General features: G+C 39.7%; 9 protein-coding genes across 10 annotated transcripts; 4 read left to right on the top strand and 5 right to left on the bottom strand.

Annotated features, from left to right (window-relative positions):
- Window positions 1-57345: 57345 nt before the first annotated feature.
- On the top strand, window positions 57346-70141 carry cxcl12b (chemokine (C-X-C motif) ligand 12b (stromal cell-derived factor 1)). Its single transcript, XM_059328888.1, has 4 exons — window positions 57346-57486; window positions 61109-61226; window positions 66935-67018; window positions 69599-70141. The coding sequence occupies exons 1-4, from the start codon at window positions 57420-57422 to the stop codon at window positions 69636-69638; spliced, it is 309 nt and encodes a 102-aa protein (XP_059184871.1). The 5' UTR covers window positions 57346-57419; the 3' UTR covers window positions 69639-70141.
- A 39490-nt stretch (window positions 70142-109631) lies between these two features.
- Window positions 109632-113389, top strand: hmox2a (heme oxygenase 2a). Its single transcript, XM_059336160.1, has 7 exons — window positions 109632-109693; window positions 110591-110697; window positions 110823-110940; window positions 111257-111424; window positions 111742-112065; window positions 112209-112341; window positions 113027-113389. Exons 2-7 carry the CDS (start codon window positions 110606-110608, stop codon window positions 113152-113154), a joined length of 963 nt encoding a protein of 320 aa, XP_059192143.1. The 5' UTR covers window positions 109632-109693; window positions 110591-110605; the 3' UTR covers window positions 113155-113389.
- A 1002-nt stretch (window positions 113390-114391) lies between these two features.
- Window positions 114392-116356, bottom strand: tmem186 (transmembrane protein 186). The gene is made up of 2 exons (XM_059336171.1): window positions 116209-116356; window positions 114392-115384 (listed from the first exon to the last, which is right to left on the bottom strand). The coding sequence occupies exons 1-2, from the start codon at window positions 116209-116211 to the stop codon at window positions 114707-114709; spliced, it is 681 nt and encodes a 226-aa protein (XP_059192154.1). The 5' UTR covers window positions 116212-116356; the 3' UTR covers window positions 114392-114706.
- On the top strand, window positions 116311-123753 carry gde1 (glycerophosphodiester phosphodiesterase 1). Its single transcript, XM_059336150.1, has 6 exons — window positions 116311-117107; window positions 118489-118664; window positions 119728-119833; window positions 120344-120436; window positions 121772-121983; window positions 122111-123753. The coding sequence occupies exons 1-6, from the start codon at window positions 116838-116840 to the stop codon at window positions 122256-122258; spliced, it is 1005 nt and encodes a 334-aa protein (XP_059192133.1). The 5' UTR covers window positions 116311-116837; the 3' UTR covers window positions 122259-123753.
- Window positions 123754-126272: 2519 nt separating this feature from the next.
- Window positions 126273-134553, top strand: mcrip2 (MAPK regulated corepressor interacting protein 2). Its single transcript, XM_059336139.1, has 5 exons — window positions 126273-126912; window positions 127218-127287; window positions 128886-129019; window positions 131999-132106; window positions 134106-134553. Exons 1-5 carry the CDS (start codon window positions 126858-126860, stop codon window positions 134174-134176), a joined length of 438 nt encoding a protein of 145 aa, XP_059192122.1. The 5' UTR covers window positions 126273-126857; the 3' UTR covers window positions 134177-134553.
- Window positions 134554-134696: 143 nt separating this feature from the next.
- Window positions 134697-152362, bottom strand: slx4 (SLX4 structure-specific endonuclease subunit homolog (S. cerevisiae)). The gene is given in 15 exon segments (XM_059336127.1): window positions 134697-135311; window positions 136019-136315; window positions 136517-136616; window positions 137253-139579; window positions 140111-140280; window positions 140748-140894; window positions 142423-142604; window positions 143800-144007; window positions 144837-145004; window positions 145006-145133; window positions 148420-148658; window positions 149476-149697; window positions 149801-150008; window positions 150745-151267; window positions 152153-152362. Coding segments are annotated over 14 exon segments (5223 nt in total). The 5' UTR covers window positions 151205-151267; window positions 152153-152362; the 3' UTR covers window positions 134697-134944.
- A 6557-nt stretch (window positions 152363-158919) lies between these two features.
- crebbpa (CREB binding protein a) lies at window positions 158920-208298 on the bottom strand. Of its 2 annotated transcripts, XM_059336095.1 has the most exons (31): window positions 207388-208298; window positions 192325-193031; window positions 188557-188736; window positions 185870-186125; window positions 183719-183832; window positions 182148-182411; window positions 180727-180826; window positions 180466-180603; window positions 180222-180339; window positions 179939-180110; window positions 179284-179346; window positions 178766-178887; window positions 176641-176853; window positions 175988-176290; window positions 175505-175675; window positions 173351-173522; window positions 171734-171852; window positions 171350-171589; window positions 170499-170587; window positions 169477-169557; window positions 168347-168403; window positions 167521-167598; window positions 167366-167433; window positions 166799-166949; window positions 164544-164690; window positions 164329-164442; window positions 163996-164161; window positions 163134-163301; window positions 162814-162975; window positions 162336-162617; window positions 158920-162106 (listed from the first exon to the last, which is right to left on the bottom strand). In XM_059336095.1, exons 1-31 carry the CDS (start codon window positions 207473-207475, stop codon window positions 159791-159793), a joined length of 7419 nt encoding a protein of 2472 aa, XP_059192078.1. In that variant the 5' UTR covers window positions 207476-208298; the 3' UTR covers window positions 158920-159790. The 2 variants fall into 2 exon arrangements, with proteins under 2 accessions (XP_059192078.1, XP_059192087.1); XM_059336104.1 differs by lacking the exon at window positions 175988-176290.
- A 2992-nt stretch (window positions 208299-211290) lies between these two features.
- Window positions 211291-260557, bottom strand: adcy9 (adenylate cyclase 9). The gene is made up of 11 exons (XM_059336073.1): window positions 256579-260557; window positions 230373-230572; window positions 230048-230155; window positions 228814-229091; window positions 228099-228201; window positions 226636-226853; window positions 225533-225692; window positions 221317-221459; window positions 218321-218350; window positions 216120-216405; window positions 211291-215964 (listed from the first exon to the last, which is right to left on the bottom strand). The coding sequence occupies exons 1-11, from the start codon at window positions 258476-258478 to the stop codon at window positions 214909-214911; spliced, it is 4482 nt and encodes a 1493-aa protein (XP_059192056.1). The 5' UTR covers window positions 258479-260557; the 3' UTR covers window positions 211291-214908.
- A 9709-nt stretch (window positions 260558-270266) lies between these two features.
- LOC131969765 (mediator of DNA damage checkpoint protein 1-like) lies at window positions 270267-285460 on the bottom strand. Its single transcript, XM_059331001.1, has 8 exons — window positions 285343-285460; window positions 279542-280795; window positions 276166-276267; window positions 275331-275426; window positions 273348-273464; window positions 272968-273201; window positions 271771-272120; window positions 270267-270767 (listed from the first exon to the last, which is right to left on the bottom strand). Exons 1-8 carry the CDS (start codon window positions 285458-285460, stop codon window positions 270267-270269), a joined length of 2772 nt encoding a protein of 923 aa, XP_059186984.1.
- Window positions 285461-287457: the final 1997 nt, after the last annotated feature.

The following is a 287457-nucleotide window of genomic DNA, read 5'->3' as shown; positions in this document are numbered from 1 at the left end:
GAACAGCGAATCCCTGGAGTATCAGTTAGTCCAACCAAATGCTGAACAAGACATTTTTAATGAACAAAACGTTCAAATAAGTGAAAATACAGTTTGAAAGGGTCAAAGTTATGAGACCAAATCGGTAAACGTCCTTCTTTATATCTATATTATATGTAACTTTATTGACATGTTGCCATGGATCCGCATTGTTCTGCTTCCCTCCTGATCCCAGTCTGTTAGTGACCTGTCAATCAAAGGTAGCCACGCCTTCTTTATCTTCTATTTTCTTCTAAGTGGGGCCATTTTTTGAACTATTAACATTAAATTGTCTTGAAGAAGATTTTTTTGAGACCATAGTGTTGTCCAAAAAGAATTTCTGAGGTAATAAATCAAGTGAGAAGTTTTCTCATTTTGCATTAAAATTAATGGACAGAAATGTTTTTGCAGCCGCCATCAGCGCCCCCTGTTGGAATTTAGAAATAGAATGCAGCTTAAGGCACTTCCTGGTTTGCCTCCATTCTCAGACACGGAGGTTGCCGCCTGGTTAAGACAGGTCAAGTCCAAAGTCAAATCACATCAGAAAACATAATCATTCAACAGATGCAAAAATGTGATACAATAACAATACCAGTGTTTTATTCTAACGATTAATTGTTTTATTCCAACGATTACCTGTTTTATTCAGAAACATTACACTTACTTTACTGTAGTTACGTCGAATGTTACAATAAATTTTGTCTTTATGCTTGTAATATATTATGGTGAGGTTATAGGATTTTGTTTTTTCATAATAATAATTAAGTAATAATACTTAAGTATATACACAGTCACCCATACATTTTGAATAACTTTGTTTTCAGACACAATCCTCTGTGGTTTCATTTTCATTATATATATATATATATATATATATATATATATATGTGTGTGTGTGTATATATATATTAGATTGATTAATAAAGTTTTGAAAAGATATACACTTTATCCGTCAAGAATAGATCACATTGTCACAATCATTCCACTGAAAGAGGTAAAGAAAAAAATTATATATTTTATTCCAAGTTTATGAGTGCCATTGAAAATACAAAAAGTACTAGGAAAGGCAATACCTGGTGACCAGCAATAAATGATTCTTAGTATAAACTGGAAAGTTGGTTTTATATATATATATATATATATATAGAGAGAGAGAGAGAGAGAGAGAGAGAGAGAGAGAGAGAGAGAGAGAGAGAGAGCTATAAGCAACTTCTCATCTATCAGTTTTTGACAACCACAGATAATTATATCTATAATGTGTATTAACAGTATATATACATTTGCAGTATTTTGCCACAGCTGTGTTCATTATTAAAACAGTGATGGAGGACACAGTTCAAGCACTTGTACAGTATCCGACATGGGAACAGACGCTTTTTAACTTGATGGTTGAATTGTTATAATGCAGAATTCTGTTATATTTGGCCGATGATAACCAATTACCCTGTCGACTGCTATAAGTGAACATGTTGTGTCATCTCCTTTTGATTTATAGACATTTTTCTCAGTGGGAGAAAAAGGGAAGTGAAGTTTTCCTGTCACGTCCATACACAACCATTCACTCATATTATTATCATATCATTATTATTTATCATTTTCATGATTAAGAGCCTTTAACAAGGTGATTACAGCTGCAGTAGTGACAGTTTTATCAGGACCACACGTGTTTCGCTGCGCTGAAAGTCTCTAATCATCACTGAGGTCCTTAACATAAGTCCTTTTAAATCCCCACTTCGACATCAGTGTCATTGTTATCATTCTGCTCTCTAAGTGCTTCATGTGATCCCAATCAGTGATGATGAATTACTGCAGCCTGAGGACATATTTGCCTTCATGGAGAATTTAGCACCAATCTGAGTCTTCACTGTGATGATGGTCACTGAAACATGAACCAGTGTTTGCTCAGCGCTGGTATTATAATTGCTTCTATACTGTAGTATTAAAACATACAGTTTCTATTATTATTAACAGTCATAATAGTAATTATTATCATTATAAAATAAATGGCAGATTCATCATCTTGTATGCTTCACCAGCAATTATGGAACTCTAAATGTTCTTTGTATAAATTAAAGAACTGTTACCTTAATGGAAAAAATGTTCCATTTCAAGTCAAAGAGCAGGAGTGCAATTAGCATTGGTGAGATACGTATTCAGATCCCTTACTTAAGTAAAAGTACTAATACCACACTGTGAAATTACTCCACTACAAGTAAAAGTCCTGCATTCAAAACTTACTTCAGTAAAAGTATAAAGTATCACTACTGTACTTAAAGTATCAAAAGTAAAAGTACTCATCCTGCAGAATGGACTCCGATTTATATTCTAAATATGTTATTGGATTATTATTATTGATGCATTTATAGGGAGTGTTTTTATTTTCTCAAGGTAGAGCTCATTTTAACTACTTAATACATTGTTATGAGGTTTATTTTTTGTTTAACTTTAATTGTATCATATTTTTTATGTTAAATCTCAACCTGAAAAGTAAATAATGCTGTCAGCTGACTGTAGTGGAGTAAAAAGTTCAATATTTGGAAATACCTCAGAATTGTACTTGAGTACAGTACTTGAGTAAATGTACTTAGTTACATTCCACCACTGGTAAATCAGTGAGATATACTTACCCGTAGCATTTTCTCTTTTTCGGACCATTCTCTGTAAACCCTACAGATGATTGTGTGTGAAAATCCCAACAACCATGCCAAGTTCAAAGTCACTTAAATCAACTTTTTTCCCCATTTTGATGCTCGCTTTGATCTTCAGCAGCTTGCTTTCACCATATCTACATGTCTAAATGCATTGAGTTGCTGCCATGTTATTGGCTGATTAGATATTTGCATTAAGGAGCAGTTTAGCAGGTGTACATAATAAAGTGGCTGGTGAGTGCACATTTTAAGGTAATCGTGTGTTTTGGGTGGTAACTAGTTATTATAGCTGTGAAATCAATTCATGAAAGTAAAAAGTTGAATATTTACCTCTGAAATATTGTGAAGTATTTGATAAAATAAAATCTAAATACTCATGCACTTAAATGATATTGAAGCAGAGTACTTAAGCAAATACTTTCCTCCTCTGAACACTAGAGGAAAAACTGAATTCATATTATAAGCTACGACTTGATGATAATATATTCAAGTGTATGAGTTGCTACTGTAAACTATTATAAGCTGAGTGTTCCTGCCATCTGGCCAACAGCCACAATAACATGCTGCACATAATTGTCGGCTGTAAACAGCGTGTTCGCTGACACAGAGGAGAGGCTGCGGGCGGTCAAACACTTGAGCCAGTTTACTTTGCCAAGATGTTGAACAACAAGCTTAATGTGGCAGCAGAAATGCTTTATGACTGTAATGGTTGAAGTGGGAGAAATACTCAGGCCAAGTGGTCATATGTACTGTACGCTGAGCTATAACTAAATGGGTTTTGCACATGAAACTGATTTATCTGCGGTTGATGTAATCATAAATTTGCAGTTGCTGTGGTTTGCTTTGGCCATCTCCTTTCACACTTCCCTGAAACAACAAGTGCAGAGCTGCTGCAGACCCAAACGATGACGAACTCCACTTAGAGGGTTTGTTTTGAGAAGCGAAGGTCAAACATGAGGGTTCTAAAGGCTAAATTCCACCATGAGTTCATAGCTGGACGTCATATTTAAATAATAAAGATCTGACATGAATCCACGTCGAGGTATACGTTGTCAAAAGAGACAGGGAGCGTCTATAAAATGTGTCTGAGCTACATACAAATGGCTCTAGATAGAAGGAAAGGATGACGAAACATGATTCATTCTGGACAAGTGAGCAATCACACGGATCCTCACCTCTCCTGAATACAATGAGGCCTATACAAGCAGGTTCGGGGCGAACATAAAACAGAAATGACCCTCTGCCTCTCAGGGCCTCACTCCCACCACATCTTTCAGACACTCACACTGAGAAAACAAGGACTCTCTCAGAGCCCGCTCAGGGTACACCTCACAAGTGTTACCCCAAACATTTTTTCAGTGTCGTGCTGAACGCCGTGATCAGCTTGTCAACGTGGAGACCAGGGGCTGTGTTAGCTTAAAGACAGCCTCCCCCCTCGGCCTAAGCCGTGAACATGGGGAGAGTTTATTATTTTTGCTCAATTAGTGCTAAATCTGATACTCGCTTTTAGCTCCACGCCTAGAAACAAAAATGGATCAAATTCAGGCAAAGTGGCTCATTAATTACTTACTCATCACTTTAAATGAGGATGGCATTAGACGGACATCCATGGGGCGTGTTCCAGAAGAAACATGTTGTCTCCACGGTAACAATAACGTCAAAAATATTTGATTTCTGCAACTTTCTTGCCTCTACTGAACTACGGTGATCTGCTTTTTATGAATGCAACAACTCAGAGCCTTATTAAGTTGGACTGTGTTTATCATTGTGCTCTGCGTTTCATTACTGGTTTGGGAAATCGTAAACATCATTGTACTCTGTATGCCACGGCTGAAATGCCATCTTTGTATATTCGCAGGCTCTCTCATTAGTTAGTTTTTATCTATAAATCTATTCTTGGGCTGCTTCCCTCATACCTATGTGCATACATGTGTCGAAACAAAACTCAACATGGTCTACGCTCTCAAATTATTGTACAGATGCTGGAGCCAAGAGTGAGAACTGAGTTAGGTAAGAAAGCTTTTATCATGGAACAACTTTCAAAAGGACTTGAAACTGTCTGAATTGATCACAATCGGTGAATTTAAATCTATTCTAAAGGACAAAGAAATCGCTTCCCTTCGGTGTGACTGCTCCTTATAAGTCGGCTACTGAGGCTCCTTCACTGCTGTTGTGATTTCTGTATTTGTTTTTAATTGTTTATGATAACTGTGTTTAAATGTTAAAAACTTGTCTCTTTTTATGCAGCTTTCTTGGCCAGGTTTTTTTTTATAACTCAATGAGACTTTTACCTGGTTAAATAAAGTATATATATATATATATATATATATATATATATATATATATATATATAACATCTAAAGTGTTCTTGAAGTGGGGAACATCTTGAAGCCCACCAGAATTGCAACGTCCCAGTTCCCATAAGGCCGTTAACATCTTGTGTTCGTCACTGGAGGAGAGCAACACGATCATTAACTATCATGGTATTTGGTCATAAGGTATTGATTTCGCCGTTCTCTGCCGTCTTTGTGCTTTTAAACACAAAACCATGATGACAGAAAAATGGAAACCAGCTGAGCTCTCTGCATAGTTGGCACTTTAAAGCGTACATAAAGCTTTAGGTTCTGCTAATAAATGGAGCAGCAGTGATTGTTGTCGAGGTGTAACGGAGATCTGTGGGTCCTCAGAGAAAACAATTACTGCAGTCAAAGCCTTGATAAAAGCTGAAGTTACACAGATGAAACCACAGGGTATTTTTTAGCCCCTGAATAAATACTTGGGCTAATTAAAATGCAACTCATCCTGACTGGTGAGGGTTAATGAGCTGTTGGAGACATTTAAACCAGCAGCTGGTTCTGCTGCCAGTCCCGACTGGGAAAACCTGGTACAGTTAGCTCAGGAGTATTCAAATTCCCTTTTATTAGAACAAGTCTCTTTTTTGAATGAGGTGATGGATTCCAAATGATCCTTAACATGTTTTATACTCAATCTTTGTGTCTGCTGTACCCCAACAGCCCAATAAGATGAGTTCAAATACCCCTTATTACCATTTGTCATCAGTTTATTTCAATTAATATTAAAGTGGATAAGTCATACATAAGTCGATATATGTTAAAATATTTTTGTGTCATACAGTTGATTAGGTCAGAGTTTGCATTTGGACGACTACTTGCAGTAGAAGAGAACATTTTAATGCACTTTCGGACTCAGGATGTTTGAGGGGCAGGTGCCAAAATAATAAAAAGTGCACCTGTTGTATGTGGTGTGGCACCAGGTGAGCAAATGAACACCTCTTTAGTTTTAATATTTAAATCTAATTCATTACTTTTAGGTAACTATTTCAAGTTCCTTACCATACAGTCATCCTTACAAACTTATTGGTTATTACAATAAAACATTTACTAAAGATCACCATCAAATGTATAATATATTTTCTTTTCTTTTTTTTTACTGCCTAAAACAAATGTGTGGATATAGATACTTTAATGGAGCTACTCAACAGTCATGGCCAGAAATCCAAAATTATTTACAGGAATGTTACAGGAATAGTCAATAACTATTCCTGTAACATTAATGCCATTGTAATATCCATGACCTGCTACATGTCCATTCACAGCATGAAATACCTTTGCAATGAAATAAGTGAAGTAAAACCACTGCGCTTATGAGGCCAAAGACAACGTGTTTCAAAACAGGGAACGTAGGACAGACAGTGGACGAGCAGCCTCGAGCAGCCCCGCCCCCCAAACAAAGTGTGATCACTCACTCACTCAATCAGTCACATACACACCTGTGTGTAGGGCTGACCTCGATTGTCAGCCAGAAACCATCCAGTGAGCTTGCTAAAGACGACCGTTGGATCCAAAGTGTAAACCTAAGTCGGCCTTGCCATTATACAACCACCATAACAATTTGGGAATAAACTGACGTTAATCTGAGGTGATGGAGGAGTGCAGACAGTTTAGGTGCAGACAGGTTGTACATGCAGCCTGCGGGACAGGACCATGAGGGTGTGAGGGTGGATTAGTGTCCGTTTACCTAATGTCAACCTGTAGATCATTAGCATGGTAAAGCAGTCACACCAGAGCAGACAGACAATGGATGCACTGATAGGAGGAGGACCTCATGAGAGATTTGGGTCCTCTGAGGGGTCAACGTGGAGCTTTAGATGGAAGCTCTCTTTGCTCAGACCTTTCTCTTATTTTCTTGATTCAGGCTTGTAGACATATAAAGTTGCAGTGACATAATACTGAGAGGAAAGTGAGAAATTGGTTGCGACATTGAAATAAGCCACTGGGCTTCTCTTATTGCCATGGTTAAATGTCCTGCAGTGTTAACTACACTAGATAAACTAGCCCCAGTGTTTGTCCTGCCTACCTCATTCTACTGAAAACAGGCTACACACACACACACACACACACACACACACACACACACTAACACATAAAAAACACATACACATACATCCCAACTGAAACCCTCATGAATTCAAACACAAACACACCCTCAAGAGCCTGCGTGACTCCAGTAATGAAATAAAACATCCAGCGAATCGCAGCAGTCCAGAAGTATTAATTTGATTGAGTCGATAAACATTTTCACGTCCTGAATGAGGACCCAGCGGACCTCTCTTTGGTTGCTCTTGAGAGCCAGTTGGTTTCCATCTTGTTCTTTTTCAGGATGCGATGTACATTCAGCACACTGTGACTGAAGATTCAGGTTTTAAGGTTGCTTAGTTTTTCTTTTGTTTCTCCTTTCAAATAAGAGTCAGCCTGTGAGTGCAACATTACCCAGAGGCCTCCTCTTCAACCTCTGGATACAGTGTCATGATGTTTCTGCCCTTGTGATAAATGACTGTCTGGAGCAGGTTCCCTCTCTGCAGTATGTCCTCCTGATTACCGCCCAAATGCTCAGCAGCTGGCCATCAACTATTCTGCTTTATAGAAATCCCCTGTATATATATATATATATATATATATATATATATATATATAGTTAATTATTGCTAAACTCTGACCAAAATGTGCAAACTTTTCATCTCAGCAGCCTGTCCTAACTACACTCCAACAGAGCGGTTTGGCAGAAATATTTGTTTGTGCACGTATAATGTCTCAATAAACATCCAGACAAAAAGCAGTTCCACTGGACAAGATACCAGAAAACATTTTGTCTGATAATTTGGGTTGCTGTGAGAGGACACTGGCCTGAGAACATGTCAGTCTCTGTTTACAAATAAGGAAAGTTGAAAACAAGTTAAAGCACCATATTTGGAAGTTTGTAGTTAAGTTCAAAACTAAATTCTGTAAATGGACACTTTTGCAAACCTTCCAAACAGAACAAAGAAGAAAAATGATGACCCTTCACACCTTCGTCGTCAGTCTGTATTTGTGTTTTTATGATATCAGCAGTGACTTTCTGTACTTGTAATTCTGTTCCTGACCCTGAGGCACTTTTATTGACACAAATGCTGCTGATCATTTGTTTAAATATTTTAACATACAAACTCGAGCCATGTGTGACTCCTCTGAAAAATATGTTTATTTGTGTTTGCACTGGACCCCACATTTATTTTATTCATAACCATAAATCAAATTGTATGAAAACAAAATGTGATGTTTTTGAAGAACCACAGAACAATTGTTCACAGCTACTTTCAGAGGCACCGCTTGCCAACAGCTTAGGGCCTTAGAGGGCTGACAAACTTCAAACTAAAGCAGTGGCAATGCACAGTGCAGAGTTTGCAGTGACTGTAGGAGATCCCCTAAGGGGGCCCCACCTGACTACACTCACTCACAATGCAAGTGGCATGCATGTATCTATGTAAAACAAACTTAATGGCAAGAATGAAAAGCACTCAAAGAAAATGAAGAGGAGTTATTCTTCTGGGAGTGAAAAAAGCAAAAAGGAGAAAAAAAGCAAGACAGTGGTAAGTGGAGCAGATAATAACTATCAAATAACTGAATGTTGCTAGTCGAGGTTTAACTGTGGGGGACAGACAATTGAAAAAGCATAACTTCAACAACAGCGCAGGGCTGACACACAGAGACAGACAATCACGCTCTCATTCACATCTACAGGCAATTTAAAGTCACTAACAACCATCGCCTGAGACCACCTCCACCAGGTCACCACCTGCTCAGCCTGCTGCCCTCTGGGAGGAGCTACAGAAGCCTAAAGAGCAGAACTAGCAGGATGAAAAACAGCTTCTCTCCCTGGGCTGTCAGAACTCTCAACACCCACACAAGATAAATTAATTAAAATGTGCAATAAAACGGTGTGCAATACAATTAATATGTGCAAGACATACTATCTACCTCATCTATAATTTTGTAGCATTTTCACGAGTCATTTATTTATTTTTATACTTATTTATTACATCACATGTCCTTGTTCTTGTTTCTGTACTTGTTATAGTTCGGTGTTTTTAAATGTTTTACTCATGTTGTTTTGTGTGATAATTGTCTTAACTATGCACCTTATGCAGTGGCACTTTCAATTTTGTTGTATAGTTGCCTATATAATGACAATACTGTGTAGCCTATATTAATACCATATAGCCTATATTATTTGTGTATAAATAATTTGTGTATTGTGTATAACTAAAATATGTATATTATATTTCTGAATTGCAAGTTTTAAAATGTTTATATTCATATTTTAAATATATTTTAATGGTAATGAACGCTGGATCAAGGGACACCCTGTGAGTTTTTTCTTATGGACCCAACAGACTCTAGATTCGGCCCTGGCTACTTTAGTCTGCTGTTAAACACATCTTAGCTTTTTTTTTATGTGAGCTTGACATTATTTTAATCTCTCTTCTGTTAAAGGAATGCTCTACATGTTACCATGCCATGTTACCTTGAATTTTTTAAAGAAAACCTTTTACTCACATGCCTCCATATTTAACGTGCCATGTTCAGCAACAGCATATATAGAGCTATTAAAAAAACATAATTTTCTAAACCCTCATACAACTTGTGCAGTATAAACCAAGGATCATTCATCCAGTTGTATGCCTACTTCTTCCTAAACATTTTCACTAAATCTGTGCTATTAAAATTGTACACAAAAAGTTTCATTCTTGTGCAGGAGGCCAGTTTACTTTAATCCATCAATAGAGTTTTTGGATTCTTCGTTCACCATAGAGGAGTGCAAGAAAAAACAAAATTTTCTTTGAAATCTAAGGTGACATGGATAGATAATTAATTTATGGTCATTTTAAGAGTGAGGTATTCATTTAAACTCAACTCTAATTGATATCTTATCTTATTCTTACTGTATAATCACAGGCCTAATTTACTTAATTTTCACTTAAGGTTTGGCAAGTCGCCATCACAACAAGCAGCACACAGTTAGAAGTTTGATTTCACCTCTGCACCTGCTTTAAAGAAAACCCCTCCAGACTGTGACAAACCAAACAGAATCAGATCTGCAGTTGAGTGAGAGAGAGTCAAGCGCCAAAAACCATAAACACTCGACCACAAGCATCACAGAGGGGAGCGGCCCTCACCACAACACAGCACTCTGTGGCAGACAAGATCACATCCGAGCCATAAATCAGACTAAACCAGCCGCGGTGGAGCTCTCCGTCCACCCAGAGTAAATAGACAAACCTGAGCACTGTGAATGATTTGGTTTACAGTCACAGCTCCATGTAGAAGTGACAGATTGTAATCTGATGTTGCTGTATGGTTAATGTGAATCTATCATCTGTTTTTCTCTGTGACTCAAAGAGCGGAGACTAATGTACGAGTGCTGCGCTGCAGGAAGGACGTGTTTATGCTGGAGGTGATGATGACTCTGTGTAAGACTTCTCACAGCCCGAGGAAACAAATATAAGACACTACCTCACTTCCTCATAGTGATTCATGTGACTCTGGCTGACATTTTATTCTTTTACTTTGGTAGAACATTTCTACATTTGGATTCAAATGTTCTGGGACACATTCTTCAAAAATGAATTAAATGAAGGAGTTTTTAATTTGGGTCTGTGGAATGGCCATTCTTGAAAATGTGATGGGGGGGGGGGGGGGGGGGGGATGTAAGTCAGTGTAAATAGTATAATAATTAGTATCTAAAAGTCACAGAATAATAACTTACTTTTCTTGAACGAATGACTTATTATCGCACATAATGAGAAGCTTTCTTAAAATAATGACTCAAACGTTCAAATAATGATTTATCTCTAAAAGAATTACAAACTCTCTCAAAATAATCAAAAACTTTATCGAAATAATGACTTGGTAGCTTGAAGAAATTACTTATTATCACAAAGTAATGGCTTAGTGATGCACATAATGAGAAACGTTCCCCAAATATTAAAATAATGACTTAAATGTCTTAACCACTGATTGATCTCTAAACATTTTTTGACAATTTTTCTCAAAATCATCAACAACTTTCTAAAAATAATGACTTAGTATCTCAAATTATTAAGAAACTTTCCTTGCAAAAATGACTAAAAAACTCAAAATAATTACTTAAATATCTCAAATAAGTACTTAGCCTATATCTTACTTTGTCTAGTATTTTAGAATATTGTGAAACTTTCTCGGAAAAAAAGAGAACCTAATACCTCAAAATGGTGACTTTTCAAGTTTTCCATTATTTTGTGATGAGTAAGTCATTATTTCCAGAAGGTTTATGATTGTTAAGACTTGCAGGATCTTTTTTTTTTATTTCAAGGCTAGGTTAATCAGATTTTTTTTTATTTTTCTTGTGAAAATGAACTTCCATAGGAGTTTATGATCTCCTGATTATATCATATGGTGTGGTCAAGGTCAATAGGAATGACTTTTAATGTAAATGAGTTTCAGGGTGTTTTCAGTTCTTTAAATGTTTCAGCCAATTTAACCTGCAAGATAATCAGAGCTCTGAATTACTTAATAGCAGCCTTATGGTTAGTTAGCAGCCATTTCAAAGACTTTAATCTCATCTCTCCAATTTAAATCTACAAATCTCTGTACATGTGTTTTGTCCCGGACACTTTGAAAAGACTTGAGAAACGCTATCTGACATCCATCAGAGGCTATAAATCATCATAAATGGAATCGTTGCTTTCTAAAGAGAAACAGGTGCTTGCGGCTCAATCGCTTCCATATGACATACTGTATGTAACACACACACACACACACACACACACACACCCACACACACACACACACACACACGAGGGGTGTATGCATGAGTAGGTGCAGAGTGAACACACACACACGGCAGACGGGGATGCTGGGTGGCGTGCACTCAGATCTGGCTGCTGTTCAGACTGAAGTCAGCAGCGTTTGATTGTTGATGATGGATCGTCCGTCAGCAGACAGACGTGCTTCATCAAGCTGTCCACGTCTCTGTTTGAATCAAGTAGAGCTGCTTTTCATTCATTATCCATTCATCACCTCAAAGTCCGACAGGCATCTCTCCTGCTCAAATCTCTCATTTTGCTGATTATTTCATTAAATGAGAGCGATATATATATCCAAAAAAAACTGTTTGGGATAAAGTTACTTCTATATGAAATGTTTTCTAAGCCCTCAGAATGGTAGGTTTTGGCATGCTTCTCTGCTATGTTTCAATTACGTTCAGCTTAAAGTCCACGATGCAGCTTGTAGCTCGGGGGGAAAACTTGGCCCAGAGTTTTATTAAATCATGTTCTGGCAGGCTTCTTGATCAACAAAGAAATTAATGTATTCTTATCTGTTTTCCGCAGAGGATAATAATTTAAAGCGAGCTGATAGATGTGTTGTGTTATGAAACGCAGACGTATACATTCACATGGAGGAGTGTGTGTAAGGTATTTGGCTGATATTCACTTGTTTTGGGCTATATTGAAACTTAATCCGGGGCTTTAGGCTGGCGCTGAACGCATGTTGGCTAATCTTTTTTTAGGAAGACCCCCTTGGAGTTTCCACAAAGACTTCATATTGCTGCAATAGGATGTTTATTGTTCTCTCTATAAGGAGCTTAAATGTAGGCAACACAGGGCCGACCTGCAGCTCCGTCTTAGTGCAATAATAAAGTAACAGAGAGTAAATACATGGGATATAAACATAATTAAAACATGCACGTTTATTGAGCTAACAAGCCAAATATGCACCTTAAAGTGCTTTATAGTGATGTGTCGGTCGCGAACGAGCTGGCTCTTTTAAGTGAACGATGGGAGCCGTTCATCTTCTTCTTTTTTTTTTTTTTACTTTTCTCGTTAGGAAAAGTACCTGTGGGTGCTGCGGATGCTGACTACGGGTGTCACATGCATGCTGTGCGAACCAATCATGTGTGGATTGACAAGGATCATACCACCAAGCAGGGAGGGGCGGGGGTGGCAGCGCTGAGACGGTGACAGGAGGAGGAGGAGACGCGCAGAGAGGAGAGAGAGAAGTGAAGAAGAGAGAGGAGTGAAGAAGAGAGAGGAGCGTGGTGCAAAGATGAGTGAAATTCGAAAAAGAAGTGGCATTTGGATGCATTTTTGACACTTGTGACAACATGAAAGCACAGTGTAGGATTTGTAAAGTGAAGCTCTTCTATAGAGCAGGGGCCACTAATAACTTACACAGACATTTGAGAAATGTATATCCAACAGTTCAGTTGGAAGAAAAAAGGAAGGCTAGCATGCCTGCTTCTGCCACTACTCCACCTGTTGCTCCTGACATTAAAATGTCAATAGCTGTCTTTTTTAAATTTCTATGCTTAAGTTTTTATAGGCATTTCCTATCTGCTTTGTGTAGCTGAGTGGTTCTTCAAGCAAGTTAGAGAGTTACAAGGGATTTTACAACTGTAAATGCAATTGGCCACAGCAATTTATTGAAATTTAAGTGATATATGCGTTCAAATAAATCAATACATTTGGCTGATTTATAAAAGGTATAAGTGGTAAAATGAAGAGCCATTTGAGAGCCGAAAGAGCCGGCTCTTCTTGGTGAGCTGAGCCAAATGATCCGGCTCACTAAAAAGAGACCGAATTCCCATCACTAGTGCTTTATCTGGTATGTCTTCATTACAACAATAACTCGAGTACATCCTACACATTCCCATGAGCACCTCTTCTCTCCACAGCGATACAAACTCCACTCATTACATCATGACCCAGAGCAGCTTCGCTCCATTTGCTGCTCCCAAATGCACTTTTAATTTGAGTTCCAGCGGGGGGAAACGGGACATTTGAGTGGCTCAGATGTGCATAGCTGTGATCGGCAGCTTGCAGGAGGGCTTTCCATTAAGACGGCTAAACTTGACCTCTGATCTTAAAGGAGCTGCAAATATCCCAGTTGGCCCAGAGTGTCCGAGGGGGTAAAAGCTCAGTTAGTTAATAGTTGTGATGACCACACGGTGGGGGGCAGAGGTCAGAGGTCAGAGGAAATGAGGTGTTGAAGTGGATCTAGAGGACCATACATGGTGTTTCCTCTGTGTGATGATTTGTAGCTGACCGATCATCAACATAAGAGGCTGTCATAGTGATGGTGTTACAAATCAAAAAGTTTCCATTTTAACTTGTGACTTCAGTGTCAGTGATGGCAGATGTCTGGAAACAGGAAGATTTTTCTGTTCTTGTGTTTAAATTTCAAAGTCTGAAAGTCTGAGTCTTTTTCTGTCATCCACAAGAACTGATCTTCTACTTTTTAAATGTGAGAAACAATCGGCATACAGACCAAATGTTCACAGAAAAATGAATCAAAAATTTGAATGTTTCAAGTTCGATATGGTCATAAACAAAACAATGACTGACAGAATTTGTTGACAGTGTAAACATTAAGATCTCAGGCTCCCTGCAACAAAGCCCATTTAAATACAAAGAAAAATGATAATAAAGAAATGACAAAGAAAAGACATGATGTTCCTATACATTGCTACAAAACACAAACACTTATATAGAGTTCATCAGCAAAATGTGTTTTAAGCATCAGATGTAGCTCTTTATTAATAATTCCTCTCACATATTCAAGGTATAAATATACAGATAATAAGAAATGTGACATTTAAAGCTGTTGCTCTTGTGTTTTTTTTTTCTTTTTCTTTGAGTGGTGGTTTTATCTCTGTCATGCTTGTTCTTGTTGCTCTGTGTTGTTTAATTCTTAACTTATTGTGGAAATGCAGTGCAGAGTTCAAAACAAACTTCCTCCATGGAAAATAGATATTCATTGTGAAATATACATGGTTTTGGATTATTTTTGCATACAAACTATTAATAAACCAGTACAAGTATTATGCAAATCACTGCCACTTAACAACTGTGCCTGATGAAAGATCACAGACTACATGATTTTTTAAACAGACTAAGCCCACTGAACGCAATAAAACTCTTGTGATTGTGACAGTTTAAAAGGTAAACAGACAGACCAGTTGGTAATGCACCGATTTGTTGTTGTGCCAACCATCAATAAAACTTACAATAAACAATAAAATCGTTGTTTTGATACTACCTGTCGTCTTCTGACGCTATTCTCCTTGTCGCACCTTTTTTTTTCATTGGATGGCAACACGTGTTTGCAGTTGGGTCTGTAATCAGTTCACACTACCCCAACGTGTCCAGATTCAGCTCAAAAAATTGAAACATGTTTGATAGACTGCGACTGAGGTCGGGTTTGTTTTGCTCACACACAGATTTTTATTCCAACCAGCCATGCTGACTGTCCCCAACTATTGCAGACTGGTGCAGACTTTGCCCAACTGGGAATTGAGGGTAAAATCTGGCAAAACAAATCTCATAGTGTGTCTTCAGCTTTAGCTGTAAGTCTGTGATGTGTGTCTGGTGCCCGCTGCTGTCCGCTCACTTGTTCATGTGGATTTAACAGGACAATAAACAGCCTGGGGCTCTATATTTTCACTCTGTGATCTCATATTAACACCACATGAGAGGTGATAACCTCTCTCACACTGACTGCAACATATCAGGACTGACTTCACAGTTATAGGCAGCAGCCTGAAGGTCGCTTGGTAAAGAGCTGCTCCTCTGTGTCATTAACCTGTTACTATTCAGAAGTCCCGCGAGCAGGCCGGCGGAACGATTCACCGCATTTTTTCCCCCGGAGGCTGTAGATGGCTAAATTTTAGGAGTATATTAAATATAATTATATCATATGAAACGAGAAGATCTAAGGAATCTGTAGAGCAAGCATGGTATCCAAGCATGTTAGGATATCATGTCGGGAAGTTGTTGAAAAAACACTGCAAAGTAGGCCAAAGCTATTTTGGCGATTTTCAAAGCAGTCATGTGACCTCTGACATCATGCTATGTGAATGAAAACAGGCTCTCAAGTCTCCTCTTTACATACATGCCTACTTTATGCTGATAACATGCAATTTAAGGCAATTTATTGTTATTCCTTGTTAAGTGTACCTTTATAACCCTTTATTCACCATAATAGGTTTCAATAAATGAATAATTAATTCATTAAGTCATTTTAAATAGATATTTTTGACCAGAACAACTTGACACACAGTGCTGAGCTGCATCTCATATTGATATTCAGGTTCACAGCTTTCAGAAGAGGTACACCACTTCTATGTGGCATTTATTGTTGACCTGCTATTCACCGCCCACAACCACCAAAAAGGAGTAATAACAGGATAAGCAGCAGAATGAGTCTCTCCCAGCTCCACATTTGTGACATGACAGTTTCCATGCTGTGTGCTATACAATAAGCCAATAAAATAATGTCATACTCTGAAGTAAAAAGAGAAGCATTGAAGTTACTAAAGTGTAAGGGACCTCAAGTTCATAATTTACAACTGGTTCCATCATTTACTTAGCATAGACATATATTTCTTGCTACTCTTGTTTATTTTAAATGGGATGGACAATGTAATGTAGTTACTTTGATAAACATCCAAAATAAAAATAAAATATAATAATCAAATTGTGACATTTCCAAGAAATACATGTGTTTGCCAGCATGTAACTATGTAGATCGGAAGCATTGTGGTTCATTTGGGCTTTAAAAAGTATTTTGTGATGAAAAATTAAGTGAAAATTTGATGAATAATGCCATAATATAAATGACTTTTTCACAGAAACTGACTCCAAGTATTCATGGTCATTTTTTTTGTCTGTTTTTGTTATCAGAAATCTGTTATCCTTTTATCTTATCTGTCTCTCCCCAAACTGAAACATATGGATTCACACACAAACGCACACATGCACATGCTCATTAGCAGACATGGCTGACACAGACGTCACCCTCCCTGGTCAGCCTCCATCACTCAGCACATCATATGAACAACTTAAGCGTGACATAAAAGAGAGGTTGTGCAGACGGGGACCTCGTCTCTGGTGTTGTCTTTTGCAATTCTGGGATCATTTTTAATAATGTCTTCATTTCTTAAAACTCCTCAACCCTGAGGGCTAATATTTTTTAACTTTCAATAAAGATGTGGAACTAGTCCAATCCCCAAATCCTCCAGTTCTTTCCTTTCCATTTCTCCTGTAACGACCTGCACTTGGCCGTTTGTAGAGTGACTTTTGATTCCTATCAATGAAACAGGAATGTGATGGCTGAAAGTGTTTTTTCTGAATAGCAGCGGACAATGTGGCCAGAGCAGTGGTGGAAAGTAACTAAGTACATTTGCTCACTGTACTTAAGTACACTTTTGAGGTACTTGTACTTTACTTGAGTATTTCCACTTTATGTAACTTTTTACTTCTACTCTATTACAATTTAAGGTAAATATTGTACGTTTTACTCCACTACATTTAGCTGACAGCTTTAGTTACTTTTGACATGGAAATCATGATACATTTAAAGTGATTAGATCTTTTTTATTATTATTATTGTTATTATTATTATTATTATTATTATTATTAAACCTTATAACAGTATATTAAGTAGTTAAAATGAACCATATCTTGAGGGAATTAAAATGCTGCTTTCATAAATGCATCAATTCAAATAACTACTTTTACTATTGATACTTTAAGTCCTTTTTCATGCTGATACTTTTGTACTTTTACTTCAGTAAGTTTTGAATGCAGGATTTTTACTTGTAGTGGAGTAATTTCACAGTGTGATATTAGTACTTTTACTTAAGTAAGGGATCTGAATACTTCTTCCACCACTGGGCCAGAGTACTCGTTTCATTGTGTGTATCACGTTTCTGCAAGAAGAAACAGAGACTCACACCACCCTGCTGCAGCAGTAGCAGGGTTTTTGCACAGGGAAATAAATAATTTTCATAATGAAACTTTTTCCACTTCTGTGCATGTTATCCTTTATGATGCAGTTTATTAAGTTTTTATTTTTTAATGGATCTTTTAATGGGGTTCAGTGATTCAGTGTCAGTGTGTTTGGCATTGGCCTGGGTAAAAGATTGATGAATGAACGCTGTGTGGATTAGTCTGCTAAAACACTCTTGAGTTGGAAGTTTGAAAAACATTCGTCATGGCCCGTTGCCTACATGCGGTATCGCATGGATCATCTAGATAACAGATCCATTAAGACCACTTTGATATTACATTATTTCCTCCTTACATTTGTGGTAAAAAGAGGAGCTTACTGTGCGCCGTGTCCAAGTGCAACAGAAGAAAAACAACATCTGGGTGCTGAGAGGTGACGGGGGGTGATGGCCAGTGAATGTAAACACACTGGGAGTGAATATGATTTCTTTTCTCATGAGATTCTCAAATATTCTGAATTTACGCCAATAAAATAATTACTTTGATGAATGACTTTTGGCAGATTACATTAATTTGTGATTTACAACAAACAGGAAAAGATTGTAATTGTATGTCTAAAAACTTGGTTATTTACACAAACAAACAGCATGCTCTGGGAAATTTGGGCTATGGAAGCCCAGAGGGGTCATAACAAAATAATTCCAGGGATCTATTTTCTTAGGCTTTTTAATTATTTTCTCTCCCTTGTTTATGAATTAAGAACAGGTGATATAAAAGGTTTTGCCAGAATAATCTAAGTTCCTTTTTTTTCCTCCATCGTTGTTCTAAAATGCATTTGTTGTAATACTCATTTCGACCACAAGAGGCTGAAGTGTTCCACTACCCCCTGCGTGAAAAATTAAAACCCTCCTGGTATAATAAATCCTTTTATTCATATTTAAAACATGGGGTAGTGGTGCACTTCAGCCCCTTGTGGCCTAAATAAGTATTAAATGAACAAATACTCGACCCTGACAAAGTTTTCACCTGTTTCACAGAAGAAAAAAACAATAAGGAACTTTGGAAGAGTCGGAAGAAGACTTCTGTCCTTGTCCCAGTTTACATGCAACTGAGAAAATCGAATAACTGACGGCAACGTGTCCTCCTCCTCAACACTAGGTGGCGATATGTGTTGTTTCAGCGGGTTAATACGGCCCCCTTTCTGGTTGACCTATTACGTAATAAACAAGTGGAGAAAGGCGGGAAACTGGCATTTTCCAGAACAAGAACAACAAGAACAACTCGTCTTCTGTTCAAATATAAGCATTCCTCAGGACTTCCATGTTGGTGTTCTGGTGGTTCTTCTCCTGTGATTGTATTCTTCTTCTGCGACCAACTAATGTGACTGGCTTTCTTGGATGTTTTTATTCCGGGGTCATACACCAGTGTGGGGGTGGAGCATGCACACATGCGTTGTCTTGTCATACATGCCATCGAAAAATCCTATTTCAATCGCATTATCTGAGCGTTTTAATCAGAGTTGGAGAACTCCGACATTAGTTGGACTAATACGTTTACGTGCACTTCAGTTGTCCAGTTATAATCAGATTAAGGCAATAAAAAACATTTCCTCACCTGTTGTTCAGTCATAAACACAAAACAAATGAGATCAAACCTAAAAAATGAATCACCACTTGCCCCTCAGGGCTTCCGTACTGAACTGCATCTAATTGGCAGGACGTCTCGACCGCTCTCAGCTACAGCTGACAAGTCGACAATGTTGTGCAGTCATGTGTGGAGGTAAACACACAGAGCCTCTTCCTCTCTCTGTCTTCCTGACTCCATCCTGACACCCCCTCCTCACCTCCTCCTCTCCAGCTCATTGGGTCGACACCAGAGAAGCGTTGATCCCACTTGTTCTGGTTCACCAAGGCCTGGAATTCCCTGTTCGGATCAACAGGAAAAGTATCCTCTCTGTCCTCCGAGACAGCTAAAAGCCTGTCTGTTTTAAAGAGGGACGAGGGTCTCGTAAACCTGTCGGACCCGACGGTGTCCTTTTACCTACCTAGCTTCAGTCTCGGCTTGAAGCATTCCCGGACGATCTTAAATGGCGGTTTATGGGTAACGTGTCAGCCGCGGGATCATCAGAGGTTTACGGGTGACCAATAAAAACGCTGCTGTGGTTCGGAAGCTACCTAACTCATCTTCCTTCTCAAACCCAACCCCCAGTGCACTCTTCCTGTCTCAAAAGATTAGAGGAGACCCCAATAAACTCACCACCTTTCCCCCACAACTCCTCCATTTGCCTCCTGCAGTAATCTCCCATGTTATCTAAGGCCAGGTCATATTTTACAGTGTGACAACTCAGCTTTTCACGTCTGCTTTTTGTCTTTGCAAAGCTGTCACGCTGAATGATAGAAATTAATTTATATTCTTACAAAGTTCTGATTTCATTCCAGTAACTTTTTTTTTTTTTACATTCTGAAAAACATACTTGTATGTATATTTTGCCACCTTTGGACAGAGCCAGGCTAACTATTTCCACATTTTTAGTCACTATGCTAAGCTAAGCTAACAACCAGCTGTAGCTTCATATTTACTGTGCAGACATTAGAGTCAATATTCTCATTTAAAGTCAGAATATGAAAATGTATTGCTAGGGGTCTCTCAATCAAAACAATAACAAATAACAGAGTTTTGGGAATCATGGGAATCATCTTCTACATCACTGAAGGTAGCTTCTCCTGATTAGGATTCCTTCACTCCTTCCTCGTTCAGAAGGATTTACAAGGAGCCGAATTATCCACAAGGTTTCCTTCTCTCTAAAACCAACAGAACCGGTGATTAAACAATGGTAAAAACACTGAATAAATTAGTTTCATGTTTAAAATCATTATTTCCCCAATGCTGTTCAGCACATAGCTGCCAATAACATTTGCTCTGTTTGTTTGTCAGATCATTCAAGATCTAGACATCCAGTGACTACAATCCTTCATCTTGTTGAAATACAAAGTTAAAAAGGCCCAAGATCTAAAAAAAAAAAAAAAAGCGAGTTGTAAAAATGTGTCTTCCCATGTGCAAAGGGAATATGACGCGATTGACAGTCTACCAAATGAAACAGTATGTTACCTTGATCAAAAGAAGGGATCCCTCTGAGTTTAAAAACTTGTAGGAAACATTTGGGATTCTGTAAGGACACAACTCAATAAACAGACATTTTAATGCAAAAAAGTTTCATATTATACCTTTAACTCATGGTAAAAAAGTGAATAAGCCCATTTCCTAAAACATTCCTCTGTTGCTGTAAATACTTTAAGTATTTATTTCTTTGTGTTTATTTATATCTGTATATTTTTCCTTCAGAATTCTAACTGATATTTGAGATAATACCCAGCAGTCCAACTATAACACACAAATGAAAGAATAAAAAGAAAGATCAGACTTTCCCAGAGGTTATATTTAAAAGTTAAGGATCTGTTTTCTCAGATGGTTCACTTGGCTGTTGAGAGCGATTCAGAAGCTCCAAACATTTGCAGTGAGAACCTCACATGACATCTAAACTATGTCCAGTCTGTAGTACTTCTAGAAACAGCTGGGAAAATGCTCAGCCATGTCTTTAATTAATGACTCAATGTCAAGTGAACATCCATCACAAAGAGGGAAGATGGTGTGTGTTGTTGTACTCCTGTGGAGTTTGTTCTGTCAAAGACAAATTGAGAAGGTTGATAAAAGTCGTGTAAGTTTGGGATTTTCCTCTTTTCTTTGTCTTTCCATCTCTGTTGTCTTTTCTTAACACATAAACATTCACGAACATCATCTCTCCACACGGTGTCGTGTTGTTTCATGCATTTTCACTCTCTGTTTTAGGTCTTTCATGGTCAAACTTTATGGCCGCTGACCCTTCTCTGCTCATAATGTCCATCAAAGCAAACTCGCTCCACTGTTTTCTTACCTGCGCGCTCACAAATTGGAGGTGACAGTTTTGCAGGGGACAGCTAAATATGGACAGGGCCGTCCATAAAAGCAGCAGCGGGGGTCAGTGCCATGGGTTTACATCATGCTCCCTGGTTGTGGTTTACATGACAGATGGTGGAGTTTTGGCTAAATCAACATGGATCCCACACACATGAAGACAGGGAGGACGGACTGGCTCATACATTCTGTCTTGGTGTTTGTATCTGTGTTTGGAGCCGCTGTGTGCCTGCATTTGTGTATTTGCGTCATTTACTCAAATTCATGATATCGGTTTTATTCGAGGTGCAAGTTATTTTATTCTGAAATATTTTGGACTTCATGTAATCTAGTTTCAGTTTCACACATGTTTCACAGTAAAAACAGAATCTTCTTAAATCTGCCAGATGTAAACATGCCAGATAAGAAGAACTGTGGTGAGTATGTTGGCAGTTCATTGAAAAACAAAAACTTCTTCCCAGAATATCTCTTTTCTTTTCTTTGACTTTGACTTTCTTTTATATTTGAATCTTAATTCCTTTTATCATTAAATGGGTGGATATTTTCCAAAGCTTTTGATGCAGGGTAGTTGAGTCATTGTTCAATTATTTTAATGTCCTTAATTTTTTTTGTGAAGTTGCTACAATATTTAGTTGTTCGCCTAAATATTACAGAGAAATATATGTGAGCAGACAAAAAAAGCTTCAAATAAGGTTAACTATTTCTAAACGTTTTAATGGGATTTGAAAATTGAATGAAAATGAATGGATACACATTTTTTACAAACAAGTTCAATTTTGTCACAAAAAATATGTGGAATATCTTAAATGTTTTGGAAATTATGATTGAATGACTGATTTGAATGAGAAAAATACACACACACACACACACACACACTGAAGTTCATACAATGAAAAATGCGGAAGGAGATAGTGATCAAAGTTGGCAGAAAAATAATACAAATTACACTTTTGCCTCTAGCATTCCCAACAATTATTGTTTTCCGTTAGTATTTTAATGATTTCAACATTTCCAAGAAAAGACAAAGGGACTGTGTGCTGGTGCTTTTTGCAGGAAACACATTAAGTGAGGGTAAGTGTGTACAAGTATGTGGAAGTAGGCTTGTATTTCACTTATCATAGTTTTTTTAAACTTTCTTGTAACAAAGTTGTTTCCGGCCGCCTTTTCATGAGAGGCAAGGATATTTACTCTCTTCATTACCTGATTGGCCACTGTAGCATGACATCACACTGCATTTCTTGAGTTGAGTCTGTTTTAACTTGTTTTTTTTCCAGCAACCCAAAAAAACTACCCAACTCAAATGAATGAGATTACTGGCATTTTGTGAATGCAGCTTTTAGCTGTAAACATGTGTGGCAAACTTTTATATATTAAGTTACAATATTCTTTTACATTTTTGTCTAATAATAAAACTGTATGCCTCGTGACACATTTTATGTTGAAGCAATATGTGAAAACTCACATTTTTATATGTTTCCAACAACCAGCACAAACTGGACAGTTTTTTGAAAAGGTAAAAAAAATTACTTCAAATGAATGTATCCAAACTTCCAATTTGAATTAAGTTTGGATATCTGATCAATCTAAAAACTTCACACATAAGATTGTTTGTCAATCAAGTGGAAGATGTAAATATTACAGCAGTTTTTATGTAGGTCAGAGCTTGCAGTCTCAATAAGGATTAAAATGTTCAGATAACTCAGAATCTGTGAGTGGAAGTCTGATAGGATCTACGCTGGCTCTGTGTGAGGCCTGAAATGACTGAACGATCCCCAGCTGGTGCTGAAATAGGAAGTCACTTCACCTGTTTTCTTTGCATTAAAGAACAACTTCATTCTCTTCCCTCTGAACAGCAGACGACCTTGTTCCGAGCAGTGATTTAATGTTTTAATGAAGTTGTTTCACTCACGCATGTTCCCGTTTTCTCTGCACAGCTGTAAAAATAAGTCCTGGCCTCTGCTGGGGGACTATTTATTTCAAACTATATTCATTCTCCCCCAGAAACAGAGGTGAGATTCATCCTGGATGTGCAGAGATGTTACATTTCCTGCTGACAGGGGTGCATACGTTTATAGAACCTTGTGTCTTCTCTTTATTGTGCAACTCAACAACTGGAATCCTTTCACATGGACAAGGAGCGTATGTTAAATTTACTATGAAAGGATTATGAGCCAAATGTCTCCACAGGCCTCGATCCTCCTACTGATCTATTTCCAACTGTCTCTCAGATATACAGTATGTCAGAGATGTTCCTCCTCTCAGTCCCTGTGTGGGTGATTAAGGTTGAGATGAAGGGATTTTACATCCAGCTCGGTGCAGCAGACAAGCCTCCAGATGCTGTCTGTACAGGAACATCTGTACGTCATGTCTGTGTGTTTGAAAGCAGGAGAAACACACCGTCCCTCCGCTGAGGAAAGATGTGAGACACACACCTACTGTGAAACAAGAAGCTGTTTTACGTTGAATAAGTGAAGAGGAAAGATTTTCAGTTCACATGGCCCCGTGGTCAGAGCTGAACCCAAACCTTGAGAGGAGACTCAACAAGTCTATACGGTAAAAATGATCACTAATAGATATCACAATGAAACTTCTCCAGTTTATTACTTACATTAGGACAGTTGATTTTTACATTATACGTTTTCTCAAATTATATTATGTTTAAATTAACCAATGATGCATTATCTTATTAAGAAAGTGCACATTTCATTCACACATTAATTTCTGTCATGTTTTTATAAATAAAGCCCTCTGTAAAAAGAATATAGGCTCGATAGAATATGGAAAGAAATTAAACTGGAAGGTTAAGTGAATGTCAGTCCTACTGAAGTGGAGCTTTCTATCTCAGAGTCTGAGAAATGAAAACTCATATTGAGAACGTGGCATCCAGGGGAATAGAAAAATATTCATATTATAGTTTGTGAATGTATAGGTTTAAATGTGCAAAACGAGGCATTCTTTGTTGCAAAATTTTCTGAATTTAGGAGATATCTACACACCTATAATATCTATAAATAGACAAAGTGGAGTAAAATAAATGGAGGTTTTCTTTCAAACAAGTGTGAAAGAAGACATGTTATGGAAGCAAAATAACCCAAAATCTCAAAATTGTGCATGAAAAAAAAAATTTACTTGTTTGCCTTAAATGTAATTAAGAATAATTACCCATCACAAATTCTGGTTTATCTCAGGGTTCAGATATGACAAAATCACCCTTATAATAAAACTTTATTGGATTAGAAATATTGAAAAACTGGAACTGATTATTAAAGTACACATTACAAAAAAGACATATCAATGAAGTGGGTATTACAAGGGACAATAATATAACTTATTGGTGTTTATATTTGATTTAAAAAATCATCAGTAGTTATTATATATTTTATTTTTATATTTATTTCTTTTACACAGATCTAGACTAAAGCTTGTAAAATACCTGACTTGTTCTAAATGTAAATCTCAGAAGTGGAGAATTGGAAAAACATCTGTGTGGTGACCACAGCACCTCAGCTGTCAGAGCTACACACTTCAAAAGGGCATTCATCTTTAAAGCGACACGTCATTTTCGGCACATCCGTGCATCCATTTCAGGACATTTGATTTTCCTCTCAACACAATACATATTTCATAAATACTCTCTGCTCCGCTGCCTACACCATACCTACATATTTTACCCCGCATGTGAAACACAGCTGCCTCTGGTACCACAGCACCTCAGCTGTCAGAATATAATCCACTCATCCATTAACTAAATCCATGATAAACACATGCCAAGCCCATAGTAACACTTTCCCTAAATGCCTGTGTGTGTCCCACAGCCTGACCCTTTGCTCCCTCTAAGTGGACCATAACTCTCCTCTAAAAGTCATCTGGTCTGGTTTACAGCCTGTAGGAGGTCACAAGATGGAGAACTGTTAACTCGATCACTATCTGCACCAATCAGAGCTGCTCTGTAACACTTATCACTTACGTGGATTAGTGACGAGATAAAATTGGGGGACAGAGTGAGAGAGACAAAGAAAGTCAGAAAATATAGACAAGATGGGAAAAGGAGATTGAGACAGGAATAAAACACGAGTTTGTTAGAATTAAGTTCAAATGCAACAAAAAAAAAGGAGTCAGGCAATAAGGTCAGATAGCAATGAAACACAGACAGTCTGTGTTTTCAAATGTGTTTTCTGGCACAATTTCAACTTCAGGAACAAAACATTTTAAGACAAAGAGACAGGAAAGGAGATCCAGGCAGGTCCTCAAAGTGATCACAGCGATCACAGTTTGTCAGCGATGTAACAGCGATCTGAGACGGCACTCAGACGAACTCGTTGATAGGCCAAGACAAAGCTGTTGACCAATACCTCCATGGTGGAGAACCGCTGGAGGGATAAAATGGTTGGAAAGAGAGAGAGAGTAAAAAGATATTGAAAGATAGGAGTGAAACAGACAGCCCTGAGAAACTGAGGAGCTGTTCGAGGACTGAGGAGGACTGTTTGGAGCGTGAGGTGACGAGTTGAGGTGATGGTTTGTTTAAACTGTCTATAAATCTCTCTCACAAGAAAGGTTTGGATTACATTAATGAGTTTGATTCCAAAGCAGATGGAGAGAAGTTGAGACCAAGTCAGGACTCAAACCAGACAGTCTAGTCCTATAGATTAGAAATATTGCTTAACTAGGATACTTTTCTAGTTTGAGCTAGTCAAATCAGTCTTTTTAATGCAAAATTTCCTCTTTCAATATCACAATAAGGGACACAATACAGACTTGACAACATTTGATGCACCACTCTGCTGTGATTTCTACAAACCTAAACATGACAGGCCAATTATGGACAACTGTTTAGTCACCATAGGCAATTGCTGTTAGATGGCTAAAGAAGGAAACTTTTTCGTGAAAAATACATATATGTTTTTAATTTAAGACACATAGTTTTTGCTATATTTCCATCTCACTTCCCCACACTGCAAAAAAGGTAGTGTCTAAAAACAAGATAACAACACTCAATCTGAGGGAAACTATCTTGCTGCATGGACAGATAATTTCACCTGACAAGATTTCTTGAATTGAGATTGTTAAATCTAGAAATAAGCATGTTGAACACAAAAGAAATTAACTCTTAAAACAAGATAAATTATCCAACACTTTTAAATCTAAGTTGTTGTTGTTTTTTTTATCTTGGTAAGAACTAAATAATTTGCAGTGCAGTATTTCCAAACCCACTGAAATTGAGACTTCTGGAAAAAGCTGCTGGCCCCATTTAACTGGGACCTTTGAAAATGTTCTCTCTTTCTCACTTTTGCTTTCTGATTGGGTCTGATCGGTCACAATGTCCTCCCGGGATTTGACTACCAGAGGTTAATTCAACATGGATGACAAATTACAGGCGTGGCTGAACTTGTTGTCTAGATGCTAACGTCTGTTGTGCAGTTAAATTCTGCATTTTGTAATACTACTACTGCCTACATGTGCAAAGGGAGAGCTATTATTCAAACAATTTGCAGCAATTCCTGTGTGGCCATGTTGTGGTTTCAGGCGGGTTAGCCTGGACAAAGCTTATTTCTGAAATGGTGCTAAAAAAATCGTTTTTGTTTAAACAAAAACGTATTGTGGGCCTTAGAGTGGATTGATACCTACAGGGACTAAGCCATGCTTAGCTTTGCATAAAGACTGAACACCATGATTAATAGCTACTCTGGCTCTGTACAAATGTTAAGAAAATAAAATAAAATAAAAAAGCACAAGCTACTCCACTTCCCTCTCACAGCAGGGCTGAATGACCTGACTCTGCTTTCATTTGACTGGACGAAAATGGAAAGTTTTGTCTGTTTTTTTAAACTTTTGGAATGTGAGCTATTCCTGGTGGATAAAAGTAAGGTGCCTGGAGCACAAAAGCATCAGCTCTCAGGTTCTGAGACTCTTGTGCTTTCCACACTCAATAGCTAAATGAAAGACTAGAAGAAGAAACACTCGCAGTGAAATCCCTCTTCTTTGCAAAACCAGCAGGGTTTTGTACCTCTTAAAGGTTTTTACTGAGTTGCTCTTTGCCTCTTTGTTGCCCAGCTCTAAAGGTATGAGAGAGATGCTGTCCTAAAACGCTGTAGCAGATGTGTTACAGAGCTCATTTCCTTAACAGAATCCACACTTTGTGGATTTTTACTGGTGCGCAAAGCTCACCGTAATCTTTCATGTTTACCTTTTACAGGAAAGAGGTCACAAAATGACATCTGTGCAGCGAAGACACAGTTGTTCGAGTGTTACTCCAAAGCAGAGACGTGTTCTGCAGCTGGACAGACTGTGTGGACGAGTTGCTTTGATTCCAACCTGCATTTCTGAGGTGTAAAACAGAGAAGTTGGCGATTTAAACACAAGAGTGGCCTAAAGATATATCATTAAAGAGTGAATAGAGGTGGCCTCGCTGGCCTTTGGACCTGGTGTAGCTCAAGACGTTCTTAATGACATTCTTCAAAAGCCTGAACATCACCAAAAGGCTCATTCACAGTCCGCTGCTCAAAGGTTGACCATGGACTTAGACACATGAAAACTCTTCCTCTTTGCAATTTTTCCTCCTCAATGGCAGCTTCTCAGCCTTTGTGGGTCGGCCACTGGAACGAGATGGGTTTTGAATGATGGCTGTCCGTTTGTGTGAAGTAAAAATGTAGAGTGAAAAGGAGGGCAAAAGAGGACTCCTGTTTGCGATTTGCCTGGAGACTTCACAAAACTAACATCCTATAGAGTGGTTTCTATAGAGGCCAGTGTTTTTGTCTGTGGAAGTCATGGGGTTAATGCTATTCTGCAGGAACCTGGACTATAGTTGGTTGTTCTGTGTGGTGAAGTGGTCCTTGTTGACTCTGTGTGTTTGTGTGTCAGTGCGTGTGTGTGTGTGTGTGTGTGTGTGTGCATTTTCCTGTTGTATTCATGCTGGTGTGTGGACATCTAGACAATCAATCAACATGTTTTTGTGTTTGTCCAAGAATTAGGAAACATGATCCTGTATAATAGTCTCAGTGTGTTAAATTAAAGCAGAAACACTGATAACTTATGTGAATATTACGCTTTATCGGCCTGAAATGAGGGCTGGGAGAGTCTAACGAAACTAGAGGAAGCCATCATAGCTTATTAGTTGTGTTGCTACATCGACATTTGATTTCTGCTTAGGTAAATTGCTCAACAAAAGAACATGTTTGCTGACAGTTTTGAGGATTCAAACATTCAAACACATCATTTCAATGAACCTCATTAACTTATTATCCAGTAGCAACGGAGCTAATCAGACGGTTAGCAAATAACTCTCAGGAGCGGGAAAAAAAACAATCTGAGCTTGCGAGAATGCTGTGCTAACTTAGAGTTAGCTGGCTAGCATGTCAGCTGTATGCCAGCTACACCAGTTCACCAACTAGCACTGTGAGCAATCCCTACCTTAATCTTGGAGCCCATCAAATGTCCTTTTGACGACAATTTAGCTTCTTGGCAAAGGGCAATATTTCAGGGGCTCCAGTGTAGCTAGCATATCCAGATAATGGATATCTGGACCAAGACTTCCTCTATCGTGCTTTGTTCATAGTTTACAGTCTGAATTGCAGCTTCAAATGAAAGAATGCAGCTGAAGATAAGAGGCATTATCTACCACCAGATTGTATACAAGTATACAATTTAGCTTAGTTAGCTAAGAAGCTAAATCTCCATGAGATAATAGCCAATGGCTTCCAACATTGTATTTTGGCGTCTCTTTTGCTCTCCACACAAACTGTTTGCCTGAAGCCAATCAAAGTCTGCTCAAACATCATTCCTCAGTACATTTGTCGGACAACAAACAGAAACCGGAATCCTTCCTGTACCAAAACATAGTCCCATTACTTCAACCTCGCCTTGCTCAGAGGTCTGTTACAGCTACAGGATTTATTTGTTTAAAGAATGACATGAACCCACTGTGCCTCTACCATTTTAAGTCTAAAGTCTCACTGTCTGCGTTTAAAGATACGTCTCCAAAAATCATGTTTTGTGATGTGAAAATGTTCTGTCTTTTCCTTGAAAAATCCTATTTCTGCTGAGTCAGGAGAAGCTCTGTCATTCCCTTGGTTATAACTCAATAAATCAATCTTTTTCTCTAAATCTCTCTTTCTTTCCCCTCTTTCCACAACTTCATTGGCTTTTTGCTTTCTTTCTCAACCTCAACTTTTTGACAAACCCCAGCATAACAAAATACAGATCAACATATTTGATGTGCATTTTTTCAAACATTTCCATAACTTCTGCTTGAAGCACTGGTCCAGTTTTTCTTGGCAGGTGTGACTATTGAGTTATCAGGGAGGAACACTGGCAGCAAAGTGGTAATCGTGGATGTCGGAGAGCAACATAGGAGGCTCATGATGGGGGGATTTTAGCTCCAAGCAAACTGGCCTTTATTGAGGTGTAAAAAGGAGGGTATAGACGACTATAGGAGTACAGAGCCTGTATGCCAACAGACCCCTTAATCCTCGGACATGGAGGCATGACGAGACTCCCAACACTCTGAGTCTAAACTCAAACAGATTGACACAGTGATTGAGACGTTTTGATGTGGTTTTTGTTTGTGTGCACATTTTTCCCCCCAGGCTGGCGGGTATTAGCTGTTTTGGGTGTAAATGCTGTGTTTAAGTTGTGGAGTGCATGCCTGGGGGAGTTTTCTCTGACCGAAAGGCATTTGGGGAGTTCATTTCCAAAACACTGAATATCCTTTTTTTCTTTTTAAAAATATCTGCAGTCTCTCATTCAGTGTTAAAAAACGAGGGTCCCAACTGCTACCATATTTACACCAATTCATCACAATGCAAAAGTTGGTTATTGAATATAATTTAAAGTTTATTATCTTTCAGCTAGCATAGCGGGAATCCTCTTTTGTTGAGGTTTCAAATGATCCTTAAACTAACTTGGACCGGTTAAAGAAACAGCTGAGTGTTTTCAGTTAAAGCTAATCACAGACAAATGATTTTTGGCACAGCAAGAAGATTAAATTAATCATTTTGGACACATAATGACCCTCACTGATCCTGCATTTCCATCGTAATGCACAGGATCCGTCTCCAGTGCAGCTGGTGCGTAAATTTAATAATCCCAAAGCAGCGTTTGGATGCTAATCACTGAAGCCCTCTGCTGATTAAAGAAAACATTAGAGAAAGTAAAAAATCTACTGTTTATGCTGTAGGAATTGCAGCATTCGCCTTGAATCTAATCAGAATATACGGCTGAATTAAACAGACATCTGGCCACATGATTGTGTGAAGGCGTTTTGTGAAAAACAGGGGAACATAGACTGTTTTGACCTTTTAAGTGTTTAGGTTCCAATTTACTATAATTGTAGATTTTTCACCAGCTGGGTAGTAGCTTTAAATGCTCTTGTTTTAATGGTAAAAGATAAAAATCGTGCCAATGATCATGGATTAGGGACCCTTGTATAAGGAAAACTTTAAGCCAGATATCTGATAAGAGAAAAAATAGCAGGGTTTTTATATTTATGCCCTTGTGATGGTAAGATGAAAGAGAAAGTAAAGAGGAAGTGATGGAGGAGATATTGGTGCTAAGTGGATTGACCCTGGACATCATGATTAACGCCATAAAGAGGGTTCTGGTTAGAGGTTATTAAAGGATTATAAAGGGCTCTAAAGGGTTATAAAGGACAGGTCTGGAGATGATTAACCAACACTGATGCTCAAATCAACACCAGTCCACATTCCACACCAACAGTTTACACTGCAGAGAGATATGGAGTCCGTTGAGCTGATTTGGAAACAGCTTTCTATCACTGCCGTGTTTATAGTCAAATTTGAGAAATTTGTATTAACAGGGTTATTTATGCCAACTGAAAATAAAAATTAAATCCAAATGTGCAACTGTAGTTTACCCAGAGGAAATTTTGAATGAGTCAAGAGGAATGTATGCAACTTGTAGGTACAACACAACAGTGTTTTTGATTACACAGCAAAGTGCAATGGCCAGACAGTTGTTTATCTTTTTTTTTAATCACATTTTTGTTTCTGTCGCTGTTAAATTGTCCCAAGATTTTCATCATTCATTGGACAATCTTATTCTACACATGCATTAATGGAGAGTTGTGAGGAATTTCTCCACTACAAATAAAGGTACTGCATTCAGAAACATACTGAAGCAAAAGAAGAAAATTATCAGCATCAAATGTTCTTATTATGAAGAATGGCCCCACTCAGATTGTTATGTATATTTTAAATATGTAATTGGATAATTATAATATATTGATGCATTTATGTAAGCAGCATTTTAATATTGTCAAGCGAGGGCTAAATTTAACTACCACATATACTGTTATGTGGTATAGTTTACAAATGCATATTAATTTAATTGAATTAATTAAATATTTCAAATTAAATCTTAAAGCTGGCAGCTAAATGGACTTGAAGTCCCTGAATGTTTTTAAGTCACACTTGAAAACCCAACTCTTTTCTCTTGCCTTCGATTAAAGTTTTCCTCCGGCAAGTGCTAGGGAATAGTGTCCCCTAGTAATCCCTCAGTACCTTTAAAATTATCCCTTCTTCTTTTAATTTATTTTAACTCTTGCAAGAAATATCTTTTAGCCCTTTTTGTTTCTTTCACCTTTGTCAATCCTGTATTTTAATGCACTTTTATGTGAAGCACTTTGGTGCAGCTCAGCCGTCTGTAGATGCACTATAGAAATAAATTTGACTTGACTTGACTTGATCACTACAAGCATCCTCTTTCACATTGTCATTTGATGCATTAATTTAAAATATATATATAAATTATAGCTTAACAACCACCAACATTCATACGGTCGTAAAGTTGGAATAATTTCGTTTTCAGACACAATCCTCTGTTAATTGTGGTTTCATTTGCATTGTGGTATGTTTGGAAGACACTGATTTATGAAGTTTTGAGAAGAGATACAATTCATCTGTCAAGAATAAATCACAACGGAAAGTGGTAAAAATATTTTATTTCAACTCCATGGGTGACCGTGTATATATCGGGTGAAAACAAGGCATGACAGTCCCCCAAATGACTAACTCCGCCCCTGCCTACATGGTCTTCCACCAGACGGGCTCAGAGGAATGAGCTGGGTGGTAATGGGAACCAGAGCTTCCTCAGCTAATCACATGCAGCCACTGGCGAAGACAGCAGCACCATTGCTCTCTCACTGCATCACTCCATCACTCTCTCTTTCCTCTCCTCGTATGACCGAAGCCTGAGTTTAGCCCCAGCTGTCCCCCGCTGCATTCACTGTTCATCCTTCATTTGTGTCCCTTGTCCTTTTTTTCCACTGGTCAGTGCTGCTTTAAGCTCTTACTCTTCGTCCTTTTTTTTCTCTTTTGCTCTCTCTGACAGACACACACACGCAGAATTGTGTTTTAGCCATTCATCAGGAGCTAATCTCACTTGTCTGCTTTGAGGTGTTTGGGGGCCACGTGTACATAATGAGGAATAGCTCCTGGGCAGAGGGAAAAACAGATCACTCTGTGTGTGTGTGTGTGTGTGTGTGTGTGTGTGTGTGTGTGTGTGTGTGTGTGTGTGTATGTGTGTTTTCCTCTAGTGACCAGAGGTCTGACTTACATAAATATTTGGTCCCATAAAGGCCGTTAGCAGCAGCTTATGAATCATAAAGCTCGTTAAACAGGAGTGTAAATAAACAGTAAAGCGAGTCCTGGCGCCCCGCCGAGCTCCCTCTCCTTCCATAACTCAGTCTGGGTTCCGCCTGCTGTGGACGGACATGTTCAGATGTCCACCTGGGCAACAGGTCCCACTGTTTGGCTTCCTAACCTGCTCAGAAGGGAAGCTGTAAATTAGCTGAAGGTGGGCGAGTGGGTATAAACCTGTGCAGCAGCTCGTTGGAGGCGAAAGCTGCAGACTTGTTTGGAAAAATCCTTTTGACACGAGTTTTCTCAGAGGTGATTTCTTTTACGGGGTTAGTCGTTAGGAAGGAGTCAAAGTTTATGATGCATGGATGATTTGGTCATAATGCATACCAGGAGGACAGAGTGTGTGTGTGTGTGTCAAACGTTTACTAAATTACTACTGTTAATAATATATAGCAGCACAGTTTTGAATTACCGATGATTACTGAGAAGTTTTTTAAACAGTATTTTTCATTGAATTATTGAACATTAAAGGATGAAGACGCATGATACAAATATGTACCCTCTTTTTCCAACTTGCCATCAACATATTCTATACACAAGATAATATTCTAAATAATACCAATATCAATATATTTTATTTAACCAGGTAAAAAACTCAAACTGGGACTGGGAAAATAAATAAAAACTTGCAAAACATCCCTGATTTAACCCCAAATTTCATAAATAGAAGAACATTAAAACATTTTTTAAAACATTAAAAATTCAGACCTCACAAGCAAAGAGCTGGGTTGGCTGCCATCTTGGATGTATACTAAGAGCACTGTAAATCAATAATATATAAACAACATTAATTTAAAACAAATGAATAACACTATAAACTATAAAGATACACTATTAATAATAATGATGAGATGATACTGATGGGATAATGGAGTAATGGAACACTAAGACCTGGAAAAGTACCTGGAGATCTCAGTGCATGTTGTTCCATAAAGACCACTTTGAAGGGTCTTGGCCCCATCAGCTCTGATATAGTCCAGAATGTGAGAAAAAAAACAAAAAGTTTGTTCTTGAGCCAGAAGCCTTGTATATAACTTCTTAAGGGATAAGTTCCACAACACTCCAATATTCGATGCCAAACCGAAGCACCTTGAGCAGCTTCAGTGAAGAGCGACTAACGTTCAATGTTGCTGATTGTATTTTAAGGAAAGGAAATTATTCTTTTACTTTTTAGAGTAATAGTTTATTTTATCTTGACTGCTACAGAAGTGTATTTCATTCACTTGAAAAAAAAAACCTCCGTTGTTTCTGAGTAATTTGTTTTTTGTTTTGTTTGCCGGTGTAATTATTTCTGATTTAATAAGTAATGTTTTTTTTCCTGTTTTTCTGACTGTATTTCCTGAATTATCGAGATACTTCGAAATCCAACCCGCAAGTGACTCCCGTGGATCTATGGTGACTCCTGCCCCGCATATATGCCCCATCTTAAAACGTTCTACCATACCGGGTCAATAAAGGTAAGGTACCCAGTGTCTTAAACCTAGATCAAAATAAAACTTGATTAAACTAAACAAGCCGGTCATGTTTGCTTCCATTAAATCGAGCTCTCAATAAAGGAATAAATGCATCTATTTCTGCTCTCTAAACTGGAAAAAAAAATTACCCCGAAAAACAGGAGGGAAAAAATACCACGAAAAAAAGAAAAGAAATTGTCAGAAAAACAGGAAAAAAATGACTCAAAAAAACAAGTGAGTTTTTTTCAAGTGAATGCAAAACGCTTCTGTAATACGTGCACCCCCTGGAAGGTCTGTAGTGCATCTGAGGGCATGATGTCTGTGTGGAATTACATCATCACACCAAACATGTGCACAGACACAGAGCAGACAGTGATGAACTGGAGGAGAGATATGAGCTCAGGCTGATATATGGACCATGATATCACTACTGAGACCAACACTGGAACCCAAATTCAGTCTAAAAACAGTACCCACACTGTGATGCTGGTCAGCTTTCATCCTAATTTGGAATTGATTACTAGGGCTGCTGTGCCTGTTGGATGAAAAAGGTTTAGAAGCCCCTTTATGAAGCATTTTCAAAATAAATCAACTAATATGTGAACTCATTTGTGATTAAAAAGATTTACAAGTCAGAGATACAAGTCAGACAGATCGGATATATCTGACTTCATCCCTCCCCGTCCCTCCTGAGTCACACTTCACTCTCCCATGTCGCTCCCTTTTCTTCTTCCTGAATGATCTGATATTTTGTGTCTTAACAAAACAATCCTTTGTTTTCATCTCATCAGCTCTTCTTTCTCATTTTCCTTTTCCAAGCATTTCTCTCTCCGAACACACGAGAGGTCACAGAAATATTTTGTTACAGATGTTGCCTGGGCACTAATCTCTGTCCCTGACACACCTCAATGCTTTTTAAGTCTTGGTTTACTAGAAATGTACGGCACTTTTGCAGATCTACTTGTTTTGAGTCAGTCCTTCATAGAGCACCTGCAAAATAAAATATGAAGAGATAAAAGTTAATGTGCTTCCGTCAAACTCATGATACAGCTCATTTCACCAGTTTTCATGCTGTCAGTAACAAGATTTTACTTTACTGATCCCTGAAGACAAATTCTCTTTTTGCTTGCTCCTATTCAGAGCAGTCAGACCAGACGATCGTTTCTGCAGCAGCAACCCTTCAGAGGGTGCAGGGTCTTGCTCAGACTCTTCAGCGGGGCAGACGTCTGCTGATATTGGTTTAATCCCAGCCACTCTGTCTGAAGGATCACTGCTACTTTGTTCCCACCCTGTCTTCCAGAAAATATGTTTATATGCCACTAACGGGAACAGGAAAAACACGTGAAGCAAACAAAAATGTTGCTTGGATTGCTTTTAAACAATGCTAGTTCTTTTTTAGTTTTCTGTGTGAACCCAAACCACAATATTTTCCTGAACCTAACCAAGTATTATGTTAGGGTTGTCACATTATAGGAATTTCCCACTGGTGATTTAGGGTGGCTCAACACCGCGATACATGTTAATAGTGCATTTCTACATACAGTCAGGGGAAAAATGATTAGACCACCCTTGTTTTCTCCTTCTTGTTCATTTAATGTCTGGTACAACTAAAGGTTTGGATTTGTTTGGGCAAATATAATGATAACAACAAAAATAGCTCATAAGAGTTTAATTTAGGAGCTGATATCTAGACATTTTCCATGGTGCTCTTGATAATGGTTTTGGTTATTATCAAGAAAAACCATGGGAAATGGATAGATATCAGCTCTTAAATTGAACTCTTATGACCTATTTTTGTTGTTATTATATTTGTCCAAACAAATGTACCTTTAGTTGTACCAGGCATTACCATTAACAAGAAATTGAAGAAAACAATGGTCTAATAATTTTTCCGTGACTGTAGATGTAGATTGGCACAGAATATGTAAACTGTCGTAAATAGCAGGTGCCGATGTTTGCAAAAAAGTCCCAGACCGCAATGCTGGAAGGTCCGTCTGCAGGTTCCTATCTAATATAAAGCCACTGTCAGGTCAAAATTTGTCCAACACTTTGAAATACCTGTGAAACTAATAACATTCCCACCAGTCTATGCTGTACTTTGTGCTCAATCACAGCTGTGCCTAAGAATAGCCTCACAGAGCCGGAAATGGAAAATATTTATCTGTTCTTGATCAGTAAACAGCTCCGACTGCAGCCTGATGCAATGGAAAATGTATTTTATGATTTAAAATAGAGCAAAGTTAGATTCTTACCCTGCCTCTGTCAGCTGCTGTAAATATAATGACAAAGCAGCATTTGCACTCATGGCTTCTTAAACAACAAAAAGTAGTTTGACGCCCACAATGCAAACACAATTTCAGCTGGACCGTGTAATCCAGGCAGCTATTTTCTTTTTCCATTCAACAGGCATCTGTGTAAGTGGTGTCTTCAGTGCTACCGGCTCCTGTGTTAACCTCCGACATGCTCTCCTTTTGTTTGCTGCTGCACGGTTGATGTGGTGACCTCGCGAACCCTGCAATGATTGTCTCACACGGTTAAGTGCCTCCTGATTGTGGGCAGAGCTGAGCGGTGATAATGTCTACCAGATTCTCCTCCTGTCACACACATGCAGCAGCACGTAAGCACGCATTTCAGCACATTCACACAAATGTACATACCGACCGCTCTTTGCTCTCGATCCCAACGGTAAACAGTTTGGTGATTCAGTGACACTTCAGAATGCTTTCAGATGTCGGAGGAAGCTTCGTCTGCTCACAGTTGACGCACTGACAAGCGGATGTTGAAACATGTCAAGTGTTTTCTGGTGTGTGTTTTGGAGGCTGCATGGAACAAACTCATCCCTCATTTAGTCTGAATTTATATAAATGTTCGTGACCTGAACCTCCATTTTACCTTGGCATCCCTGATTTTCTGTGCTAATATCCTGCTTTCTAATAATTTAAGCCTTCTTTTCTTGTTTTTTTTGGACTTGTTGGAGGACGAGGCCTTGTATTATTGGAAAGTATGTATTGATAGAGCCCACAACATCAAACACACACTCACAGATAAACCCAATTGTGGAAGAAGTATTCAGATCCTTTAAGTAAAAGTACTAATACCACACTGTGACATTACTCCACTACAAGTAAAAGTGTTCGAAACTTACTTTAGTAAAAGTACAAAAGTATCAGCATCAAAATGTACTTAAAGTGCCAAAAGTAAAAGTACTTGTTATGCAGAGGGGACCCACTCAGATTGTTTTATATGTTCTAAATATATTATTAGATTATTGGTATTGATTAATTTATGTAAGCAGCATTTTACTGTTGTCCTGGTAGGGATAATTATTTAATATACTTTTATGTGGTTTAATTTATAAACATGCATATTATCTTTAAATTGATCATGTTTTTATGTTAAATCACAACCTGTAAAGTAACTAAAGCTGTCAGCTAAATGTAGTGGAGTAAAAACTACAATATTTGCCTCAAAATGTTGTGAAGTAGAAAGTCACAAATGTGGAAATACTCAAGTAAAATACAAGTACCACAAAAGTGTACGTAAGTTCAGAACTTGAGTAAATGTACTTCCACGACTTGATAAACCTCAGCGGCCAGTTTCACATCATTCCTTTATCCTTCTTCCTCCTCTCACCGCTGTAACCTCAGCCTCCTCTATGGTGACTCGAGCTGTCAACAGATGGCCGATCCCACACGGTGAGTGTTGATTTAGTCAAAGATGTGAAAACAAACCAGGTGCCCTCCTCCCCTCATTTCTTCCCCTCTCTCCTGCAGCTTCTGCGACCCTTCTTTCCTGTGGTGATGAATCTAAATTAGTGGTGTCGGGGGATATAAAAACCTTTGGGGGACTCTTAAAGGGAAACTAACAACACCTGCATCAGCCAGTATTCTGATTCTGTTTACTGGGACCAATGGCTGCAAATATATTTTTTCTTGAATAACCAAATCTAAAAAATATGTTGGTAATTTATTGCATATTGAGACTGTATCCCAAATCGGACACCATTCGTTACTGTATCCCAAATTAGACACATCTGCACTGCCACACTTTCCGGTGTTTTCACGGTCATTTCGAATAAGATCGCCACCACCAGTGTAGGTATAACTGATTTATACATATTTAACAATCTACGTGTGAAATTTCATTTAAATACATGGAGATTTACATGTCTAATTACAATACGAAAGTTAATCCGAGGAAGCAGTAAGAGCGCTTGGGCGACACTCAGGCGACGATCTTAAAAGTACCTTACTTTTACTGTACTGTATTTTATTGTGAAGGATAGAAGTACGGTTCGGGTGTGTTGATAATGATGGTTGATAACAGTGTTATTTATTTGGATTATTGTGTACGTGAATGTATTTTCGGGACTGCGACTGGGTTATTCAGATTATTTAAGATAGCATGTCTACTTATAGATGAGTTTAAAATTGTAATCAGACTGTTGAAAATGCAAATCAATTTTTGTGTTTTTTCGTTTGCAGACCCCGTACATCAATTCATCAACTTCAACTTTGACTTTATTATCCTGAAGGAAATTTGATCATGCAGCCGGCATCACATCACACCAAGGACCATGACAAACATGAAACAGTAACAATACAAAAAACTAATTTCCACACCACAAATGAGAGCAAGGTACATCTGCCACACTAAACATGTAGCTAAAAACAAGCTAAAAAAGTATAAACAGCAAATGACATAATAATAATAATAATAATAATAATAATAATAAATAGCCACGCTGGGTCCAGCTATCGTTGAAGGGGCGAGGTAATCAAGGACTCTCTGCTAAGTACACTGACAAATCATGCAAGTCTCTACGACAAACAGTTCATTAGTTGGGAAAAAGGGGCGTGACCAATCAAAAAGGGAAGGACTTTATGAAATATTATTATGTAGAACTGTTCAGTGATGGCCCATCATCGAGGCAGATTGGACAATGTATGGTCAGGGTATACAGTCTTGTGTTTTATGCCAAAAATTTTGCCGCCATGCCACACCGACAAAGTGTTCTGGGCATTTTGAAACGGCGGCCAGAGAAAAAGTGGGTGATCAGGGCAGTTAAGAATTTGTTGAGCCTTGCAGGTAACACACTTACAATAGATGTCCTGCAGCAGGAGTTGCTGCACCTCGATCACCTCACTTGCCACTTTGACCATCTATTTTTACTGGCCAATTGAAGACTGCCATACCAAGCCACAATGCAAAACATGAGGACAGTGTGCTAACCAGTACTGTGAATTATAGTGATAATACATTTCTATTTTATCCGTGACTCCAAACACGTTACAGAAAGTATCGTTTTGTCTGTTATTCTGAATTTCTTCTAGTCTTTTACACCTGTGCTACCTACAGTTTATTAATATGAGCATCTGATCAATAGCAGTAGGTCAATAGGTATATCACTAATTAAGCCAAATAGCATTTTATCCTTACTACATCATCATCACCATCATCATCATCATCATCATGATCATCATCATCATCTCACTAACTCCTTATACTAATGTTTTGTAGCTGAATTATGTGGGAACCAGGATTTCCCCTGAGTATTGCCACACCATGGAAACTTTGTACCAATAGGCAGATCCAAGGTCATTGCTGGCCACTATTTTAGGCACATTTTATCATCCGAGGCACAGCTCAGCACTCTGGGGCTTAACATTCACAAATCTAATGGAAACTCAGTTTGCAGATCTGTTTATAGAAGCTGCTGAGTGCAGGAACAAAGATGGAACAAGGGAATGCTCCTTGTGTCCTCATTGACATGACACACAATAACTGGAATAATTCAGAGGGTTTGAAAATGCCTATTGTTTGGACTGCTTACATTTTTTTGTTAATCTTCTCATATGTTGTCTGTCTGTAGGGAGACAGGGCATTATGTCTTAAAAAGGACAAAGTCATGCATGTTGCATATGTCTCACAAAGTAGGTAGAGCACATATTAAATCAGCATGCCAGCTACTAAATCTCAAATCTACTCACCAGTAGAAGGAATCTGATGCTGAACACAGTCCCTCATAAGAAAAACACATTTTAGTGGAGTAATAGGTGCAGATAATCCAATCGGTTTAACTAGTTTCTGTCAGTATGTCTTATCAGTTAGTTAGGGCTGCATACCTTTTTTTGATTTCATCCTTCTTGCGTAGTGACTTCTTTCCAATTGGCTCTAAGATGCCACTCTATTTGTTTTGTAACGACGAAGTACTGTACTTAAGTACAATTTTGAGGTACTTGTACTTTACTTGAGTATTTCCATTTTATGTAACTTTATACTTATACGCCACTACATCTTGAGGCAAATATTGTAGTTTTTACTCTTTAGTAAAAGTAACTTTAGTTACTTTTTAGGTCAAGATTTAACATCAAAAACCTTATAAATTTAAAGTGATTAGAAATTTTTCAAATTAAACCTCATAACATAAACATAAAGTATATGTATGTAGTTAAAATGAGCCCTATTGTTACAGAATTAAAACGTGCTTACATAGATACATCAATACAAATAATCCAACAATATATTTGAAATATATAAAACAATCTGAGTGGGCTCATTCTGCATAATGAGTGCTTTTACTTTTGAAATTTTTGTACATTTTGATGCTGATACTTTTGTACTTTTACTTCAGTAAGTTGTGAATGCAGGACTTTTACTTGTTGTGAAGTCATTTCACAGTGTGCTTTAGTATTTTTTACCTAAGTAAGGGATCTGAATACTTTTTCCACAACTGCATGTTACTTTCAGTAAAAGTTCCATTTAGTTGTCGGCCCAAATAAAGCAATCTCTGGTTTTACTTTTTGCCATTGTTGTTCCTCCTCTATAGAATACGATTAGACAATCTGCTTCCAGTTCACAGCCGAATGTGAGTGCTTAGCTTGTGTGCTTGTGTGGATGGAGATTGTTTTTTAAAATGGAAACATACTGTATTAGTGTAGATGTAGCTTTAGTTAAGACTTGTACCCTGAATCTGATAAGTAATGCAAATAATAGAGGCAGATGTCTAACACAGTATCCCCCTGTTGGGGATTCAGTGACACACACAACCAGATCTGGCTGAGGCTTGTGTGTGGTCTGCAGTACGAATGTCTCTGGGAATTCAGGCATAAACACTGTTGTATTGCATTTCATTGGTGAAGCTTTAATTGCCTGTTGCTGGAAATACTGATACCAAGAGAAACTTGGATGTACTGATACTGACTATTGAAAGCAGGCACATTCAAAATACACACACTATGAACAAACCTGCACACACTCACATTCACACACACACACACACACCTGCCCGTCTCTTTAGGCATCTTTAATCTTTTCTCCTATTCCTTGCACTGTTTTCTTTCTTTCTTCGTTTCCAATGAAGCAACCATCTGCTCTTCCATTCAGCGGGGTCTTCGGCCCCGGGCCTGGCACCGAAGGTCAGAGAGTGTGTGTGTCAGTGGACAATGATCCAGCCGGACAACCCCCCACACACACTTCAAACACTGAGACCTAACACCGCGACCAGTCCATCGGCATCTTTCAAGACGGGTGTTAGGTGCATGGAGAGGTGAGAGAGGAGGATGGAATTTATGTGTGTGTGTTTTGGAGCGTATGTGTAAGTGTGTGTGCCTCTCTGTTTGAGCCTTGTCTGCTCACGTACACAATCTATCCATCTTTTTTTTATACACAAGAGGAACAGGCCCTTAAAAGCAGCACAGATGAGCGTCTGATCAATACAAACAGTCCAGAAGTGTTAACGTCTGCTCGTCTCCCAAGAGTAATACTAGACTCTCCTCTCATTGATTTCTATAGGAAAGATCATTATGGGTGGCTGAGCTGTAAAACACTTAAGGATTTTCTTTTTCTTTTTGTGTGTTCCTTCATGGCTCAGTAGTGGACCAATCTAGCGTTGCAAGGGTTAAAGCTGTGAAGGACCAAACACTGCCAAAGCTTTTGCAATGCTTCATTTGCTGCACATCATTTCACTTTCCATCTGTGTGCACTGAAGGTGAGGAATATAAAGACTGTCCATATTACAACGTACTAAAAAGGTTGAAATGTAGCAAACAGTTATTTACACAACCAGCACACATGATCATGTATTCAGAGTTGTGTTTTTGTCCACCTGGTGAATGCAAGTCCAATATTCACTCATTTTTCTCGGTTTTTGCTCTCTACCAACTTCTGAGAGAAATAGCTGCTTCTTTAGCTGCCAAATGCTCAGCTATTTTAACAGAATAAGCACTAACTTGTCTGTTTGGTGTTAGGTGCTCAGCAGACTGTGCCCAGTCTGTTTCAAGAGCTATTGTGATTGCTAAAAACAGCTGCCTTGAAGAAAAATCAATTTAGGCCGGCCGCAAAACAATAAGCTGAAACCCATGCTGTAAAGAGTTGCAGATTCAGATAAAATTATCTGCAGGCACATCACATTTTTCATAGTATCCCAACTTCTTTGGAATCAAGGTTGTAAATGCAGAGATGACAAGATGTCAAGATTGTGTAAAGTTACAAATGCAATAAACCTGCAATGTTCTCAAAAATGTATATCGACCTTATCAAACTACAGCTAAGAGCTACACCTGAACTAACGATTCTGCGTTAGAGAAACCGCTGCTATGGATGGGTCCTCAGAGTGTCTTGTGTCCAAAACAGGTGAAATGCCACTCTCTGATGAGCGCACAGAGAACAACAGCCAGGCAGAGAGCAGTCACAGGCAGATGCATTGTGGAGTCGGTGTGGTCTTCTAGCTCAACAGCTAAGACACGTCCAATATGTTTTCATGCAGCCTCTTCTCCGATATCACCATAACGCAGCTGTCCGCACATTCATGTCCTCCCTACATGGAATTACTCGCCTACCGGAGCTCCAAGTGTTTTATGTTTCCATGGACGGCTTAACATTGGTCTTGTGCATCTTTATCAGACACAGAGGGCCGTGACAAACTTTCGTACTGTCCTACATTATCCTCTGACGGTTGTCAGTTTGTGTTAAAGCCCCATTAGATGTGTCTTCACTTGTAAAGTATCAAATATCTGTGAGATAACCGCTGTAATACCCATCATGTTTTACTTCCTTTGGGGATTGTGAGAATTGTTTTTATTCAGCACAGGGATCAAGAAGAAACCTATGACCAACCTGTGTCACTGGACTTTGATCTGTCACGTCACATTTAGTGTGAGGATTTATAACTCTCTTCCATCTGGGAACCATCTTACAGAGACTTCAATGGGCGGGTAAAGCTCTCCTCTTGTTATCCCTCCGTCTAGAGGGATGAAGGAGGAGGAGAGAGAAAGTCTTGTCATGTTTTCACAGACGGGTCATAAATTGGTGATACTGAGAGGAGGGGACTCATAATACCAGTTAATGAGTCTCCAGTAAAAAGCTGACTGGCCAGAAATGGTTTGAGTAGCAGCCAGCTTTTAGTCTTAAAATTAAACTCAACTCAATGCCCAAAATGGGCAATATTTATTGTAGATTCTGTGATTGAGATCAACTGTAGGATTAAAGGGGGAATGTTTACATGAAGTGTAGCACGATTAACAGTCAAGAGCCTTTTTATTTATCACAGAAAGCTTGTTTTGAAGTTCAAGACCTCTTAGTTATAATGGAAACAGTTTTGTCACATTATTCTTTCTTGTTTCTACAGTCTAAATATACATGGCCCCCATTCAAAACATTTGCTGATGAATGGTTGGTCTTTTCAATGATATTGTATTTCATTTTGTCTGTATTTTTACAGCAGTTAATCACAAAAAAGTGCATTGGGAAACAGCACATGAGAAGCACTGCGTATTTGAGATGAGCAAAAAGCAGAATTTAGTAAGAGAGCAGAGAAACACACCAGTTTTTATTCTTCACTTCTGAATTAGTATATTTTCAGTTCATACCAAGAGCTCAAAAAGGGTTGATTTTGTGTTTAAAAGGGTTAACCCTCATTAACCGACTAGGCTTGCCAGTTATTTCTTTGTGAATGTGAGATGAATCTGCTGTTAGATGAACAAGACACGTGCATGCAGATGGGAATCAGTTAGTTTGAGAACCAGTTGGGACATAACACCTGGACGACTGAGGACAACACTGTGTATGTGGACATAAAAAAGCTGGTTATAAATGACTGAGGCATCTGCCATACACAGAAACAGGTCAAAAAAAAATTGAAGGCACTGAAGAAGCAGTACACCAAAGTTCATGATGATGCATTAAAACCCCTTGACTAAAGCGAATACGCTAAACAGAGAATAATATTACAAAAAAGTTTTAACGTTTGGCTGAGGTGAAAAAGTGGGTGTATTAATAACAGCAAAATGTGACAAAACATAATAGAAACAGGGAGAAAATAAATCCTAAAAAGTGTGCATATTTTGTATATGTGTGTGGATAAACCATGCACTTTAATCTTTCTATCTCTAAAATATGATGGCAGGGCGACTGCTTAGTTCCCGTAGATCCTATCAGCTCTTGCTGCTGGGTTTGTAGATGACAGATTAAATGCCTGGTAACATTAGAAGAGGCAGAGAGCAGCGTTAAGGAGAAAAAACATTCAAAGAGATGAGGGGCGAGAGTGAAGGCAAGGAGAAAGAGCAAATTGGGGGAAAGCAGGGGAACTGAGAAGTGAAGCAGCTTGTCATGTAACAGGAACGAGACGAGACCATTCAGAGTGTCTCATGTAATAATCCGTCTCAGCGAGCAGCCTGGCATTTATCTGAGTGAGATGTTTCACTCAAGTGGACTCAAGACGGTTTGTCTCATATGATTCGAAACATTTCACTCCATATGCTATGAAAACTGATGCGCATATTTTTTCACAACTCCTTACATTTTTTAGATTGTGGACTTGCGCAATTAGACATGCCTCCGACCCTGGTGAGGGTGGGATGGTCGAAGAATGGCAGCCACTTGTGGGTTCTAAGAGACGAAATTTGACAGCTCTGTGGAGTTCCCAGTGTGAGCTGCCATGTTGGATTATTGTTTTGCTAATCAGGTCTCTGTAGAGGTCATGTGACTGAAAACTATGTGAAGTTTGAAGTTTTTTTTATTTTGCACAATAATAAGACAAAACTAAAAAGATAAAGAAATAACAACAAAAGTAACGTGCAAGGTAACAAGACACCCAAAAGTGCTTAAACAGAGGTTCTACCTATTTCACAAGTTAATAATTCACAAGTTAAATTTAAAAAAGTAACTATGAAATATAAAAAAATAGTAATTACCATAAAAATAAAGCAAAAGTATAATAATATAAAAAATTTAAATTTAAATAAAACAAAAGTGTAGAAATGTGTGTGTGTGTGTGTGTGTGTGTGTGTGTGTGTGCACATGTGCCTGTGTACGAGTGTGTGTACTACTTAGTGACCTGAGCAATCAGAGCAGCCACTAAACTGCTCTTGTATGTGTTCAGAGAGGAAAACCTTATGGAACTATTAAATTGATCATTCCAAAGTAGTGTACCTCTGTATTTTAAGGGAAATTGACCAAGGGTAGTACGACAGTGAGGTGAAATCTTATCAATTGTCTAGTATTGTACTGTACTGAAATATTCACTGAAAGCTTTAGGAATGGAATTTGGACTATACATATACTTAAAGATAAAAATGTATATTTGGTATATATTGATCTGAAAAATTGTCAGTTAAAATTAGGCATGTGTAGTATAGGAAACCATCTTCAGCTTAAACAACAAAGTCAGTGTTAATATTTGACCATGGCAACAGTCCTAACCTCGTTTAAGCCAAGTTCTGTTTGGCGAGTGGACTGGACTTAAACACAGATCCAGAAACAGGCTTTCTCTGTTTAACACAGGATTATGTTGGCTCTGAAAGCACAAACACTTTATAAGGAGAAAGTACTGCTTGCCTACCACCTGCCAGAGTGTGACTTCTGGCCAAACTGGGAGCAGTTAGTGAGCAGGACTCACACTGATACTGGCTGTCCAATCTGTCGGGGTCATGACCTCGGCTCCGTCCCAGTACATCCCAGCCCGAACCTCAGCTCTGGCTTCGTTCCACGGCGCTGCTCCGCTTGTTTGTGCATCGATCATGAGGTGCTGAGTAGGCCTCGCTGGAAATAACTTGGTGTGGTGTCTGTGTGTGGCGTTCAAATAAAAGTTATGTGTGTGCCAGAGCCAACAGATTTGTTCCTGATGTGCCAGACATACATCCCATTAAGCCTTCAGAGCCCATAAGTAATTTACATCACAAAGACAGCATCCTTTCTCATTTGGCTGCACAGGTTTTACCCAGTGAATTGCCTCAGAGCAGAACAAACTGCAGATTTAGCAAAGAGTGAATTCAACAAAATGCTGCTGTTTGCAGAGTTGTTACTATCAAAGCAGGAGCTGGGAGATGTGTGTGTGTGAGCCAAATCGACTTTAATTTGCCAAGGCTGAACAGCTCAGCCGAGGAATATGTTCTTTAAAACGCTGCCATGTAACCCGGTGTTTTCAATTTATCTTCTTTTCTCTCCGAGTCCTCTTGGCCTCCGTCAGGTTTGGCTTCAGACAATCTCGGGGAAATTAAAGTTGTCAATTCGAAACGGACTCCTCAATCATGCATCACCCTGGGACTGTTGAAGGAGAAGGGGCAAACAGCGGCTGCCATTAGGGCGTCTTTTACCAGGAATCTGAGAGGTGATGTCATTAAAACTGTCACGTCCAGATGAAGCCTGCATGTGCTGTCAGTGGCACAAAATGAGATCACCCAAAAGTTTTCTATGCAATATTATGCTGAATGCTCATGCCTCTGCACACTTGTAAACCATTTAATGAGAGCATTCTCTTGCAGATAACAGATAATACAGACGGACCTCGGGATCAGTGTTAGGGAAAGTTACTGTTAAGACTAACTAGTTACTTTCCTAAGTACTCTTTATTGAAAGTAAGTAATGATGTATTTACTTCTTTAAATACTTTTTTAATATGCCCTTTGATGTGTTGTCACTTATATTGTAAAGAAATACCCACACTACCAAATCTTAACAAAAGAAAACATTGAAAGCATAACATCTTCAATTTAATTAATTAATTAATTTATTTATCTATTGATCATACAAACCATGATCACAACATACAAAACATTTTTTCCTATCTGCCACAATGTAAAGGGCACGTGATTCAAAACAAGACTTGGTCAAAACCTGGAGGACTGGGCCGCTTGTGAGTGCTCCGGGACAGCACCTGCTTCTCGTTTAGAAGTGTAGGAACAAGTCTCCAAAAGTCTAGATTTGTCCCTAATCGCTTTTTTGAAAAAGAGTCACTACAGGGGTCTGAATAGTTGTTAAATATAGCGACAAAGTCACTAAGTTGCCAACACTTGCTTGCCGCGTCAGTCTGTTGTCACATTCGAACTCTTGTTATTCAGTTCTGTTAGCTATTTAGCTTAGCAGCTAGCAATTGCTTCTCTCTCCTGCTCTGTGTTTCAAATATTTAACTACTACATGATACATGTAATAAGTGTAGCGTATTAGTTCTGTTGGAGGCGAAATGCGGTTCCCCAAAGCCGGTGCTGGCTGACGTAATGCTGCGGCTGTTAAAAAGTAATCTGAGTTACAACGTAACGCGTTACCCCTAAAACTGCTAGCGATTGAGACTGACAAGCAAGTCACTCCTTAGGCGTCTGCATGAGACGCACCAGGTTTCAACTAACTAACCCATGCGTGGCAATGTTACATGCTCTAGAAGTCATGTGACATAATGGGTGATGCTATTTCCAGTAGTACTTTTTTATTTTTACTCTCGTTAAATTTAGGGAAAACTATCTGTCCCCACAAGTGATTAACTCTTTAACTCTTTAAAAAATCATTTCTGCCCATATTAAAGCCTGAAAATACACATCACTTGACCATTTACTGGGCATGTGCTGGGGTTAAAGCACATTTTCTAATGTGACTGTGGTTGAAATACAGAAAATACAACAGAAGAAGCAATGGCAAAGAGATTTCTTGGCTTGGATGAACAAGTGGAAGCTGTCACTGAAAATAGCAGAAAGTATAAGGGGAGGCGGCAGAAAAAACATAGTTTGGGAGTTTGTTGCAAGTAAATACAGAAACATATCTACCCATCACCAGAGGACGATGAGGCAATGAGAAAGGAAACCCACACTGGAAGGATGAAATTGTTGGTTTAATTGATATGAGAAGTAATATTTTGAATTATATACCATGTTTCATGCTTTTTTTTGCATTTCTGGAAACTGATGCTGTTTCACAATTTTCTGTTCCCATTCTGCCTCCAACTCTTTGTTGATTGTATTACTTTTTGTTGATATCTGGGGTCAATATGTTCTCATACAGCTGGCCAAAACTTTCTGCAACTTCATGCTGTTTACTGAACTGTTTCCTGAGCAAAAACCTCTGTCCTCAGTCATGGGCTCCCACAAATGATGACCTTTATTGTACCAAACATTTAATTTGATTAAGAAAATATGAAAAGGATGGATTCCAAAAATACCAAGGGCATTTTGGCATCTCTCTTTTAGAATTTGTTGGTAATTGATGACCTTTGAGGGTTTATTCCAAGTTCTCACCAGCAGCCTTAACATACAACAGACGCACACTCATTTACAGAAACACACTCATGTGGTTTGACCGCACGCCCGTGGTCACTGAGCGTTCATGGTACATCCCATCCAATTAGAGCTTGAGTTGTGATGACCATCCCTTCATATGGCCTCCTGCTCTCAGTGTACCCCTGAGAAGAGGAGCAGACAACTGCCTTGCATTAAAAACACACTTGAATGTGGCACCAAAGGGCACCAGCTCTCCAGTCCGCCTTCTCTATTCTCAGCATCCCATAATATATACAGTAAACACATGTCCTGCCACATACAGGAGCTGAAACCATGGCAACAGGGTCAGATACAAACCATGCTCTTGACAAATATCTGAAAGACTAGATTAATTCAATGTGCTTGTCAAGCAGGAAGTGAGGAGGAGGAGAACAGAGGAGGGGCGGCCATTTTTTTGCCTTTTGTTTTGAAAAGCATCTATTGAGTGGCATTTGGTGTCATGCCAGATACTCTCCTCCGCAGACAGGCACAAAGTAAACTGGATTAGTCACTGAGAGGCCTTTCTCCTGTAACTGACAGCCAAGGAGAGCTGAAAACTTCAAACACATTCAGGACGTTTCTACCTAAAGACCAGACGCTCATTCAAATGGAAATGCCTTTATCATCCATAGCTTTCTGACTGTATGTGCTGTACATGTGAATGGGATTAAAATGGTCAAGAGGCCGACTCAATGAGGAGCTCTTTCTAACTTTTGTTCAGCCGAGACCTTTTTGGTGTTGAATCATTGTTCCTTCTAGACCGCTGCCCTCTCAGTGCTAACATAATGCTCTGCTATTTGTATTTTACTCATTTAAAAGGTTGTACAATGTGTACTTACAACACTCGTCATGTCTGTGGGTTTTTTTTTTCATTTCAGTGTCAACTTCTGTCAATGCTATCAAAGCTAATATGCTTCATCACTACGGTCAAATTACTGTTATTTTGCTTGATAATGATATACAATGTTGCCCATAAAGTTGGAATAATTTTGTTTCCAGACAATACTCTGTTTATTGCTATTTAAATGCATCAGTAATCACTTTGGACTAGAGTGATTTATAAAGTTTTGAGAAGATATACACTTATACACACACAATAATTTAATGGAAAGTGGTAAAAAAATATATATTTATTCTAACTTTATGAGCAACAGTGTATTTTATCACTTACCATACTATACCGTATGCACTGAATACTTGAAAATTCATGAGTACATGCATTTTAATTCAGATGGCAGTAAAATGGGTGTATATTATTTCAGAAAGATTTTGACTTATGCGTTACTTTATTGCTAATGGTGTTTTCACACCAAACACGAAGCATCAATCAATGTAAAGACACAACATTTGCGTGCAAATGATGGGAATACGTAACATTTGCATCATTTGGTATTTGCACAATCACTCTGTTAATTTGTAAATACATACTTAATTACTAAGCAAAATTTATTGTATGTACTGAATGCATTTGAAATGTCACTCTTGTCTCATTAAGTAGTGACTTATGATGAAGTATTGTAAAGATTAGCCTGCAGTTTTTTATGCTGTGGCCCACATAGGAAGATATTGCTTACACTGTTAAAAAATGTTTGTAGAAATTAATATAATAATAGTAATGTAATAGTAATATTACCGTAAATCAAGGAATAGTACACAACTTAATCCGTAAAAATATATATATTTTAAATGTATGTGTCACAAAGACACAATTACCCTGAAAATAAAAATTACAGGGTTTTTTTCTGACATTTAAATTTAAATTTACAGTAGAAAACCCACCTCACTAGATTTTTTACGGTGAAGTTCTGGCAACCACAGCTGCCGGTATTTTACCGTAAATTAAACAGATTTTTTTATTACAATGTATCATGTTGTGGTCTGAAAGCTTTGTAATGAAAGCATCACTTATATAACAGGATACACTTCAAGATCCATAGTGAAATAGTCCGGATGCCATTCTGAATCTGTAAGTAAATGTTGATCTGAATCGAATGTGATTGCCTTAAGGGCTACACAAATGCTCTGTTGCCAACACTTTTTTTATTTTATTTTGCACATTGGTCTTAACTGAGCTGCAGCATTTTCCATTCTGGAGTGTGAAGAGACTATTTGAATCATTGATGATTAACAGGATTATCATCTCACTTAATTAATCCTCAACAGTGTGTGTGTGTGTGTGTGTGTGTGTGTGTGTGTGTGTGTGTGTGTGTGTGTTCCCCTTGAGAGGCCAGCTGGTGGGGCTCAGGGAAAAATGTGCTAACTGATAACAGAGACCCCCCAAAAAACACATCACACACACATCAGACACCCATTCCCCTCTCTACCCCCCCCCCCCCCCCCCCCCCCCCACACACACACACACACACACACACCTTAAACCCCCAAAACCTCCTGTTTATCCTGTTTACAGAACCCTGCTTCAAATCACCACCATAAACACACACACACAAGAGACTGTACACTAGACACTAGACTGTAAATCTTTTATATAGCATACCGTAGCTCAGCTAGCTCATAGTCTTAACTCAACACTTTCCCTTTTTATAGCAGCCGATACATTTGGTGCTCTTGAGAAATTTTCCACATGTTGATTAATGTGTGTTTACATGGCACATTTTGAGCCTCTCATACAGAGCCGGCTGTGATTGTGAACTACTGTTTATCTAAGCCCAGTGGAGGGAAACCTTTCATCTGCCCTGCCACCATAAAATAAAACTCAGCACCAGACTCAAACTGCTGGACAAACACAATAAACTCTGGACCACAAAGCAATCTCCACACAGAGATCCCTACAGGAAAGTCGGGATCTGCTGTCGCATGTGAGATTACCCAAAAGATTAGTCTGTGTTTATTTGGGTTCATTTTTACACAGAAGGGCATTAAGGACGTTCATGATGTGCTTGTGTGGGTTTAGTTAAAGTGTTATGACACACCTGCTGATGAAAGATGATTATTGAAGTGGACAGAGTGTGTGTATTTTACATTATTAGTTCAGATGGCAGTGAAGTAAGTGTATATTATTTCAGAAAGATTTTAACTTGTGTGTACTTTGTTTCTAATGGTGTGTTCACACCAAACACGAAGCATCAATCAATGCAATGAAAAGTCAATTGCACGTGAATGATGAGAAAATGTGATATTCTTGACATCTGGTCCTCTTGCAATTTGGATTGAGCAAGCACTGAGATTATCCTGCATAGAATATAACTCTAATTGATCCAAACTCCATCCAAAAAATAAGCATTTTAAAAGTTGTTTACTTGTCATCTTGCAGATACACCAGACAAAGCCTGAACTCTGACTTTTTACACATCTGCATCAAGATGTAGTTATATTGGCATACTTTAGATCCATTCACTGCAATTAAATCACAGCTAGATCAGTTTATTTTAGGTTCATACTGCTGTAGTAGCTGCAGTCATCCAGATGCCAAATGTTGAAGTGTTGTTTACATTGGCGCATCAAGTAGTGTTAAAACAACACAAGTTTGATTCACGCAAGGTGAAAATTGTCTTTGTGTGTGAACACATAAGACTATTTCTTTTGTGCAGATTTACAACAAACCCTGAGTGGAAGCATGGCAGGAAAGGCAGATTTTGTCAGAAGTAAAAAGAAACATTTGGATGTTTTTCTTCCCTCATTAAAACCCCCATTAGTTCCTATTTAACCACATCCTTATACATCCTGATGGGATCAAGGCTTTGTTTTACAAGAGACAATCATTTACAGTGAAAATAAAGGAGTTTATTGCATCTAATAACCTTTATTTCAGCAATTACTTCATTCAAATAGGATCCTGTTGCAGATGCAGACCATCCGGGCAGACCAAATACTCTCTGCTCTCCATCATGTCCCTCATCACGGCAGCCATTTGTGCAAGCTCGTCTATCAGGAGTGATCCAGAACAAAGAGCTGGCAGCCAGTAACTCTATACAGGGACATGAAACACTAACCTTTGACCCCACGTGTGATACAAGTGGCAGTGTTGTCCCACAGGTCATCGGTAAACGTGCCAAACACATTCCCGGCCTCCAGCGCAGCCGTTTTTCTGTGTCATGTTATCGGCGGAGCAGCTAAAACACTTGTGACATTTGTTTTTGTGTCTCCGTAAATACAACTCTCTGTGCTGTGATGATAGGATCGACACGGTTTAACTAGTTTGGGAGTTTGGGGTTTATCTGCATGAACTTGTAAATGTTAGTGTTTGCATGAAACATAATACAGATTTATTTTACACTGCCAAACACCTCACTATAGAAACCTTACGTCCTTGAAGGAATCCAAACACTGTATGCAGAGGGCGTGGAGCACAAAGCAAGGCTGAGCTTCAGTCTGAGGTACTGTGTGGAATCAAATCAAACCTTATAAGCTCACATCTGTTTCCCAGACGGCTTAAACAACCAGGACCGTGGTCCTGTTTTAAAGCCCATAATCCATTTCACAAATGATTTCATTAAAGAGTCAGTTCATCCAAAATATGACAATAAAACAACACTTTTTTAGACTTACCTGTAGCAGAATCTGGAGGAAGATCGCTTAGGTTTTATTTGTCCACGTTTTGAGATTTCAGTTTCAATCCAAACATAATGAAGGTGAATGGCATTTAGTTTGTAAAGTACATTTGAACATTTTTTTTAGCAAACAGTGGCCTGGTTACTCTGGATAACAGATGAGAAAGTGCTGATGATGGTCCTTTCTCCAAAATGTTAACTTTTTGAACAAATTTTTCACATTGTGTCACTTTCTGCACATGAAATAAATTTATGCTTTTTTGCATCTGAACAATCTGCAATCTTTCTATGAAATGTGAATGCTTGGTGTGGCTACACTCACCTGATACTGCAGTCCCTCGTGAAAAGCCGGGATTGAGAAGCACAAATTGTTACAACTGACCCATTGCTAAATCACAACCTCAGCGGGTACTTTTGCCGGGCCTGTCAAGCTTTCCCACCAGCAGGTCAATATGGCTTTTTCAACCATATCAGAAAGATATTCCAGAGGACATCATAGCAAATGTATGGCTCTGAAATATCAGAGAGAAGTAGACAGGAGGGATAACAGTATGCACTTGAGTATTTGTGAATAAAGAGGACTTAAAAAATAAGAAAGAACTCACTATTATAATAACACAACAATTTATACAAAGGACAAACATACAGGAACAACAATGCTCTTTCACAGCACAATACGCTAACGTTTTAAGCTAACATTTTAAGCTAACATTTAGCTAAGCCACTTTATAGCATCTTAAACTTTTAGCCATAAACTGTTTCAGCACTACACGCTAGTGAGCTAGCTATTAGGCAGGCTAAGCAGCCTGACTCATTATCCCTGTTGCCTACAAGCAGCTTTTAGACTGCTGTTGGACTTTCAGGTTCCATATACACATTGTGTTTATTGACATTTTTCTGTTGCAAAGCCTTGTTCACCGTCTAGACAAAACCCTTAAAGCATGACAGGCCTCCTGCACTGAGTCACGTTGCTAACGAAAGGTCAGTTCTTTTACTTCGGATAATCCACAGAAGTTATTTTTATCTGTTAACAGATAACTGGATTTTGTGCTGTTACTTTGGCCATAAAATAATAAAAATTAGTTGTTTGTGTTGAAAAAATACTTGAGTAAATCTGTCTAAGGTAATTTGACGTCCTTCTCTCCCCACTGTTAATGGCAGTTATATTGGATAAGTCTCTGGCTAACAGTAAACACCCTCTCAGGTTTACAGCTTCCAGCAGGACTCAGACCTGCAAGGACTCTCTCAGCACACCGCCATGCTACGGGCCTGTAAACTGCAGGGGAGAGGTTTCAGTGTATGAATTGACAGGCAGTCTTTAGCAGGGTATGGTTTTATTACTGGTGGTGGTAGGGGGCTGCAGATGAGGGTAAGGTAGGCGGATGAAATCACCTCCAACAGCTCTGACAGGAGAGGCGTCAAGTCCTGGCATGAAGTCCAGTTTCAGTTTACCGGCTGCTGGATTCAATGCAGCAGAACGGAGGGAAAGGAGACAGAAACATGCATAATTGCATGCATGTTTCCAAACACACACGTAGAGACATGTACACACATGTGTATACTTAACTAAATGCATGGCAACAAATACACACACATCTGTGTCCTGTTACATTATTGCTCACCGTTTTAGTCCTTTTTTTATAGATGCAGTTGGAAGTTCTCCATCAGTTCTTCACTTAGAATAAATGCTTTAAAGACATGTGACAACATCCATCTGAAGGTCTGTATTTACTTCACACCTGTTATAACATCCAGGCCGACAGATATAATCTGAAATCAGATATTCAGTCACGGAAAAACGTGAATCACTGTTTATGTAACACTGTAGCTTTCACAGTATATTTTTACATGTATACTGATCCATATGTAAGTGATAATGTACAGCAAGGAGATCATAGCAAAATAAACTCCTGAAAGAACCTTGAATCTCCCTAAAGGGGTTTATTTTGTAATAATGAGCTGCTCTCAAAATATCAACTTAAAAATGATTTTATTGATTTAATAATTGTATTATTGCTTACACTAAAATTCGTCTAGCTTCAGAACTACGTCCATAGCAACAGTCTGTTATTCAGACGAATGATTGCTCATTGATGCTCATTTATAAACAGAATACAACTCTGATTCCAACATTGAGATGCTGTCAAAAACTTATGTGATTTGCAATCCTTTCCAACCTGCATTCAATTAATTACTGTACAAAGACATCTAATGCTCAAACTGGGAAACTTTTGTTTGTTGTAAACATGCACTCATTCTGAATTTGATGCATTCTGTTTTTCATCATGTTTTGATCAACATCCCAACTAATTTGGAATTGTGGTTGTACAAGTGAGTCAGAGGTCTACTGGTTTTCTCTCCTGTATTTTCTGTGGAAGCAAAATGTTAAAAGGAGGTTTTATTGACAGTGCTTTCATAGCATCAGTCCTAACCTGGTACAGAATCCACTTAGCAACAGTGTCAATGAGGCCAGAAAACATCAACATTCTTGTCAGACACTTTCAGTTGCCAACATGTGGAGAAATCAAACCCGAACCCTCCTTTATTCTGTTTTGGAATTCCACATCTGCTTAGATACAGGTTTCCAAAATGTGTTTTTTATTCTACTAATGTAAAACTTAGATACAAAGCGGCAATCAGCTGGTTTTTGTCTTTTGTCCTGCTGAATTTGAAATATGTAAAACATCAGCTTATTTTTAATAATCTTGGCAAAAGGAATCGCATTAGTCATTCACAATTAGTTTATATAACGGATCCACAGTGATTCTCATTTTTATCTTATCACAGTGATTCTCTTCAGTTAACAAGTCTAAACAGTCCTTTAATAGTTTCATCACAGAGCAGACAGTGAAACTGACGTTAAGTCCAGAGGAGCCCAATAAAGACATGAACCAGGCGTCACGGATGGGAGCCGAGCCAGATGACAGGGAGTCAACAAGTGGGGGGAAAGAAAGAAAGAGAGACACAGTAAGAAAGTACAGAGAGAGAGAAAGCAGTCTGTGTCCCTGTAAACAATAACACAACAGTCAGCTGAATTATACAACAATATTAGCGCAGCAGCGGGGAGCCCTGGCTCTGAAAGTAGTCTGACTGAGGACTCGGGGTGTCTGGCAGGTGGCAGAAGGAGGCAAAGGAGGAAAGAAAAGGATGAGACAGACAAAAGATAAGCAGAGAATGTGAGAAAAAACGAGAAGTACAAGTGAAAAATGGAGAAATGGAGAAACCAGCAAAAAGAGAAAAAGAGAGAGATTTCCCCTCAGACTTTCTCCTTGATTCCCAGCCAACACATTAACAATCGAGGAAGTCTCCACTGACTCGCTGCTGCTGCTCCCTCCTTCCCCTCCCCTCCTCTCACCTCCTCTCATGCTGAGACCCCCCTCCCTCCTGAGAAAGTGGGACTCCCTCTCCTTCCCTCCTCCCTCCTCCTCCTCTCTCTCTGTTCTCCCTCTCCCATCTGAAGCTTTAACACAGTGCAGCGCAGAGCTGGCGGTCACAGTTGCGTCCTGGATTGTAGCAGAGAGAGAGAGCAGCCCTCCTGCAGCCTGAGAGCCCACCACCATGGATGTCAAACTGCTGGCGCTGATGGCTCTGCTGGCCGTGGCCACACATGTACCAGCCTCCAACGGTGAGTCCACCACAGGTTCGGGACACTCTTTGGCATGTTTAATGCTGCTTAGAGATCGTGTTTGAGGGCTTTTTACTTGCTTTTCAGTTGAAGAAGTGTTGCTATATGATGTTTTAGCCTTAAAGATGAGGGTGTGTGGATGTTGAGGCTTTATGTCATTCAGATTATTTTAATATTGGCTGTGTAGGAACTTTTTTAAAACCTGGATTCAGTGTGTAATAGAAACTCAGATCATAAATATAAATGATAAATCTCATCATCAAAGCTTAGGTTTTGATATTGTTGCAAGCTCAGATAAGAATTAATCCTTTTTTAACAAATCTCTGGTTGTGCTCGTGGTTGTTCAACTCTTAAACACTTTGATATTCTGCATTGGTTTTGTCTTGTTACATCTCATGGAAACATGGTTACTAAATAGTGGACCTTTGTGCCAAAGTCATTCATCTCCCATTTATTTGTATTGAATAAATGATTACTGAACAGATGAAATCATGATTAATGGATAAGTCAATCCACTGAAAATGCAACTATTTGGGGGATTTACCATTCTTTTAAAAGCCATTTCTTAAAGAAAAGTGTAGAAAATGAATGGGTTTTGGCTTTTTAAATAGGGTTTTTATTTTTTTACTTTTTGTAATGCTGTGACAGTAAATTTGTATTTTGGACCGCTGGTCACAGAAAACAAGCAATCTGAAGATATCAGCTTGGGCTGGGAAACTCTAAATTGTGACATTTTATCAGCCAAAGTGATATATTGAAGAAATAATCAGCAGATTCATTAATAAATTGAAAATAAATGTTGAATGCAGCTCTATTTAAATTGGTACAGAATTTCAACTGTATCTGACTGTGGTCTGTAATCCACATATTACTGCAGCTTTTTGTGACATTTTATGCTTTCAGGTTATACGACATGATTTCTTAAAATACATCCAGTAGCATATTCTCCAACAATTATTTTCTAATTTATTTTGGACTGAAAGCCTTCACGTACCACAGGAGGAGTGCAGTTTCCACAGTGACCCCACATTAATCCTCCACATGTTAACCTTGGTAGAAGACAAGCAGGGTGTTAAGTTGCCTGGCCAGCGCTATGCTAAGCTTGTTGTTTCGGCCCCGGTGAGACCCCTGATTGCATATTAAAGAGTTAGGTCGAAATGTGTGTATTTGTCCTTTCCCTTTGCTTTCTTTTAATTAGTTTCTAATTAGGGATAAACAATGCGGCGCTGATAGCAGAGCATGCTCGCTGCAGCCCCGGTGCTGCGTGCTGCATAATGATCCCTTAGTTTGCATGAGAAAAGCGGCTGAATGGCTGTGGATCATTAGGCTGATATTACTGAGGATTTAGCCATTTGTGGCAGGACATTTGGTGTTGCATTATAAATGTGAATATCAATAGGAATACGTTGAGTCACAGGACAAAGGTCTGTTAGCTACTTATGATGCACTTGATCTAATTATTCAATCTGAGCGGGACATGGTAGATACAAAGAGTGAGAATTTTTAGATTAGATTAATTACTTTATTAATCCCACAATGGAGAAATTCAACCTCTGCATTTAACCCATCATTTTTTACACACAAGTGAGCAGTCGGCAGCACATTTCTGCGCCCGAATTTGCAAAATCTGCTCTGTGACCTTTTCTAATAATTTCATGGCACATTCTTCAGACTCAAAAAAGCCTTTTTTCCCTTTAAAACCATTTGTTTGTAATCAATGGAGTTAAGCACTTTACAGCTTCAAGACCTTCAGGGGTCCCGATTTAAAGTTTTATTGCAGGGTGTTTCTCTTCATCTCTTCTCTGACATTTTTACAACCATCATCATTTCTTTGGGAAATCTTTAAACTGTATTTCAAATTAAGTACAAAACTACAATCAGCTCAAGTTATCCGTGTGTATCTGTGCTCCTCTGGGACCCCACAGACCTCCACGGAGGCCCGGGGGGGGGGGATTTGTAATCATTTTAAGAATGTACTTGAGGTGATTTCCTCAGAGGCTGTTATGCCGTCTGAGCCGCAGAGTGCTCTTTCATAAAAGGGACAAATATTGGAAATTGAATGTGGAGGACCCTTCTCCATCAGAGTGGCCGGGCTGAATGCTCCAGGAGTGAAAAGCTGAGATTCTGCATGTGTGTGTGTGTGTGATAGATCGAGTGAGAGTGTGTGACTGGTCAGATAAAGGGCTAATCTCTTTTTAATGAACATGTTGTTCAGAGCAATGGCAGGTAAACTCATACGTTCCCATGCTTTGTAAAGGCTTGTTACAGTAGATTAAACATGCTTTTAACTGCTCCACTGAGGGAAGTGATTCATTTGATCACAGCTGAAATGGAAGTAGAAGCTACTGTGTTTGAAATAGGATTCTAATTTAGGTTGATGTAAATATTTAAATCCGCATATTAACCAGAACGACTACTTCTGTGTGCATGAACATCAAGCCTCATGCAAGAACATCTTAACTTTCTCTAAAGTTATCATTAATGCTGGATTTTCAACCTTAATCACTTCAAAGTGCTGGAATAAACTCCTTTAGTGAAAAAAAAAACTGCTCATAACTGCTACAGCAGGTTTGGACCTCTGGTAAATTATACTGGAGAATGTGGCAGGTTCTCACACAGCCACTTAAGAACGAATCAATTTGTACGAGTGGCTGAAGCCAAATAAAGCCTTCAAATTGTTTAATAGCCAAAACATATAACAGTCACTTTGTCTACTTCTGAACAACTAAAATAACTGAGTTATTATGTGTGAACTACAATGGGCATAGGATATTTGCCTGAGTCTTAAATGAATAAATATGATCGAAACCTTTTGAAAATACCTTTTCTTTGACTAATAAAGAATATCATGCAACTTAAAGTGTTCTGCCACACTTAATACACAAAAACAGTATTGGAAGAAGTACTCAGATCATTAACCCAAGTACAAGTAGTTATACAAGTATTAGCATCAAAATATACTAATAAAACCAAGAGTAAGTAAGTTAGTACTAATGCAGAATGGCCTGTTTCAGAATAATAGACTGTATATTGTATTATTGTTTGTTTCTATGGATGAATGTATGTATAATGGTTTTCATGCTGCAGCTGGTAAATGTGTGGCTAATTTTTTATTACTTTTTATTCTGCTGTGTAGATTAATCTGCAATATAAATATATCATATCTTATTTGTTGAGGTTTTGTATTGAGAATCTAATCAAGTAATCAACTAGTTCCTCAATTTATCAAATAAATGCCTCTGAAATGTAACGCAGTAGAAGTATAAAATGACATAAAATGGAAATACAGGTTGAGTAAATTGTAGTTATGAACAGTATTAGGATAAAATTTAGTTGGTTACTTTACACCACTGTGAATAAATAACAAAAGTAATGCAGAATGTGTGCATGCTCTTGAAAGCTCGTTGTTAAGCTCTTCGCCCTTGTATTGATATGAAAGGAGGTTTGTATGAAAATTGATGCAACTTAAAGTGAATCAAAGTTAATTATTTAACTCAACTTTATTATCTACTGATGAGCTCTGTTCAAGAGTGTCCTCTGAATATATTCAACTTGTTTTAACTGAACAATTTCTTGTCTTCATTGATGCTAATTTGTCATTTTTCCTGTTGTGTGTTTGCAGCGAAGCCCATCAGTCTGGTGGAGCGGTGCTGGTGTCGGTCCACTCTCAACACGGTCCCTCAGCGCTCCATCAAAGAGCTCAAGTTCCTCCACACACCCAACTGCCCCTTCCAAGTCATGTAAGTGAACACATGGAAAAGTGCATTTTAATTTACCTAACATAGATTACAAACATACTTATTCTACCACAATCTGAGATCTTTTCCTAAACTTAACCAAGAAGTTTTGCTACAAACTGCAGCTGTTTCGCAACATCAACTCGTGTTAGATTATGGGAGGGAATTACCTTAGAGTCATAGAGGTTGGTTCAAACTGCAATGAGATTAGTGAGCCATCAGTGACACACCATTCTGCTGATTTTACTTATGCATTTTGCTTCATTTTGCCTGAGTGCAGTCCTGACTTTAAATACGGACATATGTATTTGCATAGTTTACTGATTCCTCAATCTACCTCAGCTGATTTTTAAGCCTTTTTAAGACACTGTCTCCTTAAAGGCCACTTATTGTACTGAAATTCATTTCATTTTTCTGATTTAAGGCACTAGAAAAAAGCCACCCTTGATTTATATGTCACATGGCCTCTTAATCTTATCACTCTTAATATTGTTTTTTTTTTTTTTTCCCTGAACTTTCTCCTTTATTGGTTATACAAAATAATTATCTAATAACGCACCACACAATGAAATACAGTGCAGATAGATTGAGAGTGGATGTGTGAGTGATTGGTGTTAATATCCTTCTATTCTTCCCCTAATGAGCGGTCTGAGTTTAAAACAACACGATCGTCTCAGAAAGAGGAAAGCGGTAACAGCCGGAGCTCGAGGGGGGACATTTATGTTTTGCAAAGGAAGCAATAATTAAGGGTCAAAGTGATTACCTTTGTATTTCTGCTGACCCCCGGTATCCCTTATCCACTTTTTCTTTTTATTTCCCGTCTCAAACTGCCCAGCAACACTGAGTATAATGTCACTAGTCTGGAACACATTAACTAAAAAGCCTCATTCATTTGTTTGCTATAGAAAACGGGACGGCAGAAGCCTCACAGCCAAAAGGCTAAAAAGCTGTGGGGCTTCTGCCAGAAAGAGAGGAGGGGGCTAATGACTGTTAGGTGAATGGCAAAAGGTCAGAGAGGACGCAGAGCGCTGCGGCCGCGACACAAACTCCCTCTAACCTCGCTCCAGAAAACTGCCAGAAGAGTCAAGAAGTCATTCAGACAAGCCCGCAGAGTTGCTCCGATATCTCTATTGAGACAGATGAAAGAAAGCCGGTAACACGACACCCTCTGCCCCCCCCTCTTGTGTCCCACCGTGCACCCTCATCCCACCCCCTCACCGCCCCAGCATGCTGTTGGTATTAACTTGCTGTGAAGTAATTACTACCTGCTGCTTGTGGAACTCAAATTCCAGCCAAGTCAATTAGGGTTCGAGCTCTCAGTTGGTCAGCCAGACAAGCAGACAGATAAACAGGATGAAGGGAGACACATCAAGAGCTCCTGAGCGGATGAGCGGGCCACCTCTAATAAAATAAAGAGGAGGGGAAGAAGGGGACATCCCCGGAGGAAAAGCAAACACAGATCCAGTTACTGAGCTGTTTGGCCTCCTGACTCGCATGTTAGTTTGAGGGATTTGGAGCTGATGCTTGGGTTGATGCTCCTGAGCTGCTCTTTTAAGTTAAGGGACCATTTGCTCATTCGCTCGCGTGTGTGCAATCCAAATGGAGTGAGGAATAGGGGAGGTGCCATATTTAAGGAGAGTGTCGGGCCTCAAATTGAATCAGAAAGCAGTGAAGAGGGAGCAGTGAGGAGGCGCGGGGGAATGTGTTTAATTTGCAGAGCCGTGTGATGGAGAGATGAGGGAGGAGAAAGAGGAACAGTGAGGCGAGACACCTCTTGAGTCGTTAACTCTCATACACGACCTTTTGCCACAGAGGTGTGAAATCCACATGTTTGGAGGGGGAGCGAGACCCCGCTGCTGGCTCTCTCCCTGTTCGCCCCAACAGATCTGACACTCTCCCAGCAGTCTATCTGATAACAGAACAAATCCTCTCCTAAATATTTGGCTCAGCTCTCCGTCAACAGGCCACACATCACTGGCACGAACACACGCTCTCTGCGGCCGCAGAGCTGGTCCTCATAAAGTGGGACTGAAATCCCTCCAGCTCCTGATTCAGTCTTATGCTGCAAATTACATCCTGATGAGTAAATACTGAGCAACATGTGAGCTGTAAAATTGAATTTTTGGAGAAGATTTTTTTTTTTTTCTCAGGCTGTCCTTTAGTCAACTAATGCTTTCACACTACACAACTTTAGCCCTGATTTTACACAATGATTCTCATGTGAAAACTGCGGATATCTCGAAGGCTATATATAAGAGATAAGAATAAGTAAGTAGAAGTGATAATTATAATAATTTTTTTGGATCGTGCTTTTTCATTTTTTGACCAGCCAACCCAAATCAGTGATATTTTTGAGTAAGTTTAAACCTTCATAAACGCTTTAAAAAACTTGAACCCGCTGGGTTGACCGGCTCATCACCATAAAATACTCATTGGCAATTTCTCCAGCTGAAAGACCTTATAGTGTGTGACCCCCTGTGGTCGGTCAGTCATGTAGTCATGTACAAGTTTGAAAGTTCTGTAATGTGAACTTAAATCAACTCAAATCAAAAATATTTCTACACAAAGAATCATCTACAAGCATATTTTTTTAATCTTGTATTTAACAGAGATATGCTCTAAAGTTTCTTAGAAAAAGGTCATTCAGCATGAAAAAAAAACTTTTTTCTCAAAATATATTTTTGTTCCTTACTCACTTGAAATAGGTTTTTAAAATGCGCTCATTTGAAAAAAAAAATCAAAAAAGTGTTTAATATATATTTTTTATTTTTTTATTCATAAATATCTAATAGTGATAGATAACTTATTTGAAATTAACTGATTTATTGGAATGTTATTTAATCAATCACAATTACATTTCAATTATCTTGATAACACAGCATTAACATTAACAGATGAACAACATAAAACATCTGAATTAAACACAAATGCAACTATACACAATCTGAATGACATTTCTAATACAATCATATAAATATCTAATCTTATAAACAAACCAAATAGCACCATAAAACACCCAGTAGTGATAGAGAACATAACCAGCCTTTATGTTTGTTTTACCATAAATCCTATTGATATCTTACAGAGAAGTGTCCTCCACTCTCACAAAACATTTGCTCAAACAAATGTGTGAATACTCAGAGCTTCAGCTGTGTCCCCTAATTAACATAATTTAAGGGCTAAGATCATTGATGTCTTCTAAGCCAGCCTGACCAAAATGCTTTCCCCTACAACTCTACATCAGACAGAGGAGTTAAGAAGCTTTGTGCATGGTACAAAGACAGCTTTACAAGCCACTCAGTACAGTGTGATGGCCGCTGTGAGCCTCCCCTCCAGCTGTCCCTGAGTGGAAACAGAGAGCTGTGATTTTTCACCGCCGGCCGGAGGGTGACAGCGTGTTATGTGCGGTAATCCTCCGGTTATTCGGCATGGATGTGTTGTAGGATGTGCTGAGGTTTTTAGAGCTTAGCTGAGGTGTTTCTGAGCTCAGCCTTCATAAACAGCATCAGATATTATCCTGACATATTGTGTTCATTTCAGAGTCAGGCTGTCAATAGAGCTGATGTTTTGTTTTATGCATTAACAAAGTAATCTGGGTTCTTTTTTTGATTAAACATAATGCAGGTTAGCTTATGTTAAATTAAGCAGCACCTGTGTGATTGTTTTTTCACTATTGACATTAAGGTGACAGCTTGTTAGAAGTAGTAATCCTACTTCTAACAAGCTGGGATGTACCGTAAGAAGTGGGCTTTCATAAAAAATGTAATATATTATTTTGATTTATTAGCCATAAAAAGCTTAAATTAAAGACATATCTTTAGAGCATTATCTCTTCAATGTAAACAATTTCACCTCCCAAACATATACGTATAGTGTTTTTATTGTACTTTGAGGAATTATAAATGTTACTTATGGCGCATTTAGGTTTAAAAGAGCATACCAGCGGTTTGTGTGTTTGGGTTTAATAACTGCAAATTGCTTACATAGTATATGTCTTCCCACCATCATTATCTAAATTATAGGCTACATGGCTTTTCAGCAAATTTTCCCACATTTTAAGAAGTCATTCTTTTCCATTAATTAGATCACTTTGCAAAGAGCAGAAGTTTGCTTAAGAAAGGTCCTCCATCACAGAACTTGTCACCTTTATTCTAAATCAAAAGTTACGTTTATAGTTCATTGGTCTTGCAGTTGTGAGCAGGAGCTGTTCTGAAAATTGACATTGTACAATGACTTCTACATGTCTTTTAATCATCTTCAAAATGTAACATGTTATCATATACAAGCCTGGCAACATGGCATAACTAAGTTTAAAAGGAGAAGGGAAAATTCACTGCTGTTACCAAGTTTGCTTAAATTCGGAACACAGATATATTATGATGATGCGTTCAAGGAGGCTCCAACATCAGACACTATTGACTTTAGACTGTATAGAAAGATGGATAGCCTGACAGCTCCCCATAAGTGAAGCCAAATCTCCATCGATTGGCTTCACTTTGGAGAAAGTGGAGTGGGACTTGCATCTTTAATTTGTTGTTTAATTTCTGAATTTGATTGTGTTTCATTATCGTTGATTTACGTCAGATTTCTACCAATTTGTGGAGTTTGGACTACTACAAACAGTATTTTAAAAATATTCTTTCATGGTATTATGTAACTTTAGAAAGATTAAAGTTGATAGATTATTTTTTGTGATGGGTTACTTCCACCAAGCAAGTTCCAAATTTCTATAATGAATCATGGGGTACTGACATGAAACTGCTGGCTCTCTAGAAGTCAGGAAATCAAGTTAGAGTGTCTCAAACTGTGGGGCACGCAGAGGGAGGGACAACTTGTGTTAAGCTTCATCTCATAACTTTATCAAATCTGAGCACACATTTTTGTGTGTGGCTTATCATCATTTGAACTCATATAAAAAGATGCTCTTGATGAATTTAGAACTAAAGCTTAAGAATAATGATGTTTTTAGGTTTTCTCCAGTGTCACATTGATCCATGTGACAGTTATCTGTACAGACATGAGGAACAGGAACTGCTAAAAAATACTTCGGTTTTATTTTAATTATGCAAATTTGCTAAAATGTAAATAACTATAGGCTAATAACAAATGGGGATCAATTCGTAGCCACCAGCCAAGGAGTACTTGCCATCATTACACTTCCTGTTTACTTCTCCATTTACATTTTGTCTGAGGGTGGCGTGCACACTTCATAACCCACATTTGGAAAATAGTCCACAATGAAATTAAAATGTTGTAAAACACATTTTACTTAAGCTTCTGATTGTTAGTTACTGAGCTAAACATGCAAAACCACCTGTGTGGTCCTGTGTGGAGGAAAATGGTTCCAAATTGAATGACCTGAATGAGTTTCTTTAAGGATCTGTGTTAATTAAAATGCCACTCAAGTTTCCCTGAGGTCACTGAGAGGTCTTGTTACAGTTCGGTTGACCACACAGCTAATAAAATAGATACAATCTCTGTAGTGTACACCATCACCGGATGTTCGGCGACAAAGGAAGCCCCGAGGTGAAAATATTCTGCAGTACACATCCATGAATCTGATTTATTACTTGTGAGTTTAAACTACTTTTCATGCTCTGTATCTCTGCTTCTGCTGCTTCATGTGAATAACACTGTAACTGCAGATGTTTGAGCAGAAATACTTAGAATATAGCATCTAATCCTTCAAATTCTACTTTTTTCTCTCACAGTGCAAAGCTGAAGAACAACAGAGAAGTTTGCATCAACCCGGAGACCAAGTGGCTGCAGCAGTACTTAAAGAACGCCATTAACAAGTAAGAAAAAAACCCTCCTCACTCTCTCTGCGCAGACACAAGCACTGACAGACAGAAATGAAATACGGCGCTCTCCTCTGCTGAGTTTAGAGCCAACAAAGAAGAAATAAACCACTGTTACAGATGACCATTTCTCAGTTTCCTGCCGACAGTTCCTCTTTAAAATCACTGACACAGTTGATGTAAGCTGCTGAGTTATTATCTGTGAAATAATTAGCATCACGAAAGAATAGTGATAAATCTGCCACGAGTACGTCTGTTTCCTTTTTTCTCATAAGTATGTATCTGAGGATTTTAACCTCTCAGCTCGCTCACAGTTAGCACACCAAATCATGTGTATTTTTTAACATGACTTCTTTTTATTCCTATGAAGTTTTTTCCATATAATTATCGTCACTAATTACACATCAGCGACAGAGTTGTCCCAGCCGGGGTGCAGCATTGTGGGTAAAAACTATTCATAGTAAAACTGCAGCAGCTCATTCAGTTTTTAATGAGCTTTGCAGTTAAATTGTGTGCATTCCTCGTTAAAAAAAAAAGCTCCCTAATGTCTGGTGGTGATTATCGCCAGGCTGCATGTCTGCTTCTTAAAACTATAAACACTTAAAAACACAACGTGAAAACAAATAATAAAATAATTTCTGAGGCTTTACGAGATATTGTTTACTGTGTTAGTAAAAGACCTGCAAGGAGACAGAAGTGCTTTCAAAATAAAGTCTTATCCTGAGAATTATCACATTTTATTGAAGCAGGCATGTGGTGGAGAGCAGAGTATCTGTTACACATTGTAACTGATGAGCAAAGAGTGTCCAGTGTGTCAGAGATACAAGTATTTCTTCTTCTTTAATGTAATGATCCCTGTTGTTCATGTTTTAAGGTCAGTGTGTTATGAGTGACAATGTACAAGTGTTTGGGTGGTTTGAGTGGTTTTTGGAGGTCAAATTTAGTGCATTGGTGGAAGAAGTATTCACATCATTTACTTAACTTAAAGTAGTAATACCACACTGTGAAATTACTCCACTATGAGTAAAAGTCTTGCATTTAAAACTTGCTGAAGTAAAAGTACCAAAGTATCAGCATCAAAATGTACTTAAAGTATCAAAAGTAAAAGTACTCATTATGCAGAATGGACTCACTGAGATTATTTGATATATTCCAAATATATTATTGGATTATTATTATTATTATTATTGATGCATTTATGTAAACAGCATTTTAATTTCCTCAAGGTATGGCTAGTTAAGTAGTTAATATACAGTAATGAGGTTAAATTAAAAAAATGTCTAATCACTTTAAATTGTTCATGTTTTTCATGTTAAATCTCAACCTGAAGAGTAGCTAAAGCTGTCAGCTAATGGAGTGGAGTTAAAAGTACAATATTTGCCTCAAAATGTAGCAAAGCAGAAGTATAAAATTAAATTACATAATTTGGAAATACTCAAGTAAAGTACAAGTACCTCAAAATTGTACTCAAGTACAGTACTTGAGTAAATGTACTGATTAAGTGTTGCAGACTGCAGACATGCAGACTGTATGACTGTGAGGAAAAAGTGGCTTCAGTACTGACCGATGGTCATTAGCAATTGGGAAAAAAAGACAGCAAGTGTGTTAAGTGCTAGCACCGATCATGATAGGAGCTGTGAATGAATGGTTTAAAACTCCACCTGTTCTCACCAAAGTCAGGTGTTCTTAGATAAAGAATCGACAGAGAACACAGACTGTATAAGCAATAAATTGTGTTTATGAGGATGTAGCGTATGGGTGTGTGTGTGGGTGTGTTTGTGTGTGTGTGTGAGGCTCTGTAGAAATGCCTTTTTTACTGCATGGCTGCTCTCTGTCAGCATCACCCTTTTTCATGTTCAGTTACAGTTTCATATAAGTTACACTTACACATATGTTATGATGTTCACCCATCAAAACTGTTTGCCAACACCTGAGGCCCCTCACATGTCCATGACCTCTCTGTTTCACACAGCTCTTTTAATCTCCTCTGTTAGAAAAGATGAGGTACAAAGGTTGAGTCCTTGCTGCAGAGATCGTGGGTTTGATACTGACCTGCAGCCCTTTGCTGCATGTCATCTCCTCTCTCTCCACCTGTTCCGTCCATTAAAGGCAAAAAAATGCCCCAAAATTATACTTTATAAAGGAAAGATCCACATAACCCAGCCTCCTTGAAATCATATTCAAGCTATATTTGGGCTGTCTTTTGGTTTTAACAATCAATTTAATCAATAATCTATTTTAATTTAATCACGATTAATTGCATGATTGCCCATAGTTAATCGCATATTAATTGCACATTTTTCACCCGTTTAAAATAACACTTAATGGGAGATTTTTTTCAAGTATTTAAATAAATTATAAACAAAGTAAACACAAATTCATAGAACTAGAGCTACGTTCAGTAACTACTATTTCCCACTGCTGGTCTGTCTCACCCAGAGGTAACTAAGATTGCTTGTGCAGTCTTCATACAAGTTGTGTGTCTGTTAGTGATTCCATCTGGTCCAGCAAAAGAATAGAAATAATGACCTTCTTGCTCTTTCCAGGCGTATAACTAACTTCTCTTTTTCTCTCCAGGGTGAAGAAGAACAGAAGACGCAATAACAAGAAGAACTAAACACAAGGGAAGACGTGTCTGTTGTCAGGCCCTGGCGTCCCCAGGTCGAACCTGTATACCTCCCTGTCACTGCTATGGATGTATGTAAACACGCTGTATGTACCCGTCCACCTCTCTGGACCGCTTGCAGAACCAGCACTTCACCGCCACACGGTGCCGCCCCCAGCACCGCCACCGATCCCTCTGGACACCCACGCAGCCACCTCAGACTCTCCTTGTTAGCACCAAGTGCAGCTATACCGAGACATGACGGGACACATGCTAATGTCAGATAAATTTGTGTGTGAGGGAGTATGTGTTTGAATGTTCAACATATGAACTAACTCAGACTGTGTGTCTGAATATAGTATTTTCTTACTTCACAAAGACAGACAGGAACAAGTGGGGCTTTTATGGGTGATGCCACTTTCATGTCATGTCAGAAAAATATTCACATTTATTCTCCTAGAAGGAATTGTTATTGGGATTTTGTTTGCTGGTTAGGGTTGTATGGTTAGGGTTGTAGGGTTAGGGTTATAGGGTTAGGGTTATAGGGTTAGGGTTGTAGGGTTAGGGTTATAGGGTTAGGGTTATAGGGTTAGGGTTATAGGGTTAGGGTTGTAGGGTTAGGGTTATAGGGTTAGGGTTGTAGGGTTAGGGTTGTAGGGTTAGGGTTGTAGGGTTAGGGTTGTAGGGTTAGGGTTGTAGGGTTATAGGGTTAGGGTTGTAGGGTTAGGGTTGTAGGGTTATAGGGTTAGGGTTGTAGGGTTAGGGTTGTAGGGTTAGGGTTATAGGGTTAGGGTTGTAGGGTTAGGGTTGTAGGGTTAGGGTTATAGGGTTAGGGTTATAGGGTTAGGGTTGTAGGGTTAGGGTTGTAGGGTTAGGGTTATAGGGTTAGGGTTGTAGGGTTAGGGTTGTAGGGTTGTAGGGTTAGGGTTATAGGGTTAGGGTTGTAGGGTTAGGGTTGTAGGGTTAGGGTTATAGGGTTAGGGTTATAGGGTTAGGGTTGTAGGGTTAGGGTTATAGGGTTAGGGTTGTAGGGTTAGGGTTGTAGGGTTAGGGTTGTAGGGTTAGGGTTGTAGGGTTGTAGGGTTAGGGTTATAGGGTTAGGGTTGTAGGGTTAGGGTTGTAGGGTTAGGGTTGTAGGGTTTCTATAATTGCAAACTGAATAAGTGTTTAACTTACAAACAGCAAAGGGAAGTTCACACAAGTCACAGTTTCAGTTGGTATTTTATCGTATTTTTACATTTTATTCGTCCTACTTAAATGAGAAAAAAATACTAGGGGAGGATGTCTTACAGACGGGTCAGACAGAGCAATTTTTAGCAGCCTGGGGTGACTTTTTGTAATTGTTTTTCATGAGAGTCAGCGTTTTGCTTGCCGATTTTGGCTTGCTGAGCAATAATATTTTTCAAAAGTGCCCTGAACGCCTTAAGTTGAAAAAAAACTGGCATTATTTGCGTTCAATCAGATGAATCTACATGACAGGTGATGCGTTGTTTGCCTTGCAACAATTGAAAAAAAAAAAAAAAAAAAGAAGCAGCAAGTTGCTCATTTTGTAGACAAGCAAAGCACTCTGTCTGATTGGGGCTTTAGATGTACACATTTCCTCTGATAAGAAGTGAAAGTGGCATTACACTATAACTGAGGGCTCATGCGGCAATAACAGAGGCTGGCCAATGAGGTTAACTCTTCACAAGCAGTGACCAATCAGGGCAGATGGTGCTACAACAGCATTTTATTATCTTCAAGCTTCAGGCTCCACCATCAGGAACAAAACAGATGGAAGCTCTCACACACTGCAAAGAAACAAGCACTGATCTTATGGTGCTATATATTCAGTATAAGAGGTCAGAGCCTTTGCCATAATTATATTTCACTGTTTATCTTATGCAAGATTTAATATGTCTTATATGAAACATGTTTTTTTTTACCAGTCACAAAATATTTAAAGTGCTGTTGTTGGAGTCTGATGTTGAAAATAAAATGGAAAGTTGATGTTGTGCTAAGGCCATAATGTACTGATGAATACAAGAAATACGTGAAACACTTATCAATGCAGCTTTTTTGTTGATTGACCACATCAAAAAACAGAGACCAAATATTTAAACAGTAAAACATGCAAACCTGTGGACCTCAAAAAAGCATGAATTTCCATTCCATTTATTGCTAAAAAAAAAAAAAATGAATCATTTTAATATTTTCACCTCATTGAAGTAAATGTATGTCATGGCAACAGCAGTATTTTCATACCAACACCTGTCCTTGGTAGGAATGAAAAGCTAATAAATTGTTGCATAAAACAGCTGAATGATAAACGTCACAAAGGGAGTATTCACGGTGGCAAAAGGAACGTTTTTTTTAATTGTTCTTTTTTTATATATATATATTTGAGCCACTTTATTATCAGATGTGTCTTTTAAATGTTTTATTTTTATATTGTGTATAATCTTACTAAATGCTTTTTTAATGCAATGTACAGTAGCTACTAAATGAAGGCTATTAGTCCATAAAATGCGAGAAACAGTATTAAGTTTCATTTTTAAAGGTTTCATGCAATATTTCACATATATGTAATGGTTTGTTACTACACAGTATGCAACACTAACATCCTATTTTTATCATATTTTTTTGTAGATAAAAAAAAAAAAACACCAAACAAATCAAATATGGTCCTGTTGGTGTATTGTTCTCTCCATACTGTTTCATTATCAACCAATCTGACATGTAACAACAGTGAACTGAATAAAATCTGTAAAGTTCAACAAACAGTTACTGAAAACAAAAGCTGCTGTCATTGTGTTACATGAGTCAGGAAACTATTCAGCCCACGTTGAACACTTGATTCAATTTTTCATAGTTTCGCTGAGGTTGATGTATGATGTGTCAAAAGAGCCACTGAGCCAAAACAGAACAAAACGTCTGAGATCCAAGCGAGCGACATGTGCTTTCAATCTGGACACTCCCAGCACCCCCAGGGCTTTCTTTTCACTTTCACTCAACTGTTGCCATGCGGCGCATTTTATTTTTCCCCCCTAAAGTTGTATTGTAAGTCCTGTTGGTCATTTCTATGGTTTTTGTTGTGTATCGTTTTACATGGTCTGGTTGCTGAGTGCCTGATCACAGGTGATACTCATATCAATTTGCAGCTAATGGTGCAATAATCCTGTAATTTACTTCCCATTAATGTAATAGAAGGTAATGGACATTAATGTTATATTATTATACTCATTTGTTTAAATACATTGCTAAATAAGATAAAATTGTTCAAGTTTCCACATGCACTGATATGCAATGATAAAAGTCTAGTTTTATCTAAACCACCACCCATTTCCAAATTACTTTATAGAGGTAAATCTAGAAAGAAAATTGTGTTTTTACTTCTTAAAACATCAACCTATGTAATGATATTTATCTTAATAAGAAAATATATTGAAATTATAGAAAATGTGAAAAAAACTTTTAACCACACTGTTAGCAGCATTTGTCATTACTGATTCATGTAATAACACATAATTAGTTGTATTAATCAAACTAAGAGCTTCTATGTTTATTGTTGTAAAAATTTAACCCGTACAGTGTTAGTGCCACTCTAATTAAACTGAGAATATTTACTGTGATTAAATTGTGTCAGAAAAACCCATAGTTCCCTTTATCATTGTGCAAAAAGAGCTTTTACAGAAAGTTTTTGTGTGTATTATTTGGACCAAATACACATTCAGGTTCACATTTATGGCCAATAGTATGTAAGAGGGTGCATGTGTTCTTCTTTGGGACCCCGAGACAATGTGAAATGTTTCTTTTGAGGCAGCTTCTGACACATATTCTTTATATACGTGAGATGTATTAGAGTATTAATCTCTGTATTGTCGCTGTTTGTAAACCAAGAGGCAGTATTTTAGCTATGATACTCAAGCCCTTTTTCAATAAAGTCATACGATATAAAATCAAACACATGACTGTATTTTATCTGTCAAAACTTTTTTGTATATTTCATTGCTTGCTGGATACACTGGTTATCTAGGTTATTGTTTTTTAATTGATTTTTATATAATCAATATCACAATCTTTCCCTTACCATTCAGACTTAGGATGCAAAGCTTAGTTTTCAGCGCTTTGTATAAAAATGTAGCCGGGATTTAGATATAAAATGTAGAAATTGATTAGACAATCATAACAACAAAAATAGGGACCTCGCAGGTCGTTGCCTGCTCGGGCCCTAATTACACATGATCATTTTTTAACAGCTGCGGTCATTTTCAGTACACTGGGCTTTGTCTCTTCTCACATACTAACATAAGGCAAACATACGTCAACAACCATTCTGTTAAGCTAACGTCACGTTATAGGTCCATTTTAGCTATATACACTGGTGTCTCATTAATTTGTCTCATGTCCTGAAACAAATCCAAAAGCCAATTGTTAAAATACGTTGTGGGTATGGCAGTATTAGCCATGCTAATAATATCTCACCATAAAGAAAATGGACCCATCAGGGGCTAATGTTTACGCTTACCTAGCTCCAACTGTGGCTGCAGCCACAGTTGGAGCTTGTCGAACAAAATGATAACATTAGTAACATTAAACTTGTTGTCCCAGAGCACATGAAAAACATGAAAAACGTTATAAAAATGGAATTTGGAATAACAATTCTGCTAGCCAACGTTAAACTCCATGAAAGCAGAGCTAACACCTAATAGGCCAATATATCCAAACTATGATAGCTAGCTTTCGCTAAATTAAAACAGCTACACCTTAGCAGGCTAGCTAGTAGTCCCAAGCTATCGTAATATAAGCCGATTAAGGCTATCATGACACTACTGAAGGAGATTTTTACCACAAGGCATGTTCCCCCACCCCAACTTTCCAAAAACGCATTGGATTTGAATTTATTAATTAGGTGACCTATTTTCAATTCAAAACGTCAAGTTTTGCAGAAAGGTGACCAGTTAGCATGCCACGTATATGTCATTTCCAGGAGACAGGGTTGATATTTGGAGGCTCGAATCAAACGGAGCTAAAAATAGGTCATAGAAGCACATCTGTTGAGTCAAGTGTGGATTCTCAGTGGGTTCAGCACTATGAGCAACCCATTTCACAATACAGATTGAGTTAATAGAAGTACCTTAAATTTCACTTGGTACAGTTTTGAAGTTGAAAATGCTGAGCAGAAGAAATATCTGTATTTCAGTAACTGTCACAAGGAGTTACGCAGTTATTTTGATGATAATAAAAAGTGTCTGCACCACACCTCCGACAGGTGGGTTAAGTTGTACTACAGACGATTCGACCTCTCTTTCCACAGAGAGAAATGTAAATCACAAACCAGACTTCCTGCTGCAGTTTCACCAAAATAATCCAGTTCAAACACAAAGGCACCACCTCTCCAAAACCTCACGAAAACAGTCAACCACCTTGAGGCTCCATGAATAATTCAACAGGACTATCACTTGACATTTTCCACCTCAGAACTGAAACCTATTCAGCAAGTCCTTTTCCAGTAAAAGAGGAAAAGAGGAAAGGCACATGTAATGGCCATTAACATCCCTTTCTGATATTCTAGCACCTGAAGTTTCAAAAAGTATTAATTTGTGCTGGTTCATTACTCGTCCACAGCACCAGGGAGCCCATGTAGCTTTATAAAGCTGTCAGCTCTCATAAAGTGGAGCCATGTAGAGCGGATTAATTTCATGGTACAGTTCTTACCTCTGACCTGAGTGTAGATATATACGAGGAACATGAGACATGGTTTTGGACGTGGACCAAGTGGTTTAGAGGGCAAGAGTTGCATGTTTGGGCCTTTTAGGCACATTCAGAAATGATTATGGGATTTCTGTGCTGTGCTTACTCAGCTGAGACCCGACCACAATGGAGGTGGCTGACATATGTACAGGATGTTTATCGATATGTATATTTTTACTGACACGTTGCTGTGATGCAGTTCAGCAGAGGGGATTTAGATGTTTTTACAACAAGAGAGAGGCCTGAGGTCAGTATGTGAAATATTCTTATTAAAACGAGATAACACATTACAAGCCAGTTGTGACTAATAAAATAAATCCAATGGGCTAATTAAAGTATGAAGCCAACATACGCTATCCAAAGGAGAATAATAAAAGTACAGATTGATGAAGAGACATATCAGCAGGTGAAGCGGCAGAGTAAATGTTGACACAAATGTTACAGGACCTCACACACAGTTCAAGGAGACAGCAAGGGATATATGATGAAGTAAATGTAAGTGTCCCGTATACGACACACCTTTTATGCTACGCAGTATAGTAGGTCATACTGCGTGTGCTCTCAGTCAGCAGATAAAGGTCAAAGGTGAACTCTTTGGCTGATTATTAACATGATGCATCATCCTTCATTCATCTTTAATTAAAATCAAATTGGTGGTGTTGAACTTGTGGACTGTAAAAGAGAGTTTGAGAGTTCATCATGTACGTTTGACATATCAACCAAGTGGCAACCTCCGAAGGGGGGATAAAAAAATGTACCAATGTAGAAGTGCTGAAAACTACAGTTTCTAAATCCCCATAGACCCCCATGGTAAAATATCCAACTTATTGGAATAAAAAACATGTCTGGTACATAAAGCGGTTTTGGTCTCTATAGCTAATATTCCCATTTATGACAGCTGTATGGGAGGGGATTTTTCTCGCTCATTTAAATTATATTAAGGCTTAATATATAAATGAACAAATACTTACTATGAAAAGATATAGTAGATTAATGGTGTCCTGGCTAGAAACTAAACTCACATTCTACTGTTTGCTTTTGATATTAATTATGCTCCTGAGCTATTCTACTGTGCACCTGTGCTGAGCATAATCTTCAAATAAACACCTGAAACAAAAGAGATTTTTTTCTGTGAATCTCCCCTCATCTTGAGTCATGTAGGAACCACATGAAAACAACACTGCTTCGCTCAGCACACAGCAGCCTTCAACTCAAATCACCGGAGACAGAGAACATAACCAGGTTGGACAACAAATTGCCCGGCTGATTTGGTCTTGGAGGTTGTGGGTAATCCGGTGTGATTTGAGGCCCTCAGCTGTACATCTTTGAACAACTTAATACCAGCCGGCTGAATGGAAGTTAATAGGAAACATGTTGGCTGAACAAAACCACAGGGGGCAGTGGTCTGTGTGTGTGTGTGTGTGTGTGTGTGTGGTAGGGGTAGGGACAGTGAAGGCTGTCAGTGCGACAGGCTCACAATCTGAGGGTAATTCCTTCAGTTTCCTGTAGACAGTTGCCAAATAAAAAGAAAACCGGGGCAACAGACGATAACATGACTTTTCCTGCTGTGGTCATGGGCCTGATGCTGAAAGGTGAACTGAATACACACTCACTCACACACACACAACTAAAGAAAGGCTAAACACCCTAAAACACATACAGAATTGTGTGGTCAACCCTCCGATATGGATGCTGAATATGCTTAAAATGCAGAAGCAAGCACACACTTACAATCAAGTACAAGTTGCACACAAAGTTGTGACTCAAAATGTGAAGCAACCATCAAGTCCACATGGATAAACTTCAACTTCAAAAAGGAAAAAAAGCCTGATATGATAATTTGGCTAGTAAAAATTCTACTAGAGGTCTTTATCAGCCTTCATGAGCCACTGGTATAAACTGTAACACTACCTACAGGCCTGTGGTAATATTTTTTGGTCTAATTGTACTTTTGCTAAGCCTCTCCCAAAACATAGTTTTCCAATCAAAGCTAAGCAACTTTAACCAGACATGATAGGTCTGTCAAGCTTTGGATATATTGAAATGTTGGGCATGAGACTGTAGTAAGGGCAGTACTCTGTGTCATTGATGGCATGAAATGCTTTCCCCAGCAGACTTCTGCAAGCGTAAAGGGACTGGGTGATCCGCTGCTAGCAACACGGACGGTGTCAAAAAACATTCATCTGAACACACAGTCCACACTGTGCTGACACACAAAAAAAGTGAAGTATCTGCAAAGTTTCTCTTTAAAGAGTGTGCACAGTGTGTTTCTTAGCATTTTCAAAACCAAAAAAGAAAAAAAAGTGGAAGGGATGTATTCAAGCTGTCATTAGCATGCCGGCTAACTAGCATTCTTAACATGGACAGTTTAAAGAAGTGGACGTAGCTTCCGGGTCTACAAAGTGACGCCAATGTGGAAAGCAATAAACCTGCATTACTTTTTATGACCAGCAGGGGACGAAGAAGAAAGTGTATAGAAATCTATGAGAATATCTAATAAATATTTCACACTTGATTTATTACTTATTAATTGGTTACTTTCAGATGTTCTTCAATACAGCATGATGTTCATTTTGGAGATTATGGTCAGGTTGGGCTACCTTGTGATTGACAAGTGACCTGTCAGTCAGGAAAGTATTGTATAACCATACACTGTGGTTCTCAGTCAGACCTATACTGTCGTCCAAATATGATCATCAATATATACTTCTTTTATACAGTCGGTGTAGTTCTAGTAGCAACATTTACTTCCAGAGCCAAGGAGCACATCATGAGCTTGTTTTGTGGGGTTACAGGCTATGTTAGAAAATCCCTGTTCAGGACATCCAGTGTGTGGGAGCCAGTCCTGGATGCTACTATATCAGTGTTCAGTCCTGCGTATTTATAGACATAGAGGTATACAGCTGTGGATGCTACACATAATGTCCAACTTTTATCAGTGTGTTCTCAGTAGTCGGTGGATTAACCTCACCCTGGAGTTGACCGCTCTGTGATTCCTTCAGCAACATGTGTTTGAGTCCCTCGTCTCTCTGACTGCGTGGTGACCCCTCCACATAAATGGAAGCCCTGGTAACCCCCCCGACCTGCCAACACCCCCACCCCAGAACACACATGCTATCAACAATCAGCATCAACAAACACAGGCTCAAAAAGACGGACGAGGTTTGCGCTGCCCACAGTGATCACTCTTTTCATATGAAAGAGGAGAGTCAAAGGCAGTGCCGTAGTCGAGGGAGAGAAACAGGGATAAAAGAGTTCACAATCCCAGCCGTCACAGAAACCACATATCCCACAAGACACTTCTTCTCTATCAAACCGACAGCTGTTAGCGTTAACAGCTCTGGGGGGGTTGGAATGTCATTAGATCCATCATGGCCGAGCGTTCAATGTGTCCCTAACCTAACATTGGAGAGAGGGGCCATGGGTAATGCTATTGGAACATGTTGATCAGTGTTTCCATACAGGCACATCCCTAATGTTTGAAGGAGAGACAGGCCGGAGCAGAGGGCTGAAAAGAAGGAGAGAAAAAGAGATGAATATCACCATTTATCAGCAATGAGCCCCAATTGTTCCACAGCAGAGAAAAGGATGTAATACATCTTTGTTTATTAGCATTTTCTGAAAAAAAGTCTGAGAGAGAAAAAAAACACATGTCATCATTCACGGCTCATTTTAGAAGATGTCACGTACAAAAGGCTCGCAATGATCCCCATTTAATGAGTCATTCCACTGTGATGCAGAACCAAGCGGCCTGTGTCTTTGTTGCCTGGTTATCAGACTCCTCTGCTGGCACTCAACAGACAAGCATCATTAACTAAGTGGAGATTTGACTTCCCAGCTATTTCCTTTTGTAAAGCAGGCATGCCCTGCAGGCAATTACTACTGAACCACTCTGAATCCACTGTAAAAGGTGGCACACTGTTCCACAATTTATTCACAATTTAATGGGCAACCACAAAGATTTTGATAGTTCCACATCAGGAAATAATCAGTTGATCCAGTTTATAGTTTAATAGAGTTGCCAGTGCATATAAAATAATAATTAGTATTTCAAGCATGAAAAACTTAAAAAGTAGCAATTATTATTTATAATATGAGTACTAAATAACAGCAGGCGGCTGGATTGTATAGAAGTCAATGAGACAATTGTCTTCAATTGCAATAGTGATTATTTTACTCTTCTTTTTTATAACAGGACTTACGGTTTTTTGTGTTGCTACTTTTACCTTTTTTTTAAATAAAAAAAAGTATTCTTGTGAAAATATAATCAATGGGCCAGCATACATGCATTTATTTATGCAATCTTATTTCTTTCATAGAAATGACAAAATATGACTATATATATATATATATATATATATATATATATATATATATATATATATTACATTTTCATTATTTGATGAATTAAACACTAGTATTGAAGAGTATATATATATATATATATATATATGTATATATATATATATATATATACTTTCAAAGGCTCTCAAATGCTCTTCCGTGGAGTTACACTGTAAAAAATGTCATGTCCTAACAGGTTGAATCTAATATTCAAACTTTAGTCACATACTCAGGCAGGCTTTAGTCCCTAAAAGAACATTACATTTTCATTATTTGATGAATTAAACACTAGTATTGAAGAGTATATATATATATATGTATATATATATATATATATATATATGTATATATACATATATATATATATATGTATACTCTTCAATAGAAGAACATTACATTTTCATTATTTGATGAATTAAACACTAGTATTGAAGAGGATATATATATATATGTATATATATATATATATATATATATATATATGTATATATACATATATATATATATATGTATACTCTTCAATACTAGTGTTTAATTCATCAAATAATGAAAATGTAATGTTCTTTTAGGGACTAAAGCCTGCCTGAGTATATGACTAAAGTTTGAATATTAGATTCAACCTGTTAGGACATGACATTTTTTACAGTGTAACTCCACGGAAGAGCATTTGAGAGCCTTTGAAAGCAGCATTTCTCTGAAGTCTGATGAACCAGGGAGAGCAGAGTTCAGGCAGATCTGTCAACATTTCTCTAAAGCACATCGTAATTCGCTCCTCAGGTCTGAAACAACATACATTATGGCCACTGCGTTCTCTCAAGTTCCTCATTGTTTACAACTATACAAGTGTTTTATTGCTTTTACTGTCTGCTGTGAGTTTTTTTCACACATCTGTAACACGTTCTGGTGGCGAAGGAGACAATGTGAATTTTCTCCATGTAGCTTTAGGAAGCCCTCCATCAGAGAGGTGATGTGGGAGAACAAACATTACAATGTCCATGCTATCAAGGAATTTAACCTCATGTTCTGCAGAGAGGACGAATAAGAGTCATTTTTTAAGAATTTTCCTTTCGTATTATGCTTTTTCACCATATTCAAAGAAGTTGAACTGCATCAGGAACATAAATCCTCTTACTTGTTTGGGGAAAATGAATAAAACATTAAATTAATTCTGCCAAATTCCCCTCCAAGTAATTATATTTTCCAAATGTTTTTTCAAAGATAAAGCTTTTTGTGGTTTTCTCTCAGGTTAAATCTGGTTTACAGCCAAGGAAAATGAATGATAATGTTACCAAATGTGTCAGTTGCTGTAAAGCCGGCAATTTGAGCAAGGTAACGACAAGCTCGGTCCCTCCTGCGCATGCACTTTCCAAGCCTTCGGCCCAAAGTAGAACACAAACAAGCTCCCAACATTTTCTTTTCAGTTGGGTTATTGGAGTAAGACATCAGATTATATTGGACTGGACTTTCCTGGCTGACCCTCTAGAGGTTAACTTTTTCTCATACCCAGCAAGGAGTCCAGATTGTGAACTTGTTTTAACTTGGGAAAAGGGCAAAGTGAAATCCTCACATGTGTTTCATAAAGTTGCAGTCTCATATGGCCTCATTTTGTAGGTGTGATGTTAAATACAATGTATGGACGCACAGGAGGGACACAAACACCAAAGGAAGTGACCGAATGTAAACACATGTTAGTAAAGATAAATTGTAGGCAACTGACATCCCAGTACAACAGCTATTTAATCATGCCAAATCAAAGCTCAGCACATGTAATTCAGCGTTGAGCAGAGCGTTATGGGCTTAGTTTATGTCAAGACTTTGTCATTTTTGTATGTTGTAGACAGTGTACACTAATTCTCATGGTTCAGACAGAAGGCAGGGTCACACAGTGTATTTGCCAAGAGTTCAGATGTATCTTGACCGCCTATTCCTTTGTGGACCGTAATTATGTAAATGTAAATGTACAACTATTGGATGGATTCCTCTGGTATTACTGCTCCTGCTCTGAGATAATCCAAGAAGGGTAGCAGTAGCATCAACTTTAGAGATAACTGTAAATTTGACAGTTTAAATCCCCAGACTGGATGAGAGATGTGGGTGGGAGACACACCGACACTTCCCCATTCCCACATCAACAACACTCTTAGCCCCCATCTATTACAGTAGAGCTGGTCTGAGGCCAGTATGTGTGTTGTAATGGGGAGCTACCAGGTGTGCTGAAAAAAGTTTCCTTGGATGAAGAAGTTTTAATGGCATTCTTGAAGGGGGTTGTGTTAGCCTAGCTAACGCCAGACTACATCACGAATGAGATGTAGTCTGGCAACCATGCTATTCGTTTCTCCGTAGAGGAGGCGTGGTTTACGATCCTCCAGAGCCGTTTATTGGGCACTATGAATGTCTATCAAAAGCGTCTGTAGGTTGCTCTTAGCCAATCATATCAGTTATACCATATGACCTTTATAGAGCGACAGAAATTGATGCTTACATAGCCAGACTAGCCCATCTCTACTTTGAGACTAAAATGCTCAATTCCGCTTCTGCAACGTTTTTCTGCAGCATGTTCTGACTCTGGCTGCTCAGTCTACCAGCAGTGTTGGTGTGTGTGTGTGTGTGTGTGTATGTGTGTGTGTCTGTGAGAGAGTGTTGCTTGCTGCTTTGCTTCTCCAGTTCTCGCTTTCTCCAAGATTATTTATTTTTACGCCTTATTTCCCTTCATGTCATTCAGCCACACACATCCACTGATTTTATGGGCAATAGACGAGCTGCTGCAGGTCTCTGGGCGGCTCTGCTGTCCCCCGGCTCGTAGCGCGATCACCGGCGTTATAGCAGTGAGCGGCTTTGGCTCTAAACTATCTATAGAACACTGTCTACAGCTAGATCCAAAGAGAGCTTCGCGTCTGCTGCAGCCATGTTGGATCTGTAAAAAAACTACAAAATTACAAGCTTCCGTCTGTCCAATAGTACGCGTCATCGTCTTGCCTTCCCTCCCCGTTCTGTGATTGGATCCCTAAAACCGGGCTAAGAAACAGCTATAGATTCCAGACTGTCTGCAGGTTCGAAATTAAATCGAGCGCGCAAGGCAGTATGGGTATAACCAGGCTAGGGTTAGAGAGAGGATGAACAGAATTTCACCTGCCAGCGAGGTATGCATCACAATGTGAGTTAATCAATAGGAACAATAAGACAACCTATAGCATGACACTTCAAAGTCAAACTTCAACTTCAATTAACTCCACAGAAACGATGGGCTCTGCAGCTACAGAGTACAGCCGTGAAGGGTTAAAACTTTATCTAAATATTCTCTGGCAAAAATGTTGTCTTTTGGCTTTGCAGCAACAATGCAGAGGCACCTCCTTACATGGCATTCAAATGCTAGACTAACTATAAATAAGAAGGGAGCTTTTCCCCCTCCATCAATCATGAGAAAATTTCTCACAACTGATGTCTTGACAGCTTTATATTTCAGACATTAAACTGACAACAAGTGAAATACATCGACCACTGGCCCCATTAGTCAAGCTTGATTCATAACGTGGAAATGGAAACATTTGTCGACCACAAGGACCCATTCAAAAATACACACAAATGTGCATAGACACTCATATACGATATATGTACACAAACACACACTCGCTTATACACGAAGGGCCACATTTTACTGTGTAATTTTTGTGTTTTATCAATTTGCAGTAGTAAACAAATAACTCAAAGTGCTCACTACTGGTGGGAAACTACAATATAACGCTGCAGTGAAAAAGAGCTGAGCCATGACTACCTCCTGCGGAGAGACAGGTCACATGATTTGACAACTAGAGAACGATGTCACGTAGGTCAGAGGTTGTAGAACTACCTTGGGTGGCATAGTTTAGCTTTCCCCTGTAAAATCCTCCCTCAGGGAGCCATGAGACTTATAATAGATGTGAACCGGGACAAACACATGCTTATCTCTCAGTGCCCTGCTGTGACTTCAAATCTACACACTATTCCCCTGCTAAACATCAGGGCACACTGGGAAAGAGCTGCTGAGAGATTTTCATAAGTTTATAGATTTAGAGCAGCCAGAAAAATGGCAGCCCAGTGGGGTTTTGTAGGCAAATGTCTTCATGAGAGACTTTCAGGATGTGAATTCTGATGTGAATCAAGTTTTAAAAAACTCCATTTGTATGTCAGAATGTTTCCATCAAAAACTCCTTCCTCCTCTTCTTTTGATTTATTAGTTGATGAGAAACAATATTGTCATCAGTTTTGGTACAGTTGAGTTGTTTGGAAATTCTGGTTGGTGACCCTGACTCATTGTCATAGCTTTCTGTTGCTGTTCATGCAACCATCAGATAGTCACACTAACTATGTCAGTCCTCTTTTGAAAATCAACTCAAAACCCACTTTTTCAAGAAAACCTCCAATATCTGACTCCCACTGCTTCTCAAAATCTGAACTGTCATAACCTCAAAATTTGTTTTCGGTATTCTGTACTTTGTATTTGTACTTTGTTCTTATATTTCATATAGTGTCTTAAAAGCGCTATAGAAATCCTATTAATTATTACAATTTAATAAGAATACTTCAAGCAATTGGAGGGCTTTGTCTTCAGCGTTATGTCAACACTGTGGAGATAGGCAGGGACACTACTCCTGCAAAATAGATAGTAGAAGGGGAGCAGAATGCCGCCTGAGAAGAGCGACCCTTCATGATTTTAACAAGGGTCTCAAAAACTAACTAAGGTTAATAGAAGTAACTGGCCCGCTAAGTTAAACTAAAGCAAAATGTCAAAAATGTTTTCAAAAACAACAATTAATACCTTAATTACTGTATCTGTTCACGCATACTATGTTAAGCAACTTTGAGTATTTTCAAAAGCACTATCTAAATCTGATCAATTATTATAAATAAATAATATTATTATTTCTTGAACAGGTATATTAAGCTTCCAACATAATTAGTTGAATCAATGTGATTTTTAAAATCTCTTTTATCCTGACCACATGTGGCTAATCCATGTCAAAAATAGTATATGTTTTGTGTCGGCCATTGAATTAGAATAACACATGATTAACCCTGTATGATTTCAAGAAAAAAAGTTAATGTGCACATTCAACAGGTCCTGATAACAAATTATCAGGTGAACAATAACAATGAATATCCTCCTGGGTTATTATTCATCAGCCCCAAATCTACTGCTTCTACATTATAAGGCTACAAATGGAAATCTGCATTAATGCAATGCATAGGTATTGTTTGCATTGTAATGTATGTGGGTGTGCATGTGGGTGTACGTGTGTGTGAATACAAACTGATTAAGATCAAATGTATTTTTAAAGTGATTTCAACAATACAGGTTTACAACAAAGTACTTTTTTAGAGAACACAGGACATAAACAGAACAACAATCAGACAATCTCTCTGATATTGAGGAGATTGCAGGCGGGGTGAGGTGGGTCTGACGGGGATTTCAGGAGGCCACAGGAGGCCACTAAACCAAAATAAAGGCTGCTGGTGCTTTCCCCAACCATTCAGTCCTCGTTCAGTATACACTAGATGGTCTCGTAAACAGCTGCTAGATCCATAATTCTGAGTACTGGCGGTCACTGGGGCCAGACAGAGGCAGCAACAGTCGTAGGCCACTGCCGCCACACATACAGCACTTTGATAAATAAAGGGAGGACCAGATTAGGTTGGGAACAGCGAATGAAGATGTAAATCTGAACGAGAAATGAGAATTAAGGGTCACAGCTGCCATAGTCACTACAACAGAGCATTCTTTGTTGGAGAAATACAGCTTTTTGAAGTCAAGAGATTCAACAGACTCATGTGGTGAGCAAAGACAGAGATCTGGGTGTGTGTCAGTCCAATAAGTAATTTGTTCCAAGATGGGACTCTTGTGCTCAGCTGATTATAATCATAAATCTTATTTTTTTCTTAGCTTTCAAGGAAATATTCAAGATATATTATATACTTGATGCACATATTTTTCAGATGATTGAACCAGTCTGTATTGCCATGTTTGTCATAAGTCATTTATCAGGCTGCCAGTGGTTCAGTATGATATCTGGGAAGCATCAGATGCAAGTCCAAAGCAGTTTTTATTGGCCAAACATAGAGCTGCTGTACTAAGAGGCTACCAGGGAATTCACGGGACAGTTATCCACACATTTTGATTATAATGGGATGTTCTTAAATATCAGCATAATTATCAATTAAATGTACTTTCTGAAAATAACATAGTTATTTTAGTGCTGTATTTAGTGATTTAACTGCTTCCTGCTGTGGTAGTTCCTGCAACAGTACAATGCATTTAGAAAGAATTTAGACCCCTCCTCCTTTTTCAAATTTTTTTTATGCAGCCTTATGCTAAAATCGTTTAAATCAATTATTCCCTGATCAATCAACACTAAATACACCATAATGACGAAGCGGAAACATTCATCCATCCATCCATTATCCTTAACAGCTTATCTGAACTCGGGTCGTGGGGGGCTGGAGACGATCCCAGCTCACATTGGGCGAGAGGCGGGGTACATCCTGGACAGGTTGCTATCACAGGGGCTGACACATAGAGATAGACATCCATTCACGCTCTAATTCACACCTATGGGCAATTAAACCAACACCAATTAAACTTCAGCTGCATGTGTTTGGACTGTGGGAGAAACCGGAAACAGAATTTAGTCATTTTTGTAAATTTATTACAGAGAAATGCTTTAGGCCCGCCCAGAGATCCTCTGAGCTAACTGCTAACAGTAAAATTTTAATGAGCAACAACAACAACAACAACATGCACAAAAAGATATGAACATGTTAAACATTGTAACTACTAAATATAATCAGCAGGAATTTGTGATGATGTTAGCATGCTAACATTAGCAGTTAGCACAGTACAGCCTCACAGAACTTTGAGCTGACTGAGGGCGCTTTCACACCTATCTCGTTTGGTCCGGACTTTCGGACTTTTCAGTTTAATCCGAACCTAAATTCCAGGTGTGAAAGGTGCCGCGGACCACGGTCCGGACCAAAGGACCAAAGTTTGGTCCGACCAAAAGAGGTGGTCTCGGTCCGGACCAAACAAACCAAGGTCCGAACCTTTTGCAGTGTGAAAACAACTTTTTTTATAGTTTGGACCTTCGTATCAATGGCAGGAAGTGTTTTTCTTCTTCTGCTCTCGAATTACGGTACTTGCGAATACCAAGCACTCTCACGTATTGCTCATTGGGCTGGTGCTGCTGGTAGCAAAAGACCAGCAAAAGTATTTGTTGCGGCGATCTGCCTGGAGGTGCAGCTGCGTGTGTGTGACAGTGGCCGTGCTGCTGCATGCGCGCTACGGCGTGTGCATTGCTCCACGGCGCGCCTCAGCAGATGAGCACAATCACTAATCAGCGGCAAGGTAACACAAGACCAAGGACAAACATTTAATTGTGTGCACAACGGAGCTGAGGACAGCAGCAGAAACCTTCACTGCCACAAGACTGAAATAACGCATGGGAAAAGGACTCAAACGGAGTAAAAGGTGGCTCGCTGGATTCATTTTGTGTAAGCAAGTTAAGGAAGTAACACTGACGTCAGATGCCGCCCGGCCTAACAACGCAGCGTAACCAAAACAAAATGAGCCGCGGAAATGACGTGTCCAGTAGAATTGTCTTGTAAAGTCCGTTCTTCTTTTTGCAGTGTGAAACCAAAACCAACCGGACCAAATGTATACAATGTAACAGAACACGGACCTTGGTCCGGACTTTCAGGTGTGAAAATGCCCTGAGACGCTCTTAGCTGACTGCTAACATTAGCATGCTAATGAGCAAATGTTAGTATCCACAAAATGTGGATGTTAACATGGTAAACATTATACCTACTAAATAAGTTAGAATAAAATATTTTTTTTACCTCTTTCTATGAACAGATTGTGACAATGTGATTTATTATTGACAGATGTGTGTATATGAGTGTATATCTTCTCCCAACTTTATTAATCAATCTCTTCTAAAACATATCACAATGAAAATAACAACAAAAAAACCCACAAATAACAGGATTGTAAAAAAGCAAAATTATTTCAACTTTATGGGCGGCCGTGTTTAATCATCAGCATGGGACTGTGACGATGTTAGCATGCTAAGGTTAGCAGTTAGCATGCTAAGGTTAGCAGTTAGCACAGTACAGCCTCGCAGAACACTGAGCTGATGTCATGCCTGTTTTGTCCAAAGTTTCTTCCCAGGCCAATTACACAGTGATTCATGTCTTCTGGTGTCCTAACCCGAAATGTTCATGCAGTCAGTGGGTGGAGATGGGGGGGTAGATGTGTCTGTGTGAACATGTATGCATGCATGTGTGGGGTTAAGCATATCACCACCAGCATGACAGGGCATTTAGCCATATTTGGTGTCTGCCCGGGCCTCGGTGTCTCTGTCGACAGCTCTGTCAACACAGCATTACCGTTCACGCCGCATTTTATCTGTTGACTGAGGAGGGAGCTGTCTCACCTCTGAAGAGAAAATCTGGTGTTAAAAAGCCATTAGTCTTGATTATCTCTTATCTTGGTTGGCTTGAATAGCTAAGGGTTTATCTTTGTAATTATTCGTTTTAAAATGAACAGAACCAAATGCTGCCATCTGGTCTGGCAACTGTTGCTGCAAAAGTTTAAAAAGCCTAAAATGTAGAGCAAACATGCAGGCTGTCTGTATTCAGGAGACATGGTGAATGAATCAATGAATGAAAGTGAGGAGGAAAAAATGAGACAAATGACACAAAAAGAGACAGACGATTAACTAGTTAGCAGTGCTGCTGTTCGGACACAAACAGAGACAATTGTCTCAAAATTCTAATGAGCTACCAGGGCGAGAAAAGGTATAAGCAAATGAGAGGCATCTGTGATCATATCTAATTGTATGGTTATTGAACCACAGAAAGGAAAATCTATAAGAAAGGACGAAGGGGAAAAACACAGGTGGGAATTATTAAGAAAAGGACCAGTTGTGGTTTGATGCTTTTATGCAAAAAAAAGCTGATAACTGTTTCTTCATTCAAGCCTTTTCTTTACATTGTGTTTCCATGTGTGGGGCTACTTTTACCAACACATTTAGATTTTATACAAAGGATAGATCAAAGACAAAGACTAACGCACAGGGAGCACAGGGAAAAAACACAAGACAAGTTCGTGTAATTGCTCAATTTTTACCCACAGGAGTCGTGCCATGTTGCTGCGCCAAAGTAAGTATGAACTCCAGGCCTTTTAAGGAAATAGTTTAGGAAGCCAATTTAAACCTATTAACATGTTAACAAGACAAGATACATTATTTTATTATTATTAAATACAACAGAATAAATGTTTAAACATATTTCTTTGATTTCTTGTTGTTATTACATGTTTATGCAGTATCAAATATGAGTAGGAAGAGAGCCAGATAATTGCTGAATAAACTTTGGCTGTGAGATTTCTCAGAGTGACTCCCACTGCTGAGTGCAGCTGGGCAGTTTCTGGACATTTGGTGCCCATAGCGAGACATCCACTGGCGCCCCTGAGGGTATTTATGTTTTTATTGTAATATTGTAAGGCAATTATAATCATTTCATATGTTGTTTTAAATATAACTTCAATTAACTTATTGCTGACTCCATCATCGTCATCTGACAGTCTATAAATAAGATAAGATAAAATAGTTCTTTATTAGTCCCACAACGGGGAAATATCAATATTACAGCAGCAAAAAATGAATAGCCAAATAAAAAAGAAGCATCAATAAAATAACAAGAAATAGAAACAAGCAATATTACGACGCCGTATTAGGGCCAAGTGTTTGTGGTACCGGACGGACCCAGTGAGGCATGGACCATATCCTACTTCAACTTTAACCCAATAGCAATAGCTCTTAGAGGCTGAAGCCTATACAAAATAGAACGTTATTTACATACTGTAACTCCAGATTCTATGAGTATAGGCACAGCCCTCAAAGACCTGGTCCTCACTGGCTCCAAAATGGCTGAAGAAAAAGCTATTTGGGGAGCCGATTGTCGGAACTAACCGCAATTTCTAAGCATATGTTTCATACTGTTCACCTCTTCACTAATGTGTCCGTGTAGCATCCCCTGCTTTCCGGGCGGCATCTGTGGTGTGTTCAGGTTCCTTGACAAAGCTGCTACTTTTTCCTCATAAATCTGCAACTTTTTTCTTGCAAATATGCCACTTTTAATCTTGTAAATCTGCAACTTTTTTCTTGTAGATTTGACACTTTAATCTCGTAAAAAAGTTTTTTCTCTGAATATTACCCCCCTCCCCCAGATCCGTATTTTTTTTTTTTTTTTCACACTTGGCCCTAATACGCCGTCGTACAATATTAACAAGAAATATAAAAAAATAATAACACTTTAAACAATAACAAATATATACAATATAGACAGACACAAAAGTTGAAAAATTGCACTATTACAAAGATAAAAATATTGATATTATATATAAATAAATCATTTTAACCACTTTAAAGTACTTTAAAACCAAGTGCAAAAGTGTGCGCCATTCATACAAATTATTGTGTCAAAACTACAAACATACACAAAAATGACAGTCTTTGCTTCTAGATCAGAAGAGATTTGAAACCATGTGAGTCATTGTTGGCTGTTTGATACATATTATGTGGTCCCTCCTCCCTAAATTTCAAAAGTTATCCAAAAGCATACTGAGGAGCAACAGAAGGATTTTGTGCCAATTCACTTTCAGTCCCATGAAATTCCAAACCTAAATGGATCTCATTTGGAAATCAAAATGTGTGCAATAACCTTCTGATTTACAGTGAACCTTACTCTATGCCAACACATGGGAATAACATGCAGCATCTGGGGCACTTAAATTGTGCACTTAAAATGAGTCTAAAATATCATGAGCGCCACCTTAACTTTCCCATCTATGATCTGAAAACAGTCAGGTTCATAAAAACAGCCTGGCTACACAGCAGCCTTTGTTCCTGCTTCTCCCAGGAGCGCTGCACCCTGCTGTTAATGCAGAACCACTCCACAGACTCACATCCATCCACAGACAGCAGATACATCATGTTCAGGTCCCTGTCCGCTCATGGTGGAAGCTGAAGGAGAGATCTCAAGACTAAAGAGGATCAAGCTGTTACAAATTAAATTAGAGCGCAATTTCCTTGGACTTTTAAAGGGAAGTGAGGAGGTTCTGTTGACAGTATGTAACACATGCACTGCAGAAATGTATATTTGTCTTCATGTGTAATGAGAGGCCATGTAAGTAATTCATCATTTTACATTCCTGTCAGTTGTATTTGTGATTGTTCCTGATTGAGCGGACTGATGTGAGGTCACCTGAGGCTCAGTGCTGGAGGGTGTGACGCCGCAGGAAAAGTCCTGTTCACTGTCAGCTTCAAGAGGGACAGCAAAGAGCTGCTGGCCTGCGCTGGTACCCAACTATACTTCACCAACTAATGAAATGTCTGTAGACTCTTCATACACCAATGTCCATCTGAACTATGTGCCACATCACAGGGAATCTATCCTAGCATGGTTTATTTAAAGCAGCTATAATCTGTATTTTTATCAGAATTATGTGAAAACAATGTGAACTGGGTTACTCGCAATGATGAACCTAGAGATAATTATCAAATTCCTCTGCAGCTTTCCAGGGCTTTCCAGAGCTGGAGAATGAGATTGTTTAGCTGTCAGGCCACGACTTCAAGGTTGTGGTTCCATCTCTTCTTCATCTGTTTCCGCCGGCCCAACACGTTCCGCACATACAACATGTCCCGGCTTGGTCCTTCCTCTTTTGAGTTCCCCCTTTTTCTACTGGCTTCGCCCTGTCTCAATCACTTCATTTCACAATTTCTAATGATCAATCCGGTTACCACACATACTGATACAAACTGACCATTATTGCATTCATTTCAACAGTTTTTCCATTAAATCACATCAACATTGTAACTCATCATTTTACATGCAACCATCATCAACTTTTCATTAGCATCTTTTTCACATTAATCATACTGGATCAACATCAATCATTACAGTGCCATTCGTGCATCACATCATCTATTAGGAAAGTGCCCAACTGTTGTTACCCTGCTGGAAAGTCCCTGATTTCCACAGTCTTTTTTTTTTTTAACGACTATTTTTTTGCATTTTTTGCTTTTATTGAAAGTGATAGATAGAAAGGGGGAGACAGAGGGGAGGACATGCGGCAAAGGGACCACAGGCCGGATTCGAACCCGGGTCCGCCGCAGGAAGGACTCAGCCACCGGGACGCCCCCGATTTCCACAGTCTTATGCCACCTAGGTGGTGTGTGGCGAGTAGAGATTTCAACTTACTTGACAACTCTCACATTGTTTTCAGCCTCAGCAGGTACACTATACACAACCACTTCAGCAGCACACTTAGTTGGTTGACATATTTAGTAGCTAACTGGTGAACAAAGTGGAGAAATTAGTAAATATGTTTCTCAGGAGGAGAAGACAGAGCTAAAAGACAGTGAATATTGGACCAGAAACATGACTCCAAATGATTAATAATATTTCTCTGTAACTGCTGGATGTGTAAATGAGCAACTTGTTTTTTTGTTAAAAACCTCCCTCTGCTTCAAAAATAATCTTATGAACATGTTTGTATGATTTCTTACTAAAACGTATGCAGCGCGGTGCATATCATATCAAACGAAATGTGACCATTTGCTGTTAAAAACGGACAAATTGTGTTAGGTTTAAGAAAGGATATTTTATATAATTTTAAAGCTGATTTGTGATTATTTGTGAAATGATTGTGTCTTAAACATGTTTACAGTGGTCTTGTTTTATGGTTTGCTTTGTTGTAGTTGGAGGCATGATCATTTAATATGACCATATGAATTAAAATATTGTCTGTCAGTGTGATACTAGATTTTTCACCTTTTCACCTTTTAGCGGCACTTTGCGTTCAGCCCTTTTCCACCCTGGGTGATACTACAGTGTGTGACGATAGTTGTTTATATTGCACCAATGAGGATTAACAGAATTTGTGTGTATTTGATGAGGAATTAGACTTAATGTCCACTGAAGACCAGAGGCCCTGCAAAAAGATGACATACTGGCGCTCATGTCTGCTCTGAGATCAACAGGAGATTGCTAATGTCATAGTAAAAACAAACCACCTAATCATCACTGGAATCTATCACTAACACTTTGCCTCTGTTTGGACAAAGTCATACCCCACGAACGGTGAAATAACAAGCTTTTACGTGAGGCTCATGGAGTGTTTCCTTTCCTCATCAGGACCAGATGGCATCAGCCATTAGTTAAGAACTTGATCTCAGCTGGAAAATGTTGGATTTCACAGTCAGAGCCGGCGCATTATGAGCCTTAGCTACCTGCAGTTGATAACAATGCAACACAGATGCTTTTTAACCCATGAATAATAGTCTCATATTAAAAATAGAAAAGACATTCATGCCCTACAGTGTTAATTAAAGTGTGAGTAACCCCCTTTAGGGAGGTTTTCCCTGAAGCTACCTGACGTTGCACTCTGAACAGTTTATTTAGATACACTTAATATACACATGAAAAGACCAGACCAGTGCCATTAGGTGATGTGTGTAAAAGAAGGTGTAAAAAGAAAATATGAAACCTGCTTAGGTAGAGGAAAAAAGACGAAAAAATGATGATCAGCATAACATATAAAGCCAGTGGGGACTTGTGAAGGTCTACGTAGCTCAAAGTCCCGGCCCCTGCTGCCAGCTGAGCAAATATCACCACAGGAGGAAAGCAGAGGGTCACAGGACAGAAAGTAAAGGACATCTGGAGGGAGATAAAGGACATTTATACTCAGTTTGCATGACATGTTGAAAGTGGATAAATGGTAAAATTCCTGCAGTGTACTGAACATGTGCAGCACATGGCTAAAGGTATGTGGACAGCTGAGCATTACAGCCATATACAGGTGCATCTCAATAAATTAGAATATCATGGAAGTCTTTTCCATTTCCAATAGTTCAAGTCAAATAGCCCCAACCAAGTATTGAGTGCATACAGAGGCCAACATTTCCGTATTAAACATAAGTAACGTACACTTTGTTTTTGTTTTTTGCTAGCCAAAACTAACATCCCAGTTAATGCTCTAGTTAATGCTAACATGAATTAGCAGCTTCTCTCAGTCAAGTTGAGGTGTAGAAAGGCGTGTCAGTGTCGTCAGATCCTTCTCAGTGCTCCACAGTCCAGATATGGTCTGCTCCCCATATCAGAAAACAAGATGGCGATGAGTGTAACGATGAACTCGATGCTTCCAACAGGCAGTCCACAAACCAATGGGTGACGTCATGGTGACTACGTCCATTATTTATATACAGTCTATGGTTCTAGACAGCATCCCAACTTTTGGGGGAATTGGGATTGGAAGTGGGATTTATGACAGTGTATGTGTTTGTTATAATGGCACTTGGGCATGAGAGACAACGCAATAATACACACTACATTCATTCAACATTTTTTTTGTACTGATCGGCCAAGGGAAGTGGAAAGGTCATTTTTTGCAACAATATTTTGGACGTTACACCAGTATAGCTAAGATTAACCCCAAATTTCTGTGGTGCAACCAAATTGACACAGCATTTAGTATCAAACACACTGGTTTCAATGTTTCGTTTATGATACTTTACACCCTAAATTAAGACTACAGGGCTCTGTGCAGGATAGTCAGGGCTTTCTGCACCAAACTGGGAAAACCATTTCTTTATTACCCTGGCCTGCTGCTCAGGGGAATTATCATATATAATCAGAGTGAGTTTTCCAAAAGCTGTTGTCATAAACTTTAAAGTGCACTATTTTTTAAAATGCTATTTTATGCTGTGGGATGTCGACATACTTTGGGCCATTCTGTGTATGTGAAAAGAAAGTGAACAAATCATTTAACAGCCCGATGTTATATCAATACTCTAAATGGAATATTTGTGCTTTGATTGAAAAGGCCATTAATAGCAAGACAGGTTTTGTTTACAGTCTGTGTGTAAATCTTTAAAAATCTTGCAACCTCACATTGGAACATGTGTGATCAATACGTTTCTCCGCAATTATCATAAGTGCCCGATCAATACAACAAACCCAGCTGTTCCAGTGGTGCTTTCTGCTCCATGGCCGACCATGAACCACAAGACTGTGGCTGTATCACACAGCTGATGATAAAGGAGAAATGTGGTCAATGTACCTTCCTCAGATAAAAGAAATGTGTAAATTATAACAATGCATATGTAATGTTTCTGCTGTCAAGTTGATATAGAGCAGAGAAGAGTTTTGCAAAAAAATGGGCCCTTATCACTCAATTTACACAGTTACTGTGATGATTTCTTTACTCACGATCCATCATACCACCACTCTGAATTTATTTTGAGAGGATAAAGAGAGCATCGAATGTACATGCCAGAACAAATACCATGGTAATTTGACATATAAATTGCCCCAATTTTTGCCCTGTGTGAGGTGAGAAAGCATATAAACATGCCATTCTGGAGCCGACTCAGGGTGCCAAGACACAGCAGCTCAGTGAAATCTGTATTTACTGAAAAGTCAGAGCTGGAATTTAACCAGATACAATTTATCCCACATATGTATGATGATGAAACCAGATGATTTTCCTGATCTACCTATGCAGACAGCAGCTGTGACCTCTACTTTCCTTACATCTTTTATTTTCAAAATTGGGCTTTGCGATGCTGATGTTTTAGGATCATTGAATGTTCTAATTTTTGTTGTGATGCATAATGCATTGATATATAACAAAAGAAGAGAGCTAAATAGAACAATGCACAACAGAAATTTAAACTAAGAATGCAGTATGAAACTGTAGAGTAGAACAGAGTGGAGATAAAGCAACTACAAGGAGAAACAGTCTATAAAAAACAACAGATTTTATATACAGTTTTTATATACAGTCATAGAAAAAATTATTAGACCATTGTTTTCTTCATTCATTTATTGTTCATTTTAATGCCTGGTACAATAAAGGTACACTTGTTTGGACAAATATAATGATAACAACAAAAATAGCTCATAACAGTTTAATTTAAGAGCTGATATCTAGCCATTTTCCATGGTTTTCTTGATAATGATTTTGGTTATAATCAAGAAAACCATGGAAAATTAGCTATTTGTGTTATTATTTTGTCCAAACAAATATACCTTAAGTTGTAGCAGGCATTAAAATGAACAAGAAATTAAAGAAAAAAGGTGGTCTAATATTTTTTTCCATGACTATATAAGCAAACAAGACCCTGAATGAGAAAATTGGCAATTTCTATATAGGTTTTGTTAAAGGGGAAACACTGCCACTTTTGTCCACAGGGGGCGCCAAAATCATCACAAAATCCTCCAATGTTCCTTTCATTCATTCTCCCTAACCACTTATCTTAACTTGAATGAATGAAAGGAACATTGTGGTGGTACCACTGGTGCTGGAGGCAATCCCAGCTGATATTGGGCGAGAGGCAGGTTACATTTTGGACAGGTAGCCAGACTATCACAGGGTTGACACATAGAGACATTCACACTTTCATTCACACCTCTGTGACATTTCGCCTTCAATCTGAACATGCCAGAGGTGTGATGGGGGGACCGAGTGATTCCTGCTCTTAACTTAAATTCGCAAGACAGTTCGAGCCAGAATCAATGTGAACCGGTGGAGCCGGCAAGACGGAAAATATTTGACATCATTATTTGTGTGACCACTGTAATGGAATCATATTAAGCAAAATGCAGAACAGCTTTGTTGATTCTGTGGAATTTCTACAGTGAGAAACGGCACGACATTCTTCCACCATTGTTGTTTTGAATGCACTTGCTTATTGTACACATACGGCCACTGCTCTGTTACACGCCACTACCGTCTCCTCCCACTTTGTTCTTCAATGCCGGATTACAATGTGAATTCACAGACTGGGGACGTGATATCAAATATAAAAACAATCAAAATTACTTTATTTATTCCCGAAGGGGAATTTCAGTTAGTCTGGCAACTCTGGAAGAATGAGACAGCATGAATGATACAACATTGTTGCAGCATCAGCATGAATGCCCTAAGGCAAAATGATCGCATAGTTCGTTTTTCACTCCACTTCCCCTTTTAGGTTCACCAATAAACATTAAGCTGCGTGTTTTTGGGCAACAGGAGGAACACACTGACACTGGAAGAACATGCAAACTGGCCCCGAGCCGGATTCGAACCAACAACCCTCTTGCTGTGAGGTGTCAATTTTAAATAAAGCAGAAATGATGTGACTGACCAAAGAAGAAGACCAAAGTAAATGTAACTGAATTAAGCATTTGAGTTCAGCAAAGAGTCAAGTACAGTAGAAACTTCTTCTAATCTTAGTGTGCCAGACAGGGAGTCTGTTTACCTGCACAGTGTTTACAAGTAAACCTGGAATCCCCCGGCTGAACAACAAAAGGTGGACGTGTCCATGTGCAAGTGAACTTCTTCTGTGTGTGTGTGTGTGTGTGTGTGTGTGTGCTCAGCGGCCTCCTGTTCGACTGCATCTCCGATTCGTTTAGGTGTGACCAGCTCTGTTTGGAGCCTGGCCTCCTGCTCTCTCCCAGCTCCCCTCCCTCTGCTGGGCAGGGAGGTCGAGGGAGAGAGAGAGAAAGGGAGCGAGCAAGTGAGGGAGCAGCCCTGACCTCCGGCGCTCGATGCGGAAACAATGGCGACGCGCCTTAGGGTGACAGCGGGAGACAGGAACAGGCACAAACACAGGAACTGTCCATTCTGCCACTGAGACGGACCTGCAGAGGCCTGAGAATCTGGAGGAGGAGCTGTCTCTCTCGCTCTCCCTTTTTCGATATGCCCTAATATGACAAAAAGTGATACACTTGATTGTATGCTGTTATTAGCCAGTGGTCCCAAAGGGAGAGGCTCTGAGCGCCACAGAGTCTTAGAGAATGAGACAGGGATATATTTAGGATACAATGATGGCCTCCATTTACCTTGCAAGATCTCAGTAGCTTTTCAAAATAAGATACACACCATTTAACACGACTCTATAGCCATGCTAGCAGATATCTGAGTCTGTACTTATGCCTCATTTCCCCAGCATGGTTCGGCTTGACTCCACTTACTTTTGGGAACCAGACCTGCCACCCGGTAGTTGGTGGTGTTAAAATGAGCAGCTTTCAGATAAATGCTGTTGGAGCTCAGGAGAAGTGTGCCCCAAAAAGCTCTTATCTCTTGACTACCAGTGCAAAGTCCCATGACAATCCATTCAAAAGTAGGGCTGGGCAATATGGACCAAAAGTCATATCCTGATATATTTAGGCTGAATATCGATATACGATATATATCCCAGTATTTTTACCTCAAAGTGGGAGCAAATGTTCAGTCAAAGTCAAATATGACATGTCACAAGTAGTTTTATTGAAACTGTGAACATAAATACTGTATAACAACAGGAGTACCTTTTTTTTTTTTTTTTAAATCAAAGCTCTATAACATGCACATTTAAAAGAAAAAATATCTTATATAAAAATAGCCTATGAAATAAAATAGGCCAATCTTTTTCTGAAATAAATAATATTTATATGAGAAAAGAATAACAAACTTTACAAAAGAAATAAATATGACAAACCCTAGTAAGGGTAGCATTTATATAAAAAGAAAGAAAAAATGGAACTATATCGATATATGCGATATGGTCTAATTAGATATCACATTTAAAAATATATCGATATATTTTTCATATCGATATATCGCCCAGCCCTATTCAGTAGTGAGATTTTTAAGTCACATCTGTAGCATGGCTTAAGAGTTAGGGTTAGTTAGAAATTTACTGATTTGTGACCTAAAAATATTTTTAAGTTTAGTAAAAAAGCAATTCCCAAAGCTCAACACCTGTCTAACTGTATTCTAAACACTTGATAATATAATAAAATGTAGGTGAATAGAAATACAATAAAATGATGTCAAGACTATTTATAAAGAGCTTTACTAAAAAAAAACAGGTTTATACGTCAGAAATCCTTACCAATAACACAAGACAGAAAACAGAATGTACAAGTGTGTAACCTATACTCATAGCATGCATGCTTGCCCTGTGTATATGTGGCTGTAGATGGAAACACCAGGCGGTACACTCTCAGTTCATAGCAGAAATAATGACTGACAGGCTCCAGTCGATAGTTAAAGCAGGGTGTAGTCTGTGCTGAACAAATGGGCCTTGAGTTTGGACCAAAATACCAAGATTGTATCTGATTCCTTGAAAATACATCAGGTCTTGGAAATCAACTCCTGAGTTTTCTTTAGACCTGGACAAAGGAAAACTTTCAACATTAAGAAGTGAACGAGCAAAATATAAAACCACAGATTTACTTGTGATTCTGACTCATAAGAGTGTGACACATTTTTTGTTTAAGATGTTGTGATAATATTGATTATTAGATTATTGTAGCAGCACCACTACAAGCTTTCAAAGGCATTCAACACATACTGCACGCAGTGGTGGAATGTAACTAAGTACATTTACTTAATTACTGTAATTAAGGACAATTTTGAGGTACTTGTACTTTACTTGAGTATTTCCATTTTATGTAACTTTTTATTTCTAATTTAGTACATTTAGAGGCAAATAACATACTTTTTACTCCACTACATTTAGCTGACAGCTTTAGTTACTTTACAGGTCGAGATTTAACATAAAAAAACATTTTTTAAATTAAACCACATAACAGTATTTTAAGTACTTATAATGACCCTTACCTCCAGAAAATTAAAACACTGCTTACATAAATGTGTCAATAATAGTAATCCAATAATATATTTGGAACATATATAACAATCTCAGTGGGTCCAGTCTGCATGAAAAGTACTTTTACTTTTGATACTCTAAGTCAATTTTGATGCTGATACTTTTGTACTTTTACTTCAGTAAGTTTTGAATGCAGGACTTTTACTTGTAGTGGAGTAATTTCACACTGTGGTATTAGTACTTTTACTTTAGTAAGGGATCTGAATACTTCTTCCACCACTGACTGCACATAAAGTGTCTGTTATTTGTTCTTAGAACTCAAGAAAAACTGGATGATTGTTTTGAATATGATGACTGAAAGTTGTATGTTATGTACGGTAATAACCTGATCACTTTGGCCACATGAACACGCAGCAACTTTAAATGAGCTATCGCCAATCTTTGTTTATCTTTCGTTTAATTAACCTCATGCACTGCTTTATGAAGAGGTATTAAAGACATACATTAATCATTGCTGTGAAGTCTCTTTGTTACCTTGATATTCCTCTTCCCCAGGGCTACAGTTAAAGATGTTGAAAAATGAATGTGTACTGAGCTCATTTGTCAACAGCTGTTCTCTTTGTTTAATTGGAACATTGGAACAGGATTTTTTTTTTAAGTGTTTGTGGTTTTGATGCTGTCTTAAAAAAATAATGAGGTATCAATTTGTACATGAAACATTTGATTTTTCCATTTGGTCCTTTCAGCAATTAGCTGGACGGTCTCATTAACAGTGTGGCTCTGGGAAAGCCGACATGCTTTTGAGGAATTCTTTTCTGGCAGAGATTTCTATTTCTCTCTGAGGATTTCAGATCACTAACAGTAAGCAGAGTGTAAAATAATGCCTGCGCTGAAACTTTACCCGGTCACAGTGAACTCTGCGAAACCAAATGAGGGCTTCACATTTATTGCAGAAAATTGCGTCACTAGAGAGAAAAATAAATGTTTTTGCTTGACAATAAGAGGCATGAAGAGCACACTGCATGCAGGTGGTTAGAATCCTCCAAACAATATCAATTTCAGAGGCCATCAGAATCAGTGACGTGCGTTCAGGGGAAAGAAAAAAACGTAAAATTAAAAAAATAATTAATATTTATCCAGTCATTTTCACTATAAAGTTTTTTTTTATCCAACTCCACCAGGATTAGATGATTTTTTTAATTCAAAATTGCTGAATTTTCACATTTACTGTTCAAATAGTGAGAAAAGAGGTGGGGCGAGGCAGCTGCCAGAAGAGCCTCACCATGGATTGATCAATGATTTGGCTAACTGTGATGGCTTGCTGCAGTGAGACTATTAAAAACTATTTGTCGCTATTAAAATGTTCAAACACTTTTGCTATATGAACTAAATTTCCATAGTTTAGCTGATGTATATAATGTACAGTGTTTTTTGTCAACAACTGTATGTGTGTAACTTGTTTCTTGTGCTGAGGTATAATAAAACAGCTGCAAAAAGGTACTATGTGAGGCACGCAGTTCTCCTGCCTCATGGTAGGGGGCACTGGTGATCCCAGTGATTCTTCTTGCGAATCCTTGGCTGCAGAATAACTGACAGCAAGCTGCAATCTACAGTTAGCAAGTCAAGTGCAGCCATCCGTTTATTTATTTTTTTTAAACTTAAAACAAACAAGTTATCAATGCTTTTGTTCAGAAGGAGCGGCACATGGATGTTTTTTTAATTAAATGTGCTTTTTAGTGTGCAACAGTTTGAATGTAAAGAAAGCTGACATGAGATTTTAAACATAACCCGTTAACTGCTGCCAATCAAATGGTGAATAAGCTACTCTGTAGGGTTCATATGTTGTCAATCTGATTGTGATGAAGTCAGTGCCTCGCCAGCCATGAACCTTACTGCACGTCACTGGTCAAAATGTTTCTAATGTTTCTAATAAGGTGCTGAAAACTAATACCAGCATGCCCAGTCTGACTTTAAGTCTATTTGTTAAACCAGCATTAAACCAAGCAGCAACATCCAGGCGAGTAAAGTCAAGTCAGTGCAGAAGTGCCATAAACTTGCATTCTTTCTCATGCCCAGCAGGGGGCGACTCTACTGGCTGCAGAAAGGAATCCGTATAGAGGTCTATGAGAAAATTATCCTACTTCCAACTTGATCTATTACCTCAGTAAATATTTTCCTAATGAGTTTATTGCCGCAATTAGTTTCAAGTCCGTTCTTTAATACAGCATGATGTTCAAATCATGAAAATGATGCTCCCATTTAGAGTAAAATAAATGATAAAGCTGGGGAGGATTTATGGCTTGGCTTCCTTGTCATTTCTGTGTTTTCATCTTAGAATTTGGACTCTTTCACAGTGTATTTTAGTTCATGAACATATATATAACCATAACACACTGGTCACCTAAAATGTCTTGTTCAGAGATGTTGGCAGAGTTTTAAGTATTTTTTGCCAAAATTAAAGTTAAAGTAAATTATTTATTCACCTTGCTAACCAAGATAGAGTGCCTGTATGAGCAAATACTTTTATATCTGGGCTATATTTCCAGCCTGCATACATAATGAACAGAGTGATTAGGCCACTGCATTAAAAAAAAAACAAAAAAAAACAACCCACAGGAATACTTTCAGTTCCTATGCTAAATCTGTATGCCATGGTATATACAGTACATTGTTTACATTCTCACTGTACTTCACTGCCTATTCTACATTTAGATTGACTGACAGCCTCAAGTCACTGTTTACACACTGTATACTGCATCTCATAAACTGTAGTTGACACAATGGAGCTGCTGATAATACTACGATTAAGCTATAAACCTGCCAACCGTTGATGTACGCAAAAACACTGACTTCCTGCCTCGGTCATTGTGCTGTATTCAAGGTAAGTACTTGAAGCCTCAAGGGGCAGCGCGACAATAACTGACCAGATTACATCACTCAGCATCCAGAGGGCATCTACCTCCCCACCTCACCCTACACTCACACCCTTCTGCCTCGTCCCACCCTCATCCAGCAATGTGGCATTGTTCAGTATTGATGAGATTGACCTTGAGGAAATCCCCCCCAGCTCTCAAGTGGAGACTGTCAGACTGGCGAGTGTTGCCAAGGTAAACACAGTTGATCAGCCAATCAGACACCTGTCTAATGAGGGTCCAGGCTATTCTCACCTATCTGCAATCAGGAATGTGAAACTGGATTGGGAATGGGACTGGGAACACTGGGGCATAATGTTGGGAGCAGAGCAGTCTTCCTCCCTCCATCCTGTATTAGCCGCTGAGGCTGAGTCGCGTTCCTCTTTTCAGCAGGAACCCCCCACTGGGTGAGGCATCGCTTTCAAAGAATTCAAATGTGCAGCGTGGCCCACAAGGCTTTTCTCTATAGGTCGGGTGTGAGAACCGGTCCTGCGTGCTGGCTTCAATGTGTTTTTCAGGGAGGGAAATAAAACGACAAAGATTGGGGGAAGTACAGCCAAGTGTGTAAAATGGGTGTGAATGTTGCACATATTAACCCATGAACTTTGATGGTTTCCCTGTGAGGGCTTTAATGCACTGTGTATCACACAGGTCCACTATCATATGGATTAAGAGCACATGTCCTTATAAGGACAAATGGAGCATATCCAATCCTGTGTAATTTGGGAATACTAAAACCAAATAGGGAAAACTGTCCTCTGCACATTTTCTCTAATCCTTAATCAATTTTTAAATGTCCCCTCAGTGCTATCTAAATACCCGCACACAGAAATAGAACATTTTTGTTGTGGATTCCCTGGTGAAAGAATGCTGTTAAAACAAAAAAAAGAAAAAGAAGTTTTGGGTTCGGTTCAAAGGAGGGAATATTTGGGCTCCGTGAATCAAACATAGGAGACATTTCACCCCAGAACACAATGGATGTTGTGGTGCGGATTATCCATTGTCTATTGTCAGATTCCCCCAGCCTCACCCTGTGTTACCCCTCAACACATCCCCTCCACTATTACTGGAAAACAACACAGGGTGAAACAGTGAATCCCTAACTCTTTTTGTTTTCAAAAACATCCCAGTAGTGAGATCTTTGTCTGGCCTTGGCCTGGGTTGCCAGGGTGGTGAGACTCGACGCTCCTTAAAGACAATTGATGAAACAGAAGACGGCATGAAGCGTGTCCAAGAACATGGCTTCCCAAACTCGTGGGGCTTACATAGCACGTCTCCCGGTACTGCTTTTTCCTGAGAAAGTCCTTTCTTTCTCACTTTTTACAAGCTCTGCAGACTGGCTGCCATATTATGGCTGCAACTGCAACCTCGCCAAAGAATTTGATGAGGTCCATTGTCAGCTGTTTTTCTTTGCAGAAAAATCAGAAATGAGAAGAAGCACAATTTAAGATATGTGATGGAATATGCTAGATCTGTTAACTTGTCCTTTTAGCTGTTCTAGATAGTAGAATATTTAAAGCAACTACAAGAATGTTCATGTGCTGATTTTGTTGGGGTTATGTAAGCTTCATACCCGCAATATGATCGTGGTGAAACAAAGCCCAGATTTAAGCCACCAAAATAAATTCATATATTGATGTAAAACCGCATCTCACAGTGTATTTTATGGATAAAACAGACATATGACGGACCTGTCCAGGTGGGAGAGGGACAATATTTTCTGTTTGCATTCACACCACTAACAGGAACACTAATCTCTCCCTGTTTTCTTTTTTTTTTCCATTATGAGCTGTTATTTTTTACTTGTGTGGCCTGTTATTTACACAAATAAGGTTTGTTTTTTGAATGGTTGTTGGTGGTGCTGCATTGACATTGCTAAACCATTGAATGTACATTTATGGAACAATCACTGAACACTTATGTCACCCACATTTCCTCTTGTGCTGGGAGAGTACATACTCTCCATACATACAGTACATACAGAAATAGGAGCTTAAAAAAGTCCCTCAAAACAGCATTCCAAGCTCTAGTTCTTTGTGCAAAAAAAATATGAAAAAGGTTCCCAAAACGTCTACAGACTTTTCTGTTCTGTATGCTATAAATCGTGACGTTAACCCTGGGACAGGTGACAATGCTGTCGTTTTTAGTGTTGTATGTATTTGGGCACTTTTATACAGTCATGGAAAAAATTATTAGACCATTGTTTTCTTCATTCATTTCTTGTTCATTTTAATTCCTGGTACAACTAAGGGTACATTTGCTTAGACAAATATAATGATAACAACAACAAAAAACAGCTCATAAGAGTTTAATTTAAGAGCTGATATCTAGCCATTTTCCATGGTTTTCTTGATAATAATTTTGGTTATTATCAAGAAAACCATGGAAAATGGCTAGATATCACTACCTTTAGTTGTACCAGGCATTAAAATGAACAATTAATTGAAGGAAACAAAGGTGGTCTAATAATTTCTTCCATGACTGTAGATTAATATCACAGTATTTCAGTAGAATATTTAAATCTACCTAGAAAATAAATGTTCTTGTGTTTCCCCCCTTTATTCCAGTTGTCAAAAAACACAATGTGTTGTATATAGTCCAATTTATGCAAATTTAATTTATGTAGAAGAAGTCAATGTGTGCATCTGTAAGTACAACTGTGAGACAGCTGCACTATAAAAAAAAAGAGCTGTGTATATTTTGTGTTAGCACAGATCAGTTGGATTTCCTGTCTTTTGTGGCTTTGAACCAAGCGTAACTGTTTTCACTTACAAATAGGATTTCCCATCACTAATATATAGAGTTTCTAATCATACCTAAGATTTGCTCCATCTCCATGTGTTTTAGATTTCCTTGGAGGCAGAGAGGATAAAAGATATAAAGGGGATCAGTGATTAGCTGGCAGTGAAAAAGGCTATATGATACATTGCAGAGCTTAGCAGAGCATCTTCTTCATAACTAGAACTTGAAAAAAATCCAGACAACTTCTGTTCAGTGATAAAAAGAAGCATGCCGTTTTATCATAATTGGAGGGTTTACTGCTAAATGGCTTGACAAAATGTTTGCAAATGTAATGTTCGGTATATATTTAAAAGCAACACTAAATTGTTGTTCCTTGCTTGTCTTTAGTTTAAACAGCACATGTTTTACGGTACATTGCTCTATGACTATGAGTCAACCTGCAGAGTTTTGTCAGTAGCATAACCCCATACTTCAGTGATGTCTAATTGAAACATACAGAATAAGTATGACTATTCGTTTCCTATGTCTCATTACCTTGTCTCAAAGGTTCTCTCCATCCTGCCCTTCCATCCACCTGCACATTCTAACGAGGTGATCATAGCACTCAAATACCAGACTGTGATCACATTGCATGCCTGCCCCATGTGTCTACTTTCCTCTCTTTGTTAGCCCACAGCCTCGCACACACATGGAGGCCCGGGCCGCTTCCTGCGGGCGAACGCAGGGAGGTGTGTTTCTAATTATAAACCTGATGCAGGGTTAAGTACACTCTCTGCAGGCCACCACCGCCACCAGGATTTATGGTACCAAGGTCCAGGCTTCCACCCTTGAAACCACCGGAGACGCAGAGCTGTTCTCTTTCTGGGGCTATAAATCAGAAAAGTATGGCCGGTAGCTGCCAGTCTATCACAAAACGATAGCTCTGTATCCTGCAGGAGGCGAGAAAACAAAGCTACTCCTTGCCCTCTGTTAGATAAATGTGGCACTTTAATGCCTTTATTCCTGTGGGCTTCTGAGATATTAAACTTTATCTTAAGTCATCCTTTTCACATAATGTTACTTTTGGCTACTCCTGTCCATGTGGTGCCAAAAGCAGTAGAATGAGAGAGCAAAATTAATAAATATTTCAGCAGGTGCAGATCCAGTTAATGGGAAAAATTAGAAATATGCTTTAAAAAATTGTTTTGTGCACATTGCACTAGCCCTATTAGAGTGTGATAATACACAATTTTTCCAAGCAAAGCTTTCCATGCCATATTTGTTACTTTTGCAGTGAATGTCATTTTCAGCATCCCTCCATCTAATCATTTAAAAACTCTGCTTATAGGTAGAGTACTACATTTGGGAAATGCACACAATAGTTGGACGAGAATGTCAATATTACTATCATGTCTGTGCCAGAGCCAGAGACCAGGTTTTGCTTAGCTTATCATTAGAGTGTAATGTTACATCCATATGTATCAATATATATATATATATATATATATATATATATAATAAATTAAATGACAATGTAATATTATAGATGCAAAGTAAAAATAGTGATACATATAACGCAATCACTAACTAGCTAGCTTGGTTAGCAAGGTTAGCAAGAACAGCCTACCCTTATAGTCTACTCCTCAAAGTTTGATTGTCACTAGCACTAGTAGCTCATATTGCACTATACCTTGATTGTTTGCTTTTACTCTTCCTGTAAGTCGCTTTGGATAAAAGCATCCGCTAAATGACTAAATGTAAATGTAAATGTTATAGTGTCTTTTAGTACAACCAAACAAGACATTTTTAAGCTACAATGTTACAAATAACTTTCATGAACTGACACCGCACTGTAAAAGTTAGAAGACAAAAACACAGAGCTCTATGAGCAACTTCACAAGGTAACCAGCCTAAAGCACACCCTGCTTTATTTTCTATTTTACTCTAAACATAATTTGTAAAATGAACATCATGCTGTGTTAAAAAACAACAAATTGAAACTAGGGATTTATATCATATCACACCAAGAAAATGTTTACTGAGTTAATAAATCAAGTGAGAAGTAGGGTCATTTTCTCATAGATTTCTCATAGTTTAAGGCACTTCTACACTGACTTCATTGATCAGACCCAGAGGTTGCCACTTGGTCTTGCATAGCCTGATGTGTCTTTATACCTTATTTACTCATTTGTTACTTGTTCCTCAGAGCCAGACCATTGTATTAGCAAATGAAAGGACAAAAATTGCACAAAAAAATTGCCCTTAAAAAAAAAACAGCAGGCAATATACTCAGCCAGCCGCCAAATGCCCATATATTCATTGATGTAGTGATGTATTTAAAATAAGTCTTTGATGACGGTCTGCATTTGTTATTGTCAAAATAATAACCCCTATTGTTATTGGTAATTCATATTAGTCAATAAGGAAATGAGGCATACAGTGTATTTTGACAATGACAGGTCAAGAATGACAAAGAACTGAATGAAAGCACAGTGAAGGTCAAACACCAGAAAAATGTCACAAACAAAAACAAGATCCCAAATATGGAAGGCCCACACGCCTTCTGCTATCCCCAAGCAGTCTTTAAAAAAAAAAAACCCTGCAACAACACATTGATATAAATTTCAAACCAAGCCAGGCCAACTCTGGATTATTTTAGCCAGAGCCTTTTGATTATTAAAAACAAGAGGAAATCCTTCACAGACAGGAAGGTTTCCCTTTTGTGTAATAAAGATGCTAAATATTGTGCCAAAAACAATTTGGAATGTGGTAAACAATGAAAGGGAACAAACTGCCCGCATGCTAGATGTGTGATAACCAGGATCTGGCATGGCCGGACAGTTGATCATAGCAGCGTCATGTAAACCCCAGGGAGCAATGGCCTCAGTTTAGCACTTATAGGGAGTCAAACAAACATGATGGTATCCAGGTTGCACTAAGATGAATTCGTCTTTGGGAAAACACAAGTGGTCAGAAATACTTGGGAGTATTACACATCAGGTCCAAAAAACGACATGCGCCTTCCTATATATTGTTAATGACTAATGAGTCACAGAAAAGCAAGCAAAATCTTCATAAACACAGGAAATTGTATTGAATATAAAAGCAAAATCACTCAGGCAGGAACAGAGTCGAGGTCAATGCAATATTGTTGATAATAGGAAGCTTGTCTCGGTTATTAACAATGACAAAAACAAACAGAGGTGGGTCTATAGTTGGACGTTTTGGAGCAGGACAGCAACAAGTAGAAGTGGGGCTTTCCTACGGTGTAGCAGGGCCCTTCAAGACATGAAAGAAGCCCTCTGGGCTGCCAGAATCCCTTTCAATACTCTGAGGTTTTGCAGGGGAAAAAACTCCAATCCAGGACCTTTGTTCCTTTGTTAATGTTCTCAAGTGTTCTTTTGGGAGCCCATAGGTGAACTGAGGGTGTTCTTTATCTAGGGTGTGACTGCAACCACACAATAACATCCAGTTCAGTCCCTATCTGCTGGACGTTTAAGGCTGATATACAGAACACAGTAATGTAAACAGCCATAGGAAAACTTGAAAATATGACATGTAAACCTTAAAGTTCCCATGCATTGTCAGTTGGTGCCAGAGAGGAATGTCTGTTTATGTCTTCGCATCCGTGCCATCATGCAGCAGAGGGACTGAAGAGCAGAGACTGCAGTGATATCACCTCAAGTAGCGAACGAGTATGGGGGTTAACAGTTAAAGAAGGGGGTAGCTGCTGCAGAGTTTGGTCAAGTTATATATTGTTACACCACACATTATTCATATATCACATATTATTCATATATCACATATTATTCATATATCAGGCAGAGGAGTCAATACAGCAGGTACTGGGTGGATAATAATCACCAGCTGCAGCTTTCAATATTGATGATCCAACTGGGTTACTGTCGCTGCACAGCTGCTAAATACATTTGAATGAGCATTACATGGAGTCTAGTGGCACCTAGTGGTCAAACCAGTACACTGCGGTACAGAGAGCAGGGACAAATTGAGCTTAAACGCAGGTTTGAACAATTAAGTCCGTTTCCCAAAACGTCAGGAGTTTTTTAATAGACACGGCTTTAGTCAGAGATGTTTTAGGTGAACCAAAAAGTGAAAGACAGACCGGGTTGGAATAAATATGGTAATATCAGTTAATTACCAGCAAAATGCCAGGATTTTTAACCAAGTAAGTATTGCTTTGCATTGTAAGGTAAATAAATAATTCACAGGAAAGTGTGTATTTTGCAGTTCATTAAGCATGCAGTACAACATGATCACTGACTTTAATAGTATAATCAATGAATAATAACAATCAAGTATTTCTGATTCTCATCCATTGGTAATATTTATTTAAGTCAACGTGTGTTTATTTTAAATCCTTAATTTCTGAAAACCCACGCCCTTTTAAATAATATCTAATATAGTTTGTTTGATACTCAAATGGTGTGAACTTCATTTCCCACAACACTATTTAAATTGTTTATCATCAACACATGCTCCACATAAGGCCGGCCTCTTTTATATGATAACGTGATTGGTGGGCAAGCTGTCGCCTTAACCAATCAGCGTGCCCTCTCTCTGCACGAAGAACTCTGATTGGCTTGTTGTCATAAGATACGCGCCCCCTGTACGTTATGTCCTACTGTCTTGCGAAGTGCTATAAAGTCAGCATTTTAACAAGGTAAACACGCTTTTCACCCTAATTTTCCGAATATAGGGTAATTAAACATAGTATGGCTTTGTGTTTGCACAGACAGAGAGTGATTTTTAAAATCTCTATGGTGTCAAAAAGCATGTATGTAACTGTAGCTACTTGCATAATACCGAAGACGTGCAGTGTCAGTTTTGTAACTGTCCACCTAAATGTCCTCTCTTTGCTTCGATTCGTTTTGACAAAAAAAAAAAAAAAACAGCAAAAACCATTATATATTAATGTTATTAAGATCTTAGAACAGTGTCACAGTAATGTGAAATGACCAAAATGTGTATTTGGTGTTTAATCGGCATTGTCTTTTACTGACTCCTGTTGTTTCACAATAAAGGTCCTGAAGGTAAAGGGGCTTATAAACCTTATAGGGAGTTTTATAAATCTGTATTTATATAGGGAATGGTTGATTTCTAAGAGGCAATTTATACAATATTGATAGGTGTTATGAAGCAGTTTTGATATATCTTCGGGAGTTATTGTTTACTTAAATAATAAAAGCCTGTGTCCTGTGATTGTTATTCTTGTGTTTTTATTGACACCCATGACTGTTGCATACCGGTAAATATGCAATAATCTCTGCAAAGTCATGGTGTTTCATAATAGTTTTCTCCTGTCAAATCATCATGCATGTATTACATTTGAAGATATTTGACATACAAGGAATTTTCCTAAATTTTTAGTGCATAACAATAAATATGGAAGAGAAAAAGAAAGATAGAATCAAGCCCAGAAGCATAGATAAAAACAAAAGATGACAACATCAAAATGAAGAAAATATTGTTTAAAAAAAAGTACAATATGTGTTTTTTTAAAATGAAGAGCTGAAAGTTTTTGTGTTGGATATCATTGTCTCTCCCCTGCTTTCTTAAGGTGAAAACCAGCAGAATGGAAACCAACAAGACATCAGAGCCCAAATCTAATGGTGTGACGAATGGTGGAGCAAGGATTGTTGTGGATGATGATGATGAAGTCCTTAGGTATTGTTCGGAAAGCTGCCATGTTCAGGGGGCTTGTTCTGGCACTGGAGCATTGTGGGAATTATTTGGAGCCAAAATGGCACAGATACTCATGTTTTTCCTCTCTCCCTCTCTGTTCCACCAAGCCCCACCGACCTGTCCGAGATGTTAGCCGAGGGGACCAAGGAGTCCCACGACAGAGCAGAGAACTGCCAGTTTGTTAAAGATTTCCTCAGAGGACGCATCAGTAGGGAGCTATTTAAGGTTGTCTTCCAAATTGTCATGTGATTTTGTTGCACATAAATAATAGCAATATTAACAAATGTCATATTAGCAGTAGGTTAATCAGATATTTATCACCGGTTTGCTCTTTCACCTTTTGCTTTCTGTCACAGTTCCCTATAAATATATATTTTTTGTCATGACGTTCAGTCAGAATGTATCTTGCCAAAGAAATTTGCAAAATGTCCCATAATTGATCACCTTTTTGATTCAAAAGCCAGAAATGTTTTATCAGACATTTAAGATACCATTATATCTTTATGTTTGTCTCACTTTTTCTGTCTCTCTTTTGTGCCAGAGGGGTACAGCAGCTCTGTATTTTGTCTACTCGGCTCTGGAGGAGGAGATTGAGAAGAATGAAGATCATCCTCACATTGCCCCAATTTATTTCCCCGAAGAGCTGCACCGGCGCGACGCCCTGGCCCGGGACCTTGAGTACTTCTACGGAGAGGATTGGGAGAGCCAGGTCAGCAGAAAGCACACAGAGGCTGCGTGTCAGTTACAAAGTTACAAGCAGGAGCCTCAGACATAGCTGGCCTTTTCAGGACCATTAATCACCTCAAGCTCAGACAGAAACTTCAGCCTCAGCCAGAGTTTTTCACCCAACTAGAATAATTATTTTGGAGTTTGTTTGTTTAAAAAAAAGTATTACTAACAGCTGCTTCCCTGTCCAAAAACGGAATTTGTTTGCAGTTCCATAACTGTTCTTTACTTTAATTATAAGTCAGAATAAAACCAAAATAAAGTTATCCTCTGACTTTCACGACATGTTCTCTCTCACAGATCAGCCTCACTGCAGGCACCAAGCCTTATGTGGACCGCATCCACGAGGTGGGACAGAAGGACCCGGTGCTGCTGGTGGCCCACTCCTACACCCGCTACATGGGTGACCTCTCAGGCGGACAGATCCTGAAAAAAGTGGCCCAGAGGGCACTGAAGCTCCCCTCAACAGGCGAGGGTCTCAACTTCTACCAATTTGAGGGTATCCATAGTCACAAGGGCTTCAAGCAGCTCTACAGAAGCAGGATGAACGAGCTGGAACTGGACGCTGAGACCAAAGAAAGGATTGTTGACGAGTCTAACCGCACCTTTGGCTTTAACATGATGGTGAGGGCAGCAGGGAGGAAAGGTTTGGAGACTCCTGACAGGAGATGCTCACAATCCATGTTTTGAGAAACAAAATACAAAAAGTTGACAGTTTGGAGGGAAAAGATAAAAGTGACAAAAATCTACTTTTATTCTGAACACAGGTATTTACAGAGCTTGAAGAGTTCGGGAAGACAATCAAAGAAGAAGTCCAAGATGCAGGATTTGGTCACGGTCATGCAGAGATCATGGAGGGAGGTGACATCAACAAGTGCCCCTACTATGCAACAAAAATGGGTAAGACATGATTATAAATTTCAGGTCTGACAAATTCCAAAAAAATATTTATACAGGAAAAACAAAGGGTGAAAAAAAACACATTTCTAAACAGTAAATCTGCAACTGTCAGTAAAAAATATAACTTTATAGGCTGTACCCGCTACATACCCGCTATATATATATATATTATATATATATATAATGAAATACGATTTTATAGTTTTCTGGGTGCTCTATTGATATACAGTATATGATTTAACAGGGCAATGTAAATGATAAACTTTAACTATTGCAAGTTCCACCAGTGAAACATACAGAAAACAATATAATATATGAGGGTGGTATATGGTTATAGCGTGTTGGTATTTTGTGTGTGACATGGGTGGATATTTTTGGACCGATGCCAATAACATGCCAGTGTATCAGTGGTTTATTTCTGAATTTATTTTTTTCTCAGAGAGAAGGAAGAATAACTTAAAATACTGAATGTAAGAGTGAAAACAGTTATTCAGACTCACCCTTTGCATTTTAGAGATGAAGCCCAGGTAATAGGCTGCTTGCATTATGCACCTGTAGTGGAGCATGTGCAGTAGTGAAGTGCACCATATTGTAGCAAAACCTAAAATCCATGAAATTCTGGTTCCATTCCATTTAGCTTTTTTTCTGCTCATTCCTAAATGCCTCCGTCTCCTCCTCTCTACAGCCATCAGTGGAAACCCCACCCACGCCTGTCAGTTAGCCATGATGCTTCTCAGACATCCGCCCTGTCAGGTGGCTCTGGCTGCCTGGGTTGCCCTCCTTGCTGGCTTCACTGCCTGGTACCTTGTGTGACCTCTGACACTCGTTCTGCCATCCACCTCTGAGAAACGAGCAGAGGACACTGCCTCAACAGAGACTTCATGACCCATGCTATGTGTGTTTCATTCACTGGTTATATGCATACAGGATTTTTTTTTTCAGGTAGAAATATTTAATATTTTAAAGTTGAATGTATTTCATGTGAATCATATGTTGATGTTGGTGTTTCTGATTATGAATAAACAGCAGCCAGTAAATAATGATAAAATCTCTTCATTTCTTTAAAAATGTTCTGTGGCTTCAGGAAACACTAAAATGTTCCCAAAAATGTGAGCATGCTGAAATGATAAACAGACTCCTCACCATTTTTTATTTTTTTTTTTATTTTTTTTTTTTACAGTAAAAGGTTTTTTGTCAAAGTTACAATATGGTTACAAGATAATTGCAAACAAATTGCTCCTGGTGCAAAAAAATAAAAAATGTAAAAACTACATCTGTTCATTATACATATGAAAATGGTTAGCAAAATGTGAAGTGTATAAAGTGTAGTTTGGGAGCTAAAATCACACTTCCTGTTCCCTGCTGCAACTACAGTTGTATTTATCACATCTGTTTCTCTCATAACTTCTCTCTCCCTTTCTCTCATACTACTACTTCATACATACTTCATTTTATTTTTTTAATACATTTTTATCCCACGATTTTGTAACCCATTTTTATTTTATCACCCAATTTGTCCTACGACATGATCCTGGGGGCGCTACCTCGTCCCTGTCGGCCTGGGGAGAGCCCTGAACTGCCACATGCTTCCTCCGATACATGCAGAGTTAGCAGGCCGCTTCTTGACACCTGACGGGGAGATTCCCCGGTGGGACGTAGCGCGTGGGAGGATCACGTTATTCCCACCGGCCCCCCACCCTCTCATGATATTTTTCATTGAGATCAAGGAAAGTTTGTTTGGAACAGATGAAGAATGTAATTTTTGCTATTCAACAGCAGCCTTATTCTGTATACAGGGTATTAGTGATGCAGTTACAGAAAAGGCATGTATAAAAGTATGCAAAATCATTTTAATTTTCTATGTGATTGTATTCTACATGTAATGCAGATCAGTCACTGTTCACATCTGAGTCACTAACTGTTTAAAAAATGTACTGCGCTTCATCACTTACCTTGAAATAGTTTTCAGTAAAGGAATTTCAGCAAACCCTTGTTGGTCATTGTTTAAAGATGCAACGTGACTATTTCCACTTGTAAAACATTAGGACAATTTCACTTGTACAAGAAGACTTTGCTTTTATTTTACCTTTTTTATCTGCTTTACACATCAACACATTGATTATCAGACAGAAGTAATTAGAGCAATCTTAACATATTACTGCTATCACTGGCCATTTGGCATGTTGTTACACTCTGATCCCTATTTTTCAAGCAAAATAATTAATTAGCTTGCTTTTAATGTTGGACAAATTCTAATCAAACATATCTCACAGATAGTCCACTGTATAATCATACTTTAACTTAGAACGTACACCTTCTCATTATAAAAAGTTATATGTGCAACATCATAATTTTAAACACACTATCATTTTAAAGATCCAAACACCTTCTCAAAACTCTGTCGGTCCACCACACGTCCAAAATGAGTGGAGAAATACAACGTCTGAGGACTGCTGTGTCTCTTTAGTTGCAGTATCCTCTCTTTTACGGAGTCCCCTGTGTCTCCAATGGTCATAACATCTGACACAGGCAGGTAGATATCCTGGCGCCTGCCCCAGAAGGTGAGGTGGGACACTTTGAGCGTGGTCTCAGACGGGTCCAGGTACATCATCCCCACTACCCTCCTGAAGAAGTGACTGGCAATGTACAGCATGGCACCAGCGAACAGTGCTACCCCCGTTGTGTAGCTGACAAGTAAGAAGGAGACGTCTCCCTGGAGGTAGAAGAAGTAGACTGGAGGCAAGATGACCATGGTGATTGCAGTTTGGAGCAGTTTGAGCCTGGACACGGCTCTGAGGAGCTTAATGTGTGGGAGGGTGTATATCATTGTGTACTTCTGTGTGGACAAGTCCGAGTACCTGACCAGGGCGGTGACTTTAGGTAAAAGGGTTCTGTGGAAGCTCTGCTGAATGGGTGTGTGATTGAGTGAACGAGGCTTCACACCATAAGGTATCTGACCTGTGAGTAGACATGCTCTTCTGGTACTCCTCTGCGTGTGGGAGGTTAACCTGTGCAGCAGCACTGACCTCAGCTGCAGAAAAATCTGTGGAAAAATAAATAAATCCGGCAATTAGCTAGAACCAAAATAACTTACAGATCCATCCATGACTCCTCAATCTGCAGAAAAGGGATCTACAAACTTCTGATAATCTATGAACTGTTGTCACTTTTCATTTCTGGTTTCAGCATCTCAAATATATACAAAAATTCTTGGTATTCTATGATAGTAAACAGAATATTTTTTGAAATATCGACTGTAGATCAGACAAAAAAACAAAGTGAAGACATGACCTCTTTATTCATTGCTGATATCCTTTGAAGACCAATGATTACGCAAGGAAATGATCAGCAGATTGATAGTGAAAATACTCCTTAGTTACAACCTAACACTTAGTTATGCAAAGTAATGCATTACAGCAACACAAATAACACCCACTAGCTAAAAGTTGAAAAGTCTCAACAAAATAAAAAACATGATACAGGCAAACCTTTAATTTTTAATAATTATTTTGTGTGATGATTTCATGTCATAGTTTTACATTTCACCTTCAGTCCCCAAGGAGAAATCCTCCTTGCAGCTAGATGAATCAAATATAAGCAATAAAGCATATGCACCTATTTTGTTTTAAATAACTTCATCATTCAAAGTAAGGCAGAAGTAGACATAACTATGTTAAACATGCAACAACTATTTTTTAAGTATAATTTGAACCACAAAGTACACAACTCCTGACTGAGCTGCCAAACATGCTGTTCAGGCAGAGTAACAGTTAGCTTCTATGGCTAATACTGCAACTGTCACATTGTTTGCTGACCCCTTGCAAAACAGTGAAGCAATATAAGCGTTTGAGAGAGAAGGCAGCTCACCATGTCCGACGACAGGCTAATTAAAGAGGGCAAACACGGAAACAAGAATCTTTCTTAGAAATAAGAGGAAACACATATTGTTAAATTGCTAACAGCTAATATGACGTACACTCTCACCCGGATGTACTCGTCAACGTCACGCGTTTTTTGTTTTTGTTTTTCGGCTTTGTTTTCTCGAGTGCCCCCTTCAGGGAAAGTTGTAAATTCTATTTGTAGCGCCAATGAATTGAGATTTTATTTTATTTTATTTTATTAAATCACTTGAACCCTAAACTTGTGAATTTTGCTTTAAAAGTATTTCGGCTTGCGGAAGCGACGCCGGCGGAGCTGTCATATCACATCCGCCGCGGAGTGTAACTGACGGTAACTGAAAACAGTTCAGTTAGGAAGGTTTCAGGTTTTCTCTCAGTTTCAATTTTTTTTTTTATCTCGGTGTGAGTAGCTAATGTTATCAGGATAGGTGGAGCATGACCTTATCTCAGACAGGGCGTTTGAAGAAAGTAAACAAAGCAGGACCGGTAGTTAGCGGTAGTTAACGTTCAGTTGACAGGCGGCTCATTAACGTTAGCCAGCACGTGCTACTTTTTGTTCTTTGACACTTCAAGTCAGAAAGACAAAGGAGGACAACAATGTTGCAGCTAGGAGACGAAGTCACACTGTACTCGGTCGTCTTCTTGGTGGTCCTGCTGGGGACACGGAGCCCGGTGTGGACAACCGCCCTCACCGCCTCGCTCTACCTCTTTCTGGCCATGTTCCGGTTCCCCCAGGTACCGACCAGCCGAGCCCGGCAGGTGCTGCACCCAGCCAAGGGCGCGGTGGGCTCCGGCAGGGTGTCGGTTGTCGCTCACCGGGGCGGTGGGCACGACGCACCGGAGAACACCATAGTCGCAATCCGGGAGGTGAGAGGAGGGTTTTTTTTGTTTGTTTTGTTTTTACATCGTCACCCTGTTAAAATAATCGCCTAACTCATTTTTTTCAAGTTTTGCAGGAAACACAAAAAACTTCACCAAAAGTGTAACATATGACATTTATTGATCATTTCACTCAAAAAGGATGGCTATTAGCATAGTAATAACACTGTGTGTAAATTATGTAACTAAAGAGAAATAAATGACTTCGGCAATTTTTGAACATGCCTTTGTGACCTAAGCAAGATATGGTAACACTTTATTTTGAAGGTGTCTACATAAGAGTCACACAAGCCTGTCAGAAACATGACATGACAAGTATCATGAGCATTAATGTTACTTCAAAGTGTCATTAATGTTCATGACACATCCCATGTCATGTTTATGCCACGCTCATGTCACTCTTGTGTAAACACCTTAGAGTAAAGTGTTACCATTATTAGTGTCAACAATAAAACACTGATAAACTAAACTGATAACTAAACAATCTCCCTCTAGCTCTTCCTTGCTGGGTTCTTATCTGATGCCTATGAATGTGGCAAATTGTCAAAGAAGTGATGATCGTAAAGGGGTAAAATCACATGATCTGATCAACTGAGGATGTAGGCGATTTTACCATATAATAGGTGGCCGGCGTCATGAGGAGATGATTTAGGCAAAAAAAATCAATTTTGACAAAAAATGACTTTATTATAGCGATTATTTTAACAGTGTGACAATGTGGTACCAGTGTTGCCACTCGGGGCTGTGGTGTCATATCTTCTTCTCAGGCTACCCTGAAAAATAATGCCATAGATCTGTAAGATGGCAGGGAGTCATAATAGTGGTTTAAATGGGGAATAAAACATCAGGGAATCAGGATATACACCTCCATCAGACATCATATCCCTTTTAAGCAGCACTACAGCTACTGCACCCTGCCATTCATTGAACTGCAGTATCCATAGCAGGCCAGTAGTGTGTAGTATGTGACTATTTGTTACGTAAGAAACTTATTACACCTCATAGCCTCTATGGTCTGACCAATACTGCATTTTAATGATTCAAATCATTTTAATTTAAAAACTGTCAATGTTCTCCAGTGGACAACTACATAATGGAGACACTGTATTAAAATACATCTTACATTTCTGAAGAATTTCTATATTGCAGTTTCCTGTTCCTTATAGGCCAACATACAAAATAATTATATATCTGAGAAAAATAATATCTGCTGATTTAAAGCCCAGTATATTTATATATAAAGTCGTTGAGGTTCAAGCATGGATTCAGACTGATTTTCAACTTTTCAAGTGAGGATTTTGATTTTGGATATAACCAGAAACAAACCCTCCTGAAATACTTGGCCTCTTATTTATCTGTCCTGTTGTAGGCCAGTAAGAATGGAGCAACAGGCGTGGAGCTTGACTTGGAGTTCTCAGCAGACGGCATCCCAATATTGATGCACGATGAGACTGTGGACAGGACCACCAACGGGTCAGGACCACTCAGCCAGATGAGCCTGTCCGAGCTTGGTAAACTGGATGCAGCTGCAAAACATCGTCTCAGGTACTAAACAAGGAGCTAGCTAGGGATGCATGTTATAATATCTTTTTCTGCATTTTTGCAGCTAATGCTTTAGATTTTGGATGATGCATGTTTTTGTAGGCTGCATGTACGGATGACATGTAAATCAAATAATATGTTGTATGTATATATGTATGTATTGTATGTATTTTAAACCCTAATTAGACCCTAAACTTGTCAAAGCTTTTGGAGGTGTAGCAGCAAGTAAGACATGTCATGTATGTTTTCTGGAGCTCTTAAGTGATGAATGATGTGGGCAACATTATATTTTAGTGCTTTGAGATTTGTTTGGTTGCAACTTGCTGGTTAGCCTGCCTGCAGCAGCAGGTCAGAGTACTGTATTTCCACTGACATGCTTGCTTCAAATGTACTTTCTGCAGCAGAATTGCGTGGTTCAGAATAGAGATAGACCGATATATCCGCCAGCCGATATATATCAGACGATATTTGCGTTTTTTACTTGTTTTGGCATCGGCCGATACGTGCGTGCGTTCACCAGTCAGTTAGCCCATTTCGCTGAACCAACAGCAGGCAAGGCTAGGTGCAATATCTGTTATTCGCTGGTGAGCTGCTGCTGATACCGGAAAAAAGAAAAACACATCAAATATGTGGACTCATCTAAGGCCCCGCCACCTCGAGGCCTATAACGACATACGCATTGTTTGCTATCCAACTGTTAATATGTTTTATGTTAATTTGTTTTGTTAACAAATGTTTCTTTTTTTGTTTAAATTGAGACTTGTGTAACATTTGTTATCATTGTGTCATTTCTATCATGTAAATGGAGGGAGAAAAGGCAATATCAGCTTTTAAGAATCGGCCCCAAAAAATCGGCAGCACATATCGGGGATCGGTTAAGACTGATGTCAAAATAATCGGCATCGGCATTAAAAAACCTGTATTGGTCGACCAATAATGTATATATCATAATCTGGGCATGGAAAAGTTAAGTGTATTGTTTGACACAAACATTACATTTGTTTGAAAAGTATGATATGCATATGAGCCTGCAGTTGCATAAAACCTCTGTGTCTTTCGTCACAAGGGACAAGTTTGCTGGAGAGAAGATCCCAACTCTGGAGGAAGCCGTGGAGGAATGCATCAAACTGCAGCTCACCATCTACTTTGACGTCAAAGGTCATCCAGATGAGGTGCAGCCAACAAAACAACCAAAACAAGAGTTAACGTGCAATCCGTCTGTCATGCTTGTTGATTTAATTGATTTGAACCTAGTCAGTATTACAAAATGAAGATAACATGATGTTCTGGTTATTATGGTCCAAAGCTAGCTTTTACTGAGCCCCAGGACACAAAAATCCTAATAAACTTAGCTGAAAGATGCAATTAAGTGATTAACTGGGTGCCCCTAAGTTTTAGTGTTTGTACCATTTCTTGCTGCACAATTAAATATTGCTTCAGTGTACTTTCCTCACTCAGCGCATTCTTAGATAAATTAGGAATGCAGAGCTGCAGTTGTCGTTGTTGTTTCAGGAAGTGAAATTCTTGACTTCGGGGGCCACAGCAGTGCACACATACACAGCTGCTAGTTACCCCCATGTGGTCGGACAGGAACACACACAATGATCTAAAGCTTTACACACACACACACTGTAAACAGTTGACAGACTTACAATAGCCATTTGCTTTTTCTCCCCACCCAGGCAGCCGCAGCCCTTAAAGAATTGTATAAGAAACATCCAGCCCTGTACAACAGCAGCATCGTCTGCTCCTTTGAGCCCAAAGTCATCTACAGGGTAAGAAGAACATGCACCCGAAGTGATGCTGTCACAAATAAATGTGCAAGTTTGTCTATTCCAGAGATATAACTTTACCTGACTTTGACTAAACGATGCCAGTTACATATTTTGTTCTGTGAAAATCCACAGTACTCCCAGTGCTCAGTGCTTGAACTCTGGCTCATCATCAACAATGACAGTTATACAAGCCTGGATAACCTGACCAGTGACCAGTACGGATTACTTAACAGACAACAAATGACATGCTTTTTTGAGTGAAAGTAACAACAGGTTCTTTTCAGCAAATGCAAAAACAAACAGCTATTTCATTTGTTGGCCTTTTTTAGCCAAACAGTTTGTGTGTGTATTGGCATTTGGGGAAAAAGAAACAAAGAGTATTTGGAACAGAACGGACTGGCCTTTTTCTTGCTTTTCTCTCCCCACTGTCTCATAGTTAACATACTGCTTCTGATTAAATAAACTAGAATATTTGCTCACATTCCTGTCATGTATTAGCCTGGCTAACACCAGACCAAATCTCATTTGAGATTTGGTCTGGACACCTGCCGTTCATTTCTCCGTAGAGGAGGTGTGGTTTACGATCCTCCAGAGCCGTTTATTGGGCGCTTAGAATGTCTATCAAAAGCGTCTGTAGGTAGCTCTTAGCCAATCGTATCAGTTATACTAGATGACGTAGTAGAGCAACAGAAATGGATATTTGTTGTGTGTGTGTCTGTGAGAGAGTGTTGCTTGCTGCTTAGCTTCTCCAGTTCTCGCTTTCTGCAAGATTATTTATTTTCACGCTTTATTCCCCCTCATGTCATTCAGCCACACACATCCACTGATTTTATGGGCAATAAACATGCTGCTGCGGGTCTCTCGGCGGCTCCGCTGTCCCCCGGCTCGTAGCCAGATCACCGGCGGTGACCGGCGGCTCGTATCGCCGCTAGCAGGCGCTACCGGTGATCTGGCTACGAGCCGGGGGACAGCGGAGCCGCTGAGAGACCTTTCGCTTTTCAACTTTCGCTCTAAACTATTTAAAACACCATCTACAGCTAAAGAGAGTTTCGCGTCTGCAGCAGCCATGTTGGATCCGGAAAACTACAAGCTTCCAAGTGCCGAGTAGTACGCATCATCGTCTTGCCGTCCCTCCCCGCTCTGTGATTGGATCCCTAAAACAGGGCTAAGAAACTGGCTTGGTTGCCAGACCGTCTGGAGGTTCAAAATTAAATTTGAGCGCGCAAGGCAGTCTGGGTATACCCAGGCTAGTCATGTATTGCATTGCTGTTGTATTTTTCATATTGCTGACATTCACCATTATTTAATCTCTGTCTGTGTTTCTCTCTGGCCCAGATGAGGCAGCGCGACCCAGAAGTAGTCACAGCATTAACTCACAGGCCGTGGAGCCTGAGTCGGTTCGGAGATGGTGCCCCACGTTTCTCAGCGCTATGGAAGCACCATTGGATGACACTGATGGACATGGTGTTGGACTGGGTGCACCACCACGTGCTGTGGAAGCTCTGTGGCATCTCCGCCTTCCTTATACAGAAGAACTTTGTCTCACCGTAAGTTTCAACAGCTGAGACCATACAGTCATACTCTTTCACAAACTGAAATTCCTTTTTTGTTCAGGAATGACTCATACTAGAATAAGAATAAATGAGTAACTGTGTGTCTGTGTGCTGTCTGCAGGGAGTATGCCCAGTACTGGGCCCAGAGGGGGGTGGAGGTAGTGGCCTGGACGGTCAACACGAAAGTGGAGAAAAATTACTACGAGGAGTTTCTGCAAGTCAACTACATCACAGACAGCCTTGTGGAAGACTGCGACCCCCATTACTGAGAAGCATATGAACCAAGCAGAGGACATGTTCACATAAATACTCATTTAAAAAGATGAAAATCCATATTAAAGGACCATTTCACTGTGTACCTGTCACCCATAATGTGGCATCAGGAAAGAGGACATAATGCCACTCTTTTTCCCATGTACACTGACCGTCATTGCGGTGAGTGTGTTTATTTGAGGCCATTAAACTGACCAGCCTGGGTGCCATACTCAATAACAATAGGTGTTAAATACATTTATAGATGTTTTGGCAGTAAGTGTCTGCAAGAGAGCTTAATCAAATGTACTGTATTCACCAACTCAGGACTGCAATGATTTTTTCCTCTGGTTACAATGTCTTTCTTTAAAGAACTATGGTATAGTATGATAAACTGTCTGTGATTTTTACTCTGTGAATACCATCAGTCTGAAGTAAACTACCTAGAAATTATTTTATCACTCATGATAAATGAAGACCTATTATAGCTAAACAGTTTATATATTTGACAAATGAACATATTGAACTGAAATAAGTAGATTGTAAGATTTTAAAAATGCAACAATTCTCTAGGTGGTGCTAATTTATTGTCATTCTGGTTCCTTAAATGTCATGAGAGAAAACTGTAAAGTCCAAGGCATTCCTGCTTTGTACATACACCATACATGATCATTAATATACATTTTAGAATTAACTATATTTTTCAGCAATTACTTTTTCTGAAAAACACCATTTGGTTTCATGGTAGCCGACTCAGACTTCTGGACCAAAGTGCATCTGCAGAGTGGAAACCAGTGACTTCAGTACAATTTTAGCTTTCTTCTGTCAAATCTGTCTCATGTAACCACAAGCTTATCCTCATGTTAAGCTACAAGATGAAATATATGGGAATGAGTATTAGGATGTGAATGTGTGGGGATTGCATGAGGCTTTAAACTTGCAGTAGATCTGCAGAAATTCGTACTGAGAGATGACAGCTGACAGCGAATATAACAAACTGACTTCAGATGCATCGGCAGCAACGCCTCACATGCAGTGTAAAGGTCTAGTACACAAGACATGACGGACAGTAAACATATTATACAGAAAAGAACAGACGTGTAATAGCAGGAGAAGTGCAGGTGTGATGAATAATGATGTCGATGTTGCATTTAGGTGAGCCAGCAGCGAACTGGAAAACCTAAATGGAATGCAGCCATTATTACTGTTAATTACATTAGCATAAATGAAAAGTAAAATGTAAAAGACTTATTTCACTGTTAGTCTTAAAAGTGGAAGAAATAAATCATGTTGATTTAATTTCATATGATCGAGTACTGTATGTTTTTGTACTGATGCAAAGTGAGCAGTTGGGAGGAAATATTTATATAATGCAGGACATCTAATTTTGAAGTGAAATTGTTGTTTGTTGTTTTTTTTCTTGCACCTCAGGACACTTGAGACCTGGGTACATAAAATGGGTCCCTAAAGATCCGTTGTTTTAGCTGACATTCTGCAGCCAAAACTAATAATAATAATAATAATAATAATGAAACTAATGGAATTCAATGTAATAATTTCTTCTCAGAAGTCCAGTGCTTCAACCATTAATGCTTTAAATGCTTCTAGAAAAGTACGGGAGCAATGTGGCAGCTGATGAATATACTGTAGTATCTTCTACAACACAAAGTGACCGTAGTTTGGCCCCTGCTGTAGGTGCTAAGCCTGTGTAGTGTGGACTATTGATGATTAGCCTTTTGGTCTGGAGTCTCGGGTGATTGACCCAGATAGTACAGATGAATGGGGGGTGAGTGGGAGATATCACCCCAGATAAGCCTGTCTGAGCTGCTTCTTGTCCAGGCTGATCTGCAGTTACTAAACACCGACTGTCAGCACACTACTGCTGTGATTTTCACCTGAACCACAAAGGTTATCTTATTATAACAGGTTGATCTTAGATATGTCAAATATGTCATATATCTAAGATCTCAGAGGGAAACTACAGAAGTATACAGCAATATACACCTTTATATGAATGCTACTGTGAAAGGCCTTAAACTGGAAATAACAGAAGAAAAAATAATAGGTTTACTATAAGCTTTTATGTGACACCATGCATGCTGTCAGTCCTGAGAAATAAGAGATACATGGTACATTTTTGTCAGGGTCTCTTAGTTAATATTAAATATGCAATTGGTTTGAAAATAAATCTGCAAACTGCAGATTATTTGATTTTTCTTTATTACTGTCAACACGCCAGTCTATCTGCGCGTTTGGTTTAATAGGTGAAAGGTGATCGCTTCAGCACGAGGGGCGTGCAGTGACGTCACGGTAGGGGTTGTCCTGCTAAGAGATAAACAGAAGCAACGAGAGCGGAAATGCGAGGACTCTGATTTCAAAGTAAAAGCCACAAAAAGTAGCATATTGTAAATATATAATGGTGAAATATTGTCGTTTTGACATAGTTTTTTAAATACGTACATTTGATGAAGGTATACTAGAGGCACACTACACGTTTACCAAAACACACACACACACACACACACACACACACAAAGAATATGATGTTTATTTTCAATCATAAGTTGCACCCTGTGGTATCTAGCAATAAAGATAGCATTAGTTTTACTAACCCAGGTTTTGGTGTATCTGTATCTGTGGCTGTGGGTTTTCTTTTTCAGGAACCGTGTCCTGTTTACTCTTGATAACCTTGTGTTTTATTTTATTGTCTGCTGAACAAATAAGACACCTGATTTCTGAAGGATCGCATATGCCAACCAAAACCTCCATAGTGACAGCTGAACCAATGCAAAATAGTCATACTGAATACCAAACAATAGCATTTCGCACTGACCACTCAATCCATTGATAACTTGAGTTGTCCCTTGTAGGCCATTTGATTAAGCACTGTGGGCTTCATTTGCACACATAAAACAAAGGGCACATAATACAACTCTAAATAAAACAGTAAAAAAAGGGAAAAACTCTAAAAATAAATTTAAAAGATAAAACCCCAAAAATCTCCTTATTAGTTTAAAGGAAAATCCCAGCTTTACCAGTGTGTGTGTGTGTACTGTATTTGCATTGACAGGATGTCAAATAATCCCTTGTATTGGTATTACATCATTGTTATGTAATTGCACAATGTGCCCTAATACTAAACAATAAGAGTCCACTCCACATGTATTTACTAAACTATTCATGTATTGAGTGATGCTTTAGGATTATACATGTGCATCTCAATACATTAGAATATGATGGAAAAGTCCATTTCCAGTAGCTCAATTCAAATAGCCCTAACCAAGTATTGAGTCATATAGATGGACATACTTTTCAGAGGGCAACATTTCCATATTAAATATACTTTTTAAAATTGGCCTTTTGCAATATATATATTTTTTGAGAGACTGAATTTTAGGTCTTTGTTAAATGTAAGATATAATCATTGTAATTAGCAGAAATTATATAAATAAGACATGAAATGTTTCATTATGTGTGTAATGATCTATATAATGTGTTATTTCCACTTTTTTAATTGGATTACTGACATAAATAAACTTTTCTATGATGTTCTAATATATTGAGATGTGCCTGTATAGCATTTGTATTTGGGTCAATGATGTGATCTAACACAGTGTCAGTTGGTGTAACCAGTAATTGTTTCCCATAAAAATCTGATTATATACAGGGAAATAAATGTGAACTAAAATGAGAAAAAAATACAATCCACGTTCACATTGCAACATTATGGTATATAACAAATTTTTACATAATTTGTCAAACTTTTTTTTTAAATGGTTGTATTTTGAATATGTTCTGCTCAATATTGATGAAATGTGTAAATGTAGAAATACTACCAAAAAAATGATTTGATGTTTTTTAAAATTAAGTAATTATATGTATAAGTCCACTTAAATATAATGTAGGTGGATGAAGTATTTAATATTTATCATTTCTTTGTGGTTACATTTGACATCTTGCCAACCCTTATTTGTCGCTGACCCATTTAAACTCATCTGGACAGGATTATGTCAACAAGATTTTATTTTGAAAATTCTGACCGGAAATCGTGCTCCTCACTGTGGCTGGCTTGACACTGGCCATGCATAGTAGCTTTTCGTGCTGATGAAAATATCAAAGTGTGCAGTGTCCTTGTATTCTGTCAGAGAGCGGTGTCGCAGTCAGTCCCGGAGCAGAGAGGCTAGAGTGTCCGGCCTGGAGTGTCACTGTGCTCGGATGTCAGGAACCACGAGGTCCCACCTCTGACTGACTGATCCCCGGCTTGTGGAGCCGCTTTCTCCTTGGATGACCTACACGCAACCTCTCGCAGGAGCAGCGGACGTCGGTGCGTTACGGCCGAACACCTGCTGGTTAGGAGGTGCAGCAGGGTGCGTATTAATATACAGCGGGCAACAAGTCAAAGGTACTCTCTGGCAGGCTTCAGGCCGACTCTGGAGCAGCTGACCCGGGGAAAATAATAAGGCACGCTGCGAATTTCTTTCCCCCATCGTGGCTGCGTCAGGAGGAGCGGACAGAGGACTGGAAGTTGCAGGGCTGACAGCCAATGTGCGCACCTGAAAATTAAGAAGACAGACAGTTCTTCAAACACAGACACCACAGAATATCTTGGCGTTCACATGATGTACACAATCACCAGAGGTCCCAGCAAACTTGTTACACAACGGAGGACAGGTTGGTGAATTAATCTCTTATCTAAAGCATGATGCAATGTCACATCAGCTGGTTTGTGTCCCATGAAGGGGAAGTTTTGGGGACAGTGCCATAGTTAAAACGGTTCAGTGTTTGTTTGTTTTTGTTTCTTTCACCTTTGTCAATTCAGTATTTTATTGCACTTTTTGCACGTTTATGTGAAGCACTTTGGTGCGTCTCAGCCGTAAATGGGCTATATAAATAAATTTGACTTTGACTTTGACATGCAACGGGTTTCAAGATGTGCAGAGCATGAAAATAATTTAACTCTCAGCTTTGTCTTAAAGGTCCCACACAACAAGTCGAGACCAAATTCAGCGACCTGAAGCTCAAGCCGACGTCTTGGCTCTCATCAAAGTAAGTAGCTGCTCTTGTCTAGCTTTTATTTATTTTTTTATTATTATTTTTTGCAAGATCATTTATGAGGGTTGTTTGAGCTACTAGGTCCAAAATACTCAGCACGTGCGCCGTGAGTAGTGCGATCATGTATCACATCGGTGTTCGATGTTCCGACGATTTCTGGTGCCTTGTCGAAAATGCTACCGTTTATAGTTGAGCTCAATATCGTCACCCTGTTAAAATAATCGCGTAAGTTAATTTTTTTTGTCAAAAATTTTTTTTTTTTCCTAAATCATCTCCTCATGACGCCGGCCACCTATGGTAAAATCACCTACATCCTCAGTTGATCAGATCATGTGATTTTACCCCTTTAAGATAATGGCCTATGTCAACTGTGTAACTTAAGCGGATTTATTATGCCTAACTCAAATAAAATGTGACTTAGGCAATTTTTTGAACATGCCTTTGTGACTTAAGCAACATATGGTAACACTTTATTTTGAAGGTGTCTACATAAGAGTCACACAAGCCTGATGTCAGAAACATGACATGACAAGTATCATGAGCATTAATGTTACTTCAAAGTGTCATTAATGTTCATGACTCATCCCACGTCATGTTTATGACAGGCTCATGTCACTCTTATGTAGACACCTTCAAAATAAAATGTTACCATATCTTGCTTAAGTCACAAAGTCATGTTCAAAAAATTGCCTAAGTCATTTATTTCTCTTAAGTTACATAATTTACACACAGTGTTATTACTATGCCAATAGCCATCCTTTGTTACATTCTTTTTAAGTGAAATGATCAATATGTTAGTCATATGCTACACTTTTGGTGAAGTTTTTTGTGTTTCCTGCAAAACTTGAAAAAAATAGTTAGCCGTTTATTTTAACAGGGTGACGATATATTATGTTCATTTATGTTTTTTCGGAGCATATTTTCATACTTACATCATTACTATTATTTCCACGCATGTGCAGAATTGCCATGTAGTACAGGTGCATCTCAATAAATTAGAATATGATGGAAAAGTCCATTTCCTGTTCAAGTCAAATATCCCCAACCAAGTATTGAGTGCATATAGATGGACACCTCAGGTTTTAGTGTCAGTGAGTCAATATTTAATATATAGCTTCATAGGGTAAAATCTATTCTAAAAGAAGCAAAAGCAATTAGCCTTTACTGTCAAACAGTAAGCCTCAATTGACCAGAATGCATTGCATCTACGGGATGTGTTGCATTTAGTGTAAAGCTTGCTTTTTCTCCACTGCTACAAACTCTTGAGATCTTACATTTAGATATTGCTTATGTGAGTGGCTGAATGATATTCTAGGATAAATAAAGTAACATCTGGTCATGTAAGCACAAATTAAACCAAGTGAAAACTCAGCAATGTCTTTCTGTATGCAAATCAGTTTCTCTGAACTGTCTGCTGATGACGACTAGAGATATTATTTGTTTTGTATAATTATCCAAGGTCAACAATGACTCTTCATCCCTTCCCCGAAAAAATTAAATCTATAACCTGATGATATAAGCATCACTACAGGGTGTCAGCACAAAGCATATTACCTGTCAGTATTTCAATTATCTCCGTCTGATTTCTGCAGCTCTCCGCCCCCAAAGATTGTGTTCAATCGTCTGAACGGGAAGCGCTACCACAGTGCAGCCACACAGAAGCCCGCCAGCCCAGCGGAGGGATTCACTCCCGCACATGAAGAAAACGTCAGATTTGTGTATGAAGGTGAGAGTCGCAGGATAATACGTGAGTGGATGTGGGTCCAAGTGCAAGGTCAGACCTCCAGGGCAAATCCTGAAGCCAGCAGAGATTGGAGATCTTTCCCACAGGCTTACAAGGTTGGCAGTTGAGAGGATAGAAACATTGTAGAGGGCAGATACTCTCTTGCTTTTTTCTCTCTTATTTCTTACTCCTTTATCATGTTTTCATGACTGAGCAGCTGCACTGTAGCGAGAGAATGCTGGTTGGAGGCTCTGGGTTTACATTTTGACACATTTGAATAACTGCAAAAGTCTTGGGGGCAAACTTTTTCAGTAAGTGCTGAAAACGTTTAATCAATTATTGAATCAGTTTAATATTATTCAGCAACACTTTTCATTACTGATTTCAGTGAGTTTTCAAGTAAAATGCCAAACATTTGCTTGTTCCAGCTGTTCAAACCTATGATTGTAAAAGTAAATACAAGAAATGTCACTTTGTGAGGGTTTTGGCGGCCCCTGTGGACAAAAGCGGTACTGTTTACATGAGCACCACCGCCTCCTTTTCTAGATAGCACATGATTTGTTTTGGAAGCAAGTGCCTTTTAATAATTTGTTTTCCCTTGGTGAATTCTTTTCATTTTCTTTCTGCTGATCATATCCCATTTTCAGCCATAACCACAATATCAAAGGTCCAATATAAAATTCTCTAAAGAAAAATCTCCACCTGCTACTTTGCCAGGGAAAATGTAAACAGAGGCTCATCTCGTCTGTGTTCCTTAAATCGTTTTTTTTCTTACTTCTACATAGATGAAGCCAATCTTCTTGCTGATAATCTTGCTTGCTTTTGTAGCTCGTATGGAGGCATCAGTTTAAATGGAGACAGTTTCATAACCAGTCAGAAACTCTGTAGATGCTTTAACTGAATATTTTTAAGTTTCTAACTGATGGTCAGACAAAATAAACAATACAGAGATGTCAGCTATCAGTCTATCAGTCTATCTTTTTGACATATGGATAAAATGCCATTAGATTATGTAAGGGATAATGCCCGACGAGGTGTCGGTTATCAGGAATTAAATGGACTTTGTGGAGTTCAGTCGAGACCATTGAGTGTTCACCCAGCCCATGGTACAACAAGAAAATAATCATCAAACAATCGTTATTGTTAATGAAAAGAAATGTTAGTTGCAGGTAGCCCCATTTTTAATCATCAGCCGCTATATTTCGTTTTATCAGCAATTTTATGTGTCTTTACCAGGAAGTGTGTTGTACTGTATAACAGGAACAGTCAGTCATGGTGTGAAATGGCCAGTAACACTTAAGAGACGCCCCCAAAATCCAGAACAGTTACTATGAGTTTTCACTGTTCTTAACCAAACATTATCTGCTGTATATATTATGTGATTGCCTAAACATTACTCTATTAGTCCTGGACTGGTTTCTGACTAATTCCTTGATAACTAACCAGACATCTGAAGTGTTACAGTAACTCAAACCACGGTACTGAGCTCACTTTGATACATGTTTTGTTTACAGTTACGAACATTGTCAGGACTCCCAGCAGTTACTGATGACACTGAATATACTGACACCTTGAACCGCAACCTCACAGAGGAAATTACAATATTTGTCCTTACAGAGAGCACATCAGGCCGAGAGTCATTCAAACCCAGCAATGATTAAAAATCACGGCTGGGCCCCACTTGCCCCGTCTTGAAGTTTACCCAGCATGCCTCACTGCTGGCCAATACTTCATGCCGTGTTGGAAATGAATGACTCGTAGAGCTGAATCGGCATGAACTAGTTATCTGTGTTGCTCTTGGACTGCTGCCAGTACAGACTGCTTTGTGGCGTCCTTTTGTGACCTTTTTTGTGAATTTTTTGCTGCTTGCACCCGAAGAAACAACTCCAGCACGGTCTGTCGAGTTGTTTTAAGATAGAAAATCCGATGGCTCACACTCCAGCTAAACGTGTTCACCGCCACAAAAGTCACATGTTTAGATAGCATGTGATACTCCCCTATGCACGCATACAACTTGTCTATTGGTATGTGTTTTGTGTATTTGACACACCTTTTTTAAAAGTTACACAGGCTGCACAAACTAAGTATATAATGAGTTGCTTTGTGTTCAAGGTGAGCTGAAGACCCTTCTACAGAGCCAAAACCTTGAGGCTTATCTGGAGATAAAGCTGGAAAACCTTCACTTGCAGCAAATAGGAATCCCACCTCAGACTAGTTTAGCTTTCTCACAACTATTTACATTTGTCTTACGCAGCCTCAAAGGTAGCTGCCGCTTTGATATATTGGAGGCTTTTTTAGGTGATATCTCAGTGATAGGGCTAAGTTCAGAAATGGAGGAGGAAAGAAAAGTTAATCAGTAATATTTTATACCCCCGTTTAACCTTTGTGCATCCCTTGTTACCTTCAACAACAAAAGTTACATTTCACCCATCTTCAGTCCTGATCATCACTATGAAATATTAATACATTTTCAGAATTTTACCATCAAAATTCCAGTTTGTTTTTACATAATGGAAAAAAAACAAAAAAATAGATTTGTTTTGCACAATAAATGCAAGGGGGAACTTTTATTTGTATTTTGTCAGTCTGGGAAGATGCATTTTTTCTATTTTTTTGTAGTGTCAGATTAAAAAAAAAGCCCCCATTTGTAAAACTGTTATAACCTTTTCAAAAAATTTTTTTACATAATGGCACTTTTTTATGAAAAGTACACAAAAATGTAATTAGTTTCTGTAAACATTTTTTTCAGTCTGGGATTTGTCAATGATTAGGAAAGACATTGATTGTGTTGCATCTCATCAAACACTGCAGTGCATCATGATACAACAGCTATATATATTATTAGAAAATGGCTCAATCTGGTGGAAAATAATAAAAAATACAACTTTGAAGGACTCTTGATTGAAAGCCGGGTGTAATATAATGCATGACTCTATGCTAAATGGCAGTAGGATTCAAAATCTGTGTGCTGTTGGTTTGCAGCATGGCAGGAGGTGGAGCAGAAGCTGGGGGACGGGGAAGGTGGAGAGAAAGCCGACAGCCAGGTTCCCATTCAGTACACTGAGAAGACTCCCAGTGCTGCGATGAAGAGTGAGTACCTACATCTCCACCTTAAACAGTCATCATTAGGATTCGCATACAATTATCATTCATTCACACGCTAAGAGTCTTCAAAGGAAACGACAACAAAGACCTCAATAGATCTTATCTCACACTCAGTTTTATGGCATCCTAACAGATAAGACTTCCTGTGTTTTGACCCACTCATCTTTGAACTAGTATCCCTGACATGTTTTTTTTTTTTATTACCCCTGGTTATTTTAACACCAGAGGAAAAGTGAATGGCTGGTCTCATCTTACATGTTATGTGTTTTGGCTCGGCTTCATCCGTAGCCAGAGGTTAATTGTTGTAGTAGTGTAATTTTTAACTCCTCTGTGGTCTATGAGAACCAGGCTGTTCCAGATAAACCAGCTGTGACTGCTGACTGCAGCGTGTCCCGTCTTGCCTCACACACACACACCTGTCTGCTCCGGTTCCTTCTGTGGCTCAGTGCCATCAAAGTTTGACTCTTTGAGGGCAATTTGAAGTTCACTTTGGACTTAATTATTTATTGTATTTTATTAGAGGCACTTGATTCATATGAACAGCAGTCAAAATTTGAGTTGCAAGTTAAGTCTTTTAAGTGTCAAGTCTGGAATTTACCTTGGATCATCTTTTTTAGCCGTCAATATGTTTGTATAGATTGGAGCTACATTTTGTACAGACATTCATGATCCCCAAAGGATGAAGTTCCTCTAGTGCCGCCATGACAATAGGAAGTTTCAGTTGGGGTTTGTCTCAGTGGATGGATTGCCATTAAAAGTGCAACATAGTCATGCTCTCCTTAGTAATTAATTGTAATTACTTTAATGATCTTGAAATTAACTTTTCATCTAGTTTCATCCAATCAAATCCTCTATTTGTCCAAGTTTATGACTAAATACCTGCAAAACTAAAGTTAATTCCAACATCCTCAGCTGTAAATACACCAATCTGTATCAGTGTATTGATTCAATATCATTGAATCAAAGGAAAATATGGATATATATATACTGTCATGGAAAAAAATATTAGATCATTGTTTTCTTCAGTTTCTTGTTCATTTATCATCTTGATAATAACCAAAACCATGGAAAATGGCTAGATATCAGCTCTTAAATTAAACTCTTATGAGCCATCTTTGTTGTTATCATTATATTTGTCCAAACAATGGATAATATCCTGCTTAAACCTGTGATTTATCCCCCTACTGATGTCAGGCACAGCTCTACTTTGAGCTTAATGCTAAGTACCACCTCATAGAGCTGAAGACTCTTTGTCGTGTTTAAATATTTATTAATGTCTAAGATGAGAAACAGCGCCAAATTAAAGCAACATTAAAAGTTGTAATAAGTAACCCAGAGTATGAATGCACTTTTATGCCTGGTTGCACAGATCATACCATGTTGTTTTCCAAAGTGGATTTGACTTTCCATAAAACAAATTGATGAACTAGAATGTAAATCAGAGACCTCCACCCTCCACTCAGGCCAATGATGCATTCAAATGCTCCTCGGCTGGTCCCATTCTTTGAGTTGGGAAGTCGTTCTTCCAACTTCAGTGTGTCCATGAGATTTATTTAGTAATGTGAAAACAACCTGGACGCTAGTTACACAAAGATGATTTGTTGGTAGCCGTTTCCAGTATTTGAGGCGACAAAGAGCGAAGGAAACGGATCAGGTTCTAGTTCTGATGTGAGGATGTATTCACGTACCATATCCCAGTTGGGAACTTTTTCAGATTATTCCAACATGATATAAATGCCTCAAATCTTGTATTAATGAAAGGGAAAAATGATTTGTGTTTTCTGTCCCGTGATTCAAAACGTCTCCAAAGTTTAATGGGTTCTTTCTCAACCAATACTCCACCAGGTTTCACTAGGTTTTCTGTAACCCGTTGACAAACAAACTAAGCCATAAATCTCCCTTGCGGAGGTAATAATAGATCAAATGAATCAATGATTGAATGTGGATTATGCTTAATTCTTTGTCCACTCTGTTGTCTCTGCAGACTTTGTGCCCATAGATCTGGAGGAGTGGTGGGCTCAGCGCTTCCTTGCCAACATCGCCAACCTGTCATGACTGGCTGAGGCTTTGAGGCGGAACAGGAAGCACCGCGTCGATGCTGCGTGGTGAGCGCATCACGAGGCCGGAGAGGAGGCGAGCGAGTCTCCAGGAGCTGCGGTGCGAAAGGGTCGTGCGTAATTTGGAATCTGATTCGATGCCCTGCGCTTCACGCTGCTGTAGATGCAACGACAGCGAGCTAACTGTGAACTGACAGCGCTGACTTGAAATTGTGCTGCTTTGAAGGACCCGTCTCGCTCTACGTGAACGACGTATCGGATAGAAGCTGTGAGAACCCTGCCTCCTTTCTCAAGTGTTCTCGGCTGATCTTTGGATATAAATCTATTGAAAAGCAAAAAAAGTAAAATGTTTTTCAAAAAATGTCCTGTGTGGAATTTGTAAATAATTAGACCATATTATATTGAAAGTGTTTTTTCCATGAAAGCTGACTTGATCGAAAGACATGTGGTATTATTCTGTAATAACAGCAATATTTTTTACACTCACATAAAATGAGAGGCAAATTAGTTCTCAGGTCATGGTAAACATTTACCTTTTTTTTTATTTCATAGTGGGGACATAATGCAACATTTTAAAACAAAATAATTAAATTACAAAACATGAATAATTTTTACATAATAACATAGAACATGGTAAAACCAGACCAGCCTGGTGCCAGCTGTCCAAAAACAACCATAAAATGAATCTTCTGTCTGTTAAACACGTGTCCAAACACTAAAAACCTGCCACTTCTCTCACAGTTTCCGCTCTTGTAGTCTTAAAGTTTTAAATCATGGCTGTAACCACTCTCTTCCTGCCTGCTGCACTTTCACCTGCTGCCTTTTTCCTCTTGCCGCGCCTGCGGGTGGGTGCGGGTTGGCCCGGTTTGGCCGTGGTGAAGGTGATGCACTGAGAGTCCAGGTAGTCCACCAGCTTGGCAGCACCCAGGCGGATCCCTGCTGCTTTGAGTTGCTCCTGGAGCTGCGACAAGACCAGAGGCTGGTACTGGAGAATCCTATTGTACAGTCCGGAGTCAGAGAGGATGAAGTCGCGCACCGCCTGGAGTCGATCCTGAAGCCGGTTCACTGCCTGGGAGGCGGAGATGTCTTCCTCGCTGTCTGAGTCGGAGGGGAGGTTCAGCTCTGGGCTGGAGCTGCGGAGAGAGACCCAAGTGGTTAGCATCTGTAGTTACTGAAGAACCACTACCAACTACAGAAAAAAACCAATGCTATCAGTCAAATTCATCTTTAACTTGAGTCTAAAAGAGACAACTGTGCAAAAAGAAGCAAACGTTATGTAAGAGGAGCTGGATATAACTTATACGATATAACTACACACAATTGGCCAGTATGTGTAGAAAAAAAGAAAAAAATTACTAAACCACTTTTTTTCTTCAATTTCTTGTTCATTTTAATACCTGGTACAACTAAAGATGCATATGGTTGGGCAAATATAACAACAAAAATAGCTCATATCTCGCCATTTTCCATGGTTTTCTTGATAATGATTTTGGTTATTATCAAGAAAACCATGGAAAATGTCTAAAAAACAGCTCTTAAATTAAACTCTTATCAGCTATTTTTATTACAAATGTACCTTTAGTTGTACCAGGCATTAAAATTAACAAGTAATTGAAGAAAAATGGTGGTCTAATAATTTTTTCCATGACTGTATATATTTTAAACCTTTATATACTTTAATGTATCACAGAACACCGGTAGCCTGAATACACACTGCATTTATATAACTGGCTTTCTAATGACTGAGCCCCTTGATAATATGCACAGCAACACAACAAATGTTTGATGCCTGAAGTTATGTAACAGCTGAGATGCTCCCGCTCTGGAACAGACACAGTACCTGTCAGACTCGTCGCTGGCAGCAGTAGAGGAGGTGTTGGAGCCCTGTGAGGCCGACAGCGGCTCCGCCTCCTCCTCTCTGTTGGCCTTCAGAGGGGAGACGGCAGCGGGCGCTCTGGGCTCTTTAAACTTCCCTCTCTGGGTGCAGGAGGCCGGCCTGTTGTGAGGAGCCTCTGAACTGGTGGATGGAGGGTTAGTCTCGTCCTCAGAGTCAGAGCTGAGCAGCTGGTGCGTGTACTGGTGGATCTCCTTCAGTTTGAGGATCATCTGGCGCTTGGGTAAAGGCCGAACACCGAACCTGCAGAGGAGAAAGTAAGAAAGGACAGACGGATGACCAGATGGATGGAGGGGGGGACAGAGCAGAGCCAGACAGGCTAAGTTGACAGTGACACCGTGGGAGGTAATCGGCTCCTCACTTAATAGCCTTGGTTAGAACAAAAAACAACATGCTTTACCCTTTCGTTAACCTCAGGGCTGTGATGAGAGTAAACCCACTGACCTGTTGAGTTTGTTCTTGAGCTCCGGTGTGTCCAAGTCAGAGTAGTGGGGCATGGGGGTGATGGGCACCAGAGTGCGCCGCTTTTTATTATGTGACGATACTGATGAGACAGAAACAGGAAGACATTGATTCAGACTGAGATTACATTTCTCACCAGAACTTAATAAATCAATAACTGAATGCACCAAATGCAAACGTTCCAAAGTTGAATACGGCTTTCGAGAAACACATTCCTTACAGCTACAGTTTCAATCTTTAGTAGGGCTGGGCGATATGGACCACAAGTCATATCCAGATATATTAAGGCTGAATATCGATATACGATATATATCCCGATATTTTTACCGCAAAGTGAGAGCAAATGTTCAGTCAAAGCCAAATATAACATGTCACAAGTAGTTTTATTGAAACCGTTTATTTAAGTGAACATAAATACTGTCTAACAACAGGAGTACCTTTTTTTTTTTCTTTTAATCAAAGCTCCATAAAGTGCACATTTAAATAAAAAAAATAGCCTATGAAATAATAATAATAAAAATATATATATAAATAATATATAAAGAAAGAAAAAAAAGAATACCGATATATGCGACATTGGTCTAATTCCATATCACATTTAAAAATATATCGATATATCGCCCAGGCCTACTCTTTAGTGCCAAGATATGAAACTTCACATTCTGCATTACAGTGAACTGCGTATAGATCATAAATACTGCAGTGACAGAGGGCTTACTTGGTGTTTTGAGCTGAGCAGAAGGGTCCACCCTCTGAGAGAGAGGAAGAACCTCCTCCTCTTCGTCCTCCTCCCAGCTGTCCCAGATTTTGGAGTCCAGCAGGCTGTTGCTAATCTGTGGAGGGGTCTTGGTGGTGGGGTCGGGTGGTGAAGGGGTGAAGGACCGGCCTGTATGAGCCTGTGCACCTGTGGGTGGTTGTGTCCTGTGGGCCTTGGATGGAGAGGAAGCGGTCACACCGACATGACTGTTTGATAAATAGACGCTGCGACCGGGCGGTGAATGTGGACGGTCTCTAGACGTGTCTCGCTGTCCCAGGCTGCGCTCGCCTTGCTGGCTGGATGCTCCGCTGTCCTCCAGCCGCAGACTGAAGCAGCCCGGGTTTGCCTCCGGCTCTTCACAGGCATCAAAACCCCACGAGTCGTTGAAAGCTATTGGGGGCTCATCCATGAAGCTCTGCTGGAAACTGGATTCAGCACCTTCTGTCTGTTCTTCTTCCTGAGCTCCTCCATCACCTGTGTCTTTATTTTCACACCTCATCTCTCCTTCACCCTCCTCGCTTCCTATTCCTGTCGTCTTGAGCTCAGGCCCTGTGTTATTGTGACTGCTCGACTCACTTCGACTTCGACTAGAAGACTTGTTGTTCCTCTGTGAACTCTGAGGACCTCTGTGAGAGGAAGAGGAGGGCTGATCTGACAGGGGGGAGAGATGAAAGCTGGCCAACTCTGTCTTCTCCGGGCTTTCAGATGGCGCCCTATCCCGTCCTTGACTTGTCAACATCTTATCCAGGTTGCTGTGGAGCGGGAAGGTTAGAAGAATGGGGGCCTTGTGGAGCTCTGTGTGCAGCAGGGGAGTGCTGCTGTGAGGCTGGGCCTGGATGTGGAGGGGTGTGTCCTGCTTTGAGGAAGTTGAGATCCATAGCTTAGGTAGGGACGGAGGAAAGTGAAACAGTCCTTCATCTTTACTCGCATCACGACTACTGGCTCTACTGGAGCTACAGGTCTCGTCCAGTTTTAACTTGGAAACACTGCCATCTGCTGGGCACATGAGGGAAGAAACTCTGGCTGAACTGTTGGAGGTCTGCAGTCTGTTGGAGGATGAGAGTGAGGAAGAGTCTCCTTTAGGGAACAGCGTCGTCCTGCAGATGCTGCTTTTAGTCTGAGTGGAGCTGGACGAGGTTCGTCTTCCAGACTGGACCGGCGTGCATGGGATCAGCCAGGACACTTCTGGAGAACAGTCGACTGGATTCTGGTCACACCAGGGACTGAGAGGACTCCGAACCGGCGCTGCAGATGCATCATCAGGACTAACCTCTAAACTACAGGACTGTTTACTCTCCACAGTGGATTCTTTAGGTTTCAGGGGTAGCGGAGGTTTGATCTGGGTGTAGCTCTGCAGGTTCTGGGCTGCATGAGGGGAACATGGCGAAAGACTGCGGGAACTAAGAACTACCTCCATGTCCTCGCTCGAGTCAGACAGAACTATGAGCTCAGGCTCCTTCTTTTCCTGAGGAGAATCTGGAGAAAGGGGGACACAAATACTACGAGGACCATGGCTTTCTCGCTTAAAAGCCGGACTATCAGCTCCCTCGTCTCCGGCGCCACCCCAGTCAGCCCGCTGATCAGGGGACTGACCTGGGACAGGCAGGTTGGATGTAGTGGGTGGAGGACTGAGAGAAAGGTCTTCAACTAAGCTAGCTGAAGACTGAAGCAAAGCTCTGCCGGACAATTCAGGTTTATGAGGGGACTGGTGTTGTTGTGATTGAGGGGGGTGTGGCCGAGCCAGGCCAGAAGTGGAGGGTAACGATGAAGGATCTTCCTCCTCGTAGACCCCCCACGATTCAGAGAAGAGGCGATTGTAGCTTTGTTCCAGGCTGGCGTCCGGCTGCAGGTTATTCACTGTCGAGCTTCTTTCTGGCTCTGTAAGTTTTGCAAACACTTCTTCTCCATCTTCTTCCTCGTCTACCTTCTCCTCCTCCTCCTCCGTGCCGTCTTTCTCCTCCCTCTTTCTCTGCGTGGCGGCAAACTCGTAGATCTCCTCCAGCTCTTCCTCGTTCACTTTCTCATCCCGGATCTCTCCGTCACCTGATGCCAACTCAGCGCCTTGATGATCTTCTTCCAATCCTCTTTCTTCGTCCCTTCCTCCATCGGAGTCTGTGCCCTGTTCGTCTTCTTCCCCTTCGTCCCACATGGAGCGCAGCAGCTCCGTGAGAGCCTGGTGCGTTTGGTTGTTGTCCTCCTGGTTCGTGTCCTCTTCCTCATTTCCCTGAGTTGCTGCTGCATCCTCTCGGTGGAGCTCACAAAGCTGCTGTAGCTCCTGCAAGTCAAACCTTAAACAGAGAAAGAGAAAAGAGGAGCTCTAACAATGCTGTATTCAATCTTCCTCACAGAGTAGACTTTTCACTACTTCCCTAGATCAAGAGCTATCTTGAGCGGTCTTTCTTTATGTGAGTATGGGGATTAATGTGAGATATAACAGATACAAAGCATGCAGAATCCTTGTAAAGCAGCCATTACATTATAGTGCTTTAAATACAATACAACACAACTGAAGGTAGTTTAGTTACCGTGACCAGAGGTGGACCACATTTCTAAATTGGTTTAAGATTAAGATTTCCTTTATTAGTCCCACAACAGGGAAAATTTCAAGTGTTACAGCAGCAAAGTGGATAGCAAAAAACAATAAATAGTAAATGGCAGTATAAACTAGAAATTTAAGCAAATAAACAATTAAAAATATAATTACCGGTAAGTATTAACAATTTACAATATAAACAAGTAGAAATATAAAAAGTTGTCTGTCTAAGTTTATTTAAGACAAACAGTGTATGAATGTCCCGGCTTGTGGACTGCATACGAACCTGGATGCGAGCTCCAGTACATGAGGCCGAAGTGATGGTGGGATGGAGCAGCAGGCGGTGTAGAGATACTGCAGCAACACAAGCACCGCCTGGCCCGACACATCATTCAACAACACCCTCTTGGCTGCAGGCACGCCTTCCTCCTGCACCCCAAAACCACTCTCATGTACCTGTGGGAGGAGTTGAGGAAGAAGAAGAAAATATGTTTAAATGTAGAACTTGTAAAAAGGCTTTGTGAAAGAGTCTTAGCAACTTGAAGAGCAACTTTAAGCCAGGCTGTGCTCAGCATAGGGCTGGGCGATATATCGATATAAAAAATATATCGATACATTTTTAAATGCGATATGGAATTAGACCATATCGCATATATCGATAGAGTTCAATTTCTTTCTTTATATATAAACACTGCCCTTACTAGGGTTTGTCATATTTAGTTCTTTTGTAATGTTCGTTATTCTCTCATATAAATATATTTATTTCTGAAAAAGATTGGCCTTTTTTTATTTCATAGGCTATTTTTATTTAAGATATTTTTTTATTTATATGTGCACTTTATATTCAGCCTAAATATATCAGGATATGGCTTTTGGTCCATATCGCCCAGCCCTAACTCAGCACCAACATTGATATATTTTACCATTTCTGCCAGCAGGGGGCATCGAGCGTACACCATGAAGGAATGAGCGAAGTAGACCTCTCCGCTGTCCACCTGGAGCTGCAGGTCACTGAGCTGAGGGTTGTTCACCATGCTGCTCAGGTCTGAAGCCAGTCTGGACAGCGCCACCTACAGAGGAAACACCAACCACAAACAAAGTCACTTTACTGCAGATTCAACACATAAAAGGCATAAAGTGCATGCTTCATCAGGACTGTAAAGCAGAGAAATGCATCGAAGAAAGACACTTCCATTTTTTTTTTTTACAGAAATACAACTGATAAGATTTAGTCAAAGATCAATTATGAAAAAGATCAGAATTCAGGATACAGGTTAAAATGTCAGAGTATCAGACAATTTAAATCGAAAAAGGGACAAAAATGTTAAGATGGATAGCTCTAGATAATGAATTTAAACCAGGGATGTATGACTCAACATTTAAAGAATGGATGAATAAAGGAGCTGCGCAAAAATAGAGCCATTCTGGGAAAGAGTGAATGCAGTATTGAATGAGGTAATAGGGTATAGGGCTGGGCGATATATATGGATGTAAAACATATATCTATCTTTTTAAATGTGATATGGAATTAGATCATTTTGCATGTAGTGATATAGTTCAATTTTTTTCTTTCTTTATATATAAATGCTGCCCTTACTAGGGTTTGTCATATGTAGTTCTTTTGTAATGTTTGTTATTCTTTTGTAATATAAATATAATTATTTCAGAAAAAGATTGGCCTATTTTATTTCATAGGCTTTTTTTTATTTAAGATATTTTTTTATTTAAGTATGAACTTTATGGAACTTTGATTTGAAAAAAAAAGGTACGATTTTTTTAAATTTAAATGTGCACTTTATGGAGCTTTGATTTAAAAAAAAATTTTTTTTAAAGGTACTCCTGTTGTTATACAGTATTTATGTTCACTTAAATAAACGGTTTCAATAAAACTATTTGTGACATGTCATATTTGGCTTTGACTCTCACTTTGCGATAAAAATATCGGAATATATATCTTATAACGATATTCAGCCTTAATATTTTGGGATATGACTTTTGGTCCATATCACCCAGCCCTATTAGGGTATATAGTTCTCAAAAATGTTTCGTTTTATACCTAGGGAATATAACTGATGTGGTGTAAAAGGAAGATAATAACTTAGCCAAATTGTTGGTCACAGTTAGCAGAAAAGCTTTCACAAGAAATCAGCTGGAGGTGGACTCACCCAGACACAGTCAGTGGTTAGATAAAGTACAGGAATTATTTATAATGGAAATTGCCTATTCTCTAAGATTGATGGAAGATGAGTTTAACAGAAAACAGGAAAAATGGATTAGGTTTCAACATGAAGACATCAGTGATGTATAATGTATAATTTTTTTTTAAAGATATTTTTTTGGGCATTTTGTAGCTTTATTGACAGGAGAGATATTGAGAGTGAAAGGGGGAGACATGCGAGAAAGGGCTCCAAGCCGGATTCGAACCCGGGCCGCCCGCTACTACTTACTGAAGTAAAATGTATAATGTATTCCTGGACGTAAACTTTAAATACCCCAGAGTTGTGATTTGTTTTGTTATATATGCAAAATTCAATAAAGAGCAAAGTGGAAAAAAAATAAATAAAATGTCAGAGTAAGTGTGACCGCGAGTCGTCTTACTGATGGGTGTCTGCCCGTCTCTTTATCTGCTCCTGGCCGATCAGTCGTCCTCCTTGCTCGACTCTGGGCGTCCTCTGAATGCGCGTGTGTCGTTTGTGGCATGAAGCCGCTCAGCTGCTCTTCCGACTCCTCCAGGACGAAGCCGCTCAGACGAAGGTTTGTGATCTGACTGCCTCCTCTGTCTGTGGGAACCAAGACAATCAGGACCCAAACCAAATACCAACCAAGTCACTTCCTAACAACTGGGTTTGCTCTCATGGGTTATGACAGTGTAGCAGTATAGTTGAATTCAAAAGTTGAAATCAACAAATACATTATTTTAGAAGGAATGTAGAATCAAGGTTTGTTTTTCCACCAAAAACTAACCAGAGATTTCTGACCCAGAACAGAACCAGAACTGTATAAGAAAATGCTTGTGGTAATAGAAAGTGCTTTAAATATTAAAAATAAACTAATACATTCACTATTTTTTAAAATATAAACAATAACAATACTGAACACTCGATTTACTATGTATAGAAAATACTTAACTTTAAGAAACAGATTTTTTTTTTAACTAACTAACTGAACTCCCAAGACGCTGCAGTATGAAGACACAAAGCCAACATTTAATGCCTTTTGAGGCTTTAACGGACTCGCCTGTGCAAGTGTGAGACTGTTAATGTGTTTGAAATAGTAAGATTTTATAAAAAAATGCATGAGCTTGGGAAGCAGTATGCATACGAATACAGAATAGAAAATATAGTTTTATTATACTGCACAAGTTGTTGACAGGTGTTTTTTTACGGTGGGCCTGAAGTGCAAACCACACCAGCAATTCATCAAAACGGAAAGGGTAGGTACATTTTGGACACTAATCCAAATACATTGAAACAAATACAAACACAAATGTATTTTCGGCGCGGCGCAATTTGATTATTTCACGTGGTGTGTCCATGTAAGGTTAATACTTCATCTCCTCTCTGCAGGTAAGAGTTTTATACTGCAAAGTGAGAAAGAATGACAGTAAAGTGTTTATCCTTCAGGTCAGCTTGGTCTGAGCAGTTTCAATGACTTTACCATAAATATCACAATACGGGCGCACTACATATACAGAGGCAGCTGGTTTGACGTTTGATGTAGTGAAGTGAATGACGGCAGCAACCAATCAGGAGGATCAGTGTCCATTATGTACATATAGTTATATATATAGTTTCGGCGTTGTTAAATGTAGCCCAGCATTTATTTCAGTTCTTTTGGGGATTTTACGTTCACCATAGAGGCATGTGAGAAAAACAAAGTTTTGTTCAAGAATTCAAAGTGACACAGTGGAGTAACTGCTATGTACAAACAATCATTTTTGGAATTAAGTTATCCTTTAAGATACAGTATGCGTACCTTTGTCAGAGCCCGAAGCAGAGTGACCACACTGAGTGAGGGTGGTGCCGTCTTCAGCCAGCTCCATCAGGTCCATCAGCAGCTGCTCTGTCCCCTGTGAGGAGGAGGACGGCTGGGTGGAGACCCTGGTCCCTGTGACAGGAGTCCCTTCACTCACATGTTGGACAGACTCCAGTTTGTTGATGAGGCTGGATGTAGCTGCATCCGTCTATAAGTGGAGGAGAACAGTTTAACTCGGCTGTGTGATTCGAGCCACTTGCAGGTGTTGATGATGAATAAAACAATCCCTAAATCTCCAATTCAGTTTGAAACACTTGAGTCAAGCTGCCCATTTTTATTTCTATGACAGGACAGAACTACCAGACAAGCTGAACAGAGCAGAAAAACAGTGGTGGAATGTAACTATGTACATTTACTCAATACTGTACTTAAGTACACTTTTCAGGTACTTGTACTTTACTTGAGTATTTCCATTTTATGAAACTTTATACTTCTACTTCACTACATTTGTGGCAAATATTATACTTTTTACTCCACTACATTTAGTTGACAGCTTAAGTTACTTCTCGGGTCAAGATTTAACACGAAAAACATGAATATTAATTTTTTTTTAAATTAAACCTTTTAACAGTATATTAAGAAGTTAAAATGAGCCCTATCTTTGCTAAATTAAAACAGTGCTGAGATAAATGCATCGATAATGATAATCCAATATTATATTTGGAATATATAAAACTAAATGAGTGGGGCTGTTCTACATAACGAGTACTTTTACTTTTGATACTTTAAGTACATTTTGATGCTGAAACTTTTGCACTTTTACTTCAGTGTGTTTTGAATGCAGGAGTTTTACTTGTTCGTTCTGTCTGTCTGTCTGTCTGTCTCTCTGTCTGTCTCTCTCTCTCTCTCCCTCCCTCCCTCCCTCCCTCTCTCCCTCTCTCTCCCTCTCTCTCTCTCTCTCTCTCTCTCTCTCTCTCTCTCTCTCTCTCTCTCTCTCTCTCTCTCACTCTCACTCTCACTCTCACTCTCTCTCTCACCGCTGCTGACTCCCAGGGCGTGATGAACTCTCGGAGCTCTGGAGTGTAGAAATCAGACGGACGGGTGGAGCTCCCGTCCAGCAGTGTGCTCTTCTGCCAGAGGGGGGCAGCACCGCTCCAGCCAGGCAGACTGCTGGGGCAGCGGGTCGGGGTGGGGGGAGAGGGGGGCCCGACTGCGCAGGAGGAGAGCAGAAACGCGTTCCTGCAGCCTCGTCAGAGCCGCCTCCGCATCCTGAACGAGGAGGAGCGGAGGAGGACGAGGGACGGCGCCCTTTTTCCTTTTTCCACGCCCCTTACCTGCAGCAAGAGGAGCAGAGGAGAGAGAGGGGGTCAGATGATTCACCTGAAGACAGGCATAGAGTATTTAAATTATAATTATTACATAATTTGTTGACTACATATATATGAATTTAGGTAAAAAGAGATAAAACCAGTGATCTAAAAACAATTATTTATACAGTTTGTGTTCTTGTACAGGTGTGTATACACCACTTCAGGCCTCGCCTAAGGTAACACATGCAGACACACAATACACAGACCGTGTTTAAAATATTTGTTCCAGAACCAATAAGAAAACATGAAAACTGCCTCCAGGGATAATTGTTACAGTAAAATGCTTCTAAAGAGATTTTGAGCACATTAGACTTTACAGTGAGTTGTGTACTCACATTATCCTAGGTTTCTATTTTATAATTGGAACAGTAACATACCTGAGTTTGTTATCATTATATTTGTCCAAACAAATGCACCTTTGGTTGTACCAGGCATTAAAATGAACAAGAAAATGAAGAAAACAAAGGTGCTCTAACAATTCCATGAATGTATATGTCTTTGGCTCTTAATAGTGGGGCGGATTAGCTGAACAATCGTTCACTTTGTGATAAAAGCATGAAATTTGGTAGATGTGTTGGTGAATATGTTTCAAACAAATCTGGATATTGGGCCACCTCAAAAGCGCCCCCTAGTGGCCGTGGCAGGCATTTGTTATACAAATAAATCAATGATGAATAAAAACTGCCCTTTTAATAATACCAACTGGTGATGAATTGTATATTGTTGGAAAGCCTGATTGGTCACCTTTACAACGAGGTACAGCTTGTAAGGATCGTGCATTCATGGAATGAGCAACGGGGCTAAACGTGTGGGTAGCATCCCCCAAACATGTGCATCCCCTGTGAGGCGGATTAGCTCAATAAATCACAAGAATTGTTTATTTTGTGATAGAAGCACACAATTTGGTGGATGTGTTGGTGGATATGTTTCAAACAAATCTGTATATTAGGCCATCGCAAATTCGCCCCCTAGTGGCCATAGCAGTCATTTTCTTAGTTAAAATTACAAAAAATATTTAAATTATTTCTTAAAATATTTAAAAAATGTAAACCAAATATACAAACGTAAATTAAAAAATGTAAATACACATATTAAATTAACAAAAATCCAGTTAGACACTGTTTCAGTTATTTTTCCTGCCCCACCACAATCGGGCTAGCCATCGAGCTAGCTAGCAAATGAGCTAGCTAGCATTTGCTTCCTGGGACAAGCAGTGCAGTGGACTGTCCATCAAGGTATGTCTAAATATTTTATTTCACCTGTTATAATTATGAATAAAATATGCTATGAACATCATAAAGGCAAAAGAGAAAAACAATCATCATGGGCCTTGGCGGAAAAGTAAATTAGCAAGATAGCAAAAATAGGTACTTAAGCTAGCTAGTTAGCTTGGAACATGTATCAGTGGCTGTTGGGTGTGAAAGCTTAATAAGACACTGTTAAATGATGTCCTGTGGAATGTGGACATCCCTCTCTGCACACACACACACACACACAGGCACACACACACTATATGTAATGTCTCCTTTGCCCATGTGGTTCTTTTTTTCTTTTTTTAAATGTATTTTATAACTCCATCACAGTTAGTCAGGCGGCTTAGGACCAGATTTGAGAAGAAAGGGGACACGCCGGACAAAAGCACCAAAATTTTTCCACATGCTCTCTATCACCAAAGGTTTCAACTTTTGGTAGGAGCCACTTCATCAAGATTGCAGATAGGAGATGGCAGCCATATAAGCCATAAGTCTATGAGAACCAATATATCTTCCAAGCCACTTAGAAGGTCAATCTTGGTGTCAAAATATACATTTTCTGGGTCAAAGAATCATTTAAAGCTATTGAGAATATCACTGGATGACTCACTGTAAATAATTTGTTGATCAATCTGACATGAGATGAAAGCGTACCCTTGATTTTTTTGAGCAGTGTACATGGCAGCTAATCCACACTCTCCCGTGAACATTGATTCCAAATAGTTTCAACTCAGGATTCCCTGCTGCAGCACTTGAAGCGAGTTGCCCAGTCTGAGTGAAAATGAACATATCTGTTTGATCAAATAATCATCTAGTGATATTCTCAATAGCTTTAAATGATTCCTGGACCCAGAAAATGTATATTTTGACACCAAGATTGACCTTCTAAGTGGCTTGGAAGATATAGCATTTCTCATAGACTTTATATGGCTGCCATCACCACAATCTTGATGAAGTGGCTCCTACTAAAAATTGAAACCTATAATGATAGAGAGTATGTGGAAAAAATGTGGTGCTCTTGGTCTTGGTCCCCTTTATTTGGCTAAGCGTCCTGACTAAGTCACACACCTCAGTACAAGGATTTTGCCAGAAAGAGTAACCTGCTATAAGTAACCCTAGTAGAATTTTTAAAATGTATGATTTTTTTCTCTGTCTAAATGTGTTTTGTTTTTATTGTTGCAAGTCATACAATATTGAAAATTATTTTTTCTTTTTAAGGAGCAACAGAAGAATACAAGCCAAAGAGGAGGCCGTAGCCTGTGAATGGGAATATCAAGACCTACTAAAATGTTATACAAAGTTAATGTTCTTTTCTATTAGACTGTAATAAAGCTTTTGTCACTTTAACATGTCTCTAAATTATATTTGTGGTGCTGAAAACATGAAACAGCAGCTGTAGGGTAGGCAAAGCATTCCTCGCCAGTAACCACCGGTGGCCATTTTTAAAAATGGCCGCTTTTAAATGGCCATTTTTAAAAATGGCCGCCACAGCCATCAGAATTTTTTTTGCGATGGCCTAATATCCAGATTCATTAAACATGTATTCAGCAATGAGTGTACCAAATTTGATGCTTTTATCACAAAATGAACGATTGTTCAGCTAATCCGCCCCACAGGGGATGCACATTTTTGGGGGGTGCTACCCACACGTTTAGCCCCGTTGCTCATTCCATGAATGCACGATCCTTACAAGCTGTACCTCGTTGTAAAGGTGACTAATCAGGCTTTCCAACAATATACAATTCATCATCAGTTGGTATTATTAAAAGGGCAGTTTTTATTCATCATTGATTTATTCGTATAACAAATGCCTGCCACGGCCACTAGGGGGCGCTTTTGAGGTGGCCCAATATCCAGATTTGTTCGAAACATATTCACCAACACATCTACCAAATTTCATGCTTTTATCACAAAGTGAACGATTGTTGTAAAATATTGAGCTAATCCGCCCCACTATAAAGAAAAACGATAAAGACGATATAGTGATGTCACTCTACCAGCGTCTGGCCTCCACTTCAACGCTGGAGTCATGGAGACGTGAGAGGCAGCAGTGTTTGTGTGTAACAGCCCCTCTGACTCTCTGTCGCTCTGCTGCTGCTGTTCCAGCAGGGATTTGGACAGAGCCAGGGCCACCATGGTGTCTTCATCCAGGGGTGCAGTCTTCTTCCTGGGCTTCTTCCTTGCAGGGAGACCCGGCTTGGATGGGCCTTTTCTTTTAGTGGCTCCAGTCTGATTACTGAAGAGAAAAAACAACAGCCAAACTTTTTTTTTTAAATCTCAAAAATGACTCAGGAAGCTCTTTTATGGTATTATCACACTTTGTTGTCACTGGATTGAAGTAGGGCTGGGCGATATATCGATGTATTTTTAAATGTGATATGGAATTGGACCATATTGCATATATTGATATAGTTCAAATTTGCGCTGTGATCCATGCTCCAGGAAAGCTGTTATATATAAATGCTGCCCTTACTAAGGTTTGTCATATTTAGTTCTTTTGTAACTTTAGTTATTCTTTTCTCATAGAAATATATTTATTTCATAGGCTATTTTTATTTAAGATATTTTTTATTTATATGTGCACTTTATGGAGCTTTGAATTTTTATTTTTTTTTAAAAGGTACTCCTGTTGTTACACAGTATTTATGTTCACTTAAATAAACAGTTTCAATAAAACTACTTGTGACATGTCATATTTGACTTTGACTGAACATTTGCTCTCACTTTGAGATAAAAATATGGGGATATATATTGTATATCGATATTCAGCCTAAATATATCGAGATATGGGGGCGTCCCGGTGGCTCACACCGGTAGAGCGCTAACCATGTATGCCGTGTGCTGTGGCGGAGCCGGGTTCGAATCCGGCCTGAGCTCCCTTTTCCGCATGTCTTCCCCTCTATCACCCCCTTTCTATCTCTCACTATCAATAAAGCAACAAAATGCCAAAAAAAATAATCTTTAAAAAAAAATAATAAAAAAAAAAATATATCGAGATATGACTATTGGTCAATATCGCCCAGCCCCAGACTGAAGTACTGAGGCAGACTCACGTTGTGTTAGCAGCAGTGGGGACATTCGGGGCCTCCTCAGTTTGTCTCTGCAGAGCCTGCAGCAGCTCAGCCGGAGCGACGCCCATGTCTGAGGAGCAGCGCTTCAGGTGGGCCGAGCGACTCTTCTGGGACTTGAACTTCTTGCCACAAATGGGACAGTCGGGGACACCAGGAGGCGGAGGAGGGGGTGGTGGGGCGCTCTCTTCACTTTCATCCAAACACCTGCAGAGAGGAATCATTCTCACTTTGTCCTACACTCTGCTCCTCATCTATGGTTTGCAGTCAAGAACATCAGACAAATGCCTATAACGTAAAAGGACCAAACCTGTTGAGATGCTGCGTCCGCCCCTTAGGTGTCATGTGTGACAGATCTCTGTGGCAGATCTGACAGAAGAAGAGTCCTCCGTCCTCCAGGTCCACCGTCTGTGCCTCTGCTGCCTCCCTGTCCAGCTCCTGCTGTAGCTGTAGGGCCAGAGCCTCGTCGCTGTCTGGGGACTCCACAAGGAGACCTGAGCTGAAAGACTCTGGAGTATCTGGGTACAGAGGGGATGTGGCACATACAGGTGCATCTCAATAAATTAGAATATGACGGAAAAGTCAATTTTCAGTAGTTCAAGTCAAATAGCCCCAACCAGGTATTGAGTCATATAGATGGACATCAACATTTCTATATTAATCATACTTTTTCAAATTAGTCTTTTGTAATATTCTAATTTTTTTAGACACTGAAGTTTAGGTCTTCATTAAATGTAAGCCATAATAAGAAAATTAAATAAATGAAGACATGAAATGTTTAGTTATGTGTGTAATCGATCTATATAAAGTGTTATTTCCACTTTTTGAATTGAATTACTGACATAAATAAACCTTTCTATGATATTCTAATTTATTGAGAGGCACCTGTATAAGAAAAAGATCTTCTTAACTTACTCAAGTACTGGATATTAGAAGTAAATTATATGTAACCAGTTAAATGTTGCAACCCACAAAGTTGTTTTTGCACATACTTGCAGATACTATATTTTTTAATTATGAGCATCTGCTAAGTGGGAGAAATGTACACTTTAATCTATTTCTGTTCAAGTAAAATAAAAATGAATGTGTAATTCTTTGTAATAAAAATAAAAATGTTTTAAAGATTTTTTTAAACAGACACACAAAATGTCAGCAATACAAGGTTTTCCACAGAGTAGAGCATGTTTCGGATAAAGTTATTGTATTGTATTCTCTCTGTTCACTTGGCAACAATGCTGCATCAAGTCATCTCACCTCGTCTGTGTGTCAGAGCTGGAGGAGGAACAACAGGGTCGTTCTTGTGGTTTGTTGGCTCGTTCTTGTCCTTGTGCACCATCCTCTGTGGACTGGCTCTCTTAAACTGCTGCATTCTCTGAAGAACTTTATCTTTCGCCGCCACACCTCTCTCAGCTTTCTGTCCTGCTGCTGATGAAGGCACACCTGACGACTCTGCATCTCCTGAGTCATGTCCAGTCCCTCCACAGACCACATGCTTCTCTGCTTCTGCACCAGTACAAACAGGCTGGGTTCCAGCGCACGTTGATCCAGAGTCACCATCTCTTTTGTTGTTTCTCCTCCTCTTGTCTCCTTCATTTGCCTGACAGGAGGGCTGCTGCTCTGCTTTCCTCGGCGGTCTGGACTCACCTGGTTTCTTGCGGACTCGTTTTAGCAACTTTGCACAGAGATCTACAAAATCCTGGCCTGAGTCATCCATGATGAATCACTTTGTCCCACATTAAAAGGCCATGCCAGCATGTCCCCAGGTGCAACAATCATCCTGCAAAGAGAGCTGGTATAAATTGAAGAAAAAACGGAACAAGGTTCCACTGTGACAGAGGAACGGCTTCATTTACTCATTTTGGGATCAGGATAATCCCCTTTTTTCAAAGGTATCACATTCCTACTAAACAGTTTTGAACAACATACTGAATGTTTGATCCAGATCAAAACTAAAACTAAACTACTTGATCTAATCCAATTTCATAATCCTTTTTTCTCTTTTGAAAAATGTATTTGAAAGATTTGGTCCAATCCGATATCTGAAATCCGATCAGATTATGGTCATAAGGAGGCTATAAAATGAGGGGCTGAGTTTATTTGAATGTGCTTTTATGTCTGCACTTGTCTATTTTATGCACATTAAATCTGTTACTGCTATTGAGTGTATGTATTTTTTATGTGGCAGCCTTCATGTTCAAGAGAAATTCCCCTAGGGACAAAGGTAATCTTGAATGTTAGTAAGATTAAAAGAGCCATCATTACTCTTTTACTGCAGAGTTCAATGAAAAACAGCTTCTAAAGTCAAATTCAAGCATTTTTTATTCATTTTCGAGCTGTGGTATAGGACATATTTATATACAGTACATAGTATTCATACAGTTCACTGACTATTTCAGTTCTTCGTCACGTAAATTAGATGTTGTTGTGTTAGTGTCATAGTTCAAGATGTGTCACCTGTTTGTTATTAGACTTTGCATCCCATATAACCTACATTTCAAGCACTTTATTCAAAATCCAAGCATTTATCTAACCTTGAAAATACTACACTGAAATTAAAGTGTTTTCAAGGATCTCCCAAACACTGTTTTTAAAGGTTAGTTTGTGGCGGAAACATCAGTTAGCTAACGTTAGCTAGCTGCTCATGCTAACATCTAATCCTCACCCAGGTTTGATGAATTTGTTCTTCAGCTTTAGCTCTCCGCCTCATCACTGTTCATGCACTCGTCTGCCGCCATGGCGAGTCGTTTATTTTTTGATATATGCGGCATTATTTATCAATCGTATGGGTAATCAAACAGGCAAAAGGCCAGCAGGATTTGTTTTCATTTCAAAAGCTCTCACTCCACCGCTTCAGCTGGAGCTTCCGGTCATGTGACATGAACGGACGAATGGGGGTCCTCCAGGTCACGTGACTGCAACGCAAGGACCGTGGCAATATTAAAAGCATTTATAACAACTGGAAGAAGCCATTAATAACTGGAAGAAGCCATTAATAAGTTAAAATCAAATAAAGCCCCAGGGAGCGATGGCTTCCCATCCGAATGGTACAAAATGTTTAAAAAGGAATTGGCTCCGATGTTATTAGCTGCATTCAATGAAACCTTAAAAAAAGGAAAGATTCCCCCCTCTTGGAAAGAAGCCATAATCACGGTGCTTCCCAAGGAGGGGAAAGACAAGGAATTCTGCGAAAATTATAGGCCAATATCAATATTAAATTGTGACTATAAGATATATACAACCATCCTAGCTAAGAGACTCGAAACTTATATGAAACACAAGATAATATAAGGAGGACGTTACATATAATTGAAGAAATACAAAAAAAGGGAGAAAGTGCACTACTGCTCAGTTTGGATGCAGAAAAAGCTTTCGATAGTGTCAGTTGGAAATTTTTATATCTTAGTTTAGAAAGATTCGGTTTTAATACAGACTCAGTAAACATTATCAAAACACTTTATCAAGACCCGAAGGCGAGAATTAAAATAAATGGCAGTCTCACTAACTGGTTCAAACTGGAAAGATCTACTAGACAGGGCTGTTGCTTATCACCAACTCTATTTGCAATCTTCATCGAACCTCTGGCCCAGGCAATAAGAGAAGATAAAGGTATAGCAGGGATAGAGGTGAAGGGCACAGAACATAAAATCGGGCTCTTTGCAGACGATGTTTTGATCAGCCTAAAACAACCAGATGTCTGTCTTCCAAGACTCATGGAAAGACTGGATACATTTTACTACTTGTCAGGCTATAAACTTAATGTGACAAAAACACAGGTACTACCCATAAACTATACCCCACCCCAAGTTATTCAACAAACATATAAATTTAACTGGAAAGCAAAAACAATAAAATACCTAGGAGGAATTATTAGTAGACACTTAACAAAACTGTACAAAATTAATTATGGGACTCTTAATCAAGAAATTCAAAAAGATATGGAAAAATGGTCAGCGCTGACATTGGATTTTAGTTCCAGGATAGAAATCATAAAGATGAATGTGCTGCCGAGAATTTTATACTTGTTCCAGTCGTTAGCAATAGAAATTCCCACAGCACAATTCAAAGAATGGAACAAAAAAATTTCTTGTTTCATTTGGGGAGGAAAACGGCCAAGGATAAAGTACGTAACTCTTCAGGTTCCCAAAGACAAAGGAGGGTTAGCCTTACCTAACCTTTTAGAATATTATTATGCCGCACAGATTCGACCTTTGGTGTATTGGTGTGATCCTGAATATGCTGCAAGGTGGAAAGATATTGAATTAAAAAATGAGGGATACCATATCCAAAGTATGATTGCAAACAGGGACATGTTTAAAAAATATAAGAATGTGCTTGATTCAATTATGAGATTCACTCTGGAAATCTGGTTTATAGTGATTAGAAAATACAATTTAGAGCGGGAAACCAAAATTCTGAGCTGGCTGGCTTGTGATTCTAAATTCAAACCAGGTGTAATGGATAGTACTTACGAACAATGGATAAACAAGGGAATTACAGCAATATGCACAATAATGGATCAGGGCAAAATTAAAGCTTTCAAAAACTGAAGAGGGAATATGGACTGGAGGATCACGATCAGTATAGGTATTACCAAGTTAGAGACTTCTTTGAGAAAGAAATAAAACCAGATCTTCCCCAGGAGCTGAATAAAGTAACTATAACATTGTGTAATGCATATAGAAACAATACTGGAAGAGTGATTTCAGCACTGTACCAAGGTCTAGAGAAGAACAGAGGAACCTCTACATTATATATAAGAGACAGATGGGTAAAAGAAAGTAAAATAGCATTAACTGAAGAGGACTGGATTAATATATGTGATGTACAGCGAACCACCACCAGCTCCAGGATGTGGAAAGAATTTTGTTGGAAAAATATGATCAGGTTCTTTATTACGCCCAAAACAAAGAGCAAATTTTTAACTACACAACAAACATGCTGGAGACGGTGTGGGGAGCAGAATGTGGGTCACAGTCATGTTTTTTGGGAATGTAAGGAAATGAGAAATTATTGGAATGATGTGTGGGTAAAATTGAAAACAATATTGGGATATGAACTACCAAAGACATGTGAGATATTATATCTGTGTAATCTGACGAGGGAAAATGTACAATATGAAGACGTATATCTGGTTAAAATTCTATTGGCTGCGGCGAAGAAGGCAATCACCCGGAAATGGTATAGGGAGGAACCTCCCACTCTGAGGAACTGGCTGGACACAGTTGAAGAGATTCTCAACATGGAAAGACTCACATATATATTGAGACTCCAGCATGCAAAATTCGACAAGAAATGTGAAAAGTGGACAGACTACAAATCACAATACAGAGACACCACCGAAAATTCTGATATCAGAGACATTTGAGTGTTATTTCTAAGAACATGTACCCCACTGACGCTGAGCTGTTTTCTATTGTTTTATACCAAAAATTAATAAAATTTGAGTTAAAAAAAAAAATGAACAAAAGCATTTATAACAAATCTAACAATACATCTTGCATGACATTAAATATTAATGCTTTATTTTATATTTTACATATTAGTTGTAAAGCGTTTATATATTATTTTTACATTTATTTATTAGATATTTATAAAAGCGCTATTATTATTATTATTAGTAGTAGTAGTAGTATCATTATAACTATTATAATTATCATTATTGTTTTATTATCATTATTATTATTATTAGTAGTAGTAGTATTTAAAATAAACTTGGGAAACATGACTTCTCCCAAATTGTTGTCCCCAAGAAATAGAAAGTATTGCATTACAAAATTGTGCATATTTATCCCATCATCATATTTGTCTCAAGATGAATGGTTTTCAATGACAAATGAGTTTTGTAAAAATGAAAGGAATTTAAGTAATATTTTGATTACATCCTAATTATCAGAGTATGAAAGGTGGTCATATAGTTAATATGCTACAGGAGTTTTATTTAAATAATTAAATTGTATTGCCTACCTTTTAGTTATTTTCATATTATTGTCTTTTTTGCTTTACAACTTTTTTTTTACACTATTACATCTACCCCAGATCCTGCTGGCATGTTAAATGTTTTTAGAGTCATGGCTGTCAGAGTATGCCCATTTTGTTATGTTCTGATGTTGTACGTGATGATTTCTACAATTTAAAAAAAACAAACAATTTCTTTATCTAACATATATATATATATAATTCCCGTGATCGTGATCATGACACTTCCATCCAAACATAACCAAAGGTACATTTTAGCATCTGAATGAGATGTTTGACTGAGGCATCTTTTATCCCAAATGTCTTTATCCTGTTATCCGTCTTAAATTAACTATTTAGGATGGGAGAGGTGTATTCTAAGGAATAAAATTCTGCCTTTACGTATTTGAATGGGTCATAACATCACAACTCATGCAGGAACCGCTGTCTACAAACTTTACTCAGATCCTTAAAATAGTCTTTTTATATTTCATAATTTTGGTATATTGGCAATGTCTTTGACTGCACTGAGATTACTATAGCAAGAAGTATCATGTTTTAATCCTCCCTTTTCATCCTTACTTAACTGTCACGTCTAAATGCATTTATGAGCCTGGAAGCCAGACAGGACTGAAGACTAATTCAGATATCTCATAAAACTGTACTTTTGTAGAAAGTCCATCCATTCATCTGTTCTAGAAATAGTCTGTTTCTATTCCAATTAAAAGACCCTTGCAAAGCTTATGACTTAAATTAGAGGTTGGGATGACATCATGACTTTAACTGCCTTATTTACATTACACTTTGGTAACTTGGAACTGCAGAATCATATTTATCCAATTTTTTTTATTTGTTCTAACTCGACTGGGCTTTCTAAATTTAGTTTCAGGCCTTTACTTGAGACACGAGCAGAGATGGCTGGGTGATTTTCATTTTAATGTTTTACAATGGATGACTTTCAAATAAAGGCGAGGTAACCAGTACGATGTGTTCCCTCTATCATTTTACTATTCCTGCTCATGAAATGATTGTTACTTTAGTGGCCTTTTCTGTGTCTGAGATGTGAACTATGTGCAATTTGCTGCGTCACTACTCCTACATTAAAAACTCCTGTGAGTGTGATCATGCACTCTGCTCTGAAACTATGACGACACTGCAAACTCACCCACTTTTTCAATCTGTGGAAAATTAGGTGCAGTATAAAACTAGGACAGCAAGCAGTACTGAACGGGCCCTCGCAGTACATGTGTGTAGGGCCATACTGCCGTCGGGGTGTGTGCGTTACAGGGGCCAGTCTCTACCACCCCTATGAATTTCATTGCCTTAAGTGTTATAGTGTGGCCACGGTACCAAATATGAAATTAGACTGCCACCACAGTGCCACCTAGGGGCCGATCAATAAAACCTTAAAGGGTTATCCTCAGGAGGGCACTGACAATAACTGTACCAAGTTTTGTAGAATAATGCACAAACTATCCCTTTAATCCTCATACAGTGTCTGAAGGAGGACTCTTAACTGATATGTAGGAGTTAGAAGAGGCAGGTAGCAATGGTGGAAAGTAACTATGTACATTTACTCATGTACTGGACTTAAAGTAAAATTTTGAGGTACTTTTATGTACATTTTATGTAACTTTATCCTTCTACTCCACTACATTTTGAGGCAAATATTGTACTTTTTACTCCTCTACATTTAGCTGACAGCTTTAGTTACTTTTCAGGTCAAGATTTGCGCGAGTCACTGCGCATGTGCACCGCGCAGCGACTCGCGCATCTTTTATGTTAAATCTCAACCTGAAAAGTAAAAGAAGTAAAAAGGACAGTGGTGGAAGAAGTATTCAGATCCTTTACTTCAGTAAAAATACTAATACCACACTGTGAAATGACTCAACTCCGCTCATTTTAACTACCTAATAAACTTTTAGGTGCTTTAATTTATAAAAATGGGTAATAATTTTAAATTTTTCATTTTAAATCTTGACCTGAAAAGTAACTAAAGCTGTCAGTTAAATGTAGAGGAGTAAAAAGTACAATATTTGCCTCAAAATGTAGTGGAGTAGAAGTATAAAGTTACATAAAATGTACATAAAAGTACCTCAAAATTACTTTAAGTCCAGTACTTGAGTAAATGTACATAGTTACTTTCCACCATTGCTACCTGCCTCTTCTAACTCATACATATCAGTTAAGAGTCCTCCTTCAGACACTGTATGAGGATTAAAGGGATAGTTAGCATATTTATACAAAACTTGGTACAATTATTGTCAATGCCCTCCTGAGGATAACCCTTTAAGGTTTTATTGATCGGCCCCTAGGTGGCAGTCTAATTTCATATTTGGTACCGTGGCCACACTATAACACTTAAGGCAATGAAATTCATAGGGGTGGTATAGACTGGCCCCTGTAACGCACACACCCCGACGGCAGCATGCCCCGACACGCGTGTACTGCGAGGGCCCATTCAATACTGCTTGCAGTCCTAGTTATGTCATGGTGTGGCCACGGTGCCAAATATGAAATTAGACTGCCACCGGAGCGCCACCTAGGGGCGGATCAATAAACCCTTAAAGGGTTATCTTCAGGAGGGCATTGACAATAATTGTACCAAGTTTTGTGTTAATCCGACCAACCGATGTAGAGATATAAAATACTTCAATTTAAAGATCTCCACCAAGTGGTCATCGGCCAAAATATTGCACAGAGCCTCAGGGGCAAATGGGGAAGTAGTTACCCGAGTTTCATGTCATTCAGACACACCAATGTGCAGGTCGTTGCCTGCTCGGGCCCTAATGATAGCAATCTAAAAAAGAAACTGTTTCATTAAAAATAAAAAGTTATTTTCGGGAAGAACTATGGAGACACTGTGCTTCAACCAGTCTTACAACTGAAGGACAACCCAGAGTTATGGTGCTTAAGACTTTCTGGACAGCACGGGACAAACGAACAGTATTGCTTGATATATTGCCATCTGCTTGAAAACATGAATTCAGCATCAACGAAACACTGCTGAGCTGAAACAAATGAACACAAAGTAGAACACAGGAGTGATGCCTCAATATTTAGTCAACAGAGTACTGGAGTTCTTCTGCTGCACACAGTTTATTTAACAATATGGTATATAAGTAAGAAATGAGTCTTTTAACCAGTTTATACAGTGATTTCAATCTCTCTTCCTTATATTTATAGTATTTTGCTTAATAACTTGATTTACAATAGGAGAAAAAGTAAATCCCCCTAATTCAAGTTTTCGTGAGAGAGGAATGAGGGTTGATAACATTTAGTTTTCCTCAGGGTGAATCTCAAATGTGCCCTTCATCCCTAGATAGCACACAGCTTAGTGTAAAATTTAGAGGATGGGGCGCCATCAGAGATGTGGCCTACAAAACAACCGGTGATCATTCCACCTCAGCTTAGGGGGCTGGTCTCTTTCTCACACTCTCTTTACACTTTACAACATTTGTATGACAAAAAAAGTATGACAAATTCTTTTTAATGTCAAAGCAACAATGTTCCACACCTGCAAGACAGATTTTTCCAAATTCCAGGCCACTGAGATGTAGGTTGCAGTCCTCGTTGTCTGTGTTTGTGAAACCAGTCGCAGCTGTAGTTATTTTAGTGACGGTGCGGGTTTGTGTCAGTGTCTTCATGTGTGCCTGTATACATGCCTGTGTATACACAACTGCTGCGGTCCATTTTCCTATTTCAATACAACTGAGTGCTCTTCATACACACAAAGAGGAGGGGAGCGGTCCCTGAACGCATTGTCTTGGAGTAATGGTACAACACTAGATTACAATTGCCAGGAATGACAGCTTGAGAAAATAAACGAAAACCTGGCCCAATTCCCACAAATTATTTTACAGTTTCAACACAAAAATGCTTTAAGTTTCTTTTCCAAAGGTACAAAATAAAAAGATATGAATAATATAATGCAATTGTACATTTTCTTTGAGAAAAAAAAATGAAAAAAAGAAACGAGAAAGGCATGAAAGCATACCAAAAACAAACCAAAAATAAATTGAGTATTGAACACATTTGGTCTCAACCAAAAAATATATTCTTTGTGATTTAAATTTCATTTAAGAAGCAACTTTTAGGAAACAATTACATACCCTAGAAGAGTTGACTTTTTTTTTTTCCTCGACCAAATTTTCTTTTTCTTTTTACAACAGTTGAAACTTTTTACATGTCAGTACAAAAAAACAAAACAAAAAAAAAACGTTCTCAACCTTAGAAAGAACAAACAAAGCCCTCTAACAGGACAAAGAGTCCGAGTAGGAGGAGGAGGGGTGGGAGGGGGGGTCCCTGGGAGAGAGACTGTGTTCTTTAGTTCCGAGCAGAAATGCTACAATCCCTCCACAAACTTCTCCAGAGTGTCCCCTGTAGCGTCTCCCACCATCCCCAAGTCACTGTTCAGCCCCCCTCTGTTGGGCGTGTTAAGCTGCGGTAGCATGGCGCTTTGTTCTGGCGTCCCCAAGTGTCCCTGCTCCATGGACCCCGACAGTGGGCCCCCGAGTCCCGGGTGGGGGGAACCCGAGTGGGGTGGATGTTGGTGCTGCGGCGAAGGCTGGGGCTGGTTCTGGACCTGCGGTGAGGGACTGGAATGTGGCCGCTGCTGCTGGGGCTGTTGCGAGGGCAGACAGGGGGACTGGACTGGCGCCGGGGAGCGGACCTGGTTGTTGAGGGCGTTGGCTAGTGTGGGCTGGCCGGGTAGGTGGGCTCCACCCTGGGGCTGGCCAGCCAGCAGGTGGGTCTGGGGGCTCATGGGGCTGGGCTGGGCGGGAGAACCCATCTGCTGCTTGAGGACGGCCTGCTGCTGCTGCGGAAGTTGTTGCTGCTGCTGCTGCTGCTGGAGCATTCGTTGGTGCAGTAAGTTCTTGGTGGCATCCAACCCCATGCCGGGCTGGGCCATCTGAGCCATGGGTGGCAGCTGGCCCATGGGTCCCCCGGCAGCTCCTGAACCTGCCTGCATGGCTATCTGCTGCTGCTGCTGTTGCTGCATGCGGAGCTGGGAGTACGTAGCTTGTGTGCCCTGCGCCTGAGCAGGAAACTGGCCTGGATGGCCCTGAGACATCACTCCCTGTTGTTGTTGTTGCTGCTGCTGCTGCTGCTGCTGCTGTTGTTGTTGTTGTTGTTGTTGCTGATGCTGCTGTCTTAAGAGCTGGCGGCGGTAGATCTCCTGGATCTGGGGGTTGGTGTTGTGTGCTGTGTTTATCAGCTGCCCTTGAGCCCCTAATGCAGCCATGCCCTGCGCAGGAGGCTGCTGAGGCTGCTGCGGGGGCATCCCCGGCCTCTGCACCGCCCCTCCTGGCATGGTCATGGTCTGCATTGTTGGCATGCCAGGCTGCTGCTGACCTGCTTGCTGCTGTTGCTGTGGTTGGTTGGCATGGTACTTTGCTGTTCGCTGTTTGATGAAAGCAGCCATGAGCTGAGGGTTTGATTTGAGGATGTTGAGGACCTGCTGCTGCTGCTGGGGCGAGCTGGGAGACTTGAGGGTGCGGAGGAGGTCCTGCAGGGCGTTGGGTGCAATGGCTCCAGGTCTCTGGGGTGTTTGTGGCCGGACACCAGGCTGCTGTGGTATCAGCATCCTCTGACCCTGCTGAGGTTGCTGGCCTGGGGGCATCATGGCTCGCTGCATGGTCATGGCCTGCTGTGGGGTCTGGCCTGGAACAAGACCTGGTTGTTGAGTCTGAGCTGCCTGCATCTGCCCTGCAGCTACAGGCCACTGACCTGGCTGCATGACCTGTGGTCCCCGGGGCCCTGGCACCATCTGCATGGGTGGCTGCATTGGTCCGGTCATGCGCTGCTGTGTCTGCTGGGGGTTCATGGGCAAGCCGTTCATGTTGACTCGGTAGTTCTGCTGGTTCTGCTGGGCCTGCGCCATCATCTCGATGTGCCTTGCCATCTTGACCGCAGCGAGTGGAGGCTGCTGCTGGAGCTGCTGAGGTGGCTGGGGCGGCTGAGGGAGAGGGGACGGCTGCTGGTGTAGAGGGGAGGCCTGGGGCCCGGGCTTGCCCTGGGACACTGGCGTCTGAGGCTGGCCATTGCGAGGTGCGTTGGGAAAAGAGGGGGACATGACGCCTGCTGAGTTGGGGGTCTGCGGCTGGTTGGAGAGCGGCTGCTGGGGTGTCTGAGGAGTGTTGGGCTGGGCGTGGGACGTGGGAGTGCTGGGGGCAGCGGAGGCCGGCGGGGACGGTAGGGGCATGGTTCTGCCTTGCATGGTGGCCATTCTTCTCCTCATCAGTTGGGCCTGCTGGAGCCGGTGCTGCAGCTGCTGCTGGCGAAGCTTGTGCTTGATGTTCAGGCAGAACGGGACAGGACACTTGTTCTCCTGACAGTGCTTTGCATGGTAACAGCATAAAGCGATAAGCTGCTTGCATACAGGGCAGCCGCCGTTTGTTTTGCGCTTGCAGCCCTTGGTGTGCTGCACCACTCGCTTCATCTTCTGGCAGGACGGCAGAGAGCAGTTGGCGTTGCGACACTGACAAGCGTGGACCAGCGACTGGATGCAGCGTTGGATACTTAAGCGCCGGCTCTCCTGTGGGCTCTTGGAGGCCTCTCCACTCTGGCCGTTGCTGTCGTCGTCCAGGCCAAGGCCCCATTTCACCATCTGGTGCTCGTGGCCCTTTGCGTTGTAACAATTGATACACAGATCAAAGTCCTACAGAAAAAGGCAGATGGGGACAAAGTCATTAACATGAGTCTAACCAAATAGTTTTGTCAAAAGTTTCACAAACATGCTCTTGATTATTAGTATGTAATGATTTATCCTCATGTGAAATTAAACACAGACTGACCACTTTTGTTCTTTATTTGTTAACATTCCAACAGTTTCAGACACGAGTAATGCGAGTGTAAAAACACACAGCATGCTAATGGTAATAACTCACCTCGCACACAGTGCAGTGCCAGCGTGTCTCCACATGGTGCTTGCACTCGTTGCAGGTGTAGACAAATCTGTCCTGTCCCTGGTTGTGCAGCTCGACCAGCATGCACATGGTGCTCCACTTACACCTCCTCAGGGAGCTGAACTCCCAGTGTTTGTCCCTGGCCAGAGTCAGGAAGGCATCGCGGCCATCCATCAGGTCACAAGAGAGCAAGGGGTCGGGGTCAGCGATGGGCGGCAGGGTGTTGGCCATGGGCCCGGAGTGGAGGTGGATCACAAAGAACACCTTCAGCAGACAAACACAAAAATGAGAGTTAGAGAAGCATGAGCAAAACTGAAACTGGTATTAAAACATGTGAATATATTTACGTTCTAAAAGACTACATCTAGGGTGGAAGTACCATTAAATCAAACAGTAAGGACATAAACTGGCTCTATATTAAAATCGAATATCTATTTGAAAAGGTATAAACCACTCTGACCTCTTTGTGCTTCTCCATGGTGGCGTAGAGCTTCTGGGACAGATCATTGGCTACATTCGGCATCCCAGGCTTCTTCTTATTGGCTCGGCTCACGCTGCTCTTGTTTTTATTGGTCTTCTTGTTGTTCTTCTTCTTAGCGTTTTTACTGTCACCTGGCGTACCCTGTGGGAGAAATACAATAACAGATATTCAAGAAAACACCTTATTAAGTTTGATCTATAGAAGCCTGGAAGTGCAAAACGGCTTCAAAAAAAGAATAAACATGACTTAAAGAGTTGTAAATTCATCCACATCATCAAATCCTGACACAACGTTCGCACCTCAGGAGTTTCAGAGGCGGCTGTGTTCTCCTCCTTCTTCCTCTCCTCCTCCTCCTGCTCCAGCTCCTTGATGCTCTCCTCCAGCACGTTTGGCCAGAAATCGCCTTCGAAGTACGGCAACTCGTTAGCGCTGGTCAGGCGGTCCTCTGTGGCCTGTTTGCAGATGTCCTGAGGGGAAGACACAGCAGCATGGATGATTCAAGCTGGTCAAGATGTATTCAGTAATCCCACATGTTGAGCATGTTTGTTTGTTAATAGCAACAAAGAAGCAATTGTGTTTAGACTTGAACAGAAATCTACTGGGAATGCAGCAAATCAAAAATCAAGACATTTGTCTTGCATGACAAATGAATTAAAAGTTTTACATGCATATGTACATTTGTCCTTCTTTGTTGTTATTATTATTATTATTATTACAGATTATCATGTACAGTCATTGAAATATTTATTAGACCATTGTTTTCTCAATTTCTTGTTCATTTTAATACCTGGTGCGACTAAAGGTACATGTGTTTGGACACAACTAAAAGGTACATATATAAGGTACAACTAGAGGTACATTTGTTGTGTCAGAGTTTAAGTTAAGAGCTGGTATCTAGCCATTTACCATGTTTTTTTGATAATAACCAAAATCATTATCAAGAAAACCATGTAAAATGTCTAGATATCAGCTCTTCAATTAAACTCTTATGAGCTATTTTTGTTGTTATCATTATATTTGTCCAAACAAATGTACATTTAGTTGTACCAGGCATTAAAATTAACAGGAAATTGAAGAAAACAAGGGTGGTCTAATAATTTTTTCTATGACTGTAAATGTAAGCATTGTGACAGCATTTACAAGAAACTGTTTGTTCCTAACCTTGTAGTCATGCAGAATCCTCTCTGCGAAGGCCTTGTCCAACATCTTCCTGTACCACTCCTGCAGCCTCTTCGGCTTGGGGATCTTCTGGTCGGGAGGATGGCAGTGGAAGATGTAGTCGTCTCCTTCACTGGGCGGACACGCCCAGATGTGGCCCTGGGCGTACCTGCAGGCAAACACAGACCACAAAAATAAGACGACCGAAGGGACCATTCCAGTTAGGACATCTGCTTCCTGAGAACTAAATCACACCACAAAGTTCACTCCACAGACTCTTGCCCGTGTTGTTTCTTTCAAGAGGTGAAGCGGAGAAGGAGTTTTAGAGCAATTTACCCGAGTTTCTTTACATATTCTAGATAGCCGATGAGGATCTCGTGGTACACTGCTGTTCGTAGAATCCGAGGTCTGAAGAAGTGAATACTGTCAAGGTATGATATGTAGACCCGTCTGCACAGGAAGAGAGGGGGAACATGATCAACTTCATTCATAAAAGCAAAGATCCAGTCCTTTATCGCCATGTAGTACATACAGTAACAGGCTATACAGACCTAGTGTTGGGGAATGGGCACTCAGAGCCGTACTCCTGCACGTGCATGCCAAAGAAGCACACGTCCACGCCATCAATCTCCTCAAAGGCGAAAAGTGCTTTGGTTCTGTAGGGAAAAGTCTCAGGCATTTCACCCGTGTCCACAAATCTGTCGGAATGAAGGAAAATCAAGTATTAAAATGTATCAGCAGCATAATGACCAGATCTCTAGCAAAGTGGAGAAAGGTTCTTATACAGGTGCATCTCAATAAATTTGATTATCATAGAAAAGTTTATTTATGTCAGTAATTCAATTGAAAAAGTTCAAATAAAACATATAGATCCATTAGACACAGAATGAAACATTCTATGTCTTAATTTATTTAATTTCTTCTAATTATAATGATTATGGCTTATATTTAATAAAGACCTAAAAATCAGTGTCTCAAAAACAGTTGAACAATTGAATAATACAAATGACCAATTTTAAAAAGTATGTTTAATATGGAAATGTTGGCCTCGGAAAAGTATGTCCATCTATATGACTCAATACTTGGTTAGGGCTATTTGACTTGAACTACTGAAAAGAGACTTTTCCATCATATTCTAATGTATTGAGATGCACCTGTATTTGGATTTGAATTAATATCTGCTGAAACTTGATAAAACTCTAAAGCTAAAACTCGTCATGATGTTGGGCAGGTCTGCTGTGAAACACAGCACCTTCATACGTTCTAGTGTCCAGCACAGCTCAAACGTTTTATAATAACGGTTTAAAAGGCTTCTCTTTTTTTTTTCTTTTTTTTGACTATAAAGGTTTCTGGGAAACAAGAGTCATGAGTTGCCCGTCAGTTGCCTTGTGTGTCGCCGCTTATAGTGACACTCGAGAGCATAATGGGACAATTCAAGTCAAGTGGCCTTGAGTCAATAAAAAGCAAACAGCCTTAAATCAGTCAACCTGATGATAACAGGTTCTTGGACGAACCTGCGAGGATGGGACGAGCGTTGCAGACTTTGATCTCGTGTGATGAAACGGTGAACAACGCTCTGAGGTACTGAGGGAGGGAGTGCACTCCATCTTGTCAAACATGCAGGTTCCGCAATCACTCAGAGTGTGTATAAACGCTTTATAGAGGGCGTTCAGCTTTGCATGGCAGGGACAATAAACTATAAGCTCAGGACAAATACAAGCTGTGCCAGTGAATCTGCAAATCAGAGAGGGTGAGACAGGCGGCTGCTACATTATGGGCTGCCTCATGTTGACTGTCGACGCTTTGGTTGTTCATTTATTTGACCATTTCTAGTTTATTAAATCCAGTAATTTCAAGTATAAAGTCATAAAAAAGGTGCTTTAATTCGAAAATACATACATTACATAGGGACGCCTTGGTGAAGAAATTTTTCCATTGGTTTATAAAGTGCTGACAACAACCATTACTGATTACATTGGGCATTTAAAAAGAAAAGGAAAGATTCTCATCAATGAAGAGAGCTTACTTTAACCCATTTAAGCCGGGAAAGCATTACCGCATTTCTACCATTAAAACCGGGGGCACTCTTGCGTTACTCCATCATTAAAGCCGGGAAAGGAGATACGTCGTTTTGTAGTATTTGTAGTTTTTTCCACTTATTTTCGGTCTCTTGGCCAATGAAATGCATCAGGATACATGTGGGAGTGTCGCAATGCAACATGGGACTTTTCCAGAACTGAAATCATGGCAGAAGACGACTATAGCGGAGGGAGCTCAGATATAACAGGTATAAGCTCTCAAATACTTTTTGAATTTCATTTCTATCTGCTACGGAGGCTGATAAATCGATTATTTAGTAGGCGTTGACACTTCTGTTGAATTTCCAGAAAAACTTCAGGTTTTAGGGGGTTATTTTAAAATCAACCATAGGTTTTACAGGCATTTTTTCCAGGCGTTTTAGGCCTAAATGGGTTCATCTTTAATAAGAATATTGCCACATGGCCAAACATCTTTTCTGGTCAACTATCTGTCTGAACCGAGCTGTGATACATTAAATCTAACTCCTGCTGTTCTTCAAAGCATACACTGTCAGTTTATAATTGTAGCGCCTGACTTAGAATTGATAACATCCTTTGAATTTTAAAAATTACAGGGTTCTTCTATTGAAGAACTAAATTGAACTTAATGGGGTTTTTATTTATATTTCAAGAAAAGTGTGTCTAAGTGTAGCACCGCTGACTTCTGCGACAGGCCGACATTACATGCACCTCCTGTTCTCCCGTCTTCCTGTCAGTGATGCTCTCACCTGGCTTTCATGCCTGGTTTTACTTCCACCGTTTTGTCGGAGCTCGCCACCACTCGCACAAACACCTCTCCGGCCTCTGGGTGGTTCTGTCTCTTCAAGTATTTATTCACACGGTCCTCTATGTACATTCCCAGTCGTGTGGACTGCAGCCCTACAATGTACAAAAAAAAAAAAAGAAATTGTTTTTGTATTTTAAAAAAAGGTAGGGGTTCCACATTGGGCAGCTGAACAACCTGCAAAAGCCTTTAATCTAAAACAACAAGAAAAGCCCTAGAATCTGTTAGTATTATATGTCATAAAGGTCATCAGCATTGTTCTCCAGGGTTACAAACACCAAAGAAAATACCAGTGAGACAACAAGGCCAACATTAAAAAAACAAAACAAGGTTGCCACTGCTGGAGAGAAACACATGCAGCCCATGTGCATGTGGAGGTGGTTTATATTAACTTGTGTCTTCAGTGCTTGTGAGTGAAAACTGCAATAACCTGTTGACATTTTGAGCAACGTTACGAGGGAAGCTGATTAAAGGGGCTGATATTTAAAATTTAAAAGGGAATTTAACTAACGTTTTGCAGAGAACTTGTTTTCCTTCCGTGTTTTTGCACTCTTCTTTAAACAATTATCACAGATGAATCTGGGAAGAGAAAAAGATAGAAGTTAGACGTGTTACAATTAACACACAAATATGCATATCTACTAAAAGTAGGAGTTGATATCTTACCCAGATGGCCAAATGACCTCGTAGTGTAAGACGCATATCTGGTGCATCTTCCGTCCGCAATCTTTACATTCAACAAACCTGAAGAAATACAAGCAAACTGTCAGATTTTTGTGTAGATCTCTGAACTTTTTTGCTTATTCAAATTGAAGAAATGTCTGAGTGTTACAAGTCTCCTTTCAAGATGCTACCTGGCTCACTGTTTGCTTCACTAAGAGTGTTGCCAAATGGTACAAATGCAGATATCTCTATGTAAAATGTCACTGCAGCACTGTCCATTTGTGTTGACGTAATTTAAGCATATAAAAATTCTTAAAAATGTCCGAGGCACGTTCCCGATGGGTATTATGTGTATGAATGTTGGTATCTTAGCAGCTGTCCATTCCAGTTAATGTACCTGCAGTTGTTAAACACTTTCAAGCCAGCCAATGGGAGTTCATCTTATTTACCACCAAGTCATAATGACAATGTAATCACTGCCTATCAAAGAACTAAGCTTTCCCAGACGGAATAACTCTCATTGGACGGACAGAGCTTTGACACAGAGTTACAGCCAGCAGGTGGCGCTGCTGAGCCGCCCTGAGGCCTCGCTGGAACCAAAGTGATTGATCCGAGAGAAAATGTGCAGACTCAAACACAAAGCCAGATGTGGGTGGCAGAAAATAACTTTTAAAGATACGATCGGGAACACGTAAGAGGGGAAAAAAGCAGCGAAATGATTATTCGACACATGTGAGACTAACTTCTGAAAAAGAAGCACAGAAAGAACAACTTCTCTGTCTGTGTCAGTGCGTCTCACTAAGAGGATCTGGGGTTTTCATCCACTTACGGTTCAGGGTCGAGAACATCGTTCTTCTTACGTTCAAACTGGTCTTTTGATATCATCCTAAAATTTCAGAGGAAGAAAAAGGGACAAAGAAAGACCAGAGCAAGTGAGAAAAACAAGACACACACACAAACAAATGTTCCATCTTCAGTACTTGGCTCTGTGCTATTTTTCATTGCTGCCAAAGTCTGTGTGGGGTCACAATAACAATTTGTTCAGTGCCACTTCCATAATCCAGAATATGACTCAGAATAAGACAGAAACAGACTAAGGCTGTTTAAGACATACATGTGATGATACATGCTAAAATTTAAATCCAAACAAATAAACTAAATAGAGAATATTAAAGCAGACAGTTTGTAATTTTTGGGTTGGGCCTTCTACAAATGTACATGCATGTCCCTTCAGATAGTAAAAACCTGATTCAATGGTGAAAAATCCTGCAGAAAAAGTTGCTACTCCAGTAATGGCAACAACTGCCTACACTTCAAAGCAGCCCCGAAAAAAGTCGGATATTTTTAAAAAGAGAATCTGACAATCAACATACTAAAATACATGTCAATGTCAATGAAGTGGTTCAGTAGTTTAGCCTTCTGCTAACCTGCCAAAGCTCAGTCATCTCAAAAGGCGTTACAGCTCACAAGTTTGCAAAGAAATCAGAATGATAATTCTCATTGAACTGTAGCTATAGGAATGACTGACTTGTTTGGTGGGAGGGGCTTAGGACAGAGGGGGGGGCTGCTAGGAGGGCTGCATTTTCAAATTCTGGCAGTTTTAAAAAAATATATATGTATTTTACAAAATACTGCCTACACCATATTTAAGTCACAACACCTACATTTAGGAATGCCATAATGCAAGCAGCATGTTAGCAAAAACAGGGAGATGCTTGTCACAGCTGAAACATTCTCACTTTTACTAGAAACTCTGCTGAAGTGTTTTAGGGCAAGACTTTGAATATCTACACACTGACCTGGTACTCTGACCTGGACAGGGTTAAGTGAGAAGGATTTTTCCTTTTGCGCTTCAAAAATAATAAGTTCCAGATAATGTGAGGAAAATACCCGCACAATATGTTTCTAAGCATGCACACTTCTTTAAATAGTGGGTTAATCAATGGCTGGTTCACTTACGTCTGTGGCTGTGCAGGGTCGTCTCCTAACGTCACGCTCTCCCCCTGGATCTCATTAAAGCACTTCTCACAGAAATGATACCTGCAAAAACACACATTTAACATTCAGCGCATTCACCGCTCAACAGTTAGTGCTCAGCCACTTGTGTGCCCAATACAATTGTGCACAAAATAACACTTGTCCTTTGTGTTGTATAACAGAGTGGGGAATCCCTGAGCTCCCATTGAGAGTGTAAATGGACTACGCTGCAGGAGCCTCATGTTGTCTGTCAGGCTGGCCCGTATCACTACTGCTTCTATGCTGCTCCGCTCTCAAAGTGCCCAGTTTAAGTGTGAAAAGGGGGCTGCAGTTACTCTGTTGATACAGCAGGGGGCACAAGGGAACATGATGCAAGCAGTAATTTGTTGGCTTTTAACTGAGAGGAAAAGGCACTGATGGGCAACGCTGTTTGCGGCTAAAGCATTTTATATTATCATCTGTCGTACAAGAGAGGGCGCAGCAAGACTAAAGTCACTCCCTCGATAGATGCTGAGCAAAACACAATCAACACAGTGCTCTGCAGCTCTGTGTCCGGCACTCTTTTGGGTGAAGAGTCGTCAGAGTGTTTCGCCTGTATGTACAACACTGGAACCTGGCTGTTAATAAATGTTGTTGTGAGTAAAACCATTTTGTAGTCTCGTACTGTGCCAGGACCTGGAGGCAGAGCCATTAAAGCCGAGGCTGTAATGATGACACCACTGCCTGGATCACAGTGGTCCCTCTGGAGCTACAGAGGAACAGATCCCAGGCTGCAGGGGGCGGCTAATACGGTTCAAATGGCTGCATTTTATTGCCCATCAAAACACTTAATGAACAACTGTGCATGCAAATGTGCGACACGTATGAGAGGAGATGTCTGATGAGTGCAATAATTTTGTACCCAATGCATAGTTGAGTTCACTCCGACCGTAACTGCAAAGATGCACACGGACAAACACAAACTACATGTATAGATGCACAGAGAGACGGACTGAAACGGGTACCTGTTCTGGTAACTGTAGTATGTTCCTCCAGTTGGTATGGTGCAGAGCTGTTTGCCATAGCAACAGAGGGTTTGAGGGGAGAACTCGTACTGCAGAAACAAGCAAGACCACAAAGGTTGTGAAAAATGATCAAACAAGATTCACACATTTAATGAAAGCTTTGCATCAGGAGTAGGAAAATTAATCCATCAGTCTAATTATGATTAAAGTCTGCTCTTTCGTTTAGCAGCTAAATTTTAAACAACCCCATCTTTAGTGGACAAAGAACTTACATATTCACAATCGCATGGTGAAAAGTAATATGCATAGGGCTGGGCGATATATCGATATATTTTTAAATGTGATATGGAATTAGACCATATCGCATACATCGATATCGTTGAATTTTTTATCTTTGAATATATATAAATGCTGCCCTTACTAGGGTTGGTCACATTTAGTTTTTTTAGTAATGTTGTTATATATGTATATATAAATATTTCGCCTATTTTATTTAATAGGCTATTTTTATTTAAGATATTTTTTTTATTTAAATGTGCACTTTGATTTAAAAAAAAAAAAAGAAAGAAAAGGTACTCATGCTGTTATACAGTATTTATGTTAACTGAAATAACAGTTTCAATAAAACTACTTGTGACATGTCATATTTGGCTTTGACTTTGACTAAACATTTGCTCTCACTTTGCGAGTCAAACAGTGTGTCTTTTACCAAACAAAACTCAAAAAGTCAAAAGAGAAAGCCAACACTGGCAGCCACATTACAAAAGCTATTTGTCTAACAGCCATTTACGGCTAACAGACAAAACCATACCGACTCTGTTTACTGCATTTGTACACCTCCTTCGTCTCACCTTCCTCCCGCAGCAGTACCCCAGGCCCTGCATGACAGGGTCGATCTCCGACTCAAAGACCTCGGCCAGCTTGGAGCAGTACTTGTAGACACGGGACGTCTTTCGGTTGTAGAGCCAGGCGTTGTTGAACATCAGCCAGACATCGTCAACATACTGCCAGGGCTCTTGGTACTGGCCCGTGTCAAGCTTGCGTTTTATTGTGGACAGATCTATTGGGTTCTTAACGATGTCAAAGTAGTCCTGGACAGAGAGGGACGAACGAAGCATTTTAGTGTTACAGCACAAAGAGCTAAAATAGTGCAGCTGAATTACGTGCATCAACCAGAACTGTTAACATCCCATCATCATCATGTAAAAACATCAGGTGGCATGAGTGCTACGTACAGGGATACCCAGAAGCGTGGGGTCTACTGGCTGTCTGAAGGGCAGCGACTCCGGGTCCTGCCTGTAGAGAGACTCCAGAGTCGGCATGAGAGCCTGACGCAACTCCTCAGGCTTAAAGACTGAAAAATGGAAAAGGCAAGGTACATGTAAGTAAACTTAACATAAAAAAGTCGGGGGAAATCAGAGTTTACTGTACAGGTAAACTGAGAACATTTTGCTGTGCCGAACCTTTATAAAAACTGACTACCTGGTTCAAATTTGAGCACTTTCATGCATTTTCAAGGTGCTTTTCAAACTTTTCCAGCACCTTTTAACTGTGGTTAATAGCATATGTATATACAGTAAATACAGTATATACAATATACTGATTATTTCACTTTTTCATGCTTAATTAGATCTCAATATGCTATAAAGAACCATGATTATGTTTAATGGCAGCATTGTAACAGAAAGTAGAGAAGAAACAGAAACCTGTGAGGAAGTGGACTTTGCATCCTATATAAGCTACATTTTACGCAGGTTCAAGCTCTTAAAACTCTGTATAACATTTGACCTTTTAGTAAACAACAGAATCATTAAACCTTAGTCTAGTTGCATTTTGTCTGTATAACACCACCTGTTACCAATTTTTTAAACTAGTGACTGTTCAAAACGTGCCTATTTGGATGAGCGGTTCTCATGAAATACCAGAGGCCCATTCCAACTTCACACTGTGCTTCTATGAGTCCTGAGCAATACATCTGCCATTACATGTTTGTGTCCCCTAGCAATAATAGAGTATATGCGTCATAGATTGCTATTTGGGACCAGGCTGTTTTCAGGAATAAAAGTGTTCATTTCCAAAATATCAAAATTTCATGCAGTTATTTGAGTTTGCTAAAATGCTCTGTCTCTATCCCTCATCTCTTTTTTTCATCTGTTCTTGAATGTACAGCAGCGAGCGACGGAGAGCAAGCTCTTACAGTAAATAGGGATCCTCTCCCAATACATTGTGTACATAACGCAATACTAACAAATATGTTCTGTAGATCTCAAGAGCTGCACATCCTTGAGTCCTCAGCAATACAAAGCCAAGTGTGAAGTCGATCAGACAAACTGTTGTCAAAAGATACACATACAGACAGAGATTCCTTCTATTTTAGTCAGACCAACACTAGAAACACAACGACAAATGGACACCAAAACCAAACCAAAAATGTGACATGCCTATGTTATACTTAACACCAACTAAACAATAAAATTGCTCACTCCATGCCTGTGCCTGAGTTTTAATTATTTCTCAATTTAACACACTGTTCCCTGCCTTCTCACAGAAACTTCACACGTGATTGGCATCATGATTTGTCTGGTATATTCTACCAGCAGGTTCACTGTTGGTTCATTATTTGTGTAAAATGCTTGTGTAAAGACCAAAGCAGGCTTACGAGAGTCTGGACGTTGTTCAATCAGTCAGTGCCAGACTAATATTGTTGTCGTAAGAAGTTTAAATGAAACTCGTAATAAGCTGCGACTGTCTCACAGTTGGCACAGAGTGGACGTATCCACGTTACTGGCTTACTGAGTGGATCAGCCGTAGACTCTACACAGATTTTATCCATCCCTTGGCATCAGACTCACTTTTCCTCCGTGACTGAGAGGGGGATGAGGAGCTGGTTCCGTTGGCTCCACCCTCTTCCTCTTCTTTGGGTTCTGTCTTCATCTCCGGCTTTTTCTCCTCCACCTCCATCGGCTCCGGCTTTTCCTCTGGCTCCTCCTTCTTCACCACCGTTGAAGCAGAGTCTTCCTCAGTCTACAGAAAAAAGTAAACAACTCATTACACCACAGTCATTTTAAAACCACGCCAAAAAGACGACTGACATCATCAGTCTCTCATATGTAAGAATTTGATTATCTGTTGAATGTTTTCTTTGTTGGTTATTTGAAGTTCAAGTATATATATATATATATATATATATATATATATATATATATATATATATATATATATAGGGATCTGATAAAAGCCTTCAGTGACTGGAGTCACAAGTACTATCTCCTACTGAACACCTCAAAGACTAAGGAAATGATCAGATTTCTGCAGGTTCAAGCCCCCCCTTCAGCCAGTGAATAATTGTGGGGTGGACATGGAGGTGGTGCCAAGTTCTAAGTATCTAGGTGTATACCTGGATAATAAGTTGGACTGGTCCCTAAACACAGAGGCTCTCTACAAAAAGGGGCAGAGCCGCCTCTTTTTCTTCTTGAAGCTCAGATCTCTTGACATCTGTAGTAAGATGCTGCAGATGTTTTATCAGTCTGTGGTGGTGGTGTGTTGTTTTATGCTGCAGTCTGCTGGGGAGGCAGCATCACACACAGAGATGAAGGCGGTTGGACAGACTGGTCTAAAGAGCTGGTTCTATGGTTGGAGCCAGGTTGGACACACTGGAGGAGGTGGTGGAGAGATGACCTGTCAACATGTTCGAGGCCATCTTGAAATACCCGGATTATCCTCTACACAAAACTTTTATGGACCAAAAAAACAGCAGTGGACGGCTCCTCTCTCTCCATTACAGGACGGAGAGATTCAAAAGATCCTTCACTCCTACAGCCATCAGACTGTCTCATTCTTCCAGAGCTACCAGACTAACTGAATTTCCCTTCAGGGATAAATAGAGTAATTTTGATTTGATTGATTGATTGATTGATTGATTTGATTGATTGATTGATTGTGTCAGTGTGAAAGGTTTGTATGTGCATCACATACAATTTCTATTGCCTTTTGATAATCTTAAGTTCTCAAAATGAAGGATGAAGGAGTGTAATTATATGATTATCACATAGTATTCCAGAGATGGCAATTCGATCCAAGTTAAATTGTCACCTTTTGGTGAAATTGGTCTATTTGAATTAACTTTGCGGCTTCAAGTCAGTGTGCAGGTGTAACATTACTCTCAAAATGCACCAATCCAACTTTTTTCCCCAGATACAGACTCCACTACCTAAGTAGCAATCCATTAACAGTGCTCTTTTCCCCAAATATAAAATGTGTCTGCTTCATTTTTATTATATAATTATATTCAATTCATTGCAAATATTTTATGTGCAAGGTAACACAAGGCAAACAGCCCTCATGTGTGAGCTGTAACTATCATCAATGACTCAGTCACTCAGAGTGAATTAATGTAACTGAAAGCCTGAATACAGAACATTAGTATAACTCCGACAAGGACATTTTTAGTTAAATGAAGGTCGATCACGCCATGGCTAATACCCAATCCACTTAATAAGGTCCGTAACAGGGACGACACCACTCTGGTGCATCAAAGCACCCCTGTGCACAATCACAAAAATTCAACTAAACTTTCTTAATCTCTTTTCTAAGTGTAACAAAACCTTGATAATGCTTATCCCTAATGATGTCCACAGATAAATAGATAATTGACTCTCTTACTTTTTTGCCATGTTTAATAGAGTAATCAATTTAGGCTTCATGAAGCTTTATTTAAACTTTTTAATATGTTTGCCTGCATATGTAGAGAAGACTCATTTGAGCATGAATGCACAAATTAGTTTCTAATCTAATAAACCTTTTGTCCCCAATTCAGAACAAATAAAGTGGCTTGAACCGAGACGCACAACACCGTTCCATTCATGCTTATGTACAGGACAGGGGAAAGGCCAGGGATGTATCAAGAGAAAGGCAGAAGAGGACTGATGGGAATGGTGTATTTGTTTGGGTGAGGGACCAAACATGAACAATTATTCTTCAGAAATGCAGACATCACATCAACCCACCTCCATTTTGGGCTCAGTTTTGCCGCCAGCGGCCTCAAACTCTTGTTGTGCCTCTTTTTTGACCTCCGGTGTGGGCAGGTCTGCTCCAACATGCTGTGAGTGCAGGTCGGCGCCGGCGGCGGAGGCTGGTGTGGGCACCCGGTTATCCAGACTGGCCCCCGGTTGAGACAGCTGAAACACAAAGGAGGGAGGCAGAGAAAGAAAAAAAACAGAATGAGCTACTGGCAACAGCTCAATTTATTTTTTGCATGCAGGGCTTAAACCACAAACACAGATGAACACCTTCCGTATCGCTCCCTCAAGTTGAAAGATGCAACATTCCCATTGTGATGGATGCTACAAACAGTGGTGAAGATGCAGTTATCAGACAGAAAATTGGATGTGGATGGGATGGGTTGGTACATGGCAGTCAGAGGGATGGGATCTGCAGGGGAAGGGGAGGGGGGGGCAGAGTGGAGGGCATGCTGAGGGTCTAAGTCTCACCGGCGTGGTAGGGGGCTGAGGCGGGGGCTGCGTCTGTGCTGCTGCAGGGAGCTCCGCCTGAGTTTGGGGCTGGGTGGGGCGGGGCGGGGTGGCACCCGGGGCTGGGGCAGGGCCAGGGAGGGTGGGGGTGGAGCTGCGGCTGGAGGGCTGGGGGTGCGGCGGGTTAGTGGCTCCCCCAGCCGTGGAGGCGGAGGAGGCAGCAGGCGGAGGCGTGGTGTGCAAGGGGGTTTGGGAGGAGGCTAGCTGAGGGCCCAACGAGGGGCCAAGTGCATTCATGGGGAGGTTAGCGCTCTGCTGTTGCTGCTGGAGAGAAGGACACACACAGAGGGCAGGCGACGTACGCACACACACACACACACACATACGCACACACACACAAGATTAGCAGACAAACGTAGTCATAAGGTCAACCAGACAAACAACACCACACACAATTTGAGGTTTAGAGAGCTCCTTGTGATTGGTATGAGAACAATTCAAGAGCAATTAGTGCGTAGTATGACTGGTGAAAGTAGTTTGAGTTTGAGTTCCAGCAGCTGGTTGGAATTAGCACACCGTTGTAGATACACTATATGGGATAGCATTACTGAAATCAGTCGGTTGTTGGACTTTGTTTACTACAACTCCACACCTCTCGACTCTTTTTGTCTCACCTGGGTGACGGCAGCCTGTGCAGGTGGCTGGCCCATGCCGGGCCCCACGGTGACGTTCATGGCACCTGTTGCAGCGACTGCAGTCGATCCTGGAGGGAACTGGGTCTGCGCCAGAAACGGTCCCTGGCTGGCTGTCTGGCCCACCATGTTCCCACCACCGTGTCCGGCTATCATGCCCTGAGCCTGGGGCATCCTGGAGGGAGACATGCCCATCTACAAGGAAGGGAAAGATGATTTTACTTTGAGCGGAGTGACAGGAGTTTCCATTACAGTTTTTAAAACATTTTAATTAAATTACCATCAATTAGTATTTTTTAATGATTATTACATTTTCGGTTACTAACAGGGCTGATGAATGTTGAAATATGCAATATATTCCTTTGTGACATACAGTCATGGAAAAAAATTTAGACCATTGTTTTCTTCACTTTGTTGTTCATTTTAATGCCTGGTACAACTAAAGATACATTTGTTTGGACAAATATAATAATAACAAAAATAGCTCATAAGAGTTTAATTGAAGAGCTGATATCTAGACATTTTCCATGGTTTTCTTGATAATGATTTTGGTTAATATCAACAAAACCATGGAAAATGGCTAGATATCAGCTCTTCAATTAAACTCTTATGAGCTATTTTTAGGGCCCTAGCAGGCAACGACCTGCGAGGTCCCTATTGTATTTCGAATGATTATTTATTTTTATTTTTATTCTCGTGACGAAATGATCGCATTTTTCACTGCCTGAACATACCCCAAAACTCATGAAACTTTGAATATAAGTCATACCTGGCGAAAAATTTTATAATCTATTGTCATCCTGAATTTTCACCAATAGGTGGCGCTATAATAAAGGAAAGTGCGTTTTGGCTAATAACTCCCACATACTTTATCGCACATCCACGCGTTCACTGAGTTGTGCTGAATCTCGATATTTATATATATCTCGTGATATAGGCCACGCCCATTTTCGCCTGGAGTTTTTTTTCCGCAAATTCGCGAAATGTTGCAAACCTACTTTTTTCGAACTCCTCCTAGGCAATTTCATCGTTTTGCACCAAACTTTTCACACAGCATCTATGGACCCTCATGACAAAAAGTTATTAAAAGAATTTTGATTACCCAAAGAATACTCAAGTTATTAAATAACAACTTCCTGCAGGTGGCGCTATTATCAACACAAAACACAAAGTGTTGCATATCTCCACATTGGTGTGTCTGAATGACATGAAACTCAGGTTACGACTTCCCCATGAGCCCGAGGCTCTCCGCAAAATTTTGGCCGATGACCACTAGGTGGCGCTCTTTAAATTGAAGTATTTTATATCTCCAAATCGTTTGGTCGGATTAACACCAAACTTGGTATACTTATTGTCAATGCCCTCGTGAGGATAATCCTTGAAGATTTTATTGATCGGCCCCTAGGTGGCGCTCTGGTGGCAGTTTAATTTAATAAGTGCCACTGTGCCCAGACCATAAGACTTAACGCAATGAAATTCATAGGGGTGGTATAGCCTGGCCCCTGTAACGCACAAACCCAGACGGCAGCATGCCCCGACACGCGTGTACTGCGAGGGCCCGTTCAGTACTGCGCGCAGTCCTAGTTATTATTATTATATTTGTCCAAACAAATGTATCTTTAGTTGTACCAGACATTAAATGAACAACAAAGCAAGGAAAAACAAGGGTGGTCTAATATTTTTTTCCATGACTGTATATTCAAATGAGAACTGTACAAAGATTATATTTTATGTTCAAACTGATAAACTAGTTTATGTAAATCCATGCATTTTGTTCTATTTATATATATTTTTTTAATGGTTTTTGGTATCAGGGTTTTATCAGCCAAAACATTATGTTCTCTTCTTTACAAGTTACCTGTTTCTACTTGTACTAACAGGTCTTTGGTGTTTTTGTTCCCTCTCCACCTGGTCGTCAATCTGAAAATTCACCAGCTCATGACCTGACCAGTCAACTACATTTTTCAATAAGCCTGAGGTAGTTTGTGCAGAATTTAGTTTAGTTATTTATATTACTGTATATACGTGCGTGCGTGCGTGCGTGCGTGCGTGCGTGCGTGCGTGCGTGCGTGCGTGCGTGCGTGGTGATTTGCGTGGCCCTCCTCACCGCTGGGACGGAGCTCATGTTGATTTGCTGTGGGTGGTTCATGGGTGAGGCAGCTCGGGCTCCCATGGGCGTCTGGGATATCTGGGCGTTGGGCAGAGCCATGTGGTTGAACTGGTTGATTCCTGTAGAGAAGAGTGGAGCACAATGTTCAGCAATGGCCAAACAAAAGCAGAACTTCTACACAATAAAAGACAGTGGGGAAAGTTTTTACCTTTTTTCCTTCAGGCTGACACACAAAGTTTTAGTTTAAATTCAACTTCACGTGTGTCAATTTTCAGGCGGCTTCAGCTACAGTTAGAGTAGTTAGTAGTTGTAGTTATGCTTTGTGCAGCAGGTGTCTTCTTTAACACTGCAAAAACTTTTGTCTCTTTCTGATCTTGCTTAATTCAGACTTCAAGATAATGCAGCTTAGTACCCCCCCCATCCCCCCTCTTTCTTTGTACATCTTCCACATGTTTGTTTTATTTCTATTTTAATTTTAAAATACCATGTACAACGTGCAAACATCCACGACATACCTTGTGAAACCTGCATGCGATTCATGATCTGATTTGGCATGTTGGGCAGAGGAACAGGTCCATCTATGAAGCAGAAATAAAACTCATGAGACAAAAAAAAAAACACGCCATAGTTTCCCATTTCAGAGTTAACCATCCTGAACTTTATTCAACAATACAAGAAAAATCTAACAAGATAAATGACTTTATATAGAGCAGCTGTCTGGAATTTCAATTAAGAAACCTATGCATCATCTATAGATAAAAAGCAACCAGATGGAAATGTTTTTTATTGTCAGAAAATAAAGTACCTGACATATCAAGAAACCTTATCACAATGATACACAACATTTCATGCAGAGGCCTAGCACAACCATAGACATTAAAGGTTTATTAATCTCAGTATAAAAGGGAAAAGAAAGATCTTGTCGGGTTGAAAAATCTCTCAAAACGTCTCACGGTATTTATTGTTATCAGTATGAAGCAGCCCTCGCCGGGTAATATGTCAACTTGGCCATGCGAAGAATTATTGTTTAAGATCAACATACGTGAAACGGCATAAAGTATCTAGTATATCAAGGGCACAAATTGATGTCCAAGGTTTCCAAAACTATTTAAAGAAACTTATTTGAGCTTTTACCTGAAATTCTGTAACTCCTGTAAACATGGTACTCACTCTGTGGCCTTGGGCCGAAGGCACTGGGCTGGGGGAGGCCGGGCTGCTGGGTCCCCTGGGCGGCCAATGGTGCCTGGTTGATGATCTGCTTCTGTAGCCTTGAGCGCCTCTTCTCCTCCAGTTCCTTTTGGATTTTATAGATTTTCTCAGCAAGGAAATGGTAGTATTCATCCTGAGAGGAGGAAGAGGGTAAGTTGAAGACAGTAAAGTTGACAGAAACAATGAGCATATGGTATATTTTTGTGACAATGCAAAAAAAAAAAAAAAAAAAAAGGCTTTGTACCCGGCTGTTAGCTGACTCGTACATGTCCCCCTCAACCTTTCTGGCGTAGGCCACAAGATTCTCCATTCGTCGGTCCTTCAAAGCTGCCGGGTCAGGGGTGGGGAATATGGCTTGTACTCTGCCAGAGAAAAATGGAATTTGCAGCAATGATTATCTCCAATTTCAACAGCTGTGCCTGGAAACTTTCACGAGAGGGTCATCAACAATCATTCTGAAACTCTTCTCAGCAGGGGGATGCACTTACAGTTTGTGTACGAGGTGATTTCGCAGGTCCTGAGTGACGTGCTCGTGCCACGCTTTCCTGGTGCCGGTGGCAGAGATGGGTGCTGCTGTGGGTAGGTTGCCCATCGAGCCCACAGCTGACCCGTCTGAAAGCAGCTGACTGGAGGTGGAACAGGAGGAGGTTAGAAGTTACAGCTTTTAATTCTGTGTTTATTATAGTTTCCTGCAATGAAAGAAACGTTAAGGGTCAACAGATGCAATGTAGCTATTAGCTGGCACTGACTTGTTAGTGTTGAGTGTGTTGGGAAGGGAGTCCGTGTGCAGGTTTGTCTGATCTGAAGTGGTCACGCCCAGTGTCGCACCTCCAAGAGCCATCTGGTTACCTGTAAATACAGATCGCTGTGAGCAAACAGCACCGCCTCGATTTCAAAACCAAGCTCAGAGTATACAATATGGCCGCCATGTGTACAACTGAGGAGTACTCTGTGAAAAGAAAACACATTTAAGTAGCAGCTTGGCTTAATTAAGCAGCAGCTTGACAATCAACACTTAAATCAACAGTGTTTCTTTGATGTATTTTTTTATTTTTTTTAAGAGATATCATAATCAAGTTTGTTTTGCCCCCAATTGAGTAATTTAATATTAAGGCCTCATCCTGATTATTTTTCTTCTTCTCAAGAATATTTTTATTGAATTTTGTATCTACATAAAGAGATCAGCATGAGAATGTACAACAATCGGCATACATAACATATTGGTCAGATTTTGTAAACCCCATTAACCCCGTTCACAAGCCGCTACTATAGATATTAGAGGAAACTTGATCATCGTACAATAACAGTATTGCAATATGGAGCTGGAAGTTATGTTCTATATTTAGAGAGGAAAATGGGAAGTACATTTTTAACTAACAATAGAAAGGGATTGAGCTGATAAAGAAGAGGGGAAAAAGAAATATCGAGGTATTTCAGCATTTGAAAGTACATCAGGAAAGGCCTCCACGCCTTTTGAAACTAGCTGCACAGTTATTTAAATCAATCCAATGTAATATATACTTGACAACGAAATGCCTGCATCCAAGCTGCTCATTTAAATTGCTGTTTTTATTTTGTTTGTTTTTGCAGAATAAAGTATAAAACAAGAAATTCTTTCTGTAACCTTACTGACATTGCCACTGCCTTGAGGTAATTTCTCTCTACTTGTAAAAGTGTCCTGTACAATGTTGATTATTTTTGTCATCTTTTGCATGAATTAAATAACTTTTTTCTTTTACTCTTAATCAATTTTTGCTTGCACGTTTTCATCGTCTGCGCTGCGGTCCGTGTCTGCAATGACAGCAAAATGCAAGAAACTTTTACACTTAGCTGAAATCAAACAAGTGTACATAAATTAGGAAAATAACAAGTAATGTTTCATATTGCATTTTGCAGAGTTTTTTTAAACTGCAGGGTGGAGTGGAGGAGTGTTGACGACAGTTGCACTCGTTACATTACAGTGCACCAAAGCTTTGCAAGTTAAAACACCTGTGCGACAGCTGACGTTTAAAAAAAGGATCAGACTCTGTCTCTAAGATGCGAACGAGACATCCTAACTATTTTGTTAAATCTGTTTAAATCCGTATGTTCTTTAGACCCATTTAGGAGCCTTGCAGTTGGGTGTGTGCTGAAAGAAACTATGCAAATAAAATCAGATTGTTTGAGTTACCAAGTGCATTGATGGGTCTCATCTGCTGCGGAAGCTGCTGGGCCTGTGTGTTCTGTGTGCCTGCCGTCTGTCCCGGGCCCCCTGGGGCCCCTCGGGCCTGCCCAGTGGCCTGGCTGCTGTAGGGCAGCCCAAGTGCTTCGTAGGCTCTCTGCATGGAGCTGGGGTCTATGGGGGCTGAGGTATTGATGGTAGGAGCACTGGGCTGGCCCACACCGACTGAGGACATCGGGTTCTGGAGGCCCGTATTGGGGGAGCTCAACATGGCTGAAGAGAGAGACGGAGCCGTCAGTCCAAACACTCAGGTACAGTCATATTAAATATACAGGTCAGCGGTTTGAAATGGTTTTTATCTTTATCTTTTATCTTGCTTACTCTACTGTTGCACCAGTTAGAGTATGACAATGAAATGCAACTGTTTACAATTTGTGCCAAGCCCAGTAAATATGTAGAAAAATCTGTTTTTAGTGAAAACATGGCAAAACATGGTAGAAAAACCGGTAGTACCAAATACCTAGTGAACACACTTAGACCTCTGGCAAAACGAAGCCGCATGGCAGCACGATACAGTGAGAACATAATGTAAGGCTAAACACTTTAAAAAGCAGTGAACTGAATACATGCATAAATCCCTTCAGGGGACAGAGCATTAGCATATTTTTCAGGGTTCAGGCTTTGGTCGGGCAAAACAGCTCCCAGTTTGTGCAAAGACAAAAATCGGAGGAGGCAGAACAAAGAAATACTGCACTCTGCTTGTGTTGGCAGGAGTGACACAAGCCTCGGCGTCATGTTCTTTAACATGCAAGCCAAACAGGGACAGACCAACGATGGAATGCTTTAAGTGATGAAAGATGCTGAGCAGAGTGGTGAAGTAAAGAAAAAATACAGAGGGAACAAAAAACAAGGAGAGAAAGCTTTAAAGCAACTAATGCAAGTAATCCAGAGAAGAATGGAAAAGATGGTTGGGCATAAAAGACCAGACTGTGAACCAGAGACAACAGTTACATGGAGAGCGAGAAAAACTAAAAAACATAAAGGAAAACAGTTTTAGTATGAGGCAGAGTGAGTGTCAAACTCGGCTCTGTTCTAGTGGGGAGTAGCAGTAAACAGCCAATGGCTCAGCGGGACACCTCTAGCACACGGTCTGTTTCCTCCCTCTCTCCCTCCATCACACTACTATCCCTCCTGTGTGTCAGATTACAAACTGAGCAGGACCACACTCCTACTCACTGAGGGCTTTTAGTCATTGTGAAGGAGCACAAACGCAGAAATGAATGGCCTGAATGTTAAAACATACACACAAACATCTGGTTTCAACAAAGCAGCTCTAACTCGTTCTAAGGCCGCCAATATGGAGTACTGGAGCTCAATATGCCGGCATAATCTCCCGTAATGACTGAGATACAGACTGAGGCCTTTGTAAGACGAACACAGAGCTCGCCATGTCTCGATGTCCCGCTTATTCAACACAGTCAATGGAAGTAATTCAGCCTTGTGTTTGGTGTCTGTGGTGATTACGAGCAACATAACAATGGTCAAGCAGCAGCGGCCCGGAGCCTGCAACATGCACTTACGCTGCTGGGTGCGTTTGTCACTGGCGTTCTTCAGCGGCAGGCATACAGGACAGTCGTGTCGTGTGCAATTTTTCCAGTGGGAGATGATCTGTCTGGACGACGCACAGTGAGCCACTGCAGAGAAAAAGAGAAAGAGAGAGAGCAACAGGGTTTAGACACTTGATGCTGACAGTTTGCCGTATTTGGTCACCACACTGGGAATGATCAATATGACATCAAATTTACCTTGAAATAACAAATGTTACAATGGCTGTTTTCCAACACTTTTTACACTCTGCTTCATTTTGTATTATTATATTATATTACGGTATATATTATTATTATTTTGTTCTATATCAAAGTGTGCACACATGACCAATACAGCATCTTTTTTCTGAATCCGCAAATACAGCAACAGTGTTTCCAAAAAATGTAAGTTGCATTCTGAAACTTATGCCTAATTTCCACTTCATGGTTCAGTTTGACTTAGCTCACTCCTGGTACCAGGCAATAAGGGACATTAGTAAAATGTATTGGACTTGAGACAGATGGACAGCCAGAGCTTACGAGAGAAACTAGAGAAAATAAATATGCTTGTACATAACTCAAAGATCTCAAGTTCAGCTCACTGCACTAATTTCCACTCTTGAAAGGCTGTCGGTTTGGCCCAGCTGAAAGGAAACTTTACCGTATTTCCTAGTGCGTGACTGAACAAACTGAGGCGCTCCATTTCATCAGTGGCCAGACTAATGTGCTAGCAGCTAATCTGACAAGAAATCCCCAGCAGGCTAAAATCAGCCCTGCTAGCTGCTTGGCACTTCTAAATATTAGCCCATATACAATTACTACCTGGCTTCCAGCTCTAAGGGCTATGCACAAATAAACACAATTAAATTTTATTATCTTTGTAAGAACGCCAATACTACTGGCGAACACTCAAACGTACTAGAGCCATCATGTTGGTGGCTCTTTGTAGATTTAGTGAGCAGCGATGAACAACGGAAAGAGCTCAGATTGAGGTCCAAAGCAAATCCAAGCACCAGTTATACCGCAGACTCCAAGGTCCCTCAGGTGAAATTGAACTAACAGACATCAGATAAATCTGAAATCTTAGAGATGATAACTATGTTGGGCATGAGGGAATGAGCCAGCATGCAGGAAGCAGAGACATAGACTCCTTCACACTTCTGGCCTTTGAGTATGTTTGGCTTGAAATTTAACTTTAACTATTTAGTCCAAAGCCAGAGCAAAGACATGGAGCCAAATTTGAATCAGAGTAGCTTGTGGGAACTTTTCACTAAAGCAATGTTGGTGCAGACACAGGAAAGACAGGAGCAGGGGCCAGTGGCTCAACAGAAGACTGAAACACAATAAACTGAAGGCCACCCAACCATCATGTTGACTGATTAGAAACACTGGAGGCAATCTAGCTTAATTATAAGTAATTTGCACCACTGTCCAGTTGGTGGCGTGTGTATATTAATAAGCTATGGCAGATTTTGTCACACTGTCCAAAGTTCAGGTTTGCAATAACTTACACTTTTTAATTGAGATGTTAGATATTGTGCCTTAAACATAAAACAATAATCGGGAATCGGGCTTGTAACTGGAGAGTCGCCGGTTCGAATCCCGGTACTGACAGGTCTAGGACTGAAGTGCCCTTGAGCAAGGCACCTAACCCCCCTGCACAGCTCCCCGGGCGCAGTAATGTGCTGCCCACTGCTCCTTGCATGGTGTGTTAACTTGTGTGTGAAAAAAGGATGGGTTAAATGCAGAGGTTGAATTTCCACATTGTGGGATTAATAAAGTAATCTTCTTCTTTCTTCTTAATGAGTGCCATTTTTATATATCCAGGAGAGGTGGTTGTGTGATCTGTGTCATCTCTAAATGCTGCCATTAAAATGTCTTTTTAAAACTAAGCTGAGGATTTTACAAAAGATCCTGATATCAAATAACCAGAATGTATTTCTTTACTCTGTCAAGATTGGAATTAATATTGATTAAAAAACTAGAAAGGACTGAGTTTATGTTGTCTCAACCCTTTAATAATATAACCACACAGCAGCAAAGTCTCAATCAGTAAAAAGGGCTGCTGACTTCTTCACACTTTTCAACCGCAGGATATTATTCAATTGATTTAATTATCTGATAGGTTCAAATACTCCAACTCACCCTGGCAGGACTTGCCGGCCTGGCAGTGGGTCATGTGGTTGAGGACGTTCTTCATGGTGCGGCAGTGAGGCAGGGCGCAGGCCCTTACCTCCCCGTTGGCCTGCTCCCGTCGCTGGCACTTGTGTGCGTGAAGCAGCAGGACCAGCTGCTGCTGGATCAGTTTGCGCTTCTCTGGGTCAGCTGTGGGGCCTGCCGAAGGCACTGCCACACCTCCGCCGCCGGCCAGTGGGAGCAATGCCGCCTGCTGCTGGGGCTGCTGCATGGTTGACAAAGAAAAGAAGACCACGATTAAAATGATTTTTAGAACGTAACCAGTCTGATCTTTATTGAAGCGTGAAAGAACAAATTTAAATTGTATACAGGAGAGAACATGTTTTCACCAATCCTAAAAAATGTCATGATACACCAGTTAATTTGATGATTCTTCCCCATGTGTCATTATCAGCATGTTAAACACCAGGAGCTGCTCATATTATTATTACTATTATTATTATTATTATTTTATCTTAAGTGAGACACGAGTTATGGCTGTTCAAAATCTAAACACTTTAGGTTTCCACGTTTAGGCGGCAAATCAGTCTCCACATTGACGAACTACATAAAAATGCTCTTACATGTATTTGTTAGTGATAAAAACCGAATATAATTTTCTACAAAAACATAACCCTATGTAAGAAATTATTCTGAAAAAGGAGTACTTCCTTTTGATACTGTAAAGAGTTTGTTGACAATATTTAAGTACTTTTACTTATGTAACATCTTGAATTCAGGACACTTTTACCTGACAGGAGAATTTTTAGACTTCAGGATTTCTACTTTTACTTATGTAAATGATCTCAGTACTTCTCTCACACACAGTGTGGTCATTCAGCAAGCTAAGTACAGGACAAGACGAGTGATAATACAGCAATTTTACTTCAACAGTTAATCATTGTCGAATATGGTTAATACTGAAACTAGGGCTGCATGATTAATCAAATTTAAATCGTGAACACGATTTTGGCTTTCCACGATCAAATTCATGTGATCGAGCGATATTTAAAATGTATCATAACGTTCATAGAACGCTCTGTATTAAAGGGTTTTTTTTGTTTTTTGTAAAGCAGATCTAGCACTCCGTGAACTACTGTCTGATCGCATGCCTCCATGAGCCAATCAGAGCCATTCCCTGCACAGCACAGCTTAGTTTCTTGGATGCAGACAGTCACAGATGACAAAGTAACGTGGGGGAAAATGTTACATCAGGTAGCAGCACAGCTACTCTGGCTGCTACTCGCAGAGAGTCAGTGTTTTTTCGACGCCCACTATCTGTCCGCTGGTGGGAGTGTGCTCACCTGTGTGCATGTATATGTGTATTGGAGCGCAACCACGTAGAAACAGAAATGACATGCGGCTGTGTAAAAAAGATAAATAACATAGGGCTCTTTAGACTGTTTAATAAAATGACAAGGTATAGATCTGTTCGAAATAAAAGATAACCTTCCATGACTTCTATTGTGATTTGGTGCTGTATAGATTTTTTTTAAACAAAATTACCCCCCTCCCTTAATATAATGGTAGGGGAAACACTGCTTATTGTGCTAATGTGTGTGAATATGTTATTATTAATAACAATAGTAGCCTAAAATAGCAACTGTTATCTTTACTACAGCGTTGAGAACCCATTAGTTAAACTAACCTATTTTGGTAAATCAACAAAATAATCAAGATCATTAATCGTGAACTCAATATTGATCAAAATATTTATGATTATCATTTTGGCCATAATCGCGCAGCCCTGAGTGAAACAATGATTTTAGATGTACGTTGTTAGAGTTGAAGGGTTGGACACAGATCTGCAACTCATCAAGATAGATCAGCATGTTTAGTAATAATTATGGTTGCCCCCCCCCCCCCCGTGGTGTAGTTCGCTAAAGGATAATGTTAGCTGCATTAACGCTTCAAACATCATTAAAGCGGTGTTCATTTATGAAGATTATCCTGCTGAACACAACGTGTCATCATCAGAAACGTGTGTTCTTCCCAGAGCTTATTTTCTGCAACGATCCAAAATCCAATGCAAAAACCCATAGGCGAATTCTCAATGGGCCCCGTGGCGATGCTAACTTCCGGGTTGGCCGACAAAAATATGTAGTTTTGTCAGCTCTCTATAGTTATGTAGTCTGGGCTCAAAAGTGTGGTCCAGGGTTCTAGAAATCATCTGTGCATGTAGGGGGCGTGGCCTCAGCAGCCCTGCAGTACGCAGTGTGCTATGTGCATGTGATTGAGGAATAGCAGAGATATTCAAGAGTTCTTGCATGAAATCTGGTTGTTTTACGATTATGCTAGAATATATTTCCCCACTATATTTAAGTTCCATGTTATGTTTATTCCCCATTAATTCCCATAAACTCAATTAATTCCCATGGAAAGTTTCCAACTTTGAAAACTCTCTAATAATTATAAAATCTATGACTATCATTTTTAGCCTGAACGTTCTGGCCAATGCAACAGTGAAGCAATGACTTTATTTTGTCAAAAATAAACTGGTAACTTTGAAATATAATTCTGAAATAGTGCATATTACTGTTCACGCCTCCATGACTTGTACCGCCAATATAGGTTGAACGTCATGTGTTTTAACATGTGTCTAATAACATTTGTGTTATCATCTGTATGCTAATGTCTCAATATGTGTACAAACTAACCATGTTTGACACGCTTGTGACAGCGGCCCCTTTGAGCTCATTGGGGAAGGGTGGCAGGCTGTTGGCAAGTGCAGCCTTGTTCTGGAGCTGCTGCTGAGGGTTTAGCTGCTGGCTGGGCCCTGTGGCACCTTGACCGTAGGGCTGGGCCCCAAAAGGACCCCCATTGCTGCCCAGGCCCATCTGGAAACAGACATATGATAATATATTAATTTAGCAGCATTGTTTCTACACACTGACAGTGCAATCTACTGTTTAGGAGCTTGGTCAGGGAGTTAATAACTTAAATAATACAAATATTAAAGATGTATCTCTAGCCGTCACACCATTTGTTTGTCATTTAATCATTAACATCCAACTATTTCCTAACTAGCAGACAACATCTATGTGAAAACTATGAGGCCTCATTAGCTAAGCTAAATCAGACGCAGCACACAGGCACAGTTGATTATGTTTTTACAAGTCTGGATGTAATGACAGATTACACCTGCATTTGTCAAAACAGCACAAACAGGCCAAAAAAAAGAATCCGCCTTCATTTCATTGCCAATTTGTCACTACATACTCTGGCTGTGCCAGGATGACTGTGCTTGGTTTGGTCTAAACCAGTCCATGCTCTGGCACCGTGACAGCTCAGCATGTCACCAGCTATTGGCAGGAGGGATTCCTACTGCCCTGGACAACAGAAACATTTCCAACATTTTTGCCCCTCCTCCACCGCTACCTCCCTTCTCCTCCCAAGCTAGCCGGTGGTACAGTTTGCTACCAGTGGAACGAAAACACAAACCTGTAGGGCTGCAAACGCTTTTCCCCTAATTAGGACTCTCTAATTAACTTACTGCATTAAGGAAGGCAAGGTGTACTGTAAGAGTTTCAAAATTATTCCAATTCATATCATGACTGTCATATCAACCATGTTGCCCAGCCCGATGTGACATAAGAGTATCTGTATAAAAATCTGACCGGTAAGAGATTTGAGGTAGCTCAGCCTTTAATATCCAGTGCTTGAAACATCACACGCATGGTAGTGCACATAGAAATTGAGTTGACTGACTGATTGCAATGACTTATTGACAAAATATACATGAAAAATATACAAAATTTATAAATCTATGCATCTCCTCTCCAGGTTCCATCATATCTTAGCTGGGAAATAATTATGGGATGTGCATCTATTTGTGCCCGTTACAGTTATGATATTTAAAGTGTTCAAAAAGCATGAAGGAAGACTTGCATCTGAGCAATAATTTTAAAAAAAATTATATTTTTATTTTATAACATTATATTGCAAAATATATAATAAATAACTTGTTGAATATCTAAAATGAGAAGTTCTAATATGATAAAACTGTGTCCATAACAGGTTGGTTGAAAATGGATGGATTTCTGCTCAAAATCTTGAATTTGACCATGAGGCGTTTCACTACACATTATCATATTCAAATTATTTTTAGCACAATGAAAATATCGTAATTATTAAACTCTAATAAGTTAAATGAAATGTGCTATTGAATCCTGTTGGGAATCCCAGATTATGAACATAATGAAAATAATTTTGCTTTATAGTTCGGAAAAAACGTTCGGGGGAAAGTTGGCTCCATTTACATTGTACCATACACAATTTGTTTGTACTTAAACGGTCATAAAAAAAATCCTTAACAGGTCTGCGCAAAACTTCAATGAGTCCTGTTCAGAATGACCCTGACTATGAAAATGTAAGATTTTAACTTTACCTTCTCACATCAGACGAATTGGAAAAGTTTGCAATCCTTAAAGAAAGGACAAATACGCCAAATGGTGCAGGTAAAAAATGCTTTGGTACAGGTTAAAAACAATTTGATTGCATTCCGTTTTAAAAGTTACTTGTACCAGTGTATGTAAAAAGAAATAAAAAAAACGTATTAATGGCAATATTGAATTTACAAGAATTTTGCCTCAGTGAGACAGGTACTTTTATTTAAGAGAGATACATTTCACTGGATCAACGAGTTAATTTATCTACTTTAGTTTCTCAGTTAAATTTCCAGAAAATCAATTTATGTGAGTTTACCCACATCACCCACCCTCAGCAACAAGCATGACAGCATACATTAAGATGTGAGGCCCTAGGGGGAATAAAATCCTTGTTAGTACCATGCTTTACACACTGATCAACTTGCCGCCTCTCTCTCAACCACGGAGCTGCTGGGAGACCAGACCCAACTCTGCCATGCCAGGCCGTATCCCCTCAGGCTGTTGACACCGCTCCAACAGACCAGATAAAAAAGACCCAGCTGAGTCGACCAGACACTGGCAGCCTTTCAACACAGCTGAGCAGGCGGACACACACAGTTACGCACACACAAGCGCACACCCCCTCTGCTATGCTCTTCCCATTCAGTCCCCCGCTCTCTGACACACTCCACACATCGGCAGGCAGGACAGCAGCCAACTATCATCTCAGTGCTCTGCTGCCAGGCCAGACTATACAGCTGAGCTGCCCTCCCTCCTTCTTCCTTCACTGCACTCGCCCTCTGTCATTCTAACTGATTAAGTGGTTTACAATACCCGTCTTTCCCTATGTGACTGACAGGGCAAGCAGCCATCCAACAAGCCAGAGAAAGCGAGGGGAGTGTTCATGCATATGCAGTAACAAAGGAGCGCGGGGCGGGAAGGAGTGACAGCAGCCTCTGACCAACACAAATGGCCAGAAAGAGATTTACAACCTGCGATTAAAGCACAATAGAGGAAGCCACACACAAAGACTTGGTCTGGTGGGTTTTATTTCTAGAGCAGTTGGTGACATGATAATCACAGGAGACCGGCTAAGCTTACAACACACACACACACACACACACACACACACACACGCACACACACACACGTGTGCCTTTTCCTGCATATGCCGACAGTCATCAGTACATCAGCTTTTAATCTTCCTTGTGGTTAAAGCAAGTGTGCATACTCTATTTGAGAATAAATCTCGACACACACATTCACTATCTCTCCAAGTGTCTTTTCAGTAACTCGCAGCATCTGTCTATCTGTTGTGGTTACGTACGGCTTCAGAGTTTTGGCTCCGACACACAGCCAGTAAAATAGACGGTTTCCTATTGATTTCCTGTGAAACCGCACTGGTGGCAAGCTTACATATAAGCAGCCAATGACACTATGAACTCACACGCGCACATAATTTCCCAAGAACAATCATAACAATGACTGAGCAGTTGACAGCAGTGTCAATATTAGTTCCTTGCCAAGCTCTAGAGTGGAGCTGCCAAGTGTGGAGTATACATTTCGTTTCTGAACAATCCAAGCACAGAAAATGGGCGAAGAGAGAGGGAAAACTGTGCAGAAGAACCAACAGAGCAGCCAGAGAGTCTACAGATACACATGTATACACGGCGCATGCAAAAAAAGGAGCAATTTGGCATGTGGGCCAAGTCATTTGAGACAAAGCGCTGAGTGGAGTTATGGCCAGTCACGGAGCATCTCCACTCTCATTAACCAGCCAATTAAAAGCTACATAAAGCTGAGCTCTAGCAATTATCACATACTCACAAATGCTTTTCAAAAATGAACCACCATGGCCCCACTCTTAATATGAGGACTGAGCTTGATTGATTATATGATTGTTGATAACTGAGCCAGTTTGCCATATAACTGGAGCTGTTGTCAGAGGCAGAGCAAAGAGTCTTTAAGTTAAAATGTGCCAAGTGAAAACATGTTTCTTGTATACCCCGATACATTCTTGCTGCAAAATGCAAAATTGAAAAATAGTTTGTGACTCACCTTGTTCATGTTGCCTGCCTGCTGGGCTGCACCGAGGGTGCTGTGAGCCCCCATCTGCTGCCCTCCCTGGGTGAGTGTTTCTGCCAATGCACTCCCTGCTCCTCCTGGTCCTGGAGCAGCTCCCTGCATTGTTGATGCCTGGTACTGCATGCCTGCTACTCCTGCTCCCCGTCCTCTCCCAGCTTCAGGTACAAGACCGCCATTCATCACCTGCCCAGGTTGGGACTGCCCACCCTGGGCCAGGAGCCCAGCATGGCCCTGGCTATTGTTAATCATGGCCTGGTTGAAACCTGTTGTGTTCAAGCCCATTGTTGCAGTGTTATTGTTGTTGTTCTGTCCTGCTACTCCAGTTGGTGTTCCAGCTTTTTGGGCCTGGGGGGACGGGTGGTTGTTGGGGGAACCTTGGCCAAGGGGGCTCTTTCTCAGTGGTGTGCCCAGCTGAGGCCCCATACCGCCTGGCTGAGGGCTAGCTGAGTTCAGCCCTGCACCTGTGATACTGGAGGTGCTACCTGCTCGAAGGAGCTCTGAGAGCTGCTTGTGCTTGGCGGCCGCATCCGGTACAACAGGTGCTCCACCTGGCCCACCAGCCCCAGGTGCTGCTCCTACATTTGAGGGCATTCCACCCATCAGGCTCAGATCGCCTCCATTAGGAATCAACTCATCTGGAAGGTCATTCTCCAAATCATCCCAGGATAGTGAGCCCAGATCTAGGAGAGAAGGAAAAAAGATTAATTTGATCAGATTTTAGGGTGTGCCACACTGTACCACTTTGAAAATGTTGCATATAATCATTTCAGTAAGACATTAATTGTCCTAAACCAACTGCCTTTGTTGTCCATCAAAAAATCCTGTAGAAGAGGCTTTACTTGTCTAAATACACATAACTGTAGGTGTCATATCAAACAAATATCCTCTTGAGCCTTGTTTATTCTGTACGACACACCCTGGTCTCCATAGATGGCACGCAAAATACAAGCGTGAACAAATGCTCACCATTTACATGTTGTTTGTTGCAGTATAGAATGAGCAAAAAGTCAACAAGTGTTAATAGAAAAGAAACTTCTCAATGCCAAGGAGCAGCTGCAATTAACTGTAAACTCATCTAAAATATTTATAAAGAAAGGAGTCAAATATCTGGGACAACAGATAAATTGGTCTTCTTTCTAATATCCTGGTATTCACTACAGGAAAAATGTACACAAGCTCCACAGGCACCTAGATACAAAAGTTCAAAGGTGCACTGAAACAAAATGTAGAACTGCCACGCTTGACGCAAGATACGTGAGGACATTGTTTTTGGCACCGGGAACACTACGGAGAGCACAAGTCTTGCTTTATTCACTCCAAATGTTCACATTCACGAACATTCTCCATTATTGGTTAATAATGAGCCAACACACTAACTGGTTTTGCACTGTGGCCTTGTCCCTGCAGCACAAGACAAGACGAGATGCAGCACGATAATAAGAGCGTCGCTACTGGCTGACAAACATAGTGTGACAAGAGAGAGAATCCAGCAGCACTCAGGGTTCCTGCTGGATGGAGGAGGAATATTTATGTCACACCATCCAGAGGTGTGAGCATAATGCTGAGAGCCTGGGGAGCCACGATTTGTTTGAGATGAAGTGACTGAGACAGCAAGTAAAAATGGAAGGTGTGTGTGCTTTAGGGCTGTCCTCGACCACCAAAACCACCTCTCTGACTAATCAATTATATTTATATGTTGTCTTCCACTGGGGGATGTCACTGCATGCATGTCATGTTAATTGGTTTAATGTCATTAATACTGTCCCAACCATTAGTTACCATAAGAGTGTTGTATTCAGTGTATGCAGTATGTTATAGCTAGAAAGAAGAAAATTATATATGTCATATTATATGTCATATATTCTTCCAAATCATGATACTTGGGTGAAGATTCGATATGTTCTTGTGTTGCTGAGTTGCAACATCCGCTGTATTGGCCATGTGTTAACTATGTGTTAATTTACATTGTGCAGGCAGAGTTCTATGCTGTGGCTCTGCTGCTGCTGGAGCAAACACTTTGGACAACAGATGCTACAATTATAAACAAAGTATTGATAACTCAAGTATTTATTTGATGATTGAGTTGGTGCTGAACTGTAAAAGTGAAGAGCTAACCACAGCTAGCAAAGTTGCTTTAACCACGGACTGTTGGACCACCTTAACAGCAGAGCGCTACATAACCATCACCTGCCACTACATTGAAAATTAACTCTGGGGTCCTGCTGCCTCAATGTCTGCCACACAGGCATACATCGGATGTCTCGCAGAAAAAATGAACAAAGCTGTAGAGCAGTGGGGACTGACGGACAGAGTTACAACAACCCATATGTCCACAACAATGCAGCCAACAGTCTGACCACAGTCCGCTGGGTGTCCATCGCCCGCTATGCTCACACCCTCCAGCCAGCCATTAATGATAGATTTGAACTATATGTGTATCGGGTTAAATCTGTGGCTGGCAAGCTGGTTAGCCACTTCAATCAGAGCACCATGGCAAGCTAAGCTCTACAGAGTTAACAGCAGCAAACGGGTCTCACAAACCACCGGTTTATCCAATCTAGTAAACCATGATGGAAATCGGTTTGTGAAATGTTTGATCAACTGGTGGAGCAGCGATGGGCTGTTGTTGCCGTCCTCTCTGACTGAACAGTGACCAAGCTTCAGGATGCCATTGATGTCATCTCCCGCCATGATCGCACCACTGTTGGACCCTAACCATAAGCACATGAGCTTTGCGACACAAACACAGAATGGCTGCAAATGCCGAACTGATTGAACTAGCATGAGAAGCTGTAGTGGAAGCGGTTGTCCCACAGACTGTTGGAGACAGACCAGCGGAAGATATAGGCACGGACGAGTAATTCTGTCTCATTGATAACTGAAGTAACACAACCTCAACAGTACAGCACCTTAAGTGTTTAAATGCTGAGCTTTATCAGAGTGCCAGCTCAGTGGCATTCAGTTGCATTACAAACCCTCCCAAAATGACACTAGTGTAATAAAATGCTGTCTTAATTATCAAACAGCCTTCTCAGTTCTACGTGTGTTTCTTTGACAATGATTTCATGTGATACTAGGGATGGGTACCGAATTCTGTACTTTTATAGGTACCGACCGAATTCCGTCGGTACTACCGAGTACCGATTCATGTAAAATCAAACGGTACCATGTTTCGGTATCTAAACGGCGTTACCTTTAAACTGATCATTGATTTCAACCCGTTTTCATTTGACGTCTTTGATTAACAAGCGTGCTGACGATCGCACTATTTTTATTAATTTATTTACCTCCTCGTCTGGTCCTGTCTGCTCACCGCGGCCGCTAGCTGCTGCCCTCTTCCACCACGGAGCAGAGACCAACAGCCGGCTCTAGGTCTTCTAGCCGCCAGCTGCTATCTCTCCAATGTCTCTACCCGGGCTTGGCCTTCGTCTGCCTCCAGATTAGACCTTCCTTAGTCCGTTTGCTCTCTCCATTAATCCGTAGACTAGTCATTAGCAGCTAGCTGCTGCATCTCTGGTCCTCCGCTAATACTCCGCTCTTCAACCCAGGAATATTACCTGCCACTTTACTCCAAACTGCCTCGCTGAAATTAAATCCCTCGGACTCCTGCGTCATCCTCGATATGTGCACAGAGCAGCCCGACTCAACTTTGTTTATTCCATCATGCCATGCCCACAATACTGTCTGGCCAGTGCTGCGACGCATAGCTACGACGTCATCACAACAAATCACACGTGCACTTGCAACTTTTTTTTTTTTTCTCCTCCGTGCTTTGCCACCTGAGAGCGCTCCTCTGCATTCTTTGATAACACTGCAACCTTCATGTTACAAAATGCACGTTCACTCAACAATAAAGCACTGCTCATCCTGGATTTTATATTGTTTTGATATATTTTTTAAAGTTTATATTTTGAGAAATAAATATGTTACGCAAAAGTACCGAAAATTGGTACCGTTGAGTACCGGTACCGATTCCCAGGTACCGGGTATCGGTACCGTATCGATTCAAATGTGAAAGGTACCCATCCCTATGTGATACAACACATTCTTTTTTTTAAAATAAAGTCAAAATGAGAAAAAAAAAATACAGGCCACTATCAGCATGCATGAGCGGGACTGGTAGCACCTTCACTCACAGGGAAAGAAATTTACTGGAGCGGCACAGCTGAAGGTAGTGAGGAATGTGACTTCATCTAAGAGGAACATATCCAAATCAGATCAAGCTCACCAGTTATTAGCATACGATGAATAAGGCTTTGGTCTTAACGCTACAGGATGGGAGAGGACCGAGCTAAGCAGATAGAGGGAGGCAGTCACCCTCCAATCTGCTGTCTGCTGCTGCTGGATGTCTTCATTGAGATTCAGTCAGAATCCAGCCTTTAATGAGGGCACTTGGCCTACGTACTTCCCAGAGTAAACACAGCCTTCCAGATCTGCTGCGCTAGCCCGCTGTCTGTCCCGGGCATCAGGCAAGCAGGTGCTCCATGTGGAGGAAGCTTGTTTAAGGCTGAAGGGACCATCCGTCTTTCCTCCCTGGCTGCTCTCAGCCCCTCCTCTCTAACCAGCAGCCACATGGATGCTCTCAGAGCAGCAGCTTTCAGTTCAACCACATGCGCTCAGGCCTGGCCCTGCATTCATTTCTGAATGGACACACACATAGACACACACACTCTGTGCGACCTTGCCCCCAGGCTCCTTGGCTGGAGACCAAAAATGCAAAGCAATGTTTTGGTTAGGTAGCACCACATGCAGTCAGGGGAGCCCAAACCATGAGAGGAGGGGGCACAGAGACAGAAATGGAGCACTACTCTCCTCTTCTTACAGACTTCTTTTTATTTCACTTTCCTCACTTCCATTTGTTTCCCATTACTCCTTCCTTCTAATCCTTTCTGAACTGACATATTGCAACACTGCTCGATACTTTTTTTGGTTCATTCCCTATGACTCCTGTCTGGGAGCTTGTGACTATAAATACCCACAAAAACAGTCCCAGCAGTGGTCCAGACTGGGGACGTCTGTCATCTTGCCCTCGGGCTGAGTGTCTGGCCTTAGAGGGACAGGTGCAGCATGGCCGCCCAGCTCTTCACTTGCTGTAGTGTCATACTAGATAGAGCAAGACAGCCACTTAGAGCTTTTTTCTTTAATTGTAGAGAATTTCCCTCAAAAAAATGACATGGGACTCAAGCATTGATCAATGCTACTTGCATAATAACTTAGAATAGAACTTCATGTTCAAGCATTTTCCACAAATCCGGCTTCAGCGAGTCAGGCAGGACTCACATTGCATCCATAGATAAATGTGTCAGCTACACAGCATGCAAACCACAACAGCTTTGTTTACATTCCATCTTGCAAGCCTAAGCCAGGTCCAAACTATCAGACGTGACAAATGAATCACTTTCAGCAGAGTTTAGCCTGAGTACTACCTAAATGAAAATTATGAATCAGATAATGTTCTGTAAGCTGTGCCATCATACTACTACAAGTCTCAGGAAAAGATGAAAATTAATTTTGTTCATCAAAAACAATCAGAAATTAAATAAACTGACCAATTACAATATGGTCCTTTCTGTGCTCGGTCCCTAATTAACCAATACCTACATGGCTTATTAGTCGATATTCGTTTTTTTAGGCTAATCAACTTAGTTTTTACAACTGTGTAACACATCTTAGTTTGATTTATATATTTGTGTGGTTGATAAAGTATGTAGAAGTGTTTAAAAAGAGGAATTGGGAATCTTGTTAAGAATGCATCAGTGGGTGAGTGCAAGCTGCTCACCTCTTGAAAATGAGAGAGAGAGAGAGAGAGAAGAGAGAGAGAGAGAGAGAGAGAGAGAGAGAGAGAGAGAGAGAGAGAGAGAGAGAGAGAGAGAGAGAGAGAGAGAGAGAGAGAGAGAGAGAGAGAGAGAGAGAGAGAGAGAGAGAGAGAGAGAGAGAGAGAGAGAGAGAAATGTAGCATAGCAGCAAATATCTACCACAGGATATTTTTCACGATACAGAAACAAAACCCAGCTGCCGCATTGGAACAGCTGGAGGGCAAATTCAGCCCAATTGTCCATTTTCTTCATGCTAACAGGATGGCTCTCTCTCGATGTGGCAATTTCTCTTTGACAGCCAACTTTGGAACCGACATAACCGTTCCTAGGGAATGAACCTAATGAATTGATGATGCGCTGACATTTAATGGTCAAACTTTTCGCTTTTGACTAAAATTATCAAATGATCAAATTCCCTTCAAATAGCCTTTTAGACAGTACTGTACAGTTCCAGACTATAATGTGCTTACAGACCTGCCTCATCGATATCTGTAGTAGGGATGGGTGTTTGAAAAAAACCTGCCACCTCCATTATCGATAATGTTAACGATCAATTAATTGAATAATCGCTACATGCATACATGGGCAAAACAAAAGATATATATACAGTACTATGCAAAAGCCTGTTTTGATGACGGATGCTTTTATTTTGAACGGACGAAAAGGGACTTGATCCTGTCCATTGTAAAACTAACTCAACTGAGATTATACTGTAAAGTTAACGTCAAGGAGTTCAATGTTTTATGTTTTAGCCCCCGAAGAGGCAGGAGGTTAGTTTTCACAGTAACCTTTAGGGATGGGTACCTTTCACATTTGAACCGATACGGTACAGATACCCGGTACCTGGGAATCGGTACTCAAGGGTACCAATTTTCAGTACTTTTGCGTTTATGTGGTAATAAATGTTAATTTGTTTAATAACAAAATCTATTTTTTTCAATTCAACATATTTCTTTCTCAAAATATAAACTATGTATATAAACTAAACACAGAGGAGCGGTCTCAGGTTGCAAATGTGCACGTGTGATTTGTTGTGATGACGTCGTAGCTGTCCAGCGCAGCACCGATCAGACAGTATTGTGGGCATAGCATGGTTTGAATAAACAAAGTTGAGTCGGGCCGCTCTGTGCACATATCGAGGATGACACAGGAGTCTGAGGGATTTAATTTCAGTGAGGTAGTTGGAGTACAGTGGCAGGTAATATTCCTGAGTTGAAGAGCGGAGTATTGGCGGAGGACCAGAGATGCAGCAGCTAGCTGCTAGCTGTTCATGACTGGTCTACAGAAGAATGGAGAGAGCAAACGGAGAAAGGAAGGTCCAATCTCACAGCAGACGAAGGCCAAGCCCGGGTAGAGACATTGGAGAGATAGCAGCTGGCGGCTAGCAGGCCTAGAGCCAGGCTGTTCGTCTCTGCGGCGGGGTGAAAGAGGGCAGCAGCTAGTGGCAAGTGTCCGCGGTGAGCAGACAGGACCAGACGAGGTTAATAAAAATATTTTTAAAATAGTGCGATCGTCAGCACGCTTGTTAATCAAAGACGTAAAATAAAAACAGGTTGAAATCAATTATCAGTTTAAAGATAACGCCGTTTAGGTACCGAAACATGGTACCGTTTGATTTGACATGAATCGGTACCCATCCCTAGTAATCTTGCATATTTAAGTATTTTTTGTGTTTAAATACGTTTTGGATCAAATTAATCCTAGTAATTCATGCTAGCAAGGTTTGATACAATAAGCTAGTTTTGCTCAAATTAATACTGTTGTATTTCTGTGTGTTTAATAATTGTTATTGCAACTTTCAGTTTTCAAACCAACTGCTCTATCCAACTTAATTCTCAGCTCATTGGCTTTTTCATGTACGGCTGCAGAACTGAACGCTTGGCTGTGTCTTAGTTCAGTAAGTACTGATACGCAGTCAAAGATAAAAATAGAAAAATAAACAAATCAATTAAAAATTCCAAGTGATAGACCAAATTCTTCACGACCATTAATCAATAATCGATTAATTATTCCCACTCCCAATCTGTAGTTAGAGTAGGAAGATGACATGCAACGGCGTACACTGTGAAAAAACTGTCATGTTATTGCGCTACTACTGACAGTTTGTTTTATTGAAAACAAGGCATTTTTAATGTGCCACACAGTTATTTTCTTGCCGTTGTTTATTGATAAAAAAAATCATCAAATTAAAGCCACAGGTTTAAGCTTCCAAATGGTTTTTATTTCATATTTCTATGTGCTACAGAGGCTGAGAAATTCAATAATTCTTCTTTTTTTAATTATACTGTTTATCGTTTTACAACAAAACGTCACCATTTAAATACTGGCGTTAGACAAAGCCCTTAAATCTTGACGGGCCTCTCTTGCCTATGGTTACAAAGGTAGGATTGGACAGTGGCTGTTGTAGGGAGCATAGGGTCAATTCTGTAGGTTTATCACTACGGACAACCCCTTTCACACCGTTTCATAGTTCTCTATCTTGTTTTTGCCTCACCTGATCTTCACATTTCCGTGTCAACTTCTTGAAAAAAGCTAACTATGACCATACTATTTCAGTTATCCGGCAATTACCTCTTTTTTTTTTAAACCAGGAAAATCTGTTAAAGTCCAGACATATTTAAATCTCTTCCCGTTATAATGTGTTGGGAAAATAACTGCATGCTTCCCTGCTGCAAGAAGCTAAATTATACGAGTCAGCAATAGATTACGATTATTTTTTTGCTCATTTCCAATGACTTTTTATTCAACATTACTTTATCTAAAAAAAGGCTGTTAGCAGACGAAAAAACATTCGATTTCAGTGTGTAGCAGCACGGCATTATAGCACTCATCTACGGCAATGTCGGCAACTCACTTAACCGGTCTTGAAATACAGACCCCTGTCTCAATTGGCATACATTGTGGGTGTGACTTTTTTTCATCACCATTTATACCTATACAACAAAGCAAAGTTTTTCGTAGAAGAAAGTCCTGCCTATCAATTGTTTTCACTTCATATGATCATACCATATGTTATTGAACATCAATAAATGCATATGATACAACCCAAATACCAAAAAAGTTGGAACACTGAGAAAAATGGAGTGAGGCCATCTCTCCCAGTAAAACTGTGAGGAGGTCCCGTTGAATGAGGTTGCAAGGTAATTAATGCTTATGAAAAGCTTGATTTCAACTCAGCCCAGTGCAGTTGGACAGAGTTGTGTTCTTTAGCAAAGTGTTTTAAGACAGAATTCCTAAAGATGTATTGTTTTTCATAAGAGGGAATTTGTAGTGGAACATCTATAATTAGAAAGCTAGCTTTTCTTCATTAGAAGAATATTTGCACAAAAATGGGTTGTCTACAAACACAAAAACTAACTTTTTTCAGCCTCAGTCTTACTTTTCTCTACATCACTCACAGATTTACACAGCTGCAAGTGGAATCAGCAAAAATAGAAATAGTGGCAAAGGGAAATAGACTGTATAATAAGAAGGAAAAAAAACAAATACATGCACAAGAATTACCAACCAGCCCATCCTACAGAAAAGCCAGAAGACATCATAAACGCTTTACGTGGAAGGGGCAGTTGGTTGGTCTCCCCTTGTCTGCTCTGCTGCACACCCCCCTTCTTTCTCTTTGGGTTTCTCTGGTTGCCCCCAGTCAGAAGCATAAATGGCTCTGTTAGCAGCCAAGTCATGAGCTTACTTTTGACCTGCTAGGCCATGGCGTTTCTCTGCCATGGCCGTGACTGACACATATTGAACTACAATTTCCGGAAGGTATGTATCAAATTAGTTTATAGTTAGGTTGAAGCACACTTATTGGCAAAAAGACTAGAGAGGAGACTCATACACTCCTAACTTTGCAAGAGGAAAGAGGTTTACTAGCTAAAGACAATCAGCCACTCAGAGACTGTGATTAAAATGTAATACATGAAAACACCAGGGTTTAAGAGGTGCTGCGTAGCTGCAATTTTACAACATTTGGATACTTAAGCAACAGTCTTCTTGTATTAATTTGCTAATCACATAGCCATTCGGCACTCAATTAGTAATGAACATCATTTGATCAGTGCTTATTATCACGTAGTACTAAACAGTTCTGGCCTGCCAATCTAAGGGAACAACTGCTTCATGATGCGCTCATTTATGCGTCACAGCTACAAAAACAACACGTTGAGCCTCACTACCTGATCTGTACATGCTACCTGGTCGTTACTGCACATGTGCAACTCTCAACAGAGATGAGAAAGAAGGGAGGTGGCTTTGCAATAAACAGCTGTTCATTTTTTGTTTATTTTTTTTCAACACGCAGGTATCGAATCGGTACTCTATTTTGGCCGATACAAGAGTTCAGCTATCGGAATTGTTTTAGGGGTTTTTAGACAGAGGGGCAAGGGGATCTCAAGAACCCTGCAGGGTTACACATGGCCTGCATAGAGAGACAGATGGGACTTGCAATTCAAACCAGGCGCTTCTGCAAAAAGCAAAGGCCAAATGTCACAAAGCTCCAGGCATGACAGTCATCAAAGAATAATAGCCAACTCTTTATCCACAGTAATTTATGGCTGATGGCAGTGTTGCCCGGTGCAGTCCCATGGGGTCTGTTAGGTCCCAATTGGAACTGGCAAAAACTATAAAGAGTAGGCGGGGCGGATTTAATGATTGATCACTACAGACATGTGGTGCCTCTGCCATGTGTGATGGGCGTTGTAATTCACTGTTGTTGTGTCAGCTGCCTTTGTTCAAAAGCTGTCCAACTTATTATTTTTATTGTAGGCCAAACAAAATCAAACTCAACGATGAGCACGCGTCAGTAAAGCTCTAAAGAAAAACATTTGCCTCGCTACATACACAGATCTACATCCTGGCAGAATCACGTATGTTTGAGTGAAAAACATTTTTCGTTTGAAAACTGATTGTTCTATAATTTTTACAGAACAGACCCAGTAAGGACTGGCGTTACTAGCTCTAGCCTTACATTAGAGCTACATTTACCTTTTTTCCCCGTGACGGGGCACACATTTTTTAAAACCAAGATGTACAATAGACAGCCATTTCAAACTGCTGGCATATTATATTTTTAGGGGTTAGAGTGTGGGTAATTTTGCCCTTTGCCCCCAATTATTTCTGACACTGGATGGTTGGAAAAATTATTGATTACCTGAACATCCACAATACACGGAGCAACTCTTAGTGTTCTCCTCCTGCGAAAACATTACTTGATATGTTTGTCTTTTTCTCAAAGCACTTGACAACTTTGCCTGTTGCTAAGTTGGACGCAGTGTGTACAGTAGGTTTACCAGAAACTGTTGAAACAGTTGCCTGTGGGGTTTGATGAGTCCAGCAAACAGTAAAAAACAAACAAAATTAGTGTATGAATTCTTGAGTCGACTTTTGACCTTTGACTTCCAAAATCAATCCTAGAGTCTGAGTGGGTGTTTGTGCCAAATTTGAAGAAATTCCCTCGAGCTGTTCCTGAGATGTCACGTTCACAAGCATAGGACAAACGGACGACTGGACAACCAGACTACATGAGGCCTCTAGCCTTAAAAACATTGAGTGATGTAGGTTCAACAGAGTGCTGTACTATGGGTTGTTTAAGCCTTACTTTCACTAGGCTAGCACGTTTCTACCCATCTGTCCTCCACTCAAGTCTGCTATTGTAAATCAGTCCCAGCAGTGTCTAGTAAACCCAGTTTAGCCTCTAGGAGTTGTCTGCTGGCTAATGTTACATGTTTCCCTGCCATTGAGGGAATAAATTCCCAACAACCTCTTTAACACTGAAATGGAGCAGAGTCATCTGTCAAGTAGCCAAGAAACACAGTATGATATCAGAAAATGAAAAGCCTGGAGATACGTTAATGGGTTGAGAAAAAAAGTTTTGAAAATGACGACCAGTTCCAAGAGTATCAACAGCCGAGTGTGTAAAAATTTGACTCTAGATTCTCATGTTCACTACAATGGGTCTGTGATAAATTAACCATCTAAAGCCTACATTGCCAGAGAAATGCCCAGACAGTTTTATATTTTTATAATTCTGAGCTTACTCTTTCAGACAGTATAAAGCATAATACATCAAGTGGTTCAAAGGAACACACTCTCTTTCGCAACCATACTATATTTGACACATGTGCTGACTTGAATAATTCTCCACTCAACAAGGGAATTTTTGTTTGTTTTTAATGTGGAAAGTTGTATTTAGGTGTTTTTGTTACTTATTGAGTTACAACAAATTTTGGTTTTCAGTAGCACTGTCTGTGCCGACTGCCGACCGTCATTCAGGCAACATGCAAACTGCATCAGTGAGCTGAGAATATCACGGTTCAGACATAACTTCCAAAAGGTTATCTCTAGTATAAACCATACCAAAGTTATTTATGGGTTTTTTGGAACATGTCTAACGTGGCATTAATGCTACGTTAGCCTGTTGAGGGTTAAATGAAACGTCACATGTAAAATATGTTCAGTGCAGTGTGCAGTCTTTTTTTTTTTCTTCAAACAGTTTTTATGCAGAAACAGGTGTTCCAAAAAGGGGTTCAACTTATAATCAAGCTCATCTTACTTTTTGGCCGAGGCAGTAATTAATAACTCCCATATCTCTGAAGCGTTTCAGACGAAGACTAATGCAGTCAATATATCAGACAGAAAGTAATTTCCTAATCCCAATTATTTTCACAGAGAATATACATGTAGATTTCTATTATGTATTCCAATGTATTCAACAGTGCATGTGTACACAAAGAATCTTGCATAGCGTAACACAAGCAGCAAAAACTTCATCAAATAAAATATGTACTGTACAATCACAGGCAGTCCAGTCACATCCAGGTTGGTCTGTGGGTGCAAATGCTTGCTTAGGGGTGCTGTGGCCAAAGATATGACTGTGTTTTTGTCTGTGCAGATTCCTATTTTTTGGTCGCAGAATTAAGCCCCAGTATGACATACTGCTCGTCAGTCACCATGTTTTTCTTCTCTCGCGAGCAACGAACGCCTGATCGTCACACAACACAGACATGAAAACTGAACACATTAAGTACAATTAAATCACTCTTCAAATGAATACTGCTTTAACAGACCCAGCGCAGATGTTTAATTAGCTATAATAGACATATTTCATATGAACAGCAGGCCATGTACTGGTGTTGCATCTGATCTTAGCAAAAGTTGCATTATTTGAGAAGACCGGTCTAACATTGTGCATCCATCATGCCATCAGATCTATGATGAAACATTACAACTTCTTACACAGAACAGGTTACTGCCGTGCAGGAACAGCGTCAAGCAGATATAAGACATGCTCTTTGCTAACATGCATATATCTCAGTTGTCATTGTGATACACCCATTTAAAACTAGTGGTGTGTAATGAAACAGCGCTGAAAGATATGCAACTCATCAATCTAAAACAAAGTTCATAGGTTTTTTTTCTGTTTAAAAGAGGTTTCTGTAACTGTGAGAGACTCTTCTTTGTATTGCTGTTGAATTAAGGGTCCGAACACATTTTTCCAAAGTAAAATACAAGCATTTTCAAGCTTATCCAGCAAGTAACAGCTGTGTTAAATTACATGCATATACAGTCCTTACAGGACACTGATTATTTCACTTCATCACACAAGATTGTTATGTGCTAATTAACAACCACACTTAGGTTTTGTGACACCATTCTGCGTAAGGATGATGAATTATAGGAAACCACTACAAAGTTTCATGTTTCAAGATGCGTCACCTCTTTGTGGGTAGACTTTACATCCTTTATAACCTAATTTCCAAAAACCTTAATACACTTTATTAAAAACCAATGCACTTTTCAAGCCTTGAAAACACTATATTAAAATGCGAGTGTTTTCAAAGACTTTAGTCAGTGAACTGTATTGGGTTATACCTCATGGAGGTTGAATTTGACTGTTAGGATTGCATTAATAGGATTGTATTAGACAATAGTACGAGGCAGGGATGGGCAACTGGAGGTCCGGGGGCCAAATACGTCCTGCACCCTCACTTGAAGTGGCCCTCAGTACAACTACACGCATTTGAGCATGAAATCTTAAAAGTGCAGTGTAAAAATGCACAAAATTACATCTTGCAATTAATGTTGGTCTGCTGTTCTTATACTGAAAAAAATATAAATCACAGTAAGTGTTTTTTTTTATTTACTTCAAACCTTTTGTATTCTTATTTATACTGTTCCACATGGATTTGAGCATAAAATATGTTAAGTTACTGCACTGTAAACATATTAAAAATCACAGTTTCATCATATCTGGTTAAGTGCACATTCCTATATGTGGCCCTGTGGTAGTGTCAATGAAAAATTGTGCCCCCCTCCAGCATTTAAGTTGCCCATCCCTGGTACAAGGCAAGTGTACGTTATAAACTGTCCCTCCAATTATTGCTCACCACAGACTCAAACCACAACACTGCAGTACATGCAGTAAAACCACAGTAACTACGACCAACAGACAGCCCAGCACACAAGCTGATCTGACGAGTTTTAAGTGTGCTGCATGGGTAGTCAGTACATCTTCACGCTGTTAAAATAATCGCCCAAGTCATTTTTTGTCAAAATTGTTGTTGTTTTTGCCTAAATCATCTCCTCATGACGCCGGCCACCTATGGTAAAATCTTCTACATCCTCAGTTGATCAGATCATGTGATGTCCCTTTAAGATCATCACTTCTTTGACAATTTGCCACATTCATAGGCATCAGATAAGAACCCAGCAAAGAAGAGCTAGAGGGAGATTGTTTAGTTATCAGTTTAGTTTATCAGTGTTTTATTGTTGACACTAATAATGGTAACACTTTACTCTAGGGTGTCTACATAAGAGTGACATGAGCGTGTCATAAACATGACATGTGTCATGAACATTAATGACACTTTGAAGGAACATTAATGCTCATGATACTTGTCATGTCATGTTTCTGACAGGCTTGTGTGACTCTTATGTAGAGTGTGTCAAAAAATTGTCCAAAAAAGTAATTTATTTATCTTAAGTTACAAAATTTACACATAGTGTTATTACTATGCCAATAGCCATCCTTTGTTATATCCTTTTTGAGTGAAATGATCAATAAATGTCATATGTTACACTTTTGGTGAAGTTTTTTGCGTTTCCTGCAAAGCTTGAAAAAATGAGTTAGGCGATTATTTTAACAGGGTGACGACGTGTAAGAAGCATGATCACACGGCAATGCTCAGTGTAAATCTGCATGATGTGCAAACAGTGTTGAGGCCTTTACCTGGTCCATCAGACGCTGACAGGGCAGGTGAATTCAGCTTCGGCCGCTTAGAGTTGGGAGGTCCGACGTCCAGCAGGTTTTCAGCCATAGTTGTTCTCTTGTCGGGCCGGTTGCTTAAGTTGATAATTGTGATTACCTTATGACAGGGAAGTTGTTTTACCAACCCGAACCTTCACATTAGCAAGCTGACAGCCTGCTAACGTTAGCTAACTGGCTAACAGCTAGCTAATTGCCTGCTACCAGCTAAGTGAACTGTTAGCGTTAGCTGCTCCTTGCTGTGAGAGTCAGTGTTTCAAAAGAGATGCAACAGCGCCCCGCTCCGCCACCGCCATTCACCCCATGATAATCCAACACCCAACACCCACATTATTATCGTTAAATAACCCAAAATAAAATATCCCCCATGTAAAAATCCAACTTCAAAATGACAATCCAATAAAATCAGGTGGACTGCTGCCTTCCGGGGAAAAGGTCCTAATTTCTATTTTCCCATTTTGCGTGACGTCAAATTTCTTCATGCAAAAATCGCGCGAAGCTCCACAAAAATACGCAATTGCATGAAAATGCTGTATTTTTGCAAATCACCTCGAAAGTCACGATCTGGTCTCGGCTTGCCCACGGTAAACAATACTGCTCCCGGACGGCGACAGGGGCTGAATCGCCGCACTCTGAAGGGGAAATCAGATATACGGAGCGTTTTTTGCCCGACGACCACCGATCCAATTCACGTTTTTTCGCACAAAATGTCTCCGAGGCGACGTTAAGATTTCGTTTTCAGGAGAAGGACGCTGTCATATCGCGGTAAGGATGCTCGATTTTCTACGTAAAAACCAGTGTTGGACCGAAATCCTAATTCCGAGCCACGACAAGATGGCGGCTGTTGATTCCTTCGATACAAAAAAGTTTTTTTTTTCTTTTCCAGATCGTCTGTGGAGGGGGAGGGGCCGCGCTATCACGCCCTACGTGAAAACACCGCTCCCGGTAACCGCTGGGGGCGCTACAGCACCGCAGTTTACCACTCAGTTCATACATTTATAATTCATTTTCATAGTTAAATTACATATCGTCACCCTGTTAAAATAATCGCCTAACTAATTTTTTCAAGTTTTGCTGGAAACACAAAAAACGTCACCAAAAGTATGCAAAACATATGACATTTATTGATCATTTCACTCAAAAATGATGTAACAAACGATGGCTATTGGCATAGTAATAACACAATGTGCTAATTATGTAACTTAAGAGAAATAAATGACTTAGGCAATTTTTGAACATGCCTTTGTGACTTAAGCAAGATATGGTAACACTTTATTTTGAAGGTGTCTACATAAGAGTCACACAAGCCTGTCAGAAACATGACATGACAAGTATCATGAGCATTAATGTTACTTCAAAGTGTCATTAATGTTCATGACACATCCCATGTCATGTTTGACACGCTCATGTCACTCTAATGTAGACACCTTCAAAATAAAGTGTTACCATATCTTGCTTATTGCACAAAGGCATGTTCAAAAAATTGCCTAAGTCACATTTTATTTTGACTTAGGCATAATAAAGCAGCTTAAGTCACACACTTGACATGGGCCATTATCTTAAAGGGGTAAAATCACATGATCTGATCAACTGAGGGTGTATGCGATTTTACCATAGGTGGCTGGCGCCATGAGATGATAATTTAGGCAAAAAAAAAAAGACCAAAAATGAATTAGGCGATTATTTTAACAGTGTGACGATATATAAATGTATTATTAAAAACATAAATATTTAATGTTGAATAAAATATTCAATAATAGTTATTATTTTGGACATCATTTCAGTTCTGTGTTGCATATTTTACAAAAAATGCTGCAAATTATAACATCAGTTTGATGTGAAATTCATTACAGTTATGATTATGATCACTCAACAAGTAGAATGCCATGATGGTAGTAAGGTTACCTGTCTTTGAGGTAAACATTTCACAGGATCTGGATTTTTTTTTTCCCCCAAATAATGATAGTGATATTCTGCACATTGTTAAAGCGGTTTATGTGTTAGTCCTCTCTGCGGATAAGCACAGCTGCAAAAATACACACACATAAAATACCAACAATCAGCTGGTGCCGATACAGTTAGCTCTTTTTAATCATATTTTATTAATTTATTTTGTTTAACTTTGATAACTTCATGGCCGGTCTTCAGATATTTACTCTGACTTTTCTTGCTTTGCTGCTAAAAGTGAATAACAACAGAGGTCAAGATCAAATTATGAACTCATATAGGTTCTGGCAGTGAATATTTAGTCGAATATACTGAAGGTATACACTGTATAAGCTGGCTGATCAAAAGGGCTTCCACTTTATTGGCAGTGGTCAGACTATCTGGATGCTAAAACTTGGTCAACATGCAACAGGAATATAGCCCACATCTCTGAATTACTCAGCAATTTTAAAAAACAAAATGGCAATTCAGTCTGATTGTCAGGCTAATGTGCATAAACGGTTTGACATGAACTCATCTTCACTTTAGACTTCACAGGGCACTCAACTTTTTTTTCTGTTTGGAGATTTATTTCTCTCATACTGAAAAAGGAGTAATAAAATCATAACACTCACACTTGCTCAAACAGACACACATTGAATCAATTTGATAAAACGTGTCGCTTTTTCATTGTTTTCTGGCAAAAATCTGACACATGCACATGTATAAAAAAAAAAATCATATGTGACATAAAATAACTGCATATGTACAAACACTGAGTGCTTTGTGCAAAATGTGTACAGATTACGATCATGTGTTGATAAATGATACATGGGTAATGTGCACAAAACATACATAATACATCTCATTCATAAACATAAAACAAATACACAAAGGTTTTAAATCAAACAACTCTGTCTTATTTTTGTCCCAGTGTAATTTAAAACACATACGGGTTGAATGTATAATGAAAAAATTTGTTGCCATTTAAATGAGTGATTAGACAATGCTGTGTTGCTGTGATGATTTTGACAAGGTGCTATTAAAACACTCCCTTTTTTTCTGTCACAAAGCAGAATATCACTTTTTCAACAAAAATGGATGGCCGAATGCCTTAAACTTCTCAACGCACTTGGCTGTTTTCTTGATTACATTTTTGACTGCAGAGCTGGACCTCTAAGGACACGTCTTTCCCCTCAGCCAAAACAAATGTTGTCACACTCACATTATCTATCAAAGGGTAAAATCCAAGTTACCTTAAATGAGCAAAGCTTGGTGATTTTGAAGAATCCTGCGTGTTGGCGGTACATGCTTCATGCTCAACAGAAAGAATGATATTAAAATGAAGTGAAAAAAGAATGATAGCATTGTGCAGAATGAAAATGTAGTGTCCGCCAAAGAAGGAAACATCATTCGTTCGCATGCAAACGCACACTTCTCCCCCCACTTCTCCCCCCACTGTTTCACAGATAACAGAGCCAGCAGTGTTTGCTTTAATATTTTATTCATACGTGTGTACAGATGTGCGCTACTGGAGAGGTGGTGTGCCCATCGACCTGTGGAGCTCTACACCTCAAATCTACTATGGCTACTCTCTGTTACTGCTGTGCATGCTGGGGCTACAGCGACGTGAGGCAGAAGGTTGAGTCGGAAAAAGTAGGGGGAAAAAACTTTATCTTTCCTCATTGATTCATAAATTTGTGTGGTCCGGTTTATTAGGTTTGGCAAACTTCAGTGTGTTGAGAATATATGCATTATTTTAAAAGCTATGAAAAATATCTTAGCCAACAAAGCTTTTTTTCCCGTCTAAATCTAGATTCTTTGGATTTTCAGGACATTAATGCTACTAAGTGTAATCATATGATTATTTGATACAAATAATCACAGCTCACACATGTTTATCAAATATAATCCTAATTCAAAAGGCACTGGTTATGTATGTTTGGAGTGCACAATGGTAGAGGTAAATGCTTATGCTACAGATGGAGACTGCTACATAGATAGAAATGGTTCCTCCTTTTTTTTTATGTCATCTCCGTATCTATTACCACTTTTCCACCAAATAAGCTCTGCTTCTTGAACCTGTTCTGTTCTGTTCAGGGTTTATGGGACCACGGTCCTCTCTAGTGATCCAGCCCGAGTTTTTATTAGTTTTAAGTAGAATCATTGTAACCAAGGACATGTCATCAACAGAGGGTGTAATTGTTTTTATCCCCAAATCATGCATGCACCTAGAAGAAGTAGAAGACTATTACATGCATGACTCTATCCTCTCTTTCCAGCCTAGAGTAAGCCACACCCACTGAAGGTCCACACCCATTTTCAGGTTCCAAACCAATTTCTTTTTGGTCTAAATGCTCCCAATGGTTCAAAATTAGGTTCACAAACCTACTCCACATTGGTGGAAAAGGGCTAAATGTGCTTGCTCATCAAGGCAAGATTATTTGCCCCAAGTGTTGACCTGTCTCTCAAACTTATGGCAGTGATATGTGTTTGCAGGACAGATTCCAAATTTCAGAGCTTTTTTATCTCAATTTTAACAAAAGCAGCTTTGTGCATGTAATTCCTCTACAGATATGGCAGCAACAGCAAAAAAAACAAAAACAGTTAAACAGTGGCTGTGGAGTTGATTGATTTCCTTTTGCATCACATTACAGTGATCTTTTCCATATTGTTGCTGATTGTTGGAGTAGAAATTAAATATCTTTCTCACGCACATACATGCAAGTTAGGGGGACAGAAGTGCTTTAAGGGGTAAAGACAAAGCATGAAGTGAGTAAAGAGCAAAGAGAACTACAGAGGTGCCAGCTATTTGATGAGAACACCACCAATGACAGAGTGAAAGAACTGGAAAAGAGAAAAAAAAAAGATGGAATTTGTAAAAAAAAAAAAAAAAAGGATATGCAGCAAAACCTGCACAACGAGCATAATTTCCTCAAACAAACAATCACAATCTATCCTCATTATGAAAACAGCATGATAAAAAAAAAACTTTCTGAAAACCAAAATACTCCAAAAAAATACAGTCATACTTTTTTAGGCACCACAAACAATCAGCTAGTTTAGGTTGCACTGCACCTATAGATCACTCAATTAAAGTGGCACAATTTAAGTATAATGATACAGTAGAGGGCCCCCTCCATATAAAGGCTGTGACAGGATAAAGTTAAAAGTCCCACCCCTTCAACAGCAAATCACACAGCTAAAGGCAGACAACGCTTAGCTACAGAATAAATCTAAAGTGATGGACTGACCAATGTTTGTTTTTTCTTCCGGTGAAGAAGGCAACGAATGGAACTAAAGGAGTGTGAGGTTTGTAGCTGATCTGTGCTTTGACACTTTAACCAACAGCAATGTGGACCACCCTATCATCTATCAAGAACTACACAGTGATTGTCCCTCACAGTTCCACTTCAAGTGATACTCCACTCAAAATCTTTTGACTACCAAACTCTCACCCCACATTTAAAGGTTTAGGTTCCTCAAAATCTTGTCCCTTTGTGCCTTACGGCTCTGTTGACTAAAACTAGAAAAACACTTTCATGACATATTCCTAAATTATGACTAACATGGGCTCTGTAGTTTCATTTTGAGTAAATCTTACATACACCATCCTACAGCTAGAAATACTCACTTTTAGTATGCCCACTAAAAGTGCTGTTTTTGCCACTGACAGGCTCAGATTGGATTGCAATTATAACTGTCTGACAATATTTTGGCAAGGACCCTACTGAGAAATAAAAACTTTTTTTTTTTAACTTCTCGCTTGACCCGGTCTGTTTGTTATTGTGAAGTGTCGTTCTAAACCCCTCTGTGGCCTCTTCAACATTGTGGAAATCATCTAACTGTTCAGCCATAACTTATAATTTATAAATCATTCAGATAATACGAAGCTATGCTTTCTGTACTCCAACACAACAAAGTCTTCCTGTCACTCGTCTCTCCAACCCTCTCACTCACATTTCCACCATTGTCCTCAGGTAATAAGTCACCTGTCGGGATTTCAGAACAAATAATTGTTGTTATTTTGACAAAAAACATGGGAAAATGGGGTCCAGGTTGAAAAATACTAAAGTTTCCCTTTCTTTCCTAACAGTATTTTACTGTCTGCTATAATGATAATGCCCAGCCGTTGAGACTGATGCCAACAGGGAAGGGAAGTATGGGGAAATGCACCACCAACACATGTTGGTTTTGGTGTTTTAATTTGTTTTTGTTTGTATTTTTTGGTGGAAAGCAAAAACATATAATATCTATTGGTAAAGGTAGGTGCAACAAGTTCGTAGTTTTCTCTTTTACACAGCCCAGCAGCTTTCAGTCTCGCCTATGAGTGACACCATTTGAATTGTTCTGACCAGTGAAAAACCAGACCGGGTCATGCAAGAAGACTGAAGATGAGCATTTAGCCTCTCTGTGATGGAAATATGACTGAAACCCACTAAGCATGCACATAGAAGGACAGCAGAGAGATGGATTATGCTGCAGGATTGGTTGAAACTTTTTTTTTTTAGGTCTACAGGGTGAGTGAGTTTCATACTGAGCAGACACATCTTAGGTGGAGTATCACTTCAAGTATATTTAAAGTGCCTTATTAGCCACTGCTTTTGTGATGATCTCACTGTTTAAAAATACCCTTTCTGCCAAATCTGTATTCCCTTATCTGATTTGATTTTGTGCTTTTGATTGTACTCGTTGTGACAGACAAGAACTCTGTTTAAAATGTTTTTAAAAGCTATTTCACGGTAATAACTACCAAATACAAGTGGTCGACAAAACACTGTGCAAGACCTGTGCTTAAAATATGCATTTAGCTGCTACACAAACTAAAATCTATGCAGCTTGCTTTGTAGCACGTCCCCCTTTACAGAGACTCTAGCACAAATGAATACTGTATTAAGCCCTCCTGTCAAAGCAGAATACATAAATTAACACTGCTTCATGTGATTCCCTCATTCTTCCCATAGTTCCCTGCTCAGCCCATCATGCTGCACTGGCACTTATATAGAATCTAAAATAATTTTCCCTTAAGTAAGGTCAAGACTTTGATCAAGTTAAAACAAATGATATGGCACAACAATAATGATTTTTTTAAAGAAATACTTGCATTGAAAATAAAAGCATGGAGTAAGAAACCACAGCATGTTCCGTAGTCTAAGATTGTTTAAAACTTTGTTCATATTTGTTCATTCACTGTTCTAGTCCTGAAGGCACTTGATAACAAAAATGAATAAGAAACAACATCAAGAACAACACCAACAGATCTTCCTTCCCTCTGAACCCCTTTCAGCCTTCTCCCGTACACACTGCTGTGCTCAACACAGGTCTAACCGGCCCCAGCACTCAGGCAGCAAAACCATGAAACACGTGAGTAGTCATTTTTATAGCCACTGTAGCCACTGTTTGTGTTGGAGTGACAAACTCCCTGTTCTTCTTCCATGTCGAAGACACCTCACCCACGCTTAAAGGAAGGGCCTCCTGCCCGCACCTGCAATCGGTCCTGGAGAGTCAGCAGCTGGGGGCAGCAGCGGGACAGAAGACAGGGAGAGAGGAGAGGAGGGATCAGAGACGAGCATAAAACTCCTCGTTGAGTTTAGTCAGCTCGTTGGCCTCCGCCTCTTCATCCTCCACCTCTTGAAGTGCCAGAGGAGCAGGCTGCACCTGGGAGGGCACTTGTGCAGCACTAAGCTCTGGGCCCAGTTCAGAGGGGGGAGGGGTGTGAGGGTCTGTGGCAGCGGACTGCCCGGGGAGGTGTGGAGGGTCCCTATATCCCTCCTCCCTCACCTCTGTGGACTTAGCTTGGACAGGCTCAGGCCCTGCTCTCGAAGGCCTTTCAGCACTTTGTGGTTGAGGAGGGAGTGTGGAAAGAGAGGAGGGAGGAGGAGGAGGAGTGGAAGAAGGGGGAGGAAGAGCTGCTGCTTGGGCAACAGAAGTCTTAATGGCAGTTGCTGCCACGAACGAGGGTCCGACAGTGGCGCCCAGCTCCGTTTGATCGTGACATATACTTTCCCCACTTTTGGGGTACAGAAAGGTCCTCATTTGACCTTTGCCCTTAACATTCACTGTACCTCTATAGTCAAACTCTAAGCCCATGGCACAGAGCACAGCATGGCTCTCCTCGCTCACCTGCACCCGACACTCCACCCCGGTGGAGTCCATGCGGCTGGCAATGTTGACCGTGTCTCCCCAGATGTCATAGAGCAGCTTAGTGGTGCCGATCACCCCCGCTGTCAGCGGCCCGTGGTTAAATCCAATACGGAGCTTGAAACCGAAACCCAGCATATTCTTGTTGAAGTCGTCCAGGACACCCATCATCTCCAGGGCAAAGTTAAAAAGTGCCCTCAAGTGAGCTTGTAGAGAGTCATCGTCGTTCTCTGCAAACTGCCGGACGTTCAGTCCCGACGCTGCCATGTAGGTGGCGCCGATTGTCTTGATCTTTTCCACGCTTTTGAATTCGGGTTTGCGAAGGAGCTCGTCAAAGTCTCCGATAAGCTCATTGAGGACACGGTAGCACTCTTTTCCACCCTCGTAGCTCTCTTCATAGAACTCGCTGAAGTTTACGATACTGGCAAAAATCACGCCCACGCTGTCGTGATTCTTGGAGTAACTCTGTGTCACCTGAGGAGACAATAACACGTGTTATATACGTTATAAACATGTTCAAAAAATGATCTATCATTTTCTGTGTATTTTTGATTTTTTTTTTTACCAAGCATTGTCCTGACAAGGTTCATTATTAAGTCTGATATTTTTGTTTCAACAACTACAAAAACCTTGAGCTGGTCAGCAACGTGGATGGGGATGATGTTGCCCAGTAACCACTCAGCCTGGTTTCGCATCGTCTGGATCTTGAAGCGATGCTTGTCAGCCTCTACGTTTCCATGGTAATGGAGGCGGTAGCTGACCTCGAACTCTCGGTTGAGAAACCAGACCAGAAGAAGAAGCAGGAAGAAGGCCAGGACGGCCTCTGGCACCAGGAGGTCAAGAGGCCGCGGGGGAGGTTCAGGGCCAGGAGTGGCTAATGCTGAACCGCCATCACTGGATGTGGAGATGTTCAGTCTGAGTGAGAGAACGGGGAGAACAGAAGCTATAAAGAGTGATTCAAGCTGAACATAGGAAAAGCAAATAAGCAGACCAAGAAAATGATTAACAGGATGAAATGGAGGCTGGAGAACCCACCAGAGTAAATATAAAAAGCTACTGGTTTTCTACCATTTTCCATTCCCAGTGGCATCTTTAAGCAGTTTGATCATTCAGAGTGTTATTTTTTTGTAATTTTACACCAATGTTTAAATAATCATAGCAGAAGCAGAAATATTTGTTTCTCCACTGGCCTCAATAAATCACACTCAATACTCACTGGTTGACTACCTGGCTACACTAATGCGCCCATATGTCCATCTCTGAATGAAAACAAAAAGTGATTATTCTGCTTCTCTGTCAAAAAGAATTGAGGGAGATGTGGGAAATCACCAACTGAAGTGGAAGTAGATGAGGGATGAAATCCAGACATCCAGGAAAAAATGCAGACCACTAATTAAAAGGCCTAACCAAAATAAATAAAATCTTAACTAATTTAAAAGGCACATATTCTTATGATTTTTAGGTTCATCCGTGTATTTTGGGTTTCTACTAGAACATGTTTAAATGCTTTAGCGTTCCAAAAATGCTTTGTTTTTCTCATACTGTAGTGAGCGTCTGTCTGAAACGCAATAGTATAGTATTAGTTGCAATCACAACATTATTGAACTCCTGTCAGCACCTGTCTTCTGCACTCCAAAACTAATGCCTTTGAAAGACTATGGCAACCATTTCTTGACTATATTACTGTAAATATCTGCTATACTGACAAGAGCATTTTTATAAAAAATGTTGTTTATTTCTGTTCATTTTCTTTTCTATTCAGCTCCCATTTTATTTTACTCTATTATGCATGATGTACCTGTCACATTTACCTGGAACCCATCTGGTTTTTGTTTTTGCATTGTTATTCCCAGCTTGTTGTTGTTTTGCCTGGTCCTGTCTTCTGTATGTTTTTTTTAATTAATGCATTATTTAATTATTTTAAATTTAAAAAAAAACTCCTGTCAGCTTGTTTAAAGTCACAATATTGAATGGGCTGCATGTGTTTCTCTGTGCATGAGCTTTTTGAGGGTTTTTATAGCGCCTAGACCTGCAAAAAAATGAAAATCTAAATTTTTACAAGATGGGAACCAAAGTCCGACTAAACCACTAAAACTGTGTATGATCATCTTTATTTTCATAGCAAATTGGAGTATGTTGTAGTGAACAACAGAAATTAAGCACTGAGAAATGTAGTGACAGTTACTCTTTTTTTTTTTTTTTTTTAATCTTTAGCTTCTTTAAATCTTTAGCATTAGAAATCAGCACAGGTATGCATCAGAGAATACTGAATGTATCAAAGGTTTGAAGGGTAATTTGTCCTCATAAACCCTACCTCAAAAACCTCATGTTCCCTGCTGGTCGACAGACTGATAAAAAGTGATGACTACCAGAAGGTCTTCTGACTGCAGGTTGGTTCATAAAATGATTCTGTTACAACAGCAGTGTGCTCACATACGATTCAAGCAGCTTGTATCCTGTAAGCCTTGAGAAGCAGCTGCCAATCAAAATACTAACTGATAGAGAAAGATGAGTCTTTTCCAGCCCTCTCTGTTCCTCAGTAGTCTAGTCAGCCAACTTGTGGCTCTAATACAAAATCCAAGCCAGCACGGGCTGTATGAGTCATTTCCACCACAAGTGACATTTAGCAGCCATTACTAGTGGTGCACACAGGGAGAGACAGAGGGGGAGAGAGTGAAGGAAAGGTGAATGAAGAGCAGGAAAGCGTGAGATTGAGTAAAAGCCAGCGAGTGCTGTAGTTATGAAAAATACAAAAGAGAGCCGTTGCCCCTGTTGACCCTTCAAATGTCACTCATCCATCAAACCCGTCTGTTTCCACGGAGACACTCACCCATGAACTGGCAAGCTGTTATTACCGGAGCTGAAAGACGACAAGAGTGGTAGCAGTCAGGGAAAAGGGCTCACACACACACACACACACACACACACACACACACACACACACACAACATCACACACATGAACAAACATATATAATACAGATGACAATAAAATCCCCTTTACTGGCAGAAGAACAGGAACATAGAGGTATTTACAGCCACAATTCAAAAACAGGACACAAATGTAAAAAAAACCTAATGCAACAAACTCAAAATTAGCTTTTAAATTGACAATAAAACAAAGTTCAATATCTTGTCTTTGTATTTAATTCAAAGTGCCAAACAACTGGGTAATCTATAATGTTTGAGAATAATGAATTAATGTATACAAACTAATGGAATGGGGAATATATATATATATATATATATATATATATATATACACACACACACACACACACACACAGTATGTGAACATGGAAGGCGTGTGTATTATGTTGTATTATATTAACTCCCACTCCTGCTGTGGCGTTTTCCTGACTGTTCTCCTGACTGTGTACAGTGCAAGAGAGAGAAAGAGAATACCCTGAGCTGCTGGCACAGCAATTACAATATAATATATGTATAAATTATACGTATATGTATGTATAGTGGCAAGACAAAGTGAACCCGTTGAAATTACATTACTGCATTAATTTGTCATAAAATGTGATCTGATCTGCATTTAACCCATTTACGCCAGGAAAGCATTACCGCATTTCTACCATTGAAACCGGGCACGCTGTTGCGTCACTCTACCATTAAGGCCGGGACAGCGGATATGTCATTTTGTAGTATTTGTATTTTTTTCCACCTATTTTTGGTCTCTTGGCCAATGAAATGCATCAGAACATGATCAGAATACATGCGGGAGTGTCGCAATACAACCCTGGACTTTTCCAGAACATTGATATCATGGCGGAAGACGACTATAGCGGAGGAGCTCAGCAGTAAGTGACGGAAGTGATCTTGATGAAAACAGCACCGGCAATTTAATTGCTGATCCGGACTTTGAACCCTCGGAACCAATTGACCGACATTTATGGATGGGGAATATGTTTTTAGACGACATATTTTCACTGAAGAACAGACAGATTTGTGGCCATCTGGAGATAATAATAATATTATTAATAATATATTAATATTAATAATAATAATAATTGATTGTGATGATGATATAAGAAATCATGACTGTTTATGTCTTATATTACTTTATGCGTCGTTGAGTACCCTGAAAAGTGCAATATATAAAATGTATTATTATATTATTTATTATTATTATTATTTTTTTTTTTTTTTTTTTTACAGTAGGGTAATGAGAACTATGTCTATTTCTTCCAATGGTCATATCATGTTTGCATGTTACTAATGGGCATGTATTAGTATTATGCATAGGATTTTTTATTCAGACAAATGTAACATTTGCTGAGTTTGTTGATTTTTTAAAAAACTTTATTGAATGTTTGGACAAATAAACTCAACTTCTCATGAAAGCCATGGGTATAAGCTCTCAAATACTTTTTGAATTTCATTTCTCTCTGCTACAGAGGCTGAAAAATCTTCTGTTGAATTTCCAGAAAAACTTCAGGTTTTAGGGGGTTCTTTCAAAATCGCCCCCAGAGGTTTTCCAGGCATGTTTCTCCAGGCGTTTTAGGCCTAAATGGGTTAAGTCCCAAATATACTGCCCTACAAAGTCTACCTGCAGTAACTAAATTTTTGGTCAAAATTGAGTCATATTTAAAAATTAACTCCTTGATTTCTGTTTTATCTTGTGACAAAGTTTTAGATTTCAATTTTGCTTTATTTCAGAGAAATAATCATAAAAATTGCAGTAACTGCGGTTTGCTTTGACTGAGACGCAAATCAGTTCATCTCTACTGCTTATAAATTACTACTTTGACCTTCACCGGTTACCGATTATAAGACACTGCATATTTCACTTTGTATGAAATTAGTAGACCTCAGACTGGATTATAAGTCTTTTAAATAAATGAAAATATGAGAAGAAACACTAAGTGAATACCTTGACTCCGCCACCAAAGTTCTCTCCCAGTCAATGCCCTGGCAGCACATCACCTCTACCCTCATCCACCTACACTGGCTCCCAGTAAAATCACGCATTGATTACAAACTCCTCCTCCTGACCTACGAATCCCTCAACACCCTCGCTCCTCCATACCTCACTGACCTCCTCCACCCCTAAACACCATCCCGAATCCTGAGGTCCTCTGATACAGGTCTGCTCAACACCCCCCACATCAAATTAAAAACTTTTTGGGCTTGTGTCTTCAGCGTCGCAGCTCCCACTCTCTGGAATTCTCTCCTGGCCGAAATCCGTACAGCTACTGTACCTCCCTGGAAATTTTCCAAAAACTCCTCAAGCACCATCTGCTTCACAAAGGCTTCAGACTCAGTTAATCCCCTCAACCAGTCATCAGTGCCCACTTGTTAAATCATGCCTATTGTATTGTATTATATTAGGTTTCTTGAATAGTACAACTATGCATGGGTGTGTATATACTGCATGTCTATCTCTGTGTGTGTGTGTGTGTGTGTGTGTGTGTGTGTGTCATCTGTGTACAGGTGCATCTCAATAAATTAGAATATCATGGAAAGTTTAATTTATGTCAGTAATTCAATTCAAAAAGTGGAAATAACACTTTATATAGATCCATTACACAGGGAATGAAACATTTCATGTCTTAATTTATTTAATTTCTTCTAATTATAATGATTAAAATTCAGTGTCTCAAAAAAATTGAATATTACAAAAGACCAATTTCAAAAAGTATGTTTAATATGGAAATGTTGGCCTCAGAAAAGTATGTCTATCTATATGACTCAATACTTGGTTGGGGCTATTTGACTTTGAACTACTGGAAATGGACTTTTCCACGATATTCTAATTTATTGATATGCACCTGTATATTTGCATTTGGTATTTGTGTATGTGTGCGCTCGCCTGTACCTGTGCAAGGGGCTGTACAGCAAGAGCAGCAGGGCGACCCCCGTAGCGGTGGCCAGGACTGAGCGCATCCAGAAACTCAGCTGACAGAAGTTACAGTACTGGATGATGGCCAGGATGGTGGCACAGCACAGGAACATGGTCACCTGGAGAGAAGAGGTTCATCATTAATGTGACTTTACAGAGCAACTAAGGACTGTAACAGAACACACACAATACAGTTCAGCCTGTGAGGCCAGGGGAGGTTATTAAAAGGTCAACAAAATAAACAAAGGGTTTTCCACAGTTCTGTTTATTAGTCACTGCTAACTCACATGACTTTATGAAAAAAAAAAACTTCCTTTGTGCATTCATTATCCAAATGTGGTTTAAAAAACCCCATTATGTTGTGATACGTTTTATTGGTACATTGTCGCATTAACAGTTCAAAATAAGCCTTTTTTCCCATGCAAATCAAGACTTTTTCTTCAGATTAGTAGGTGAATTATCAGGTTCTGTTTCAGTTTTTATTTTCCATAAATAGTAGAACAAGCTAACTAAAAAACTATAATTGTAGTTTTATTTGCTTTGTCACAGGAATTTAAAAAAGGTTCAAATGTGTGTTTCCTTTTGAAGACTTGTATTTACTTATGCACTTTAAGTCCTGCACAGAGTAACAATTATGAATTCACAGCCCAAGACATGAAGGCAGGGTGTTATTTTTTTTAGTCATGTCGAAGTCAAACTGCAGATAATAGGGAGGATTCATTTTTCCATGAATTTAACTATCGAGGCTTGAGACAAACCTGATGCAGTGTAATTTCATTTAAGCAATTCTGTCAAAATATGGATATTGATCTAATTATTCTAATACACTGTAAAGTATTTTAAACACCATAGAATCAATAATATTGAGCTACATTTTTGTAATAATAATGTATAATTCAATGTCATTTACTACAGTAGACGACTCATTTAAATATATTTTGTTGAGTGTTCTCTGTAAAATCTATAAACTTTTGTGTTGTTGTCGAGGCTCCTTTGTGGTCTTGGTGGCCATGTCAGGACCTAAATGTTTGTTCAACCACTTGTGGTTTATTTCACAAAATGTGATTCGTGTGTAAAAAGATTTTTTTTTAACTCCCATTTTTATTCTATTTTTATAAAACACTGATTAGAAGTAAAATACTCTCCAGTTAGTTTTTCTCACCCACTGGAATACCACTTTCATCTTTTCTCTGCATGTAATTTAACTGATATGTAAACTGTCAATGTCAGATGCAATATTAATTAAGTAAGAGCAGATTTAATGCAAGTAAAAACTTTTTTTAAGGTAAGAAAAGGGGAGGAGGGGCCTTCATTGTTATACATTTGATCTGATATATAGATCTATTCAAATAAACACATATGAAGACAGTCGTTGAAATTTTTGTGACATTCACAGGTTGTCAATTATTATATTGACAGGATAACATCTTTTTACCACAACTACACATGTCCTCCCTCTCTCCCCCCCAGCACTGTTATTGGGTCTTATATCTTCAAAGGCGTTAAAGTCCAGAAAACTGCATGTCTAATTAACAACCCTCCCTGAGACTACCGCTTTGATCTGCAAGCCCTGAAGAGATGGAGAGAGCGGAGGGGAGCGATGGAGCAGGGTGGGAGAGAAATGGATAAAGAAATAGGGTGTTGAAAATCCTTGAAAAACAACATATCCAAACACCACACATCTTGCAAGCAGCCGCTGGCTCAAAGCTGGAAAGAGGGGATCAAACTTCTACAGAGCTGGATATGGCCTTGACTCAAAACAGCACAGAAACGCTGCAAAGTATGGCTGCTCTCAATCTCCTCACATGCAGGACTCACAGAAGAAGAAATGTCAACATTTTAGGTGCCAAGGTCCACAGGCGAAGCCTCCTGAAGCCTTCTAGCTGTTTTCCTTCTACAGTTCCTATCAGGGCTAATGCCAGTTAACAGCCCTGCTGGTCTCCAAGGATCTCCGGCTTCAGACCACCATGGGCAAGGTTTCAAACCACCCGACCCCTCTCTGCTTACGTTGGCTTGGAGATATCAGAGAGGGCTAACCATTGTAGTTTGAAAATCACTCATAGTCCCACTATGACAATTAGCAGTAGCCCCTGTAGCAGCAGAGTTTGTGTATTAATGGTGACGATGGCCCTGTTCAGACTAGCATTGACACGTGCTTTGGTAGATCGAGTCGATACTGTTGAGTCGATAGTTCTAAATACAGATGTAAACGCAAGTTGCATTGGATCCAGTGGCTCAGACCAGATTTGTTGGTGGTCTGTGCCACATATGGCCTCATTCTTTTCACAGTGTGTACGCCACACTGAACAACCGCCAATGCAACTGATGTCCTCTCTGTAAGTACATTCTCAATTAAAGTGCAACGACAGGCAAAAAAACAACAGGCAGAGATTTTGAGCCAGGTTGAAAGTTGTTACTGTGTTACTTATTTGGTGGTAACGTTTTTCAGGCAGGAAAATAACCATGTAGATTTCCAATATATGGTCAGTTTATCAAAGTAACGCCTGTTGCTTGTCCATACCGTGTGTAGACCTGTAACGATAATTACTATATCGACTTATCGTTTGATATATTAAAATGGACAAGATAGTTTTTTCTGGACTCAATGTATTGTCTTTTACATGCAAGACTTTTTGTGCTTTTTTGTGTTGTGTTTGAAGTAATGCTGCAAATGTTTGACAGGCAGTATGAATAGCTGAAAACAACTATATTTCCCAAGCAGCCATTCCAGCTGTTTATATGTTATTTTAATAATAAAATAATACAATACATAATGTTTATCTCAGTGCATTTTTTTGTTAACGGCTTGAAAGTCTATTTTATTTGTTTTGGTAGTAGTTTATTAATTTATGTTTTACTTATCTAGGATATTTTAATATTTCTTTTCCACATTTCAAATCCAATGTTGATTATGCTCAAGATTTAAAAATTAATTGTACTAATTACAATAATTATCCTCTAATATCGTTATACTATCGTTTATCGTGATAGTTTCTGGCAAAATGTATCGTCCTTAAAAAATGTGTCATTGTGACAGGCCTACCCATGTGAACAGTCGTATGTAGTAGGCAGTACGTTAGTAGGCAGTACGTTAGTAGGAAGTATGTTAGTAGGAAGTATGTTAGTAGGAAGTATGTTAGTAGGAAGTATGTTAGTAGGCAGTACGTTAGCAGGCAGTACGTTAGTAGGAAGTATGTTAGTAGGCAGTACGTTAGTAGGAAGTATGTTAGTAGGAAGTATGTTAGTAGGAAGTACGTTAGTAGGAAGTACGTTAATAGGAAGTATGTTAGTAGGCAGTACGTTAGCAGGCAGTACGTTAGTAGGAAGTATGTTAGTAGGCAGTACGTTAGTAGGAAGTATGTTAGTAGGAAGTATGTTAGTAGGAAGTACGTTACTAGGAAGTACGTTAGTAGGAAGTATGTTAGTAGGCAGTACGTTAGCAGGCAGTACGTTAGTAGGAAGTATGTTAGGAGGAAGTACATTAGTAGGCAGTACGTTAGTAGGAAGTATGTTAGTAGGAAGTATGTTAGTAGGAAGTACGTTAGTAGGAAGTACGTTAGTAGGAAGTATGTTAGTAGGCAGTACGTTAGCAGGCAGTACGTTAGTAGGAAGTATGTTAGTAGGCAGTACGTTAGTAGGCAGTACGTTAGTAGGAAGTATGTTAGTAGGAAGTATGTTAGTAGGCAGTATGCTAGTAGGAAGTACGTTAGTAGGAAGTATGTTAGTAGGAAGTATGTTAGTAGGAAGTATGTTAGTAGGAAGTACGTTAGTAGGCAGTACGCTAGTAGGCAGTACGTTAGTAGGTAGTATGTTAGTAGGAAGTATGTTAGTAGGAAGTATGTTAGTATGCGATTCCAAATACAACCTCTGTCTGTATTGTTTTGATGTCTTTGTCTTTTCATTTCCAGCAGACTAGGCAGGGGAAGTGCATTGCTGCATACTGCCAGTTACAAACAACAACCCTTTGCAAATGAAAATGTTAATTTGCATATTTTTAATGTTGTTGCTTTTATTTTTGTATTTTATCTAATTTTAATCTAGATCTAATCTAATTTGTCTGTGTTGTTATGTGTGAACTATGTGAAGCACTTAATGTTGCATGTTTGTATTTAAAGGTGCTATATACTGTAAATAAAGCTGAATTGAGTTGAGTTGGGTTTTTTATCCTACCACTATCTACTGACAGGCTTACCTGGAGGGGCAAGTGGACGCTGCGGGTGAGGTGGGACAGGACAGAGATGGCAGGGAGGGAGACTAACACAGCCCCAATCACGTGACGGGGGACCCATCCAGAGACCACCAGTAGTAGGGAGCGGGTACAGTTCATCACCTCCTCCAGGTAGAAGGCCATACTGCGCGAGAGGAGAGGAGAGGAGAGGAGAGGAGAGGAGAGGAGAGGAGAGGAGAGGAGAGGACTGATGAGTTTCCAGCAGCACAAATATCAGTTCATTCTAAATCAAACCAACAAAATCAACAACAGACATAAGTGAACAAAATCAAAGTAACACAAAAAAAGAGAAAAGAAAAATGCATTATCTCTCCTTGCATCACTCTCACTCCACCCCCAGCCCTCTTCCTGCCCATCAGCGCTTAATTAAGACATATTATTAAAACACAACTACACTGTCTAAGTCCCTCCAAGAAGATGAAGATGTATTGTCCATTCTGACAATGGCAATAAGTGGAAGTTAATTTGTTTTCAAGTGTTCCCTACTGAGAAGCTTTCACATCAATAAAACACACTAAAAATACATAAAACACATTTTTAGCAGTTGCAGACACTGGAAACTCAAAGTAGACACATTTGTTTTTGTTTGGAATTCTACCTGGTACCAGGACGTCATTGTGCCAGTTTCCGAGCCAATGCTTTCTGGACATGAGCCAGTCATATCTGACCGGGGACGATAATCTATTGTGGTGTGGCAGCCAACCACCACATGAAAAAATTTGTTTTGGTTTCAGTGGAGAGTTGTGGTGCTATGCGATGGTCTATCGGTGGTTTTCAACCCTGAGCCACTGAGGCCCAAGAGGTACAGGCTTTTAATCCAACCAAACACCACAGCAGTCGATTTGGAAACCAACACTGAGATATTATTGGGCCCTGAAGGCACAAAACTGACAACAACAGCCTCAATTAAATTTCAGAGGCTTTTCCATCCTTCCAGGAAAACATTATCTAGGGAAAACACAGAGTCCTTGTCATTTTGTTGAACTATTGGTTAAACTCTTTTAGATGAAACACATGTGTGCACAGTCCCACACACATAGGCACGCCCACAGACGCAGCGTCCTCACCGTATGGACAACACCAGGGAGGCCAGCTCCAACAGGCCTGCCAGGGGAGCCAGGGCCAGGGCAGCGGGAGCCGGAGGGCCCGCGGTGGTGGGCTTCACCAGGGGTGGCAGGAAGCAGGCGAGTGTCAGGGCCAGGAAGACAAAACAGCTGAGGAGAACATCCAGGAAGGAGCTAAAGGTGGAGCTCGCAAATGTCTGCACCTGAACCTGGTTCCTCACCTGGAGGGGAAGAGGGATGTGAAAGTACTGAATATTATAAGTGTCCAATGCATTCATAATAAACCCCCAAAACATACATTCAATATGTTTTTAAGTAGTATGTAGTACTGCTTTTGAAAAAGTAAAAAAAAAAAAAAAAAAATCTAAGGAGTTATCTTTAGTTATAGTGTTATGCTATCAAATATCTACAATGATGAAAGGTGCCTGTAAAACGAGTGATATTTCAGCATATAGAAAGAAAAACTAAAACTAAAACAAATCATTGTGGTAAAAATTAATTTAAAAAATATTACCTATTTATTTATTTAAAAATGTATTATATATTAATATTATTAAAACATATTCATATTAAAATATTATTATAAATATATTTAACCACATATTTTGACAAAACTACAAAAACAGAACTAGTTTAATAAACATAAGCATAAACAAACAAACTACTTATCGAATATAAGTTTGAAGACACGTAAGTAAACAAACTGTTAAATCAAACTAATATAATATAAAAAAAGAAAAAGAAAAACAAGATAAGATATAGACTGAAAATTTTAAACTAATGCAAAGTAAGACTCATTATCAGGAGTTTCCATTTCGCAGCTTAGCCAGAAAGTCACAGCCAAGTACAAAGACAAATCACCACTGAGAACTACTGATTTCATGAAACAAACGTAGTGTTATTGAGCTCTCTCTGTAGTAACGCTGGTGTAACAGCAGAGGGCTGCAAGGCTGTGAGGTCAATGCAGGCCAAGTGGAACTGGTCCTGTGCGTGTGACAGTGTGTGTCGCATTCATGTGGCATAAAATTTGGGAAATGGCTTGGTAGAAGGAAAACGTTACAGCAACCCCTGCTACCTTTACTAACACATGAAAACACAATCTGACACACACAAAGCACACTATCTAAGACCCTAAATGTATTATAACACTACTGCTTGTCTGAGGCTCTCATACTTTATGTATATTTATATTTATTTTAACATGTTTTGACATGTGCGTCTGTGCTTTTGTCCCATACACATGCTTGACAAATGATAGAAAAATTAAGAATGTGCAGAAGTGCAGGACTTATTTTAAGGTTAGTGTTTAATGCTTATAATTACAGTCAATGTAGGGTAAGAAAGCCAAGTTTTAATAGGTATGATTAAACCTTTTAAAGTGTGTGTGTGTGTGTGTGTGTGTGTGTGTGTGTGTGTGTGTGTGTGTGTGCGTGCGTGCGTGCGTGTGTGTGTGTGTGTGTGTGTACCTCCTCCTTGTAGCTGCTGCGGTAGGCCTTCTCCAGAGGTCTCTCGAGGAAATTGAGGCTGATCTTGTTGATGGGTGGCTTGAAAAAGTAGTCCTTCATCAGACTGTGAACCGCAGAGAATGAACCAAAATTACCATTTGAGTAGATTGTGCAGGTGGAATTTTTTACCCAGTTTTGCCTTGTGACCTTGTCTTTAGGATGTTTCAACCCTGCATTGCAGTTAAATAATACTCTGGTTTGTTTGTTTGGGTTGGTCTGAAATCAGCAGTCATACTCTGGTGTAGCCTATTCTACGGCCTCTGAATGTAGAGTTATCAATATATCATATGACAATAAGTGTGGAAAGTGGTTGCATTTTTAGGACCATCATGAGGCCTTCCTGTGTGGAATTTACATATTTATCTCTTAGTTCTTGTGTGTTTCCTGACACATTCAACTGTGAAAGTGAATGAATCAGTCTAATGCTGTGTTTCATTTTTGTCATATATTGAAAACTTATGAGGGTATCCACATGACTTGAAAGGAAGAACATTATGTTTGGTTTATATAATCTATATAAGTTGTTCTTGTTAATATAGAAAGCTAAAATATATAAACAGAGATCAAATGGATCACTTCAACTATATTCACTCCCTCACCCCAATCATACAGAATCATTCACCTTGAGCTGTATTATTATCGGTTTATAAATTGTACCTTCAACCTCCTTGCTTACCTGTCCTCCCTGATAACATCCACAAAATGAGCGTCACTCTTTTCTCTGAAGTTCTTATCACGCAGCTGGATCAGGGCGGAGTGATCCATTTCTGTGCCCGTTGCCCCTGCGCCGCCAGCAGCCATGCCTAGACTGGTGCCGGTCCCCGTGCTAGTGCTCGTCTTCTTCTCTTTCTCCTGGAGCATGTCACACAGAGAACTCTGGCTAGCTCGCACTGGATCCTCCAGCGGGGGACTCAGGAGACCGTTGGCTGCTCTGGGGGAGTGTCCTGGGATGAACTGGTTTCAGGGGAAGAAGAGGAGAGGGGAAAGAGAGAAGAGCAAGAGAAGAGAAGAGCAAAGAGGGAGGGACACAGAGAATGGTTGTGACAAAAGCTTAAAGTGGTGCCCATTAGAATCCTACATCAGGTCGGGCAACAGGCTCAGGGGCAGTATTTTGTCTTAAATCAATTCCTGGGTTTATCACTTTGAACGTGCTGTTTAAACAATGTTTTTTGAACAGTGCATGGTTAGTATCGGATTTGCAGTTTCGGGTCAGACTGTGGATCTGAACAGGTTGTGGAACTAGGCCTGTCACGATAATTACTTCATCGATTTATCGTTTTATATATAAAAATGGACACAATAGTTTTTTTCTGGACTCAATATATTGTTGTTAACATGCAGGACTTTTTCTGCTTTTTTGTGTTGTGTTTAAAGCAATGGTGCAAATGTTTGACAGACAGAACGAATTGCCAAAACACTATATTTCCCAAGCAGCCATTCCAGCTGTTGATGTGTTATTTTAATAATACAATAATATAATACATAATGTTTATCTCATTGCAATGTTTTGTTAACAGAGCATGGAAGTCTATTTTCTTTGTTTTGTTTGTAGTTAATTTATTTGTTTTATTTATATAGGATATTTTAATAGTTTTTTTCCACATTTCCATGCCAATGTTTAATACTTTTGAGGTTTAAAAATGAATTGCTGTGGAAAAGGATGTACTTATTATGCTCTAATATCGTTACGAAACTAAAACAACATTGATACAACGATACTATCGTTTATGGTGATAGTTTCTGGGAAAATATATCGTCCTAAAAAATGTGTTATCATAACAGGCCTATGTGGAACTAAGTGGTCATATGTGTGTGATGGGGTGGATACAGTATTGCACGTTGGGGTGCAGGTTTTAAAAATCAGATCTGTGGAAAAGGCTGCTGCTCATGCCTGCATGTGTGTGCTGTACCTTGGCACTGCTGGTCTTGTGCTCCTCCTGGCAGCCATTCAGCACAGCCACGTCATCACCCTGCTCTGCCCCCGGAGACAAGACCACACTACGGGACACGCATGGAGGCTAAAGAGACAAAAGGTCAGTGGGGATAAATAAAAACATATCAAACAGGAGCAGTTTGAGGTATAACAACACTTGGATAGGAGTGTTTTAGGGTGGACACTGTGGTTAAAGGACTACTACCTGTCATCATAAAAAAGACAAATGCAATTTTTTTTAGAAACAGTTGAGCTACACTGTATGTTCCACACTCTCACTTTTTTTGTTTTTTGTAACTTACCCTGATCCTGTCTGGAGGTTGGTGGGGCAGCGGGGGCTCTGCAGCCTGTGCTCCCCCAGGGATGAGGTCCGGTGTGCGGGGCTGAGAACAGGAGGACAGGCCGACCCCAACATGATCTCCACCAGACGGCCCCACCTGAGAACAACCACACTGCACTGCAAGCTCTGTCTTCCTTCCTGAGATCAGGTAGGTTTTCAGTCCTGAGGAGAAGCACAAACAAAAAATGGTAAGATGATAAGAACTTCGTTATCATGATATTCATAATTTTCTTGGTCTGACTTGAGGTGCAGCAGATAAAAGCTATTCCGAAAAGGCATCATTGTTGTGGTGACACTGAGAATGCAATTATTTCAACAACATAAGAGGCCACAAAGAAATTTTAAAAAATTAATTTACTAATTTTAAAGTTGATTTATTTATGTGTTGTTTTACCTTTGCATTGCCCCCTTATTTATTTGCCTAAACTTATTTATTTACGTATTATTCTGTCTATACGTTTTTTATGCATTTCTTCTTCATTGTGCAAAAAACTGAGACTACTTTTAACTTTTGAGTGACAGGCCTTAATGAACACATTTTTCACTTGTGAAAACAGTGGCTGGTTGCAGACATACATAGCCTCATCAGCCAATCATCAGCCACCCGTTGATTCAAACATGCTGACAAGTAGGTGGTAATGCAATACTGGGTGTTTCACCAACTATATTTGCACATCAGGCCAGAGCTCCGGCCATGTTCACACTAGTGTAGGGCCAACAAGGAAATATACAAACAGTGGATTAGAGTAGTGGCCCGTAGCCAGCAGCTATCAGCCTGTCCAAACACACAGTAACCTGGCTAGCTGGCCTCTTTGTTCAAACAGCTAAAGGTGGTAACCTTGTTAGCAAGGTGATGACTGGAGGGGCAACTGTAGGCCATTAATGAACCTGGTCCAGGAGTCTTTATTCGCTCCCTGCCTCCACCTGATTGCTAATGTTACATTCCATTGTCATGCACACTATTTACTCTAAAAATGACCCCCTCTTTTGGCACTCCTGCACTATGGGCATGAGTTGTTCCTGAAGCCAATTTTAAAGCTACTTCTGTGTTATTGTAGCAAACCTACTGCAGCACCATTCCTGCATCAGTGATCTTTTAGGTATGTGAGATAAGGGCTTCCAGGACAAACATACTGTATTAATGCGTGCCAAGCTCAGCTATGTCTCTAATGTTGTAAAGATAGTTCTCTTATTTTGAAAGAATTTTCATTGCAGATCATTTTAATAACAAATATAAAAGCATTTGCTTTTTGTTTTTTTTATATTTATGTCTTTTGGAATTTAATTGATGCAGGAATTGTCGCTTTGTGAGCAACATTTAAGCTTAGCCCCTTCTCACTGCCTCAATGGAAATGCGAGTAAACCCTAGATTCACTCTTGTTCTGGAACGAGCTTTGTTTGCTGTGCGTTTCGCCCTTGCTTTGTTTGTGTTTTCTTAGCTTAGTTCCCAAAGGGTGACACCTAGAAACGTCTCAAACAGATGAAAATAAAAACAAACGAGAAAATACAGGCAGAAGGCAGGGTCTCCCAGGTATGTCAATCAGCATGAGTGACAAATTAAAAGGATTCATTTTTTTTAGAAAAAAATCCTACATAGTATACCTTTAAATATTTTGTATTGTGTCTTAAAATTGGTTGGTACTAATAAGGCCATTTCATAGTGCGGTCCAACAAATGTCCCGCTACATTGCAGAAAGAATCTGTGCCGGCTTAGTGATCCTGCGATAGTCAGAGCACAGTGCTAATAGGCTACACAGTTAGCTCTCTAGCAGTACAGTATGCATGTGCTGCAGCAGCATGTGTTCAGTTAGCAACCTCTGTTTGTTTACAACAAGCACTTTGTGCACAGTTAGCGATGTCGGTTTGTTTACAACAAGCACCAGACGCTGTGCACAGTTAGCAACGACGGCCGCAGTTGTTGTGCAGCTGCTGATTTGATGACTGTCCGACCAAGTGGGAGGTGTGTGTTAGACGTCATGCGCAGCGTCAAATATTCCGCCTGGCGGAAAATTGGTGGGATCATTTGATCCCGGCATCCCGCTTTGGGTTCTTTCGTAGTGGAGGCGAGACGTTACAGAGCTGTAAATGTCACTCCATGTAACGGGACTATGAAAGGGCCTATAGATTAGATTTTTTTGTCCCCAGGGGGAAATTCATTTTCACAGCACTGTACATTTGAACAAATACCACATCCATTACACAACAACACATGACAGAGAAACATGACATTGCAAATGAACATAACATTCTGTGCTCATCGCGCTATTTTGTTTAGAGCAGCAATGGCTGCAGGGATCAGGCTTTTTCCCGGAAGGCAGTGGGGTGAGGTACTGGTTGAGTGGATGTGCAATGTCCTGTTCTATTGTGGTTGCAATGCGTGAGATGGCTCTGTTGTTCAGTTCTGTGAGACTGGGTGTTGGGAGTCCGATTATTTTGGCAGAAGTGTTGGTGATGCATGTTAAAATGCATCTTTTATTGAGTTGCACTTTAGTAATTACAGATTCCATTTAGCTTGGTAATGTTTTCTATTCAGTTTGGAAATTATCTGTGAGTGAATGAGACCAACAGGCTGTAAAAAAACATTTTAGAAAATATATGAATCCAGATTTTGCACGAGAAAGGTCCATTCAGAGAATCTCCTCACGACCCGGCAGGTCAACCGACGTGGAGTTCCTCATTCAACAGAGAAAGGGAAAGATATGTCATGATGCTTCAACCTGTGTAAGTATGACTGATGAGGTACGTCCCTTATGTGAAAGCATGTGCGTCAGTCTGATGCTAAGAGGCGTTCATGAGTCGGTTTGTGTACCACAGAATATTTGCAACATTTTTTGTGAATCTAACTGCCACACACACACACACACACACACACACACACACACACACACACACACACACACACACACAATCATAGACTCCCCCTCATGTCTGTCTGTCTCTCCTCTGACTGTATTTATCTACAGTTGCAATATCTCTCCAGCCTTTTTCAGCAAGCCAGTGTAATAGACATCTAATGTGACAATAGAGTAACAGCTTCTATAAACCAGCAATAAATAGCAGTAGCTGTATTGTTGCTACTGCTTCCACTCCTGGCTTTAAATTTCATTGAATGTTTTGCAGCTTTTCCAACCTGCTACTCACAATAACACTTTCTGGGAACTCTTGTGATTTGATGACATGGAATAAAAATAAGAACTTGCCTTGAAAAAGTCAAACTGATCACATTATTGGCAGAACTAAAGCAAGTTTCTATGATTTGGTGTATGATTGTTTCAGGAATACAGGGTTAATCTGCTGTAGGATGGGAATTTAAAAGGAACCAGCAGTGGTAACGTTTGCCACTGTGGAACCAATGGACATGACTGAGTTTCACCACAGCTTTCTGTTCTGCTCCCTTGTCTGCATAAATAAAATTAGTTATGAATGCGTAACCAACAATGAACTTATCTTGGGACTCTGGAAGCACTGTGTGTCTTGTTCTGTGCCCCGGGACACTGTTGACTTGGCAGACGTCCTCAGCCTGCAGGCCTAACAGCCCTAACTTAGGGTTTGAGTCCTCTGCCAAGCAGGCGACAAAGGCCATTTATGAGATCTCAACCCATTCACTCACACACACATTCTTTCTACTTCTATCTTTGTGAGGGCCCTCATTGGAATAGTGAATTTTTCATTAATTTTAGTTTTAATTTCGTTGTGAATTTTTTTTTCAAATTCAGTTAGTTTTAATTAGTTTTTACAGTGAGTGTGCTAGTTTTAGTTTTTATTAGTTTTAGTTTTCTGTAATGGGGTATTTGTTGGGTGGGAGATTAAAAGAGGTCACAGTAAATTTTGCCTTTATTTCCTTTGTACTTTCTACCTTTCTGATCCATCTTCATTATGTATGAAAAAAGTTGACAAAAACGAAAACGAAGGTCATTTTCACTATAATTTTAGTTAGTTTTGTAACCACAAAATACAGTTTCAGTTAGTTATCATTTTTTTAAAAACTCATTTTTATTTCAGTCAACGAGAATGTTTTTTTAATTCTAGTTTTCGTTATTTCGTTTCCTTTTCGTTAACTATAATATCCTTGTTCCCTAGCCCCTTATGTCAACCCTAACATGAACCTAACTGTAACCTCTAACCCTAAAATAAAGTGTGAAATCTCAAAAGTGAGGACTGGCCGAAATGTCCTCACTTTGCAAAAATGTCCTCACTCTGTTGGTTAAAAACGCGTTTGGTCCTTACTATGTAGGAAGTACAAGAACACACACACACACACACACACACACACACACAAAGGTTCACTGCTGTTCTCAGCTCAGACAAAAGATTTGTGTCCCCCCCAAATGACCTTAAAATACAAATCAGCACATTATATTACATAAGACTTGCTTCCTGTAACATATGTCTTGTTGGTAACTGAAATGTGTTCGTTTTTTGTAGACCTTTTTCAAATTTTGACTTGTAAGATTAGGATCCATGAAAAACTGGTTTGCAATTGAGGATTTAAAATTGACTCTTGGCTCAGTGAGGTCAACCATGCCACCAGAAACATCTCTAAATACCCAATATGGTACAGATTTATTTATTTTCTAAAGATTGTGGGAATTATCCTACGTTATCTGATAGTGAGGAGACAGAGGGAAGACATGCAGCAAAGCGACCTCAGGCTGGATTCAAACCCGGGTCTGCTGACAAGGACCCAGACTTGGTGGTATGCGCCGGGACACCCCCAGAGTTTATATTTGAGTTTAGTTTATCTTATTTCTGAAACTGTGAAATTGTTAAACTGGCTTTATATTGGCATAGAAGAAAACAATAATTGATCATCAGTTGCCGAAAAACGGTCCGATTGTCAATCAACACAAGCCAGCTAATAACAATGTAAAAGGCTCTGTTTTATTTAAGTGTCCTAGTTTAACCTGACAGTGTGACAATAGGCCAGCAGGAATAATACTGGGAACCTGAAAGTTAAGTAGCTCAATGGAATTCATCCAACATTTATTTTATTTTTTATACCTGTGTTTTTTCTGCTGTGACATGTCAAATGTCTTCTGCTGTAAAGACCTATTAGGAGAATAATGAATGAATGAAAAACGAATAATTCCCACGGAAGCAAAGGCACAAAATCCTACAAAAGCCAACAACTGTGAGTGACGTGATGGATTTCAGAGACCCCCTAACTTTTTAAGTTTAACATAAAAATGTTGGTTCATGTAATGTATGTACAGGTGTATCTCAATTAATTAGAATATCATAGAAAAGTTTATTTATGTCAGTAATTCAATTCAAAAAGTGGAAATAACACATTATATAGATCCATTAGACACAGAATGAAACACTTCATTTATTTATTTTCTTCTAATTATAATGATTATGGCTTACATTTAATTAAGACCTAAAATTCAGTGTCTCAAAAAAAATTAATTGCAAAAGACCAATTTAAAAAAGTATGCTTAATATGGAAATGTTGGCCTCTGAAAAGTATGTCCATCTATATGCACTCACTCCAGAATATTCTAATGTATTGAGATACACCTGAGTCTTAATTCCATTTTGCAGTTAGCCGATTGGTTGCTGAAATGACAGAAGGCCCTCATTACTGTAATGTACCGGATATATTCAGTCATTTTTTAACCTTTCGTGTCAATAAAAGTCCACAAAATACTCTAGCTAGAGATGTAGCGGTGCACGAAGACTACAGACTTTTTGTGATCGTCTTGCCACTCTAGTATGCATGAGAGGCAAAATGCTAACGAGTTAGACACACAGACACAGAGAAGATAGCGAAAGCAGAGTGGCAAACGGCGAAGAGATGGCGAGGGGGAGGAAGAGACCGAGAGCACTTTGAAGGTCACTGAGTTTAGCATGCCTTGCATAACCCACATTCCTTGTCTACTTCCATTTCAGCTTTCTAACTTTATCAACAGCTTGCTCTCTAAACTCTAAAACAGGCCTTGAATTGTGAGGGCGTTTAAAGGCTTGGCATAAAAGACACTAAAAAATTGTAGTTTTCTGACAGTCAACTGCACAGTAGGTTAATGTGTGTGTGCTTAGGTATCAGATTCTTTCTAGACAGCAAAGTGTCACTGCATCTCCTGTGTGTTTATTCAAGCTCTATGGCATAACAGAGCCAATACTTTACTACTGAGCCTTCACAGCCAAAGTCATTGTGGTCTCTTGGGTGTGTGTATATCTGTGTGTGTTTGTGTGTTTATGTATTGATCTTCTCCAGGCTCTGTAAAAGCAGCACTCTGGGAAAGAAACTGACACCAGCACTCTAAAGTCTCAAAGCAGCTCAATGGTTTTTATTGATTTATTCAGTCCAGCTGGCTGGAGCAGAGACGGTTCAGCTGAGGACAGCTACTACTAAAACAACGAGAATACACACAGACATACAAACAAACACACACACACAAAGAAATGCAAGGTTTATACTTTTACACTATTAACGTGCATTGTTAGGACAGAAAGTGCAATTGTTAAGTGAGTTGTTTGTTCATTGAAGTTGATATAAAAATGCATTAATTCATTATCCTTAACAGCTTATCCGCACTCAGGTTGTGGGGGGCTGTCATTGGGCGAGAGGCTGGGTTTACCCTGGACAGGTCTCCAGACTATCACAGGGCTGACACATACAGACAGACAATCGTTGATGCTCTCATTCACTCTTATGGGCAATTTAGAGTCACCAATTAAGAGAACATGCAAACTCCACACAGAAGAGCCACATGAATGCATCACAAAAAAACAAAAAATAAAAAACGGTTCCCACTGTCCGCACGCACCACCTAAAAGCACTTAGGTTCTAATGGACTCAAACTTAACCCACGGCACTTACTCATGCTATGGTTCTTGACTTCATCTTTGCTTGTGTTGTATTAACTGTCAAATGTACATCGCTTTGGATAAAAGCATCTACTAAATAACATTGTAGAATTGTTGTAGAACAGGTTAACCAACAAATGCTTGTTATTTTTAAAAGATATTACTGGATTATTAAAATCTTTTAAAAAAGCGTAATTTTCTGTTTATCGACTCATCCTTTAAATCCGCTCCACACCAAGCACAGATCTTCGGCCATTGCAGAAGCTTTAGTTGGTTACATTCAAGTCTGAATCCTTTAGGGTCCGTTGGGCCTCAGGTCCACTTGTTTTTTGTGTCAGACAATAATTCTCAAGCTTGTGAAGCACTCTAATGCACATTTACTGAAACAGAGAGACCGATAGCTGTATACACACACACACATTCCCAAGTGAGTGCAAAGTATACCCATTCTTTGAGAAAGGGCTTCATGGTTAGGGTGATTAAATGTGTGGTGATCAGCACGATGAGCTCAGTACCGAAGCAACCATAGATGAATAAAGGGGTTTATATCTGGTAACTTTAGAGGCCTTAGCAAATGATGCACATCATTTTCATACAAATGAGACAATTCAATGAGCGCTGTGTGAAAGCATTGTTTTTTTTTCTAATTCACCCATTTATTCAGGTTTAAATCCAATGACTTCATTAATTAATAAGACCTCTAATGTGTCATCCATCGATAAGTGCATAAGGCAACAACTACAGTAATCAGTAGTAGGGCTGGGTGATATATCGATATAAAAAATATATCAGTATATTTTTAAATGTGATATGGAATTAGACAATATTGCATATAATGATATAGTTCAATTTTTTTCTTTCTTTATATATAAATGCTGCCCTTACTAGGGTTTGTCATATTTAGTTCTTTTGTAATGTTCATGATTCTTTTCTCATATAAATATATTTATTTCAGAAAAAAATTGGCCTATTTTATTTCATAGGCTATTTTTATTTAAGATATTTTTTTTTATTTAAATACGCACTTTATAGAGATTTGATTTTTTTTTTAAAAAGGTACTCCTTTTGTTATACAGTATTTATGTTCACTTAAATAAACAGTTTCAATAAAAAAACTTGTGACATGTCATATTTGGCTTTAACTTTGATTGAACATTTGCTCTCACTTTGCAATAAAAATATCTGAACATATATCGTATATCTATATTCAGCCTAAATATATCGGGATATGACTTTTGGCCCATATTGCCCAGTCCTAATCAGTAGTATAATAAAAAACAGTGTTTTCATTGTTATTGTCCATCTATTTATTTTAAATTTGAAAAGTTGCATACATACTTCAGTGTGCACAAAATAATAGAAAGAAATAGGAACAACTGTTGAGACTAATAATTTAGTTGTTTCTGAGTGTGTAGGTATGCAGAGTACACACACAACCCACAGCCTCCAAGAGGACATAACCCTTTAAACACAAGACACCCTTTCCAGGAAATATGCAGCATCTGCCCGTCTGAGACATATTGGATGGTGATATATCCGAATGAACACGCGCACGTACACACTCACACACCCACACACACGCGCGCGGTTTCTGGCGAGTATGACTCATCCAAGGTAGTGAACTGCAGTGTGATCGCCTTTGCCCCATATATCCTCATTTAATAGGAATTACCAACCATGTGCAAACACACACACATACACACAGTACATGCACTACGGGTATGCAAGGGTGAATAGACGTGAATGAATGAATGAATGAACAGAAGGATGAATGGAGAGGAAGCATAGCTGAGTTGTCACATTCCACATGTACACTCTAAGACCATGCACCACACACACACACACAGACACACAGACACAGACACACACACTCCTATGAACTCACTCACTAACACAGCCATTCATACAGATTCGACCATCTGGTAAATTCATTGATCACCAGGACATTTTTCACAAAGAATTTTTATAATTGATATAAAAAAATATTTCTTAAGCAAGAATGTCAAGCATTTGGTGTTTCCAGCTTCTCAGATGGAAGGATTTGCACTTTGTCATATCATTGTAAAAAGTACTTTTTGTTGGAAAACAAATTATCAAAAGAAAGTGTCTTAAAAATGTTTGATTCTTCTTGCGGTCAACAATGTGCAATCATGGCCTTGGTGCCTGGGAGTGTCTGAGCACCGTGTACCTCCAAGATTTTTTTTTCAATACAGATAGGGTTCCACAGATCGCGTTGGAATAACTGGCTAGCAACAGGACCGAAAAGTACGACCCGCCAAGATTCAATAACAATCATAATAACCTTTTATTGATATGATTTTGTCAGAATGCAGCGAAGACCCATGTGCAAATCAGAGGCTGCAAACTGAAGAAATATCTCAGGAGATTTGAAATCAAAAGCTAGCAAAACTAGACTTGAAGTTGGCAAAATTTAGAGGTTACAGTGCCAGCCGGTAGACTTTCATAAGCTATGATGCACATTTTAGTTGACAATTGTTTTTTCTACTGCCGTATATAATCTACACATTTTTACTACTGAAAAATACAAATTGCTTTATCTTTTTTTTTTGTCACAGCTACAGGGAGCCACTGCAGATGGCCTGAAGAGGCACATGTGGCTCCGGAGCCGCAGGTTGCCTACCCCTGCCCTATACAAATTGTGTTATTTATTAATGCTTATAAAATAGCAATAGCCTTGTTCTCAAACCATGCAATATAAAGTTAGAGTTTTGCCCACACCCTCAATGCCAAACAACTAAACTCCTGTTTCCAGGTTAACTGAAATGCTTGCTTGCACTTCAGCTCATTAACTATGTCTTTGCCGTAGCATTTAATTACCCCAGGCAATTGGGAAATCGTTATTGTTGAGCCCTGAAAGAGACAGAAGAGATAAAGTTCCTTGTTGGAGCCACACTGACTACAGTCAGTATCAGCATGATGACCAGAAGTTCTCATGGACCTGAAACAACCTGAAACAGCCTTTAGGGCTCTGGGAAATTGTAAAGGGTCTTTTTAACTGTTTATTGACATCACACAGAATAAGCAATGAGTTAATTAAGAAGAAAGTGGAAAAAAAAGATAAATCACTTGATTATGGAAATCATCATTAGTTGCAGGCCTGCAAACACTCAAACTCTGATGAATGACCGAACAGCTTTGCGTTCCCTCATACATACTCACCCCCTGACTATACTGCATGCTAATTGCTGACACATTCAAAACTCCTAGAAGACAATCCCCAAACTCACACATGAATTAACACTCACGGAAATTTGTGAGTGTACACACGCACACCCAGGCCCTGCACAGCAGTCCCACTGTGAGTGTCTGGGTGAATGTTTTGGACTGAAGCTGACATTTCAGACAATCCCCACAGGGCCGTTCCAATCCGGACCCTGCACTTCCTGACAAATGACCTTTGACCTTATGGCAGCTTCCAAGCGCATGATCAAAACCATCCCCAGTGACCCAAAGGTCACCGTCTCCCCTCTGGTCCCACACACGGAAAAGTCAAAATGTGTGTGAACATGAGAGACAGAGAGAGACGAAGAGAGACACACACAACATTTATTTAAACTAATTAGGGGTGGGGCGATACGTAAATATGTTGATTTATAAAATGTATGTAGACGAGTTGCAAGTTAGCAAAAAGATTGGTACAAAAAAAGCTATGTTGAAATTTCTCTCCCACGTTTGTGTCATGCCAAAGTCTTGTTGATAATTCCCGTTTTAAAAAGTTTCAGGGTTACTTAAACTGCAATACTTTCATGTAAATTGATTTTCTCATAGACTGTTAAACTTGAGGTAACACAGTGTTTTGTATTTCTCTAGAAATTGACTTGAATTGTACTTTGTTTTTCATTATTTTGTTGTTTGCTAAATGTAGACTAGATTTCACTACATTCCTTTGACTTGAATGGAACAAGCTCTTGCATTCATTTTATTTTGGACAGACTTTATATTGGACTGTAAAACACAGATTACCAGTTAAGACTGGGCTATTTTCTGTTGGGGAATATTGCCCTGCAGTACATAATTTGATTGCAATGTTTTAAAGCAAAAATGATTGAATATAATATTAGAATATAAATGAGAAGTTTTTACATTTTAAGCATCAGAGCAACTTAAAACCCTTAAAAGTGAAGCAGAAAAAGACAAATTTAGGCAGGCACTGGCTGAACCTCCTATTCTTTCTTTGAGCTTCATCTAACCTCGTCTCTCATTCTTCACTTTCTTCTTGCTGCTTAGAACAGTCAGAAAATAAACAACTCCGGGACTAAAAATAGACGTCATCTTGTTTTCCCTTTTTCGCAGACTTGGCCTTCCCACTGTCCAACTTCTAACTCAACTATCGCCCTAACCTTCGCCTTCAACTTCTCCTCTTTTGTCTTGCCGAACCGTACATCTCTCCCAGCCCCTCACTACCTCTTTATATCTAGCTACTCTACTCTGTGCTGTCATTTTCTCTCATTTTTCAGCCATCGTCCTTTCCCTTAAACGTTCTCCCCCCTCCTTTCCCTACCCTCCAGTTTTCTCCCTGGTCAGTGGCGGGTCTTGAGAACAGGCCTCGTGCAATAGCAGATGCCTCCATATTTGGACACGCTGATGGAACCGAGGGATGAGGCTCTCACACGATCCTCCTTCAAATACACTCCCATTCCTTCTTCCCATCCATCCATCTCTCCTCCCTTCCCTCTTTTGTGCCATCATTTTAGTCCAGGGAGTTCCTCAATCCCTCTTCTTCCTCCCTCTCTTTTTTCTCTCCGCCTCCTTTATCTCTTTTTAAAAATCATACTCTTGGGATTTAATAAAGCCTCTATTGGCAGCCTAGTGAAACAGAAACGGGTCAAACACAAGACCTTTGTCACATCATCCCCTGGGGTAGAGTAGGGTATCCATAACTTGTCCAAACTGGAACCAGTTCCAAAAGACTAAGAGTCTGGAACGCAATGAGAAACAATACCGCTTAAAGATTTATGGCTGCCAAAAATCTGGTGAAAGGTTTAATTTTGTGCTCAAACAACATAATGAGAATTGCAGGGATTCAAAAACAACAGATTGATAAGCAAAGTGGGACGAAATCTAAATGATACCCAAACTGTAGTCATCCCCTCTTAGGGTTGTCAAAAGTATCTATACTCAAAAAAGTATCGATACTAAAACGTTGTATCCGGATACAATACTCATTTTCAAAAGTATCGAGTATCTGAAGCTTGTTATCACAGTTGCAGTTTCTTTTTGCACAACTGTTTTTTATTATAAATATTTAGCCTTCTGTTCTGTTAATCTTTACATGTTGCATTTTTCTTGTTAATAAAAATATTTCTGTTAAATTTTGGGGTCTTTGTTTTTATCCTTGTGGTATCGAAAATGGTATTGAGTATCGAATATTTTCCTGAGTATCAGTATCGAGTTGAAAATTTTAGTATCGTGACAACCCTATCCCCTCTGTCGTCCTGTTGATTTTCTACTAACATTATATCTGACGAATGACGACAAAATGGTAAAAGAATCATTCACCATCTGTTTGTCAATGGCTCTTCCCTCGAAAGATCTTACAAGTGTGTGTATTTGTGTGACATAGTGCGCCGGGCTGACAGGAACAGTGACGCACTCCGACTGTCACTGCGTCACTCCGATAAACACACACACACACACACACACACACACACACACACACAGCTGTTAAAAGGCATTTTAGTGTCTCACTTCACAGAGGCTCTGAGTTTCTCTCAGGGAGGCTGTCGCTCAGTGGCAGAGGACAGTCCTTGAGCAAGAAATGACCAACCTTGGTGTCTGTACAAAGGAGAAGCCAATGACGCCTGACACGTCACTTTGTTTCATGCATGCGCACACACTTAGCCACATATTAATCTATATAAACAGTTCTCTTCACTGCACTGTGCTCTGGTTTTAGTTTGAAGTCAAAGTAGTATTGACCTTAATTGACCAATTCATGCAGGTACGCTGCCCATATGGGGAGTAAAAGTGGAACACATCGGCCAAAATGCAATCTTAGAACTCATCAGCCGTCATCTGACGACCATTTTGACTTTATTAAATCTAAATTTATATGCAAATATCTGTTCATAGGGATAAACTGAAAGGTCGTCTGGATATTGAAGTTGGCCGGCGCACAGAAGAGGGTCGGATATTCATTATCTGGATGTCCGCTGGTAAATGCTGCCCCCAGAGGCTATCTTGTAATCACGCCTGACCTGATGGGTTCCAAGACTGAATACATAATATTTTGAAGCATGCTGATAGGTATTAAAGTCACACATGCATCAGGGTTTATTATACTTAACAGATTTTTAGGGCTGCACCAATGCACTTGAATTGTATGGTCTCACTTGAGTCATACAGTCGTTGCATGGCGTGATTCATTCTGCTGTATGCCATGGATTTGTCGACCACTCACACACATTCATGCACACACACAGACACATACACACACACAAACATACCTCCCCCACTGCCCTCAGCTAGACTGTGGGAAATCCTTGGGAAAGGGTCATGACCAGAAAACATGCTCCTTCTTCTGCCTTCTTCTTCTCTCTCTCCCTCCCTCTTCTGTTGTTCCCTCTAAAGTCACACAACTCTCTCTTTTCACAGACCACCAGGGAACGGTGCTTTACATGCCGTTTGTGGTAGGACTTGAATGTTACAGGTTATGAAGGCCAGCACTTACATTTTGGAACTTATGTTTTGTGCCAAATGCTGCATTTGAAAAAAAAAAAAAGAGTATTAGTATGAAAAAAGTAGATAAAATGGCTTTTGCAACTTTGCTGTATCATGTTTCAACAAGTCATATCCCGATACACGATATATATCCCGATATTTTTATCGCAAAGTGAAAGCAAGTGTTCAGTCGAAGTCAAATATGACATGTCACAAGTAGTTTTATTGAAAACGTTTAAATGAACATAAATACTGTATAACAGGAGTACCTTTTTTAAAAAAAAAAATCAAAGCTCCATATAGTGTGTATTTAAATAAAAAATAGCTTAAATAAAAATAGCCTATGAAATAAAATAGGCCAATTTTTTTCTGAATTAAATATATTTATATGAGAAAAGAATAACGAACATTGCAAAACAACTAAATATGACAAACATATCAAAACATAAACACATAAATATATCGATATATATGCGATATAGTCTAATTCCATATCACATCAAAAAATCTATCAATATATTCTTATATTGATATATCGCCCAGTCCTAATATGGTCCATCCTGCAAAAACTTGCCATTTTAAAACAGCCATACAGCTATCAACTTCAGTCGCAATTTTATTCACTCACCACAGTTTTTTTTTTTTTTAATGTCAGCCTGCAAAGCAACAGTGCACACTACATATAAGTTGCCATACACAAGATGTACAATTTAAAATTGTGCGATACCTTCACTGAGGGGGTACTATACGCAGTGGGGGGGGAAAAAAATTACTTGGAACCAAAAATGAGGTGTACCATGCAGTGGAAATGAGGCTATGAACAGCTTCAGGTATTTTTTTCCTTTTTCTCTTAAAGGGCTTATTCCTTGTCTCACTACTTTGCTTCAACATTCAACACTTAGTCAGAGAGAAATCCATCAAAGTAAAGGCATGCTGATTTCTTCACTGAAGTAGCCTCAAGTGACCAGTATGCAATCAGATCACAAAACATAATGTAAGAAGTAATCCAAGTTAGGTCTACACCTTGAAATACTAACTCTCTGGCTCTGAAACAGCTTCATGTTGCTCCTCTTGAGACCAAAGGGCACGCTGGGAACCAGGGGAAATTATTGACTAAAGTAGGAGGGTTAAGGGAAAGAGGGCACACCTTGCACATAATGTAACTCCCAACAGATCACTTTAGACATTCATTAGAGCGTCCAATGAAGTCACACACACATGATGGGGTAATGTATTGACAAACAGTTAAACTAGTACCACCACCCTCCACAATAAGTGTGTGTAACTGCGTGTTTGTCTTTTGCTTATGCTATACTGGGTTTGTGATTGCCTAAGTCTCATGCCTATCTTTCCCCGCATTGGCTATTAACTATATTTCTCTCTCTTATCAGCTCTTTAGCTATATAAACCACGGCAAAGGAAGCTCATGGATTTTTTAACAGGCTTGAGGGTGCACACTGTATCTATTATTCAGAACAGCCGTTTAACACAGCACCACTCCAGCATTCTTCAGTTAGCGCGCACACACAAACACACAGGGCAGCGGAGACAACCAGCTGCTGTTGCCACACTGGCACATACAGCTGTCGCAAACATGGAATTTTAAACAGTTGTTACATTACACACTTACACAAAAAATACAGCAGAACTATCAGATAAATGGGAAATATTGATGCAGCCCCATGTGTGCAAACCTTAAATTAAGTTTACAGAAAGTCGTGACCCAGCCTTGACCCCCCACACATCATTGATTCTTGACCCCTGCTATGCGGACGCTCATACATTCTGTATGACCTGGTCAATTAGTAACATTATGACAGGCGTGTCAGGCAGGCCTTGATCCCCAGGAAGAGTATTATCAGGACAATCCAGGATTTGATGACCAGCAGTGGGCACAAGAAGGCAGAGGAAAATATTTTACCAAAATAACAGCATTGCAAAACTTAATTTAAAAACACTAAGGGTGACCAGGTGGCTTTATCACATAACAGGCATTGTCTTTGGTTCTGATCCTGTCAAAAAACATTGTTGAATATCCTGTATTGTATGCTATGAAGAAAAGGGTATATTTTCCCCCCCAAAAAAACCACAGTAATGTGGGGCACTAACTGAACATTCAGTGCGTTTACATGCACAGTTTAATCGAGCTATGCTTAAAAATAGATTTTGGCGTCTAATCGGACTTCTGTCCTTGTCCCAATTTACATGCAACTGAGAAAATCGAATAACTGACAGGAACGTGTCCTCCTCCTCAACACTAGATGGCGATATGAGTCGTTTCAGCGGGTTAATACGGCCCGGTTTCCGGTTGATCTATTACGTCATAATAAACAAGTGGAGAAAGGTGAGAAACCGGCATTTTGGAACCACAAGATGGATAATCGTACAGCTCTGTTAATCATTTGAGGGGCAAATGAGAATGTCGGATGCTGTTGGAGGGCTACAACAGTAGCCTGTCTTCAGTGGAACACTTTGTGCCGTCGCTACTGACCCGGACCTCTCGTTCTTGCCGGCTTTCTTGGATGTTTTTGTTCCGGTGTCTTGCGCAAGCGTGAGGGATGGCGGGGTGGAGCATGCGCACATGTGTTGTCTTGTCATACATGCCGGTGAAAATCGATTTCCAATCGCATTCTGGGTGTCTTAGTCAAAGTTCTCCAACTCTGGCATTAGTCGGACTAACGTTTACATGTACTTCAGTTGTCCAGTTATAGTCGGATTAAGGCAATAATTTGTTTTCTTCAAGTGTCATGTAAACGTACTGATTGAACGTTTTGAGTTTTTAAGCAAGCCAGCTTTATCAATATTTACTTGATGTGGAAATATTTTGCAGTACTTTCCATCTAAATGACTGCAAGGTGGCACCAGTAACGAAAATGCAAGTCATCTTGAGTAATAAAACAGCAAATGAGACCAGGTAGTGAGTGCAATCACCTGTAACAAGTCACATTCCAGTAAAGTGGCTTCATTTGGTAATGAGATAATGTCTGTTAAATACAGGCAAACACGCACACACACACAAATGTAAAGACAATGTAATTTGTCTCAACACTGTTATGGAATTTTTCAGTGAATGAGTGACAACTCACAAAACAAATGGAACATGTGCACTCTTTGGTCTCACACACAGACACATGCTGGAAAGACTGGATGGACCTGTCAAATAGATTAAATACAATACAAGCACATGACTCATCTGTTTAGGAATTAGTTAATGACAGAAATTAACTTAGACTTCTAAAAATAGAAAGGTGTACTGCATGGACAGCAAACTGCCAGTAAAGACAAAAGATTAAGTGCATTCGTTTGTGTGCCTGTGTGTGTGTGTGCACATGCAATCAGGCTAGGACAGGGTTGGGCACGCTTATCTACCCTGAACACACACACACACACACACACACACACACACACTTGACTCAACACATTCTTGAGCAATAGGAATGACAAACTTCTCGTAAAAAACGTTGGGTGGATGAATAAAAGAAAGCTGAGTAGACAAGTGTGTGGGAGAAAGAATCAACGTTTGACACAACAGATCCTCTAAGAGAGAGAGATGCAGAGGATGACAAGTAGTGTTATTACAGGTCTATTAAGATGAGCAGTAGAAGACAGAGACGAAAAGAGACTCTCTGGAGAACGCTCCTGCTATCAGTGCTTCTGGCCTCCCCTTATGCTGTGTTGGTTCTGGCTGTCACTGTTAAATTATGATTTAGTGTCCGATCTACACCGTCCTCTCTCTCTGGAGCACGCACGCACACACACACACACACACACACACACACACATTGCAATAATGATAATGGAATAAGGATGTACCTAATATGATATTGTAGAAGGCCATTATGATGTAATTGTAGGTAAACTCCTGTACAGTATGCAGCATGGAAAGTCAGGCAGAACAGCAATGATAACCTTTTTCATCTTTGTGTGTTATCCCTGAGACTGTTCATACCGAGTATTAACATGAGTCTTGCATGACCTGACCACAAGTATACAGCTCAAAGTACGTCTATTCACGTCTGGCATTAGATATTAGTGACCACTTGTCACTTTCCCGCTCTATATGCTAATAAACCCGGAGTTAACACATGGCTAATAGAGGGGTTGCAAAGTACAGGAATGTTTGTAGTAAAATCCTCCATAAACATGAATTTGGGTGCATTTTATGAACCTGAAACTATGAGGTTATTGTCTACCGACGGTCTCCGCAGACCTCCGTGCTGCTGACACTGCCACCTTTGCCAGACAACAGTGAAAAAGAGCTGGGGAGGTGGGCGGGCCACAGTGTCAGATCTATGTGAAACACCAGAACAAAAACACCAACAGCATGAAAATAACATCTGAAATTACAAGATTCACTCTCAGTGGTTTCTGTGTCATGAGAAATACAGCAGCATCCCATGCTTGCAGAGCTCATCTGCCTGTCTGTTTACATGTGGATCAAAGCAGTCAGTTGTAGTAGGCAGTCCCTAATGTGGGCCAGGGAACATTTGTGTACACACTGCTAAAATATCTCCAAATGCAGCCCAGCCCACCTATGAATGCGGTTTGAGCGAGTGCTTTCACATCTGTATTTAGAGCTGTCCACTTGTGATCAGATCACCCAGGATGCAGGTAAAAAAAACAAATCTGAATGCAGTAGTCTATTGGCTATGTGCATTGTCAAAAGTAGGAGAAGATCAATTATAAAGCATTGTTCATGAAAAATGCCCTGCCTACCCTCAAACTTGTGCTCTACTGCTTTATTCTAGCCATTACAGAATCTTCAATACTGTGTGGCACTCAAGTGGCAAATGATAGCTGTTGTAATGATATTAATGAAATTTGACAAGCTGGACAACTTTCAAAACTGCTTTTTACACATAAAATCTAGTTTGGGCAGGATAAGTTTGGGTTAAGACATATGAGTAAAATGTTGCGAAAAAGAGAGAGAAAAAAAGACAGAAATCTCATTGATTACCACTGCATCAAACACAATGTATCATCCTCCAAAGTACCTTTCCATCTTTTTCCCTCTCTCTTCTTCACTAATAAATTCCTGCCTGACCTCCATCTTTCCTCTGATTGCACATGTTCACCTCTCCGGTTACTGGACGTCATTTTTCTTTTTATTCTGTTATAAAACATAACAACAGCCAGACGCAAACAGAGATACACAGGCACGATTGTGAGACCACCTAGTCAAGCGATTACAGTTGACCTTTGAACCTTGTGGTGGCAGCGTTGCTGAAAATCAGTGAGGTGCGAGCAGCGGGGCTGAAACAACACCATGTTGGCTCACAGGCCTCAGGGCAACTCTCACAAACACGCATATAACACACAGATATGTACGGGCACTAGGGTTGCAAAATTCCCGGAATTTTCAAAGACGGAAACTTTCCATGGGAATTAACGGGAATTAATGGGAATTAATGGGAATTAACTGGAATTTATGGGAATAAACTGGGAATTTTCAAAATTGAAGGTTGGCTCTTCTTAGGGAACTTAAATATAGTTGAGGAAACTATATTTTAACATAATCTTGACTAAAACAAACAGATGCCATTCAAATACACTTGAATATCCATGCCATTCCTCAATCACATGCACAGAGCACACTGCTTACTGCATGGCTATTGAGACCACACCCCCTACTGGCACTGTGCACTAACCCTAACCCTAACCCTCCCACACAAAGGTTCGCAACAGGCTCACAAATGTGAGAGTGGAAAAGCTGGTTGGCATTCGCGCAAACCTAAGGCTCTTTGAGCCTGACACAGAGCCATCCTCAACAAGGCTGGAAAGTGACACTGAAGAGGAAGACTCAGAGTTGGATGTTGAGGAAGGGGACATGTTGTTGGATGTTGATGAGGAGCAGGAAGAGTCTATTGACTGAGCAAAAATGCAGAGGATTGCTTGAAGGAAGATTTGCATGTTTAATGGAACGTTTTGGAGGAAGAGTGGCATTTTTCATTTAACATTTTGAATGGGACTTTGTGGAGATTTTTGGATGGGGGGGGGGTGCATTTTTGAATGAGTGGGGTTAGGGGATGGGTGATATTGAACCCAACACTCCTGTTTTTGTTCATCCATGAAACAAGTAATTAGAACGTGTTCTACTCTACTTACAAATAACTTCCAATAGCTAGCTTCCAATATGGAATATTTCCAAAATTCCCAAGCTTAACTTCCCATGGAAATTTACCGGAAATTTTCCGGAAATTTACCGGAAATTTTCCGCCCCTTTGCAACCCTAACGGGCACACAAAGAAACATACTTAAGGTATGTGAGACAGTATGGGAGAAGGATACTGAAAAAAAAAAATCAAGGAAGAGAAAAATGAAAAATAGAAACATGCACACACAGGGAGTTTGCTCTCCAAAGACAATGTTAAAAAGCCTAAATGAGTTTCTACCCTTTGTGATCTCCTCTCAGTGATAAATCTATGTGTGTATATATGCGTGTCTGTGTATCTAAGGCACAAAGACTTTGATCAGTCATTTTATGTCCTGGATGTCTTATCTTTATCAGAAAACATGCACATATGCACGCACACATACACACAGGCACACTTTGTTTGATTGGCCAATGCAGTGCTGTGGTTTTCATTGAAAGGTGAAGATCAACAATTATAATCCAGCAGATAGAGCAAATGTACTGATCTTTTCAGAGATTTAAAAAAATCTGTGAAATTATTGAAATGTATTAATTTAAATTATTATTTTATTATTTTAATTGTTTATTTTTCCTTTATCCATTTTTAATTACTCATTAAAATACGAATATATATTATATATATATTAGAAAAAATATATATTTATTAACAAAAGTTAATTAATGGTTAATAAAGAATTTTCTGTTGATCATCTCATAAATTAATCTAATGGCTCACATTGTGCGGAATATGCTTTTTTAACAGCAGACATTTTGACTTGTCATAGTAGAAAAGGCACAGGTGTTACTAATAACATTAACAATGTCTCTGCTCTATTCAAGTGTTCTAGTAAGCTGTGACGGTGTGACAGTGAGCCTGCATGCACGATACCAGGACCGTGAAACTAAAACATCTAAATGGAAATCTCAGCCATCATTCATTTTACTATTTACATCTGTGCTTTTTCTACTGTGACATGTCAAAATGTCTTCTAAAAGGTGCTATAAAAATGTTTTACCTTGCCGTCTGTAACATAAGGCCTGCAATGAACAATATAAAGAGGGTCAGTGCTGGTGATAAACTACACGACCAACCTTGAAGAGGTTGAATAAAAACTGCAAGCATTACATGGCATCAGTGAGCCAGGAAAACTTCACCATCAAATAAGTTGATGTTTGTCTTGACCTATTAGTTTGAAAGTTCCACTCAGCAGAGTTTCACACAAACTCATCGATGTATATCCATGAAAATTGGACCTAAGTGTCAGCCTTGGGTCAATGAACCACTGATAGTGTATTATGGTGATCTGGATTTGGAAACTCAATGACTCAACAGGAGAAAACAAGATAAGGTGGGGGGTTAAACAACCTCCTCTGCAGAACAGGAACAACCAAACAAGAGAACCATGACAAGTCTGTGACAACCCTGCTTCCAAAAAAGTTGTCTAACACATAAATAAGACAGAATGCAATAATTTGCCTAAACTTTTTGACACATTAAATTGAAAACATTACAAAGACAGTACAGTATATTTAATGTTCAAACACTGAATTCTCAATTTGATGCATTCTGCGTTTTTTGTTGTTGTTGTTGTTTTTGAACTTTTACACAGCATCAGCACTTCTTTGGAATCAGGTATATAATATAATATAATATAATATAATGGAGAGCACTTTTTTCATAACAAAAGTATTCAACTAGCTACAGAGCAATGTAGAATGATTTAATATGGAAGTGAGATGCTTCCCTATGAGACAGCTGAAATGTTGCCTTTACCAGAAAACACTTGATAAAGCGTAAAGTCTAGAATAGCAAAAATCCACAGCCTATTGGGGCTGGCCTGGTTATGGTTAAGCATCTGCCATTTGCAGCTGCATGTTTAGGTGACATGTTTGACTTAACACAGACTAACCAGCCTGAGGCCATGGACTTCCCACTGCAACACACCGCACTGGAAGAATAGGTTTGTTTGTACACATGGGTGTATATGTGCTACACAAAAAGGAAAGGACACATGCAAGCAAGCAGTGCGTGCAAACACACAAATATGCACTCACATAAACAGACAGACTAAAACCGACAAGGTGCCAGTGTCACCCTATGATACAATTAGAGCAGTTCAAGGTCTGAACCTTGAGTCTGCAGATACAACATGATGTTATTCTGCACTGTAACTAAAATGTGCAGACACACAGACATGTCTGAAAACCCCACAACCTCATTTCCCCAAGCTACAACACTCAACAAGGTGAGTCTAAAAAGGCATGAACGCAGCAGATCCAAGCAGGACATAAAGACCAGCTAAACAAAAACCCAGGGAAGAAAACTGCAGTCCTCACCACCAGCAGGGAGATACTACTGAGCTACAAACAGAAAGAGACATGGCAGGACAGGAAAGAACGAAAAAGACACAAGCAATTGAGAAGGGAGACTAAGATTGAGGTACAAGGATAAGCAGAAAAATGGAGGGTGTAAATATCATGGTTTCTCAGTGGATATAAATGGGTGCAAGGTGAAAAAAACTGACATGATAAACACCAAAGTGAAAACGGCAAATGGTATTCTTGTGGGACAAACATAGACGGAGATGAAATACTGTGAGCAGATGTGGGAGAAACTTACAAGTCCTAATGTGTTTGAATTAAAAACCCACCAACCCACACACAAACACACATCCGGACATAGCGAGATCGCCATGTGTGAAGTGTTTAAAGAAGCGAGCCGATGCATCGCCGATACATTCCAGATATCTAGCAGGCTAAATATCTGGATCTGTCGAGGAGCCACAGCCAATGAGAGCACAGAGCATGGGTTGAGATGAGGAATACTGAGCACTTTGGTGGTGATGTGCGTGTTCGAAATAGAAAAAAGGAGACAAAGACTGTCTGTGTGTCTGTGTGTGTGTTTGGGAGAGAAAAAAAAAGAGGCTGCTGCGGTTCGTGTGTTTGTAGTTTATGTAGTTTTGTAGTCAAGGTTTATGTAGTAATTTATAATTTATTCAGAAAGCTGCTTGTCACTTGTACCACATTCCCACTGGTCGGCCCAATCATCACCTTAAATACAGGTGCATCTCAATAAATTAGAATATCATAGAAAAGTATGTCAGTAATTCAATTCAAAAAGTGGAAATAACACATTATATAGATCCATTACACACAGAATGAAACACTTCATGTCTTCATTTATTTATTTCTTCTAATTATAATGATTATGGCTTACATTTAATGAAGACCTAAAATTCAGTGTCTCAAAAAATTTAATATTACAAAAGACCAATTTTAAAAAGTATGTTTAATATGGAAATGTTGGCCTCTGAAAAGTATGTCCATCTATATGACTCAATACTTGGTTGGGGCTATTTGACTTGAACTACTGGATAATGGGCTTTTCCATCATATTCTAATTTATTGAGATGCATCTGTACTCCACGAATACTATATATTCAAACTGCTAAACTTTTGTTTTTTGTACAATCCTGAACCCAGAAAAGTTTGGAGACATTGTAAGACATAATGCACACATACAGCTCTGTAGCTACAGAGCTAACAACAAGCTGTGCTACTATCACTATTAAAAAAAATCGAGTTGAAGTCCACCACGAATGACAAGTATGTACGCAGTTACAAACAACCATTATCTATCTTTCTATCAGGGTAAAAAACACAAAAAAGTGCTGTCTAACAAATTTCTGTGTAGCTTCTATTTACACACACATACACACTGTATTTGTGCAGTTTTCAGAAGTTTGCACAGTTCAAACTTGTCTAAACTTCTTATCTTTCACTGAAGCACTGTGAAGCATTAAAGTATTACAAACACTTGCTGCAAACCTGCATAGTTAATGAATTTGTCAACAGATATGACTCATCCCTGCATCTTTCATTATATACATAGAGCAGATGTATTGGGATTTGGCAGTTAATATAGTCTTGACAAAATCTCAAATCCATGTACTGCACTGTGATGAAAAATTGTTTGCTGCTGCATCATCCCTCACAATCCATTATGTTTCACTTAGATTTAGTATATTTCTGATAAAACTACTGATAAACTACATTATCTTACCAACTGGGTGCATTCATGGTCAAACAGAGCTTGGTTTGCTTAGGTGTTGTTGTTTAAAGAAGAGTGGGATGATGGGTATTTAGGGACTAACAGAACGAGAATGGTTGAAAGCACGCTATCTGAGGCGAATCACTCTGCCTGCTGGGAGATCTATCAAAGCCTTGACTAAAGACAGACCGACAGCAATAAAGCAGTGTTACACAACAGACCACATGTACAGGCCTGGGTGACAGGTGAGAGACTGAGGCAATGAATGTGATAACACAACAAGGATGAGGAAAAGCAGAGTGAGAGATGTGGAACGTGGAAGGAAAAGGACACAGAGAAAAATGCAAGCAAACGACAAAAAGACAGAAGAGATTCGGGGTATTAAACAAATACACCAAATAATTCAGTTTATCACTCATGCTAATACTTCAGCATAAGTGATGCCATAAGGAAAATGTAGAAAAATACTGCAGGTGTCAGCCAAGTGACAGAGACAACATGACCTTTAACACCTATATTTCATAACTGTTTTTCACATAGGGAAATACCTTAAGTCTTATGAAAATTTAAAAATGTCAAGCAAATGGCAACATCTAACATCATGAACACCTGCAAAAACTGATCTGTTCATTGATTTCGACCATTCTCCTTAACTCTCCATTCTCCAGTCTCCTACACAAAGCGGTAGAATTGGGACAATTTATTCCTCTAAAGAAGAGGTGGTATGTTGATTTCTCCCTATGTCCATTTCTCACCATTAAAAAATACGGTGTCAACCCCTTTTCTTCAAAAAAAACAACAACTGTTAAGGTCATCTCTTTTTCTGAGCAGGAAACTGTGGGTCTCTGTTTCAGCAGGAAACTAGATGCCATTCTCCCCTTTTCACTCCCTCAACAAAAGCTACATGTCAATATCTCACTCTGTCACTGTTTGCCAGTCTGGAAATAGAGAGTGATGGCACCATTTAGAGCCAAGTGTGAATACACTCTGACACAAGGCCTGACAATAGAACAGACAGTCTCTGTTCGTGAGAGACCTAAGATTAGCGGCCCACGAGGAATACCCTGCTGAAGAGATTAGTTCCATTGATGCCGCCTTCCACGAGACTATTGAGACAGACTGGGTGTTTGTGGATGTGTGTGTGGACGTGATATGAGCAGTGGATGTTTAACAATTTGCATACAGCCAAGTCAAACTTATTTCCATATCTTTTACCATCTGCCTGGTGTCCGTCTAATCTCAACACTCTCGCACCACTATTCCCACCCTACAAGTGATGGGCACAGTATGACAAACACCTGTTTAACCCACTGAAATCCAGTACGACATCTGCCTCAGAACAGTTAAGCCGGTCAGCCCTGCGATTATCGACTGCAATCTACAGCTCACAACAACAAGCCACAAACAGTCAGAGAAATGAACCAAACCTTGCACTGACTGATAGCGCTGAGGAAAAACAGCCCATGGTAGTTATAGACTTTGAACTGGACCAAACAGATCTTTGTGTAGTTCAAAATATTGTATTAAAGTATTTATTTGTTGTATTTAATCCAAGAGAAGGCCTAATCCATGTGGCAAAACTGATCTTTAAATTCATCAAAATAATCAAATATAGCAGCCTATCCAGTAATAGTTACGATGCAAGTTATAAACATTTGTCTGTTGGAAGGATTTCAAATCCATTTGGTGTATTTGCAGATTAAAGGTTCTAATCTCAATAGCACAAGCCTCTGTCATTCAAATACAGAGCTCCAAAATAAATCTGTAGAGTGCTGCTGCAAAATTCAGCAGAAGACAGTTATAGGTCATTATAGAGAGTGTAATATCTGTCCTTAAAACCTATGTAAACATGTACTGGTTGCTCTGTATTTCCCTGTAGTTTTAAATGACTGAACTTGGTTTTATGATTCCTGAAAACAACTGGAATTTAGTATTAGCTGCTACTGAATGTTAAATGATATCCAACTGATATAAACCACAACATTTCTCTCTTCCTGGTGCTCTTATCTCTCAATCTTGTCGCCTGATCTCTGAGCTTCTGTAGTTTCACCGTTTCAACAGGACTAACTGGTCAGATAACATATTTCAGTGTTGTCTAGTCGCGCAGCGACCCCACTCAACCCTGATGACCAAGTGCTACGGTGCACATTTTCAGACAATGTAGGCTAAATATAGTCACAGCCACCTTTACCCTGTAGCTGTGACGATATTTAAATGCAATATTCTCCTCTTATTATTATATGCTTTTCCTGAACTGTTCAGATATTTTATCACAAGCTCAATTGACTTTTAAAGATACACTTATAAAGTAGTATTTCAATTACACATTTTCCTTTTAAAGTATTAACCATCAATCAGTGGAACCTGTGTTCAAGACCTGGGATTCTCTCTTTGTGATTGACTTGAATTGCTATAATTAAATATTTAAATTATGTACAATGACTTTCAGTCTATGTGGAGAACTTAGAAAATTAGAGATGAACAGCCACTTACCCTTCAGTTTCTCCACCACGCTCTGGCCGGCTCTCTCCACCACCCGCCCGTCCTCCCTCTGGTAATGGTCATCCAGGAATCGGGCAGTAGCTTCTGACAGGTGGACTTTCCCTGCCACACCCAGCTGCTCCATCAGGTTAGCCAGATTAACATCATTTGACCATACATCAAACTTGAAGCGCTTCATTCCCAGGATCCCACACAGGACAGTGCCCGTGTGGACGCCAACGCGCATGCTGACGGTCTCACAGGTCTCCTGGCAGAACTGCTCGATGGCCTGGATCATGCCCAAGCCCATCTCTACACAGCAGTAGGCGTGGTCTGGCCTGGGCTCGGGGCATCCAGCTACACAGTAGTAGCAGTCTCCTAGAGTGCTGATCTTCTCACAACAGGTAAGTTCACAGAGCCGGTCGAACCGTCCAAACAGATCATTAAGCAGACCCACCAAGGCTGGTGCTGATTTATTGGCAGACATTTTAGTGAAACCCACAATGTCCGCGAAGAGGATGCTCACAGGTTCCATGCGTTTCATATTGAAAGGTCGGAAGATTATCTGTCCACGGGGGATGGAGGTCTTCTTGCGTTTGTGATTGTTGTAAGGGTAATTCTTGGTGCTTGTGGCACTTTGGGATTGTGAAGCTCCACCACCTCCTCCACCACCCACTGAGACAGCTGAGGCAGAGCAGGCTCCCGAGGAATAACGCTTGCCAGAGTTCTCACCACCGCCCTCATCATCACCTTGCTTCATCAACTCATCTGCAACTCTCCGCGGCATGACAGAGTGGATCATTCGCTCCTTCAAGGCCTTCTCCACCTCCAAGTCTTTGCCATGCATGATGGCCTGGCCCACTTTGAGGAAGGTGCTGCGGGAACGCACCTCTGACATGATGAACAGGTGGATGCCAATGACATGGGCACAAAGGTGGAGCAGAGCTTTGGCCGGGCCCAACCAGCGCAGAGTGTCTCCTTCCCACTCAGAACCTGAACCCGTGAGGCTTGTGCCCCATCCAGTATTGTCATAACTCCTTTGAAGCAATGGCAGCCATTCCAATGCCTCAAATAATATAGAATACAGGAGCCCGAGCATCACTGAGGCATACAGACGGACATGGAGGACGCTATACAACAACAACAGAACCTCCATGCACAGGGAAAAGGTGCCGACAGGGGAGATGCAAGGGGTTGGAGATGGTGCTACTTGATCTGGTGGGGGAAATGAGGCATTCCCACCGCCAGCCCACTCCAGCTCAGTGTAGCCAGCCGTCTGTATCTGTGGAGCTAAGGTGATGGCGAAGGTGACCGCAATTAGAAGCAGGGAGGTTTGGTTGTACAGCCATGTGTAGGGCTGGGTTAAAGTGAACAAAAAGAGGAGCACTAGGAGGACTAAAAAGGAGGCTGTGGGGAGTAGGAAGGTCATGGGATTGCAGCGGTCACTATTGACCCCAAAGTACACCCCCCAGAGTACAGCTGCCACGGCCAGGTAGAACAGGACATAACGGAATCGCCGCTGTGTCTGAGGAAAGCACCTCTCTTGGCACGCATCTTCCAGGACGGGGGAGTCAAACTTGGGGTCCCAGCACTGAGCAGCAGAGCGTTCAAACAGTGGCGGCGCCTTCCTACGCACCCTGCTAAAGGAGGTCCTAGCCGGTCTGGAGTCTGCTGAGCTGCAGCTGGAGGAGATACTGTATTTGTGGAGGTTAGGGTTCGTCTTACTCACATCCCCATAGCCTCCAGCTCCTCCTCCCCCTGCTCCACTGCTGGCAGCCCTCAGTGGCTCATGTTGATGCACGTGTGGCGCGCTGTTGGTAATCCGCACGGTCACGGCGCCATCCCCGCTGGAGTCGCAGCTCACTTCCGTGCCATGCATGAGAAGCTGCCGGTGATGTTGCAGAGTAGCCATATTGACCGGTGTGACGAGGAAACGAGGGGTGCGGGGGGAGGCGTTAAATATTAATTATATCTTCTGATGGCGCTCAGGCAATTAGACGCGGTGCGTGGGCACCGTGTGTGCACATGTGGCGGGGAGAGAGTGACAGAGAGAGGGAGCAAAGGTGTTTGTTGGAATAATCACAGTGCATGAATGGTGAGCACGGCACAGACGTCTTTGCTACGCACACAGCAGCCTGCACACTCACTCACACAAGACGCACCGTTCCAGTTTCTTGAGCAGTTCATTATCCGACCCCGGGTTTGCGTCAGTACTCACATTACATGTATCCTTCTCCAAAGAGGCTCTGGGTTTGAGCCCGGCTTTCTCTCCAGCTGCGGTAAAAACACTGTCATCACTCTTTCTGCCTCCTGAATTGAGCATCCTTCTCGGAAAGGACTGGTTAGTCATGCAACGGGGTTTTTATGCCTTCATCAAGTCGGTCCTGACGTTACATGACTGGAAATGACCTCCTCTGGATGTGCGCAATATTTTGATACTGCTGACATTACAAAGTCAGACAGCGTCAGGAAAAATGCTCAGATTTGTCTTCATTCCGAAATAACGTTTGCGTTGGAAAAACAGCGTTCAGGTCCAGGGCTTCATTGTATGAGCAGAGACAGATACAGACTGTCAACAGTTGGCGTTGTGCACAGCAAGTGGCTACAAAAGTTACACTGTGCCTCTTATCTCAACAACATGCGCGACAAATGGTCCAATAACACGTCCTTTCCCCTCTTAAAAACATCCGTTATGAACAGCTAGTCGTGCTAAAATAAAAAAAAATATGTGGATAGTTTGAATGTTCCACAATAAAGCATGATAACTGTAAGGAAATATGCATATATTTTTAAATCAGTTCCCACATAAAAAACATAAAGTAGTTTGTATACTTTCAATATTGTATATAAAAAATAATGCCGGCTTAAAATGTGGGGAAACTGTCTCGTTCCGTTAATTAAAAAAAGTGGGTGAGCTGTAATTAAGGCGGCTTTACCTTCCACTACATCCCTTCTCATGCATGGCTCGATGAGCTAAGGATTTGTATTTCTTATTCCCATACATTCTCCTTCCATCTTTTTTCCAGCGGGCCCGTGAAAATAGTCCAGACAGAGTTATTTGGGAGCCCTGTCCAGTCCAAGACCCAGATCATAAGAGGCCTGACAGGCAGGCCTATTCCCACGGATCCAGCCCCGTCCTTTCCTGAACTCCCTCTCCGGATCTCCACCGTTTATTCCCCCTCTGCCTTCCAGAGAGGGGGTCGGGAGGGGTATGTGCTATTCAAAGACGCGTAATCCGAAAAAAGAAGCGCAGAAAATACCATCCACTGACCCAAATTAGTGTAGGTTTGCCTCTGCTGGGAGTGTCTGCAACTTGTTGCGCGCAGTTGGCAAAATATACAGCTAAGAGGAACAGCCTCGGTCGGAACAGGCTGGTCTATAAATAGTGATGATCAAAACTTTTGCAATAACAACACCAACGTAACATTTAAATGGTTTTCATCAACTTAATCTGTGGAATAGCAGAAGCACTTGATACGAAAAACCGTACGAGGCTACTTTAAAATCACGTTGTAAAACGCGTGCAAAATGTCAACGAAAGGCCCCCTCTCGTTTCCAAAAGCTCCCAAACTTTTTTTTCCCCAGGCCGTATTTCCTGCGTTTGGAGAGGAGACCCAGTCAGGAGTCTCTGGTTATTTGGAGCTGAGGCTGGATTTCCTTCCCTCGCATTCCCCTCAGAGCAAATAAGTAGAAAATCCCCTGAGCAATGAAGGAAACCCCTTGGATATCTCCTCGGTGGGATTATCAAAAACCGCCCCACAAACGGCACTATCTCCTTATCTGAACCAATTCCTCAGGTCTGGATAGCACTAGTTTTCGCTGGCATGCATGTGTCCAACAAACACAACACTGTGCGCTCTGGCTGTGGTGCGTCCTCTTCCGTCCGCCGCTGGTTGCCTCCCTTTCCCCCCCTGATATAGCTCTCTGCTGAAACTGGGGGCTAAATAAAAACAGACCTACAGCGGGAGTTTTGTGGCTGTGTTTCCGTCTTATCCGGGCGAACGTAATATCTCCACTCCTGTAGCTGCCACCATCTTCGCTGTGACTGGGTCGGAAATCCTCCCCCAGCTGTTGTGGCGGTGCGGGTTGGTGGGACCAGCCTGTCAAGCAAACTACAGTTTTAAAAAACACCGTTTCCGGTCTTGCCTTTTAAGGCGGCCAATAAGAAAAGTTAACATTTCACATTGAAACGGTGGTCCTGAAAAAGACAGGAAAGCTTAGAGAGGAGATAAAATAAATCATACACTATAGCATAGAAAATTAATTATTAGGCCTATATTTCGTCACCCTGCTAAAATAATCGCCTAACTCATTTTTTCAAGTTTTGCAGGAAACAAAAAACTTCACCAAGAGTGTAACATATGACATTCATTGATCATTTCACTCAAAAAGGATGTAACAAAGGATGGCTATTGGCATAGTAATAACACTGTAAATTATGTAACTTAAGAGAAATAAATGACTTAGGCAATTTTTCGAACATGCCTTTGTGACTTAAGCAAGATATGATAGCACTTTATTTTGAAGGATTTGAAGGTTACATAAGAGTCACACAAGCCTATCAGAAACATGACATGACAAGTATCATGAGCATTAATGTTACTTCAAAGTGTCATTAATGTTCATCACACATCCCATGTCATGTTTACGACACGCCCATGTCACTCTTATGTAGACACCTTCAAAATAAAGTGTTACAATATCTTGCTTAAGTCACATTTTATTTTGACTTAGGCATAATAAATCCGTTTAAGTGACACATTTGACATAGGCCATTATCTTAAAGGGGTAAAATCACATGATCTGATCAACTGAGGATGTAGGTGATGTTACCATAGGTGGCTGCCGTCATGAGGAGATGATTTAGGCAAAAAAACAACAACAATTTTGACAAAAAATGACATAGGCGATTATTTTAACAGTGTGACGATATGTAAACAACAACAAAGACATTAATAACTAGTGTTAGCTTGCACATCTGTCATGCAGTAAAGCCTGTTTTTTTGTAGCCTAGCTTACTGTTTAAGATGTATTAGAGTGTATTAGTTTTACTAGCAATCGTTAGTTATCAACAGGAAAAAATAACATTAGACAGAGTAAACCAATAAAGTTTGTTTTCATGTTGTCCCCAGTTATAGGAAAATGTACAATTAAAAAAAATAATAATTTAGTATATAGAAACATAATACATTGCACCTAACACATTTTCTGATGAAAATTTTCATTTAATTTATATCTACTTGAAAATGATCCAGACAGTCATGGCATTTTTAGTTAGCATAAGCTGATGTTAGCTAATTACAGTTAACCCTTTGAAGTCCACGAAAGCACCAAGCATGACTTCTTTATCACATCCAGACTGGGAAAAAAAGCAGCGTGGAGCCCTACTGTCAATTTACCTCTAAAGTTCTGGCTGTAACTATACTGTATTTGCAATCTTTGTTCACATTTGCAACATTTAAAATTCTTTATTGAGCATGATAGTGTTTTAAAAGTAGAAAAAATATTCAAAATCACATTTTATGTTGGACTAAAGGACTAAAAAAGACACAAAATGACCAAGAAAAGACACAAAATGACCAAAAAAAAAGACACAAAAAGACACAAAATGACAAAAAGACACAAAATGACTAAAAAAGACACAAAATGACCAAAAAAAGACACACACTTACTAAAAAAATAAACAAAATGATCAAAAAAAGACACAAAATAACTAAAAAAGACACAACAAAAGACACAAAATGACCAAAGAAGACACAAAATGACTTACAAAGACACAAAATGACTAAAAAATATACAAAATGACCAAAATTGTTACGCTAAACACACAAGACACAAATAAAATACAGTCAGACAGGTTTTTCTTTGTTTCTTTTTGGTTCAATATTTGTTTTCAGTAAGCCAGAATAAAAAAATCAATTATTATTAGGTCATATAGGTGAGGTTGTGCTGGAAAAAAAATACCAACATTAAAAAATGGAGAAAACAGCCCAAGACTCAATAAAGTTAACACTAATGGTGGATAATCACACACTGTTATTTCAATGCTAGCAAACACAGTTTCTGCATTTTGGGGATGGTAGTAAATAGCATATCTAGCATTATGTACTTAGTAGAAACATGAACCTCCATTAGAAGAGGGTGTTTGCCGGCTTGATATGATTAATACCTTTATCTAACTAGTTCAAATATTTTTTTTAAATGTGTCTACCTTTGGAATAATTGAAGCTAGCATTAGCTTTTTTTAAAAGACATATGCTACCAAACTGTCAACATAGCTAACAGTAACGTTACCAGTACATAGCTAGCAACAACTCTTTTTTAAAGTGAACCCAGACCGCAGAAGTTCAAGTATGTATTGAATAAACATCTCAGGCAAACACAAACAATTCAACACCTTATTTTGATGGCGGACTCTGACTTCCGGTGTCTCCCTGGTTGTCTCTGTGTGACTTGACGGTTGGTCGTGGGTGGATGTCCAGAGTGGCGCTCAGATACGTTCAAGACACTTACGAATATAACAGTCATAACAGTCTCTACTTCACAAATTCTCACCACTGATGTGTCCTGTCTGATTTTAGCTCTAGTGAATCAACCAACTGTTCATAGAAACATTTTAAATTACACTGCTAACCAGGAGCAAGAAATACAAGTTATGTTATCAACATGGTTTGTTTTTGTCTACTGCCTAAATTTGAAATTAGCATTATTTTTCAACTATTAGGTCATTCCAGTCTTTCCTACATACGTAACCCTCTGGAGTCGAGCCCTGTAGTCAACTTCCCTCTCAAGTAATGACTTGAGACTTTACTACAGTTTTTGTTTGATGATGATTGTCCAAGTAAAACCAGAGATATGGTCAAATTTATTTAATATAGATGTAGAACCAGATCTTATCCTCATTTTGCCTCTTATATGTTATATGCAACCTGTAGTCACTTTAACAACATTTAAAATTCTTCAGTGAGCATGATTGTGTGTTGAAAGTAAAAAATAACAATTTTCATACTCTAATTATCAGGTCATATAGGTGAGGTTATGCTAAAAAAAAAGAATACCAGCATGGCATGGCAAACATTGCATTTAGGTGGTTTATAGAGGCGGAATGAAAAGGATTCAAAAGCGGATAAAATAGCTCAAAACTACAAAGGGTTAAAACTTCAAGATAAAACTGAATATATGCTAAACAAATATATATTCAGTCTATTTACTGGAGTCATATCTGTGATTCTGAGGATTTCTGAGGTTTAAATGCATCATGGTGTTTGAGTTCTAAAAAACACACAGCATATGAAATTACATTTTTAGACATGTATGAAATAGGATTCTAATACTGACTTGATTTATCAAAAAAAAGTCTCATTGTAACTGTTCCTCATTTTCAAAATATTGTATTTGCAGATAAATAGACAGGTGGGAGAAAACATTTCCAAAAACGATTTTTTTTAACTTATATTATATTATGATAGTTTTATACTGTAGTTTTTGAGCAGCCTGAAATTATACAGATGTTTTCAAAATTCAAATTGATCACAGCATGTAGAAAATAAAGAGATATGGAGGGAACATTCAAATCTGGCAAAAGTTTAATCTCCAAGGCCATAGTATAATAAATAAGGAAATACCGTGCGGAGGATGGTTTACTGTGACCTATTACACAATAAGAGTTATTCAGGGGTAATCGTACAGAGGAAACACAAAACTATTGTTATGAATGGCAAAGCCATGTTGGCTATCAAATGTCCAAGTTGGTATGTGCTTCATCAACATGAATGGACACTTTTCTGGTTTCTATTGACCACACTGTACTTTCAGCTAGAGATAGAGAAGTGATAAGATTATGAACAGCAGGTGAATAATAATAAAAAGAAACAAGGTAAATCAGAGTCACGGCATTGTGCAGATTCATTGTGTGTGTGTGTGTGTGTGTGTGTGTGTGTGGAAGAGGGCATAATGTTTAAACTTTGAATCCAATAAAGTAAATAAGCCGCCAGGCATCATTCAAACGTGTGTGTGTGTGTGTGTGTGTGTGTGTGTGTGTGTGTGTGTGTGTGTGTGTGTGTGTGTGTGTGTGTGTGTGTGTGTGTGTGTGTGTGTGTGTGTGTGTGGCATGCGGTTGGCGTGTGCATGTGCTTGTGTTCGAGAGCTTACAAGTGGCCTGTTTAAAGAGTTGATAAAGCTGCACTGATAAGTCTGTGTTAACATTGTGCCTTAAACGTGGGAGCACTGTCTGTCAGCTCAGCAAACACAGATTATGAGCTTCTTATTTGCATGTATTGCATTTATTACCTACACATGCAGAGGCGTGTATGTGCCCGTGTCGCGTGAGCGTTTGTGTCATTCTGGTGTGGTTGATATTTTATTGGCTGCTGTGGGGAAATTAACTCCTTGCCGTAGAGCCCAGGGTCAGCTGCAGGACAGCTGCAGATTTTCCTCTAAGTATTTCAGAGAAGCAGCAGTGAGGAGACAAGCTGCCAAAGAATATGGTGACAAATAGGCTTAACTCCTCTCATATTTTAACTTGTTAATGTGTGCTACTTTTGAAAAGCCCATGTGCAGCATTACCAGCAGTATTTTTTGCCGTGGGTATGGTGAACTGAGCCAGTCGTTCCACCACTTTGGTCTAGACTGAAATCTCCCAACAGCTGTGGATTTTCAGGAAATTTTGTACAGACTTTTGTGCTGCTCAAATCCTAATGTCTTTGGTGACCTCCTGACCTTTGCTCTAGTGCAGACCTGGGCATTAGGCGGCCCAGGGCCACATCTGGCCTGTTGGCTGTCCCTGTCTGGCCTGCGTAAGGTTACCAGAAAATTAGAAATCAATACAACCACGGTGCTTTTATTTTGAAGGCGATGTACGTATGTGCATGCATGCATGTGCACCTGCACATTAACATTGAGTTACCTTGTTTCCTTATCAAAACACTTATTTCTTTTTGCATAAATTGCTTTACATATACATTCTTTATATTGTTTTTGTGGTTTGAACATATGTTGTGTTTAAAATAAATGAAAAAATTAAATAATGATTGGAGTTTTTACTATTTTTTACTACTATATTTGAGTTACTCCACATTAACAGTCTTATCATAACATGTATTATTACCAGTAGAAGCTCAAAACCAGATAATTTACTGCACTTCCTAAAGCCATGAAAAAGAGTTTTGGTGCTGCCCTCCGCAACCTTCATAGTTTCTCATGTGGCCCCTTGGGAAAATGAATTGCCCACCCCTGCTCTAGTGCCACTATGAAGTTGACAGTTTTGGTTTAGAGAGATATTTCTCTAATACTTTGTTTTATAACCAAAAACCTGCAAAACTAAAAGGCCACTTGGAGAACACAGGCCTCTTGCCCTATCTATATATCTATATATGTAAATGCAAGTGAAAAATTCTTTGTGCATCCACCATGACTTGGATCCGCTCAAAAATGTAATGGCTTTTTTTCTTGACCCATGCACACCCTTCCACCAAGTTTCATGAAAATCAGGCCTGCAGTTTTCCTGTAATAGGAAATTTCCTGTAATACAACATGCCCTAAGTGGCAGAGTAACTTACAACATTCCCATCAGCCTCAGCTGCAATTAGTGTTTAGTGCTACTTTGCAAATATTAGCTCACACGTTTAACCAACATGATAAATATTATACCTTCTTAACATCAGCATGTTAGCTTGGTCACTGTTAGCATTTTAGCTTGCTGTCTTTAGCATTTACCGCAAAGCTAACGCCGGTCTTGTTGTACATTGTCTGGTGTAGCCTCATTCAGCTAAAGGCTATTTCATACCTAGGCGATAATTCAATATGATACATGTATCTTCTTTCAATGGAATCATATGATTGAATCAAATATCAAGACACAACACAAGATATCCTGATACACTATTAGGTCATCTAAATTGATAATAACTGGCACATAGTAACTCAGATTTCTCGGAAAGTCTGATGTATGAATGTATGTATATTTATTTAATTTCTCTCTATAATATTGCTTGTGACTGTTAAGTTCATTTTGTAACAAGGTTATCAATTAAATGAGAAAATAGAACTTATTTATTGTCAAGTATTTATTCACACGCAAAAATATGCTTTAGCATGTGGGAATTTTACATAGACCATGTATTTATTGAATTACCAGGAAATTAGCAATACCATGTCATATATCATTATCAAGATGTTAGATTACCTACATCTTTTTTTAAGTAATTTTTGGCCATATTGATGGTTGCAGAAATACAGAGTAAAAGGGGGACACAGAGGGAAAGACATGCAGTAAAGGGCTTTGTGCTGGATTCAAATCGGCCTGCTGCTTTGCAAGGACTAAGCATTAAATGAAAATTAAAAATGGCTGCATTCCATTTAGATAAAGTATTTCCAGGGTTTTGGTCACTAAACACTGATGTTTAACTTATGTCCCAAATGTGTCCTGTGATACCATGTTGGGTGGCCCACTGCTCATTTCTCATAATGAAAATAAATTTCTTCACAATGAGATTTTTTTGTTTAAAATGTAAATAAAGTGCCAGAGTACATAAAATAGCATCACAGTAGAACAACAACAAAAAACAACAACTGATAACCCCCATGATAAATAAAATTCATGTTTGTATTTTTATTGGCCCCTGGCCTCTTGTCTTTTTACAAAAGTGGCCCCAGGGCAAGTATAGCCAACCTAGACCCAGTAAGGAAATTAATAAATTGAACGAATGACAGACAGGATGCAAGAATATTTGTTTTATTATGTATGTTAGAATACTTATGTTGTTGTAAACTAAGCGAGGTTACCATGTGACAGTGACATTTATGAGGGAGCCTTTAAGACAAAAGGTTTTTCGAAGAATTTCTTAAATGTAGCTGTTCCAGAATGTATTCAGAATGTACATAAAAAATATGTTTAAGCAAAGTTAGTGTGAGTTACTGTTTAATGAAATGAATAAGGGTGCTGGAATGAATTGGGCAGAGTTAAAGTGAGTAAGTCATAAATGCAGTCGCACATATGCACAGATGCAAAGATGCAAAGAAAAAGATGCCATTATGCTGGTTGTCTGTCATGGTAGTGTGCCAAATTGTTCTTATACTGATAAGTGTATACATTTATTTAAAAAAATGCTGCACACTACACATCTACAAAATACCCTAGGGAAGTTTTGTTTTAATTATACATTGTGAAATTTAATTGTGGAATCTGTGACCGAAATAAAATCCTACATTTAATTTATAATATTTAATTTAATTTAAAGTAGACCTGAGTGATGCAATGTCATAGTTGAGTTGGCTCTGCCACATTGCTGGGTATCTGACACGTGCAAAGAGTGTTTATGTTAGCAATACCAAACTAACGTCAGACAGGCTACACTCACACACACAGGTACACATACACTCTTCTTGGCAAACAGAAAGAATTCACTGCTTTGAATGAGCTCACTCCTGATATAAAATACAGAAACTATAAAAGGATTTAATCCCAGAAAACTGTCAGCAGAGAAAAATGTGAGAACATGCTATGAATATGGATTATGACTGAATGGATTATGAACAGAACTATGTCATTTTTTTGATAGAAGTGTAAAAGTATCATATAGTTATTAAAACCCTTATTCCTATATCCCTAAGTCAGGGAAATTATCTCTGTTTAAAACTGTATGTAAAACTGATATAAAGAAATAGAGCTTTCTACACTGCACTGTGTTATGGAGTCAGTCTCCCTGACACATTGAACTGAGGCGCCTCCTGGTGGCTGTTTTTACTCACTACAGGGAATCATTTATTACCAGCTATCAAAAAGCAGCATTTTTATTTTATTGTTAATGTGGTTTGTGCTGCTGTGTGCTCACCCAGCTGTTACACATTTAATCATGTTTCTAATTCGTACAATGTTTTTTTGCATGAACAAATTAGTTTGCAATATTTTATTCCGAGCGTGCCGTTTCTCCAATCTAGAGCTGTGAGTTGTGATGATGAGAGCTGGTGCTTTTAGCTTGCATTTGGCCCACGTTTTCCAAACCAGCTGCATTTTGCAGCTAAACAACCAAATGATATGAATTATATATTGTTTTCTGTGGAAGAGACTGCATCCGCACTGTCTTTGTGGGCTTAAAAAGGAAACCAAGCCTGCATTGTTTAATTTTGTTGTTTACTCAAAAGAAATCACTCAAAAGAATGACAATTACAAACAGACCTAAAAGAATGAGGAAAAGATTACATTTTAAAGGAAATGCCCATATGGCATGCAGCCGCGTTGAGGTAAAACTAGCAACAGTTCAGTGGGCTGAAAAGGCAGCGGTGGCATTAAATACAAGCGAACAGAAAGCTACGGTTAACTGACTGATCATGGTTGTATTCAGTCACTTCAACCCCAGTGCAGCACTGAGAAATGTTGAAATAAAATGTGTCTCTGTAATAAATGTAATATAGTACAATAGAGAAAAAAGACAGCACAGTATGCAGTGGTATAGTACAGTACAGTGACTAAACATGGTTGAATCCCTGCTTAATAAAACACTACAAGAAAAATCTTCTTTCTATTTTATTGTCTCACCATTAAAAATAAGCCTCCTGGTTTAACTGTAAATCACATCACAGCAGTTTGAATCCTAATCTTCAGACTCTGCATGACAAAAGAGTGGCAGCATTTACTGTACCACTGGAGGAGCACAATAGCTGCCAGCATCTTTCTCTGAAGAAGAAAACTTGAATAAATAATGTACAAACTTGAAAACAGTGAGGAACAAAACAACATTCACTCTCAGATTTCATTAGCCCATTTGTGCCCGCAACTTAAATTTTTAATTTTCTTGGGTGGAAGTGCTCTCTGGACTCAGCGAAACATAAATCTTATGAACTGTTCATGTTCAAAATCGGTCAAACTGTAGAGTGAAATTTTCTTATCCTAGCCTACTATGTCTAGTCTTTGGGCGCATGGGACTACTGTAGGCCCAAGAGGCCCATGTGCCCAAAGACTAAACTCAGTTTGATAATAAAATGGCTCTATCTCAGAAACTAAAAGGAGCATAATCAAGTATTTGGTATCTCTGAAATCAAAAGTTGAAATGAAAGTTGAATATCAAAGATATGTACACATGTGAAGTGTAATATGGAAGACATTTAATAATCACAATGTCAGCGTTTTTCTGTGACTTTGGATAAATGTGTGAGTTTTTAATGTGATCTTCAAAGTTGTACTGTTAGATACTTGACTTAAGCATGTCCGTGACAAATTTCAAGACTTTAGACCGATCAGAACAATCGTTTTGGCATTTTTCCTTATAATACTACGTATAGTGTTCGGGCACAATGGGTTAACATGGACAGTTACATAGGAAACAGACGTCTTAGGTTTTTTTCCTGTTATCATGTTGCAGACAACAAAGGCTTCGGATGGAAAGTTGACTTTAAGCCTCTTTTTCTACATTTTTCAACCAAACCGTAGTCAAAAATCCCTTCTGACGTACCTACACACCACAACGTTGTCATACAGGTCAATGTGTACCAGAGAAGGTGATAAGGTGATAGGTGAGAAGGTCATAGAAAAGTATTTGAAAAAGCTGACCTAGGTCTGCTTGGTGCATCTTTGCACACTTTGTATTCTCTTCCCCTGCTCAGTCTCTTCATCCCCAGTTCTGAAAATCCCAGCAGTGAGGATTATTTCAGGAAACCCTCTGGCTGCTGCCACCATCTGCCTCCTCTGTTCCCTCTCCTCCATCTCATTGCTTCCTCCAGCGATTCTTGGGTTTCTCCTCACAACCGGGACCCTCACAGGTACCTGGGAGGGGGGGCGGAGGTGCGGGTGCAGCCTTCACTGGTGCAGGAGTGTCTGGGGCCTTGCTGACACTGCTGAGCAGAGCCGGCAGCTCGTACGAGATGGCCCTCTCCAGCTTCTCCAGCAGACAGCCGCCGGTCCAGCTGCAGTGAGAGGACAGCTGCTTGAAGCTGGACACTGGGTTCACGCCGAAGAAGTCCTGGTAGGCCTCCTTGTTGGGCAGGTCGAACTTGCTGACGTTGGTTTTGGCCAGAATGGATTTAAAGATGTAGTACTTATCCGGGTCGTTGACAATGTCTTGGAACACCTCGTAGGGGTCGCTAAACCAGCCCAGCCTGTCGTAGTAGGTCTGGAGGTATCGGTCCACCAGCAGGGCGTGGATACGTACACGGATTCCGTGCTGCCGGATAAAGGCGATCTTATTCTCCATCTGATTCTCGATAACCTGCAGGGGAGAGGAGAGAGGAAATATAAATCACAGACTCGATGTGTACTGCAAGTGCTTGGTATGTTTTAGCCAGAATTATTTTTATTTTTACTTCATATTAAAAGTGTTGCGACATCAACCTATCTCAGACATCTAATGAGTGCCCTAAACTCTTTAAAATGTGGCCAGGATTAATATGTATGTTCAGCATATAAGACAACGGGCCCTTGGCACAGACAAGCAAGAAGCCCCACCGTCTCTCCTGCAAGACACACAGACTTTATAGTTGTTTAGCCTCTTGTTGTTGTTGGTTTTTGTCTCTTTGTGGTTGTTTTGGCCTATTTGATAGTCATTGTGAGTCCTCTTTGGGAGTCATTTTGTATCTCTTTTTTAAATACTTTTTTTCTTTTTGTAGTTATTTTGGGTATGTGGTTTTCCTCTATTTGTAGTCTTTGTGTGTCTCTTGGTAGTCTTTTTGTGTCTTCTTGTAGTTTTTTTGGTGTTTTTTTGTAGTTGATTTGTTTAACTTTGTAATTGTTTTGTAGTTACATTGTGTATGTGATGGGTTTTGTGTATTTTTGTAGTCTTTTTGTGTCTCTTTGAAGTCTTTTTGTGTCTCTTTGTAGTTGTTTTGTGTCCCTTTTGTTTTGTTTTTTTGCATCTCCTTGTTGTTTTTCCGTCTCTTTGTAGTCTTTTTGTGTCTTCTTGTAGTTTTTGGGGGGCTCTTTGTAGTTGATTTGTATAACTTTGTAACTGTTTTGATCTTTTTGTAGTAGTTTTGTGTCTATTTGTGGTGTTTTTGTGTCTCTTTATGGTGATTTTGTCTCTTCCCGCTTGATATGTGTCTATTTGAGTGACATTTTGAAAATGAAGGTCAGGGGGCCTGGGCCCAGTTTAACCGTTCAGTAAACCACCCATGTGACTATAGCTGTTTATTGCAGCAATCATCAAATCTGTTACCGTGAAATTAAATCTGAAGAATAGTTTTTTTAACAAAACAAGTATAAAAGTCATGTCATACCTGGTTGAGGTCCTCCAGTAGGGAGGTCTCCTCCTTCATGAAGAGCTCTCGGCTGGTGTCTGCAGCATAGTCCTGAGGCCAGAAGGAGCTGACGTATACGCGAGGAGGCTCTGTGACGTTGATCAGGGGCGCCATGCTCCAAAACAGGGCCCCGTAGACCCTCATCAGGTCCTGGGTGGAGAGACTGTCTGCCTTGTTGAGGATGAGGCGAATCTGGGACTCGCGGCCCTTCATCTGCTTGAAGAGCATCTCGAGCTCCCCACCCACGTCCAGCTTAGTGGGGTCGAACACCTGGAAGATCAGATCGGCCCGGTCGATGAACCACTGGCACACCTCGTTGTAGGGGTAACCTGAGGCAGAGAGACAGATGTGACAGCTGAGTGAAATATCCCATAACATTGTCATTTTAACATTTCACACATTAAAAGCTTTCTTAACTAGTAAACAGGTAAAACAAATGTTGTTAATTGGATTTCTGGCTCAGTAAGAATATCTTTGTAATATCTAAAACGTGAGGAGACTTTTGCGAAGATCTATCAACAGATTAAATGCCAGACCTTTACATTATATGCCCTTTAGCCCAATAAGCTACAGCGAAAGCTGTAAAAATCTCTAACAATGTTATATGACACAACAAGCACTAGTTGGTTGACACACTTTTCACTTGTCTGCATCATTTTTTTTCTTGACAATGCTTACTAGTAAACCTGTCTGTTTAACCCATTGAACCCCACCATGATGGTGGTGGGATTGAAATGTATGTTTTCTTTAAAATAATGCAAAAAAAACAAAAACACAGTTTATTGTAGAAAGAAACTGTAAAACAGGCCTCATTGTCAAAACTTGAACTTTCTGAACGGATCATGTGTTATGAAAGTTTCCATAAGAAAAAGTAACCAAAATGAAGCTTAAAATTCTGATGTTTCTGTCAAAATCACTTTGTTCTACAGGTCTCATTTAAAGCGTCAGGAAAAATAAACAATATCTGCATGCATTATAAATAACCCTAATATTGTACTATACTAATTTCATTATTTGATGCATGCCGTTGGTGTGTATGTCTGTGTTTGTCTGTCAGTTGTGTATTTTTGATACTGTGTGACCTATAATGGTACACACATATCTTTTTCATAAGTCTACAAGTCTATTGGTAATCTGCAGCTTTGATATAAAAACGTTTTCATTAGTAATAGTCACCTCTCTCCTGCTGTTTGCGGTTTTCTATGATGCCGGGCGTGTCGACGAAGGTGACCCTCTCCAGCAACTTGTGGGGCATCTCAACGCCCACCAGCCGCTCCAGGAAGCCCTGACCGAACTTCTCCAGAGGCGAGAAGGACCGTGAGCTGTCTGCTGCCATGACGATGCCCTCTACGGACCGATGCTTGTCACCGTGCATTATGACTGTGTACTCTGAGGTGGTGGGCTCAGCACCTGGTGGAGGAATGAAGATGGTGATTTAACACAGTTTGTATTGCAGCCAACATAGTGCCTCTGATACCACTGTGAGTCCTCATCACTACTCTGGTTCATTTGTTATAAAACGATAATGTGTCATAAACAGTTTGATCAGTGTGAACCTGTGTAGAGTTCCTGTGAGGTGCCATGGAGACCCAGCAGGTAGTTGATCATGGAGGACTTGCCGACACTCCACGGTCCCAGGAACAGAACCATGGGCTTGGAGGTGATCTCACCATCTGCAGAGTTTGTGACAAAATCGTGCATTAAAGAAAAGCTTTGAGAGAAAAAATGAACATAAAATATTTGCTTTAGGGGAAAAAATACAGCATTGTTAAGCTTTAACCCTTTATCGGGCGAAGAACCGTATTTGGTAACTTCAGCGGATATCCAAAATGGGGTCCCCGTGTCTCACTGTTTGGTCGTAGAACCATATGGATTTCTTCCAGCTAATCAGCAAAGATCAGGCTACGTCACAGACAGTGACACCATGACATCTGACCAATTAGTATGATAATAATATAATAATATTAACTTTATTGACCTGGCAAATCTGCGTGAAAAAAGTCACAGATTTACGAGAAAAAAGTGGGAAAAAAGCAACTTTTTCCTTGCAGATTCACCACTTTAAATCTCATAAATCTGTGCATTATTTTCTCGTAGATTTGTCACTTTAATCTTGTAAACTTTTTTTCTCAAAATATTACCCCCCTCCCCTGGGTCCGTATGTTTTTTTTTTTTACACATTCCACATTCTGGCTGTAAGTAAAATCCTCCAATATTCTCTAGAGTTGAAATTTGGAATTTGCAAGTATTTCAATGAGTGCCCTATTAAGGGTTAAGGGTGCAATGTTAAGCTGCAATATTACCTTGTACCATATTGTCTAATTCAAAGCACATTATTCAAGAACTCAATTTAACTACATCTTCAGTCAGAAAAATATCTTGCATGAAAAATCACAGCCCTCAGACTATAAATGGTTTGTGCTCTCTCCTGATTTCTATTAAAGTTTCCACTAGCATGCAGAATATAACCAGATCAGACAGGCAGACTGGAATGCCTTCACGCTCCCGGTTGTGTGCATGTCTTTCCTTTCTGCACCACAAGGGGTCTCAGAGTCACATGCCACAGTCTGAAGGCTTCATCCTGCTCCTGAGCATAAATAATACTCCCTGCCCTCAAGTGCAATGGAACAAAGTTGTAGGGAGTCTGGCCCACACAACCTTCCTGTTAATTTTCAGCAGACAGAGTCCTTATTGTGCTTCTCTGTGTGCCTGGTTTGAATAATGTCAGATTTTGGCTCTATTGCTTCTTAATTATAACTTTATTTGTGCTTCACTGTTTCTGTGCAACTCAAGTTTATTAAACCATCTGCTGTATGATGTGGCAAACTAATAGGGAAACTGTGAGGTGACGTGTCCTTGGTGGATTTTTTTTGTTAAATAATAATAAGGTTGCCACATTGTGGGGTTTTTCCCCCACTCCTTCTCAATTGTAGTATTAATTATGGAATAATGTGTATTTCCCTGCATGTCAGGAAAATAATTTTAAAATATCATGTTCTTTTCCATTAGTCTAAATGTATATACAGTCATGGAAAAATTGATTAGACCACCCTTGTTTTCTTCAACTTCTTGTTCATTTTAATACCTGTTACAACTAAAGGTACATTTGTTTGGACAAATATAATGATAACAACAAAAACAGCTCATAAGAGTTTAATCTAAGAGCTGATATCTGGACATTTCCATGGTTTTCTTGATAATGATTTTGGTTATTATCAATATAACATTACATAACATAATAACCTTACATTTGTCCAAACAAATGTACCTTTAGTTGTACAAGGCATTAAAATTAACAATAAAGTGAAGAAAACAAGGATGTCCTAATAATTTTTTCCATGGCTGTATGTATGTAAAAGTATCATTTTGTATTAATTTGGCCAATTATATATGTGAACCAAAGGAAATGTGCTGCTGGTGGCCTGTTGAGCCGATTAAGAGTCTGCTTGTGGTGTTTGCTTATACCAACAAACTACTGTTAATGCTTCTGTGCATGCTCTTTTTCCCCAGGTGTAATCTCCAACTGGAAGCTGGTTTACCTGTGACTTCATGCTGCCTGAGCTCATTGTACTTGTAGGCTTGCTCCATTGGCTTGATGGCAGTGTGGTAGATGTTCAACAGCTTCTTCATAGCAGCTAAACAGAGAGAGAGAGAGAAAGTGGGATGTAATCATTGGGATGTAATGGCGAGAAGACATTTTGGACAAGAGTTTAATTAATGCTCGTGCTACCATTACTGATTATAACAGTTCCTTTGGCAGTGCATGATGAATTGCCCTCATAAAGTTTATTGAATCGAGCTGAGGTGATTAGAAGAGCGGCTCTGCTGCGGCACTTTGGCCTCTCTGAAATGAACCAATCTGGTTTAAAAGAACAGAGAGGCTTTCATGGCCGAGGACAGAGTTACACATTTGTGCTGATTAATCACCTGCCTGAAGACACACACACACACACACACACACACACACACACACACACAGGCATGCACATACACACATGCATACGGTACACACGCTCACACATAACAGCCCCAGGACCTAGACATCATGAAGCAATTTTCAGAATAGTTTCTGCAGAAAATCCCCCCAAAACTGTCTCAAACTTCCTTTCATTCACATGCAAACACATCTGTTTTTCTTTTCCATTGACAAAGTCGCTGTAAACATTCTTCGTTTCAGTACAGATCTGCAGGCATTTCCACAGCAAAAGTCTGAAAGACATTTGAAACGGTGGGCACCACAGCAATGTTTCCACTGAACTTCCTATTTTTGATGAGGAGGATGTGGGCTTTAGTGGTGAATTTGCATTTCAAGCAGAGAATGTCCACATATTATTGTTTTATGTCAATAAATGTTGACATGTCTTTGTTCCTTACCTGAGAATTCTGCAGAGGGTTCAGTAGTAGCCAATCGCAGCGTGTCCTCAATGTGGGTGCGGTCCCTCACTGTTGGGCCCGCCTCTTCATTTTTCTTATGTTCTGATTGGAAGATCAGACTGTCAGTCAACTGTTAAGATCAAAAGTCCTGACAGGCATTTATCTGTTACTGCAAGAAAGTAGTCCTGATTAAAGGTACAATGTGTAAGATGCAGTCAGATTTAAAATATAACAATTAACTGATATTATCAACAGAATGTGAAGAAGTAATAGTTTTCATCTTAAACAAAAGATGTCTTTGTATTGTGTTGCAGAGATATCTACTAGAATGAGGATGCTAAACAGCTAGCTCTATCTGATCTAACTGATCACAATCGGTAAACTTAAATCGATTTTAAAGGACAAAGCAATCGCTTCCCTTGGTCACTGTGACTGCTCCTTATAAGTCGGTTACTGAGGCTCCTTCAGTGTGTTATGATGGCTGTATTTGTTTTTAATTGTTTATGATAACTGTGTTTAAATGTTGTAACTTGTCTCTTTTTATGCTGCTTTCTTGGCCAGGTCTCTCTTGGAAAAGAGATTTTTTTTTAATCTCAATGAGACTTTTACCTGGTTAAATAAAGGATATATATCTTGCAATGTCACTTGGGTGGGTTTGGCTGTTGGTCTTAATTTTAGTCTGAAAGGTTTGCTCTACACGTTTGAGGACATTGCAAGCTTTATAGTGTTTCTAACTGTTAAAACTTTACACAATCTTGAACGGTGTCATAGTTGCAACTAGAAGTCATGCAATCATCACAATTGATTTTGGGAACATGTTGACAAGAATTACACAATGCCACTTTAATCTTACTAAGACAGTCTGGAAAAAGTTTTTTTTTGTGGAACACGCACAAATAATGACAACTGAATCAGTGAAATGTGCCCCCTTCTCTTATCCAATTAAAAACTCAGCTGACATGGTTACAAAATAAAAGAGCTCCCCCAGGTAAATGCTTCCGTCAGTCATGAGTGAGCAGACCATCTGGGCCGAGTACAGGCCCAACTGTTATATCATGCCGTTGTCCATCTAACTGTCGATTCCTTTCCTCTGCTATTTTGGTTTGTTTATTTCTGTACCAGAGGTTGTTGCTAATTCCCCTTCAGTTACACACAGTGTCATATTCAGGGGGCTCTGCAGGCCCCTGAGAGAAACATAGAGACCTTTACTGTCATTTCAGGAACCATCTCAGTGAAATGCAACCGTAATTTGATATCCATCTCTAATAAGACATACTTTATAATGTTAATTATGAATATACAGGCCAGCTATAAGCCATTTATGAGAATAACTTTTGTCTTGACTGGTCGTTCACTGGTGGGGAATTCTTTTAGATCGTTTCTTCTTCTTTTTTCTTGTTGGCTAAAATGTTTTTTTCTGTAGTTGTTTGTGCTCTACCTTTTTTTTCCTCCTACCTGTGCCTTTTTATAAAAGTAACGTTGTTTTAGCATTGTTGCATTTTACTGTTGTAGTGTTTTACTCGACTCCATAGGATAATGATGACTTATTTCTGCCTTTTTTTTTCATCTTCTTTGTTTGAAAATAATTGTGTCTGTGTACATGATTTAATAAGATTGTTCTTCTTTCAAAATAAAAAAAACATAATACATGACAGAACAGTTTCTAAAATATAAATGTTTTTGTCATTTTTAACTCAAACTCGCGAGAATGACTTTACTCATGTTAAAAAATGCACCACAGGCTTCTCCTGACTGCTTAAATCAATGACTGTTCAACAACCGGATAAAAAAGATATTATATATAATATATTATATAAAATAACCTCCAATGACATTTACACAAATGTGTCGAATTAAGTGATGAAGTGGGATCAGAGAAGGAAAGAGGAAAGTCTTTTAAGACTCGACCATCATCTTTTATAGCAGGTGTCAACACCCAGGTGTCAGATAATGGCACGTGTCCTTAATTACAGGAGCACTGACTGGATGGGGACAGATTTACTGTAACCGGATGCCAGCTGCTCTACTTGTCCACGCTTGGACCGTCAGACAGAATGAAGGAAAGATGTCGGCCTCTGGTGTCCATGATAAAATTTAAGTGAGTGATTTTCACCAAGTAGTACAGTATCAGGGGGTTCTTAAGTACCAGGAGGTACGTGGAAAGATTTTAGAGTAACTCTACTAATTAAAAAAATAATATAAATTATGATTTGATAGAAAGATTATATCCACAAAGACTGCATCACCTAAACACATCACAGCAAGCACAGGTAGTTCAAACAGGAAACTCAAAGTAATGAACAAATGGTAGAAATAAATAACTAAAAGATACATGGTTTAAATAACTAAAAGTAGGAAGTATTGGATAAATAGTTAAAATAGTTTGCTAAATGTACATCATAAACGGGAGAAATAGTTAATGGATAAACTGTTGAAATAGTTAGCTTAAAGTAACGCTAATATATAAACTGTAAAAGCAGTTAGCTTGAAGTAACGCTATTATATAAACTGATGAAATAGTTAACTAAAAGTAACGCTTTTATATAAACTGTAAAAATAGTTAGCTGAAAGTAACGCTATTATATAAACTGTAAAAAATAGTTCGCTGAAAGTAACGCTAATATATAAACTGATGAAATAGTTAGCTAAAAGTAACACTGATATATAAACTGAAATAATAGTTAGTTAAAAGTAATGTTATTCCGTTGAAATAGTTAGTTAAAAGTAATGCTAACTTTTGATAAAGTTACAAAAACAGTAATTGATAAAAAGTTTAAATATTTAGCTAAAAGTAGGTTAATAAATTAACATTTAAAACTGTTAGCTAAAAGTAGCATTAATTGATAAACAGTTGAAATAGTTAGCATAAAGCATTAGAAGTCGTAGTAGTACCATTGTTGACCAAAAGATTGCTGACGAGACCAACCTAAATATAATACAGTTCAATCGTATGAAAAAAAAATCTTCTTTCTGTTGGGCATTTTAACATGTTTTATTTTGATAGCGACGGAGCACCTGGGACCGACTTGAACCTGGGCCGCTGCAATTAGGACTTTAGTTGTACTAGAGACACTCTACTACTTCTTAACTGCCTCGGGTAGCTCAACCAGTGAGCGCCCCACAGTATCCACTTTTATATAACAGTGTTAAAAATTTCAAACCTATGTTGGCAAAAAATGAAGGGGTAGTTGAGATCATCTGAGGCTGTGGGGGTACCTTAGGACAAAACTGGCTAGTAACTGCTGCTTTAAGTTACGTTGGCCTCTGCGTCAGCTTTTCCTTTCAGTTTTCAGGTGAGGTGATTAATATAAATGGCACATAAAAGTTGGATTTATGACATATTATAAACCGAGATGGCGTTTCCTTGTATACCTACCTTTGGTTTGAGACTGTGCAGGCTCCTCTGCAGTCACCTCCTCTACTGTCACCTCCTCGACATCAACAGGTGCCTCCTCCACTGGCTTCTCCTCCACAGCCACGTCCTCTACAGATTCTGGTGCGGACACTTCCACAAAAGGCTCCGGCTCCACTTCAGGAGTGACCTCTGGTTCTGGTTCAGGCTCTGATATGATCTCTGGCTCTGAAAGGACTTCTGGTTCTGGCTCTGCAACCACTTCAATCTCTGGCTCTGCAGTCACCTCGGGTTCTGGTTCAGGCTCTGCAGTAATTTCTGGTTCTGGTTCAGGCTCTGTTGTAACTTCTGGTTCTGTTTCAGGTTCTGGTTCTGGTTCAGGCTCTGCAATAACTTCTGGTTCTGGTTCAGGCTCTGCAGTAATTTCTGGCTCTGGTTCAGGCTCTGCCATAACTTCTGGTTCTGGTTCAGGCTCTGCAGTCACTTCTGGTTCTGGTTCTGGTTCAGGCTCTTCTTCTGCTTCTGGTTCAGCCTCTGCAGCCGCTTCTGGTTCTGGTTCAGGCTCTGCACTAACTTCTGGTTCAGGTTCAGATTCTTCTGGTTCTGTCTCCTCAGGTTCAGACTCTGTTTGAGGAAGTTCAGCTGGTTCATCTTCTGTTTCGTCTTCTGTTTCGGCCACAGCAGCCTCCTCCTCCTCTGTGTCCTCCTGTGTGTCTTCACTCTCTGGTTCCTCAACTGCTTCGTCTTCTGCAGCAGCTTCTTCTTGAGGTTCACTCACTTCCTCTTCCTCTTGTGGTAATTCCTCCTCTCCTTCTTCCTCTCCTTCTTCCTCACCTTCTTCGATTTTCTCCTCTACCTCAAGCTCAGCTACCTCCTCGTCCTCCTCTTCAGAAGATGCAACCTCCTCAGCTATTTCCTCCTCCTCCTTCACACTCTCCTCCTCAGGGATCATCTCCTCTTGTTCTACCTCTTCCTGAGAAGCTGCCTCCTCTTGCTCTTCTTCTCCATCACTTGTTACCTCCTCAGTGGAAGCATCCTCCTCTGCAGAAGCTGCCTCTTCCTCTTCATGCTGCGAGGTGGAAGCTGGCTCTTCTTCAGTTTCTACAGCTGATGGGGGTGTGCAGGGCTGGCACATGGCCCTCTCTGGGGCCGGGGTGTCATTGGAGGAGCTCTGGCTGGCGTGCTCCTCGGTCGTGTCACATCCACAGGAGAAGAGATCTCCTTCTGGCTGCTGGAGCTGCAGATGCACCAGAGGCTCCTCATCGTGGATGGAGGAACCTGCCAGGAGATCGAAGAGGAAGAAATATGTGATGAGACAAGAAAACTCTCTGTGCTGGTGTCTCTTTCCAAAAACATTTCAAATGTCTTTCATCAACATTGATCACCTGAGGAAAAATAAACTGACCAATCAGAGTGCATGGTGCAAACTAGCTGGACCTCTGCAGACCAGTCACCTTTGTCTGTTAAGTCAGTGCTCAGTCACTGTGCAAGAACAGAGCAGATCAGATGTTCAGCACCTCCCAGATTTAAGACTCACATTTCAGCTCCTTGAATGGTGACACTAAAGCAGGGACTATTTGAAGCAGGCGTACAGGGGACAGTTGTTGTAGAGAATCTAAAAGAAGACAGCTGAGTGGACAGGGAGGCTTAGAATCGAATAATGTATTTGTTGTCATTTTATCGTGTGTTGTTATGAAACACCCTAAACACTGGTGAGTGAATGAATTGGGGCTTAATGTAAAATCAGTCGCCTCTATACTCTCCCCTCTAAACTGTACAAACACAACTAAAACTTAACTAAATGTTAAGCCTTCTGTTATGTTGGGAAGGTCAAATTGACTCATTTCAAAGTTTAAAAATGTAGAAAAAATAGTTTAAGTATTTTTTTATTTAAAAAAAAAAATTAAAAATGTAAAAAACATTTTTTTAAATCAATGTCATGTAAAAACATTGTATTTTATGTGTAGGTCTTTCCAATGTACAATTTAAAAAAAAAGGTTCAACATGCAACACCCTTAAATAATAATAATAATAATAATAATAATAATAATAATAATAAAAAGATACATAACTTTTCTGCAAAAATGTAAAAAAAACAAAAAAATAAATAGACCTCTGTTAAATACATTTTTGTTGAACTATGTAATTACAATGTCCCATTTTTTTTTTAACAATTTCAATGACCTTAGAGAAATGTGTAATTTTAATCAAGGTAATGATCCGTTTCATTTGGTTTCCTGTCAATGCTGTCATATCCTCTTCGTGCATGTATCAGCTCTGTTGTTATCTGCCAGAAGCTGATATAAATTGACTTGACATTTTAACAATACACTTTTTTAGATCCTGGTCGTCTTTAACTCTATATTATATCCAGATGAAGGATTTTTTCATTAAACATCTGGATCGTAAATTATCAGATAACCAAGCTTAGCAAACATTATCCACAGCTCAGCTTGCAGCCTCAGGAACGTCCTGTACCCGCTGAAGAGCATTGGAGAAACACCACCTTTTTTTCATTAAACTGCTTAATTTAGTGTTTTTACTGGCTTTAATCAGTGGGTCCATTTGTTTTGGAGAGGAGCAGGCCTCTGCAGATAATTTGGCTATTGCTAAAATCTTTCGGAAACGATGAATTCTGAAGAACCAACAGAAGCTGACTGCAGGTCACAGGTTGCAGCTAAACCACATTTAAACTCCATCTTTTGCTATTGTTTTGATTGAGACACCCCTAGTCACAGAAAAATAAACTTTGTGCATTTATAACACAGAAACTGCATTCCACACAAAAAAAAGTCTGAAATTGAAAACACTATTACGGTACTAGCAATAATTCTTATTAATAAACAACAAATATATGTTATATTTTTTAGACAGGTTTCCCCAAAATCAAAACTAAAGATCGGTTCCTTATTCTCTCAGGCCAATAAAGTACAGAAAGACGTTAAGAAGCTGCTCGCACATGCAATCCAGATCGCGTCCATGTGAACACCATTCCTCAGCATCATATGGTAGATTAAAGTTACTATGGCTTCAAAACAATCACAGCTAAAACAGGGGACTCCCTCTCTATTACACCACATGTATACATGTACATTAGATACTCTTCACGACCACAGCGTCCACAGTGACCTCTATTTAATTATAACTACCTGCCAATCTTAAGACTGAAAACCGTGTTGTGGTGCACAGGCAGCTAAATGTACGTCTGCAGTTCATGTTACAGTACGTGGGACAAAGAGTAATTGCTGTAGGCAGCTGTCACAGGCTTTACACTTCGTAAGCAAGCTGGCTAATGCTAAGGAAGACGCTAACATGTGATGATAGCTAACCTGCAATATGTTTGCTTTATTGGGCCACTTTGAGGCGGTCGAAACAGTTGAAACTGGAGAAAAGTTGTGAACATGTCATTAACATATGGTGTATGTGGCAAACTAATTAGCAAAGAGGAGTTGATTTTTTTTTTGCATGCAGCACTTACAGAGCAACATTATCATTTATTTGGAGCTGTGTTTCAGGTCACCTCACCCGATGAATGCAAGTCCAGAATTCACTCTCCCTTTGTCTGTTTTTGGTCTCCACCAGCACCTGAGGGAAATAATTGGCTCTTTAGCTGCTAAATGCTCCAGTATGTTTACCAGCTAGCCGCCAGCTGTGTCTGTCTACTCTGCTGTTTAATACTGAGCAGGTAGTGTACAGTGGGTTGTCAGGAACTTTTCAATGAAAACAGCTGCTTGCTGTGGCCAAAAAAAACCAACGCTATAGGAGGAGTGAGAGTAAACAAGGTCAGTAAAGTTGCAGCCAGAAGGCTAAACAATGAGGCAAGCTCACTTTAAAACTCCATAAAGCCGAGGGGAGCTGCAGATTTTGGTGATAATTCATGTAGGTCATCACCGCCCTTTCATGGTGTGTTATTTGTTGTTCTCAAATACATTTTTCACTAAATATGGGGTGGCTGTGGCTCAGTTGGTAGAGCGATCGTCATTGATCGGAGGGTTGGTGGTTCGATCCCTGACCATGGCAGCCTACATGTCAAAGTATCGTTGAGCAAGATACTGAACCCCAAATGGCTCCCGGTGCTGTGTCCATCGGTGTGTGAATGAATTCCCAATGGTATTCCCTGGTAGCCTCTGCCACCAGTATAAATGTGTGTGTGAATGGGTGAATGAGCGGAGTCTGTAATGCAAAGCGCTATAAGTGCAGTCCATTTACCAAATAAATTCTCAGATTTTCACGTACTTATGCTGTTTTACAGGTAGTTTGGAGGTTGTAATTTCCTCATATGCAGAGGCAATGCACGGGCAGGGCAGGAAGTGATGCACACAGACACCAGTCGCTGGCTTGTGTCCCTTCGACAGCCAAGTGGGGTCAACCCCACACACGTCTGTTATTGGTTGAGGCTGGGATATCACTGGTTAAAGTTCAAAGTACCACAGTTGAACTCCACGTATTGTGAATTTGCTTCACAACTGATAGCAAATGTTTTATTCGTCACTTTGCCTACATAGAATGGAAGTGAACTGGAGGCGAATATTCACCTATACATGACTGCAGCCTGAGACTGGTTTAGGCTGCAGTCACACATATGTTGCTGAATGACCATCGCTTGCTGAGGCGATATGTGGGCTATGTGTTTGTTGTCTAAGTTTATCAACCACACACACGTCTGTTGAGGCTGCAACTTTGCTGGTCAAGGTTCACCATGGTTGAACTCCACGTCATGCAAAATGCGAATTTGCCTTGCTACCAGAAGCCAATGTTTTATTTGCCCCTTTGCCCACACAGAATGGAAGCAAATATTTGCCAATGTTAAATTGATGGGGCAACTGTGGCTCAGTTGGTAGAGTGGGTTGCCCACCGATCGGAGGGTTGGTGGTTTGATCCTTGACCATGGCAGCCTACATGTCGAAGTATCCTTGAGCAAGATACTGAACCCAAAATTGCTCCTGATGCTGAGTTCATCGGTGTGAGAATGAATTCCCAATGGTGGCAGGTGGCACCGTTTAGGGTAGCCTCTGCCACCAGTATGAATGTGTGTGTGAACGGTAAAGAGCACAGTCTGTTGTGTAAAGCGCTTTGAGTGGTCGCAAAGCGACTAGAAAAGCACTATATAAGTGCAGGTCCATTTAACATTTGATAAATTGGTAAGAATCAGTGTAAGCCAATCAGAAGCAGCGGAAGGTGGGTTGTGCCTTTGCCATCTTTGGAGAAATTGCCATCGTTGGTTGGGATCTAGCAACGGTGACATGATGAAATGCAACAACAAGTGATTTTGTCCATGGACGTTGCACAAACAGTAGCATGGGATTCAGCTGCTTTCTGCTTTAAATGTGGATGTGAAAGGTGTAGTGTAAAGCCTTGAAGCTGAGTCCACGATGATCAGCTGTTCCTGAGTCAAGATACATTCATATTTAATAGGCTAAACGCTCATCTAGTTATCCCTTATGAAGCCTCCAGGACTCAGTGTACTCTCCTTTTCCTGCACCATCCTCCATGACAGCTTTATTTTTGCTCTATTTTGAACGCCCAGAATCACACATCAAACAATTTTGTTCTCATGTCGCTTGTCACCTCTTGTATCTAGAAGCTTTATAAGCTTATCACGTCCCGAAGGGGATTGTCACTGTTAGTGACCGGAGAACATCAAAGTTTATTCAGAAAGCATCAGCGCTGTGTGCAAACTGTCATGATGGCCCAGTCAAACCAGTGGGTTGGTTGGGCCATCATTGATCACAATGGTAATGCGTAATAATTGGTTAAAGAGTCATGAATTCAGGATCATCCACGAGATAAAGAATGAAATCCAGTAAAGGATCACCTCTACAGACATTTGGGTGTAAAGGTTTCATGGTGTCGGCCTGCTCCCTCGCTCTCTCTGGCAGAGATGGAGGTGTGAGTCTGTTCTGATCGAGCCATGAGGGAGGTTTGGATGCTGTCCAAAGACATAGTGCTACAGCATCGTCTGTGTTGTAACTGAAACAGCAGCAGCAGCAGCAGCCAAGACCCTGAAGCGTGTTCGTGAAGATGGGCTGCCAAAGTTAAGTGACATTACATAACAAGGTCAGTCCCTTCTGACCATTTACTGATTTGTTTACATTACATTGAAAAATGTAAATGTTCTGAAGGTTCTGTGAGTTTCTTCCCTGAATTTGATCCATTAACTGTCTTGTTTATGAAGAAAAAAGGTATTTGTGGCCCTTGATTTGATGATTTGATGATTTAGGGAAAGAGTATACCACATAAAATGTATAACAACTGATAAATCGAGTATCGCCACATGCAAGGATGTGAGCTGAATTTAGTCTGCTGGCTTTTCTGCATGCCTTGAGATAGTTATGAAGATAAAGTGGAGAGATCACTTTCTGCTGTGGTAGTGGCCAGTGATGCTTAAATTAAATTAGAGTTAACATAGTTAGGAAGAGCAGGGGAGGAAAATATGAGACACAGAAGTAAAGCGAAAATAGGATAGTGGGATCTCTGAGACATAAAGAGTGAAAGTTGGCAGAGAAATGCACAAAAATGCAATACTAAATTATGTGAATAATGTGAATTTTGAATAAAATTGAAGCGTTATTGGATGTGAAATTTTTCCTGTTTTCAATCACAGTAGCTTCGTGGCTGTAAGAGGGCACTGTGGTCTGTTGGTTGGGCTGTCACTTTGCTCCAGACTGAAATATTTCAACAACTAACGGATTGATTTTCCTGAAATGTTATACAGATGTTCAAAAGTGAACAATCTTAAATCGGCACACAGATTGGCAGACAGTTTGGTTTAGACATTCACATCACTGAATTTAGTATGCCTTATACTTCAATTTAGCACCATCATCAGGTCACATTTTCATTTGACCAATACTTTGTTTATGAGCAAAGACCTAAAAAATAAATGGCATTTCCATCAGCCTCAGTTCTACTTTGTTTTTGCTGCAAATTAGCAAATATTAGCATGCAAACGTGCTAAATCAAAATGGTAAACATGGTGACATAAAACCTGCTTAACATGCATGTTTGCATTGTGATTGATAGCATATTGGCATGCTAGAATGGCTGCAGACTCTATTGTTACCATATAACATATTTCATATAATGTCATACAAACTCTTTCATTGATTATTATCAGCAACTAAATCTGAAATATGTTAAATGCGTTGTCCTCTTTTTAAAGAAGAGCATTATTTATTTTTAGCCACTTGGGGGCAGCAAAACAAGCAATAAACATCATCTTGATATACTATCATCTGAAGAAGTTGAAAAGGTTAGATGCTGGGCAGATAACATTATTTTCTACTGGAAAAGATGCATGCTGTGACTGTAAAACTAAAACTATGAGCTTAAAGACACTAAAATGAGTGTCTTATTAATTTAGTCCATTGTTAATATAACAATATTGATAAATGCAGCCTTAAAATTTGATCTTTCATTATATTTTCTTGCATTTATTTGCTGTGCCTCAGTAATAATTGAAGTTGCCTCTAACAGAACTATGATATACTGTACAACCTGTGCAATTATTTACGTGCAGCTCACATGTACATTGTGGGAGCACTGCACATTTAAAAAATGACACGTTATTTATCTGCAGTTATCAATGTAGAGTGAATATCTTTTGTCTGCTTCTACACAAGTTTAGTGGCTCTGTGGTGGTTCCTCAGCCAGCTGTTGCTGCAGTGAGGCCTGGGCAGAGCACAGTGAGTGGGGGATAGAGTGGGACAGGTGCCTGGGTGCTGGATGGTACATCTTTGAGACAGAAATAGTCCCACAATGAGTCAGAGGGTGAAAAGAAGGAGGGATAATTCCACTTCTATTTTCAGGGAGTGTGGCGCTCCTCTCCTGCCTGTGATTGTCATGAGACTGGCCTGCAACTCTGCTGCACTATTGCTCACATTCCCTGCAACAGTGTGCGGCTGTGCGTGACTCATGCGTATCTTTTTAAAGAGCAAGAA

This window comes from Centropristis striata, chromosome 1 (genome assembly GCF_030273125.1).
Source record: "Centropristis striata isolate RG_2023a ecotype Rhode Island chromosome 1, C.striata_1.0, whole genome shotgun sequence".
In the NCBI taxonomy this organism is placed as follows: domain Eukaryota; kingdom Metazoa; phylum Chordata; class Actinopteri; order Perciformes; family Serranidae; genus Centropristis; species Centropristis striata.
This window is presented reverse-complemented; position numbering and strand designations above follow the sequence as displayed.

Bases quoted from the DNA above. Each gene is read 5' to 3' on its own strand.
- cxcl12b (XM_059328888.1), top strand. From the start codon at position 57,420: ATGGATGTCAAACTGCTGGCGCTGATGGCTCTGCTGGCCGTGGCCACA. The intron at 57,487-61,108 runs GTGAGTCCACCA...GTGTGTTTGCAG, and splicing joins ACATGTACCAGCCTCCAACG to CGAAGCCCATCAGTCTGGTG. The intron at 61,227-66,934 runs GTAAGTGAACAC...TTTCTCTCACAG, and splicing joins AACTGCCCCTTCCAAGTCAT to TGCAAAGCTGAAGAACAACA.
- hmox2a (XM_059336160.1), top strand. From the start codon at position 110,606: ATGGAAACCAACAAGACATCAGAGCCCAAATCTAATGGTGTGACGAAT. The intron at 112,066-112,208 runs GTGAGGGCAGCA...TTCTGAACACAG, and splicing joins CCTTTGGCTTTAACATGATG to GTATTTACAGAGCTTGAAGA. The intron at 112,342-113,026 runs GTAAGACATGAT...TCCTCTCTACAG, and splicing joins CTACTATGCAACAAAAATGG to CCATCAGTGGAAACCCCACC.
- gde1 (XM_059336150.1), top strand. From the start codon at position 116,838: ATGTTGCAGCTAGGAGACGAAGTCACACTGTACTCGGTCGTCTTCTTG. The intron at 118,665-119,727 runs GTACTAAACAAG...TTTCGTCACAAG, and splicing joins GCTGCAAAACATCGTCTCAG to GGACAAGTTTGCTGGAGAGA. The intron at 119,834-120,343 runs GTGCAGCCAACA...CTCCCCACCCAG, and splicing joins TCAAAGGTCATCCAGATGAG to GCAGCCGCAGCCCTTAAAGA.
- mcrip2 (XM_059336139.1), top strand. From the start codon at position 126,858: ATGATGTACACAATCACCAGAGGTCCCAGCAAACTTGTTACACAACGG. The intron at 126,913-127,217 runs GTTGGTGAATTA...TTTGTCTTAAAG, and splicing joins TGTTACACAACGGAGGACAG to GTCCCACACAACAAGTCGAG. The intron at 129,020-131,998 runs GTGAGAGTCGCA...GTTGGTTTGCAG, and splicing joins CGTCAGATTTGTGTATGAAG to CATGGCAGGAGGTGGAGCAG.
- crebbpa (XM_059336095.1), bottom strand. From the start codon at position 207,475: ATGGCTGAAAACCTGCTGGACGTCGGACCTCCCAACTCTAAGCGGCCG. The intron at 180,827-182,147 runs GTAACTCAAACA...CTGTATTTACAG, and splicing joins GAGACCCATCAATGCACTTG to GTAACCAGATGGCTCTTGGA. The intron at 167,434-167,520 runs GTAAGATATCAA...TTCTCTTCCCAG, and splicing joins GAGGTCATTTGGCCATCTGG to ATTCATCTGTGATAATTGTT.
- adcy9 (XM_059336073.1), bottom strand. From the start codon at position 258,478: ATGGCTACTCTGCAACATCACCGGCAGCTTCTCATGCATGGCACGGAA. The intron at 216,406-218,320 runs GTGAGTGTCTCC...TCTCTCACTCAG, and splicing joins AACAGCTTGCCAGTTCATGG to ACTGAACATCTCCACATCCA. The intron at 215,965-216,119 runs GTTTTTGTAGTT...TTGTCTCCTCAG, and splicing joins ACGTTGCTGACCAGCTCAAG to GTGACACAGAGTTACTCCAA.
- LOC131969765 (XM_059331001.1), bottom strand. From the start codon at position 285,460: ATGTCTTTGGACAGCATCCAAACCTCCCTCATGGCTCGATCAGAACAG. The intron at 280,796-285,342 runs GTCTGTAGAGGT...ATCTCCTGGCAG, and splicing joins TGAAACCTTTACACCCAAAT to GTTCCTCCATCCACGATGAG. The intron at 270,768-271,770 runs GTATGACATGAC...TCTCCCCTGCAG, and splicing joins TACTGGAGGACCTCAACCAG to GTTATCGAGAATCAGATGGA.